Here is a 287,605-nt window from a genome sequence, read left to right as displayed (position 1 = left end):
AGGTGGATGTGTTTTGTTTGCCGACGGCGCTGGGTTCATTGCTGAGGCTTCGGGCCGGCTCGGCCTCCCTGGTCGGGGATGCGGTGTGGCTGGCCTGTCGGGAATTCCCTGTGATGTGGCTGCGGGGAGCTGAAACTAGGAAGTGAGCCCAGGGCTGACGCCCGTCTGGGCAGGGAAGCGGGCTTCTCCCAGGTCGTCCTGCCGCAGCACTGGTGGCGTGAAGTGGAGAGAGTTGTCCGTGTGACTGCGAGCCTGACTAAGCCTCGGCTCGTCTGTGACGGAGGGCCGATCGTGGCCCTTTCCGGAAAGGGTTGCTGCGAGGGTCGTCTGTGACGTGGCAGGCGTGGTGCCCGGGGCTCAGCAGCCTTTCAGCACACGCCCGCGGGCTGTCGTTGCCAGGGCCTCCTGTTCGGAGCGGTCACCGAAGGACCAGCTTCTCATGCTGAGTAACCTTCCTCTTCCTCCTCATGCCCTCTGACCCCCAGCCCCTTCGCTTCCACTCCTGGAGGGCTCTCCTTTGCAGTCTCACTGATTCTAGCCTGAAGCAGTACCGCAGCCCCTGCCCCGACCCCACAGACTGCTGAGTTCTCCTTGCTAGCTCGCGGCTCTGCCAGGGGCTCGCCTGCGCCAGCGCCTCAGCGTCCCTCTCCGCGGTGAGCGGAGCCTGTGTAGCCAGGTCCCCCCTCGGCACCGCTGCCACTCTGGGCCCTGTGACCCTGTGTCCTGGGGGTCTTTCTATAGAGGAAGTGGAGCGAAATCCGGGGGCTCCACCCACCAGATGTCAGTAACATCGCTCCCCCCTCAGTTGTGACGACTGAGAATGTCTCAGGACACTGCCCAGTTGAGAACCTGGCCTCCATCGTCTGTTTTCAGCTCACCTTCCCGGCTTCCGTGTTCCTACTGTTTGTTCATTCCTCCGCTGCTTCACGAGCCCGCTTGCTCACCCATTCATTCTGCCGCCAGCCGCTTGCCGAGCGCCTGCCGCAGGAGGTGCTGGGCCGCTCTCCCCGGCGGCACCGGCGCTCGCACGGTGCCGGGGCTGGCTCCTTTCCGAGCGTTTTCTTTCTGTGTTTTGCCTCGGCTTTTTCCCTCTGGGTGGGATGTCTCCCCGCACCTAATCTCAGCCTTTGACATTTTGCCTGTCCTTTCAAGCTAGGCCCCGATACAACTTCCTCCCCAAAGCCTTCCTCGATCTCCACCCACCTTGAACTTTGACCTTTTCTTTAGTTTTGAGAGTTTGGACACGTTGTAGATTCGGTTGTGTGTGTGTCCCGTCTGCTCTGCAGCGCTGTGACACTGTAAGCTCCCACGGGAGCGACACGGTGCCGTCTGAGCACCTGGGCCTTGGTGAGCCTGGACAGGGCTGGTACGTTGGCCGGAAACTCTCTTGCTCCCCGCCTTCCACATGGACGCCCCGGGAGAGCTGCTTAGGATGCGGCTCACACTCTGCTGAAGCCTCCAGTGCCTTCCCGGCGCACACAAAAGAAAGTCCAAGCTCTCCCGATGGCACAAGTGCCCGAGACCGGCCTCGCACCCCCACCTGCCTCTGCCTCTGCCTCTGCGCTTGACCTCACGCGACCCCCTGCCCTCCCTGCTATTTTTGCTACTGTCTCCTCTGCCTGGAGCATTGCTCTCCAAAGTGCAGGTCATGACTTGTGTGTTAGGTCGTTAATTTTGTGGGTCATCTAAAACGTTGGGAATGGAATAGAAAAGAAAAACACAGAGTGCATGGTAAGTCTCCTGCAGTTCTCGGACCGCAGCTAACGAACAGCCCGGCCACCCTAATTAAAAGAGCCTGTCCCTACCCCCAGTCACGTCTCCGGCTTTATTTCTTTTGTGGCACTCATCCCTCTTGAAATTGTCGTCTTTGTCAGTGTTTCCCTGTGTCTTGTCTGTGCCCTCACCTTGTCCGTGTGGCTCCATCACAGCAGGGACTGTCTTTGTCCTTCATCGTAACCTCCCCGGGACCTTGACCGTGCTGGGCCCAGCGCAAGGGCAGTTCAGTCTGACCGGGGCTGCCGTGGGCCTTGCTAACGTGAGTGTCTGTGCAGGCAGCTACATCACCACGATCGGCGTGGATTTCAAGATCCGGACCGTGGAGATCAATGGGGAGAAAGTGAAGCTGCAGATCTGGGACACAGCTGGGCAGGAGCGGTTCCGCACCATCACCTCCACGTGAGTCGGGCTGGGCCCCCCTCGCCACTGACATGGGGACACAGCTGAGTGACTAGTCTGGGTCGTGGTAGAAATGTTACTGGGGTGGGCCCTTGAGGCTGTCGGGAGGCAAGCTCCTTGCTGGCGAGCCCCCCTCTTCCTGAAGATGTGAGAGGAAGAGGGGTGAGGTGTGGCTGCTGCCTGTGGGTGGGCGGCGGGCAGTGGGCGGTGGCTGAGCACCCTGCCCCTGGGGTGGGCAGGACAGTGCGGAGCAGTCAGCCTGCCGTCTGGCCTCTGGCTCTCCTGTGTGTACAGTGGGATAGTGGTGACACCGGCCTCCCCTGGTGTTCACTTAGTCAGTGCCAGTTACCTTGTTGGGGCGTCAGTAGTGACAGCTGGGGTCAGCCGTGCAGCCTCCGGGTGCCCACCCCAACTTCTCGGAGCTGGCTGCTCTCCACGGGGACGCCCGGACGGGGAGCTGTTGCACTGGAGGCTGTCGAGAGGCCGCCGCTCGGTGTCCCCAGAGCTGGCCGCTGGGAGCCGCTCCCCCAGCGGCTGCCCTCCCGTGCCGCCGCAGCACCCGGGCGACTCTGAGCTGCAGACAGCTGAGTCCTGTGGACAGGCTTGTGGTTCTCGGGCTGTTGATGGGACAGGTTCCAGGGAAGAGCAGGACTTTGAAGGCAAATGGTTCAGAATTTACATTTCTGTGCCACTGTGTGACCTTGGGCAGGTTGCCCAATGACCTGTGCCTCGTCTTTAGGGTTCGCTTGAACTCGGAGCCCTGTGCGCCGGGGACTCTGTGCTGGGGCTTCGGGAGGGTCGGTCTCCTGGCGCCCTCTGCGGGCGCACCGTGACTGCCCTCATCCTGCAGATGAGGGGACTGCCGGGGGGCCCTGCTCCCGGGGGGCGGCAGAGCCTGAGCTGCGCACGGTGGTGTGCGCACCGGCGTAGGAGCCGTGCAGTCGCTGCCTCTGCGATAGGCCTGTCCTCTGGCTGTGCCCCGTGGTCCCTGTGTGAGTGGGGCTCTCTGGAAGGTGGGTGAGGAAGTTCTCTGGCCAGAGATCCCTTTCCTCCCTTCAGCATGGAAATGGGTTGGACCCCAGGCTGGCTTCAGGGTCTCCTGTGGGTGGGCAGTGTGAGGGGCGAAGAGCCCCCACAGTGGTGGCTGGGAGCATGGGGGACTCTAGGAGGTGCTGGCTACGTGGCTCTGGTCAGGGGGCGGGCCCTGAGTGGTTTCTGGGGGTGTCCGTCCCTGGGCTAGCTCTGCAGTGGGACTCGTGCCCTGTGGGCTGAGGCTCCCGGAGCCCCCGGAGTCCCAGCCTGGCGGCTGTGCAGCACAGCCTTCTACGACCACTTGCTGGTGAGCTGCCTGGGTCCCCTTGTGTCTGTGACTGCTAGCGGGGCTCTGAGGAGGGCAGCTGGGGTCCGAGGCTCCTTGGGGTGGGACAGACGTCTTTGGGCGGCCCATGTGTCCAGGTCCGAACACGACCAAGACCTCTTGGTCAGACCAAAGCACTGGCCTCGGATGTCCTTGCTCTGGGCTGGAACTGTCACTAAGGACGTTACCTACTTCATTTCATTTCACCTGATAAAAAAGTCCTGTGGTTATTTCCGTGTTATAAACAAGAGTGAGGCCCAGAGAGGGTGAAGTGACTTAGGTTGGTTGGTTAATCAGGAGCTGAACTGAGGTCTGATGTCAAAGCTCTTGCCTTTAACCGACCCACGGCCCTGCTCTCTGCTGACCCTGCACCCCCAGGGGACTGGGCTGGGGCAGATGGCAGATGCTCCAGTCGGGGGGTTCAGGGCAGCAGAGATCACAGGGCCTGTGGCCAAGAGAAATGCTTGAGCCAGGGCCCCTCCCTGGCTGCCGTGAGCTCAGCTCCTTTCAGGGCGGGGGAGGGGTCAATGGCCACCTTCAGTTGTTGGGGAGACGGAGCCACTCAGCTGCCTGAGGGCAATATGTGTGTTCCAGGCTGCTTGAGCAGGGGGCAGCGCTGTGCCCTGGCGCTGTGGGCACCAGGCCAGCCCCTGCTGGCCGTCCTGTGTGTCTGGGGAGGCTGAGGGTAGCTCCATGTTGGGGCCCCCGACTCTGCCCCCCATGAGGCAGAAGGCTCTGCCGTCTGTGCCGAGGGGCCACGGAAAGACCTGACGCCCTGGGATGGCAGCTGGCGGAGAAAGGAGGAGACTGGGAAGAGGCCCGGAGCGTGTTTTCCAGGGGCCAGGGTGGTCGTGGCCCGGCAGTGCGGCTGTGTGGCTTTTCCTGACTCGGGGCACTGCCAGGGAAGCTGAAGTTGCGTCCTGCTGGCCTGCCCGGGACGGGCCCCGCTGTCTCTCAGCTTTCAGTCTCTGGGCCGCTGGGTGTTGCCTGCCAAGCGGACGGCTTGGGGTGTGGGCTTGGGAGGGGTGAGGAGTGGGCAGTGAGATGAGAGGCCGGGGCCATGAGGAAGGGAAGCCCCTTCGACGCCTGGCCCTGGGGTTCCGCCCAGGCTCCCTGACGTCGGTGGTGCGACTTCAGGCAGGTCACTCAGCCTCACGTCCTCACTGGTGAAATGGCAGCTGTGCTGTTTGTCATAGCAGGCTGTTGCACACGTCAGTTGGGCAGTGGATGGAAAGCGCTGGGTGCTGTGCCGGCACAGAATGGAGTTGTGGGGAGCGGGAGTGATTACTGGTGGCGGTGTAACAGGGGCCCGAGGCACTGGCACCCTCCTCGCCTCTCTCTGGTCTCGCTGCCTCTGATAAAGGCCTTGCCTGGGCCCCAGAGGAGGCGCAGTTTCCCGGGGGGCAGGGGCCTCTGTGCTGGGGCCAGAGCCGTCGGTATCGTGCGGCATCTCCCAGTAGTCTTTAGAAAGGAGAGTTTGGAAACACACTGCACCGCGCACACTTTGCTGGCAGGGGACAGTCGTCTCTTCCCCTGGTTCTTGGCTCGCACTTAGACCTGCTCGGGTGGGTGTCCACCAAGCTGAGCTACTGTTAGTAACCGGGCGCGAGGTCTCGGCAGCGGCTGCCAGAGGGCGGGGGCGGGGCTGGTTCTGAGGGCCCAGTGCCTGGGCGGCTCCAGTGCTGGGAGTCGGCTAGGCCGTGGGCAGCGGCTCTTGCTCTGCAGAGTGGGCGTCTGCAGGTCACACAGTGTCGGGCGGGGCGCCGCCTGGCTGTGGGGTCTGGGAGGGCTCTCCAGGGAAACGCGAGGCCCTGTCCTCCTCTTCCTCCCCGGGTTGATGTCCTCCGCCTGTCCTGCTGAACCGTGGGAATGAACTGGGGACGTAGTTTCTGAGGGGGACGTTTACGTCCTGCGGCCTTCTGGACCTTCGGGCTGACCGCGGGCCGAGGGGTCTGCACCTGGGATGGCGGCGTGTGCGGGACACCTGCGGCCACGCTGGCTCCGTGCCCTTCCTGCCAGCAGCAGGGGTGAGCGGCAGGATGGGAGGTGCCCGTCTGTCCCCAGGGGAGGGTGTGCAGGCCTAGGCGGGGTCGCACAAATGGTACGCTGTCTTGGAGTGGCATTTTACTAAGATATGAGGAGAGAGCATTTTTGACTGTTAAAACAAGGATAGTGATAGTATGACGTCATATGCAGAACTTGCTGAGTTTTAAAAATAAAACAAGAACTTCAAAGAAGTTTCAAGCGAGTGGCAGACTTGGAACAACCTGGTTGCCCACCTTGGGGCCGAGCACTCCCTGCTCACCGGTGCCCCCACTGGCTGAGCACCCCTCCTGCCGGCTGAGGCACAGGTCAAAGTCCAGGCGAGGTCAGGCAGACCGGAGACTCTGGGAGTTTTGCTGGGAAGCGTTAGTCCCCTCCCGGCTCCTGGCCTCTCTCTGGACAAGGGCCGGCAGGTCCTGTGTAGGCTCTGACGCAGACCCCGGCCCTACAGGTATTATCGGGGAACCCACGGGGTCATCGTGGTTTATGACGTCACCAGTGCCGAGTCCTTTGTCAATGTCAAACGGTGGCTTCACGAAATTAACCAGAACTGTGACGACGTATGCCGAATACTAGGTGAGACTGGGCTGTCGGGGGTGGGGGCAGTGGGGTGGAGGGTGCCGGGGTGCCCCTGCAGGGCCAGCTGACTTTGCTTTGCCTCCAAGTGGGGAACAAGAACGACGACCCTGAGCGGAAGGTGGTGGAGACGGAAGACGCCTACAAGTTCGCCGGGCAGATGGGCATCCAGCTGTTTGAGACCAGCGCCAAGGAGAATGTCAACGTGGAGGAGGTGAGGCCTGGGCAGAGCAGGGGTGGGGGCGGGGCGGGCTGGGCCCTCCTCTCCCCACTGCCAGCCTGCCTGGGGCACCCGGCGGCCGGCAGAAGATGCTGCAGTAGCTGCCGGGCCCTTTGAAGGTGTTAGCTCCCACCTCAGCAGTCCTCGGCGGTCCGCTCTTCCCATGTTTCACGTGGGGAGCTAGGTTCCAACTCAAGGACTGTCACCCAGACGGTCAGAGGCTGAGGTGGGTGAGGACCTCGCCCACCCACAGCGGTGCACTTTCCCCCCAGCCCTCCGGCCTTCCCTGGGGCCCTGGCCTCCAGGACTCCGGTGGCGCCCGCTGCGGAGGCGCATCCCCCGCAGACCAGCCGAGCCTGTGCCCCTGGGGCAGCCCCTGACCCCTTCTGCAGGGCCGCAGGATGGTAGCGGGAGTCTGTGGGGGAGAAGCCTGCCCTTCTGCCACACACCCCGGCTGGCTGCACGTGCGGCCTTGGGCGGGTCCTGCCCATGCTGTGCGGGGTCCAGAGGCCCAGAAAGGCGGGATCCCCACTGTATCCCGGACACTGGGCGCCTCAGTCGGGCTCGGGCTGCAGTGTGGGCCTTTCTGCGTGGGGGCCTGCGGGGGTGCCCCGTACCACCCTGGGCAGTGGCCTCCCGTCCCTGGACTCTGTGTGTGTCTTCTCTAGATTTGGGTGGGGAGAGAGGCCCTGCTCCTTGGGTGCTGAGGACAAAAAGTGAAGCGGGCTTTGCCAAGTGCTCGATGGTACCTTCCCCAGTGGAGTCGAGGACAGCAGTGTGGGTTGGGAGGTGGATTCTGGGAGGGCAAGCATGTCTCGGGGTCCGGGGCAGGCTCCAGGCAGAATGTGCAGTGAGGTGCGTGGAGTGGACAGGCTCTGGGGCCCTCTAGCCCGTTGCCAGAGCAGGAGCACCTTTATCTGTCTTGTCCGAAGATTCCAGCAGGAGGAAAGGGGCGGGACATACATAAAGGGCAGACTGGAAAATCCTGAGGGATTGACCTTTATGCTTCACCACCTCCTTCTGGAAAGGATGTGAGGACGTATGTACTAGAAAATTCACGAGGAGACCTGGAAAGCTGGGCCCCGGGAGGCGGGGGTGGCCGTGCTGGCTGGCACAGGCAGCACGCCGAGACGGGGCCTCCCCATGAAGCCTGAGGCCCGCCCTGCTCCCTTCGTCCTCACAGATGTTCAACTGCATCACAGAGCTGGTCCTCCGAGCGAAGAAAGACAACTTAGCGAAACAGCAGCAGCAGCAACAGAACGACGTGGTGAAGCTCACGAGGAATAGTAAACGGAAGAAACGCTGCTGCTAATGCCTCGCCCAGCCCCCTGCAGAGACTGCACTGCGGCCACTCCCTGGCCCGAGGCCCGCGGGGCCCCTCGGGGGACAGTCTCAGTTTCGTGCCGTTATTTAAAGAATTCTCTCCACGTTTTTGTATCTGGAGGCGCCACGTGCACTTCCTCCCCTTCCCCGCGAGCACCGAGAAGGGCTTGGACCGCCTGCCCTTCCCTTCTGGTGCCCCTGCCCCTGGCCGAGGCGCCTGGGCCCAGCGAGGACGCTGCCAGCGAGCGGACTGATTAACCGTTTTGTACATAGTGTATATTGCTTTAACCAGCCGTTCCACCCTCGTCCTGTTCTGGCTTTGCCTCCCTAGCGCCAGCCTGCTGCCGCGCACCCTCTGTCCCCATCCCATCTTGCTGCCACCAGCAGCTTCCGGAGGAGACAGGACCGCGTTCTACCCACATCTGTTGCCAACCTGGGCTGGTGGAGTGGGCTCCACGTTACTGTTCTCTCCTGCAGGCCGTCGGTGACTTCTGTCCCTGGCCCGGAGGGTCTCGCCCGTCTCCAGGGCCTCTGCTGTCTGTGCTCCCAGCCCAGCTCCCTGCCCTGCCCTTTCTCTCTTCTGCCAGCTGGGGAGGCCTCACCTTGAGGTAGGCTTGGGGTTCCTGTAGAGGTCCTGCCCTCAGCTGGTCCAGCCCTTGGGTTCCACAGGAGTCACTCCTGCCCTTTGGCCAACAGATATCTTGTCCTGTCTTCTAGATGCCTCTGAGCAACAAACCCAGGGGAGCTGGGGCTTCTATTTATACCATCCTGTGTCAGTCCAGCAGAAAGATGGTGTGTTCGTGCAGGGATGGGGCTCAGGAGCATTATTTTAACAGCTAGAGAGAGCGACGCCAAATCAAATGAATTAAGTTCCTCACATTTCTCTTCCTGGGGTTTGATTGGCACAGCAGCCATTAAGTGGTGGCCTCCCCTCTGAGCCCAGTGTTTTTAGAAAAAGTGAATGGCTTCCTGGCATTGCGGGGCTGGGCTCCTGGCAGCGCAGCTCTGCCTTCCGGGACGTTTCTTGGTGGGAAAGGAGGGGCCTCTCACCCTTGTCTGTGTTGGCCCAGGGCCTCCCACTTAGTTCCTGAGTCTTCAGTGTGGGGTGTGGGTGCCGCCGGAGTGTGGGGAGGGTGCCTCTGGAGGGTGGCAGCCGCCTGTCGTCACTCACTGACAACAGTTTCAGTGTCAAGGCGGTGGCGTGAGGGTTCCCCAGCAGGTGGGCAGGAACAGCACCTGGGGCTGGGAGCCAGCCGCTTACCTTACCCTGGTCCCTTGGAGGAAAAACCAGGGTTCCATGCACATGATTACTGTTTCCTTCCCTCCTCCTTGGGACACTTCATTCACCCTTCCCCTAAAAGGATCATGTAACCTGGGAATAATTTATTTCAACACCATGATGTGTTTTACCAGATTTCCTTTCCTAGGCAGTCTCCAGGCGAAGCCCTGACTGGACAATCACATCACAGACCACACTGCAGATTCGCCTCGAGAACACTGTTGAGGGGCTTTTAATCAAAATGGGGGTTTTCCTTTGACCTGTTTCCCTGCTTCCCCAAACTGCCAAACACTGGGGTTCCATGTGACGGGCCTTCCCTCTGGAGCTGCAGGATGGGGGGTGGGGGGGCTCTGTGGGTCCGGGAAGGTGGTGCTGTGGAGCGGGCGGAGGGCTGTGGCCAACTGACAGGCGGTCTCGTCTGGGTGGGGGGCCAGGAGCCGAAGCGTGGTCTGCGTCCTCAGCCTGTCCTGGCTGATGATGGGTCCCGCGGTGGGCAGCACGTGCCACTCGGAGCAGTAAGGTTACGCCAGCGAGGCAGTGCTTGCACATTCGAGCAGCACGAGGAGGGGGCCCTGGGAGTGTCCGGCCCGGGCCAGAAACCCTCAAGGCTCCTGGCGGCGGGACGCCCAGATCCAGGTGGTGGGGCGATTTTGGTGACGACAGTGTCTGTCCCGCTGAGTGTTAGTACGCATGAATAGGGGGTGGGGGTGGGGGTCTCACAGGGCTGGACCGACGTCTTGGTGAACCTGATGCGAAATCCTGTTGAAAAACAAAACTTTTAATGGTTTGCTAGGATTATTTCTGTATTGAAAGTTTCTAATTATGCTTTTTAAAAAAAGTACTAAAAATAAAGGTTCAAGCTGCCAAATTTTCTTCGGGGGTCCGTTTCCTCCAGCTGTGCTCTGGGTGGGCTTGGCTTCTTCCACCCATTGTATCCAGCTCGTTTGTTCTGGTTTAGGTACAGGGACAGTCTGAGAAGCCAAGTTCATTTCTCCACGATAGGCTGGTCCAGGTTGAGCTGCTCTGGTTTGCTGTGCTGGCTGAGGGCACGTGTGGTGAGATGCCAGGGGAAGCGCCCTGTTTATTCCCTGCACGCCCGGAAGGATGCAGTGGAAGCTTTGCCTGCAGCGATTTGACTTGAAGTTTCTGCCAAGCTGGAGGGCCGGCCTGTGGCCGGGCGACTGCAGCCCTCGCTGGCAGGGAGCCCAGGCCAGGGTGGGCGTGGAGGCAGTGCCTTCGGCCACAGCTCCCAAAACAGCTGTCACAGGATGCCTCCACCCTGCAGGGGAGGTGCCCCTTCCTGGCCCTTCCTGGCCGAGTCCACTGGTTGGGTCCCCGTGTATGAGGTGACTTCCCAGGTGTGTGGGGGACTCACCGTTTCTGCATCTTCGTGCCAGCCAGCGGCGGTTCTGAAAGGTAAGCTGCGTTCCCACCAAACAGCCCCTCCAGGCACCCAATGACTAAGGCAGGAAGCTCTGTAGAAATTCAATTTATTCTTATACTATTTTCAAAAGAAGCAGTGGTGCGCTGTTTTTCTAAAAATATGCCTTTATAGATTTTTATATATAATATGTATATTATAAAATCCATACATGTATTTACATGATTGCTACATACAAAAGTACAGCACTGTGGTATGTACATATCTATAGGTACATTCTTTCCGCTCATCCCTGCTGTGCTTTTCCCAGGTGAGGGAGGGAGACGATCCTGGGGAAGCAGCCTGCGGGCTGCTCAGCCTGGGCGCCTCGGAGTGAGGCCTCAGCAGAGGAGGAGCAGTGGCTGCCGGAGGAGCCGGAGCAGCAGGTTGCAGGACTCGTCCTTCTGCAGGCCTAGTGGGCAGTATCCAGAGGCGTCCACCCTGTGGTGACAGCGCTGCCCTTGAGGTGGAGGTGGCTGACCACAGACCCCTCTGGGGCCGTTCTGTGGCCTGGACGTGCTCGGCTGAACCAAGAACGTGTGTGAGTGGAGCAGGGCGCTGTAGTTGGAGGAGAACCCCTCCCAGCCCTGGCCCCGAGAAGGGGAAAGGACTGGGTGGCTAAAGCCTGCCCAGGGCCCATCGGAAGCCTGGCTGGCTCGGCCCTGTGGAGGGAATGCCTGCACTGGTGGAGGCCAGGGACGGAGAGCAGTGATGCCAGGGGGCAGGCCCGTCTTCCTTCTGGGCTCAGGATGGCCTCAGCCAAGCCGTGGCAGAGTGCAAGAGAACGGCCCCAGCCATCAGGCCCCACAGGCTGGGTCTCCTGCCCACAGTGCTCCCGGCAGAGGTGCATGCACACGGGTGAGGGGCCACCTCCCCCTACACCCCGGGCCAGGGTCCGGGGGAGGGATGGAGGCTCAGGCCAGCGGGGGCAGCAGGAGCCTCCTGAGGCATGCAGAGAGGGCCTGTTTCTCCTGTTCCCCGTGTTCCCAACAGGAGGGCAGCAGTGCCTGGGGTTGGGCCAGGGAGCCACTGAGGGGTGGGCGGGGCTGGCCACTCCGGAGGCGGCCTGAGCCCTGCTCAAGGACGGCGGATCCTCGGGAAGCCCGGGCTGGGCCTGGCTGGGCAGTGGGCACAGGGCTCCTGCCCGGCCCGGGGGAGGCCCTTGCATGCAAACACCCGCACCCCTTTCAGTTGCCTCCAGTCCGCCCATCCTCGCTGGCCCGATTCCTCCCAACTCAAATTTTCCTGAAGAATGAGAAGAGCCGTTTGCCTTCGGTGGTGCTGGGCTCGTCCCCGTGGCCCGCGCCATGGGCCCTGGAGAGGGCAGCAGCAGGCCGGCTCCGTTCCTTCAGGTGCGTGTCCATCAGCTGCCGGTCAATGACCCTGTGCATGTCATCCTACAGAGAGCACAACGGAGGGGGCTGAGCAGAGCAGTGTCCTGACCCTGGTCAGGGAGGTGACAAAAAGACCTGAAGGACTGAAGGACGGAAGATGAGGGGGGATGAGGATGAGGGATGAGATGATGGGTGGCTGCAGCCGGGGCTGCCCCAACCAAGGAAGCAGCGAGTGCAGACGCCGGGACGCACGGGAGCCTCATGACACCTCATGTCAAGGCTGGGGCTGGCCTCTCCCCAACAGCATTGCCCCCCCACTGACCGACCCCACAGAGGGTTAGTCCCTATGGGCGCAGAAAGGCTGCAGCTGGTCCTTCCTGTCTGTCTCTCCACTCTGCCCGCCAGCTCCATACCAGTGCTCCGCCTCGATAATTATTATTACCAGCCTGAGCTGCTGACACCGAAGCACCACCAGCAGCTACATGTGACAAGGGACAACCCCACGCACCAGCCCCCTACTTGCGGCGAGGCTCCCATCTGCAGCAGAGACCTGGGCATCACCACTTCAGGGCCTGTCTTGCTTTAACTCGGGCCTGTTTCCTTAGCCTCCTCACTGGGGCAGCTCCTTTCCCTTCCAGTCTGTTCAAGCGGCCCAGAAGAAGCCCCCTCACCGACTCCCCCGTACAGGGCAGCAGCTCTGACTCCGCAGAGGAGCTTCCACACAGAGCAGCTGCACTCTGGTTGCTGGATTTTGATTCTGTGTAAGACTCCATTTGACAAAGACATTCTGCCACTAACACTGTGAAGACTATCGGTTAAGCCTGTCTAGTTCACATCAGCAGGGAACAGGACACGCCGCTGCCTGATTCCTTCACCCTTGGACCCTGCGGGCTCTGGAATGTCCTGGTGAACAGACAGCAAGCCACAGGCTAAACCCTGGAGTGAGTCAGCTGCTCCTGAGGGCAGGAAGTGGGGCTGGCCGCCCCCCTCCCCGAACAGCTTGCCCAGCACCTCCTGCCCCCACACCACTGGGTGTCAAGTGAGTGTCCGCAGGTTTCAGTGTGAGACAGACTCTCACCACGTCACCAGGCAGCCGCGGGTGTGGACTTCTTGTTTCCTCCTCTGCTCGGGTCCTGCTCTCCTGCCTTCCTCTCTTCCTACCCCCATCTTCCTTCATGCTCATCGTCCTGACTTCATCCCTCCTTACAGAAAGAGGACACATCCTCCCTACTTGTAGTGTCCCAGTGTCGAATCCTCAGCACAGTGCCCTGTGCTCAGGACATGCTTAATAAAATCTACGTTGTTGAGTGCAACATTAGGAATGTTAGAGCGTCCTTCAGAAAGAGACCCTTTCAGAGCTGCCAGTGTTTATTCTGGCACATTGAAAACTGCATTTTTTTATCCTTTAAAATTTCTCCAGGTGATGCTATGGCACATGGCACTGTAGAACACCATGCACGCACATCTATGAGCTGGTCATAATTCCATGCCTGCTGTTACGTCTGCAGCCAAAGCAACTCATTTACGAGGTGGTGGCACCAAGAACCAGGGGTCAGCCTGTCAGTGCTGGGTCACGTGCTGCCGTGTTCACTGGACGTGATGGTGATGAGAGGGAGGCCAGGACTCCATGGCAGGGCACACTGCACAGACATGATGCCAGACTCTAGCACACAGAACACAGTGAACCACAAGGGGGGCAGCAGGGATGGGGCTTCGATGGCAGTGGGGGGGAGTGTGGGCGGGATGAGGGCCCAGTCTCACCTCAAAGGCAGGAGGGGTGTACAACTAAAGCTGTTGATACAGGAACTGAGAAAGGCCACTAGATCAGAAACCAAAGGAGCCAGATAGTAAAAAGCCCTGAGGAAGCAAACTGTAGCCAGGAGAGAAGAGAAAAGAACAGGACGGTAAGCCAGGGCAGGCTGGCCTAGGAGCCAGGGACCAGGTCTGGGGGGGTGGAGGAGGGTCAAAGCTCAGAAGGACCCCTGGAGGAAAGGTCACCCACAACCTGCCCTCCACAGTGGGGCTTGCCTGGTAAAGCTGCAAGTGGCTTTTCATCAGCCTGGTTAGGATTTCTTGGGGAGCAACACGAATGGTTGCACCCATGTCCTGAAATCGTACCACCCTGACCTCATGAGCAAAAAGCAAGTACAGCTGTGGTCCAGCAGAGAGCCAAGCTAGACCTGAGACGGCGTGGGCTGCCCGGGCTCTGCAAACAGTGGTCCTGCAGGGACACACTGACCCTTACTCCCCGGGCCTGCACCTGGACAGCACTCTTCGGAAAAAGGAAGCTGGCCTTTTAGAAAGGGAAGGACAGCAGCTGCTGGCAACTTGAGGGTTGCTGAACTACATCCTCCTGTGAATTTTCACTCAGCCTTACAGGGCTTCCTGGGCCCTCCAAGTTAACAGCTGCTTCTTTCTAGCGAATTTAAACAAAGCCGTGATGATCAGTAGAAGGAGGCCCCTGCCCCAAGCAGCACAACCTGGGGTTCACTGCTCCGAGAGTATCCTCAGGCATCCTTCCCCAGGACCTGGGGCAGCAATAGCTCTGCATTTCAGCAGGTGAAGACTATGGCTGCTGCTAGCCCATGCACACCGGCCCCTCCAGTAAAACCAACTCTGCCCGTGTCACAGACTCCTCCTGGAGCCTCGTCCTCCCTTACCTGCCAAGCCTCGAGCTGCTGCGAGAGGTTCAGTTTCTGCTGAATGGCATCCAGCAGCTGGCTGTTCAGAGACATCATGTCCATCTTGCATTTGGCGAGTTCCAGCTCCACAGCATTTTTCCTGAAAACACAAGCCAGAGTGACTATGGACACCCCGTGCCAGAGCAGCGGGTTCTTACCTGGGACACCCGGAGTCCACAAGATGAGGAAAGGCGCTCTGACCTTAAACTCACAACAAACAGTAACAGTAACTATGATGTAACTTGCAGAAGGCGGGAAAGTCTGTAGCACATTTTCACAGACGTTTTCTCAATTTCCCTAACTGACCTAAAGGGGAAAGGATGATGTGTCTGCCCAGCTCACAGATGAAGTGGTTAAGGGCATGACACTTAAATCAGGACCAGAACCCGAAGGAGGTCAAAGGCCCTAGGGAGCTGCTGATCCTTGCCCCGCAAAGCTGATCCCTATGGGAGGTGGGACCTTGTCCTCCTGGTCCCCTCCTTTTCACTTAGCAATACCCCTCTTAAGGGATCTGAGAGATACTCCTGTATGCAAAGGTGGCCACAAAGTGGAGATCATCACCTCTTAGCTAATCATCGTAGCCAACGACTAAGGGGCTGGTGGTAAATTACTTACAATGTATCTGGGCCTAGGGGAGGAAAGCGCCAAAAAGCAAGGTCTGAAATACTTGCTCTGCTCAAGAAAAAAGACCTAAGCCCTGCCTGGCATAGCTCAGTGGATTGAGTGTGGGCTGCGAACCAAAGCATCACAGGTTCAATTCCCAGTCAGGGCACATGCCTGGGTTGCAGGCTATGGCCCCCAGCAACTGCACCTTGATGGGTAACTGCTGCCACCCATCCACTTACATGCATGCTGTATTTTTACATTTTGAAATGTTTCGCACATTACTTTGTAAAACTTCCTCAACACTACTACATCATACACCAATGAAAAAGAATATTAATTTTTTGGTGTGAGGGGTGGGGGACTAGGAACAGGAACAGAAAGTGCAGGAAGCTGCGCCGCCTCTGCAGAGGTGGCACGGGTTGCCTCTCTGCCCAAAGGGGCATTTAGTCCTCGTCTTCGTCAACTGTTACTTTTTGCATTCGACACGACAAAAACTAGCGAAAGTATCCTCGCTGCACAGGGCCAGCGACAAATGTGCACGCCCAAGGACAGCTAGAGGACCCGCGTGCAGAGACAGCCCAGCTGCAGCATGAGAAAAAAGTACTCCAATGAGCACCAAGCTAAGCGCCGCCCGAGGCGGGGCAGTTGAGGTCAAGCCAGTTCAGGCCACCACCGTGACCAGCAGGTCCTCACTGGCCCCTTGGCCCACTGTGTAGTCACTCAACCCCCGACACCCCCACCGCTCCAGAACGGCGCCCCGCCAGCCTTTTCTGGAGATGCAGCTCAGGACAGCCCAGCCCACACTGCCGCACCGCCCGGCCAGGGCGGCACCGCACTGCGGCTGTAGGGACTGGAACTGAGCCTGTCCAATGAGCACGGAGGCTAGGACGCCACGTCATGTCGGCTGCCATTGGCCAATGGCAAACCGGAAATCCTCCCGAGCCGGTTGCCACGGACGCCCGGCCTGCCAGAGCGAACCCCTGGCGCGGCGCCCCGCCCCTCTGCAGCCTCTGGAGCTCCCGGCAGGCGGCGCCGCGAGCACCCCGGAGACCTCGCAATGCGCTGACTAACGCTGCCGAGCCCCGCGGAGGGGCGGCAGCTGCTCCGGGAGTGGCGTGGGTGGGCGGGGCCGGGGTGGGGGGGGTGTCTTCTTCCAGAAAGTGCCCGATGCAGGGCCTCACCTGGAGATGGAGTGGAGTATAACGGACTATTGGGACATAGCAAGTAAATGCAATAAGTGGCCTTTGAAGCCTGAGTCTACTAAATTATAAAGACATTTATGAGACAACTGGGGAAACCTGAACCCTCGAACCAGATGACGTAAGAAATTGTGAGTTTTTTCAGGTGTGATAACTGTATTGTGGTTGAGTGCTTTACAAAAAGCGTCGTTTCCTGGTAGAGACCCATGCTGAAGTGATTACAGACCTGGGGACAGGATGTCTCCTGATCTTCCTCAGCACTGCACGGAGATGTAAAGCACCAGCCACATGATGATTAGTGTTGGAGTTGAGAGATGGGTAAGCAGGGGTCCAGCTCCCCCCACCCCCGACTTTGTGTATGCTTGAAAATGTCCATAATAAAAGAATAAAAGCCCCTAAAATAAAAAAGGTGAGGTAGATATATATCATGAAATTGGGAGGTTCTCCGAGATGCAGGTGGGGGAAAAACAAGACATGTGGAGGAGCATCGTCCACTGATGCGTTTAAAAAGCCCAAGGTCTACAGGGCCACCACACAGTGAGGGGTAAGTCTCCAAGGGAGCCTCCCCCCACAGGACAGAATCTGGCACGGTTCTCCGAGGCATGGAGCACAGAGAAAGTGACAGGTTCGAAGTGAAAGGTGATAACATCAGTTAGGTGTCTGACTTACAAGTGGCTTTGACCTGGAGAATAGACTGAAGATGGGAACCAGGTCCCAGGCTTTAACCGTCTGGGACCCTGTTCTCCGTCTTCATTCTGTTTTCCTGGCCAGTGTGGCTCAGAGGATTGAGTGCCGGCCTGCGAACTGAAAGGTCTCCAGTTTGATTCCCAGTCAGGGCACATGCCTGCATTGCGGGCCAGGTCCCCAGCTGGGGGCAAGAGAGGCAACCAATTGCTGTTTCTCTCCCTCTCTTTCTCCCTCCTTTCCCCTCTCTAAAAGTAAATAAATGACATCTTTTTAAAAAGCCCACGACAACTGCATTCCACATACACCTGCATACGCACAGGAGAAAGGTCTGCAAGAAACGCACACCCACTTTCACCAGTAGTGTCTGTCTGGAGAGAAGAGCGGGATTGGGGGAGGGTGGGGAGCAGGGCAACGCTCAGTTTCACTTTCATAGTCTCCTGTATGAGTTAACTTTTAAAGCTGACCATACACTCATGTTACTTGTAATGAAAGAAGAATGAAACTAGCCACGTTCACTCACTTCGCAATAGCTTCGTCCCGGTCCCTGATGGCCTTCTGAAGCTGCTCCTTTGGTTCCTTGTCCTCAGATGTCATTCTGAGTCGGTCTCTCTCCTCCTTCAGTGCAGTCATCTCCACACTCAGCAGTGTTACCTGAAGGGAGACCAAAGGGATGAACGTGATGGCACCACTGCGGTGGGCCTGGGTGCCACGCAGGCTGGTAGCTTTCTGCTGCCCTCTGCCCCGGTAGAGACCCATCTCTCCTGGAGAAAGGATGCCACATGCTAGGCTGGAACTCAGCGGCCCCGGACTGCAGCCATGGGGCCAGATTCTCTTTGTACACAGCCTACCGCATCTCTTTCATCTCAAGGCAGTCCCAGGGAACTAATGAGTGAAGGCTACACTCGCATCAGGGCTCTGAGACACCATTTCTGGGGTAGAAACTCAAGTTTTGTTTCCAGTAAGGAGTACTGTTATGCACTGGGCCCTGGACGGTTAAAGCCTGGGCCCTGGTTCCCATCTTCAGTCTATTCTCCAGGTCAAAGTCACTTGTAAGACACCTAACCGCTGTTATCACCTTTCACTTCGAACCTGTCACCTTCTCTGTGCTCGTACCTCGGAGAATGGCACCAGATTCTGTCCTGTGGAATCTGTCCTGGGAGGGGGGGAGGCTCCCTTGGAGACCACAGCTTACCCCTCACTGTGTGGTGGCCCTGCAGACCTTGGACTCCGCAATGGCAGAGCCTGACTCTGTATAATGCTTAATCCCAAAATGTCTGTGCAGTGAGTGGACAGTAGTGATTTTTTGACTAGTCATCACCCCAAATCTCTCCCTAGTCTGGGAGTATTCCTGGTTGCATGTCTTGGTGGGAGACAGGACATGCCCTCCCCCACTAAGGAAGTCCAAAGGGGAGAAACCCTGTTCCCAAGACACTTAGGTGAGAACCCTAGACCTGCCTGTCACAACTGCCTCATGACAGAACAGCAAAGCCACAGGCCTTCGGGAAATCATCACACAGACAGCAGACTGCTGCCCTCCTTCCCACGGGTCCTTCCTGTTTGAAAGTTCAGTTCGCCAACCTCCCTGTTATTCTGTAAGCTGTCAGGTTTAACTCCCATACATTCTGCTGCTCAAATTAAGCTGAGTGATTTCTGTTGTCTGCAACCAGAAACCCCGACTGGCAGAGCTGTCAGTGAGCATTCGCTGAGTGACTGAAGAGTGGGCGCCCCTTCTGCTTGGAGCGGATCGGGTCAGGCTAGAGTCAGGATGCCGGACCCTGCCCTCCTGTTGAATATTATACATGGTTTGGCGTTTTCCAAGGGAGGATCCATCCCTAAGGTCTGTCTCTCGGACTCAGGGAGAGACGTCACTTTTCAGTTTACTCCTCTGCTCTTCAAGTCCCAGGCCTAGCCATCCTCAGACAGAATAACACCAACCAAAAACCCCAGGATTAAGGCTGCAGATGGATTTCCCTATAGACACGTCCCACTCCCAGACTGGGACGGCAGAGGTGCCAGCTCCTGGGGGAGCCCCACCGGGCAATCAGAGGACACCCACCAATGAGGAGGGATAGAGGACAATTTGTTGTCACTGTGGGCAATGGATTTTGTACTGGGAGGTGCCTGGGAGGGAACATCAGAACCTCGGGAAGCGGTGCTTGGTGCCTGGTGCTCTGGGCTTTTGAGGTGGGGACAGCTCAGATGGGCGGGGTGGGCGGCCTCGCAGAAGAACAGGCAGGGGCCCCTGCGGAGGCCGCGGCATGCGCACACGGCTGACCCAGAGTCAGACACGGCAGCAGGTGAGACGCCCAGCCTCTCCCTGTTTGTCAGCAGGTTCTGCAGCTTGGCAGCCCAGAACCCGAGACCCAGAAAGCACCTGGCAGAGCCGGCCAGGCCTCTGAAGCGCAAACAAACCCCGACGTGACCTGGGCTGGCCGTGGGCCTGCCAGGTGTTCCGTCAGCTGAGTGAGTGACAGATAAAAGTACATGTTGGGCAGGAAATGCCAACACGCTCCAGATAAAATTCAACACGAACTTTTTGCTTTGACCTGGAAAACCTGGCTGGTTGAGACAGAGCCAGCCAGCTATCTAAACATGACACGGGACTCACCTCTCTGAGCTACACACATTCTCATAAAAAGCGGGCATAAAAGTACCTATTTCCCACCATCAAGTTGCCGTGAGGCTCGAATGAGATGAGTAACACCCAGAGCCCAGCGCGCACGGCTGTGAGCTCCACTCCCTTCTTCGCCCACCACAGGGACCTACTTGCTGAAGGCAGTTATGAGGACACAGTGACAAGTTACAGCCACTCCTAAATCCACTTTTCCCAAATAAGGTGGGTGTCCTCGTGATTGAATGCCATCAAAGAAAAGGTCCCAAAGTTATCTGTCTAGGGCTTTATTTGCCCTTTTGTTCCACAATTATTCGAGTACCCACTGTAGGCAAGGCACTATGCTAGATGCTCCGGAAGAAGGTAAGAAACGTCAGATTTGGGTTAGTCTGCGTCAGGGTCTAAGGTCTGACTGGGAAGGTGAGCTGTGCGCCAGGACCAGAACAAAGCAGGGCCAGGGTGGCTCCCGGAGGGAAGGAGTCAGAGAGTTTCAAGGAGGACGTGCAGCCTTCTCAGGAACCTGAAGATGAGGAACGCTGAGACGTGTGTAAGCGGCAGCAGAGCCCTCAGGGTGGAGAAGGCCAGAGAAAACACCCCGATGCGGGACTGGGAACCGCGTGCCCTATGTTCAGTTCTGCTGACGCAAAGCAGGTGGGGTGGCAACAACAGGAAAGAAGGCCGGTGCTGGGACGCAGCCAGACCGTGGGGGCCACGTGGGCTGGAGGCGTCCGGTTACTCGATGATGGGACGCCAACCCTGAACCTGTAAGGGGTGTCCTGTGTTCAAGTCCAGCTTCAGGAAGGTCGATCCAAAGCTTGTGGATGGTGATTGGTTGGGATGGGGGAAGTGCTGGCCAGAGCTTTCAGACCTTCAGGGTCTGAAATCGGGCGGTTGCTAGGAGGGGAGAGAACACACTGAGCCTTTATAGAGGAGGGTCCCCAAAATGTCATCAGTGAAGGCCTTGACTGCTCCCAGCCCACGCTCCTTGTGTTTCCTCACCCTTTCTGGAGCAAGCGGCGCGCACTCTGGTCAAGCCTGAGAGAGCCAAAGGACCAGACTGGGACGGTGTGTTTCACTGCACCTCCCACAAGCTGGCTTCCTGGCCTGGGACTGGGCTAAGAGGCCCCACAGATAAACCAGCCTACACCTTGCTTATGCTTCTGAATGAAATGATGCCCTCTAGTGTTTCCAGTTTCATAATTCCAAGAAGAAGCAAAACAAAACACCAGCTGATATTAGACAGCTGATAAGTAGAAGCACCCCACAGAAATTTAAATAGGCATTAAAATAAATAAAACTTCTCTTAATCTGAAGAACTTTCAGATCCATGTTCTCTTGCATTTTATTCTTCCAGTTTCAAAGATCTGTCCCTGAGTCTGAACCACTTCCTGGCCAAATGACCACCCGAGGGCTAGGTCTGAGGCATGAGAATGCACTGGGCTGTCCAGACCCACGCCCCAAGCTTGCCACAGCTTTTAACAGCTTCTCTCTGTCCTTGTTATCTGGCCACGCACCACGAGTGCAGTAATGGCTGTGGGTGGGACTCCCCTTGTCTGCCAGAATGCTACAGGAAGTCTAATGGGCACGACCCCCCCAAAACACAGGAGTTTGTTTCTGCACGATCCTTTAGGTAACACTGACTGAAGTGAAGGCCACGCTTAAATCCCACTTCTTACCAGTCTTGTGGGGCGGAGAGGGATGGCTAGCTTTGGACAAGAACAAAAGGGGGCAGGGTTTAAACATACTGCCCATTTGGTGTCCGCCCCAAGTGGGATGGAACCTCTACGCATGACCCTAGTCCAAAGGAAGAGCCTGTGTTTTTCTCCTAGGGGACATTTTAGAAACAACTTTCTGGGCGGGGCTGGCTCCTAAGCTCTTTATAACTTTTCAGATCAGAATATAGATGTCCTTTCCCCAGCGTTCTGAGATGAAATCGTGACCAAACAGGGAAGCAGCAGCAAGAGCAGCAGCAGCACTGCGAGAGCTGAAAGCCAGGCTGGCAGCGGGGGCAGCCTTTACACAGAGAGGAGGCCTGTGAGGATCAAGCCTTGATGTGCGAACTTCCCTGCCTGAGCGCTGCTGGGACAACATCCCTGAGTGTCCCGGAGCTGCAGCACTTGCAGCTGTCAGCCTCCACCAGGTTATTCCGGCTCTCTGGGAGGCAGCTATTCTTGTCCCAGACAATTACTTGGGGCTAAACCAGGGAACTGGCTTCTTCTCTTAAATACCCAGCTCAACTCAACCGTAGGTCACTGTCCCGAGGATCTGTCAGAGGAAACCCGCTTCTCAAATAGACGTGGGGGAGTGAAACTCACAAGGGTCCCCAGAGAGCCCGGGAGACGTGCACGCCCCGTGCACCGGACTGAGGACGGGTGCTCACCTGACTGTGGAGTTGCTGCAGTTCCTCTAGGCTTTGCCTCAATTTACCCCTCTCTCCCTCCATGAGTTCCCTTAGGGCTCTCGAATCCTCACTGGTCTGCCTTATCTGTTCTTCTAAGGAGTCATCGTCAATTCTCCGGGAGCTCTGACAGCAGAAGAGAGTGAGCCAGACAACCAGGGAGATGGTGGGAGTGGAGGGGGACGGGGGACGAGGGATGGAGAGGACAGGGAGCAGAGTTGGTGAGGGTGGAGGGGGGCGACAGGGAGGGGAGCAGAGAGATGGTTCAGTTCAGGGGGGAGCAAGACCGCAGGAGATGGGATGGAGAGCAGGAAGGAGAGAAAGAAAGGGTTAGAGAAGAAAATCTCTTGCTCAATCTGCAAACAGCAGCTACACATTTGCATTTTTTTGCCTTGTTTTGTTTCAGGCTTCAGGGAAGGGAAACTGCTGCAGGGACAGAACAGCTCCCTTTCCCCAGCATGACCCGCCTCCCTCTTGCAGCACACTGCGCAGGTGGACGGGGCCCATGCGGATAAGCACGGCTACCCTTTCATCTCCCTTCACCCAGCATGGGCCGAAAGAAAGACACAACTATTCCATAGGAGGGTGAAACCTGAGAACAGCAGCCGGGGAGCAGGAATGTGAATGGAGAGTAAGGCTGGCAGAAAGCTGTCAGGAGGCCAGAAGAAACGCCAGTCTGCCAGGAGCCCATGGGAATGTTTCTCGCCTCCACAAGAGCAGCCACATCTGGGACTCTAGAAGGCCCTTCCTGTTGACCTTCGCAACTCTCTGTGCTCACTTACATATTTTTAGCAGAAGCTTCAGGACTTTTTAAGTGTGCCTGTTCATAGCTAACCCCACCACTAGGACCAATGGGCTGTAGAAAAGTAACTGGCAGTTTTTGCCTGGATCCAAAGTTCTATATTTAAAGCTTCCAAGGAAAGCCCTTGAACTTGACACCACCATGGCCTGTACAAACTACATGCAGAAAGGACTCTGTGTGTATCCTGGTGTCTGCAGGGAGATGCCTCCTGTTCCCTGGCACTCAGCCCCTCAATGCTCTCAAATGACATGGGCACAGAAGAAATTCTTGCAGGTTTTATAAAGGTTCCAGTTCCAGGGTTAGCCTCACTCTCTGTGCTTGGTTTCAAGCTCCCACTAGCTGGGTCCTGTGGGATAAGGAGGTTCTCAGCCTGGCCTCTTACCGTGGGCTCCATGCCATCCACGATGCTCTGTATCAGCCTCTTGAGCTCGCTGAGGGCAGTGCGCAAGCTGCCGGCTGGCACATCCTTGGCAGACGAGGTTTCCGAAGACTCGTCCATTGAGGAGTCCGTGGAGACGGCCGAGTCAGCACTGTCATTTCCTCGAAGGTGTGAGCAGAGATAGCGAACCTGGCAGTAGGCTTCCCAGAGCTGCAGTCTCAGCTGCCCACAAAAAATTATTCTTGATTAATTTGGTAATCGGGCTCTGGAAAATACTGCCACCTGGTCATCCACTCCCCAGGATGTGAACCCAAGTGTCTAAGATACTGTTTTAGGAGAAAGTTTTTTTTTTTTTTAAATCACCTGTTCCAAGAAATGCTGATAGTTATATGGGCCTGGGACACCTACAGAGACTCCCAGTTCTTATTTCCCCTGCCCTCCATTCCCCTATCGTTCTGCCAAACAAAGCACTTCTTTATAGTCATCTACTTTGGTGGGAGTCAGTGAAAGATGAGTGGAATGAGTGGTTATGAGTAGTATGAAAAAAGGCCGAGTGGATGGATCATGAATGATCTAGACCTTGCAAATATAAGGGATATGAAGCCAATGATTAGTTAACAAGAATTTCCTAAGAGGCACTGGGGGGAGAATGAGCCAGGGACATGCTTCGCTCAGGGCCCATTTTGTGGCGGCTCTAGCCTGCAGGCCTAGGGGTGTGCACAGGCTAAAGCGGAAGCAGTAGGCACTGGGCAACAGGCAGGCCCCATGAAGTCCAGGCTTCATGTTTGGGCTCCTGAAGTCCAGCGCCTGTCCCCGTCCTGAGGCAGCCTCACATGCCAGAGCGACAGAGATGTCAGTACCTGCTCTCTCTCTTGCTCCAGCTCCTCGGCCTCCATGCTCTGCTCGATCTCGGACAGGAGCGACGTGCTGGTGGCGGCGGAGCTCTGCAGGCTCCTCTCCTCCGTGAGCTCGTCCACCTTCACCTGCAGCTGGCGGTAGGAGAGGCGCACCTCCTGGAGCTCCAGCTGGCTTTGATGCAGCTTTCAAGGAGACAGCAAATGAGAGTAAGGCTTGTCAAAACCAAGACAAACACGGAATGCGGACCCAGAGCCTGATCGTGTTTCTGGATCCAACCACCAATTTACAGAAAAACACAGAGGAAGAAACATGCTCGACTACACGAGGGGGACACAGTCTGCAGAACTCAGACCGAGGAAATTCTACGGGGCAAACAGCTCCGTTTCCTCAACAGATACATTTCCAGGAAAAAAAAAAAGATAAAGGGGAACCTACAGATTAAAAGAGGTTTTAAGAGACACCAACCAACTGCAATGTGTAGGCCTACTTTTTTTTTACACTATTTTATGTATTTTTTGTTGCCTAGGAATGAATGTTTCGGGTGTATAGTTTAGTGGTTAAACAATCTTATACTTTACATAGCATTCCACTCACTATTTCCAGTACCCCAAATGGCATCATACGCAGTTATTACAATATTACTGACTATATTTTTATGTTTTACTTACTTCCCCATGACTGGTTTGCAACTACCACTTTTTAAAAATTATTTTTTATTGATTATACTATTACAGTTGTGCCATTTTTTTCCCCTTTTGTCCCCCTCCACCCAGCACCTTCCCCCTCAGGCCATCCCCACATCATTGTCTATGTCCATAAGTAATGAGTGTAAGTTCTCTGGCTACTCCGTTTCCTATGCTGTACTCGACATCCCCACGGCTACTCTGGAACTACCTATTTGCACTTCTTTTGTTAATGTATTTTTAAAAGATTTTTATTTATTTATTTTTAGAGAGGGGAAGGGAGGGAGAAAGAGAGAAAGAGAAACATCAATGTGTGGTTGCCTCTCACATAGCCCCTACTGGGGACCTGGCCTGCAACCCAGGCATGTGCCCTGACTGGGAATCAAATCAGTGACCGTTTGGTTTGCAGTCTGTGCTCAATCCACTGAGCTATACCAGCCAGAGCCCTATCTGTACTTCTTAATCCCCTCCCTCATTACCCATTCCCTGACACCCCCTCCCACCTGGCAAACTTCAAAACCCTCTCCATATCCATTATTCTTTCTGTTCTTGTTTGCTTAGTTTGTTCTTTAGATTCAGTTGTAGATAGGTATGTATTTATTACCATTTTATTTTTCATAGTTTTTCTTTAAAGATTTATTTATTTTTAGTGTGGGAAGGGAGGAAGGTAGAGAGAAACATCAATGTGCGGTTGCTGGGGGTTATAGCCTGCAACCCAGGCATGTACCCTGGCTGGGAATCGAACCTGGGACACTTTGGTTCCCAGCCTGAGCTCAATCCACTGAGCTACGCCAGCCAGGGCTGACCTTCCATTTTCAATGACATCTTCGCTGGGTAGTGCAATCTTGGCTGTAGATCCCTTTTCATGACTTTGAATATTTCTTGCCAATCCCTTCTAGCCTGCAAAGTTTCTTTTTTTCTTTTAAATACGTTTTATTGATTATGATATTATAGTTGTCCCATTTCCCCGCTTTAGTTCCCTCTGCCTTGCACCCCACCTCCAACTTGCACCCCCCCCCCACACCTTAGTTCATGTCCATGGGTCATAATATAAGTTCTTTGGCTTCTCCATCTCCCATGCTTTTCTCAACCCCCACCCTGTCTATTTTGTACCTACCACTTATGCTTCTTATTCTCTGTATCTTCCCCCCCATTCTCCCCCTCCCCACTGATAACCTTGCAGGTGATCTCCATTTCTGTGATTCTGTTCCTGTTCTAGTTGTTTGCTTAGTTTGTTTTTGTTTTTTGTTTTTAGGTTTGGCTGTTGATAGTTGAGTTTGTTGTCATTTTACTGTTCATATTTTGGATCTTCTTTTTTTTAATATTTTTAAAAATATTTTATTTATTTATTTTTAGGGAGGGAAGGAAGGGAGTGGGGGGGGAGAGAGACAGAGAGAGATCAATGTGCGGTTGCTGGGGGTTATGGCCTGCAACCCAGGAATGTACCCTGGCTGGGAATCAAACCTGGGACACTTTGATTCCCAGCCCGCGCTCAATCCACTGAGCTACGCCAGCCAGGGCTGGATCTTCTTTTTCTTAGTTTCACATAATAAACATTTGGTGATGATGAACTCCTTTAACTTGACCTTATCTGGGAAGCACTTTATCTGCCCTTCTATTGTAAATGATAGCTTTGCTGGATAGAGTAATCTTGGATGTAGGTCCTTGCCTTTCATGACTTCGAATACTTCTTTCCAGTCCCTTCTTGCCTTTAAGGTTTCTTTTGAGAAATCAGCTGACAGTCCGATGGGAACTCCTTTGTGGGAAACTGTCTCCTTTTCTCTTGCTGCTTTTAAGATTCTCTCCTCTTTAATCTTGGGTAATGTAATTATGATATGCCTTGGTGTGTGCTTCCTTGGGAACAGCTTTTTTGGGATTCTGAGCTTTCTGGACTTCCTGAAAGTCTATTTCCTTTGCCAGATTAGGGAAGTTCTCCTTCATTATGTTTTCAAATAAGTTTTCAATTCCTTGCTCTTCCTCTTCTCCTTCTGGCACCCTTATGTTTTGGATGTTGGAATATTTAAAGTTGTCTCGAAGGTTCCCAAGCCTCTCCTCATTCTTTTGAATTCTTGTTTATTCTGTGTGGTTGAATGTTTATTTCTTCTTTCTGCTCCAAACCATTGATTTGAGTCCTGGTTTCTTTCTTGTCACTGTTGGTTCCTTGTGCATTTTCCTTGATTTCACTTTTCATAGCCTTCACCTTTTCCATTATTTTGTGACCATACTCAGCCATTTCTGTGAGCATCCTGATTACCAGTGTTTTGAACTCTGTATCTGATAGGCTGGCTATCTTTTCATCACTTAGTTGTATTTTTTTCTGGAGCTTTGATCTAGTCTTTCATTTGGGCCATATTTTTTTGTCTTGGTGCAGCTGTGATGTTGTAAGGGGGTGGGGCAACCCATGACACTGCACTGTGGTGCTGTATGTGGGGGAGGGGTCGGAGAGGGAAGAGTGCTGCTTGCTCAGCTCCCTGCCGGCTTTCAGTCACTTTTCCCGCTACCCACAAGCAAACTGGGCCCTTCTGCTGCTGACTCCTGGGCGGGTTGGTTTGTGTATGTTCTAGGACCCTGTGGGTGCCTCCAACGAACTCTCCTGTGAAGTTGGGAGTTTCTTCCACTGCTTCAACTCCCACAGGTGTTTTCAATCAGAGGTTTGAGGCTTTATTTCCCTGCACTTGGGAACCTTGGGTTGCACCGTCTGTCTCACTCCCTAGTTGTTCCTCCTGGTTTATCTGCACGTGAATGTGGGACCACTGGCTCTGCTGGCCGCTACCCCACCTGCCTGAGCCCTCTAGCTGCTGCCTTTCGGTGAGTCCTCTCTGCCCAGGTTGCCTGTCTCCGCCTCTCCTACCAGTCTGGATGAATGTTTCTACTTTAGCTCCTCGGTTGTAGGACTTCCGTACAGTTTGATTTTCTGTCAGTTCTGGTTATTTTTTGTTTTTAAATTTGTTGTTCTTCTTTTGGTTGTGCAAGGAGGGCAAAGTGTGTCTACCTACACCTCTATCTTGTCCAGAAGTCCAAAGTTTTCCTTGAGAAACCAGCAGTCTTATGGGGATGCCCCTGTAGGTAACTAACTTCTTTTGCTGCTTTTAAGAGTCTCTAACTTTTGGCATTTTAATTATGATGTGTCTTGGTGTGGGCCTCTTTGCCTCCATCTTGTTTGGGACTCTGGGTACTCAGGTGTACCCTCCACGTGGGCTGAGTACACCCTCCTCTTGTAGTTGAGCCTTGGCTGCTGTTGGCAGATCAATGGGAAGGATTTACGTAGGTATTCAGCTGTAAGGACTGGCTGTGACCACTGACCACCAACCTCCGCCCTCTGTGGAGGATCAGCTGTGCAGAGGCAGGGTGGCAGTGCTCCAGCATGGTCTGTAGCTGTACACTGGGTGTGCAGGCTCTGGGGTTTCCCAGAAGGTGTAGGCCAAGGTCAGGCCCCACCTGTGCTCTGCCCAGGGCCACCCTGCCTGAGCTATAATGCATTGAGATGTCGGCTACTTGGGCTGGGCTTAGAGAGTCCCAGGTGAAGTCAATCTGTGAATCTAGGCTGGCTGCTGCTAGTGCTGTGCCTGGGCCACTTAGCAAGAGGTATGAGGGCTGAAGGCTCACTGAGCCCAGCTGTTGTTTGTTTGATAGGATCTAGGAAGTTGTGAAGCATGAGCCAAGACCTGCCATTCATATGGAAAAGTCACAGTTAACAATTTGGGTGGGCCCATAAGTTGGGTGGGATGGAGTCTCAGGGGATCTCCAGTGTGGGGCAAACAGTGCTAGTCATGTTGATGGAGTCACAGATATGGTACCAGCCTGCCAGCTCTGTGGCTCTGTGTGGGGAGGGCTCAGAAAGGAACAATGGCCTCTGCCTGTCTTTTTGGCTGGGAGAAAGCTGTCCCTCAGCTCTCACCTTGATGCCAGACACTTCAGTTCCTCCTCATATGCCACTGGTGCCTTTCCAGCTCCTACTCGGTGCTATAACTCACAGAGGGTGAATCTGAGTAAGTCTGTGTGTGTGATCTTTAAGGAAAACTGCTTGGGACTCTAGAAGTTTCTTCTACTGACTCAATCCTTACTGGTTTTTGCAGCCAGAAATTATGGGAATTTATTCCTGGCACTGGAACCCTGGCCTGGGGGGCCTGCTGTGGGGCTGAGACTCCTTACTCCTGAAATATCCCTTCCAAATTTTCATCCACTGCATGTGGATGTGGGACCAGCCTGTTCTGCACCTTCACCGCTCCTCCCAGTCTGGATGGATGTGGTTTCTTTAATTCCATACTTGTCAGACTTCCATTCAACTCGATTTCTGACGGTTCTGAGTGGTGGTTGATCTATATTTCAGCTGTGATTTTGATGTGGTTGTGCAAGGAGGCGAGCCGTATTTACCTATGCCGCCATCTTGACCCTGTAACTACTTACCAGGCTGCAGACCTACTTTAATTTGTATTTTGATTCAAATAAAAATGTGAAAGGTAATCATGACATTTATAAGACAAGTGAAAATGTGAACACTGACTAGATGCTTGATGATATTAAGAAAATACTGTTAATTTTTAGGTATAATAGGCCTGCAGTTACATTTTTAAGTTCTTATCATTTAGAGGTATATGTTATTAACAGACAAATAAAAATTCTTGGATTTACTTTAACACAATACAAGAGAGGAGCAAGCAGATGTAACGAGGACCAGTCAGGGATCGACGGTTTGTAGACCTGGGCAGTGGGGTACGTGGGGGCATCATTACACTGCTGTATTTCTGAGTTTGCCTGACATCATTCTCCATAATAAAAAAATTACACACACACACACATACAGGTAACATACCATTAGGCTTTCACCAAAAACGGCTAAAACAAACAAATCACAGCAAAGTAATAATATCAAGCATTAATGAGGATGTGGAACAACTGGGACTCTCACTGCAGGTGGGGGTGGCAGACGTACAGCCACCCTGGAAGACTGGCCGTTTCTAATGAGTGAAATACACACCAGCCCTGTGATCCAGCAGGTCTACTCTTGAGGTGCAGACCCAACACGAATGACCCCATACATGAACAAAAGACAAACAAGATGTTCACAGCAGCATTATTCCTAAGAGCCACAAGTGGGAAACAGTCCAAATGCCAGTAAGAATAGCACAGGCATATTCCCGTGCTGGAACACTATACTATAGTAAAACCAAGAACACACAGCTACTATATGCCACAATATGGATGAATTTCATCAACATAATGTTGAGCAAAAGCCAGGCACAAAACTATATATATTTCCATTTATAAAAAGTGCCCAAACTTTACTGAGATATAAGAGATGAAAGTTAAAATAGAGATTTATTTCTGAGGAAGTGGCAGGGTACTGCCCGGGAGGGAGGCTTGTGGGAGGCTGATAAGAGGCTTTATGTTGAGCTGGGGGGTGGTTACACAGGTAAATATACTTACAAAAATGTGTCGGGCTCTCCACTTAAGACTTGCATGCTTTACTATATATATGACGTATTTCAATGAAAAAGTTAAGGCTGTCTGGTAAAGAGATAGGGGTGGGATTTGGAATAACATCCGGGTAGTAATACCAAGAGTTCCCAAACCCATGGGAAAAAGCAGTCTCTACCTTCTGCATCATGCTCTAGTCCTGGGGGCGCCTTTGTCAGCATCTGGGGCCCAGAGAAGGAGAGCGATACAGCAATGCAGGTGTCACGGCTTACAGACTAGGGCTCCTTCCCTCTCTGTTGCTGCTGCTGCTGCTTCGCCTTTCTCTGCATTCTCTGCGGCCCCTTCCTTGTGGAGTCCAAACAGGGTACTGCTGCCTGGTGCTGTTACTACTGCCGGATGTAAGGACTGACTCCACCATGACTGCCACATGCCACACTCTTATGAGCGCACTCCATCGCTGCACTTCCAATATTAGACCTTAACTGCGGCATCTTAGCCCGTTTGCTAACCGCTATGCACACATCCACATGCCATACCTGCACACGAATGATGCTTCCTACTCTTGTATTTGTAGACTGCCCCGTACGCCCCCCTCCCCCATTTCTTATTTCTGGGGTGGGGGAAAGAACTTACTAGGGTTTAAACTTGGTTAATTTTATCCTCATATAAAAAAGTTCTTCTGGGGTTGCCTTTCTGCTCATTAAAAATAGAGCAGACACTTCACTATTTTTTTTCCAGACTATTGGCCAGGCGGGCCTGTGGCTCCAACCGAGATGTTGAGACCAAGGGAGGGCAGGCAGCAACTCAGAGCTCTAGTTCTCAAGAACGGCGGAGCAAGCTGCCTTGCAGAGCCTTCAGCCAATTCTTTAGGTGCCTTGAGAGCCTCACCTCTGCTGTCAGTACTGGAGGGCAGTTGGGTAATGGCACCAGTGGTCTGCACGTGCCTTAACTAAGAAGAGTTTGCAACCTGGCTGCTCAGAGAATAAAAAAGGAACAGGCAAGCTCGCTCTGCACGGTTCCCATGGATCAGCAACCCCCCTGGTCCAGTGGGAACTCCTCCAGCCCCAGTTTTGAGGAAACTCAGAAAAAAGAAATTAGGGTTTAAAAAAAAAAAGACATTCCTAGGAAGCATTTGGCATGATTACAAATGGCATACTAAATTGGCACAGTGCTTTATAATTATTTTCTAGACAATTCCTCATATATCTCAGCAGGAAAAGTTCAGCACAGACAAGTACAAGCTCTTCTACACTGGACAAAATTAGTTCAATTACTCATGCACACTCAAAGGTGCTTAATTAATTATAACAGCAAGAGAACAAAAGACCAGGACAGGTCTGCCCTCTCTGGTCAATAACTGATCCACGGACTTATGTAGAAAAACTGAATCAAACCAGAGCAGAGTCTATTAAATATAAGAACCCAGTAAAATAGAAATATCATCCTTTAAAAGAAAGATTTATTTATTTTTAGAGAGAGGGAAAGGGAAGGAGAGAGGGAGAGAAACATCAACGTGTGGTTGCCTCTCACACACCCCCAACTAGGGACCTGGCCCTCAACCCAGGCATGTGCCCTGACTGGGAATTGAACCAATGACTCTTTGGTTCCCAGGCTGGCACTCAATCCACTGAGCCACACCAGCCAGCGCAGAAACATCATCCTTTATATAACAAAGATAACACTAACTGTATTTATATATATGAATAAGAAAGACAACAAATGACTTTTGTTTGTACAGTCCAAGTTCACAATATTCATGCTTATAATGTTGGCAGAAGTGGGGGCAGTCTCCTTATTTTACACTGAGGGAACCAAGATGGTATGATAGCAAGTGATTTGCCTAACAGTACACACTCCATGTCGGAGCAAGGTCTGGACTCCAAGTCACTTGGTTTTTGGGTCACACCACAGTGGGGCCTATGCTCTCTGCTGACCTGCGCACTCACTGGGATGAGGCCCCTGCACACGCCTGGGCGATGCCCAGTTGGGATGAAATAGGGCAGTTAAGAGGCCTTTAAAGGGACAGTAGTCTTTACTGGGTGTTGAGTGTAGCAAACTGCTTGATTTTTAAAATTCATTGAGCCCTTGATCAATAATTTTTATACTTACTCTTAGCTTGAACAACAACAAAAAAACAAAGTTGGATTTGGTCAGTGGTTTAAAAATCTGTTTGACAGCAGAACCCCAGTGACACAGTGAGCCAGGTCAAAGCTACCCTGGTTGTGGCAGGCTTATTACCCTGCCCGCTCAGGCCCCCTCTCATTCCTGGGCTGAGTAAAAGGATTAAAATCATGGGATTATATACATTCCAAGGCCACAGTCAACCTGAGTAAGCCGGGATTTTTATTTCTGCATCAACACAGGCCATTTCAGCAACAGAAAGGGTTTTCAGGGGGACACTGGTGATTAGTTGCAGCTGAAGGACAGAGGACAGTTCCATATGAGCTGCAGAACAAGAATTACAAATAGTTGGGAAGGATGAGAATCAGTCCATAAATGCAGACTTTCCAGTTCAAAGTGGGAAGTGCCTGACCTGCTACAGGCCCCGGGGTGGGCGACCCGCTCATTCTTGAAGAAGTCCAGTCAGACGACAGAGGAGGTACAGATGGGGGGATGCGCATGTGGTGTGACCGGGACTCTAGACAACACCCAGCCGCTGTGCCAGCCAGGCACCGCATGGTCCACGCTGGTCCTGGTGCTCCCCCACCCCCAAGTCCCCACTTCCCGACCTGAGATAAGGGCACTTCATTTGTGAATTCAGGATAGACTGAAAGTTTCTTTTAGACAGGGGCTATTTTTCCTCTTTTTTTTTTTTTTTTTGTACTTCTTTTCCTTCTCCTCTCCATACTCTGCCTTGGCAGCCCTCAGGAGAGTGTTTAGTGGGGTGACAAATGCTGGTGAAACACTGACTTGCAGAGGCCAGCGACGGGCCAGAAGGCATCGCTGAGCAGCAAAGCAGGTAGGGGCGGGTTCTACCAAGGCTTCCTGCACTGTGGTGGATAGACAATTCACTTTTTCTCATCCTCAGTTTTAGAATGGATGCAAACATGCTTTGTTCCCTGTAAAGAATACGAATGTCCACTGCTACTGTTATCAACCTTAAAATACGAGCATACCTTCCCATCTTGAAAGTGGCTGTGAGGCTTTAGCCAGCACCATTTTCTATTAACGTAGGTCCTGCTATGTGCCAAGCTCTGAGCTGAGGTGTACAAAACCGTGTCTCTATGTACAAAAACACGGAGAGCCCTGGCTGGTGTGGCTCAGTGGACTGAGGGCTGGCCTGCCAACTGAAAGGTCGCCAGTTCAATTCCTAGTCAGGGCACATACCTAGGGTGCAGGCCAGGTCCCTAGTTGTGGGCGTGTGAGAGGCAACCAATCGATGTAGCTCTCATACATTGATGTTTTTCTCCTTCTTTCCTTTCCTTCCCTTCTCTCTAAAAATAAATAAAATCTAAAAAAAATGGAGAAAAATTGCTGATTTGCCCTTAAAGAGGTTAATCTCTCAGATGGTAGCTGATTGGATAGTGTCAGTAAAAAGTGATCTTCGCTTAAAATGCTTCCTTCCATCACATCCCAGGGCTTCCCTCAACAGCTGACCACGGAGCCCAGAGGGCTCTCTGTGGCCTAGTCTTCGGGCAGCGGCCCACCTGGTGCTCGAGCACATTTGACTGACCACCTCCACACAAATGACGCTGCTACAATCCACTCCACTCCCTGGCATGCCCTGAGGACGCCCAAGGGGAAGCAAGGCATTCTGAGCCACTGGTCTTGGGTACTCCTAGGCTAGCCCTCCAAAGCTTTCTTGGGAGCTGATGCTACAGTTTCTGGGGAGACTGAGAGTGATTATCTTGTTCAGAGAGTTATTTCTTGTTAAGCGTGAACTTGGGGATTCCGCTGAGGCCTGGTGGCAGTTCCCAAATAAGGACAAATATAGCCATGAAGCAATTTCCTTTAGTGAGAAAGAAGAGGCTAACTAGGCTCACAAAGGGGTCAGCCTGTGCCTTTTCCAGCTATTGGCAGAAGCAGGAAATAAAGTCTTGCCTCAGTCAGTGGGCAGCCGTCTTGGTTCATGCCAACTAAATCCATCAGCCCGGGGAAGCCGCAGCAGGGAGCATTGTGAGCCAAGCACAGAAAGTCACAGGCCCCTCAGAAATCTCTAGCAGGTTTCACAAACCCCAGGAGGCAGAATGACAGTCTTGGTGTTCCAGCCATGTTAATAGCCCAGAAAGAACTCTGTGAAACTGCTTGAGGAGCTAGTGGCTCAGAACAAAACGGAAGGATGACCCGTGGGTAGTGATGCATTTCTTCTGGGCAGAGCCAGACCAGCTAACTCAGTGAGTGCGCTGAGAACCACTGCTGCCTGCAGGGGGACTTTGCCCACTCCTGACCCTGGAGGTGGCGCTAGCTAGGCAGCTAAGCGCTCTTCTATCTGGCTCTGGTCCCACAGAACAGCTTCTCTGCCCCGGTACCTGTAGGTCTTTGTCATGGCCCTGCCTCTCCAGGATCAGCACCCGGTCCTGTAGCTCCTCCACGGTCCCCTGGAGCAGGTCATTTTCCTCTAAGGTGGCGCTGAGGCGATGCTCCAGCTCCCGTTTCCGATCGGACAGCATCTTGATCTGCAAGGGTGGAGAGCCAGGGGGTGGTGTGGAGTTACACCAGGCCGATGAGTAGGAAGAAGGGAGGGGTTAGCTCCCAAACATGAACGTGTGTGTCTCTCCGAGTGCTCTGCCTAGGGGTGTGGTGCCCCCATCTCTGAGACAGCAGCTGGGAACTCCTAAGCTGAAGAGGAAACCCCTCCCTTTAGAAACCTGTCTGGAAAGGGGTGGGAGTAGAGCTTTGGGGAAGCTGGAATGTGGGATGCCAGGCAGAGGAAGGGAAAGTTAGTGTTCTGGAATTTCCACAGATAAGACAGAGGGGAGCCCCACCTGACCTGCCCAAGCCTTGACTTCAACCCCACAATTTATGAGGGAGTGGAACCTAACCCGCTGCACCATTCTTCCTTCTCAAGTCAGGAGCACAAGGCCCGCACTAGCCCCTGCAGCTGCTGTGCCTCCGTAATCTATGGCCGTCCTTTCCCACTGCTAGCAGGTCTGGCTCTGAGTTCGCAGTTCAGACCTGACTTACCAGGGGAGCTAGCAGGGTACAGACAACAAAGCGGCGCCCGCTTTAGCCTGTGTCCTGGGAAGGAAGTAGCCAAAGACACAAGTGGTTAACTGATTTTACTCGAGGTGCTTTTTGCTTGAGAAAGTAATTTGTGAACAGAAGCAATTTCTCTCCTTTTATTAAACAGGCTGGTATGTTTGTACACTGAATATCCATCCAGCCAGTCTCCAGAGAGAGGGAGATAAATCTTTTAGGAAGGTCTGTCTGGTCTCTTCAGTTTCAGCTGGAAAACAGGAAGGAGGGAAGAGATGCCAAGTTTTCTCTGGCCTCAAGGTCTGCAGGGTGAGAAGCTGCACCAGCACTCCCCACGGCCAGCTCAGGGCCCTGGGAGGCCCTGGAGGGTCTTTGGAGACCTGCAGGTCCCCTTGGCTCCGCCTACTAATCAGTTCCCTGCTGGACTGATTTCTCAACCAGTGTCTTGCTTGTAAATATTCTCCTGACGTGGTTAGGATATTCTCCATGCTCTCTAGTCTAGTGCGGATAACAATTCACTAAGGAAGACAAATCGCAGACCTTTTCCAAGGGAGATTTTGAAATGAATGTCTACTTGTCCCAGGTCCTCCGAAACCCACCTCCCCCCTGCTTTTCGGCTACTCTCACTCTGCACTAGAATTCTGTTCACAGGGCACAGATCTTCCATGGCCACCAATCAATCAGATAGGGGGCCGTCCTGGGGAAATGAAGTATGTGGCCTTTGTCCAGAGAGATCAGGTATCTGACCAAACAAAGAAATACTGTCTCTCAAGTATGCACCTGGGTAAGGGACCAAAAGGAACAGGCCCCTTTTGTGAATGGGCCCACTATTCCCTACACTGAAGCAACGTTACCCACGTGAAGGGAATTCTTACTCCAGCTGATTTTCATTTAAACACCCTCTGACCTTTACATTTTCCTTCCCATGGATCATCTTTGCTTCCCAAGATCCACTCAGTGAAGCAATGAGGTAATACGGTTCTGAAATACAGCTCTTTGGCCCCATGAAGTATCTGATTTGACATGAACAATTCCATCGCTTGGCTTTTAAGAGCAGCAGTGTTAGTGGGAGCAAGCAATCGGCATTAGGTGGCCAACTCCCTCACCCCACCACACACACCCTGAAACTTGTGACCGAATCTGGCAACAAACATTCCTGGGGTTGACCCTGTGTTACAAGGGTCTAGAAAGAGTGGAGGAGGCGTGCGGGGCGAGAGAGAAGACAGGCACCTGGGAGGAGTCAGACCTTGGCAGTGGCGGCTGAATGGCAAGTCATGCACACAAATGGTCAGACAGGCATGCCAAATCCGGCGGAACAAACTACTTACTTCAAGAACCTGCTGCTCAGTCCCAGCAGGAATTCCAAGGGAAGGGAGGACGGAAGGGAACGAGAGGCAGGAGGAAAGAGAAGACATTGACAGGCTTTAGGAAAAACATCTTCAGGTCATGTGTGAGGCTGGGGAGCAGCCTGCCTCTCTGGCGTGACCGTGTTGGCTGACTCCGCAACCCCAGTGGGGTGCACCGTCTGGCCTCATCTGGCCCTCAAAGTCTAACTCAGCCAGAGGGCTGCTCTCTCAGGCGCTTGGCTGAGGGGTCCTCGGGAGCAGATCAGGGAGAAGCCTCCCCAGGAAAGAGCCCCTGTGTGGGCTGATGGTATGACCCTCCCCTTCTCCTGACCCCCCACACCTGGATTCCCACAGCACCCTCTCCGAATGCTGCTTTGGTCTCCCCACAGGCCCACTCTGGACCACGGGCCCTGACTGGCCTCTCGTACACCTTCAGTGACATTACAGTCTTCCAAACACCACACAAGTGCTTTCTGCGCATTAACTTAGCAAATCCTCACCACAGCCCTATGAGGCAGATACTCTATTGCTCTCATTTTGTAAGTGAGAATAGGCCCCATTAAGGCGGCCTGAACTGGGCCCAAATGGAGTGGAGAAAGGGACGATTCCCTTCCCCACCTCCTATTTAGGATTGGCAAGGATGTTTTTGGAGGAATTGACATATTCAGTAAAAAGTAGGGCATTCCTGATTTCAAAACACTCAGCAGTCACTCTGAGCAACCTGATTTTTCCAGACAACAGACTACCCAGAGAACGTGGATCAAGTGTTCCCCATTCGGCTTCTCACAGGTATGTGTCTCTGGAGATCTCAGATAGAGCAGGGTTTTGTTTCCCAGTTCAGAGGGCTCCTTATCTAAAAGGCCCGACACGGTACCTCCAATGAGGCACGGGAGGCTCACCTCGGCCTGAAGGCTTTCCAGACGGATGATGTGCTGGTTGGTTGATGAGTTTTTCTCCCGAAAGTCTTCTCGGAGGGCGTGCACTTGCATGGAGAGCTGTCTCTCAACTTCTGATGCCTGTAAGCAGAGGAGACCTTCAGAGCTGATGCAGAGGCTGTGCAAAGAGGCCTGTTCAGATTTTTGCCTTTCACTTCTGAAGCATTCTTTGCAACTCTCTATTCCCTGGGGAGTACAAGATGAGATGCCGTTTCCTCCGCTGGGTATAACTGTTCTCTAGGACCCAAACAAGACAACCCCTTCCCCTGCCTCCACTGTGAGTGACTCCGAATAGGTCCGAGACCACTTTGCTGCAGATCAGAGGAAACAGGTCCGGAGAACAGTAAACTCTGAAGTGTTAGTTATCACCATCATTCCTCTGCACACTGCAGGAGCTCAGCAAAGATCTGCCAGACTGAGAGAAAGTCTCACTACGTTACAGAAAAGAACAAGACACATGTACCTACGACTGTAGAAAGTCCTGCATTTCCACACCCACCTCCTCAGCAGCACCCAGGAAGTCATCTCCATCTGCATTTGTCACTTCCATTCAACAGGGGCACTATTTAAATCCCTGTCGTGTCTGTTAAGATCTCTGCCTTTCCTTCTTCAAGGACATTATTTTGCAACTTTTAATTCTCTGGGGAGTGCTGGCTCAGGAGCTCATTTCCTACCCTAACCTGTTTATTCTCTAATGCTGAAACACAGCAAACACCAAATATCATCACGTCGTGTATCAGCACCTTCTTTTGAATACGCGGGAGGGCATTTTGCAACGATGTTCCCTGGGTGAGGCATGGACTCCAGTCCTCCTCCCGAGGGCCGAGCCCAGCCCCCACTGAGGAGCGCCCTGATCACTGCCCAGCAGAGAAGAGAGCCACAGGCAGGGGAGTAACTGCCTCAGTGCTTTTCCGAGGCCAAGTGGGGTCAGTAGGCTTTATGGGTTCTCAGGAGAGATCACCATGTGCCGAAACGGTTAGAAAAGGTCTTCAAGAGAAGGTGGGATGGTAATAATATTGAAATGGTAGGCTAGCTGTTCAATGAGGCTTTCACGCTTACACAGTAATGATTACATGTTCAATAGTTCTTTTTATCTTCAAGTGCTATCTAACCAATTGTCCATCTTTTCTTTTTTTAGTCCCATAGATTTGGCAACTATTGCTCCCCCCCACCACCACTAGAGAGGCATATAAGAATCTTAACCTACAGTTCTCATTTTAAAACAATTACAAGACACAACAAAATAAAGTTGAACCACCTCTTTTCCCTTCACATTCTAAATTTAACTTCAGACACCACCATCTTGTTTTAGACTTCTTTATCACTTCGACATACGTTCGTCAGCTTTGCCTAAAAATAACAGTAATACTTACTGGGTGCTTACTGTGTGCCGAGACCTATGCTACATGCTTTAAATGCATTATCTCAATGGTCAGAACCGAAGTAGGGCCTGTACCACCCCCAGCTTACGACTGAGGGAACAGGCTCCAGGACATGAAGAGGCCTGCCCCACCCCTCAGTAGGTGGTAACACCAGAGTGGCAAACTTTGGGCCATCGCACACCAAACCAGGACTGCACTACTGCCTTCTTTTATCGTAAAATGGTCTTCCCCATTTCTGCTGCACACTGAAACCAAACTTCCCGAGTTCGATTTAGTAAGGCTTCCTCTCTCTCTCTCTCCTTCCTTCCTTTTTTTTTTACATCAGTAAGCCATTTTGTTTTAGACTCCTCAAATTTCTTCTCAAAGAATTTAGGGCCCATGAGGAAAATTCCATCTGATAAATGCTGCAGTTTGCCTGCCTGCACTGAATTTGGTTGATTATCAGGGTTTCAAATATGTTTAGATCTGCAGAGCGCCGGGTGATTCAGGCAGCTGACCTGATTCTGAGCATCACCACCTTGATGAATCACGAGACAACCAAGCCAGAGACGTGCACCAAGGCCCACAAGTCCAGCACAGGTGCTATCGGACATACTCCCGTAGACTTGTCTCCTCTCCAGGAAATCTTCCTAGAAATAAAATTCATCTCTTCCCGCCAGGAAGCCTGACTCCAGAATCGGAGCTCCAAACCACTATGCTTTGATGTCTCCTTTAATGTCTTATTCCTCAAACATGCCAAGGAACATATTGTTCACAAAGGCTTCCAATTTGTACCTCTCATTTGTATCTCCAACAGCCCTAAGAAGCAGGAATCGCTGGCCTCATTTTGCAGGGAGGTGGAGGCTGAAACAGGGGGTGGCACTGGCCTGGTGGTTGGCCTATGGGTTCTGCGCCCTCCCACCACACCATGGCCACCTCCAACCAGGTGACCAGTCATTTGCCTGTGATGCTGATGGAGGGGATGGGTCAACCAGGTGCATAAGTCTATTATTTGCAAGGATCTAGCGTACCTTTCACAATAAATTATTGTCTTCTTTTTCAGAGATGGAATCTGGCTGGGCTCTTTAGACCTAACAGAATGAATGTTATCTATTTCTGCATATTAATAACAATTTCTTAAGTTTGCATACAATTCTAATGTTCTAAATGCTCTCTGATCAAAGTATCAGGAAGCCTACAAAGTCAGTTTTAGCTCCATAATGAATTTCACAGCTTCTTTACAGTTCTTCAAGTAGGAGAGTGAGTCAGTGTAACAGTGGTCTTTCTGAAGGGACTCACTCTGCTCCTGGGAGGAGAGATGGTATGATGGAAAGAAAAAGTTAGGAGTCAGATGGTCAGGCCCCGGCTGGTATGGCTCAGTGGATTGAATGCTAGCCTATAAACCAAAAAGTTGCTGGTTTGATTCCTGGTCAGGGCACATGCCTGGGTTGTGGGCCAGGTCCTTGGTTTCTCTCTCCCTTTCCCTCTCTCTAAAAGTAAATAAATAAAACCTTAAAAAAAAGAGTCAGATGGGCACGGTTCAAGTTCCTCTTCTACCATATGTATGTGTACGAGTTGTATGTGTCATTTAAGCTCTCTGAATCTCTCTTCCCCAAATTGCAGACATATTTCTCCTTTGCACAGTAACACAAAAAGGGCAGGTCTAAAGGAATGCCCGTTTCCTTATTTCTAATTCAGGACTTTGTGGGATTGAGTCAAATCACTGGAGTTTAGTGAAACAACAACAAAAAACTGCATTGCTACCAATTTAGGGCAACTGTGCCAAATAATAAAAATCCAAGGATCAGTCGTTTTCTTAAAACCAGGTACCGAGAGCACCATCCACATGTTACAGGGTGCTGTTGCATACACAGTCCACTCCGGGGGCTGCACTGGGAACAGCCTGTTGAGTGACTCGGCCAACATCATGAGGGTGGTGGGTCAGGCTGGAAAATATAAGGAAATACAGAAACAGGAAGCAGCCATACTTTCAGTCTAGTTGCCTAGTGACCTTTCAATAGCCAGAAAATTTCCAGGAGCCGTGCCTCTCTCTCTTGGAGATACAAATTTTGCTGCCTAGGTTTGGGGCAGCAGTCATGGGCCTTGGAAATAAAAATTGTCCTAGTTCTAGGTTTTAGTGGTGGTGAAAGGGAGTGATAGTAATACAATTCATTCTGATAGTAGAAAATGGCAGGCATGGGACTTACGGTTTACGTCCCAAAATGGTGACTTTTGGCTACCTGAATAGGCAGCCAGTAACAGTTGGGGCAAAATTGTGTTAAAGAATGCCATCTGTAATTAATTATATATATATAGTTTTAGCTTAGGTATTTCTTGTTCTTCAACTCTTTTTTTTTTTTAAGAGAGGGAGAGAAACATCAATGTGTGGTTGCCTCTTGAGCGCCCCGAACTGGGGACCTGGCCTGCAACCCAGGCATGTGCCCTGACTGGGAATTGAACCCGTAACCCTTTAGTTCACAGGCTGGCACTTAGTCCACTGAGCCACACCAGCCAGGGCTGTTCTTCAATTCTTAAATTTTTTTTATAATAAGAATAATAAATATTCAGAGTTTTTTAAAAAAGGAACTGAAGGACTGAAATAAAAGTTAAAATCCCCACTTATCTCTACTCATCAGTGCCACTCTCGAGTGATGGCTCTAAACATCATCCACAGTGGAGACATTTCTTGTGGTTCCTTCCTGAAATTTTCTACTGATATCTATCAAAAACATTACTAAAATTTTTGGCTTTAAAAATACGTGTATTTTAACATCTTTCCATGTCAATATGTAGATCTACCTTATTCTTTTTAACAATTGTCTGGTATTTAGTTATACAAATATATCATGATTTATTTAACCAGTCCCTACTTATGAGCATTTGGAGTGTTCCAATTCTTTGCTGGAAAAAAAAGAAATCCTTGCTCACCTATCTTTGAGCTTGTGCGAATATATCCTATAAATGAATAAATTCCTGTAAGGGGGATAACTAGATAAAAAGATATGTATATTCATTTTTAATATATTTTATTAATTATGCTATTACAGTTGTCCCCTCCCCCTTCACTCCCCTCCGCCTTACACACCCCCTCCTACCCACATTCCCCTCTTTAGTTCACGTCCATGGGTTGTACATATAATTTCTAAAAATAGGAACGCTTCATAAACTTGTGTGTCATCCTTGCGTAGGGGCCATGCTAATCTTCTCTGTATGGTTCCAATTTTAGTACATGTGCCGCTGAAGCAAGCACTGTATATTCATTTTAATAGGTATTACCAAACTGTCCCCCCAAAATGTTGCCTCAATATATACCTCTAGCAATAGAGCACAAATATGCCTACTTCCCAATACCTTGCCACCACTGGGTATTATGAAACATTTTAATCTTTAAGTACTTTTTTCTAATATTCTCAAAGTATCTCTTTTACTTTCACTGCATACAGAGATGATTATAAAAACAAGACACTTGAGAAAAAACTCTAATTTCTGTTAAAGAATGCTGAAGAGTTTAACGCTGAAGTGGTCCCTGAGCTATCTGAAACAAACTCCTTTTATGATCTGAGCGCTTGGGTTATTATTATTTAATCTTCATATTGGCAAAACAAACTGACAGCATGTTCCTTTTCCCCCGATAAGCTTGATTAGGTCAGAGCACCAGCTTGGACAGACTATTTGCTCCCCACTGAGCAGAGCTGTTCCCTGATCACCCTTTTACTGACATGATTAAAAATGAACATTTCCTCAAAATGGAACACATAAGTTAAATTTCTTTAAACTGGCTGAAGTGGAACTGTGAACTATATACTTTCTTGTTAAATGGAGAAGAGGAAATTGCATTGGTTACACATGAGCCTTCATTTAACGTATTTGTCAGAAGGGGAAAAAATGAACCAATTAATTTAGAAATTATGGTAGATAAACTATTTTAACACTCTGCCTGATTTACTGAACTTTGAGAGAAAGACCCTTGGTGCTTGCTCTCTCTTTGGAGCATGCCAGTGCCAACCCCCTCGCCTCCCCCCAGGAGGGTTTTCTTTGCCTTTCTCTCTCCTAAGCTCCAGGGCCCTTCTCTCGCCTCTGCAACTCCTCTGCTGAACCCACAGAGCCCAACTGGCTCACTCCTTCCACAGCTCACTTCTACCTCTATGACTTTCTAAATAAACTTTTTGCTTGTATTTGGGGAGAGAGAGAGAGAGAGAGAGAATGAGAATGAGAATCTCAATCTTTTTCCCACTAGGGCATAATGAATAATGAGCATCTGCCTGAAATACCTTAGGGGTGGCAGTGAGAGTGACAATCAGGACAATGACAACACCTACAGCAACGCTTCGAATATCAAGCGTCTATTATGTGCTTTACTCTGGTCTAAGCATTTCACATTTATTAACTCGAGTAGGCATTCTGACGTTTCCTATTTACAGATGAGGGTATCAAGGGTAAGGCATTTTTCCAAGGTCACACTTGTGCTGGGTGAGTGCTGAGCTGGATCCCTACCCAGACCTACAGCTTCTACACTTATACCCTCGGCCTCCACACACAGCACCCCTTTCCTATGGTCCTTCGCTCTCTCTCAAAAATAATTAAAAAATGAAAGTGACATTAGAGCAACAACCTTAAATTTATTCTAATGTAGAACAGAGGGTGAATTATTTAAAACAATTGGTAATTTACTGCAGTTGAAAACTGTTGCTTTAGAACGCTACTTTCAAAAATAGTGAAGTTTATTTTTCAGTTTAGCTATAACAGAACCCAGTGCAGGATGTGTGTTAAAAATACTGTCAGCATTTTGCTGATCCCCCACCAGTCTTTCTGTGCGTGCACAGTTAGTTAAGATCACACTATTCCTACAGATTTTTCTTTTCTCACATAGTACTGTATCAAACCATTTCCATGTTATTTATTATTACTCTTCTTAATCATCATTTTAAGTGACCATGTAATATTTCATCAAGTATATATGCCCTAATTTCCTTCATCACTCCCGCACTGAAAGGCATCTGGGGTCTTCCCAGTTTTTGCAGTTATAGTGAATACACATCACTGGGATGGTGGTGGTAGAACTTTGCCCGAGTGGAAGTGGAACGGACAATTTTGCCGTGTCAGAAAGGTAGATGAATACATTTTAGAAAAAAATAAACGAGTTTATGATTAGCTGTTGCTAACTGAAAAATCCAATGATTAAGAAGTCTGTATTGTTTTATTTTCAAGGTTTTACTGTTTAAAACTTTCCAATTCAGTAGTGGTGCCACAAGCCTACTGGCAGCACATTATATAAGCCTCCCTTTCGCTATCTGGATTACAGTAAGGAAAGTGATAGCCATCTCCTGAATGATAAATAAGTGCAAAAAATGTAAAATAGCCTTTTTGTTCTCATAATGCTTCAGTATGCCAATTCTTCCCCAAGCCTTTCAAAATAAAACTCAAAGGTGAAGTGTGTCATGTATATCTACCTTTTCCTTAATGTATGGAGGCAAAAGGACTGTCACTAATACTTTTCCAAAGAAAAGGCTTCATTTCTAACAGTATGATGGGCCAGGTTGTTTGGACGACCTCCTCCTGAAAAGAGCTAAAAATATTGGATAAAACACAAAAGACTTCTCAGAAGCACTAAAGAGCTGACCAGACAGTGACTGAGCCATGCCAATGTCTCACTCATGCACATTAGTACAATGAACCACCGGAACACACACAGTAACAAATAAACCAACTGCAGCACGAATGAGTAACACAAGTAAACGCCGGGGGGTGGAGAAGGAATAACTAACCTACCTAACTTTGGGAACAGTCTGTCGACAGTCTACTGTAAGGTTCCAGAAAAAACGAACTAGACGCAGACACTGCATTGCAGCTTAACGAGTTTGTTTTTCCCAGAGTCATGGGTTAGTGATTCCGATAGTACTGTGTACGTTTAATAGAAGTGAACAAATAAGTAAATTTATCATGGATAATGAGGACCAGGTTCTTCTCTTGTGGAAAAAGAAGTTACAGATAACAAAGAGGGAAGGACAGAATGAACTCTGTGATGTTGGATTGTAACTGAAGATATTAGTATAAACTTATGGTTTTTGATATAAAAAGGGTGGGGCAAAAGTAGTACGTGAGTATGCATAAGAGTTTATTCTTTCTTAATTATTGTATTATTTTCCATATGAACTGTTAACCTACTTTACCCAACCCTGTGCATATAGGAATGGACAGACTGGGAAATAATTATAGACGCCTGGGTACGAGTGTGTGAGTGTACATACACTTATTTCCTAGCTCTGTCCCGAGATGGCCTAAACACAATGATATCCAAGCAGCAATGGGCACACTAGTTCTCAGACCTTGGTTTCTAAATACCAATTTTCTAATAAATGAACCAAGGCTCCTTGGAGAAGTGACTGGCTCCAGGGTTTCACGAAGCAGGAAAAGTAAAGTGAGCCCGGAACATCCTGTCACGCCCAAAAGCAGGGAAGTGCTCCAAAAGTGACGGTGGTGTACTGAAAGGACACAGGAGTCAACCCGAAGGGGTTCCCAATGGTCGGGGCTGGGACCATTTGATCCATAAAACAAATAATGATAGTGGTGGGTTATACTGCATAGAATACGATAAATATTCACGAGTCTATGCTGACAAGCAAATCACTGAATAAATAAATTAACGGGGGAGAAGGAAATGGGGTAGCTCTTCCTTACAAAAGAATTCCCATTTAATAAATGTGCGAGTTATGATGGAAGTAAAAAACTATCACTAGTCAAGCATCACAGTAATAACCGTTGCAGGCAAGAGCTAGAGGATGAATGCTAATAATTAGTGGGCAAAAGTCTGATGAGAAACAAGGTATTTGCATAGTTTTAAAGTATCTCCCCATAATATTAACTAAAAAAGGGAAACCTCTCTCCTGCTAGATGCTGAGTGCTAGTATTCTGGACATTATTTAGCACATGAGTGGTGCTTATTACATATTTGGAGAATGAATGATTTATGTTTCCTTATTCAAACGTTGGTTTTCCCATCAAGTGCTATTTTCTCTTTATAACACACAGAGCACGCTCTTGGGACTCCGCAAAGCACCACTCTACTACCAAGCCAAAGCAAACACAGAAGCAAACATCTAAAAATTTCTTCAAGTGAAAAACTTGAAGGTAAGTTTCATCTTCAAGCTTTTCATTTTACTTTAACGAAAATGGGAATCTGTTTTCCTGAACAACCCAAGTTCAATGCCTTAAAGGTAGACATTTACCCACTGAATCCACACTGGGTTCTTGTAAGTTTCTGCTGTTACATGGTAGCAGTGTGGCTAAGGACAGCTGCTGTCCTACCTTACCAGTTAAGACCCTCTTAGTTCAGCTGGGTGATACAGGCAGATGAAACTCACTTTGTACCCAGGATTACAACCCAAGGATGTTGACTGTGGCATGGCTTTTAACAGTAAAAGAACTGGAAGCAACCTGAATGTTCACTGTTAGCAGACTTGATTAAGAACATTATAAATATATCAGTGTGATGAAATGCAAATATATATATTATATTTATATATACACATACACACACACTGCATTACTATGGAAAGATTTCAACAATGTAATATATACAGTGAAGGAATAGCATATTTGATCCCATTTACACACAATTATGTGTATACATTTATGTGCACAAATGAATGTCTAGGAGGCTGTTTGCTGATAACATTCTGATGATTCCCTCTGGCGGATGAGAGTCCTAGCAGTTTTTACTTTGGAAAAATCATTTTTTTAGTAATTTTTGAACATTCTACAGGAAGCATACACTGTCTTAATAATTAGGAAAAATAAAACTATTTTTTTTAAATAGGTAAATTCATAATACACCAAACTAGGGAGAAAAGTGAAAGAAAGGAACATATACAGTTAACACTGAACAAAGATAAGGGATTTTAGCAATAATGATGCTGGGGAGAGCGATACGATAATCACAACAAACCTCAGACAGTTTAAGTTTAAAAAGATGAGAGGAAAACGCTTTTATTTTTTTAACTTTCGAATTTGAAAACGCACAAAGCTTCATGTCTCTATGAGGTTTATGAAGAAGTGTCAGACACAATCTCCATCCTCAAGGAGATGAACACTCACAAAGCGGCCAATATAAGGACCAGAGAATATTTATACATACGCACTGGCAGGCAGTCTGAGACGTGCACAGGTAGCTCCAGACAAAATATGGCGAATGTCCTAAGACCAGGAAGAACAAAGTGGTCCGCTGTGTAACCTTGAGAAAATGATACAACCACTACCCCTCAGTTTCCTCATCTGAAAAATGGTGATTACAAGCTGTACCTTTGAAGTTATGCCAGTATTAAAATGCAATAATGTAGACAAAATGTTTAGCACAGATTAAATATGTTATAGCTATTACTAGAACTTATGATAAAGTGAAAACTCAAAACAGAGTATTTGTTCGAAGAACAACAGGCAGTTTGCAGATTGAACCTGCAGACTATCTGGTTCAAACCCCTGGTGTAGCACATGATTAAAAACTGAGGGATGAGTCGACAAAGTCGGCCCTGTCAGCGTAGGATCTGAGTGGGTGCAGGGTAGGGTCCTGCCTAAGATCAGTTTCTTTCATTACAATTTTGTTTTAAAGACAAAAATAGCCACATGCCGGACAATTTTTAGGGATGCCCAAAACTCAGCCCCTGGAAAGAGGAAAGTGGCGCCACGAACGGTGTTTATGGCTCACGGGAGGGAATGCCTGATCAGGTGAGTGCATCATTGGTGGGCCTGTTCCCACGAGGTGTTTGTAAAAGCCGCTCTTTGACATTTAGAAAATTTGCACCCACTAGATGGGGCCAGGTCCAATTCTGTTTTATTGAGACTAACTTTAAAACCAGAGCACGATAATAGTTTTATTATCGTTATTATCATAATGCTTTTAATCACTGTCACCAATGTAATCCCTGAGTATCAAAGACCAGCAACTCTGGCACCACATGCTTTAACAGAAAAAGACAGCAGGACAAATGTTAATCTGCTTCGGACTCTAACATAAAGCCATTATTCAATGTCAGATTCCTGCTGCTAGTTAATAAAAAACATTTCGGAAGAAGAGAGAATAGATTTTTAATTTTATTTTTATTGATTGATTTTAGAAAGAGAGAAGAGGGGGAGAGAGAAAGGAAGAGGGGAGTGGTGGGGAGGGAGAGAGAGAAACATCGATTTGCTGTTCTACCCGTTTACGCGCTCATTGGTTGAGTCTTGTCTGTGCCCTCACCAGAGATCAAACCTGCATCCTTAGCAGATCTGGAAGATGCTCTAAGCAACTTCACTACCAGGCCAGGGCTGTGAGTAGGTTTTTAAAATTTTATTTTTAAATGTTCTATGAGAACTCATACAATAAGATAGGCCATAGATATTCCCAATATTCACAATCAGAGCTTTTGATTCATTCGTTTTTTTTTTTTTTTAACCAAAATGTCACACAATCTTGTGTTAACTCAATGGCCTGGCACTTCGCATTAGTTCCAGCAAGGACAGAACACCTGTTTTCTATGCTCTAAACCGAGGACACAGAGATAAGAAAGATTCAGTTCCTATGGGAAAACTGTCTTCCAAAAACACAGTCTTTCTTCTCTACCAGTTACTTCATGGTGCGACCTCAGACACATTGCTTAATTATCTGCGCCTTAGTTTCCTCACCTATAAAATGAGGATAAAGTGGTGACTACTTCCAAAGATTGTTGTGAGGAGGAAATAATACATGCAAGTGCTTAGAACAGTGTCTGGTACACACTAAGTACTATATGTGCTAGCTGTTGCTATTTTTGTCATCTTCGTCATTATTACACGCTAGCTCGAATAATCTCAAAGATTAACCCTGATCTAACATCTGATGTTCAAGACATTGGCACAAAAAAGTCTGAAAGATTAAATGTAAATGAGGGAAGATCTTGAAGAGTCTAAGAAAATTGGGCATAGGGATTGATGGCGGATGGAAGGAGACAGCCCTGGGGCAGAGCGGTGGGTGGAGAAGTTAGGCACTCTCTTTCATCCATGGATGGAGGTGGGGTAATGACAGAGAAAGCTTGAAAGGTCTGGGGGGGAACGGGGGAGTGGACCTGGGAACGAAAACAAGCTAAAAGAATTACTATTCAGTCACATTGGGCAGGGCACTGTCCCCAAGAACATGCCTATCTGGGACAGGCCTCCCGGTTCCCTCAGGGTGGAAAATACTATAGTACGGTAGGATTTCCTGGAATATGAAATGTTAATGCTTCCAAAAGGAGATTATGCCCAAGATACTTGGGGGAAAAAAAATGGAGAACCTTTTCATAGTGAACAGGAAGGGCGAGGGGAAGGTAGATATTTGAATGACATTCTACTGAGTAAATTTTAATTTAACATAGTGATGGGAATGGGCTGGGGGTGTCGGAGGGACACATTTAGGATTCCCTCAAAAAATAACTGTCATGTCTAATCCTAAAAAGGAAAGAAAATTCTAGCATTTTTGGGGGGGGGGGGGTTCATATGGCTCACCAGGGGGCTCCTCTAGACCTCAAAAGGTTAAAAAGTTCAAATGTTCTTGTTTGGAGCTGGAGAAGCATTAAAATCAAATTATGCCTTTTTCTCCGAGGCCCTCCCCCCCACACTGAATTTGCCTCTAGGATTTTGCTCATTGGAATGTCTTTTCCCTGAAAATTTCCACCTGGTAAATTCTTAACAGCCCAGTTTTTTTTTTCAGAGGTGACCACTATGTTGCTTTTATAATCTCCCAGGATAAAATTACCTCATTATATATACTGCAGTCCTAGAATACTCTTATTTTGAGTCTTACACGCTCTATTTTGTTTTTTACCACACACTGTTTTATGTGTTTACCTGTTTTCTCTCTTATACTGTGAGGGACTTCAGGACAGGAATTGTGCTTCCTATTTATCTTTGTTTCCCTAAACAAGTACATGGCACATAGTAGAGGCTAAAATGTTTACCGTATGAGATAAAATCTGAATACCTTGTATATGAGTACTTTTTGAAATAGGCAAGCTATGACTGTTGAACATAGAAGTGGGATTACACCAACCCCCAGGAATGTCTCTTTAGCAAAGTTCCAGCAGGACCATCCCCTTAGTGAGATAATCCCCTTTGAGTTGAATAGTCCCTCCCCAACACAGGGCACTATTTCCTCTTTTAGGTCGGCACCGTGGCCAGTAGATTCCCTTAGGCTTTGATGTACAGTACGCAGGACTGATCCGTCTATGTGCTGCTTGGTGCTGCTACCTACACTGCCTTCACTCTGCTTTTGCACATGGAATCTTTTAATAGTTAGGAACCACAACTCTTTTCTCTGACCCTTCTGTAAACCTCATTCACATCGTGTTTTATAGGGTCATTATTTTTGATAGTTGATAGACTTGAAATTCTTTTTTTTTGAACTTATAAAATAGGTACCCTTCCAAAAAAGTACACGGGGGAGTGAGCTTAAAATTTCGATGTCCCATGTTCTGTTAGTTTGGGTTGAACGCAACAAACTAAACCTGAAGAAAAAGAAAATAGTGAATATTTATTTACTAAGGACTCTCTCTGTCTAAGCACTGTTTTAGGTAACATACATCATTTCATTTTATCTTAATGTTATGGCCTATGTCCTGTTAACCGATTTTATAGATGAAGAAACTGAAGTTAGAAGAGATTAAGTCATATAGTTGAGATTACTTAAATTAGTAAACGATGGAGCTGGTATTCAAAGGCATGCCTGACCCCAAAGCTAATGAAAATGCCACCACACGACCATGCCCAAGAAAAAAGACTGTCCTCACCCCCTCAGCCAGTTAGGTTGAGCAGTGAAAACCAGACCTCCAGTTGCTGCTTCTTCCTGAATGCTTTGAGACTATTTTGTATTTATCTCCAGCCTTGACCTCTGTTCTGACTTCAGGTTACTTACCCAACTGCCTGCTCGACAGGCCCACTTGGATTGCTGATGTGCATTTCACACTCAGCATGCACAACCACCGAACTGCGCATTGAAAGGCCTCCACCCCAACGTGCTTCTCCCGAGTCTTCCCTGTCTCAGGACACGGCAACTACATTCTTAGAAATTTTAGGCCCAAACACAGGAATTACCCTCGACTCCCTTATTTTCCCCTCAGGCCCATGTCCAATCCATCCACAAATCCTGGGGGCTGTCCTTTTGAAATTTACGTCAAAGGACTGTTATGAGCCTGGATGAGTTGATATTTTAAAGCTGCTCAAACAGTGTGGCACACATAAGCACTCTATGAGTATTTGTTGAGTAAACTAGCTCTCCAGCACTCAACCACTTCTTCCTGTCTCCACTCTCCCACCCAGACTGCTGACTGCAGAAAGCAGGAATCATCGCCTCACTGGCCTCCCTGCTTCCAACCGTGTCCTGCAGCCTACTCTCCCTGCCGCAGAGCAATCCCTTAAAAACCCCAGTCACGTGTCACTGCTCAGAATCGTCCAGAGGCTTGCTTTCTTATTCAGAATACATGTAATAAAGTCATTAGCATGGCTTACAAGACTGTACACGATTCCTTCCCCTGCCCCACCCTCATCTCTGTCTCTTCTTTTACCCACTGCATCCTCTGTGCTCCGCACTCATGCTGGCCTCCTTGCTGACCTTGGCCCTGCAGAGCACACTCTCACGTCACAACCTGCACGCCTGCTAGCCCTCTACCCGGAACATTCTTCCCTTAGATACTCACAAGGCCTGGTCTCTCACGCACTCAGGTCTCTTCTCAAATGTCATCTCGTCAGAGAGGCCTCTTTTGTTCACCCTCCTCTCACACATGCCCACCTCTATTCCCTTCGCCCGTTCGCCTGTCCCCTGCAAGACTGATCACACCTGGTATACATAGCCTCTTCGTTAACTGAATTATTGCCTCTCTGATCTTGATGTCAGTTCCAAACGGGCAGGGCCTTTGCTTCCTTTGCCACCATAACCCCAGTACTCAGAAATGGGCTAAGCACGCTGCAGAAAAATTGGCTGCATACAGGGAAATCATATATATTCATTTATTTTTCACTTACAGTTGTTTATAACACACTCCTAAATGTCACAGGAACTAAACTAATTCTATAAAATTCCTACATTACAGAATGAGCTTGCTTTTTATCTGGAAATTTTATTTTTAAATATTAAGAATTTTATTTTTAAATCTTTCATTTGAGCAAAACAAAGAGAAGATGAATCATGCCAATTATTACCTTTGTCTGTAATTACTAACCAGTAGTCACAAAAATACTACATAAATTAGATATAAAACCTTCCCCCGCCTTCAGATTTACCTTATCTGTTATGGACTTTCTGCAAAAACTATTCAAACAGAATTCAAGTATAATGCTATTTTTTTATAGAGAAAAATCCACAGCAAGATTTTCTTTTTTTTTTTTTATCCTCACCTGAGGACATCCTTATTGATTTTATAGAGGGGGGGAGGGGGAGAGAGAAACACTGATGTGCAACAGAAACACTGAATGGTTGCCTCTTGCACGAGCCCCAAGTGGGGATGGAACCTGTAACCCAGGCATGTGCTCCGACCAGAAATTGAACCTTCAACCTTTCAGTTTACAGGCTGATGCTTCAACCAACTGAGCCACAGGGGACAGGGTATAAGATTTTTTTCTTAAAATTATCTCCTAGTAAATGTTTAAACACAGAAATATGGAAAAGCAGAGTTTAAGTAGTCTGGTAATCTCCTTGTGGGACATTCTACCAGCACATTTGGGCATTGGTAGATGAAAGCACTTCTTGTATCTTGCCTCACTAAGATGATTTATTATCTGATGGTTGCCATGGAAACAGTAGTAATGCTGACAAGGATTAGCCCCGTAGGATTTTACCACTGGGTGTAGAATTATTTTCCGTGGAGTCACTGGGGAAGGAATGCAGATATTATATGAAGATAAGAAACTAGTGAGACTGTCTGCAGGAGGAGGATAGGGGAGCCCAAACTCTTTCTCCAAATCAGAGTCTACCTGTTCCTTGTAACACCTACAGCCTGATCATCAACTTCTCAGCCTCTTCAAATCCTCCATCCATCATGAAGCCTCTCCTAGTCAACTACAGCTCTCAGTTCTTGCTTCTGTCTCTCAATTCCTATTTTTAATAATGGCCTCCATATCATAATTTAAGTATTTAATGATATTAAGTATCTAATGATAGTGTCGTGCATGGTCCCCTAAGTGCAAACTGAGGGAGCAGTTACCGAGTGCCCAGCCTGAGCCAGGCGCCAGTGCTACCTGCTGTCACGTGAAGTGTTTCACCAAGTCCTCCTAACGACGCCTGCCAGGAGATACTAGTAACACACTACCTAAATCAGGGAACTGAACTTTGAAGACATTAAGTGACTTCTCCAGTATGATAAATGATTCCCCCCAAACAAGCCTTATCACAGGCACAAAACTATAGGTGCCTCAGAGGAAAGGGTGGCTCAACTCCTCTTGCAACTTTTCCAGTATTCAGAAAGGGTTTGGCTCACAGCAGACGATCAGCTGACAACGATTTGAAGAAAATCAACAATGAAAACAAAAAGAACTACATATATATGTCAGCAGATGAGAAGGCAGAGACTGTTGGTTTATCCCCCTAACAATGTCATGTACTATTTTGAAAAAATTAATTAAAAATTTTATATAAAGCTGTAACTGTGAACACATTGGTGTTTGGTCGTGATCAGTTGTGATCTGTGCTCCAAGTCATTTGTTATTATTAAGTAATGAAGTAAATACTTTAGTTAAAAATATAAATAGTAGCAAATTCAAAATGTTCACTCATTACTTTTTCTTGAGTGGGGAAGAAAAGGTATAGCTGCAGCCAGTCCTCAGAGCAAACTGAACATCATGGAAGCGTTCCGAGCATGTGTCTTGATGAGGAAAACAAGGTTCAGAACCTCTGGTTTAAGGAAGAAGCACTGGAACACGGATCACCTGCCCTGACTTCCTGGCTCCCTGGATGAACATAAGCAAGTCAGGTAAGCAATCTGGTCTGTTTCCTCAGGCCTTTAAAAAATAGCCGATAAACTAACGCTACTGCTGGACTGTCTTCAGGGGTAATTAGAGTTTTCCGGTGTGTGAGTTGGCATCTGTTCCATTTTCTTGTTTCTCCAAGGATGGTAGGAGAGTCAGAGTAGCTCACTACTTCCAGAACCTGCCTAGTGGCCTGGCTTTGTGAAAATGAAACTAGTTAAGTTTTGAAGTTGACTCCGTTTTTTCCTGAGGCAAATGGAAGGTCAAAGGATGAGTCTGTGGAAAAAAAACAAAAACGAAAACCCAACCCAGAAATGTATTATGTAAGCTAGGCTACAAAAAGTAAGTTGTTCCCAAGTGAACATCAACTTCTCAGGGCGAGCTAAGAGATTAAAAGCATATCTCAATTTCTCAGATATTAAATACATAATAAAAACCTGTTTCCTGCTTCTTCAAGATATTGGAAAATTGATTAGTTAATGTCTGCGAAGGCTTTCAGGTATAAAGTGCTATCTCTCTGCTAAGTTCTATTCTATTTAAAAATTGCTTCTGCTTTCTTTCTGTCAGTCAACTTCTATGTGTATCTGGAAAACCAAGATGGAGATTATTAATTAACTGCAGTCTTATAAGCCTGAAAAACTTGGGGAGCAAGGAAGCTTGAAAAGATAGAAATGAAAATTTGGAGCACATTCAGGCATAGGCTTATTTAAATGCCAGAGTGATTACTCCAAGCCAAAAAGAATCCAAATGACCTATCACCTCTGATCTCCTAGGTGGCAGAGAAGGTGCTCTATATAAAACAAAATGACCATGCATGAATAAACCTAGCATGCTAAAGAAGAGCAAAAATATAACAAAGGCAGCAATTCCAAATAATGTGGTAACCCAATACCACAGCAACATACAATTATTGAACATCTACCATAGGCAAGGCAGCTAGGCAATGAATAAGATGCAGCCCTGCATTCAAGGAAGGACATGAAATACGTAAAAGAACTAGAGATTGCATTTTTAAAAGTAAAGGCAACAGCATGAAAGCACATCTATTAAAACATTCAATTTGCCCTGGCTGGTGTAGTTCAGTAGGTTGAGTGCGGGCTGCGAACCAAAGCATCACAGGTTCAATTCCCAGTCAGGGCACATGCCTGGGTTGCAGGCCAGGTCCCCAGTGGGGGCCACATGAGAAGCAACCACACATTAATGTTTCTCTCTCTCTCTCTTTCTCCCTCCCTTCCTGTCTCTAAAAATAAATAAATAAAATATTTAAAAAACATTCAATTAATAGATGTTAAGTTCTGGAAAGTGAATCCTATAATAAAGCATACTGAATCAATGTATTTATTTATACATTTGATCATGGAGAACTGGTATTTCTATACAATGAGATTCACCAACAGTTCTAAGCTTTCCAGCCAATCGCACATATGTACGACATAAACCCAAAAGAACGGGCTACAGGCAGCACGGACGTACATTTCCAGATGAACTTGAGGGAAAACCAAGTCTGATGCTCCCAGTACAAGGAAACTGTTATTGATTCCGTAGCTTGTTTCCACAGGCTGAACAAAGTATAGCTGTTTTACAGCATAGCAGAAAGAATAAAACTAGAATAAAGGCTATCTTACTGATTATGGAGTAAAATCATAGTAGTTCTGAATTCATCTTCTATGGTTACACCTTCTGATCCATTAATTTTACTGCAAGGAATCTATTTTCAGGAATAAGTAAAGGTGTCAAAGATTTATGTACTAGCAATTTCCTAGGTGTATATCCTAAGGAATACACCTCAATATGTTCACCACAATATATGCCCAAGATCATTTATAACAGCATTATTTGTTAATAGCTAAAACCTATAAACAACCATTACCAAGAAAAATAGGTGTATTATACAGGGTCCAGCACAAACAACACCCTTTTTTATTACAAAATCTTTTTTTTTTACAAAATCTTTTATTACAAAATTATAAGCATGTAATTCTGTAACATAACAATATCACACTCAAGCATATCATATGACATTTTAGGTGAAATGTTCAAATTAAAACTATACATTATTACACCCATATTACCCTACCCACCACACTCAAGCAGGTGTTACTTCTGCTGGACCCTGTATATCCATATAATGGAATATAATATGCCAAAGCAAATGAATTACCTAAGCTTCGTGTATCAACGTGGATGAACTGTAAAAACAATTGTTGAGTGAAAGAAATCACACAAAATAATTCACACTGTATGATTCCATTAATGCAAAATTCCAAAACAGGAAAAACAAAATGGTATTATTTTTGGATATATGCCTAGCAAGTAACACTCACTAGAAAGGAAAGGACTGATTACCTTAAGTCTGGATGGTGATTCTCCTCGGGGAAAGAAAGGGGTGGTGCTGTGGAGGGGCTTGTGAGACCCTGAGCAGAGGGCTCAGTTAATTCAAGCCCAACTCCTGACCACCAGCAATGGTGAGAAATAAATATCAAGACTATGGATCCCTGTGTCTCTTGAGAGGAATAGGCGTGTGAAGCCAAACTCCAATTAGGAAGATTCCTGGATGCTCCTATGTTCCAAATGGGGCTGTGAAGTCACCTGTCATGCCCCCTCCATCCAGTTCCCAACTGCCCAGGACCAGATGCTTCTGTTCGAGCCTAGCACTCCCAATCCAGGGAAGGAGACCCACTGCCAGATGGAGCTCTTGAACCAAGTCCTTGGTATTTAGTTAATTCCAGTATTAAAATTTTAGTTAAAAATAAGTCCAGTCATGCCTTCCTGAAGTTACACTCAAGTCACCTTGGTTGTACTTTGCATGGTCCCAAGCCTATACTCATTAAAAGACAATTTTCAGTTTGTCATTCCTACAGATGACAAATCTTATCTGTTTATTTAAACTGCTCATTAAAAAAAAATTTTTTTTTTAGAGAGAGGGCAAGAGAAGGAGAAAGACAGGAAGAGAAACATTGATCGGTTGCCTCTCAGAGGCCCCCAAGTGGGGCATGTGCCCTGACCAGGAAGGATCAAACAGGCACCTTCTGGGTCCACGGGATGGTGTCTGATCCACTGAGCCATTCCAGTCCAGGTGGTCTTCCTAATTTCAATCTTAGAGATACAATGTAATTTCTGGTTCACTTTCCAGAATCACAACAGTAAGTTATATGAACCAAAACCATGTTGGAAATTTACATGTAAAAATTTAGTTGCTGATGTGCTATTTTCATCAAAATGATCAATGACTTTGAAGGGTGAGAAACTGTGTTCCAGTATTTGGTGTTGTTGAAAGAATGATCTTTTAAAAGCCAATGCCTGAGTATCATAGGCTGCTCTTCTCATCAGAAGGGGGAAACACAACTGAACAATGGAGGACCTCACATCACCGCCACAGTCCCCGGTCAATCTCGGTGTCACTGACTGAGGGACCACCAGCTACGTGTCATCTGATGTTATGCATCATAAATGTGTATCTTCTAGCCAAAAGTGGTTGATTTCAATCCACCAAGCTTTAATATATAACTTCCAGTTAATAGGAAATGACACAGACTAGAAGAATGAGCTAAATGGCACCATAAGAAAGCAACCAGACAAATTCAGAGGCTGGAACTTTCTACAGAACAACTGGCCCAATTTTTTCAACATGTCAACACAAAAGGGGGACTTGTACTAAAATTAAGAAACACTTAAATGGATAAGATGCAATGTAATAAAAATAAGGCATAGTCCGGGATTACATTCTGATTTGCCAAAGAAGAGTAAAGGACATTTTTTGAGGTCAATTAAGAAAACATGAATGTGGACTTAGAAAAATGAAAAATTATTGGAGTAGAAAAGTGGAGATCACTAACTAAAAAAGCAGATTACAAAACAGTATACACAATATATGATTTTGGTTTTAAAAAAGGTTAAAAAATAAGCAAAACAAAATCTCCGAGGCAGTGAGTAAGAAGTGCCAACTAGATGGAGCAATCACCGTGCTGGAATGGTGAGGGAAGCCTTCAGGAGGAGAGGAGCTAACTGCCAGCTGGTCCTGAAAAAATGGGTGGAATTGATTCTTTAACCCATCACTCAGCCTGAAAGTGACAGGGCTGTAGGAAGGACAGTTTGACTAGGCCATGAGGTATTTAGGCTAAACAAACAAACAAACCTCCCATTAAATCTTAATCAGCTGCTCCTTGTTTCTGTATTGCTCCTGATCCCAAAGCCGCCACCAGGAGAGGAGCTCTGACTTACTCTGGCCTCGTTTTCCTAGAAGATTCCCCTTTCCTGGCTTCTGAGAATGGAATGTTTTGCCTCCGAGAATGGAATGTTCTAACACAGGTATATGTGGGGCCCTGTATGCATGTAATGGGGTGAAGGGAAGATATGGTGGAAGGGAGTTTTATTTTGAGACTGTCAGGACAGCAGACATGACCTTTTCAAACCACACAGGGTTCAGTTAACTTCATGAACGTGCTCTCTCCAGTCTCCTTTCTCTTACATTTTCATCTGACTGAGTCCTTCACACGTTCATGTGCCAGGCGCACACAAAATCACATGCACACAAACACAAAAGGAACTGTAAATAAATGCTGAACTCTGACTAATGACGGACATCCTGCATTATTAAGGAGTAAAGTGTACTGATGTCTCCACCTTACTTTAAAATGCATCAGGAAATAAAATGGATGGATAATGTGATGCCTTGCCTGTAGCTGGTAGTCAGTTCTCAATAAATGTTTGCTGACTTTATGAAAACTAGGCCAAAACAAGGTTACACACAGTAGGTTCTGAATTCATATTGGGAATCATGTTCTAGATATGAAATCTGAAATTTCTGAAGTCTGTGATCCTCTGAGAAGCAGGACGCCTAGAAACAAACTGGGTTTTTGTTATGCCTAGACTGCTCGTCACTCAGGTGCTGTGCGAAGTAGCAAAGGCTAAAAAGAACTCAGGTGTGGAAATGCAACTTGAGGTACTTATGAGAGGGAAAAAAAGAAAGTAAGAGAAAGTACACACTCCGGTAAAAGAAGCATTCACTAGCATAGGTGTGAACAACTACTTTGGTGATGTGGGCATAAACCTTGGACTTGGAGATTATGAGGTCTGTCTGGAAAAAGTTCGGCCATTGTTAATATAATAAGAACTGTTTGTGTGATATCAGTGTAACCTGGCAGCCAAGGAGAGTGGACTGGAATGCACATGTGTGAACAATGACAGCTTCACTGCACTAGTCAGTGGGGGTGGTAGACTCCGTGAGTGCACATGCGTACTATGTGGCTGTCACATTCAAAATGACTGAACGAATAGAGAAATGAGTCTGCATCAGATTTTGCGTTCAGCTTGAACATCCCTCTGCAGAAACTATTCAGATGATTGAGAAGGCTGCAGCTATGGGCAACTGGTGATTGGCAGCTTCATCACAACACCACACCTGCTGATGTACCACATCTCCTGCAGTTTTTTGGTGAAACATCAAATCACCCAGGTGACTGACTCGGCCCCCACCACAGCCCAGATTTGGTGCCTTGCAACTTCTGCCTTTCCCCCAAACTAAAATCACCTTTGAAAGGGAAGAGATTTCAGACCATCAATGAGATTCAGGAAAATACAACGGGGCAGCTGATGGCAATTGGGAAAACTGTGTGAGGTCCCAAGGTGCTACTTTGAAGGGGACTGAGACGTCACTGTCCTATGTACAATGTTTCTTGTATCTTCTTCAATAAATGACTCTATTTGTCATATTACATGGCTGGATACCACTTTTTGAACAGACCTCATAAGCCTAGGGTTCTATATACACTGGTTTTACTACTTATTAGTCATGCCATGTGACTTTGGAAAAGTCATTTAATCTGCAGCTTCTCTTTTGTTAAATGAAGACATTATCTGCCTTTTTCCCTCACTGGGTCCTGTTCATAGAAATGCCAGTTTTGTAAATCTGAAAGCTTAATACAAATGTGAGGTGACCTCATCATCCTGTTAGGTCTAAGCGACAAAAGCCTGTCCCACTTTCCAAAATACACCCATCTCATCAGTCCTAGACCCTTCCTTGGGTTTATCTATTCCCTTAATGAGGTTTTGAAGTTTTTTGTAAGTCACAAGGGCTACCACACTAATAATCTAAATCTTCTCTACTTGTTTCAAGTCCAATCCACCTGGCATATAGTTACTAGTTCCAAGGGTATGTTCTATGTCCCAGGTTAAGAAATACTGGTTCAACAAAAAACAAAATTCTGGGGTCAAAAAGTTTGGGAAACATTGGATCGTATAGGTCTCTTTACTATAAGGCTTACAAAAACCTTTAGTATATTAATATACACTGCAAATCTCCAAGAGATACAATGTTAAATGTTTCCTGGGCCTCCTTGCCCATGGAATCTTTTTTAGTCTGGGATACATTTCTGGGGATTGATGCTACAATGGCATACTTTCAGGGAAAACAGCTGTAAACACTCTAGAAAATTCTAAATAGATCTCCATTTCAATTCAGGGTTCCACTGATGGCAACCAAGTTAAAACTAAAAAGAACACTCAGTCACAATAAAGACAATGCTAGAGACTGTGCTGTATAGAATGAAGCTGAGGAATCTTTGTCCTACCTACTGAGGGGGAAAATGGTGCTAACCTTCAAGTAAAATTACAGCTGTGCAATTCGGGGCACAGAGCCCCTGGGGCTCCACAGTACACTCTGTTCATGCCTGTTGTGATCTTAATTAACACGCGTACCCGTTCATGACTTAGAGCAGATCCACTCTGGGCCCCTTGACCCCTGGCATTAAGAGCCAAGGATCTAAGGCCCCACACCCCCAAGTCAGGGCCCGCCTTTGCTCAGCACACTTGCTAGAGCCTCTTCACTGGCTTCTCGGGTCACAGCCAGTTCTGTGATCCACATTTCCCAGCCTTCTTTTTCTTACGTCACCGGCTGCCTTCCAACCTGACTAATCGAGTACCCGTAACTACGGAATCTGTAGACTGCAGGAAAAAGAGGTAGGTTTCTGGCCACTACTGTTCCATTGCTGCCTTTTTCATCAAGTAGCAAGATTTCTTATGTTTGACATTCATCCTCTTTGGGGGAATCGGTTCTCAGATAGGGGACAGACAATGGGCCTTTGAAACATTTGGAAAAGCCAGTGAAACAGAAGGTAGCAAAACACAGAGTTGGAGATGTTTTCTTAATAACTAAAACTAGTGAAAGTGAGACTTGGAGGGACTACCAAACTAATATTCCTGAAAGAACCTGTAGTCCCAGGAAGTAACAGCTACCTTCCAATTCCAGACCCCTGACTAAACTGACAGTCATGACCCTGGTGATCAGACATTATGAGAAAAGCAAAGCCAGTTAACAGCTAGCCTTCCAAAACTTCCAATTTCCTGGATGAATTCGGAGTCATCAACAGTTTAGGGGTATTAAGGGAGAGTGAGATGAAGGCCCAGCTCTGCCTCAATTAAAACTTTGTCTTACAAATACCCATTTAGGCACATAACAACATTTTGGTGCTCTGAACCCAAATCTTGCTGTTAGTCTATCTTGTACTATAATTGCAAACTAAGAGTAAACAGATCTGTTAATTAGAAATAATGGTATTAAGTGATGTTAACCTCTGTCTTGGATGAAAATAGCTAAGTGGGTCCTACGGGGATCAAAATCCTGTGGGGTCCTGTGGACACTAACTATACTATATGTGAAAGAAAATTCTGGGGCATAAATTTTTCCACAAGAAAACCCTTATTTTCAACAATACTTGGGGAGTGCAAATTGGACTTTTAAACATCTCAGAGAAGTCTGAGGAAACACATCCATGGCAGAACACAGAAAGTGACAGCAACGTGACAGTTTGTGAAGGAGCTAGCTGATCAACACAGGGCAAATCACAGCCTCTCTGGGCCTCCGTTTCCTTGTCTGTAAAACAGGGATAATAATACCTAACAATACAGCTGTGAGTCTCAAACTAGGTAATACATGGAAACAGATCAAACTATAAAGCACAAAAATGTTATTCATAGGCAGTTTCAAAGTAATCGGGTGCCACAGGGACCTGAGATTATTCCATCGTTCTCATTCCCTTCTCATTTCAAGCGCTGAAATAGCCAATAATTTCTTTACATAATCCCAGTCTCCTCATGGAATTTCCACCACAGGTTAATACCAACTCCACCTCAGTGGGATACAGGAAAACAACAATTTCTCATAGTCCCAAGTCTTTGTCAGACCATAGCACAAGGCTCTCATACTAATAATCACATCCACAGAGGCAACAAGGAAAGGAGAGAAAAAGCTGACAAGCTAAAGCCTCGTGACAATGAGATAGAAAACCTCCATCATGCTCCCCACTCCGACAAGTGTCGGGAAGCCGCATCACTGACTGGTTCGTTCTCCTACAGGCACCCATCAAACCTTCTTTACCTCAGTTATTAATATTATTTCCTTGTTACAGGTGCCTTACATTTACCTTCTACTGTTTTCCCTTTTTTCTCCTTTAAAATACTCTCATGTAAGGAACAGCATACCCTCATCACCTAGAGTTATTTAGACCTTAAAAAAAACAGTTGTTCCTGGAAAAGTGCTCAATTATTAATTTTATATTTAGAGTAAGAAGTTGGTATTAGAGTAATTTTTAACAATAGCAATTGGGGGTCAAGCTTTCTTTTTTCTGAGTGTGTTTTTACACGTTCACAGATTTTTTTATGTTCATGTACATAAATTAACTGCAGTCATTATTCTCCCTAATGCTCCAATTGTCCCTTCAAACTGACTTTTCTGTCCTTTTGACACAACTCCACTAGTTTGTTTTTAGTTAAAGTATAATTATTGCATTAGACTTTGAAGGCTTTTTTGCTTCTAGCTCAAGAGCATGTCTCAGGCTCCCCCTGTCAAGTTCCCACTCCAGACTTGGAGTTAGTCACTTCTCCAAGGAGCTCGGTTCCTTTTGGCAGGCAACGAAATGATACTCAAAGTAAAACCTGGGCACTAGGGGTACACATTGCTACTAGTATTTCACTGCTTCTCAGCCCTCTGCAGACTGAGCTAGGGAAAAAAAAATATGAATGGCACTTCAGTGTTTTGATTTTGGCTTGTGTATCCATCCTAACCTGTTTTGTTTGACCTTGCCTGCTTGTTCTTTACAGCTGTCCCTTATACCTACTGTCCCGCTAATATCAAACCTGTTGAAACCACTGAAGCATTTCTTGCTAAATATGATGCACTACTATTTTTGTTCCTGGGCTGCATGACATTGATGATGCATCTCATTAAACAAAAATGAAGGGATACTGCCATTAAAATGTGTAGCAACATTTACCTGCTGAATGCTAATGTTATAATGCCACATCTCTGCTAATTATTTACCTATAAGATCAAGCAGTCAGAGTTTTTAAAAAGACATCAAGTTTTCTATTTTCTATACATCAAGTTTTATAACTTTTGAGCATAGGGCACCAGAGATGCAAATGAGTCTGAGGCAGTCTCTAACTTCATAGCCCTTGGCTTTAATGTCCAGTTAGTGAAACACAGGATGAGTAGTTAAACTAGTACAGCTGCTATTTACTGAGCCAGGAAGTATGCTGAGGACTCTAGATACAGTCCAAAATCCCAACGGTCATGCAAGGTATATAATTCTTTTTGTTCTTAATAACCCTTGTTTTTTCCCAGATGAGTACAGTGAGCAATTGCAAACTCTCTAAACCTCAACCAACATAGCTAGTAATCAAGAGAGCCAAAATAAACCCAGATTCTTCCACTGCCAAAATGTGAATCCATTTCATCATGCACACTGCCTCCTCTAAAGAGTGATGATGGATGGAATATGCCCTGACTTCAGCACAGTTTAAGATTTTTGCTTTCATTCCATACACCCTCCTTTCAGACACGGACGTGCTACGCAGGTGGAAGAAAGTCTTATACCTGAAAGGTTCCTCCAGTGGCTTGGTGTCCTTCTAACAGGGTATCCGGGAGATTCCATTTTGCTTAATCCCTTTAATGACAAAGGAATTAAGATACAGGCATACCTCAATATTGCAGGTTTGCTTTCAGACCACTGCAGTAAAGCGAGTTGCAATCTTTTTGCTGGTGGAGGTTTATACCTTCAATTTGGAAAAATCTCAACATCTGTGAAACGCAATAAAACAAGGTATGCCTGCACTTGTAACACTGACTGCTGATACTAAATTAGGCAAGAAGAGCTGTCAGCAATCCTGGCTTCACATCATCCTTGGGCACACATTATAATCACTTGTTTTTAAAAATCTCAATGCTCAGGTCACATTTCAAAACAGTTAAATCAGAGTATCTGGGGATGGGACCAGGGCATTTGTATTCAGTGCAAAAGTTGCCCAGGTGATTCTAACATGCAATCAGGGATAAGAGTTACGTGTTGGGAATACAGGAATGACATTTTTTGAAGTGACTTGGATAAACTGGGGGTGGGAAGGAGAAGAAGGTTCTTATCCAACAGAGATGAAACTAAAGAACAATGAGTAGATACAAAGAGATAGTTGAAGTTAGCAAGAATTAAATATGAAAACAGATGTTTACAAGAATTCGTACAGTCTCCAGTAGAGACTGCTATTAATTTAGCCCGCCTCCAAATCCTATACTCTATTAAGCCACTGATCCCTAGTACTAATAGCTGTCACTAATTGAGCACCTATTACAAGCCAAATGCTTGACATGTTTTGTCAAACAACTTTAGGACGTAGGTATCTATTTGGCAGAGGACACAAAAAAGACATGAGATAGTTTACATTTATTTCTTTTTTTTTAAAAAATATTTTATTTATTTATTTTTAGAGAGGGAAGGGAGGGAGATAGAGAGAGAGAGAAACATCAATGTGCGGTTGCTGGGGGTTATGGCATGCAACCCAGGCATGTACCCTGGCTGGGAATCGAACCTGCGACACTTTGGTTCGCAGCCCGCGCTCAATCCACTGAGCTACGCCACCCAGGGCTAGTTTACATTTATTTCTAAACAAGCCACCTGGCCCAGGAGCTCCCAACTACAGCTCCTTGAGGAACATCAAGTTGCTGTAAGAGTACACACAAAGTATTTTCTGTCATTAAAGGCTGTTGTGATTACTGAATACAGACATACCTCATTTTACTGCACTTGGCAGATTTAAAAAAAAATTGAAGGCAAGACCCTCCACCAACAAAAAGATTACAACTAGCTTTAATGCGGTGGTCTGGAACTGAACCTGCAGTATCTCCAAGGTATACCTGTATAAATCCTCCTAGAAGTATTACTAAGTCCCTAATAGTGTATCATTTTTATACTTTTTACTAACCTGCAGATACTAAAATGACATGTTATCATGTGAGCATCTACAGTTTTTTTTCTTTAATCTTAAGAAGGGCTCCTCTTGTGGAGAAACTGGACCCCTCACACATTTGCTGGTGGGAATGTAAAATGGTAGAACCAGTTTGGCAGTTTCTTAAAAAGTTACACAGCGATACACCATACAGCAAGTCCACGCCTACGTATCTGCTCAAGATAAATGAAACGTGTCCGCACAAAGAAAGGTAGGGAGTCAACTTCATGTTTATAGCAGTACTATTCATAACAGGCAAAACTAGAAACAATTCAAATGTCTACAAACTGCTGAATGGAGAAACAAAAGGCATATATCCACACAAAACACTATTCAGCAATCAAAAGGAATTCCTGGTATGTTCTACAATATAAGTGAACCTCATAAATGCTGTGCTAACTGGAAGAAGACAGAAACAAAAACTACATACTCTCTGATTCCATAAACAAAAACTACATACTCTTTGATTCCACTGATATGGAATATCCAGAAAAGGTACATCAATACATACAGAAAGCTGATCGGCGTTTTCCTGGGGCGGGGGGTGGGGGAAGGAGTGGGGACTGACTGTAAAAGGACATAAGGGAACTTTTCCTGCGGAGAGGGGGAGGGCATTGTGAAAGTGTTCTAAAACTAGACTATGATAACGGTTGCAAAATTCTATACAATTATTAAAAATAACCATATGCTTACAATGGGTGAATTTTATAAAGCGTTATAAATTATACCTCACTAAGGCTGTTCAAAAATATTGTAGAAGGTAACTGAATTATATATCATATTTAAAGGGTGAGCATTCTCATACTGAGACCAGGAACCAGTGATGTAAGTCATGGCGAATTCAGCAGAAATGAGTGTCCAGTGGGTGATCATTTTGCAATATATATAAGTATAGAATCATTACATTGTATGCTGAAAACTAATATAATGTTCTATGTCAATCATATCTCAATAATTTTAAAAGTTAATACAAGATAAATATTTCCTAAAAAAGGAGTGTACATTAAAGGAAGTAAAATATTGATCCTCTAGGTGGGTAAAGCCTTCCAGTAAACAGCCAAATTTGCCATACACGTAAGAACCACAGAAGCACGTATTATATACTTACTTGTGAATGCAGTGAGCATTCAGAGACTGCAGACACCGTCTACTCTCTGGTTCAATCCCCTTGTTTTACTGCCACAGAAACTGAGGTCCACAGTGAGGATTTATTAAAGGTCAGTGACTTTTAACGCTTACTAAGTATTTATGGTTCCGACAAGGTGCCCGCCCCTCTATGGAAGGTACCCTGCCCTTGATGTAACAGAATCAAATACATGAATTAACCGTAATAGGTTATGATGTAAGAAAGGTATGAAAGTGCTCTCTGTGGTCAACAGAAGGGGAGATGAAAATCTGTGGGGGAAAAACAGCAAAGGCCTCAAGAAGGAAGTGGCAACTACGCTTGGCCTTAAGTGCTGTGGAGAACTCCGACAGGTGGCAATGAGAGAAGACAATGTGAGCTGGAAAAGCACCAGGCGTCCTCGGGAAATAGGCTAATTTGTTTGACTCACGGGGCACAAATTAGAAAGGTAGAGGGACACAGGTTGGAAATGTGTGCTGGGTCCAGATGGTACGGGGTTTTGAATGCTGTGCCCAAGAGTCTCAACTTAATTTGACAGGCAAAGGGGAGTCCCCTGAAGGCAACGTTCAGAATTTCCATGGAGGAAAGTAACCTGACAATGGGGAAAAAAGGAGAGGCAGAGAGGCACGTGGGCAATTACTGCATAAAGGTCAGAGAGCTTCAACAAGGGACGTAGCCGTGAGAAGAGAAAGGAGGGGCACTCTTTGGTTCTCTGGTCCTGGCAAGGAGTAGAGCTTCACCCTGAATTACATGTCATCTCTCGAGGGCTTCTGCTTTATCACTTCCCAGGACGCTCAGGGAATGTGTCTTGCCTTTCTCACTGACAATTCAAGTCCCTAACTGACACCCTTGGCAGTCTGCATTTCAGAAGATACATTTTCATTCGCTTTGTTTTTTCCCCCAAACAAAAAGGATTCTATCTGGTAAATAAATTCCTTTCCCTTTAGGGAAGTGTCATCACATGCAAGGGATGACTTTTTAATTCAAATTCTGCCGGTTTTTAAATAGGATATTAATTTTAAAAGGCTGCCCTCAATCCTATGCTATGTCCAATTTCAATCTGGTTTTTTGAGGAATAAGTCAAATACTTAAGTAGACTGCAAGGCTTTGAGTTGACTTGAAATAGGAATGTATATGCTCTTCATAGGGCTCCTGTTAACCACTTAAGTTCTTCTTTAATAATATACATCTGTCTGCCCCATTTTAAAGTAAACACCTGCTTAAAATAAATAAACTGCAGAAAACAAAATACTATTGTTTAAGTAAACAGAATTGTCTTTACTACAAAGATTTTAAACTGTTTTTTTTACAGACTCTTTTTTTACAACACATTTGTGTAAACCACAGCCTTACTTGCTCTGTGACCTTAAATGAGTCACATCCTCTTGGGCCCTTTGTTGTTTCTTCAACTGTGAGATCAAAGAGCCTGACTAGGTAAGAGCCCAACACCACGGGTTAAGCGCAGTCTTCAACAACGGTAAACATGAAGGGGTTCTCACCCATCCTAAAACATTCTGATAGAAATCTAAAATCAAATGAGTAATTGCCTACCCTTTCAGTCTTCAGAACAGATCGATAAGCCTTTCCTGGATCACGGCCTTTCTTGTGTGGCACTGTTCTAAGCGCTGCGGGGGGTGAAAACCGGTTAAAGACACAGTCCCTCCCTTCACAGTGGCTAAGACCTAGCTGGAAAAGGAACACAACCATATGTGATATGAAGTGGCAATAAAATTTAGGCAGGCTTTATCCCTTAGAGCAACTGAGTCTGGAAAGAGCATCCCCAAATGTCTCTAACCTTTGAGGTTAGTCAAAACCAATGATTTAACGCCATGGAGAGCCGCTCCTGTTGGAGGTAGGATGCTGGTCTGTGTGGAGCATGAACTGGACACAGTGCAGTGGGGTTTCCTATTCAAAGCTCAAATCTGTTAGTTTTACTTCTGTGGATAATAATGAAATAAAGGTCCAAAGTATTGGACTGTGTCCAGGATTCAGCTATTCCTAGATTTATGCACTAGAAAACATGGAACTGATATCTATTACATGGATCTTATTAATGTAGAGGGAAAACTGTATTTTTAAAAAATATATTTGATTATGGTATTAAGTTGTCCCATTTTTTTCTACTTATTATTTCCCTCTGTCCTGTACCCACCCCAGCATCCTTCCCCCACCTTAGTTCATGTCCATGGGTCATACATGTAAGTTCTTTGGCTTCTCCATTTCCCATACTATTCTCAACCTCACCCTGTCTATTTTGTACCTACCATTTATGCTTCTTATTCCCTGTGCCTTTCCCCCCATTCTCCCCCTCCCCATTGATAACCCTCCAGGTGATCTCCATTTCTGTGATTCTGTTCCTGCTCTAGTTGTTTGCATAGTTTGCTTTTTTTTTTTTTTTTTTTTTTTAGGTTTGGTTGTTGATAGTTGTGAGTTTGTTGTCATTTTACTGTTCATATTTTGGATCAACTTCTTTTTCTTAGGTAAGTCCCTTAACGTTTCACATAAGGGTTTGGTGATGATGAATTCCTTTAACTTGACCTTATCTGGGAAGCACTTTATCTGCCCTTCCATTCTAAATGATAGCTTTGCTGGATAGAGTAATCTTGGATATACGTCCTTGCCTTTCATGACTTTGAATACTTCTTTCCAGTCCCTTCTTGCCTGTAAGGTTTCTTTTGAGAAACCAGCTGACAGTCTTATGGGAACTCCTTTGTGGGAAACTGTCTCCTCTTCTCTTGCTGCTTTTAAGATTCTCTCCTCTTTAATCTTGGGTAATGTAATTATGATGTGCCTTGGTGTGTGCTTCCTTGGGAACAGCTTTTTTGGGATTCTGAGCTTCCTGGACTTCCTGAAAGTCTATTTCCTTTGCCAGGTTAGGGAAGGTCTCCCTCACTGTGTTTTCAAATAAGTTTTCAATTCCTTGCTCTTCCTCTTCTCCTTCTGGAACCCCTGTGATTCAGATGTTGGAACATTTAAAGTTGTCTTAAAGGTTCCTAAGCCTCTCCTCATTCTTTTGAATTCTTGTTTATTCTGTTGTGGTTGAATATTTATTTCTTCCTTCTGCTCCAAACTGTTGATTTGAGTCCTGGTTTCCTTCTTGTCACTGTTGGTTCCTTGTGCATTTTCCTTGATTTCACTTTTCATAGCCTTTACTTTTTCCTCTGTTTTGTGACCATACTGAACCATTTCTGTGAGCATCCTGGTTACCAGTGTTTTGAACTCTGCGTCTGACAGGTTGGCTATCTCTTCATCACTTAGTTGTATTTTTTTCTGGAGCTTTGATCTATTCTTTCATTTGAGCCCCCTTTTTTTTGTCTTGGTGCAGCTGTGATGTTGTAAGGGGGTGGGGCAACCCATGTCACTGCATTGTGGTGCTGTATGTGGGGGAGGGGTCGGAGAGGGAAGAGTGCTGCTTGCTCAGCTCCCTGCTGGCTTTCAGTCACTTTTCCCGCTACCCACAAGCAAACTGGACCCTTCTGGTGCTGACTCCTGGGCGGGTTGGTCTGTGTATGTTCTAGGACCCTGTGGGTGCCTCCAACGAACTCTCCTGTGAGGTTGGGAGTTTCTCCCACTGCCTCAACCTCCACAGGTGTTTTCAATCAGAAGTTTGAGGCTTTATTTCCCTGCGCTGGAACCTTGGGATGCGTAGTCTGTCTTGCTCCCCAGTTGTTGCTCCCAGTTTATCTGCATGCAAATGTGTGTCCTCCAGCTGCTGCTGCCTTGTGGGGAGTTCTCTCCACCCTGCCTGCCCATCTCCGCCCCTCCTACTGGTCTGGACGAATATTTCTTCTTTAACTCCTTGGTTGTTGGACTTCCATACAGTTTGATTTTCTGGCAGTTCTGGTTACTTTTTGTCTTTAAATTTGTTGTTGCCCTTCTTTTGGTTGTGCGAGGAGGCACAGTATGTCTACCTATGCCTCCATCTTGGTTGGAAGTCCCAAAAATCACATTTTAACACATCTCTGACATCATAGTTACATCTTGTCTGCACTCTTGAGCCTGACCAGAACAGTGTCATAGGAGGAGGAATAACTGGTATCCATAGCAACATCACCAGACTGGGACAATGTAAAATGCTGCAACCTAGCAACTGATGACGAGAGGTGTGTGTAGGGGGAATTCTCCCAGTTCTGCAAGTGACAAACATGCAGCACTGAATGCAACTGATAATGCTAGGGGCGATGTGGAAAATCTGACTGACTGGTGGAGAGGGGGGAATGTCAGCCTCATAAAACCTGAGTATTACGCTGTATAATTTTAAACAGGAAAAGCATGTAAACACCTCACTGCCCACATCATCGGTTGGGTTCAGGGAAAGTACCTGATGTGTCAAGACTGAAATGGAAAATACATTCTGCTGTAGCACCAATCATCCCCACCATTCTCTATTTCTCATGAGATAGAATTTTGGTGAGAGGAGAAGCTGCCTCTGGTCTCAGAGATGGATAAACATGTTCCAGTTGGATGAATATGTTTAACATTACAAGATCAGGATCACAATATACCACAAAATGTGAGAACATCCCCTTAAGAATTGTCTTTCTAACAGAGATTACATATATGCATGTGAACATGCAGAGAGTGAAGGAACCATCTACTTTCTAGTTCAATCCCCTTGTTTTACTGACACAGAAACTGAGACCCACAGTGAGGATTTATTAAAGGTCAACAAGTGACAGAGCATAGGGTAGAAGTGAGGTCTTCAGTTTTCCAGGATCAAACCTGCAACCTCTGGGTGTATGGGACAACACTCCAAACAACTGAGCCAACCCAGCCAGTGTGAGACCACTTGATTTTTGACAGTGGTGTCAAGAAGGAACCTTTGAAGAGGCGAAGTCTGAGCAGACACCTGGTAGATAAAAAGGAGTGAAAGACTGTTCCAGGCTAAGAGGAATGAATGGAAAGCAGGAGGACGTGACTAGGATGTAGTCAGCTTGGGAAGAGTGTAGGAGAATGAGGCCAAGGGCAGGGTGGGGAGTTGTAAGGGGCCAGATTAGTGTGCTGTGAAGCCAGTGATGTGTATTTGGTAGGAGAACCTCATGACCTGACTGATAACTTTGTAAAAGGTTACTCCAGCTGCTGTGGAAGAATGGATTAGCAGGGCCAGGGGTGGAACGATGATGACTAGCAAAGAGGTGACTCTCCAAAGGGAGAATCGATGGTAGCTCTGACTGTGGAAGTGGTGAGAACGGTTAGACTGAACGTATGTTTTGAAGGTAGAACCAGTAAGACTTGTTCATGGCATGGATGGATTGTGAGAAAGAGTTAAGGAAAGGAAAATAAAAAATGACTCAGATTTTTGTCTCAAGATACTGGAGGAATACTGGCATCACTACCTTGAGAGAGCAAAGGTTCTCAAGAAGTGGACAGGTTGGGATATAAAATTGAATAATCGTTTTTAGACTGTTAAATTTGAGCTACCTTTTAAACATCCATGGTAGTTTCACATAAATAGAACAATAAGAATTCTGTTGTATTGAAGTGAAATTTTGAGTTAAATTTCCTGTCTGAGCTCTCTTAGTACCTGAGACTCTGTTCTAGTACCTTGTGCTAAGTTGTCACGCAAGAATTTACTCATTCCGAGTGACTGAGCTGTATTCAGATGAGTGCCTACTCCCGCTCCTCCCAGGGCTGACTCCTACACTCTACAGGGATTCGGTGACCCCCCGATTTTTCCTTTCTACCTGCCCTGCACTGTCAGCTCCTAGGAGAGCCACTCCTCTGAGCTGCTGCCTGTGCAGTGACATGTGTAGGAGGAAGCTGATGCAAACAGGTGTCTCCTTTCCTGCCTGTTTGGAGCTCTAGTCTTCAACCCGCCTCCAATGTCTTCTCCAAACACAAAAAATACAGTGTGCATACTAGCTGGAGCTAATCCTCCCTGAAAAGACCAATTTTCCTCTGGAGTATCAACAGATTCTTGTTTGTTAAACAGCTTATTTGGAATTAAGAGCTCTGCCTCTGGTACACTTCTTGAAGCACATTTTCTCCAGGTTTCTTTCTCAGGGTTAAGGGCTTTACAACAGTGGCCATCAATGTCACAGCCTCCCTGCCTCTGGTGGGTGACACATAGTCCATTTTGTTTCTAGGACAATTTACACTGAGCAACAGCTGCCGATCAAACGTAGTTTTAGTTGTGGAATGGGTTTTTTTCCCCTTTTGCGGTGGGGACTCCATTACTCGTTTTTTTTCTTATAGTCTGATTCATTTATAGATGTGTAATAGAAAAGACATGGCAGTTATTAGTCAACCTTTCCTTGAAAGAAGTTATGAAAACAAGATTATTTCCCAACTAAACAAAAATAATTTAAATTTCCAAAGGATGTTCATATATGGGACCGTCCTCTCATCTCATTACCACTCTACGATGGAAGGAGTGGTAATTGTTTCTTATGTGACAGATAAGGAAACTGAAGATCAGAAACTAAGTGGGAACACCCAAGGCCTTGCGCTGGTGTGGAGGTTGGTTTTCTGTGTATTTTCAAGGGGGGGTCATCAATCAGAAATAAAAACCTCCTCACAAGTATTTCCATCCATTGGCTTATTTTTTAGGTGATAATTGGCTGGGCATTGTTTGGATGCCCCTGAACTTCAGAGTCACTGAGTAAAATGAGCCCAGAGGTTTGGGATCCACTTTTAGCAGTTTGTTTGTTATATCAAGGGTGTGCTAAAAGGACTGCAAACGATTTGTTGAGGGTCACTTTAGAGAGAACAGAAAAGGGGCTTCTGTAGATGGGAGCTCTTCTCTATGGAAACAGCATTGCCAGTTTTTTCGATTGGTATTATTGCTAATTAATAAGTTAAATACATTAGAGTGGTAATTGCTTATTTTTTTGGCAAGTGGGTGTTTTTATTGGTAGATTCTGTCTTGATTATTTGAGCCTGTTCTTAATTATTTTCCCAGCGAGAACCATGCCCAATTCAGGAGTCTTCAGGTTGGCTGTGTTAATTACAACTGTATGCATTTCTGATTATCTTTTTCAAAAGATGAGAGCCTAAGGTTCTAGCATATTAAGTCTAAATTTGAGGAGTTACAAGGCCTAAGATTCAAATGAATGACTACAGGAGTAGATCTTATTAATGCTGTTAGCTTTGACCTAATGCAATGGCAGTCAACTTTTTCTGTTTTCATTTCATTTTTTTTTGACACTGAAATCTGGATTCCCTCAGTCGCTGAAGATAGCTTAGTATATTGTAGTAGAGTGGCAAAAACAGAAGTAAATGAGCTGCCTCTGTCTGATGTGAGGTGAGGCCTCCAAATTTTGCACCTGGCAAATGGGTTGCAGGTAATAGGAAGGTTGGAGTTTACTGGCAGGAAAAAAATGGCAGCAAACTATGCTTTCTTTTGTTACCCATGCAGGTTAACCCATAGTTCTGGTTGCCTTGAAAAATAAAATATGTGTACTCAGTGAGTTGGCACAATCAGCAGAAAAACAGGTAGTGTTCTGACTCTGATAGAATCTTCACTGTTCTTCATTGGAGTCCAGGAAAATAATCCAGGGCTATCATGTCATTGCAAGAACTGAGCAAGAACTTGTAGTCTGGCTGGGCCAGATGTTTATAAAATGCTTGCTTTTTAGAGGTTTTTCAAATTTGTGGGGGGTTTAAATTATAACACTTGGAAGAACCATTACCAAAATAGATTATCAGGCGCTCTCTTGATACAGACGCCACATTTAACAGATGAAAGACCACTGGCGCCTCAGCACGTGCTGCTTTCTAGAGACGTGCCTACAGCCTTTCTTGCCTTCTCTGTTAACTCAAGAGTATGATGCCGTTGGAAGCCGAGCTGTGTAAAAACTGGTGGTATTTATAACTACTTCACTGGGTGAATAAAATTTGTTTCATTACTTGAAAATCACAAATACATCAGTACTGAGTAAAGCTGCCACTATAATCCTTATCCTCCAACTTCAAATTGTTTTGAAAAGGCCTCACTGTTCTTATAAATTTTATACATTTAAATTTATAAAATACTTAGCCCCGGCTGGTGTGGCTCAGTGGATTGAGCACCAGCCTGCAAACCAAAAGGCTGCCGGTTCGAATCCCTGTCAGAGCACATGCTTGGGTTGAGGACCTGATTGGGGGCATGCGAGAGGCAACCAGTTGATGACTCTCACACACTGATGTTTCTCTCCCTCTCTATCTCTCTCCCTTCCACTTGCTCTAAAAGTAAAGAAATAAAATCTTAAAAAAAACACATACTGGAAGTGCAGAGAAGCAGGTCCTCTCCTAAAGCCCCTAGAAAGGAATGCGACCTTGCTAATTCCTTGATTTTCACCCAGTGACAAGTTGGACTTCTGACCTATAAAAATGTAAGATAATAAATTTGTGTTGTTTTAGAAGTGAAACATAAGAAAAATGTATAAAATACTTAACAAAATATTATCTCTATCTGTATCTGTTTATTGAGGCTTCTCATAAGATTTCATACGGAAAAGGGTTGTGCTGTCAAACAAACACCCCACATAATTTGGAAAACTGTTGGTTTAGATCAGTAGTTCTTGAACTATGTTCCCAGGAACACAGGTCTCCAAGAGGTGCCTTAGAAGTGGTTGCAAGGAAGAGCTGAAAGAAACATTAAGCTGGTGGATTTCTGTCCCCTTCCCTGTTTCCATTTCAACATGACCATTCCTGTGTTTTATATACTGAAGTTCTGTTTAATATTTTATTTGAAAAAAATGGTTTTTCAGCTATATATTAGAAATGATTTGCAAGTCACATAGTTAAGGAAGCTGAGACTCAGAGAAGTTCAGTGACCTGCCAAGTCTCCAGTCCCAGTCCCTGGCTACTTCCAGTGGGGCTCCTCCTGAGAACTAAAGCCATTTCTTTGGCAGTGAAGAATAAAACACTGATTAAGGAAAAAAACAAAGAAGCAGTGTTCACTATTTGTAGAGGGGTAACCCTAGTTACATATTACTACAGTATTTATTAATTAATACTGATGTTTCTGTAACAGATAAATCCCCAAATCTTAGTAGCTTAACAGAGGAAAAACTGGTATTCCTGATTGGTGGGTGGCCCTCGATTCAGGCAATGATTCAGTGATCCAGCCATCTCCATCTTGTGACTCTGCCACCTCCAACAGATGGCTCCCAAGGTCACAGCTAGGAGGGGTCAAGCCTGGAGGGTGTCTGTGGGTCACGTCTGGAAATGGTGCATGTAGTTTCACTCACTCACGAGTTAGAACTTGGTTACAGGGCTTTACTAGATACAGGAGAGACTGGAAAGTACAGGCCAGTTTTGCACCCAGGGAGTAGTGGGTTGGTAAATAGCTGGCCCTTCTCAGTCATAACAGGGTAAGAAAGAGTCCTGGACTTTCCTTTTCCGGGCTTCAGTTTTCTGAAGGACTTGGGGTCGGTGATTGTTAAGATTCCACCCATTTTCATTACAATGGTAGACATAGTTGTAACAGTACCACTTTTTTAAATACACATACACCATTTTGTACTAAGCAGAGAAGCTGTTGACCTTTTTGTACTCAGGTAATACCTCTGATAATCACCGATTTGGGTAAATTTCTTTCAAGCTGTAACTTGATCCAGCATCCCCCAAATCTTTAAAAAAGTGGTAATGTTTTCAGATTGCCTTGGGCTGGAATAGATCCATTCATGGTTATATTAAGTAGGATAAAACTGTTATAATAGCTAAACCCTATAATCTCAATGGCTTTACATAATAGAAGTTTATTTCTCATTCCCATAAAGTCCAAACAGTATTTCTGTTAGAACATGAGGGGGGAAAATAGCTTCATATTTTAATGGAAAGAACTAGGCACATGCCTAGCTTATGGATTTGGGTTCAATTCCTAGTTGGGGTTTATAAAGGGGGCAGCTGATTGATGTTTCTCTTTCTCTCCCCTTCTAAAATCAATAAAAACATATCCTCAGATGAGCATCAAAAAAAGATTCAATTAAAAAAAGTCAAGTTGTCTCTTCACCTACCACCTTCCCCCCCTTACTTGGCTTTATTTCATTCATAATACATATCACTACCTGATTTATATTATTTATGTAGTTCCTTCTTTACTGTCAAACCTCCTGAATTATTTTAGGACAGGGAATTTATCTTGTTCACTGCAGTAGTTCTACTACCCAGAACAGTGCTTCCATACATAGGTGCACATTATAAATATTTGTTTAATAAATGATTGATGTTTTTCTTTTTTATTGTAAAATATAACATAAATACAAATACATACAACATAAATGTACTGTGTAGCAAATAATTATAATGCAAATATCCATGCAGTCACCAGCAAGGTCAAGGAGTAGCACATCCCAAAAGCCTCCTCCCCAAGCACCATTCTGTGACAACCCCCCTCCCTGCCCCCATACACATGCCTCAGGTAACCATTATCCTGACTTTCATGATGGAATCACTTGAGTTTTCTTAATAATTTTACTACTTATGCATGTAGAATGATAGGTTTTTCAGCCTTAAATAAAGATAAATGTTAGGGAAAGTACAGACTATTAAAATATTTTGGAGAAGCAATATGATAATATCTATTAAAAATTTAAATGTACAAACCTTTTGACCTAGACATGCCACTTCTAGGAATCCATCCTAGGGAAATGCTAACGTAAAAGTGCAAAGATGTGTGAACAAGGATGTTTACTACAGCAGGGACTATAATACTAAAACATGGTAACCAACGCACATGCTCTTCAGGAGGAAATGGCTACACTAACTACGGTACATCCATGGGTACATGGAACACTATATACAATCATTAAAAATACAAATCTGGCCCAAGATATAGTAAGTGAAAAACTAACAAAATCATTTTGTTTAAAAGAAAAAATAAACAGAAAAGTTGTGCACATTTATGACCTGTGTGTGTTGTGTGTATGTATGTATGTGTGTGTGCACTCTCCTTAGACAACAACTGCGGCCACATCTCTCCTTTCTTCTTTCTGAAAGCAAGGCCCATGGTTCTCGTTCCACTGCTGATGTAGCCAGGACAGTAAGTGTCTAACATGTCCTACTGAAACCCACTCTCAGTGCCATCATGGTGTTGCTTTCTAACTTAGAAGGCGAATTATTCTTTCTCCAAATATGTCAGCCCAAGTTCCATAAAACGAGACTCACAATCTTAGAAGCTAGAATAGAATTTAGAGAGCATTTTGTACAAACAAGGAAATAAACTGGGATAGAGTATCCCTAGTATATATATGCAGCAATGTCCAGGGGATAAGAGGTGCAACAGAATAAACCCAACTCCTCGGAGAATCCATTTACACAAGTATTTTTGCACAGAGACTGAGCTACTAAACAAAACATTTTTACACACTGATATGTGCTGGGGACATTTCGGATTCTTCCACTCTCAAGTTAGAGAATCAATGTTTAACGAATGCAGAAATCCCATCTGCATGATGAGGAGGGCATGATAAATATAATGATAGCTACCGCTTATTGAGCACTTATGATATGCTAGATATTGTGATCAGAGCTGTATATACATTATCTCATAGCACTATCAGGTACTCGTAATAATATAATTGTTCCATTTTATGGAGGAGGAAACTAAGGTTAAAAAAGGTAAAAAAACCCCAAACTTTTCTATGTTCATACAGCCAGTAAATAACAGAGTCTGTGTTTGGTCCCAGGGTTGTCTGGCTCCAAAGCCTATGATCTTAATTACTGCCTCAGAAGTCTGAAGTTGGAGGCCAGGAACTCTAATCAATCTTAAATTGGAAGATCCTTAATCAAGTCATGTATCTTTCTGTCCCTGAAGTTTTCCCAGCTATAAAATTAGAACAATACCTATCCCTGTCTTTATCATAATGAGGATACAAAAGCTCATGGGGATACATACGCTCATAGCACTCTATTTTAGAGCTGAAAAGAACCTTGGTCACACAAAAAATTGTATATGAATATTTATGGCAGCCAAAAAGTAAAAACAACCCAAATGTCCATCAAGTAATGAATGGATAAACAAAATATGTTATATCCACTCAATGGAATATTCTTCAGTCATAGAAATAACTGAAGTACTAATACTTGCTACAATGTGGATGAACCTTGGAACCATTTGCTAAGGCAGGGGTATCCAAACTTTGGGCATCTCTGGGCCACAATGGAAGAAGAGTTGTCTTGGGCCACACATTAAACACATTGTGACACGGACTCACAAAAAAATCTCATAATGTTTTAAGTAAATTTACGATTTTGTGCGGGGCTGCATTCATAGTCATCCTAGGCTACATGCAGCCTGTGCACTGTGGGTTGGACACCGCTGTAAGAGAAAGAAGCCAGTCACAAAGGATCATGTATGTATGACTCCATTTACAGGAAAGGCCCAGAATAGGCAAACCCATAGAGACAGAGTAGAACAGTGGTTGTCAGGACATGGGGTAGAGGGTTAGCAGAAATGGGGGAGTGGCTGCTAACAGGTACAGAGTCTTTTGGGGGGAGGTAAAATATTCTATAATTACATAATGGTGAGCACAACTCTGTAAATACACTAAAAACCACTGAATTGTACACTTTTAAAAAGTACAACTATATACAGAAAGAAAAAGGAGAAAGAAATGAGAAAGAAAGAAAAAGAAAATGTATGGTATGTGAATCATATCTCAACAGAACTATTATTAAATACATAAATAAATATTTTGTAGAACCTCTTCACCCCCAAAGAACCTTAGAAACCATGAAAGCAAAGGAAATATATTTAAAAATACTTTGGACAAAAACACCACAGAAATATTGTACTATCTTTTAGATTTTATATATTTCATGCTTATAAAAATACATTACATACACTTTAAGAAAAGCATGGCCTTTTATTAACTTGTACTGGTTGTTTTCTGATCCTAAGAGAATCTTAATTCACTTCAAAGTACCATTCAACTCAAGTTCCTGAATACCCAGTTAATAAAATTAAAATATAATGCAATCTAGACTGGCTGCTGATGGAGACACCAGGGAACTGTCCTGCTTAAACAGAGATAGAGAAAACTAAACTCATCAAGGGCCTACATTCAAGGCCAGCGAGAAGAAGAATCTAGATCTCATGGAAATGCTATCCTCCGATATTCTTTTGGGAGCAGCTTATCAGGATTTTGTACAGAGAAGTTAAGCAAAGGAACCTCAGCTATAAAGACACTGCTTTAGCAAAATAACCATCAACACTGAAACAAGTCCTTACCTTCAATATACTGCTTAACATAAACACAGTGTCTTATTTTCATGTCCACAGAACTTGCATGAGGTACAAATTTTTACTGCCATTCTAAGGGCAAGGAAAGCGAGGCACAGCAAGGTCACCCAGCTAATGAGAAGCAGAGTCAGGACTCCACGTGCATCTGAATTCCCAGCTCTGGGCTCTTTCGCTGCCTCAGGCTCATGTTTGCATTCTCCCTTTACCTCTCTTGGCCGCTGACCCTCCACTAGATCAGAAGGCAGAGTTCTTTTATAACATGCACTCAGACATCAAGAAATAATTTCCCCTTTGATTTTCTGGTTTGTTGTATTCCTGCAAGTCTCTGTAAGAAACACTTGCTCAGAATAAGTATGAAATAAATATTTTTGAACAAATAAATCAATGTGGCCAGGCCTACCTGGGTAATCTTTGATGAATAATGAGTGAGGAGTGAAAAACCTATACAATTTTACAAGGTACACGAGTCCCTTCCCGGTTGCTGAAAATGCTTTTAGAACTGAGTCGGAATTGCTGTTACTGACCTAGCCCTGTAAATGCCTTCTTGGAAAATTGTTCAACTCTTCCTTTCCAGCCATTCAAACGGTGATCTGATTCCCCACATAGGAAACCTGCAGGTAAGATCTCTGGATCACTTGAATTCTCACCTCATATACATTCTGACATGAATGTATCTCTCTTTCTCTCCTTTCCTTCCTTCTTCCCTCTCTTCCTCACCTTCTCTACCTGCCCCCCTTCCATTCTCTCCCTTCTGTCCCTTTCTCTAGTAGTGGCATTTACTTCACATTTCCTTGTGAGGCATGTAAGCTTTAACCAGCCTCAGAGTACCCATGGAAGCAACTATGACAGAGACTAGTGAAATAACTTCATATAGTGTTAACCACTTGAATCAGTGGAAGCACCAAGGATTTACCATATGCTGCTCTAGTTAATAGTTAAACCTTTCCCAAAGCCCTAAGCACCAAATACTAAGCATGCAGACAAGTGCAGCGGTCTCATAAGAATATTAGTGCTCAGGGATGAGAGCAGAGTAGAAGCTCTTTTTTCCTCTGGTAACTGAAGAGTTAGTTTTATTTTCAACACACGAGAAGGATTGAGGTACAATGGTAAACCCAGCTCTTAACTCAAAGTGAGTGGATTAGGAGACCAGGGCATTAACAACATTCCTGCATTTGTTAAAAAGCTATGTTCTGTATTTAAATTAGATTTCCACCTATTCAGCCCTCAAACTCTTTCTTTGCAATGATTTTACAGTTTTGACCTTGGTTAATTAATTAATACTTTCATGACACCACCCTATAAAGGTACAAATAAAGAATTTTTACTTAATGTGGAAATACAGAGAACAAGTTTTAAATACATATACGTACACGTCCTTTAATATTTAAATAATATGAAGGAATGTACATTCACAAATGTAATATCAATAAAAATCATTTGCTCTAGAAGTTTTCCCTAAGCTTTTCAGTTTATAGATGGCACCATTTAATATTTGGACTAAACGCATTAACATAATTTATTAGTGACAGACTTTCTCTAGGTGAAGGAATCATGGATTTTTAGAGCTGTAAGGAATGTCAGAAATCTTTCATTTTAAAAAGGAGACAACTCCCAAGTTAAGTGATTGTTAAAGCCTACCAGCTGGCTAATGACAGGCAAAGGGTCTTGGCTTCTGACTGGAGGTTTGGCACAGCTAAAGTCCTTGTAGGTGAGAAATACTTATCTTGTTGATGTAACACCAAAAGCAACGGAAATGGAAATTACTACACATGATTGACATTATACAGAAGCTTTGTTTCAGCTTTTAGTATTTTATACCATTAATTCGTAACTTATGACTCACCCTGCTGAGCTGGTCCAATAACCTTTGGTTCTGTTCAGACAGTTCCTGGACAGCCCGTGTTTTTTCTCGATCTGCCTCCCGTAGATGAACCTGCTGCCTCTCCAACTCATCCTGAAGCTGTTTCACGTCACTCTCCAGCTCCGACACACGCCCTTCCCACTCTCCTTCTCGGTTCTCAAATCGTCTTCTGAGTTCATGTTTCTCTTGTTCTAAGTGCTGGGTGAAAAGGGAAAGGATTTAAAAATGTTAAAAATTCCACAGCTTTCCATTTTTTTCCTCTTTGCATACCCTCCTAACTTTCCTTTCTCCCAGTTGGTCGTCACAACCAGACACTGCCGCTTAGGAAGAGTTGTCCATTTCACAGCGGTGAAAATATCCCCTCCTTCCAGAGCAGAAAAGGAGTTGGTTTCATAAAGAGATTGCCATTCCTACAGAAAATACTTAAATCATGTTTATTCTTGTCCTTGAGCATGGGACATTCTTTGGGCATTCCTAGACTTAGGAATTCACTAGAAATTTATTGTCTTCTAATTAATTGGTGAAGTATATATTTAAACAACTTAAAATGGCCCCTTAAGAAGGCTTCTGTTGAAATCTTCTATTATGCCTGGCATAATACCAGGCACTTAGAATCACAGACTCTTCAGAGACAGAAAGAACTCCAGAGATCCTTCAGATTAACTATCTTTTCTTATAAACGAGGCAACAGAACAAGCTTAAGGTCAATACCAGTAAATAATAGAGCTGGGGTTTGTGTCTAAGTTACTTGACTCTTTTTACGGCTCTAAATCACAACTCAACAAACATTTGTTGCTGTATATAGCACTGCACTTCAAAATCATTAAGGCAGGCTCAGGTTCAGGTCTACTTTAAATCAAGGCCTATTAGCCTTGCATATTTATTTCTGATCCATTCATTCATTCTTGAGTGTCTACTACGGGCCAGCCACTGTGCTGGGGACATAGTGATGAAAAAAAGACAGATATGGTATTTGCCTATATGGAGTTTTTATTCTACTGGAAGAGGCCAATACAAGTAATAAGTTATATATGACAAATGGTATGCAGGGAAAGTATACATGGTTTTGAAGTAGAGTTCAACAGAAAAGGATTCTTTTGGATTGAAGAAAATAAGAACATCTTTTTGTTCCTATGGGATAGATATGAATGCCTCCTTTCAGAGGTGAGTGTGTTCTCGTACTTAAAAGCATAGTATGTACAAAAAAAAAAAGCCAAGCCAACACCTAAAGGAATATATGAAATATAAGTTAATGCAATGGTCCTCAATTTTTGGTGATCTCTGAAAAGCTCTGGTGTAACTGTCTAAAATACACTAACCTGAACCCCAATTCCAAAGATTATGATTCAGTTAAGAATGGGATGAGGCCTAGACATCCATCCGTCCAAGTTCTACTGGAAATCCTGATGCACTGAAGGCTGATATCAAGCATAAAATTATTTCCACAGGCTAAGAGGAACACGTGAATCTTCCTCTTCAGAGTACTCAGTCACCTCTTTGCCTTGGGAAGCTATACTTGTAGTCTAACCAAGATCTAACTTTTCAAATACTTTTTGGAATGCCTCTTTTAGAATGCCTTCAGGGCCAGTGTATAGTTATACAAGAAAATCAGTCCCATTACTTCACATCTGAGATGTGTCTAAAAAAGAGATGATCTCTTTTCATCCTGGCATTTTATTCCCCTTACTTTGCTCTGGGTGTCTTGGGAATGTGTGTGAAAGTCGAATCTATCCCCAAAGTAAAAGTTTACCATGACAGAGCAGTCCAAGTAATATGCCAAAAGATAAAAACAGTGATCCAAAATTAAAATTCTGAGCACGTTAACAAAGATAGTTAATAACTATTGAAATAAATGTACAGCTGCCCAGGTTGACCACTTTCAGGAAATAACTCATGTGGACGTAGCCACTCTGGTACACTTGTTGAAAAAGTCACATTATAGTTATAATGTGACATTATACAGCCTCAATTTGGAGCATGTGGGAGAGTGACAAGGGAGGGACATCTCATCAGCATGAGAATTTTCTGCTCTATCTAAGCTTCCCTCATATTGCTAAACTTCCAAAATGAGAATGTTTTAGACACTTCAGAAAGATGAAATTCAGAAACAAATGCTAATTGCAATCCTAAAATTGTGATTCTTGGTTTTATTGCGCTTTTCCAAAATGAAAAATATTGAGCAGAAGGCAACAGCAAGAACTCAGTAATCACAGTGTTACTGAGAGGCCAGATATATTAGGCTTGTGCTCTAAAAGAACAGAGAGCCTTAAAAATATTCAGCAAACAGCTGTTAGTGAACAGCCCAACCAAGCAACTAAAACAATCTAACCCACTTGGGAGGCGGGGCTGAGGACAGGTGGTGCTGATCAATCTACTCTGTCCTATTTCTTTGGACATGTGACAAATTTCTTAATCCAGGTTTCCCAACACTTGGAAAAAAATCAAGACCTTCCTATTAATAAACATACAGACTTTAGCCTTTTATCTACTCTGAAAAAAATATGAAAGGTTTCTCCTAGAATATTTCTAAGTAAGTACTAAATTAACCAGTAAACTCTAGGAGAATTATCAGCAAGTGTAGAGCTCATGCTATTCTTTGTTTCTTGGGACTATGTGGTATCTTAGAAGTTAATATCTACACCTGAAACTAATATGATGTTATATATAATAAGTATAGTTCAATAAAGAGAAAAAGAGGAAAAAAGATCCAAACTGGTAAGGCCACCAAAACAAGAAAAGTCTAAGAAACTGTCAAAGCAAAGAAGAGACTAATAGATATGAAAACTATCAATAAATGTAATGTGGTATCCTGGATGGAATCCTGGAAGAGAAAAAAACATTAGGTAAAGACTAAGGAAATCTGAATAAACTAAGGACTTCAGTTAATAGTAACATATCGGTATTCATTTCTTAATTAAAGAGAGTGTACCATACTAATGTCAGATGTTAACAATAGAGGAAACTGCATGCAAGGCATATGGAAACTCTCTGTCCCATCTTTCCAATTTTTCTGAAACTCTAAGACCATTAAAAAAATAAAGTTTATTTAAAACTCCAAAGAAATGAAAGCTAGTTATCATTAGCCTACCTAAAATTAGTTGTCACAGAAATGGATTTCTGCAAAGGACTGAAAAAGCAACACCATTCTCTCAAGTCCAGGATATGGTTCTTGAAAAATACAAAGAAAAAAAGACTTTATTTTTAAGTGGACCAAGCACTGAATGCAAATAAGGACCCCTAGGTTTGCTTCCCTAAATCTACTACTGACTCTCATTAAGTAATCATTTTCATCTTGTTTTGCCCTTCTTAAAAAAGTAAAAGAGAGCCCTGATTGGCATAGCTCAGTGGATTGAGCACGGGCTGCGAACCAAAGTGTCACAGGTTCGATTCCCAGTCAGGGCACATGCCTGGGTTGCAGGCCATGACCCCCAGGGACTGCACATTGATGTTTCTCTCTATCTCCCTTCCTTCCTTCTCTAAAAATAAATAAATAAAAAATCTTAAAAAAAAAAGTAAAAGAGCACTAGAATCATGCGATTTGGCCTAGGGGAGGGGGAAGAAAAGTATTTGAGGGGAAAAACCACCTCTGCATTAAGAGATAACTTACTCTCAACTGGAATGAAACAAAGGGGGGATCCTGGAATGAAAAAAGGGGGATCCTATTAAAAAACTAAACATTTAATCTCTGAAGAAAAAAGTATATAAATGCAAGTGACTATCATAGTTCATATTCTGGTGGGGGGAAACCCTGACGATCTAGTTGGCTCCAAGTTTTAAAAGCAAATGGGCTAAAGTAGATGCAAAGAAATACATTTTTAAAATGCCTTTAGAACTTTAAGCATATGAAAATCTGACTCACTGAGTATATAAAATGCAGGGTAGATAATTTAAGGATGGAAAAAAAAAGACCAAAACCTTACTCTTTCAAGTTAAACTGAATCTTAATTTTAACCCTAAGAGATACAGTACAGCTAAAAAATGTCTGTTAACCTTTAAACCACTAAAAACTTTAAAGAGTGTGCCATCAATAAGAGAGCAGCGAAAGATCAAATACTTTGTTTTAAATGACAAAACAAAAGCTTGGAGTTGGTACACACAACTGGAGAGGTATTCAATGTGAACTACTGAGTAGGTAGAAACGATCTTGAAAGTGGCCCTGAAGTTAGAAAGGTGCCAATTTTGAAGTAGTAAGGAAGCACGTGGGACTAAAACAAAACCAGTCTCATTATTTAACGGTCAAACCAACATTCTCTCAGAACCCACTGTTTTTCTTTCAAACCAGCCTATGAAAAAACGTGACTCCACTGTGTGGCAGTTTGTGGAAAATTCCAAATGCTTTTTAGGTAAGAAAAAAGCAGTTGGTTCTCTACCTCTAAATGTTTAATTTAATTGAAATTATAGCAGAGTGGCTGTGTTAAACTGTAGAAAGTATTTTGTCTAAGCAGACACTCTGAAATCTAGGCTGCTTAAAAAATACACAGTGGGGAAAATTCACCTGCAGGTGTCAAATGAAATAGGCCCCTGTTAATTAGGTTTGTCACTCTCATATTAACACTAAAAGAATTAACAAGGAACTAATGACAACATCTTTATATTTTTAAATGTATGTGTAGTTTAAAAAAAACTAAACATTCTTAATGGTAACTTTTAAACATACCTAGAAGAAATAGCATAGCTGAACTCTTTATCACTCAGTTTCAATAATGCTTGTCATTTGGCTTTTTAAAAATAAACTTTTAAAAATTGTTATTTTTTAAATCGTGGTAAAGTACAGCATTCTGCCCTTATCTGCAGTTTTGCATTCCACAGTTTCAATCACCCACGGTGAGCCTTGGTCCAAAAATATTAAACGGAAAATTCCAGAAATAAACAATTGACAAGTTTTAAATTTTGCGCCGATCTGAGTAGCATGATGACTCTCTCACCCTCCCACTCTGTCCTGCCTGGGAAGTGAATCATCCCATTGTCCAGCGTATACACTCCCTGCCAGTTAGTCACTTAGTAGCCCTCTGGGTTATCAGATTGACTGTCTCAGTATTGCAATGCTTGGGTGCAAGTAACCCTTATTTCCCTTAATAATGGCACAAAGCTCAAGAGTAGTGATGCTGGCAATGTGGATATGCCAGAGAAGCTGGGAAGTGTTTACTATAAGTAAAAAGGTAGAAGTTGTCGACTTAATTGTTCTGTTTTGTTACTGGTTATTGTAATCTCTTACTCTGCCTAATTGATGATTTAAACTTTATTTATCATAGGTATTTATGTATAGAAAACAACATAGTAAATACAGAATTCAGTACTATCTGTGGGTTCAGACATCCACTGGGGGTCTTAGAGCATCTCCTCTTCAGATAAGGGGGGACTACAGTATATGTCATACAAAATTTACCATCTTAATTTTTAAGTGTACAGTTCAGTAGTGTTAAGTACATCCACACTGTTGTGCAACCACCATCCAGAAATTTAAAATAAACTTTCAACACTAGAGTTCATATGCTGACCTGCAGAGGAGTGAAGATTTTAAAAAAAAGTTCAAGAGCTTCGAACTATTTTATAAAGTCAAAAGCAATTTATTCTTTTACAATAGAACCTTTCCTGTGACCAAATTTTGAAATCTCTTTTCCTTTGTTGAAGAAATGTATAAAGGCTCCGCACAGAACCCAGGATGCGTGTAACTACACACTCAGGATTACTCTGAAATCTACCACTGATCACACTGCCTGATATGATGGCCCTTTCAAGTTTGCTGTCTCTTCAATCAAGTCCCTCAGTGAAGGAATTCCAAATCAAGTATAAATCTCTGCAGCAGTACTTCTATATAGAGCCATGTAATCAAATCTCTTAAAAAAAAAGACACCCTTTTATTTGTAGACCTCTACTTCAAGTGAAAATTCAACAATTCAATGCATTGGGTTGCTTTTTGGCAGGCTCCCTATAGGTTTCACAAACCGCATTTCAGAGAGGTATCTCAGGAGTTCATCGACTGGCAGACCTAGTTAACAGGCCAACTGAACTGCAGGGCACTCACTGGTTTCCTTTTTTCTCCCTGATTTACTTTTGATATGCTGTCGCACTATGGACGTGCTTAAATCTCGTTATAGAAAAGTTTCGGAATCTACATCCTAACTGTTCAGCCGGCAGCAGTGATCTGGAACCAGACTAGGGTCCATTTCAGACCTTATTCAGGACTGTACTATTCTCTTGTAACTAAAAAAACCCCCAACCAACAGCAAAAAAAAAAAAAAAAAAAAATTGGTCTCAATCAAAGTGGTTAACAATAGTAAATGCACAGGCAGAAAAAGATAAGTTCCACTGCCACAGATGCCTCCCCTTTTAAAATCTAACTTTGAGAAATGCCGGTGTTCTACACCACTTTCAAGACCCTTTTCTAGGTGAGGGCAAGAAATGGCAGAAATCTTACAGCTCCTTCGAGGGGTATTTATAACAATAGCGGAAGCAATATGGTTCTCCTATTTGTCCAACTGCACATCCAATCTGTGAGAGCCAGAACACAGAAAAGGGCTGTTTAAAGGCACACAAACACTGAGGTCCAAATTAAACCCACTACTAACCGTCATACGCTGAGCCCCAGCTTGCCTGACTGCAGTGGAGCCCCACTTCCTAATCCCCGAGAATGTGGAGGCTATATAAAGCTCCTTTAAGGGCACTTGTTTCCCACAACTCTGAGCTGCCAGGAAGTTAAGACAAGGGCATCTGGAGGCCTTAACGCCCAGACTGGAAAGCTGTAGGCTAATACCCCGATTAGGGATTAACTACTTCTTTGAAAACCTGAAGCATATTTCAAATGCTCCCCCTTTCTCATTTCTCTGTGTGCAGACATCACCTCAGTGCTGTATAAATTAGTCATACTGTAAGCGCTATTTTAGATACTGTGTACAGTACATATATAGAATGGCCCACAGTGGCTGGAGCTGTGCCTGGACCCATTTGTTGGAAACAGGGTGGGAAAGTCAGATGTATTCAGTGGGTGTCCTGGTCCTATAATCCCAAACCCTCCGTCCTACCCCCACCCTTCCAGGTGGTTTTCTATGAGGTGGGGTGGATGAGTGATTCCCGAAGCTGCCCAGAGCCTAGCGGGTGCCTGGGCTCCCCCTACTTGCCACCCATCCCAGGGGGGACATCCTCACCTCCAGTTTGTCTGTCAGCTCCTTGTGCATCTGTTCGTACTGCCGGCTCATGTCCTGGTTCCTCTCGAGCAGCGCCTTGCCCAGCCGGGCCGCCAACACCAGATCTTTCTCCTTCTGCCGGATCACCGACAGCAGCTCGGGGTCCTGGGCAGGCGGTGACTGCAGTCCGGCTCCCTCGGCTGGAGGCCCGGGCTCAGCCGGAGGATGCTCCCCGGGGTCGGACGGCCGTTCCCCGGCCGCCAGCAGCGCCAGCTCCTCCTCTAACGCCAGTTCCAGATCCCCGGGGCCCCCGGGGAAGGAGACCAGGGCGGTGGCAGCTGGACTCCCGACTGCGTCCGCGGCCGCGGTGGGCAGCTCCATGCAGCAGGCGCTGTCCGGCTCGGCGGGTGCTGAAGCGGGGCCGGCCAAGCCCAGGCAGAAGGCGGACATGGCCCGCGCGCGCGGAGCCCGCAGCTGTGCGGCCCGGCCGGCGCGCGCCAGGCTGCAGGGGGGAGGGGCCCCGCCGCACCGCCCCGCGCTTCGCCTCGCCTCGCGCCGCGGCACGCGCCCCCCGGGTCCCCGCGAGCCCTGGGCGCGGCGCGCGCCGGCCCACCCCTCCCCCACGCCGGCGGCACGCGTCCCCTCCCCCGCCCCCTGGCTCAGCTGCTCGCTGCTCGCAGCTGAGGAGCGGGTGGCAAGGGAAAGCTGAGAAAGGGAAGACTGAGGGGCCTCAAAGCGGGAGGTGAGGTTTCGGGGATGGACGCCGCCGCTGTCGCCGCTGCCGCCGCCGCCGGGTTATCAGCCGCCCTGTTGCTGCTGCTGCCGCTGCCACCGCCGGCCGGGCAGCGCTTCACGGGGCGGGCTGCGCTCCGCTGTTGCTTCGACGCTCGCTGCTGCTGCCGGCGGCCGCTCTCTGCAGCCGGGCTCCATGTCCCTCGGCTCGGCGGCAGCCCCAGCAGCAGCTGCGGCGGCGGCGGCTGCTGGCGCCGAAGCGGCGGCTCCACATCGCGCGCCGCACAGCCCGGCGAGCTCCTTCCTGCCTCCCTCCCGCTCACCGGGCCGCCGCACCCTGCCCCGGGCTTCCGGCCGCGCCCCCTGTCCCCGCCCCTTGGCGGCGCCCTACGCGCGCGGGCACCTGTTCACCGCGCCCGCGCGGGATTCGCCAGCTCGCGGGTCTCCTCAGCGGCGCCCAGGTGGCGCCGGTGGCCTTAACCCCTGCGCTGCCTGACACGCCGGGGGCGACTGTGCGCGCTGCCAGCGGAGGCGGCTGGCGCAGCCTCAAGGCTCCCAACGGCTCCCGGGAGCGACCACGCCCCGGGCCTCTGGACCACCTCAGGGCGTGGCCCCGCCCCCAGCACGCTCACTTGGGGGAGTTGCCTCGCTCTCACCTTCGAACAGCGCTTCGCCCCAGCCTCCTCCTCCGTTGGGAGCGAGGCCCCGCCCCCAGTCTCCCTCTCACCTCTGGTCGAGGCCCCTCCCTGGCCTCCCTCCCACTTCGGGGCTGGGGCGTGTCTCGGAATTTGGTGGTGTCCTGTGTTGTCGCGGCCTCTCCGTTAGTCTCCAAGGGGACTAGGGACATTTCTCCAAGACAGGTGACCCAGACCCGAGGGAGACTTGCAGTCACGCAATTTAGGGCCTGGGCCCCCAAGGGAGCTGAGCAGTCGGGAGAGGGAGCCCTAGAGAGCAGTGAAAAGGGATGATGTTTCAGAAACCCAGCATCTTAATGATGATGACTCAGGGATATAAGGGACCAGAACCTCGGAAGAAAGGAGTTATGTTGAGAAATAACCAAAAACACTGCTCACAGAGGATAATATGGAGTAAAGAATATCCCTAAGAATTTCTGTTTATTTGGCATTCAGTACACACCAAGTTTGGTGTTAAGTGCTTTATAACCATTACCATGATGAAGTGGGCACCGTCCCTCTTCCCATTTTACAGAGGAGAAAACTGAGGCCTCAAGAGATGGAGTCATCTGTCCAGGTGGTTACAACAGGAGCAGATGCAGGCAGGCTGACTCCAGGGTTCAGGTAAATCGTCATTCTTGACTCTCTTCACTTATGAGAAGTCTGGAGGAAGATAAGTGGTAATTTGTGACCAAGGCGGCCTGCGTGGATACAGAAGGTGGTGCTAGGGAAACATCCTGCAATGATCAGAAGGCCTGAAGAGCCTCCTTGGGCCATTGCTGTGACCTCATTGGTCAGATGCTCTGTCTCCTAGTTTCAGAAACTGTCCTGTCTAAAGCTGGAATTGGTCCCTATCCCTTCCCTTTCCTCCTGGACAACAAGCCCTTTTTGAGTCAGATCATACCTAGACTCTTTTCATCACAGTGAGAGGGAAATTTCAGGACAAGAGGCCGAAATGGGTCAAATGGTTTCTCATGGCTTTTATTCTCTATTAAAGTCAGAGCCTACTAGCCCTGGCTGGATAGTTCAGTTGGTGAGAGTGTCCTCCCCATATGCTGAGGTTCAACCCCTGGTCAGAGGGTCAACCAATGAATGCATAAATAAGGGAAACAACTAATTGACCAATCCCTCTCCCTCCCTCCCTCCCTCTCTCTCTCTCTCTCTCTCTCTCTCTCATCAGTTCAAAAAAAGTTCAGAGCCTGCCAATTTTTAGATATATACATCACTTTCTACCCTCAAACTGAAGATGAGAATCTGAAAGGCCCTAAACGTTAGGGCTGGGTTTGTTCACTTGTCAATTGGAAAGGCAACAGAGGGGTTCCCACATCAATCTTAGAGCCGAATGTTGGAAGTCAACCATGGTACCATTCCAGCAATGGAGTGTTCTAACACTTGTTTAATGCTCCCTTGAGCAGAACTGGGAGTCCTTTTGTCTTTTTTGACCAGGAAAGGACAGGTTCTCCCTAATCTGTTTACAGAGACACACAGATCAAGAGCAAACAGTTCCTAACCAAATGGAGTTTCAGTTTTTATTTTTCCTTGATCCAGACTTGCAGCCCATCCTTTCCAAAAAGGTCTTTGGCCTGCTTTTCTTGAATTCGGTGGTCCTACTCTAGTAGACTTACCTATTACTGTGAGAAGGAACTATCACAGTGCTAACTAACTATAGCTCCTGAAGAGATCCTTCCTCCTAACGTTCCACTGCTTAACCTGACTGGGAAGTGATCATTTTCTATTGTATCAATTTTTCCCCTAAGCACTGTCTTCCTGTGAATGAACAAAGGAGAGCAGCCAAGTTTGAAGAACTACTTAGAATAGTGGTTCTTATGCTTTTTGGCCTCAGAACCTCTATATACTCTTACAGATTATTTAAGATCTCAACAGGAACAAGTATAAAGGACACATGGACAAAAACTAGGGGCGGGTGGAAATGGGAGGGAGGTGGGGAGGGCTGGGTGGGTGGGCCGGGATGGGAGTAAAAGATAGAAAATTGTTTTTGAACAATAATTAAAATAAAATTTAAAAAAATCCAAAAGACCTTTAGTTTATATAGGTTTAGATATCCATATTTACCATATTAAAATGAACTGATAAACCCCTGGCCAGTGTGGTTCAGTGGATTGAGTGCCCACCTGTGTGAACCAAAGGGTTGCCGGTTCGATTCCCAGTGAGGGCACATGCCTGGGTTTTGAGCCCAGTCCTTTGTTGGGGGCATGCAAGAGGCAGCTGATGGACATTTCTCTCGCATATCGATGTTTCTCTCCCTCTCTTTCGCCCTCCCTTCCCCTCTCTCTAAAAATAAATAAATAAATAAAATTCACTGATAAAATATTATTTCATTTTTAAATATTTATACTAAACTGCCTATCTGCCTATTACATATTAACATCACGTGTTTTAATGAAAAATCACTATATATTCCCAATTTAAAAAAAATGAACAAGAGGCATTATTTTTCATTTTTATAAATCTCTTCACTATTTGGTTTAATAGTAGAAAACTGGACTTTTATATCTTCTTTTCCATTCATGTAGTGACGCTTTGATTGAAATATGTAAAGAAAATCTGGCCTCACAAAGATGTGGTTGGGAAAAGGATATTTTAATAGCCTTTTGAAATCGTTGTGAATATTTTTCTTTGACATTATGCCAAAACTCGACACATGATAGTTTCTTAAACGTTAATTGTAATGTGGAATCTAAAATCATATCAAGGAAATCCATTGATTTTTCTTTTTTTAAAGATTTTATTTATTTTTTTAGAGAGAGAGGAAGGGAGGGAGAGAGACAGGGAAACATTAGTGTGTGGTTGCCTCTTACGTGGCCCCCACTGGGGACCTGGTCCGCAACCCAGGCACGTGCCCTAGATTGGGAATTGAACCCGTGACCCTTTGGTTCGCAACCCGCGCTCAATCCATTGAGCTACACCAGCCAGGGCTCATTGATCTATCTTTCACTTAGAATGGATATTTTACCCATGCATGATAAATTCTGCAACAATACGTATTAGTCATTTTGAAAATATCAGTTCACTAAGTTATGCAGATCTTCCAAATATTGTCACATGCCATTATATTTTAAAAAATCCCATCCATTTATGTCACCACTGATCTCATTCGAAAAGTCTTTACTGGCAAACTGTCAAGCTCACTGATGCAGATACGAGTTTTCCAAAATTTTTATTTCCACTTAAAAGCTCCAATTTTGTCAATGGCAGCAATATTGTCATTGTTTTCCTTGAAGTGACAGATTTGCTTCGTTTATTTTTGATAAAATATCTGCCAAATACTGAAATCTGAATACTGTAGTTTGTCAGTCACTCTTTTTTCTTAATTTTACTTTTTATTTTTTTATTTTTAGAGAGAAGTGGGATGGGAGGGAGACAGAGAGGGAGAGAAACATTGATGTGAAAGAGAAACATCAATCAGTTGCTTCTCGCACATCCCCTTCTGGGGGCCCTGGGCCAAAACCCAGGCATGTGCCCTGACTGGGAATCAAACCAGCAATCTTCTGCTTTGCCAGATGACACCCACCCACTGAGCCACACTGGTCAGGGCGTGTCAGTCATTCTTAAGCAAAAATGATATTCCATGAAAGCCATGACTAGTCAGCTCATAATTTAAATGGTAGTACAAGTGTTTTTAGTATCTCAAGACAACCATTGTACAATAGTTAGCTTGGCAGCCAAAGTGCTTTATGGGTTCTTCTCATGGAATCATAAAAAGATGTGTACGAAATGGTAAGGATTTAGTAAAAGTACTGTTATCATCAGGCACAGTCTTAAGTGAAGCTAGCTTTATTTTTTTCCCCTATGTAAGCACACAACAGTGAAGAATAACATGTCCATCATCGTCATCATCATGCTAATGAATCAGTAGTGTTACCCACCGTTGCTTTGGCACCACCGGTGCAAATGTCAGCACAGTGCAGAGTGAAAATAGTATTAGGTCATTACTATTATGAAATTAGTTATACTATTATTAATACAATTAGAATTTCTATTATTGTAATGATTATGAAAATAGCATTTATCGACATCGTGACAGGCATTTTTGGGACCTTCAGGAGTTGGTAAACCAGAGCCATTGAAGACCATTAGGTCAGCCTTGAGATAAGAAGAATAAATAAGTACCTACCGACTTGAAAATTAGTGCCGGGGTTTAAAACTCAACAAAGCAAAGGTATGAAAAACCCTCAGGCTTCTAAGTAGCTTACTGTTTAGTTTATTCTGTTTCATACTAGAGTGATAGTAGCTAAAATACAGGTAGCTTTTCATTTCTTAAATTCTCTATACGACATCTCATTTAATTCTCACAATAACCCTATAATGCTGGTATGTAACCCCAAAAATATATTACTTGATATTGTGATGCTGGTGCTTTAGGCCTGACTGACTCTTAACTACTGTGCCCCAAATTCACATTTTTATCATTTATATATCCCTTTAAATGTATTTGCATTTAGTGTTGCTTTTGGTACCTGGGTATCCTGGTTGAACTTGGACATGACCAATCATAACATACTATGGATGGATTTCTACATAAGTGCTGTTATGTCAGTAAGGGCAACACATGGAATGTTCCTTCTAAGAAATCCTATTTCCAAATATGACAACACTTATTGAATTTCTCCAAGTCATTTTATGAATGACTTGATCTGCAAAGCCTGGAAAGCGTAAAAGACAAAACATTCTCCAGAAAATTTGTTTTTGCAGAGTCGAGCATTGAGGAAGCATGAGGAGCTGGCAAAACATGTGATGAGGCAGTTCCACGCCTGGTATTTTCATTCAGTGATTACCAGCGTGTGTGCATTTTTTAAGTTGTATATTTTATTTATGAACTAGTGCCGGGAACATACAATCTTGTCAAATGTTACCCAAAAGCTTTTTATATTTTCTGGAGATGAATTGATTCAACATTTTGCAAAATATGGTGTGTATCGCTCTAGTGATTCTCAACTTGGTTTTCGAGGGAAAAACGTGAATTTCAATGGTTGGTGTTCACCAGCGCTGGCCTTTGGCAGACCCCTTGTTCTGCCTGGCGTGGGAGTGTGCTTTCTCTGCTACCCATCAGGGTACCCCAGCTCACCCTGCTGGGACCCCCGCCCAGTCTCACCTGAACTGCAGCAGCCCACACCCCACACTCGTTTTTCCCTTTTCCCCAGACCATTATTATGCCCCAGTGTCTGCCTCCAGCCTCCCCATTTCCTCACCCTGCCAAGCTCCTTATTTCTCTCAGTGCCTGCTACACCTGACTCAGTCAAAGTCTCATCATGCCCCTCCTCTTGATTCCCTCTCCCTCCGTTTCTGGCCCTTTCCACCACCATTTCTGCCCAACTTTTCCAGGTGGGAGTTTCCTTCTCCCAAAGGCATTTGCTTAACACCTCAGGCCTGGCTGCCATTTTCATCCATATCCATTATTTTCTAACTACTTAAGAGTTTTCGGCTCCAGACCCATCTCTCCCTTATCAGGCATTTCCAATCTTTCCCCTCGCTGATTAAGAGCATGGACTCACAGAGCCAGACTTCCTGGGCTGGAATCCCAGTTCTGCCACTTACAACTTAGGCGATCTCGAGTCTCTGTGCTGCAGTATCCTCCTTTACAATATGAGGATAATAATAGTACTTACCCAATAAGGCCATTATTAAGACAAGATTTCACATATCTAAAGCACTTAGAATGATGGATGGCACACGGTAGGTGCGACGTGTGCGTGCGATAGACAAGGACGCAGCATAACTGAGCATAGGTCTCTCGCCCCCTCTGAGACCGTGATCTTCCCTAACCTTTACATCTGTCTTCCCTTCCCTTATAAATAAATTCAAATAAATTTATTAAGTTAAAAATGAGTCAACTGAAAAGAATAATACATAATAATATAGGAGGCATTGGGTATGGGAGAACCATGATGGTGGGATGCGAATGCCTGACACTGGTGTGCGGTGGAGTGACTGCTGAGCGGCGATCTGGAGTTCCCGGGTTGGATCCAGCACTGAGCATCTGTGTCCATTGGAGCCAGGCATTCAATGTGCTTGGGTTTGGTTTGGTTTCCTCGTCTGTATGGTAAGAGGTTGGGCTGGATGATCATCCTTCATCACCTAAGCTAAGTGGTTCTCAACTGGAGGGAATTTTGCCCCTTGGGAACATTGGGCAATACCTGGAGACATTTTTGGTTGTCACAACTGGGAGGAAGGGTTGCTACTGGCATCTAATGGGTAGAGGCTAGCGATGCTGCTAAACATGCTACAATGCCAGGGCAGCCCCCACCACAAGAATTTTATGATCCCAAATGTCAGCAGTGCTGAGATTGAGCAACTGTGATCTAAAATGACGGGCTGCTACAGTTGGACCATTGGATTTGCTGCCTGAAAAAAATATAAATGGGCTATACGCAAGGCAGTTTATGATGTGAGCCCCAGCATGCTTTTGGCTACTTCCAGGAATCCCCATCGGGAAACCAGCCCGTAACACAGCCATACCACGTAGGCAAACAAACAAACCTTTTGTTTTGAGCTCAGTTGCTCCCAATGTTGACTAAATTGCTCCTCACTCTCCCCGTCCCTATTCTAATGATTTGGCTGTTTCCTTTGCCCAAACTCATCAGAAAATTATTGCTTTATGCTCTAGAGTTGGTTATTTTTTGTTCTTCCACTGCCCACATCTAGAAAGATTTGTGATCTAATTTTCTGTGTTCACATCTTTCTGCTTCTTTTCAATGATCTTGGCCCTGAGAACACTGCTGATGTGTTTTGCTATCTATCTATCTATCTATCTCTCTCTCTCTATATATACACACACACACATATATATAATTTATCTGAAGTTATATTTAAACATTTCTTAGTTTTATTTCATTTCAAGAATTTCCCATTTGTTATGTCTTGTTCTTTCTGCATTGCATTCTGGTTTAATCTGTTGGAAGGCAAGTTTTTATACGTATTGATACTGCTCATACTAACACTGTTTCTTAGGTGAATTTCCCATTTCTTCTTTAGTTTTCTTTGTCAATTTCAGAGCAAACTGATTGTATAAATAGTATATCATCCAGTTGTCAGGACAACTGAAAACTTTTGCCAGTGAATAGATAGGATGCCTTGTAATCTATTTTTTATGATTTGTGTTCTCATTGCCATTACTATCCTTCTGGCTCTTGGGAGAAATAAGTTTCTATTGGTGATGAAATTTTTTATGGGTGAATTAATTTTTTTTAGCTCCTGAGTTCTAATGAAATCCAATGGATTGTACAGTTATCAGGGCAGTTGGCCAGTATTTATTGAGTAACTAACAGAAGTTGGTATGGGTTTGGTATTAACATTACATAAGACCTTCAGAATTTATGAAAACATAATCTGTACCCTCAAGGAGTATTCCATCATTGATTGCGTAAGGGAGTGTGGTCAGACTGGACATGCACCATTATCAGGTGGCTTGTCAGTAGCTCAACCAGAGGAAATATATTGTAACATAGTGGTTAAGAATGGCTTCTAGGGTAAGACCCAATTTCAAGTTGAAGCTCCCTCAGTTACTAGCTGAAGGGCAAGTTAGTTAACCTCTCTGACCACCAGGCATCATTTAAGTAAATAATTTTGTTCACTAATGTGTTCTTAAGGCATAGCGTACTGCCTGTAACAGAGTAGGATCTTGATATATTTTTATGATGAATGAATAATGTATGTAAAGCACTTAGCACATTACCTAGCACAGTCAGTACTCACTCCATAAAGTGTTAGAAAAAACACCTCGATCTCTGAATGCAGGTTTTGTCACATGTTAACATGGTTTATGGGGTTGGTATTAACCTCTTCATTTATTCAGAACATTTGTTAATAGAGGGTGTGCTGTGAGATATTACACAGGAGACAAAGATGTATATGCTATGAACTTGCTCTAAAAAATTTATGATTTAATAAAGTGTAGAAAACCTAAACAGAAATAGCTATAATAATAACCAATATTGAATTCTATTTAACAGTATATTAAACACCTTATAAATTATGCAATGTAGGTTTTAGAATTCGGAGAAGGGAGTGTTTAGCAGATATGGTGGCATGAAACTAAAAGTCTATGTGATTTTTTACTATCCCTGCGAGACGGCAGTTCTAAACAATGTCAGTGGCGACATAATCTCACTTCCCTCCTTGGTTCACCACTGACATCATTTGACGAAACTGATCAAGGAGCACTTCAGGAAGTTGGCCAGTGCGTAGGGGATTCCATAGACAGAGATGGAAGGCAAGCAACTAGAGGGAACAGCTTCTCCAAAGATGCAGGGGCCAGGAAGTTGTGTTTAGAGACCAGCAAAAGGTGGGGAGAATGAAGTTGTAAAGACAGGTAGGTTGGCATTGGCTTGTGGGAAAAGAAAAGATGCTATTTTTGAAAATTAAAACTTAAAGTACTCTCTACAATAAAATGGAATAAGTTGATATAATTCTTATTTTTAAAGTATTCTTTGCATTGTTATTTGTAACACTCAATTGACCAATTAGATAATAAATATATCTGTGGATTAAAAAAAGGTGCCATTTATTGAGTGCCTACTATGAGCAGCCAAAGGACTGGCCAACATTATCCTGTTTAAATCTTATAACGGCCCTCCCAGATGGGTATTATTACTCCCATTTCACAGATGAGGAAACTGAGCTTCTGAGAGATTAAGGGTCTTGTCCCCCAAACCCCACAACTAAGAAAGGGCAGAGTTGAGATTTGAACAGAGGTCAGGTTGCTTATGAAACCTTGGTCTTTATATCTACCTAGCTTGGAATGCTAAGCCAAAGACAATGTAGATTTTAAAACCACAAAGTTATCCAAAGAAAGCTGTACCTCAGTGAGATGAATCTGGTGTTGGTGTTAAGGATGAACTACAGGTGGGAGTCAGGAATCAGAGACCAGTTATGATGCTGCTGGAAGATGGAAGTTATGCTAGAAGTGGAAAAAAGATTTCAGAGAGGTTATAAGGAAAGGATTGCTAGGATTTGGAGACTGGTTGGGTATGTGGGAGCAGAAGTGAAGAAAAAGGAGATGCAGATGTGTCTCTGAGGTTACTAACCTGGACAACAGAATGACGGTGCTCTTGCCAGAACAGGAAGTCCAGAGACGGAGAGATAATTGCGCAACGAGGCCCCTGACTTGGCTATGGCCAAGGACACCCGGCCTCTATAGGGAACTAGGACAAGCATGGAATCGGTATAAACACCGCAATTATAAGAGTGAATTGTTGATGAGATACTGGTCAGGGACTGTATTAATGGGTTCGAAATGGAAAAGTGTCCTTATCTGGAAGAAAACGTGTAAAGAAAAACTGTGATGGATGGAGAAGGGCTAGAAAATTTGACAGGAGGAGAAATGCTGTTCTCTGCGTTAGGAAAAGCAGTGGTGAGGGCCTAGCAGGGGGAGACGGAGAGCGCAACACGGCTCCATGCCTGTGGGAATGGAAATGTCCCTCCTTTATTGGTGTGACCACAGGTGAAGTGACCACTCCCCCCATCTCCCCTGATTCTCATCTGCAGCCAAGCCCATTGGGGTTCTCTTCCTGACAGCCCACTACGCCCCCCAAACCCCAATCTAATAAAAGAAGGGATTAGGGAGAGAAGCAGGCCCTCCTGACGGGTTTAGAAAATAATTGCACAGCAGAAACCTCTGTGCATGTTTTATTATGCATTTGCCTTTACAAAAATCAAGAATTTGCAAAGGCTTATATTGAAGAAGACAAACGAAATTGCCTGTTAAAAGAAGAGAAGATGGCAAGGACTCAAAAACTGATCCCAGAATTTAATTGAAGAAGAACCAAGCAATACATCAAAGGTATAAATCTACATTTCCCTGGGGTCTCAATGAAAGGATTCAGCTTTTTTTTTTTTTCTTAGTAAGTGGGTCAGAAAACTGCTAATTCTGTAATGATTTTGTTCAACTGCACTTAGCTGGTACATTTGTTTTTGTGGATCCAAACCCACCCCCCCAAGATTATCAAAATTGATATCAACCCAGTGTCAAACTGGTTTATTTATCAATCATGAATACTCTATTTTCTTGATTGAAAGTCTGTCCTTTTAATTAGCAAGTAGTGACAATATTGTTTGTGCTTTTATTTTGAAATGCAATGTCCTATGTTGCACAACTCTAGGTATGGCTGACACAGTGACAGCATAACACAGGGAGTCTCAAACAGAATGAGATTCGGTAGGCAAACTGCTTCATTAAACCAGGACAAATACAGGGGCTGATGTATTGGTTTTATGGAAACAGAGCTCAGGTTTAAGAACATAAGCTATGAATTAACATGAAGAGCTATTTTTTTTCAGTTTTGGTAAAATACACATGACATAAAATTTACCATTTTAACCATTTTTAAGTGCACAATTCAGTGCCACTGAGTATGTTGACATTGTGGTGCTACCATCACCACCAGCATCCACAGAACCCTTTGTTTTGCAAAGCTGAACATCTGTACCTATTACACAGGAACTCCCCATCTCCCTTCTTCCTCTAGCCCCTGGCAACTCTCGCTCTACTTCTATCTTGATGAATTTAACTGTTCTAGATACCTCATAAGCGGGATCATACGGTGCTTGTTCTTTTGTAACCGGCTTCGTTCACTGAGCATAATGTCCTCCAGGTCATCCACGTTGTAGCATATATCAGACTTTTCTCCCTTTTTAAGACTAAGTAACATTCATTATATGTACATGCCACATTTTGCTTATCCGTTCATCAGCTAATGGACACTTGAGCTGTTCCCACCTTTTGGCTATTGTGAATAATGCTGCTCTGGACATGAGTATACAAGTATCTCTTCAAGTTCTTACTTCCAGTTATTTCGAACATACATCCAGAAATGGAACTGTCAGATCATATGGCAATTCTATTTTTTAAGTTTTGAGGAATCTCCATATGTTTCCCATAGTGATGGAGAGCTATTTTTAAGTCATCTGACATTGAGATGCATTTATTCATTCATTCCTTCACTCTCATTCTTCCAACAAACATTACTGAGAACTTGCCTTATATAATGACTGTGCTAGGCGTTATGGAGTTTCTAATGAAGACTGATTTGGTGGTATAAAAGAGCTCTATAAAATAAATATACAATGTGTTACCCCTAAGCCAAAGCAAGGCTTGAATTTAGGGGTTCAACACAATTTTTTAAAATTTTGCCTATCAGAAGAGAAGTCGGGCATTTAGAAGCATAGGAAAAGGAGCATCACAGGGCAGCCATCAGAAGTCCTATTGAAATATGGGTCAGCGATCGAGTTCTAGTATTCCAGACTCGCTGATGAGACTATCCCAAGAAGGGAAGAGTGTGTCTAAAAAACTAAGCGGAGGGAATTTTTTTTTTAGCTCATTCATCTAGTTCTCTTGGTTCTAATTATATGCTCCTTAAGCTGTGTTCTGATTGCAATTTGGCTTCTTTGCCTGCAAAGGGAGAATGCTTTTAGTCATGCCAACCTCAGCATCTCGGCCTTTGAGAGCTTCCATTTCTCATCGTAAATTAATAATTTGGCATCTTGGTGTTGAACATTGGGCTTATTAAGCTCTAATTAATGTTCATTTAATTCTGAAACACTATGCTGTTATGCATGTGCCAGCTAAAACGGATTTCTAAGCCTTTTAGGCCACAGACCAAGACGAGGCCAGAGATGTCTCAGAACCTCAGTTTCCTTATCTGAAAATGGAGATTAAAAGCAGTACCTTCCTTATAGAGTTGTTGTTGTGATTAAATAAACTCCTGTAAAGTGTTTGGAACAGTGCCTCACATGTCATAAACGCTATATAAGCGTTCAATCTTGTTATCGGTGGGAAATTACCTGTGAGATTTCTTGGCAGACAAAGTCTGACCTCACAGAGACATATGCTTCTCCTCTACTGGAATCTGCATGACTCTTATTTTCAAAGTGCAAGCAAAGTTGTGAAGGGTGCAACTTTGGTTGTATTCCTACCTCTTCTTTTGCTGCCTCTCCCTCTACTTCCAAGCAGTGCATACCCTCAGAGTTTTCTACCTCGGGGAGACAAAGCCACCGGCCCCCCCACCCACCCACAGGCAGTACCCCAAGCTCTGGCCTTTGCATAACCCAGCTTGCAAATCCCTGGCAAGGTTACTGTAGCCAATACGAAAAATTTATTGTCCAATTAAGGCTTGACCGGTAATGGCTATGAATTACACACCCATCCATTTTAACCTTCCCAGAAATTTATTGCCAACACCCAAAGGAATGCTCTCAAATTGTAGAATTTAATGGACTGAGATTGGCCCATAAGGAAAAAATCTGGGGGTCATATAGGCCCATGTGGTGCCCCCTCGCAGGTCTCTCATTTTCTCTACTGTACCTTTAAAGAATTCTGGGCCCATTACAGAAAAAAAGCTGTTCTTGTGTGAACTCAAGAGGTTTTATAAGGCTTGCAGGATTTGGAGTGAGACGTGGGAAATTCTTGGGCTAAATTAGGGGTGTCAGGTGTGGGTGAGTTGCTGAATAATAATTACAAGGACTGGGGCAGAAGAATGACATGAGAAGATGCTGATCTGAGCCCGGGACAGACCCTGACTGTTTCTTTTGGAGCAAACGAGGCTGGTCCAGGGGACCTGAGCGAGGAGATGAACCAGCTGCAATTAGCTTTGCTGCTTTCTCATTTACAAACCAATACATGACACCAAAACTAGTATATGCTTCAGAAAAATCACAGAATTTGGTTAAACAGTTGGTAAATAGAACTTACAAAAAAAAAACCCTGAGTGAATAGAATCATTTAACCAGAGATAAGTAATAACATGCCCCACGTTATTTTACTGAATGTGGCTGTACAATGACTCTGTACTTTAAATGACTTCTGCACATCAAATGACCTGACGTTCGTTTCAATAAGAAAAAGAAATTGGCCAGAAATAAAGAAAGGAAGAAAGAATACAAAACAAAGAAAGCCCAGTACATCTCTGACTTTCTCAGTAGTTCTCCCTTTAAACACTGACCAAAACATGGACAAATTTAAAATTCTCTTCCCCTTGTTCCCTTTAGCAAAGATGAGGTCATCTGTAATTTTTAAAAGAGGCTTCACTGGTAAACACCGAAAGTACCAAAAGCAAGAAAAGAAAAAAGCCAAAGTAAAAATAAATAAATAAATAAATAAATACATTTGAAAAAATGGGGATATCTCAAGACAGTTACCAACTTGAGTTAGCCTACAGCTCACTAAACAGTGAACCATAACAAATGTAATTGTTAGAGTCGATCGATCTTTCCAGAACACGTTCTTGGGAGTGTCTAGCATAGTCATCTAGTATTTTTTCGAATGATGATTAAGAAGGAGCCTTTGTGGTAGGAAGCTCTTCCTGTTATTTATTTTTTAAGCCTCCTTTCCAACCACGGTACTACAGTTCCGCTTATTTTAGGAAGTATGCACACAATTTTGCCATTAACATATTCAGTATCAATTATCCACTTGCACGCGGTTGTGCGTGGGCGAGTTGCAGATTTGAGAATTTCCTTAAGAAAGTGAATTCTGAATCTTAAGTTTCCTTTGATCACTTTCCCATTTTAGCTGCCTACCTGGGGTGAGGAAAAGCTCAAAAGACATATGATGCCACCGTTGACTTTTAATTTGAGTCAGGCAGATTGGATTTAACTTGAATGAAACTAGAAGAAACGAACCCTTAAGTGTATGTGTTGGTCCCCATTTGTAATTTGTAAACAAGAAGCCCAGGTCGTCCTCCAACATTCATGAAGAAAATGCACTTGTCATTCTTGCTGCTTGAAAGCGCAGGCACTGCTTATCCCAAGCCTACCACCAGGCCAACAAAACGATGTCCCGTTAGATTCTTGGCAGTTTTTCTTCCACTCCACCCAACCTCCTCCTGCCAGCGCCTCCCCCTCCTCTGTCCACCCCCCGCTTTCCCCTCACCATCACAGACACCCCCATCGCCTTCAGCATGATGTAGTGAGCTGGCCCCCTGCTAGTCTCTTAGCTTTGTTTTCTTCCCCCATCATAGAGGCTGTTTTTCAAAGTCCTGTTTGTGATTGACTAACCCTGGCAGTTAGGATAACGAAAGGTGGAACCATGTAAGCAGCATGTGGGAAGTTTCCTGTACAGATGGTTTGTTTCTCTTTGGTGGGAAAAACAGAAACTCTTGGATGGCGTATACTGGCTCATAATTAATCACGGGCCAGGTCTGATGCACGTCAACCTGACCCTACCATGGTGTTCTGGTTTGTACGATTTATCTCCTGCTGAAGATAGTGGGTAGTTCATCCTTGCCTCTCTCTGAGCCTAGAAGGAATCCAGCCAACAGGAGATAAGCCCATCTTGAGTAAAAACAGCTTAGCTAAAAACATCCTAGATCTGGCTTTGTAGCCAAAAGAATTAAAAGCAAGGTCTTAAAGAAATATTTGTATATCTATGTTCATAGCAGCATTATTCACAGTAGCCAAATGGTGGAAGCAACCCAAGTGTCTATTGATGGATGAATGGATAAGCAAAATGTGATATATCCACACAGTGGAGTGTTATTCAGCCTTGTAAAGGAAGGACATTTTGATGTATGCTATAACCTGGATGAAACTTGAAGACTTCTGTTGAGTGAAAGAAGCCAGTCTCAAAGAGACTACTATTGTATGATTCCACTTAGATGAGGTACCCAGAGTGATTGAATTCCTGGAGACAGAAAGTAGAATGGTGGTTGTCAGGGGCTTTGGAGGAGGGGGAAGAATGAAAAGTTGTTTAATGGCTGGCTATAGCGTTTCAGTCATATAAAATACAGAAGTGCTAGAGACTGGTTGTTTAACCCTGGATATACCTAACTATACTGAATTGTACTCTCAGAAATGGTTACGGTGGTAGATTTTATGTTATGTGTATTTTACTGCAGTTTGGAAAAAAAAATCCTGGAAAGAGGAGTCAGTGAGAAACAACTCTGAGGATGAATTTGAGACTGTGACAGGGAGAAACAGGCATTGGGTTCTAGATACAGATGGGGATGTTGTGGCTGCTGCCACCTCATCCCGCCTTGGGGACAGAAGGACACCTGCCCCAGCTTCTGGGACTGCTTCTGGCTGGTAGGCCACAGTCCCGCAGTCCCAAGCCCTCAGCTGTCAGTTCTTTGCAGGAATTGTGCTCTGCTGAAGAAAGCCATCTCGCCCAGCAACACGCCCACTTCCTCAGGGCAGCCTGCATCCAATGAGACGTCAAGTCAGGGGCAGAAAGGGCGTGGTCCTCTCACCCCAGTCAGAGCCAGCTCCAAAGGGTGCGTCCAGCTTCAGAGCTCCCTGTGGAGCTCTGAAATCTCATTGTGACTGTATCAGGACTTCTCCATCCGTCCCATCTCGCTGCCTTCGAGTCCCCCATGGGCGTGGATGCTGAGAGCTCTCTCTGATCGACTTCCTGCATGCTCAGCTCTAGCGATGAGGGTCTGGATCATATCAGCTAAGATACCAAAGCCAGCAGGGGTGGTAGCTGAGGCTGAGTCCAGAGTGGGTAGTGGACAAGGGAACGGATATCAGTTGCAGCCTGGAGACCAGCTGCAAGGGTAGGGGGCAGCTGTAGGAGCTATGGCTCACCCCACTAATCGCCCCCTGAGCTCCCCCTCGGGAAGAGCGGCCGGTTGGAGCCATGGAGGAGCCAGTCCCTCAGAGTCAGTGGAGACGTGGGTCCAAGAAGAGCATTAGGCAGGCTCTGGCAGACACGGAGATGTGCCCTTCAGATCCCTCTTTAAGGCAGAATTTGTTACTCCGCAGCGAGGACTGTGGTCAGCAGCCGGCCTCCAGCTGTGAGCTCCTTCAGGGTTGGCCTCGCCTGACCCTTCCCAGGGCAGCTGCATCAGGGCTAGAAGAATGAGGGCACGGACGAGATGCCTGTTCTGTCCTAGGAGCTTCCTGCCGGGTTGACTGCGTGTTCGTGGCTCCCACAATTCACATGGGATCCGAAATTGGAAACAGAAAGGAACGAAGTAGGAGGAGACCTGAAAAAGTGATGTTAGTGGCAGTGCTCTGGGGGAAAAGTTCCCGAGCCGAGCCGCTCCTGAAGAAGCAAACCTCGCCCTGCCTCCTTCCTTTTCTGAGTGTTCACGGCTGAGCTCTTCCTTTGATGACACTGAATACCTCCAGCATCCTTTCATTAGCTTTCTCGCCTTGCTCCCTTATATGGTTTACGCTAGCCATAGGACATTTCCGTTACTTGCAGTGAACATTTTGCCAGCCAAACTTTGCAGACAGCCAGGTTTAACCTTGAAAGAGGCATAAATGACAGCAGCTCCGTTGGGGAATACTTGTCATTTCCTGTGAGGCATCTGTGAAAGCCACCGCTGTTGTCAGCAACAGGATAGAGTGTGACACCTTGCTTTGTATTTTTATTTTTTTGTTTTTTTTAATTATTACTTTTGCATTCCTTTCCCCCCCAAAGATTTTATTTATTTATTTTTAGAGAGGGAAGGGAGGGAGAAAGAGAGAGAGAGAAACATCAATGTGAGGTTGCTGGGGGCCATGGCCTGCAACCCAGGTATGTGCCCTGACTGGGAATCGAACCTGTGACACTTTGGTTCTCAGCCCGAGCTCAATCCACTGAGCTACGCCGGCCAGGGTTTTATTTTATTGTTTTTAAAGAAAACTACCCTAGGTCTGTGTTATAAATAAATAAGCGGTATAGATTTATGGTGATAGCTATCACTTCGATATCAGAAAGGATGAAATTGAATTCATTTCCACTCTTGGACTGGCCAAGAAAAAAAAAACTGACCCATGGAGATTTTATTTCTTCTGCCCTTTAATGTGGTAAAGGAAGGTGAGAAGGCGGGGAAGGGCAGCAAGAAAGTCAGGGAGAGAAGAAACAATTCAGGCAATCTACAGACTGAATAATCATATTGGAATGTAGAAGCATCAGATAGGAGAAAATGCTGGAGACCTTTCCAGGTGCATGGTCCTGACGTGCAAGGAACAGCCACGATAGAGTGACATCGGACGTAGCTGAGAGTTTCAAAAGATAAACTAACACGAGAGGTTTTGGTAAGGAAGGCGTAGAGGAGCACCTCCCGATACCTGAGAGGTGTGATTCAGTGCAAGGAGAAGGCGAGAGTGGTTGCCGATCTTTATCTCCGGGGAGCTGAAAGAAAAGGGCAGATTGCTCTTATTCATTTGGGATGGACCAGGTGAGGTCATCAGATACTTCCGAGTCCTGTGAATCATCCTTGGGGTTTGTTAAGGTTTTGTGCCTCTAATCATTTAAACTGCTTTTTGAAAATTGATTTGAGAGAGAGAGAGAGAGAGAGGGAGAGGCAGAGAGAGACTGATTTGTTGTTCCACCTGTCTGTGAATTCATTGGTTGGCTCTCATCAGTATGTGCCCTGACCAGGGGTCTAACCCGCAGCCTTGACGTGTCAGGACGACAGACACCCCAACAAACTGAGCTGCCTGGCCAGGGCTGAACTGCTTTCGATATGTGTCACGACCCGTGCAGTGCCCGCTCTCCTTGGGCTCATGACTCCTCTGTCCCCTGCCCCCGACTCCTGTCACAGGAGGGAGAGGCTGCTGGGAGCCACGATAAGTCAGTTCTGGAAGCACAGACCACGAGCTCTGGGTGCCTGGCACCCTTCAGAAAAGCTACTCAAGAATCACAACATGCTCAGAAGTGTGGCAAACCTAACAACCTGTCACCCAAAACGTGCTAATCCTGTGGAACAGCAGCAAGCAGATTCATGGCCTCCTCTTGTGAAATGGAAACGTGACACTTCAGTGGCTGCCAGGTGGCGCTTGAATAAACTGGGACACTTCACCTTGGAAGTTTCGATAAGCGCAGGGAAGCCGAGCCCTGTGGGTGCGGAAGTACGTGATCCAAACAGCTGCAGCCTCTGCGTGGGAACAGCAGGGAAGCCTAGTTCCAGGTCAGACATGGTTGTAGCCGCTTGCTGTTGGGCCCTTGGATTGCAGCTAGTACCACAGAGGAACTGAAGTTGAACTTTTACTTATGTTTTATTAATTTCAGTTTTTAATGATGGAGATAAAGTTGACATGACATAAAATCAACTGTTTTTTAAAAGACTTTATTTATTTATTTTTAGAGATGGAAGGGAGCAAGAAAGAGAGAGAGAGAGAGAGAAAGAGAGAGAGAGAGAGAGAGAGAGAAACATCAATGTGCAGTTGCTGGGGGTCGTGGTCTGCAAACCAGCTATGTGGCCTGGCTGGGAATCGAACCTGCGACACTTTGGTTTATAGCCCGTGCTCAATCCACTGAGCTATGCCAGCCAGGGCAAAATCAACTGTTTTAAAATAAAGAATTCCATGGCATTTGATGCATCCACAGTGTTATGCAATTACCAAAACATTTTTATCACCCCTTTTGATCTGAGAGAGAGTATTGTCACCATTTCTTTCTCCGGCTCCCAGCCCCTGGCAGCCACCAACCTATGTCTGTCTCTGGTTTACCTGTGCTGGACATTTCATATAAATAGAATCATACAATATGTGAGCTTTCGTGTCCGGCTTCTTTTACTTAGAATAATGTAATTTCCATTTTAAATTTAAAAGCTAATACCTGATTTTGTTATTGGAAAACTTTTAAGTATGTTTGGAATGACCTAGGAATGTGAGTCTACTTTTTCAACTTTGAGGTTTTGAACTTGAACTACAGAGCCATGATTTCCAGTTCATATTTATCATCCCAATCAAGGTCAGTCAGGCAAGTTAGACTCAAAACAAGGCTTATGTTTGACTAGAGCTTGGATGGGTGATTTCTGAGGACAGTGGATTGTGTGTCTCTCAGATTAATTCTCGGGACCAGTCCTTATGGACGTACCATGCCTGAGTTTTACATGACTTTGGCTGTAAGGAAAAACTAAAGGGTCCGTTTAATGAAAACCTCTTTCTGGTCCCCAAGCACTGTTGTCGTGGCATGTTGTCAGCATGGTGGGACGCTCTGTGGCTGGGAGGCATTTCCCTCTACTGAACGTGACCACTGAATATCCAACAACTTTGGCACCTCGTACTAGGTGGTACCCAGTAGGAGGAGGCAGCAGTGACTGGTGGGAAAGGCGGTACCCAGTGATAAAAGGTGGAGGTGTTTCTTGGATCAAGTGGAAGTCAACTGAGATAGTCTTTTTTTTTAGAAGAGTTCTTTTTTTTAAGATTTTATTTATTTATTTTTAGAGAGGGAAGGGAGAGAGAGAGAGAGAGAGAGAGAGAGAGAGAGAGAGAGAGAGAGAGAGAGAGAGAGAGAGAGAGAAACATCAATGTGCGGTTGCTGGGGGCCGTGGCCTGCAACGCAGGCATGTGCCCTGACTGGGAATCAAACCTGCGATGCTTTGGTTCACAGCCCGCGCTCAATCCACTGAGCTACGCCAGCCAGGGCCCAACTGAGATAGTCTTAAACAGAAGAAATAGCAGCATGCCTGCTTAATGTAGGCTGTGTCCAGAGCAGGAGAAAACGGGGAAAAATCCACAAACATGATAGCTGACTAGATTTGTTTCTGAGCATGTGTGACTCCCTCCTGGGCACTCCCAGAAATTCTGGCAGGGAGTCAACCTCGCAGGAGCCTGGAATTCTACAATAAATAGCCGATGAGGGCATGGTGAGCTCCTTGGGTTGGATTCCCCAGGAAGCACAGGCTGAGACAAGGATTCAAGGGCAGGTGGTTTATTTGGGAGATGATCCCAGGAAACAGCAGCGTGCGGAGAGAAAGGGGAGATGCAGGAAGGAATATAGCTAGTAAAGGGTGTGTGCAAAGCAAGTTCCTGCTACGGGCAACTGGAGCCCAGTGCCCCTGGGGAGCTCCGGAAGACTGCAGACAGCATGCTTCACGCATCGCCGTGGGAGGACAGGAAGCTGAGCTACTCATCTGCCAACTCCCATCCGTCACTGGGTGGGGCCACTTCTGGGATGTGAACTCTGGCATTTCTGGGCTGTTGTGCTTGCTGGTCAGGTGTGCTTTCACAGCCCGAACAAAGCCCTCATTCGGAGTCAGGGTGTAGCAATGAGCATCCTTTGGGGTATAGAGGTGAGTGTTAAGGCGGTCTGGGCAGGGCCTCAGCAGCATCTACACCAGTGACTACTCCAGGCTATGAGCATAGAGGAATTTATCATGTTTTTCTCTGTATTACTCTCATTCCTGGCCCCATGTCAGTCCTAACTCTTGTTTTTTTCCCTTCCTTCTCTCCTACTTATTTCTATTTTTTAAAAAGGTTTTATTCATTTACTTTTAGAAAGAGAGGAAGGGAGGGAGAAAGAGAGGGAGAGAAACATCAATGTGTGAGAGAAACATCTATCAGTTGCCTCTCACATGCCCCCAACTGGGAACCTGGCCCGCAATGCAGGCATGTGCCCTGACTGGGAATCAAACCAGTGGCGTTCGGTTCACAGGCCGGCACTCAATCCACTGAGCCACACCAGCAAGGGCTCTCCTACTTATAATAATGCTACCTGGCTATGTTTTATGTAACTTTGTAAGTTGCAGTAATTTTTTGGGGGGGGGTTGGGGGGGAGGGTATAAATAAATACTAGTGAGGTTCAACATTTCCCCTTTATTTACTGTCCATTTTTCCTCTTCTGCAAACTTGGAAAATGCTTTATTCACCTGTGCCTAGTCCTATGCTGGGCACATTGAAAGCACTTGGTTATTGTTCTGTAGAAGGACACATAGCACAAAGGTACACAGGCTGTTTAAAAACCGACTCCGAGACCAGATGTAGACACAGAGACACAGGACTGTCTGGCCCCTTTCTTGAACCCAACGCTTAGAAAAGCACCTGCCACATAGTAGGTGCCCAGTTAATATTTGTTAAATGAATGAGTTAGACTTACAGGACCTCTACACAGTATGGCTTCCCAAAGACCACCAGTTAGAAACCCACCAACATACTGGAATTGCGTGTTTCATAAGGCCAAGGTCACCCTTGCAGTGACTGTCATGTGGATGTACTTATTTTCGTGAGCACAGGCTGGGGGGCAGGGACCAAAGACAGACCTAGAGATGGTGTTTTAAAATGTAGACTCAGCAGGCTCCGTGCATCTGGGAACACCCAATGGTAATTCAGATGCATCCTGTTCGTGAACCTAATCTTTGCTTGTGGGTGTCCTGGCAAATTGTTCTCAATAACACCCCTATAGAGAAGAGAATTACCAGCAATGTTGGCAATGGGGCTCCCCAGGCGTCTCAGACACTGGAAACTGAGTGACTATTTTATGTCCCATGAATCAGAAAGAAATTGTTTAAGTGGTGGATCACAGACATGCAGGGATCTGGGGTTTTGTGCTATGATATCTTTCTCTTACGAGGCAAGCTCAGTAGTTTTATTAATGAAACACTAACTAAAAAGTAGAAAGCCTGGCCTTTGAAAGACAAACTCTTGATGTTGAATAGACAGCACCACCCGTAAGTGGGTTACTTCTAGGCAGCTCCATTTTCACATAGATCTCAGCAAAGCAGCAGAGAGAGGGTATGGCATTTCTGTTATTTATGTGTTTTTACATGAAGGCACACTTACATAATATGAAGTCCATCTGTTTAAAGTGAACAGTCCAGTGGTCTTTCGTGTATTCGCTGTGTTATGCAACCATCACCACTGTGTAATTGCAGAGCTGCTCTGTCACTCAAAAAGAAACCGTGTGTTCATTAGCAGTCACTTCCCATCATCCCCTCCTCCCAGCTCCTGACAACCACGAATCTGCTTTCTGTCTCATGCAGACTCGCCTGTTCTGCATGTTTCATATAAATGGAATCTAATCACGCATGTGGCATTTCCTGTCTGGCTTCTCTCACTTACCACGATGATTTGAAGTTTTGTTCAAGTCTTAATCAGGTACCAGTGCTTCCCATCTTACGGCTGAAGAACATCCCACTGGTGTAGGGATTCCACTACATTTTGTTCAGCCGTGTGCCTGTGGACAGACCTCTGGTGGGTTTTCACTTGTTGGCTACTACGAATAATGTTGCCATGAGCATTGCCATGCAAGCATCTGTTCAAGTCCTTGCTTTCGATTCCTTTGGGCATGTACCTAGGAGTAAAATCCCTGAGAAGGTCACACGGAAACACTATGTTTATCTTTTTGAGGAATGACCTGTTTTCCAGAGTGGCCGCACCACTTTATACTCCCACCAGCAAAGTAAGAGAGTGCCGGTTTCTCCGCACCCTCCCTAACACGTGCCATTGCGTGTGCTGTGTGTGTTTAAATCCTAGCCATCCTAATGGGTGTGAAGTGGTATCTCATGGGTTACTCCTGTTATTTTTTTTTCTGGAAAGACTTCATTGTCCCCTGTCCCCATCTGAGCCCGGGTACACCTGTCTTGGAGCACCCATCTGTTGTTTTTGTTTTTTCCCTCACATCGTTTCTCTTTCACACACATTTTTGTTTCATTTTGATTTTAGAGGAGTTTTAGGTTTGCAGAAAGTCGAGCAGATAGTACAGAGAGTTGTCACATCCCCCTTCTGTCCTCTGCTCAGGTTTCCCTCTTAGTGGCATCACACATTAGTGTGGTTTATTTGTTACAATTGATGAACCAACTTTGATAGGTTGCTATTAACTAAAGTCCCTAGTTTACATTAGGGTTCACTCTCTGTGCTGTGCGTACGGTCGTATGGGATTTGACAAATACGCGATGTCATATAAACACCATTATAGTATCGTATGGAAGAGTTTCCTTGCCCTGAGGGTCCCCCGCGCTCCATGTGTGCACCCCGCCCCCCAACTGCTGACAACCACTGAACTCCTACTGTTTCTCCTTTCCTAAAATACTTCTTACTGTAGTGTTGCCCTTTCCAGAATGTCATCGAGCTGGAATCGTACTGTGTGCAGCCTTTTCAGACTGGCTTCTCTCACGTATTTGTTCCCCCGTGGAAGGGAATCTTGGTTTCTTTCCATTTGGGGAAATTATGAACAAAGGTGCTTTGGACATTGGGTGACTGAGGGATGACCTGGAGGAGCCAATGCCACTGAGAGATTTTCGTTGCTTATATTCCTTAGAGAAGAGGGCAGGGCCACGGGGGTGGGGAGGGGATCAGGGTCTGGTCAGGAGGCAGAGGCAGGGAGGAGGGGAAAGAAAGCCCAAGCCAGAGCCTTTGTTGGGGTTTCCCCAGGAAAGGCAAGGCAGGGCAGGGTATAGACGGTATAGGACTGGTGAATTTCAGTGATTCCAGGGGGTTTGTCTGGTACCCAGTTCAGGAAGGATTTAGGGCAGGGGGAACACTGGCTCGGTGTGAGAGTCGGATCGGCAGGTGGGTGGCGGCATGACACTGGATGGGGTGGTCCGCTCGTGGCCAGACATGTTCCAGGCAGGGCATCTGCCACCCCTAGGAGTTATCTAGTCCCTGTAGACATGGTCTCTGCCCATCTGAAAGGTCCCCCAAGATGTCAAAACATCATCAGATAAAAAAAACAAACAAACAAGTTTAAATGATTAATACACCGAGTTTCCCTAGAGGGATGGTTTGGGGTTAGAATCTCTGGAAGCAGGTGCTTACATGCAGTTTGGGATGCAGGATGCTCACTAGAGAACCGACCTCTTTGGAAGGAAAGGGAAAGTCCAGTTGCCGTGCAGGTTTGACACAGGCTTGGCCATCGCAGAGGGAAGCTCTGGGGTGCGGACTCTCCGTGGAAGCGTCTCAGATCAGGTGGGCGTGGCCAGCCTCTACCGCCCCGCCTTGCCCGGTCAGCAGGTGCAGGCTGCTCGGGAAGGGCATGACTTTGAGCCAGGCAGCTCTCTGCTGCTGTGGCGGACCCCGCAGGAGCCGGCAGCTGGGGGCCATCTGCTCACCACGCTCCCTGCATCTGGGCGGCAAGTCCTTCCTTGGAGGGACACGCAGGTAACCCATCCCTGGGACCCCCTTAGGGATCACATCCCAGCCACCCACAGAGGCAGCTGGCTCAGGTGCACCGCCTGGCGGCCTTCCTTCCTTTGCCTCAGTTCCCCTCTCCCCTACGGGTGCTTCCTTCACCTCCTGAACCTATTTGAACCCAAATCCTCGTCTCAGGGGCTGCTCCTAGGGGACCTGAAATAAAGATACACCAACGCGCCTTTCGACTGATGTTCCGGGGGCGGATGTGATGGTTTCCAGGGACATAAATTTAGTTTTCTTGAGTTACAGATACTTACGGTGATTCAAGTCTTGGTCTGCTCAACACAATTTTTGTTTAATTTGTTGTCCTGATATTCCATTCCATCGATGCCCCCTTTTCTCTTAAAAGTATACATATCTTGGTTTGGGGGATATATTTTATGATTACCCTACCACTGTTGGAAGTGAGTGACCCCTAATAAGGAGATACGTGGACAGGGAGAAGTGGTTGGTTTCGATGTCCGAATGCCCTCAGCTCATTGTTTATTTGGGCGAATCATCAAACTGTGGAGCTGGGAAGCTGCTCAGGGGCCTGGCTGATCCAGTGACTCTCAACCTTTTTCTGCACGATGCACGCGGTTGAGCATTCGCAGGCAGAACATGCCCATGGAATCCCCAATATGCCAGCTGTAACTCCACTCCTTTTTCTGCCACCCGGGAAAGCATACCGAATGCTGGCAAGAATTAGGTTGTTATAAGGATAATGTGTTCTTTAAAAAAAGATGAATCATTCTCGAGCTCTGGTACTTTAACCATTAGCATCCAATCACTCATGACACACTTCGTGACTGATGGAGTTTGAGAACTGCTGATCTGGTTCCAAACCCCTGGATGACATAAAAAAGTCATTTAGGGGCACTGGCTGGGTAGCTCAGTTGGTTAGAGCATCGTCCCCGTATGCCAAGGTTGTGGGTTTGATCCCTGGTCAGGGCACATACAAGAATCAACTAATGAATGCATCAATAAGTGGAACAACAAATTTCTCTCTCTCTCGAATCAATCAATTAAAAAAAAATGTCATTTAGGCACACAGCGTCTCCACTGGGAAGCGTAAACCTTTGAATGAATGGGAGCCATTGTGGGAATTGTCTGGATACAGCAAGAGGCAACCATGTCTGCTGAGACGTGTTGTTTTTTTTTAAGATTTTATTATGTATTTTTTAGAGAGGAGAAGGGAGGGAGAGAAACATCAAATGTGTAGTTGCTTCTTGTATGACCACTACTGGCGGCCTGGACAGCAACCCAGGCATGTGTCCTAGACCAGGAATCGAACTGGCGACCCTTTGGTTTGCAGGCTGGCGCTCAATCCACTGAGCCATGCCATCAGGGCATCTGCTGAGAGTTTTCAAGAGCTGTGCCAGGATTTACCAGATAGGCCCATAGGTGAATTTGCACCCATCTAGTTTGTACAGGGATTCTTTGCTCAGGATATTTATGAGTCAAAATGTTACCAGTGCTCCTGGTCATCAAGTGAATTCTCTTTACATCTTTGCTAAGGTGTGTCAGTCAGGACCTGATGGCTGCAAGAGACAAAAATCCAGCATGAATCACATTGAATAAATTGGCTCACGTGACAAAACCATGGGAACGCCCTGACTGGAGCTGGCCACAGGGATGGCCAGAACTTGAGACTTGAATGTCACAGGGATTCCCTGTGCCTCTCGCCCATGCTGTTCTGGATCTTGGCGTCATCTTTTCCAAACTTATTCACTAGGTGGGGGTGTGGGTATCGGATGGTGGGCTCTCATTTTTGCAGCTTTGTGGCCAGAGAGGACAGGCACCCTCTTCTGCTCTGCCCCTCATATCAGTTAGAAGACCCCTAGAGGAAGTACTTTGGTTGGCTCACCCATGGACCAACCCCAGGGCCTAATGTAGAGATGAAACCAGTTGAGCCAGATGCCCGTACTGCAGATCAATTACCCGGGGGGTTCTCCAGCACACAGTTGCTTCAGGGATAACTGGGACCTGGCGGCCACCGGAGCTCTCTCTCACTCAGGGAAAGTAAAATCTTACACGTTCTTGAGCCCTTATTCCCAGTGAAGCGCTTCCATGTCCTGGGCTATAAATAGTAAAGCCTTTCCCTTCCCTTCCAAATGCAAATATTTTGAATATTTTAATGACTGCTTCCCAAAGCCTACTTTCAAAATCACTCTTCAAAAAGGCTTGTGCCAATGCGCACTCCCACAAACAGATGGCGGTGGGCAGTCCTGGATTGTAAACTGTCATTGATCTGGTACCAGTGGCTCTCAGTCGAGGGCGATTTTGCCTTCCCAGGGGACAATAGCAGTGTCTGGAGATGTTTTTAATTGTCACAACTGGGATGATGCTACTAGCTTCTACCAAATAGGACAGGATGCTGCAAGATGTCTTACAATGGGATCGCAGCTCCCCACGACGAAGAATTACTTGGCTCCAACCTCAATGGTGCTGAGGTCGAGGATCCCTGATCTATACAGATGCAGTCTCTAGTTTTGAATATAAGTAGTCTCAACATGAAGACTTGCCTAGACAGGAAAAACTCTGGCAGCGGGTCTTGGTGTACGCAAGGACTCGAAGTCCTGTCTTTTTGGTTTGGGAGGAGGGCAACGATATGGCAGGTAAAAGTTGTTAAGGTGACCGGCTAAACTGCTCAGAACACTCACCCTTCCAAGCTCTGCTGGATTCTTTGTTTTAAAGGTAGAACTTAGAGCACTTTAGCAAAAAGACAAATAGCTCAAATTACAATTGAATATGAGAATTGCCAACGTTTGGTTTATTTCTATTCTGACCCTTAGAAAATAACAGTCATTTACTGTCATTCAGGAAACTTAGTGCGTGACAAATAGAGTGTAAGAACACTCAAAGTGTGGCCTCCGTAAACTGTACAACAGAAAATAACTGATCTTTAACTTTTTGCTTCCTTATTTTGCATCTTTCTCCACACCACTCGAGGCCCCTCTCCACCCATCAACCCCAACAAATGGCACCAACTGCCTCTTCTTTTCGGAAGCAGTATAACGAGGCAAGGCAGGGCAGGGAGTCTGGCATCAGACAGTCCGAGTTCAAATCCTGACTCTAATGATTATCATCGGTGCGAGTCGAGGCAAATTACTTACCCAACCTTCGTTTCCTCATTTGTGAAATGGAGCTGAGAACAGTACCTCCTCTTAGGGCTATTGTGGAGTTAAATGGTTCATATACATAAAGCACTTTGAACAGTGCCAGGAACATATCAAGTACTATGTATTAGTAATGTTTATTTTCAGTTCTCCATTACTTTATCAGAACCTGATATCAGCTCAATATTCAACATGAAGCTTAGTATGGAGCGGTGGGTATACTGACGTATAACATGAAATGAGTTTCAGGTGTATAACGTAATGACGTGGTATCTGTATATGTTGTAGAATGATTACCCCAATAAGTTCGGTTAACATCCATCATTACACATAACCATAGTTTTTTTTTCTCGTGATGAGAACTTTTTAAAAAAAGATGCTATTTCTTTTTAGAGAGAGGGCAAGGGAGGGAGAAAGAGAGGGAGAGAAACATCATGGGAGAGAGATATCAATCAGTTGCCTCTCACGCGTCCCCACTGGAGACCTGGCCCACAACCCAGGCCTGTGCCCTGACTGGGGATCAGACTGGGGACTTTTCTGTCTGCAGGCCGGTGCTCAGTCCACTGAGCCACACCAGCCGGGGTGTGATGAGAACTTTTAAGATCTACTCTTTAAGCAACTTTCAAATATACAATATAGTATTGTCATCTTGGCTGATTCTGATTTGTCTCTCACTGATTTAAAATCTTAAAATTTGGGAATATGACTTGAAATTGATTAGTTTAGAACTGGGAAAAATTTAGACATGCAGTTTCTTCCCTCTTTCTCTTTTCGGTCCATTTTCCTTTCCTTTTCACTTTTCAGGGTGTATGTGCCTTCACTGCTTAAGAACTCAGTGTGTTTCTGTCTTCTACCCTGAATAAAATCTGTCTTGCTGTCATCAGTGAACTGGGATTCAGATGACGTGGGTGCCAGTTTCATCTCAACTCCGCCCTTGGCCACCAGCTGCAAGCCCTCTACAAGCTGAATCTGTTCCTTATCTGCAAAGTGGGAGTGATTTTACCTGCTCAGGGCCCACCTCATAGGGTTGCTGTGAGATTGAGTTGCGATACTGTCTGTGAAAAGGCTTCATCGTTAGTACATGAACATAAAAACACAAGGACTTAGTAATAGATTGCCTGCAAAAAAGCCTCCGACACAATAGGTGTGGCATTAATTGTTGGGTGGAATTTCTTCCCGTGGGAACTGCTCCAATAAAAGCCACCAGATGGCAGCAAAGAGCAAGCTTCGCTCAGGGGCTCCCTTCAGAGGTTTTGCGGGAATAAAATGTGACTGATGCTTCACTGTTTCTAATCAACTTTCCTTTTGACTCCTTTCACTCACTCCCCACCTCCCCAGCTATTTCCTACCCCAAATCCACGGGTCGTTTTCTCTTTTCTTACTTCCAATTCCCACCATGGGAACAGTACAAAAAAAAATGCATTGAGGGGCAAATTGGAAGCGACAGCAGCCTCCGTGTTCAGAGCCTGAGGCTAACATGAATTGGCAGTGGGGATTAAACCTAGAAGAATTATGAAATGCATTTCAGGCAAAATGGGTGAAAACGGATGAAGCAATGGGAGAAGTGAAAACATTTAAGCAGATTACTTGTTCTCTAGGTTCCCGTCTCATCCATCGACCCCTCATCCATGCAACACACATCTATTCCTGGCTTGGGAGTACAGAAGCAGTCCCAATCCTCACAGAGAACAGGGAGACAAATACTGGACGTGTAATTAATTGCACATTCGATGTGAGCGAAGGCCTGAGAAGGGGAGAGAGCTGACCGGGCAGAGGAGGAGGACAGAGGGCCCCCATGCAGAGGAAACAGCATACTCGATGGCCCAGTGACCTCCATGTAATTCTAGAGCCCTGCTGCAACGGAGAAAATATGTGATGACCAAAAGCTGTCAGGATTCCAGGGCTCCTAGCAGATTCCTGTTTTGTTTATTACATCGTTGGAAAGTTCTCACGTGTGTATGTGGGAGGCAACGCTATTTCAGTCTGTGGAGGATGGTGGGTTGCGCTGATTTCATAGAGCACTGACGATAACTCTGTGACCTGACCCCCTGCCCCAGCCCCGGAGAGCACAGGGCACTGTCCCTGTCCTCAGGGGCTGACAGTTTAGTTGGAACAACCATTTCTTCCCCTCACACTCTCTTCCTCGTAATGTTCAGGGTAGCCCGTACGAAACATTCCCACGTTTTGATGCCTTTCCTGGATCTGTTCCTATTTCTCTGATCTTGCCTCTCCCCTCTTCCTCAACACTCACTGGATCTGGAGTTCCTCATGGGAATTCAGACCCCCAAGGGGACCGTGCATGGAATTCAGGCATCTGTGAGCTTGGCTGGAGGAAAAATTACTTATTTTCACCAAGTTCTAACGGAAAGTCAGCATTTCTCCTTCCGTTAGGAACAAAGGCACCAAAATACAGGAGTGTTCTTGGTGCCTGTGACTTTTTCACCAGTGGAAGCAGAGATATTTGCATATCACATGCATAGCTGTGGCTGATGTCTCAAAGTTAACGCTCACCGCTACTTTAAAATTATGGCAGTTTTTAGAGTTGCTGCTGAATCTTATTATTTAGTGCATTAATAAAGACACACACATATTACTTGATCCCAGATTAGTTGTTAGAAGTATTTCAATGTAATTGGTTCCTTTGTAACCCTGTGTGTTATTTTAGGCATTTAAAAACATTATTCTGAGAAAGGTCCCTCAGGACCACACAGGACTGCCAAAGGGACTCCATACACAGGAAAGGTGCGAAACTTTTGCAAAACCCCAGAGTTCTATGACTTTTGTGAGCCCGAGATACTTGTGCCCCTGGGGCCCCTCCTCCAAAAAAGATATTAAAAATTATATTACTACTGTGTGGGTTTAAAGATGCACGTAATCCAGGTTGGCTCATTATTATCATTATAGTTATTTTTCTTTTGCTTTAAGAGCAGTTGAAACATTTTTGTGGGGCCCAGGTGCTGGGCCTGCTGGAGAAGTTGGCCCGGAGTGAACTCATCCATTTCCATTTTTTCAGCTCTTGCCTATGACACTCAGGTCTCTGTCTTCAGCCCTATCATCTTTTTTTTTTTAAGATTTTATTTATTTTTAGAGAGAGGGGAAGGGAAGCAGAAAGAGAGGGAGAGAAACATCAATGTGTGGTTGCCTCTCATGCATCTCCCACTGTAGACCTGGCCCGCAACCCAGGCATGTGCCCTGACTGGGAATCGAACTGGCGACCCTTTGGTTTGCAGTCCATGCTCAATTCACTGAGCTACACCAGTCAGGGCCCTATCATCTTTTTTGATGGCAGACCTGAGCACTTAATAACTCGCAGAATATCCACACAGGCTGTCCCAAAGCCATTTCAAGTGCATCAAGTCTAAACTGAACATACTGCTTTGCTCTTAAGATCTGCTTTTGCTCCTGTGTCCTTATTTGCAGCACTCCCCAGATAGTCTCGAACCGAGAAACCTCAGGTCATCTGTGACTCCTTCTCCTTTGCTCTCTGTGTCTGATCAACCACCATATCTTGCCAACACCACATCCCACGCCTGTCCCAGGTATAGCTCCTACCTCCCATTCCCAGAATCCCTTGCCTGGAATTCTCCCACAGCTTCCAGATGGAAGCCTTCCTGTCTCTGTCTTTTTCCAGAGTCATTTTCCCAGCATGCCAATCTCATGGTATCCCAATGCCACTCAATCCTTGGACCAGCCCCGCATTGTCCACATTAACAGTGAGTCTCGAATGGAGAAGTTTGTTCAAAGTACAGGTGCCTGGGTCCCACTGCAGGGATGAGCTTCCAGTTCACTTACTATTAGATGGTGATCTGGAACCTGCATTCTAAACCACAAACATCCAGGTTTTCTTTGTGGGGCAGTTTTGTTGGAGCTTATTTTCAGAAACACTGTAATACTGGATAAATATAACACAGTCTTCCTGATGAAATTCCGACCTACCTTTTAAAACTTCTTCTTGTCCCGTCCTGTAGTGGTGTCAGCTACCCACTACTCCTTACCTCAGTTTACACCCTTGTACCTTTTGCTAATGCTCCACATCTAAAATACTTTCTTTTCCCTCCTTGTTGAAGGCCTCCTCCTCTTTTGGGGTTCAGTTTAAAAGCTATTTATTTTTCATACCCGTCTTTGACCTCTCTAGGAAGAGTTCATCATTCCCTTCTCTTTCACCTCCACACCACTCTGGACAAGCCTCCAGCCTCACGTGTTTATTGTAGAGAGGGATGGGTGGACGGGATGTTCCACGTCTTCAGTACAGTGTGGCACGCTGACCGGTCCCACCAGAGCTCAGAGGTGAGACACTCTTGTGCCTGGTTTGTGGGGAGAGCCTCTCCAGCAAGAACGGGGTCCTCACAGTAGCGTGGGGGTGGAGGAGATGCATAGGTCTTGCAAGGAGCAACTATTCACTGACTGCTATGGACGTAGTTCAACATTCTAACAGTCAGTGTAGACATACCGGCTAACTAGTAGCAACTCATGCAGGAGCTTGTGTGTGCGTCCCACTAGGTCGACAGCACAGATGTGTGGGCTCCACGGCTCACTCCAAACCTCTTTACGGTTGATAGCTTCGCCCAGCTCCCTGATTGGGCTTCGGACCATCTGCACAACCGATGGATTCAAACGTCAGATTCTTTCTCTTTCTTCTTCTACACAAGTTGCAAATACAACCGGGCAGTGTAAAACAAAACAAAAACCTTAACAATAACTGAGGACGAGGGCAGGAGAATTCCTGCAGATTCCAGGGCCCCTCCCCTAAGCACACCAAACTAAAGTCTCTGGGCAGGAGCCAGGCCCCCTGCATGCCCAAGTGATTCCGAAGCAGGTTCAAGTTTAGGTCCTTGGTTTTCAAATCTGGTTGCACATTAGCATTACCCAGAGAGTTGAAAAGTTACAGATTACTAGACCCTCCCCCACCCCAAACCTCTTGAAGGAGAATCTCTGAGGGTGTGGCCCAGGCCTGGTATTTTCTAAAGCCTCCCTAGGTGATTCTGCTTTGCAGCCAGGAGAGAACTACTGGTTCTTTAAGGAAATTCTTAAACTGTTTAATCAGTCCCTGAACAGGGGCGGTGAATGTGTACTGTAGTTAATAGGTCATCTTCTCTCTGGTAGCTGAACTTATATGTTGCTTTTTTTGTCTCGGGAAGGAGGAAAACTCATTCTTATTTTGACTGCTGTCAGTGGGAAACCGCTTAGCAAGTCAAGTCATGCATTTCTATTCTGTGCAAGTCACGATGATTATTAAGGTCTTGAAATTGTCTTGAGTGGGCAGAGCTGGAATTGGCTGACTTATCATTCAGCAGCTTCACGTTAATCAGTGGGGCAGAAGGCCCGGCTGTAATCCTTGATGTCTAGGGACTGCTTTGCATAGCCCTCTTGTGAAATAATATACCTCTTTCTTCCTCAATTCATGGGATAAAAATAAGGCATGGACATTTAAGGGAGCTGCTCAAGGCTGATGTCTTGCAAGTGTCAAAGTCAAAGAGAGACTCTCTGAAGTCAGGTTATACAACAGAAAGTGGTGAGCTGATCGTATTCTAGGCAATCAGGCCCGTAGAATAACTTTTTTTGGATGCCATGGTGTTGGCGGAGGTAGCTGAGAGGACGTGACTGCCGGGTGACCAGCAAGTTGGCCCAGGGCAAATGGAGTCTCGTGTCCCCTCGCCTGTCCTTGGGATGTGTGGTCTGCCCACTGTTCCCACAGTGGAAGCCATTGTCAAGGACATCGCCTTGAGAGAGTAATGTATGGTTGAGACCATCTGTCCTGGGTATGTGACTGGATCCAATTACAGCCTCTATATAAACCTTTGAGATTCTGGCAGGTGATTGAGGAGACCTGGTCCTCTTGCCGCCATTCAGGACAAGCCTTGTGTGTGGGTTCCCTTGTTTATTAAACCTGCCGCCTGCCCACCTGTATTCGTTTGCCTCTTTCTTGGGCCTCTCCTTGCCCTTCATGTCCAGGGGCCAGTTTCAGATTTCACCTGAGTTTGTGAACGAACGCATACACACCTGTCTTCACCTGTCATCTTTGTTCCCTTTCGGAATTTTCATTGCACAGGCCAAATGCATCACTTAGTTGCTTGTGGTCCACGTCGCTAACATAGACCCAATCTAACGGGAATAAGTTAAGTTCTCACTGTTAGACATAGGGCCTGGGCCGGAGCTGTGCAGTCATGTCCACATTAGAACAAGGCTATAATGGGCTGGAGCCAGACCCTACCAGCCACCAGGAGCCAACTATGTGCATAATCTCTCCCCAACTTCATGTCCAATGGCATCACAGTGATAACTTGGAATTAGCCACAGTGGGCATATTTATACCACAAACACTGGCAAACATAAGACATCAGACTTTTTGTGGGGGGGGAAGAGGGATAGATTTTGTTGTTGTTTTCTTGAACCTCCCGGAGAGCCAGCTGTTCCGTGTTTACCAGCACAGCGCTGGTGGTGCTAGGGCGGCAAAGGAATTTATTTGAACCCTGCAGGCTCGCACACCAGCTAGCATGATGGTGACAATTAATCTCAGTGTCACCTTTGGTACACTCTTCATAGGTTTCCTATTTAACGCAGACAACAAGACATTCGCTTCTAAACCTGATATCGTTGCTCACCTGTAAGAGCGATTGAAAAAGATGATGATGTTGTTCAGAATTGGCTGCGGGGAGGGGAGAGGATGCTCTAAGGCACCGATGATGACAGAGTAAATAGTACAACCCTTCTGAAGGGCAATTGGCAAAATTATGTCAAAAGCCTTAAGATGGGCAAACCTCCTGCGTTTATCCTAAGGAAATCCTCAGAGACGTCTGCAACATGAGCTACTTAGAAGCATTCACTGCAGCGTTTTTCACCCCAGTGGTTCTTGACCTTGCTTGTGTGTGAGAGTCACGTGGGGAGTTAAAAGCCAAAGACCAGTGGTTCTCCAGCCAGGTAGGGTGCTGGGGAGGTAAAGGCGAATTTTACACCCGTGGACGGTTGGCCGTTCTCTGGAGACATTTTTAATTGTCCCAGCTGGGAAGGAGGGTGCTACTGGCACCCCCTGAGTAGAGGTTAAGGATGTTGTTCAACATTCTACAGAAAAGCTCCCTGCGGCAGACAATTATCCGGCCCCAAACATCAGTGGTGCTGAGGTGGGGAGGCCACAGCCTGCTGGTGTCCGGGCTCTGCCTCAGGCCAATCACATCCTTTCAGAAGGCAATTGGGCAGTATTTAACAACAGTTAAAATACATGATTAATTACATGTTTTTTTTTTCCAGTTGTGCCGCTGAGTTATAACTCAGTGTGTGTCTTTACACGCTGGGCTTAAGACTCATGGCTTTTGTTTTAATATTGCGCTTCTTAAACCCAGCTATCACAACACATCACAAGCCTTTGGCACAAGTTAACTACGTATTTTCTGAACTTACTAATTCTGTAACTCAACTTTTATAGATCCCCAAAGCACACAGAACTGATAAGTCAAAGGAGATAGGCATTTTAATTGTCAGATATTTCCGGATCGGCCTCACACATGCAGACACACCACACGCTCACACATACTATGCTATTCTAAGCAGTTCACAAGGTATCATGTGCTACAAAGGGAAAAATTCGACTCCCAGACAGTTGATAATTGGCTTGTTTTTCAAACATTCGTAGAGAAGACTGGAAAGTCCATCCATCAAAATGTTTCACTCTTTGGAAGATTAGAGTTTGCTTTTTTGCTTTTTGCTTTTCTCTATTTTCCAAATTTTCCATGAGCTTACAATTCTTCTGAAATTAGAAATTTCTAAAGCTTGCTGCGTTAAACGTTATTTTGCTCGTGAAGCTACGTCTACACACAACTGTTAGGACATTGTGTATTAGCTCTAGCGTAGCAATGTGCAAAACCCAATTTGGCCACGAGTACAGTGTGTTTGCTGGGCATCTGTGGTGAGGCTGTGAAGTGGATCAGCTGGACCGGTGACCCTGTGAGCCCTTTGTTAAAAATAGCACTTCCTTGACACATGGCTGCCAGATGCACTTAATTTCTGGATCCATTTACTTAACGTGAAAAATGTGTCTCCTGCAGAAATTCATTGTCATCTCAAGTTTATGGAGACAATATTCCCTCTTCACGGAGCAGTGTGCCCGTATCTGGAGAGGGAGGCAGAGCTCTCCAGTCCTTCACTCACCAGACGTTTGCGGGATGCTGACTTGTGCTTCGGGCACTGATCTGGGAGTCTGGGTTCCAGTGGTGAAGGAGACATCCAAGGTCCTCGCTCTGAAGTTGTTTAAAATGTATTTTTAGAGGGAGGGGAAGAGAGGGAGAAAGAAACATCCATTGGCTGCCTCTCCTGTGCACCCCAACCAGGGACTGAAACCGAAAACCAGGCACATGTCCCAACCAGGATTCAAACCAGCAACCTTTGGCTCTGTGGGACAATGACCAACCAACTGAGCCATATGGTCAGGGCCAAGATCCCTGCTCTTAATAAGATAACATCAGTGCTGGCTGGGTAGCTCAGCTCAGTTGGTTAGAGCATCGTCCCGATATGCCATGGTTGCGAGTTTGGTCCCCAGTCAGGGCAGAATACATATATTAGTTGAACATCAAATCAGTCTCTCTCTCTTAAATCAATATATAAAATATATATATAAAAAAAACAACAACCAGAAGCAGACTGAGAGACCTAGAGGGCTGGGAGTCTGGGTGAAAAAGGTGAAGGGATTAAGAAATACAAATCAGCAGTTACAAAACAGTCACAGGGATAAAGTGGAGCATAGGCAGTGTAGCCAGTGATATTGTAACAACTATGCATAGTGCCAGGTGGGTACTGGGCTTATCGGGGGGATTGCTTTGTAAGCTATATAAATGTCTAACCACTATGCTGGATACTTGAAACTAATGTAATATAATATTGAGTGTCAACTGTAATTGAGAAAGAACCAAAGCCAAAACCAAACCAAAACAGGCATGGTCTTTGCCCTCTAGTCTTACAGACTAGTGATTCGCTCGGGGTCACACAGTGATTGGTGGAGCCAGCCCCTAAACCTGTGTGTTTTCACTTAAAACCAGCACTCGTTCCGTTAGGCGATCACCCACATGAACCAACATTTCGGTTGCCCTTCATTACTCCCTTCAGTCCCTTCTAAGGAGGCAACGTTAGAGGCCCTCTCAGACCTCTTCTTTGCAGATGGGGCTGCACCTGCAAGTTTGAAGAAAGAAAGCAGCTTTGGTGCGGGGTGGAGGGGAATGTCAAGGGCCCTCGGCACTGTGAGAAAGCAAGAGAAAAAGGGAGCCCCAGCCGAGGGCAGCAGTGGAAAGAGGTGACTAAGGAGGTGCGGTAGACACGGTCATTACGGCCCAAATCATCTTTGAGGATAAAGGACTTACTCCCCTGGCTGCTGGGAGTACTGCTGACAGGCAGCCCCCAGCTGTCAACCTCCCTTGGGGACCGCTTTTCCTAAGGAGGGCCATTTCTCCTGAGGTCACGCCCCTTTCCTGGGAAGCTCACATCTGATAATTGATGGGGGAAATAAGGCTCTGAAGGGCATCCCAGCTCGAGAGCTCTTCGTGGGGCTCAGCCTTTGGTGTGGCTGCATCACAGCTCAACTTTTCCCAGCCCTGCGTTCTTCCCCCCCACTGCCTCCCCAAGGGCTGGAGTCCCAAGGGCACTCTTTGATAAACACCCTTCATGCAAATCTCCACCTCAGAGTCTGCTCTCCAGGAGCCCCATCTGCAGCCGAGGGAGGACAAGGTGTCCGAGGGGGGCTGAGTAAGCTAAACCTCCTCCTCTTCCCTTTCGAAAGCTTTGGTGAGATTGGCATCACTCGCTCGTGCTTTTGTGAATGAGACAGCATGTATAGTGGGTTGAATACAGTGGGTTCCCCTGCAACCCGCACATTCATGTCTACCTGGAACTTCAGAATTCGACCTTGTTTGCGGATGTAATTAGTGAAGGATCTCAAGGTGAAATTATCCTGGATTATGGGTGGGCCCCAAATGCAATGGCTGGTATCTTTACAAGACAAGGAGTGGACATAGAGAGGACACCCCCTCTCCCCGCCCCCCCCCCCCCCCCCACACACAGAGGAAGGCCACATGCAGACAGAGCTGAGACTGGAGCAATGCAGCCACAAGCCAAGAAGCACCTAGAGCCACCAGAAGCTGGAAGAGGCAAGAACGAATTCTCTCCTGGAGGCTTCCGAGGAAATGTGGCTCTGAAGACGCCTCCATGTGGGACTTCTGGCCTGCAGAACTCGGACAGAATAAACTCCTTTCGTTTAAACTACGAGGTTCATGGAACTGCTCACTCAGTTCACGGTACCTTGTTGTGACAGCCTTGAGAAACTAATGCAATGACAGCTGACTGTCATACGAATGGGAATGAAGGGCCCAGTGCTGAGCATGCAGTAGGCGCTCAACAAACTTGTCGAGCTAAACTGAACTGAATGCTAATAAAGGGAAAAAACATTTATTGAAAGTTATCTTAAGATAGCTTCTTCTTTTATATACTGATTTTTTTTAAGAGAGTGAGAAACATTGATTTGTTGTTCCACCCATTTATGCATTCATCGGTTGGTCCTTGAATGTGCCCTGACTGGGGGTTGAACCTGCAACCTCGGCATCCTGGGACAATGCTCTAACCAAACGAGCTACCCTGCCAGGGCTACAATAACTTCATGATTTATTTTCTTTAGACCCCGGGCATATGGGCACCTGCTCATTTGCATACTTATTCATAGTGTTTGATTCTACCTGTGGAACTGTAGAAGGACCTGTATTCACTTCTGGGCAATTCTCCTAACTCTTGAAGTCAGTCACTAATGAGGTCCCTGCACTGGGTCGCTGTGAAGCATATCCTGATCATTTAAACTAGATTCCTAATTTTAAAATGCTCCTGGCCTTTTTTTTTGGGGCTGTTCCTTCTGGCCCCTCAGGAGCCTCTAGTCCTATTTTTAGGTGTGTAGGCAGGTGGATAATATGGGACTCACAAAGGTGATTTAAGAACTCGGCACAGCATCAGATGGGAGTGCTCTCGCTGGTGCTGGTCTTGTCACTCCATCGCTGAGTCGGGCACCACCCTGGGCCTCAATTTGCCTTATCCATAACACGGAGCTCGTACTCCCTTTGCATAAGCTAGTGACGGGAAAAGAATCCAGCGAATTATCTGATCAGCCCTCACAGGCTCTGCTGTCTGCTAGTCACTTTTGGAAAGTTCCGAATCATTTCTAAATCCTGAAGGCTGAGCCCTCGGGTCAGTATTGCGCTGCAGCTGAGAGCTGAGTGTGTCAGTGGCCAGAGAGGTAAGATAAATGAGTTTCTGAGCTTTAGGGGGGCTGTAAGAGCCCAGAAGGAGCCCCAAGATACCTACTCTGTTTGATCGTGCCTGCTTTTTCAAATTTAGAGAGCTAACTGTAGGAAGGATTTTCGATAACTAAAAATGAAAATGTCTAGTCCATCAGCAAATGTATTGAGTTTTTGCTCGAGTAGGACAGCTAATAGGTTCTTTTGGAGGACTCAGACACACGATTTCTATAACCGAAGGAGCTCAAGGAGGATCTGTAAACACCCCTTAAGTGCCGAGAGAGCCTGTAGAAGTTGCTTTGGGAGTTAGGACCTTCTCAATGGCCTGAAGGTCCCCCTTCCAGGCACCCCTAAAAAAGGAGTAAGCTCTGCTTAAAGAGATAGCTGTCAGTGAGGATGTTTTTGGTTGCAGCCTAACTCCAGATTCCTTAAACAATGCAGAGGACTTATTATCTCTTTGCTCACATCACTGAAAATCTGTGGGCACTCCCCCCTCGGGTGAGGCTTGATGTAGCTGCTTGCAGAATGTCACCCAAGCATGTGCTTTCTTTCCGCCTCTCCATTCTTACTTCTTCAGAGTTTACCGAGTGGTCCTATGGCTGCTCCAGATTCTGCTATTTTTAGGACATCTCACATCTTCAGGCTGAACCATCCAAAGGAAGGAAGAATAGATCTTCTGATATCTCCGACAAGAGACCTGGAAATTACTCTCTCTCTCTCTCGTGGACCTGAATCCGGCCGTTGGATGACTCCCAAACCAATCCGTGGCCAGCAGAGAAGAACCAAGGCCCAGAAAGCTCTCCGGAGACACGTCTCTGGCTCCCCTTTCCAGAACCCGCATGGTCTCCCACCCCTCTCCTCTTGCATCTTTGCTTCTTCCTTCCTGCACATGAACTTCCCCTACTTTTTTTTTCCTGAGTGGGGTGGAAGGTGACCATCCTCAGTCCTTGAGTTTGCACAACTCCATTCAGATATTAGTAGAGCCTGAGGAAGCCCCATATCCTGATTGCAAGTGTCAGGGGAAATAAAGTGAGCGGGCCCAGGAGCAATAGTTTCTACGCCCAGTCCCGCAAGTACGTCCAAGGAGCTGGGACCACGTAGTACAGATATAGACAGAGGGGGCCACTGGAGTTGGCAGTGGGGACAAGACCGTTCTCAGGGACTTGGCGTCTGCCCCTACAACTCGTGCAAAAAAGTAAATGGATGGCCTTATATGCCAAAATTTGGGGAAGATCTTTAACTCAATAGATCCAGTACATGTATCATGAGGATTTTTTTGATTGTGACAGAAATTGACCCTGGCCAATCCCAGCCAATACTCACATACACACACATGTACTTATGTAAACATATACATATATCTGGAGTCGCAGGAGAGAGTATCAAACAGGAGCGGCCTGGGTCGCTTGTTGTGCTAAATCATTATAACAATGATTCTCAATGAATCACACTTTCCTCTTCCTCCCCTTTGCCATGTGATGTTGCTGCTCCTCCCTTCACGAGGTGGAGTCTAATTTCTCACCCCCTTGAACTGGAGTTGGCCTTATGACTTGCCTTGACCAATAGAATATGGTGGGTAGGATGTTGTGTGAGCTCCAGAGCCCAGGTCTTAAGCAGACTTGCGGCTTCTGCTCTCACCCTCCTGACTCCCCCAAGCCACCCCATGTTGTAGGGCTAGCCTCCTGGGAGATGAGTGGTCACATGCAAGAGAACTGAGGGTCCCCTGATGACGGTCAGAAGCCACTGCCAAATACTGAGCGAGAGCATCTTGGATCATCCAGCCCAGCCCCACCCAGCTGAAGGCAGCCATGTGGACAAGCCCGGGAAAGACCAGTAGGTCTGTTCATAGGGTTGACCCTCAGAATCACATGCAATTGTAAATCACTGTTGTTTTAAGCTTCTAAGTTTGGGATTGTTTGTTGCACAGCAATAGATGACTGAAACACATGCCCACCCCCTGGCGCTGGACGGGAGGCATCTGCCAGGAGGGATCATCTGCCAGGAGGGCACTCCGGGGCACCCCTTTCGGCTTCCGCAGCGCAAGGACCGCATCCTGGAATTTCTGCTCTACTAACTGCCCATAGTCAGGGCGCTCTTTGGAAGAGATAAATATTTACCTGGCAGTCAAAAAACAGCACACATCCAAGCAAGCCGAGCTGTATAAATACTCTGAGTACCTATTACATCTTGTCTTAAACTCATACTTCTGGAATAAATTCCACCAGGACAGACTGATTTGAGTTAAATAGATGCAGACTACAGCCTGCGCCAACTGCAATCTTCTGCTTCTTCTCTTGGCCCAGTCTGAGAACAAACGCGTGCACACCGAACCACAAGAGAATGGCTGATTTAGAGGCAAATTAAATAGAGCAACATGTAGGATGTCAGTGCTGAATGCTCCAGGGTAGGATCTGCACCCTTCCTCTAAGTGTGGAAGAAAGAACTGGCCGTGTGCTCAACCACTAAATACTCCCGGGGTCATTAGCAGGCTTAGAAACACTTGCATTTACTAAGTGATCTCCAATATAGTGATTCTCATGCAGGAGCGATCTTGGCCCCAGAGGCCTGTGGACAGTGTCTGAAGCCAACTGAGTTAGGACAGTTGGGGTAGGGGGGTGGGGGGCATGCTAGCGACATCTAGTGAGTGGAGGCCAAAGGTGCTGCTCAGCATCCTACAGCGCACAGGACATGCCCCCAGCTCCTACCCACCCCTACACACAGAGCAAAGAATTATGTGGTCTGAAAGATCAATAATGCTGAGGTTGAAAAACCCTGATTTAATGGAAACTGAGTTGGCAGATAGAACAGGAGTCATAACCACATCCCATTAGAATTGGGATTAGAATTGGGCATTAGAATGGTCATAAATAACAACAAAGTCCTGTTTTTTTGTTTCAACAAAGCCCTGTGTCTACATTTATCGTGCTGTGTGAAACCTTTCTGCTCCCCCGCAGCCCCACCCCTAGGTATTTACCCAAGAGAAATGGAAACACACCTCCACACAAAGACTTGCCTGTGGATGCTCGTAGCAGCATTATTCGTAATAGCCAAAATGTGGAAATGGCCAGAAATGAATCAACCGGTGAATGGATAAACAAAACGTGGTCTAGCCTCACTATTCAGTAATAAAAAGGAATGAAGTAATGACATGCTATAGTGTGGATGAACCCCCCCCCCCAAAACATTATGCCCATTGAAAGAAGCCAGACACAAAAGACCACATATTATATCATTTTGTTTGTATGAAATGCCCAGAAAAGGCAAATTATTAAGATAGAAAGTAGATTAATGGTTATCTGGGGCCTAGGGTGGGAATGGGTATTAATTGAAAACAGCACAAAATATCTTATTGGGGTGATGAAAATGTTCCAAAACTGGGTTATAGTGATGGTTGCAAACTTGATCGACTCACCAAAAAGTATTGAACCATTCGTTAGGATGGGTGGATTTTATGATTCATGATCATACCTCAGTAAAACCTTGCTGTTCAAAGTGTGTCCACGGACCAGCAGCATCAGCGTTGCCCAGGAGCAATTCAGAGAAGCCTTAGGCCCCAGACCAGACCTGCTGACTCAGAATCTGCATTTTTAACAACATTCCTCAGTGATTCATAAGCACTGCTTACTTTTTTTCTTTTTTTTTTTTGTTCCTTTCATTTTGGTTTCTTCTTCTTTTTTTCTCTTTTAAAAAAATTGTAAATTCTTTTTAAAAAATTATTTTTCTTTTTTTTTGGGGGGGAGGGGGACAAATATGTCCATAGATTTTTTTTTTCATATGCACTGCTTTGAGAAGTGCTGTTTTTGTACTGGGACCTGGTCAAAATGTGCAGGACCCAAACGTAGCCAAGCATAACTTTGGCCAAAAAAAAAAAAGCTCCAGTCCATGTACTAATAGGACCCAAAAGTCTGGCTTGCTGGTTCCACCAATAGGTAGAAAGATAGCATGTCCATTGCAGCTTTGACTTAGATTAAAGAAGGGTTGGCCACTGTGTTTATACTTGGAAAATAGTAAGTACTGACAACACACAGGGCACTTTTAATGTGCCAGAACTGTGGTATCTTTACATAGTATTTTATTTTCTTCTTACAGCAGTCCTGTGAGGAAGGTACTATACATTTGCTCTATTTTATAGCCAAGAAACTGAGGCACCAGGAAGTTAACTGACCTGTTCAGAGTCACACTGCTTGTAAGAGTCCCCTGTCACATCCCCCTGTCGAAAGGATGGAGAAATCATTCACACAGGTGACAACGCTGCAATTTTCCTGCAGGGGGCACAATTCACACTGCTTTCTTTACATAGGACATCCAATTTTGTGCTTTTTTAACCCATTATTCTTTATTGACTCCCATTATCCCTTCTGGGTGCAGACATTAGGCCAACAGAAAGAACTTTTGCAAGATGGAGGATACAGAGTGACAGCTTAGGCCTGGATGTGAGTGACCTGGCTCAGCAGAATAGGGTGACATTAGCCGTCAGCGCTGTGCTAGGGAGCTGGAGTCTTGGAAGTGGTCCACAGCCAGGGAGCTCAGGCAGCAGGTGGAAGCAGGTGGCAAGTATTAGATGGAGCATCTACTGTTTGCAGCTGCAGCTGGGGACCCAGGCCAGGCTGTGTGCCAATCTAGGCAGAAACTAGAAGGCCAGAAACTTTAGAAGGCTAAAAGAAGGAAGGTGCTCAAGGCTGGGGGTTAGAAGCTACAGAATACACTGACAGAGGCAGGGGACCCCAAGTTCTTGTGTCTTTGTGGCAAACCTAGGCATCCCCCCCTCTAGACTTGTTTGGTGGGTGCCAGTGGCAGGAGGTATCCATTACTGGGAGCAGTTAAGAGGGTGAAGTTGAGAGGTACCATAATACTTCCTGCTGGGAATGAATGGGAGGAATGAAAGTACCTGTGATAGTGGTGATGGTGGAGACATTCACGTACTCGGAGACAGGTGGGCCCCAGAGATTGGGGGTACCCAAGCAGTGCACTCAGGCAGATGTGCCCAGTGGAGTAACGGTGTGGATTCTCAGTATTTGGAGGAGAGGAAGGCAGGAGAAAGAGAAAGAAGGAGAAGGGAGGAAGATTAGAGAATCACCCAAGATTGCCCTCAATTGTGTGGAGAAAGTTATTCTTGAATCGAAGGATTCCTCAAAGAGGATGGTCCATCTGTCAGTCACGGGGATGGAGTCATCCCCATTTAAACCAAGTCATTGTCATTTAAACCAAGGTGATGTTGGCAACCGGTGTGGACAATGTGGAGGGCAGGCTCTCAGGTGACTCCTGTGATCTCCACCTCCTGGTGTTCATGAACTAGTTCGTGTGATCCTCTCCCCTTGAATATGGGTGGGTCCTGTGACGTGCTTCTAACCGAGAAAACACGGCAAAAGTAATGGGCGGCAATGACATTACATAGCTTTAACATCTGTCTTTGTGCAAGACTGTCTCCCTTGCTGGCTTTGAGGAAGCAAGCAGCTGTCCTGTGAGATTTTCTACGGACGGGCCCACAAGCCAAGTCACTGAGGGTGGTCTCCACTGACAGCCAGCCAGAAACTGCAGCCACAGCTTCTAAGGAACTGAGTGCTGCCAGCAACCACAGGAGCTTAAAAGGAGATCCTTCCTGGTTTCAATTACATGTGGAATCTAGAGAATAAAACAAATGAATAAACAAAACTGAAACAGACTCATAGACACAGAGAGCATACCAGTGGTTGCCAGAGGGGAGGGAATTTGGGGGACCAGGTGAAAGAAATGAAGGAATTAAGAAGTACAATTTGTGAGCCCTGGCTGGCATAGCTCAGTGGATTGAGCGCGGGCTGCGAACCAAGGTGTCGCAGGTTCAATTCCCAGTCAGGGCACATGCCTGGGTTGCAGGCCATGACCCCCAGCAACTGCACATTGATGTTTCTCTTTCTCCCTCCCTTCCCTCTCTAAAAATAAATAACTAAAATCTTTAAAAAAATAAGTACAATTTGTTAGTTACAGAATCATCATGAGGACGTAAAGTACAGTGTAGGGAGGAGGGGGTATTAGAGGACTAAACAGTAATGGAAAAAACACAATAAAGATAACTTTAGAAACACAGCATTGGGAATATCATCGATAACATTGTGATAACTCTCTATGGTACCTAGTGGGTGCTGGAAATATTGAAGGGGACACTATGAAAAGTACATGGTTGTCTAACCACTGGGCTGCACACCTGAAAGCCATACAAAATAGCATTGAAAGTAAGCTGCAATTAAAACAATTGTTTAAAAAAGTAGATCCTTCCCCAGTCAAACTTGGTGTGAGACGGCAGCCCTGGCTGAAACCTTGATGGCAGCTTTGCAGAGACTCCGGCACGGCCACGCCTGGATTCCCAACCCCTAGGAACTGGGGCACTACACACAGGGTGGGGCAAAAGCAGCTTTGCAGGTGTGAGTATGTGAAAAAACAGTTTATTCTTGTATTATCATTTACTGTATTATTTGCCGCATGAACAACTGTATCCTGCTTTGGCCCCACCCTGTGTGCATTTTTTTTTTAATGTTGCTTAGTTTGTGGCTATATTTTTACACCGCATTCTGGATAACTAACACGGACAGACCTGAGTGACACACTCCGTGTACTCTGCGGCAGGCGCTCAGGAGCACCTTGACAAGGATGTTCTTATTTTACTGACAAGTAGGAAACAGAGAGACGCCTTAGTGACTCCGAAAACAAGGCCGTGGGCACCAATTCCCACGGGGAGCTAGGCCTCAATTTCTCTCATTGATTGGCTGCCACGCATATTTCCAATAAATCTCCAATTGTAATGATTTCTTGTTCCTGGAAGAATCTTAGCTACACAGAGTGAAAAACGGGCCGAGGATCTTGGCCATGCTACCTTTTTTGCGAGTGCTGCAAACGGTTTTTCCTTGGCAAGGCAGAGCGAGCTGGGAATTGCATTCCTGAAGGCACCGAGCCTTCCTTTTCTGAGTCTGCCTTTTAGACCCCGCTCCCGTGGAGCGGAGAGAAAACTAGCTCAGAGGAGTGAGCGTCTTCAAACCCCATTATCCCCGAGCAAGAAATTTCAATTCTAAAAATATACCATTAAGCACAGCAAATGAAAGAGAAATGTCTTAGCGGTTGTGGAGAATCTCTGAGGCCAGAACAACTGGTCGCATTAAGGCGCCGGCTTGCTTTCATCTGCAGTAAACACAACGTGTGTTGCAGCATCAATCCATTGTTCTCCCATTTCCAGCGTTTCATCCTAAATCACAGCACACCGTGGGAGTTCACAAAATCAGTTCAGCCCGGGACTCGCGTCTTTCCAGCATGGTGTGCACAGATAGCTCTTGTTTTTGTGCCATGAAATAGTATAGTCTTGGAAGTCTCCATGAGAAAAGAGCATCCTAAAGGAACCTGAACCTCTTAGCTTGCCTTTTGTAATGGGATGGCTCTGAAGGAGGCAGCCAGGACTCAAAGCTGAGAACAAAAAAGAAATCTTCTTAAACCCCATGTTCCAAAGAGAGGAGAAAATAGTTGGGTCCCTCTTTTCTTTAAGAAGGAACCAAATTCTGTTGCTACCTATGGCCTCACTCTAGCCCTTGACTCCAGAGCCGGGCTGGACTAGCAGCATTGTTCCTTCCCCTTCCCATGGGGGGGGAAGTTTCTTAGAGGTGGATGGCGGATTGGAGGGTGCCTGCCAGAAAGGAGAACTGGCGCTATCTTGTTCCCAGGGAGACTAGGGTGGCCATCTATTATTGGGCGTCAGACTGGTGAATGGGCCCTCTGAGCTTACACCCTCTTTTCTCGGCTGGTATCATGTGTTTATTCTTCCTAAAGAATTTTATTTTCAGTTTCGTAAGTTTCTGCCACATTTCTCCCCCCAAGCCGAATGTTGGGGGTTTTCTTGAATTGCATTTCCATTGGAATTGCATTTCATTTTTTTCAACTTTATTAGGGTATAATTTGCATACAATAAACACACCATTGTAGGGATGCATTTAGATCTGTTTTTGACAAATGCATGTACTGTATAACAATCAGTGCAGCCAAGATATAGAACATTCTCATCAGCCTCCAAAAGATCCTCATGCCCTTGTGCAGTTAATCCTCATCTCCACCCCCAGCCCTACCTCCTTTCACTTTTTCCCCTTTCTAGAATTTTATAAGATTGCAATCATAGACTTTGGGTCAAGATGGAGGAGCAGCTACCAGTCCAGCCATAGGCATATAGAGTTTCCTGATACATTCAGACATAGTGTTAAAACAAATAATTCTAGTAGATTTTTCACTGATAGTTTGTCTATTCATATTTTTGCTGCATATTCATTAGACATAAAGGGTAATTTTAGTAAAGAAATTGTAACCTTAATAAATAAAAATAAATAAATGCCATCATATAGTATATACTTCTTTGTGACTGGCTTCTCCCATTCAGCGTAGTGGTCTTGAGATTTGTCCATGTCCTTGCGTGTCTCAACGGTTCATTGTTGTTATTGCTGAGTCGAATGCCATTGTGTGGGTGCGCCACAGTTTGTTTAGCTTGCTTTTGATTGTTACGTGTATTTGGGAAGAAAAGGGATTCTTGCAATGTGGGTGCTTCCTGTTTAGGGAGCCATGCTTTTCCACTTTCTACTCAAGTCTTGCTTTTATGTCTGGAGCCCAGCTTTACAGTTTTCTTTAGGTGGCCTCTGCTCCTTTCCTGTTGAGTTTGTCTCTAGGAACCTGATATTCTGTTCTTACTAATGGAATCTTTTCTTCTTTAACATGAACTCAATGGTTGTTGCTGCAATGATGGAAAGTTACAGATATTTTTATACTTTCATCTTATATTGGGCTACGTTTTGGAATTCTTGTTGGTTCTAAAAACTTCTTAGTTGAACCTCTTGAATTTTTTAGATTTACAGTCCCTAACCAATGGTAACATTATTTCCTTTCCTTAAGAACGATACTTATTCCTTTTTCTTATTCTTGCGATCTCTGAGGAAAGGAAGAAAAATGGGAGGGAGACAGCTGGGGTGCTCAGGCAGAGAGGCAAAGAGGGGGCAAGATGTAGAAGCTTGAACTCCAATTGATGTTGGTTGGGGCATGAATGAAATAAGCAGACACCTTGGAATTGAGCTAGGGGGGTGGCTGGAAAAGTCCAAGCAGGGGTCCGTTTCCTATGTCAGAAAGCTGTGTAGGGTGGGGCCCTTCCTCCTAACTTCCGGTCTCTGCCCCAAACATCAGAGGAGTTTTAAAGGACGGAGGGGGAGAAGGGACGGCGTGAAAGAACAGATCACTCCGCTCCCCACCCCAAAGCCTGGCCTGTTCTGGGATAGGAAGAGGTGAAGAGTCAGAAAGCACAGTACCGGACCTTGTGAAAACTTGGAGAAACCTGAAAGCAATGGGCTTTGCTAGGGATGTTCTTAAAGGGTAGTAAAGGGGAGAGTCCATAGGCAGTGATTGAAGGAAGAGACTGAAAGAAAATAATTAAAAAATTTTTTTTGACAGATCATGCAACAAACCAATTGCGTTTAAAATGTCAGCTGCACCTGTATTATTCTTATTTCAGGAAAGGGTGCAATTAAGAGGACACTGGAGAAGGCTTTGTTATTCGGAGTGAAACCCTAGCTATGTAATTTTTGTAAAAGCATCCCTTTCTGAACTGGACTTGGATTTTGCCTTTCGTGGCACTACCAGTTGGACACCAACAGGTAAAAATAATATAACCAAGGACTCCGTTAGGATAGGCAGGAAAGTGGAGGCTGCACCTGCAGTTATCCTATTGGGCCACTAGATAGCGCTTCTGCTTCGGTGAGGCAAAACGCAGAGGAATCAATGGTGCCTGGAGGTGCTTGAAATAAGGAAGTCCCCGATGGAAGTAATTTGAAGGCGGGTACCTGAAGGCTGTTGGAAGTGAAATATGGGTGTTAATTAGACTGTGGAGTGGAGAAATGCCAGCATTTCATATGAAATATTTCTACTGCTCACCAAGGAAAGTGAAAAGAAGTAGTTACAATGAGATACTATTTCATACCCATTAGCATGGCGGCGATAATACTTCTTGAAAAAGCACGGAGAGTAACAAGTGTTGGTGAAGGTGTGGAGAAATCGGAGCCCTGATGCATTGCTGGTGGGGATGTAAAATGGCGTAGCTGCTGTGAAAAACAGTTTGGCAGTTCTTCAAAAGACTAAATGTAGCATTTTATCATCCAGCAATTTCACTTCTATGTATATACACAAAAGAATTGAAAGCAGGGACTCAGACGGATACTTGTATGCCAATGTTTATAGAAGCATTATTCATAATAGCCAAAAGGTGGAAGCAGCCCAAGAATTCATCAACAGTTGAATAGATAAGCAAAATGTGGTCCATCTCTACAACGTAGTATTACTAAGTCACAAAAAGGAATGAAATTCTGATACATGCTACAATGTGGATGAATCTTGAAAACACTATTCTAAGTGAAATAACCAGACACAAAAGGATAAATATGATACGATTCCACTTATATGAGGTACCTAGAATAGACAAATTCATAGAGGTAGAAAGAATTTTTAAAAATGAAAAGAATAGAGGTTACCAGGGGCTTGGAGGAATGAGGAGTTATCATGTAATCTGTTCACAGTTTTAGCTTGAAAAGAGCTCTGGAAGCCCTGGCTGGCGTAGCTCAGTGGATTGAGCACGGGCTGCGAACCAAAGAATTGCGGGTTCGATTCCCAGTCAGGGCACATGCCTGGGTTGCAGGCAATGGCCCCCAGCAACCACACATTGATGTTTCTCTCTCTCTCTCTTTCTCCCTTCCTTCCCTCTTTAAAAATAAATAAATAAAATCTTAAAAAAAAAGAAAAGAGTTCTGGAGATGGAATGGTGTTGATAGTTGTACAAGAACATGAATATACTTAATGCCCTGAACTGTACACTTAAAAATGGTTAATGGTGAAGATGCTAAGTCTTATTTTAGGTGTAATTCTTTACCACAGTTGAAAAATAAATGAAAAAAAGAGCTATGTCAGGCTGGAAAGTGTCTTTCCAAATATACACAGGCCCCCAAAATAGATGTCTTGGGTTTTCCTGCCACGTGATGCGAATGAACAACAGAATACATCTTTTTTTTTTTAATTTTTAATTTTAATTTTTATTTATTTTTAGGGAGGGAAGGAAGGGGGAGAGAGAGAGAAAGAGAGAGAGAGAGAGAGAGGGAGAGAGAGAGAGAGAGAAACATCCATGTGCGGTTGCTGGGGATTATGGCCTGCAACCCAGGAATGTACCCTGGCTGGGAATCGAACCTGGGACACTTTGGTTCCCAGCCCGCGCTCAATCCACTGAGCTACGCCAGCCAGGGCAGAATACATCTTTTTACCCACACCCGTGTTTTGTGTTTCCTTTCCTCCCAGAGTCCTCTCAGCGAGGTTTGCTTCTGGGGCTTGGACAACCTCTAGCAACACCCACGTATGGAAAGCCGAAATGATTTATTCTGCAGTCTCTCCAAGTGTTTTAATTTTATTAGAGGTTGAGAAATAAAGAGAATATCCCGAAGGCTGTTTGATGGCAGAAAGAGTAGAGAAGTGCAAACCAATATTTATTGTGGAGAAAGGTCAACCCAGTTAGTTTTGAAGAATGCCATTGCAAGGATTATCCTTTCTTTTAATGAATAAGCTTTTAGTCATTAAAAAAAGCCTCTTTGACCTTATATCCTACTATTCTTGCCTGTACTCCTTCTCCTTCCATGTTGCTGGTTGTGGGAGGCTCGGGAGTGGCCCGCCAAAGATGTCCATGTCCTAATCCTCAGAACCTGTGAACATGTGACCGTACATGGCAAAAGGGACAAAAATTTAAAAGGTAAAACTTAAATCAGGGTGGCTTTTCACTTGAACTTTAGGTCTAGGACTTGACTGAACGCATGGGTGCACGTGTTCATTTATGAACACATAAATTCAGAGAATACCAATTCACCGAGGGCCCACCTATGTCCAGACACTGCAAGATGCTGAAGATTTTTGCCGGGAGCAAGATGGGTGTGATCCTTGTCCTTAGGCAGCCAGAGTGTGGGTGGGCCTAGGCAGGTTGTTGTGTGGACTTTGGTTTTCAGCTCCTTAAATATCAAGGAATATGATTGCTGGACTGTAGGGAAAGTGTACGTTCAGTTTTGTAAGAAACCGCCGGCTGTCTTCCACAGTGGCTGTACTACATTGCATTCCCACCAGCAGTGAGCACGACTTCCTGTTACCCTGCATGTTCCGCAGCACTCAGCGACACCAGCGTTCCTGGTTTTGGTCATCGCGATAGGCGTCTGGTTGTATCTCACTGTTGTTTTAACTTGCACTTCCCTGATGACAGGTGATGTGGAACACCTTTTCACGTGCTTATTTGCCATCTGTCTGTCTTCTTTAGGGAGGTGTCTGTGAAGGTCTTTGGCTCGCTTTTTAAATTGGGTTGTCTGTTTCCTTATCCTTGACTTCTCAGAGTTCTTTGTATATTTTGGGGAACAGCCCTTTGTCAGATGTATTGATTGCAGGCATTGTCTTCCTGTCTGGGGCCCGTGTTTCCTTTTCTTGAACACTGTAGGGATTTGTTGGCATTTTTGCTCGTTGTCCTTAGAGGACATTTGAAGTGAGTCAGGTGCCTGAATTTCTTGTATTTTACACGGACTGGAGATTATAAAACACTTCTGAAATCGGTGGGCAGAAGGTTTAGAGGTGTGTTTTAAAGCTTATAACATTTTTGATGAAACGTAATTGACTGGTATGCCCAAGCATGGTAGAGTAATTATCTAGAATCAAATGGCAGGAAGGCTAATTGCCATTTGAGTTTTGAAATTTCATCTTTCCTTGTTAGAAGCTTTGTTTAGGGTCAAAGAAGGAGAAAAAAAAACAGATGAGAAATGATTCATTCAAACTTGGGCAAAACATTGACACCAGTAGGTGTCAGAATGGAAGTTGTAACAATCAGTTGAAATTTTCATGATCTTTAAACCTGGAAAATGTATGAGTGTGCTTTCATTTCTTTTGGCTACATGAATAGACAGGTGAAGTTGTCGGGTCATAGGTTCTGTGTTGAACTTTTTGAGGAGCTGCCAAACTGTTTTCCAAAGTGACTCCATCATTTTACATTCTCACCAGCAATGTAGGAAAGTTCAATTTTTTCCACGTCCGCACCGACACTTGGCATTGTCTGTTTTTGTTGATTGGAGCCGTCCTAGTGAGTATAGGGTGTTAGCCCATTGTAGTTTTGATTTACTCTTTCCTAATGACTCATGATGTGGAGCATCTTTTTTTTAAAGATATTTTTATCTATTTATTTTTAGAGAGGGAAGGGAGGGAGAAAGAGAGAGAGAGAAACATCAATGTGCGGTTGCTGGGGGCCATGGCCTGCAACCCAGGCATGTGCCCTGACTGGGAATTGAACCTGCGACACTTTGGTTCGCAGCCCGTGCTCAATCCACTGAGCTACGCCAGCCAGGGCGGAGCATCTTTTAATGTGCTTTTTTTTTTTTGCCATTTGCATATCTTCTTTGAAGAAATGTCTATTTGAATCTTTTGCATATTTTAAAGTTGGGTTATTTGTCTTTTTACTGTTGAGGAAAAATTCTCTGTACATTTTGGATACTAGACCCTTATCAGACACTTGATATACAAATGTTTTCTCCCATGCTGTGGGTTGTTGGCTTCAGATTTCACAAGGTATTTCACATCTCTTAGCTCTTATTGTCACAACAACTAGGCATAAATTTAGACTCAAAGAGGTTAAATGATGCGAGTTTCCCAAATTTCAAGATCTTCACAAAGCTATATTTATGTGCCATTTATACTAGTGTTTACTTATCATTTTATTTATTCACTCATTACTTTGTTCTTAAAGACCTCCTTTAGTCTTACTCCAAGTGATATAAGCTGTGAAATACCTGCTTTGATGGACTGGCTGCAGTTTTCCTGAGCACAGGGTAAAATTTTAAAAATGACTTTTCTATGTGACCTGAAAGTGTCTCTTGTACTGGTGGTGGGGACACATTTTTGGGAATAAGTAATACCTGGGATATGACCTGCTCTTAGAAAGTACTCAGCTAGTGGTAGTTATTTTTACTATTTAGAAGTTACCTGCAGTTACAATAGCTTGAGGAACTCTTTCTTGCCAAAGGGACCAGAATAGCTTTGCCTCTTTATGTCCAGAATGGGGTTAGCTTCTCAGATTCTTGTTCTGCCCTTTGGGAGGATGGAATGTACAGTTCTTAATATGCCACTAAGTCTAGTTTGAGTCTCGCAGTCCTTCCTCCTATCTCTTAAAGGTGCATTGGCTTATTTCTGCTTGTATCATTTCTCAGCTGAATGCTTTGAGAGCAATCACATTTCTTTAATTTTCAAGTTTCGGGTATTTCCTGTCGCATACCACCTGCCCTTCCTCGCTTTGGTTGCCATAGCCCTCTGCAGTCTCCACCGCCATGGGAGGCCATCACTGGGTTTTACCGTTGTTTGCTTACCGCCCCATTTCCCCAGCACATGCAGCTTCTCCAAAACAGGCAAGGTGGGTGTCCTTTTCATTTCGGTATCCCCTGTGCTGGGCACAGTGCATTTTTTGAACAAATGAATGATTAAATGCAAGAACATCACAATGTCCTTCATTATGATTTAGTTCTGATGATTTTCCAGAATCCTCACCACAGCAATCATCACGGATTCACAGTCAACAGAGAACGGATCATTGCTTCATTGTGGGCAAGAACAAACACAAGGTCCCCTGATGGGCTAGTTCTAATGACAGTTCATTCTGTTTGGCTGTGCTTGCCCTTTGAGTATTGGCACAGTCACTATTCCCTACTCTCTTTTCCTTCCACACTTCCTGCGTAGGGACCACCCCTGGAAGAAAAGCAGTAGAGTTAATGTGGTTTTCAGTTCATGTTTCTTTCTTCATTTTATTTGTTTATTCCCTGTCTTGTTTCATCAAAGATTGGCAGAGGTCAGTAACTGTGCTACTGGGCCATTAGGAGGATATTGAGGATTCAGCACAGTGCAAAAGGGTGTTAACATTGCATTCTAATTTAGGATGAATAAGTCTCACAATTCCTTTTTGTGTCAGTACACCCCGTGCAATGCTGGTAAAGCCTCTGTTTGTGATGCCTGGAAACTAACAATTTGCTGGACTAGAGAAATCAGCGGAAGCATTGACTAGATCTGCATTCACAGCTTTTCTGAGATTCTTCATATCAAGGCAAGAGCTGCCTACAACCCTTTTTGTGTCTCCCCTCACCTTGCTGTTCCCAAAACCTCTCAAGTCATTAGAAACATTTCTTATTTTTATACATTTTTCTGGACTGGGTCAGCCCTGGCAACGTGACAAAAGCAGAGGCTGGGAGAATCTGTAACCTCTTCTGAGAAGCAGGTTTTGTGTAGAGCAAAGGATTTGGAGTCCATTAATCTTGGAGTTCCAAACCTAGCTCCAATACCTAAAGCTAAATGACTCAGGATTAGTCACTCGACCTCCCTCAACCTCACTGAGTAAAGTGTGGATTACAATTCCTCCTGCTTAGGGTTGTGATTCAATGAGATTCAAAGGAATAAAGTGCTTGGTAAAGGAAGGGGGTGCTTGATAAATCACAGCTATCGTTATTGTCCCAGGAATGAATAACAAGTTGTGTTGGGGGGAAAAAGCATATTAAGCAAGTCCGTAACTTTGCTTTTGTACTGATGCGTGCACATGTGTGTGAGTGTGTGAGTATAGTGACACACTTCCGGTTCTATCTGTAGGGATTAGGAGAGTACAGAAAGGACTTTAACTTTTATACACATAAATAGGATATAATACACGCAGTTGAATAAGTATTAAACCTCCATATTACCACCCAGCTTAAGAAGCAGATCACAGCAGCACCCTGACACTTTGCTTTCATACAGTTTTACCACCTGTAGATGCATCCCTCACTAAACACATTATCTTGTCAGTTCTTATCCAGCATTGTTCTGAGACACGTTATGTCATTGTAGTTAGCTGTAGTTTATTCATTTTCATCGCTGTTTGAAAACAGTGCAAATAGGAAATTATCCTTTCTTTTGCTGATGGGTAACTTCCAGGTTTTTTTCCCCCCTAACACCACTCAATACTATTTGTACATCCCTGTACATGTGTCCTCATGTATGTAATTAGGAGTTTCTCTAATTACATGAGTAAGTCACGTAACTCATGTGACTTACATGAGTAAGTTATGAGAGTGAGTCATAGAATGTGCGTATCTTCAACTTTAACAAACAGTGCCAACGCTGTACTAATTTACAGTTCCATGTATGAATGCATGTAGCTCCTCTTCTTTGAAACTGTCGGATCCCCCCTAATCTGTATGCATATTATTTTATCTCGTTGTGGCATTATTTTCCTTATTTTGTGATTATCAGTGAGGTTGAGCACCTTATTACATGTTTGTTGGTCATTTGGATTTCCTCCTTAGTGAAGAGCCTGTTTACATCTCTTGCCTTTTATTTTAAAATATCCTTTCAGACAGTCTCAATACCTGTACCTACTCTCTGCAGGACATTAGACCAAAGATGCTGTCACCGAGGCAGGTGGAAGTTCCAACTCAAAACATCTGCTACCTCAGCTGTAGCAGAGAACCAGTTGATTTGCCAAAGTAACAAGTACTTAGACTTAAGCCAAGATTGAGAAACGAGACCAGGCAGAGGCCTGGCTCCCTTCCTCCTCGCAGCTGCCAGGAAAGCAGGGGACGCCGCCCTAGCAACCTCCCCAGGGATCTTATACACTAACCAAGGCTCTCCAAACACTGCATCCCGCTTAACGGACAATTTCAAAATTCCAAGGCCCGCCCCTCCGCCTCTCCCTTTAAGGACTTGGGAGGGGCGTGGCTAGTATGCAGATGTCAATCATAGGTACGGGCACTCTGATAGGTTGGACCCGCCGTTTCTGGTTCGAACGTGGCGGCGGGAAGCAGTGAGCCGAGCAGAGGGCAGACCGGTGGGATCCTCTGAGCGTGAGTCTGAACGCCACCCTACGCCCTAGTCTCCGTCACCCCACTTCACAGGACCTCGGAAAGGGCCTCCTCCACCCACACCAATCTCACTTTGCCTCCTGCAGGAGGGAGGGCGGTGGTCCCGCCCCCAGGGCTGCTGGTGGTTGGGAAGGTCTGCTCCAGCAGGCGAGGCTCACGCCCATCGGAGCCGAGGGGGTCTGCTGGGAAGGTGCCCCCGGCAGCAGGAAATTGTTCTTTTCTGACCTTGAGTGGGGTCCTATGGTGTTCTGCCCTGCCTCCTGTCAGCACCACCTTCATTGTGTCTAGTGGAGTCCAGCAGCAGCTAACTACCTGTGTGAGCTTAATGTAGTGTCTTCATATTCCCGGAATCCATCCACCACTGGCCACTTCCGGTCTCTTGCACGGCGCTCCAGCGCCTCTGGTCCCCCTGCTATTATATTAGAGAAGGCCAGGTCCTGCCTCCGAACCTTAGCTCTGGCTTGTCCCTCAGCCTGGGGTAGTTTCTCCAGTTGTCAGCAAGGCTTGCTGTTCATTCCCTTCAGGTGTTGGTTTAGATGTTACCTTCTCCATGTATAGTCTACTCTGACCACACTGTTAAAAGTTGCAATTGCACTGGTGCACACGCGCACCTATGCCCCAATTGCCCTCTCCTGAAGTTTTTTTAACCTCATAACACTTGAATCATTTCCCAACATATTAATATGGTTTGCTCAGTAACTACTAATAGCACCTACTGTGTACCACACTATATGTGTCCTCACTATGTGAGGATAGAAATCCCTGCTTTTGTGCTTACATTCTAAGGGGGGCAGAAAATAAATTTGTAAGTGAGCGATTATGTCAGATAGGTGCATCACCTGTTACAGTGAATACAAATCTGGTTTTTATTCTCAGTCACCAGACTGAGTATCCCCTGACCCGCATGATGGTTGATCCTCACCACGTTGTCACTGATATCTTGAGGAAGGTCAAGCTCTCTCAAACCCTTTCTCCTTACATTGACCTTCTCTTGTCTCCTTTCAGCACCATTGGGGAGATGTTGAAATTCAAGTATGGAGCACGGAATCTACCGGACGCTGGTGTTGCTGAGCCCATTGCCAGCCGGGCCTCCAGGCTGAATCTTTTTTTCCAGGTAACAGGTTGCCAGCTCTGCTCACCTGAGTTTGTTTCCTTGGAACTTTCTTGTCACTCACCTTTGCCTTTATTATAACACTGAGGCTAATCTAGGAGAATCCCATTTGGTGTTTTATATGCCCTGATAGTACTGGGTAAAAGGGGTCACTGTGCAGGCAGGGGTAGATAGCTAACCTTGCCCTTGAAGGAAATTTTTTAAAATTTAATTTAATTTTATTTCATTTTTAGAGTGAGAAGGGGGAGGGAGGGGGGGGAGAGAGGGAGAGAGAGAGAGAGAGAGGGAGAGAGAGAGAGAGAGAGAGAGAGGGAGAGAGAGAGAGAGAGACATCAATGTGTGGTTGCTGGGGGTTATGGCCTGTAACCCAGGCATGTGCCCTGACTGGGATTCGAACCTGCGATGCCTGGTTCACAGCCCGCGCTCAATCCACTGAGCTACGCCAGCCAGGGCTGAAGGAAATTTTTAAAAAATTATTTCATGCACTTCATACATCTGTACGAACATTTGGCCTTTTACTAAAGAAAGGAGCAAATGAACAAAGGTCTGCTAGACTAAAATTTCTGTAGGTGTAATCTTATTTCTTTTTCATTCAAGGGATGTTTATGTTTTAGATTAAAAAAAAAAGCAGTTTTGATAAATACCACACCTGTGAAACCTACATTCTTCTTAAGGTGTAGAACATTTCCATCACCCCAGAAGTATTAAAAATTAATATCATGAGATTTTATCCAAGTAGATTTCTAATTCTTTTGTTTCTGATATAGATGTAACACCATTGATGTAGAGATCCTTTTTGGCTTATGTATTCACAAGTCAGGTGTAAAACAGAGCTAGTGGTGAAGATTTAGGTTTGCATTCTAGCCACAGCACTTGTTAGCTGTGTTACCTTGGGTGAGTCAACTGCCTCCTCTGAATCCGTTTGCCACTCTTTAAAAGAGAGGTTATAACACCTAATTTACAGGACAGTTGTGAGGATTAAATGAGATTATCCATGCAAAGCACTTAGCTCCTTGTCCACCTCTTGGTAGGCCCAAATAGTAATAATAGTTATAGTAACAATAAACTTATGTTTACTTAGGATTGATTATATTTAGGAGGGTATTTATGTAGGGCATCTGTGTGATGATAAATGCTGATATGTTCTTGATGGTTTTTATTTTTATTTTTTCAGAATATTCGTGCTGGGGAATGTTTACACAGGTCTGAATGGAGACAGATTGAAAGCTTAGGTAGTTCTTTGGGACTGTCCTTCTCTCCATTTTAAGTCCTGAGATATTCTGTTTTTTAGCCTTTTCATTGGTTTTTACTCCAGAACATTCCTGACTTATTACAAAATTTTTAAAGCGCTTATAATATGCTGATTACATAGTAATAACTGTGGCTTCCAGTGTGCTGGGCACAGACCAGCATGCTCCTGATTATCTTTCTTCAGCCCTGTAACAAAAGCAGGGACTGTCTTCGTTACATTCCACATTGAAGGAGACACAGATCTCGGGAGGCAAGGACTTGTCCAGGATCATGCAGCTTGCATGTGGCACAGCCAGGCTCTATTTTTGATCTGTCTTACTCCAGACACTGGTCACACAACCGCTGGGCAACACTGCTAGTGTATGTCAGTTTATAAAATGCCTTTATAACACTAAGTTTCATAACAGTAAGGATTGTGGGTAAATCCCCACTTCATCTTTTTTTTAAATGAATTTCCTCACCCCCAGGAAAGCCATCATTTGCAAATGTAGCATATACTTAACATTTGCCTAATGTAAACAGCTGAGGGTGCTGATCTTTCTCTATAAAATGTCATTTTAATAAGGTTTTAATAGAGTGATGATTTTGTTTTTCATTGAGGGAGTATTTATTATCACACAGGTTCCTTTCATAAATACCCTCCTAAATGTAATCACTGCTAAGTGAACATAAATTTATTGTTGCTTTAGAGTGAGTTTCAGGTTCTACTTAGTAGTACTTTTCAATGAACTCTAGGTCAGTATTTGGCAGACTTTTAGATTTTTGAGTCAATAAAATTTCACAAATTTGCTGGGCTGACCTAGGTTTGCCAGCTTTTTATTTTGCCAAGTAAGGTATGTAAAAAACCCCAAAGAGATAATGAAAAAACTTACTATCTTCTGGTCCTTTTATTTCATAAAAAAGAGGGTATTTTAAGAAACACCAAGAGAAAAGGACATAATTTCAGAACAAAAGACCCTTTTAAAATTTGGGTATGTATAGTGTTATAAAAGAGTCATTATGTGGTATTCATTTTTTCCTTATGTCATGGCAGACTTGAAAACTATTAAGAGTCACCACCGTATTTGGTAACTGCTGCTCTACTTAGTCTACACTTGTTAAAGAACAGAAGAAACAAAGAATTTTATTTTTCTGAGTTAGTGGCAGAACTGTAAAGGAACAGATACTGTGGCCAGTGCCTCACAAACCTGGCTGAGGTTTGAATTTCTTAGAGGACTTGTTAATGAAACAGATTTTAATTTACACACTGTAAAATTCTAATTCAATAGGCTGCAGATAGTATCAGAAAAATCTGTTTCTTTGTGGTTGTTTGTTTGTTTTTAGTTTTCCAGTTCTCCAGGTGATTCAAGTGTAGCTAGTCTGTTTCTATCATCCAGTGGTGTGTAACAAACTACTCATGAAGTTTAAAGCAAGGAGGATTTATTTTTCTGATGATTCTGTGGGTTGGCTGAATTCAGCTTCTGCTCCCCCTTATAACATTAGCTGGGGTCACTCAGGGGGCCGTGTTGAGCTGGGAGCCTGGCCACAACTGGAACATCTGGGTGCTACCAGCAGGCTGGGGGGCCCCAGAGCTGTTCTACCTGGTCTCTCTTCCTTATGAGATCTCTCATTATTCGGTAAGTCTAACCAAGGGACCATAGTTTTTTTGGGTGCATAATAAGTATTTTAGACTCTGTAGGCCATATGGTCTTTGCTGCAACTACTCAGCTCTGCCACTGTAACACAGAAGCAGCCCTTGACCATGTGTAAATGAGCGTGGCTGTATTCCAATAAAGCTTTATTTGTAAAAACAGGCAGTGGGTCAGATTTGGCTCATGGGCCATAGTTTGCTGAACTGTCCAGCTTGAGCTTCTTTCTCTACATGGTGGCTGGCTTTCCAAAAGAGCAAAAGCAGTGCCACATGTGTCATACTTAGTTGGTTGAAGTGTGACACATAAACAGCTCAGATTCAAGGGAGGGGAAATAGACTCCGCCTCTTGATGGGAGCAGCAGAGAGACTGCCCCACAGTCTATATGGCCTGACACGTGGGATCCATTGCTCTAGACCAGGGGTTGCAAACTCATGTCCCTGGGGACCAGGCAGGGAGTATAAATGCGTCATTTGGGCCTGGTGGAAAACTGCAGGTCAGGTCTGCAGTGAAATACACAACTCATTCTCCATCCAGAGGGGCCTCGTTCCATAGGCGCAGCTCAAAGCACCAGGCAGGAACGTGGGGCAGGGTGGCGAGACCCAGCAGTACTTCAAGAGAAGCCCGAAATCTGCCTCTGCCCCCATTTTTTGGCAAAATCTGATTTTTCAATATTGGCAGATAATTCTAATTATTTTACATACCACAGGCCAAACAAAACATGTCTGTGGGCTAGACACAGTCTGTCAGTTTGCAACTGTTGCTCTAGATCATGAATGAATTTAGTTTTAGTATAGTCACTCCCTTTGTTCCACTCTAGATTGAATTCACTGTAGTGAATGAAAGAACCTGGAGTTGTATTAATAAACCTCTGGGTACACGTGCAGGAAGTGGCAATCACTGTTTCCTGTTCTAGAGCCATGGAGACATGTCAAGACCAGCAAGGTCCAGAATAAACGTTCCTGTGAGTCTCAGACCGTTAAGAAAGGAAGATCTTTTCCTATTAATGGCAGACACGTGAAGTTCTTCTTCCCAGGTGCTGGTGAAAGAAACCCACAGTAATGGAATCGTACAAGTGATAACTTAATGACTGTCAATTGATGTCTCTTTAAAGAACGAAGCCACGGAATCGTGCCGTTAGCGTGTGCCGTGAGCAGTTAGCCGAGCTGGTGGCTTGTAATTTACTCTGTGTGGATGGATGTTATTGATCAAAGCTTTTCATTATTGACAGTGTCTCCATCTGCTGTTTGCTGTTTTTAGGGGAAAGCACCCTTTATGACTCAACAGCAGATGTCTTCGCTTTCCCGGGAAGGGGTATTAGATGCCCTCTTTGTTCTCTTTGAAGAGTGCAGTCAGCCCGCTCTGATGAAGACAAAGCACGTGGGCGACTTTGTCCGGAAGTGTAAGTTGGGAGAACTGTTTCTCGAAAACTGTCCCTCTAGAGAAAACTGGGAGGATGCCAGAGGCAGAAGGGGTTCGTGGTTGCTGCTGGCAGTGGGTAAGAATTCTGCTCTGAGACCCAGTTGCTGTTGCAAGGTCAGCTTCCACCTGTTGTAGCTGGGAGACCAGGTAAGTCAGCCCTCTTGCTTGCAAGTGACTAGAAACTCAGCTCAAACTAGCTTAGGCCAGAAAGTGAATTTATGACTCAGGAAACTGAGAAATTCAGGGATGGTCAAAGTTTAGGTATGGCTGGTTCCAGGGGTTAGATAATGTCCTCTGGTCCGTTCCTCTGCTCACTCAGGGTGGACTCCCCATTAGGCATAGTGGGCACAGTGGTTAGGTCCTACAATATTTAATTTTAACAAATTTAATGCATTTTAATTATTTTAATTTATTTGTACTTTATTTTAAAATCATAAAGACAATATGAATATAGAAGTAATGTGTAATGTGTTCTGGATTATATTCATCATTATGCCACTCTAGTCATAAAATATATACATTTTTGAATTTCTTTTTTTTTTTGTAATGCAGGAAGGGGCTGTTGAAAGCAAAAGTGCCTGGGGCCTAAGTCAGCCCTGCCCGCACCCTTGACTTTGCTTGACTTCCATTTGGTGGGGAAGTTGGCTGCTGGTGCCCCAGTTTCATATTCGTTTTGGAAGATTTTATTTATTTTTAATTTTTATTTTATTTATTTATTTTTAGGGAGGGAAAGGAGGGAGAAAGAGAGGGAGAGAAATATCCATATGTGGTTGTCTCTCATGCACCAACTGGGGGCCTGGCCCGCAACCCAGGCATGTGCTCTGACTGGGAATTGAACCGGTGACCTTTTGGTTCACAGGCCGGCGCTTAATCCACTGAGCCACCCCAGCCAGGGCTATTTATTTATTTTTAGAGAGAGGGGAAAGGAGGGAGAAAAGGAAGGAGAGAAAGATCAATGTGTGGTTGCCTCTTGTGTGCCCCCTACTGGGGACCTGGCCCGCAACCCAGGCATGTGTCCTGCCTGGGAATTGAACCAGTGACTCTTTGGTTTGCAGGCCGATGCCCAATCCACTGAGCCACACCAGCGAGGGTGGAGCTGGGAGTTTTGAATAGATAAAATCAATATATGTCAAGTACAGTGACCTGAGATATTTATGTGTGAACCTTGTCTGCCCTCTGTTTCCTCATCTGCAAAACGGGGAAAGTGCAAATCTGAAACGGCTGGGTGAGTTAGTGCACAGACCAGGCTTATCGTGTGGCCTGGCGCGCAGAGACCGTCAGTGTTACCCAGCAGTGATAGTCATAAACCTCACCAGCGTTTGATATGTTGTGTACCTTTAACTTTCAAGTGGACTTGGGGTATTTGCTCATTATCCCGAACTTGTTTAAATAAACTCCCACCTTATTTTCTTGAATATTTAAAATCTCGAATGGGGAGTGGGAGGGGAAGGGAAATTGTGTGATAGGCGAATTTACCCAGCCATCCACAGGCACCTTCATTATTAGTCTTGAGACTGCCCTCTGGTCACTTTAAGCAGCAGGTCTTCTAGGCTCATTCAGTAATCAGGGGGCTAGGCTTAGTGAAGTGTAGGTTCTGCTAATGGCATTCCCTTCCAGGGAACTGTTTCATTTTATTGAAGAGGCTTCCTGGAGAGTACAGTTGAGAGGCTATGATTGAAAAAGGATGATTGCATTAGTATGCTTTTTTTTCCTGTTTGACTTTCTGTTTTGGGATGTAAGCTTCGTTTCCCCAGGGGGAGAAGGGTCCAACAGCTGCTGTTGCTGTAATTTCCTGAATCTTGTCGTAGAGATGAAGGTTTTGTTCGGGACTGTTGGAGGAAATGAGACAGTGTTAAAGCCCTAAAGTGTTGCCCCTAGTGTGAGCCAAGGGAGGCAGGGAACTAGCATCTGGGAACTAGGGAAGGGATTTTTATTTCTTAATGACTATTCTACCCCTGGTGTCTGGCACATAGTAGACGCTCAGTTAATATCGGTTGACTGACTCTAATGCTAAGTAAACAAAGTAAGTGGCTAAACCTTAAGCACAGTGTCTCATAATTTGTGTAAAAAAATAACAAGAATACTATTAAAACACACATAGAAAAGTGTTCATAACTCTCAAAGTCAGGCCTTTCTTGGTGTTTTGATAGCTGAAATTCTACCCTCTTGCATCTACATTTACCATAAGGTAAGAGTTTCTGTATGCTTACAATTTTAATGCTTGTGGGCAAATTATAACTTGAAGTTCTTTTTCCTAACTGTAAACATAATACAAAATTAAATATAAAAGATCAGAGAGAAAAATACCTCCAAGTCTTACTTGCCTGAGATAACCACTATTAATAGTTTGGTGCATAGCATTGCAATTTCTTTGGTCTATAGAAAGTATTTATTATGATAGTTTTCAAACATATTGAAGGGTAAGGAAGGTAGTATTATGAATTCCCATGTACCATTCAGTTAGCTCCAGCATCTGTCAGCCCTTTCCATGCGTGTTCTCACATTCCTCTTGTTTAATTTGGCACAAGATGGATATGTGTTAAGTTAGAAATTGAGATATAAGCATTTATTTGAGATCAATAAGAATAATTATTCGGGAATCACTGGTGCAGGCAAAGCCCAAACTGTGTTCCGTTTAGAAGACAAAGGCAAGGAGTGCTTATGAGAAAGGGAAGGGGAGCAATTGCATCAATAAAAGGAAGGCTTTTCGATTGGTGCAGGTAATATAACACAGTGATACTAATTCTAAATAATGCTTTAAATTTTCGGTTCAGTAGTCATCAGTCATAATAATGGCTTTTCTGTTCTTTTTTTTTTTGTTTTGTTTTGGCAAACAGTTCTTTGAGACACAAGGTTGCTTATGCACAGTCCAAGGGTTATTTTGCCCTTTGTGACATTCTGAAGATCTGAGACAGGAGTGGTGCCAGGCAGTTGCTCTGGCCTGACTGCTCCAGCCCCATTCGGAAGCAGCCCAGTTTACATTATTGTTTACAAATGTGTGTAATGTTTTGTCACTAGCTTTGCTCACTTAGCAATATGTTTACTCAGCAAATATTTCTGGAACACTCGCTGTGTGCCAGGTTCCCTTTTAGGTATTGATTTTATAATAGTGATTAAAACAGACCCCAAAAATTACGTGTTCTAGTGGAGGTTGAGCTCTACCTCATTCTCTTAAACATGGGCCTGATATTCTTTTAGGTGGGGGACTTTCCCACTGATGAACCTTTAGGTTGTTTCTGATTATTTTTCTGGTAGAAGCGTGCTCATCACATTTTCATATGTATCTTTTCTGAGCACATGTGCCAGTGTTTCTGTGAAGCGCCGAGTCGTCGAAGTTGAACTGTTGGATTACTGAGTCTTATAAAGGAAGCGTTGGATTCAGCAGTGTTGGCTTTTGCCCTCTGGGTGCAAACGTGTATCTGACAAGGTCATTCTCTGAGTGCTTTTCATTCCAGTGCCTTGGGTCTTTATCTCCACCTCAGTGGGCTCTTAAATGCTACAACCTCGTGCAGGGATGAAGGGTGATGTGGTGTTGGAGTCACGGAAGCTGCTGATTTAGAGAGAAATTGTAAAGGGTTATTATTATTTTTTAAATAGTTATAGACTTGAGTTTAGGATCTCACCTGTTGACCTGAATAACCCAAAGCATCTGGAAAAAGACAGTGAGATTTGGAACGGTTTCTCAGAGTTCTGAGACTACCATGATCGCTTTGCCTGTAAGCAATTCGTCTACTTGTGTGATTGAGATATCTGGTGGTTGGCAGTGACAGACCCAAAGCTAATAAGTTGGACAAATGCTGTGAGCAAATTGGGGGCCCAAGGCCTAACAGAGAATCAAGAGAAATTAGCCTCGAGTGGGAGCAATAATAAAATCAGGTTCCACCCAGGGAGTTGCAGGCCAGCATGTTTGCGGAATTACAATTCAGAACTCAAATGCTTGATCTGAAAGGAACTTGGAAAGGGACAGGGAAGAAAGATGGGGCTTGGCGCTGCGATGTCAGGTTAACAGGAAAATACTGTTCAGCTTTCAGTTTTGCTTCTGCATGGAATTCTCTGTGTGGGTGCTCTAGATTTGGTTTTTACAGTGGTCATGATGAATTCATGGGGATCTACCCACCACTCTTGCCTGGTTCCCCAAGTGACCGAAGGAAGGTGTTTGCAGGATGACTGGCTAACGTGAGAGGTGGGTCTGTGGGCGGAAAGGCACTCAGTGTAACAGAGCTCGGCATCTGTGCCTTTGATCCAAATGAATGGAATTCCCCCCGTGAGACAAGGAAGGGGGTGTGTGATAACAATTACAGTTGCATTGGCTAATTCATCAATATGCCACTGTATGACTGTGGGTGTGAAATGGCTCTTCCCTTTGTTGGACTCAGTCCCTGTCATTGTCTGAACAACTTACTGAGTTGAATGTAACTCGGGAAATGTAGCTTCCGACTTTATCTGGTGGCCAGCCTGTGGAAGTGGTGGTCCTTTTCAGTGCCTGGAGGACTCCAGAGTAACTTTGGGATTGCAAGACAGCCTCTCAGTCTTCAAGGCACCTTTCTGAGGGATTCTCCCGGGTAATTTTGGTCATATACTCTTCTTGTCTTCTTTTGGAGCGTAACCCCTGTATACGGTGCGGTTTCCCCATCACGTGCAGAACTGAATTAATTTTTCAGTCAGTTACAGCTGCTCCCCTCCATCAGTGATGGTCATTGGAGTTGTTGCACATTCAGTGATGCTCCAGCCTAGTGTTCTTAAGAGTGTTAAAAAGTGTAAGTTTGGTTCCAAATCTGCCGTCCATTCATTTAGACCACACTTCACACATTGAAGATCTCCGACTGAACGTGTCCCTCCCAAATTAACGTGCCGAGGCTCTGACCCTCAGTGGGATGGTATTTGGAGGTGGGGCCTTTGGGAGGTACTTGGATTTAGATGAGATCATGAGGATGGGGCTTCCAAGATGGGATTAGTGTCCTCACAAGAACAGGAAGAGAGACCAGAGCTCCCTTTCTCTTTACCATGCGAGGACACCATGAGGAAGTAGCCAGCCATGTGTAAGCCTGGACGTAGGCCCTCGCCGGGAACTGAATCTGCTAGCCTCTTGATCTTGGATTTCCCAGCCTTCAGCATGATGAGAAATAAATGCCTGTAGTTCAATCACCTCATCTATGGTGTTATAGCAGCCCAAGCAAACCAAGACGCCGATGGAAAGATTGCACCAGCACGGGGGGGGATGCAGGGGGAGGTAGAGGGTGGTGTAGAGGGATACACGGTACTGGACGGAGACTGAGTACTTGGGGTGGTGAACTCACAGAACAGCATACAGATGATGTGTTGTAGAATTGTGCGCCTGAAACCTGTATAATTTTGTTAGCCAGTGTCACTCCAATACATTCAATTAAAAAAAAAAGATTGCACTAGGAGAATGAATGAGACTGTATGCCAAGAAAAAGACAGCTGCAAACCCTTCCAGATCCGTGACATGTCAACTCTGCAGAGCAAATGTCAGCCTCCGCTCGGCTCCTTGGGCTGAGGGTTTCTTCGTTTTTATTTTACTTTTTTTTTTTTGGCAGCCCTGCCACGTGTTAAGGCAAGGCAGGCATTACTATTACTGACAATGCAGGGGAGGTAACATGGGCTACTGAGAGAAAACTGAGCAGAGCACGTGTGGTCAGCGTGGAATGATCTGGAAACCAGCTCCAACACTGAGGTGGGAATCGTGTTGCTTACGTCCCATTGTGAACTGGTCTAAGTGAGGACAAGCATCTTTGACCACACACTGCCCTGCAGCCTTCCGAGATGAGGAAGAGAAGCATGATTTGTATTCTTCTATTTTCTAAGTCTACAGGATGCAAATTATAGCTGCCATGGAAACTGTGCTTTGGAATTTCGGAAGCCCTTAATTTGAACATATAAAAACACTTTTGTGCCGATTTTATAATTATTCGTGATGATTAGAAAGTGACTAAATGTCTTTTGACAGTGAGGGAAGACATAAGAACACTTTTTTTCTTTTTTTGGCTTTCACAAAGATTCAGATATCGAAGGCTCTTTATTTACCTGGGAGTAATTCTTCCATGATTTGCAGATTCCGACACCATCGCTGAGTTGCAGGAGCTCCAGCCTTCTGCAAAGGACTTTGAAGTCAGGAGCCTGGTAGGCTGTGGACACTTTGCTGAAGTGCACGTGGTAAGAGAGAGAGCCACCGGGGACGTCTATGCTATGAAAGTCATGAAGAAGAAGGCCTTGTTGGCCCAGGAGCAGGTAGGAGCATTCTGGCATCACGCCCTTTCCCTCTCGGTACTGCCCTGTTCCCTGCAGAGACAGTTTGCTGAACTGACATCTGGGATCAAACCCATTTTCCTCTGTGACCCTGTAGTTAGTTATGGTGGCATGGGCAGAGAGGTCTCTCACGTCCTTAGCTCTTTTTCTTGAACCGATACTGACTCATTTTGAAGGCTAACAAGCTCCCCTTGATTTCTTTGTCCTGTTTTTATAGTTGTGTTGTATTCAGAACTGACTTGGCCTTTTAATTAATCAGTTTAAGATCTTTTGTGACTATCAGCTGGGGGTTTAGGGATATGCATATTGTGGGGTGAGTCAGCGTTTTCTTTTGTACACATTTTATGTGTTTGTGCTGTGGGCATGGATATTTGATTTTAAAACAGGTCTTTGAAGAAATTAAATAGGATTGTGCACCTGAAACCTGTATAATTTTCTTAACCAGCGTCACCCCAATAAATTTCAATAAAAAAGAAAAAAAAAGAAACTAAATAAAATTCTTATGTGGCTAGGGAGTTGCTTATTTGAGAACAAGTAGGAAGTTATCTTTAAGGTTGCAGTATTTTTCTTTCTTTTAAATGAGACCGATGCTTCAGACATATTGATTCATTTGCTGTGTTTCTAGAGAGACGGCCATCAGCCTTGGAGTTCAGAGAGTAATTTATTAGTTACAGGCATTCTAGTACACATTCACGTGTCTGATAATGTACCCGGCTCCGTGGGAAGCCTGCATAAGGAATTGTAGCTCTGTGGCTGTTAGTTTCAGGGTTTAAAAACAACCTTGGAGCCCTGCCTGGGTAGCTCAGTTGATGAGAGTGCGGTCCCGATACATCAAGGTTGGGGGTTTGATCTCTGGTTGGGGCCCATACAAGAATCAACCAATGAATGCATGAATAAGTGGAACAATAAATTGATGTCTCTCTACTCTCCCTCACTCTCCTCTCTCTTTTCCCCCCTCTCTAAGATCAATTAAAAAACAAACTTGGAAAGCAGAGGAAAAAGGCAAGTATATAAAGCGAGGTGCTTACCAGATAAAACAGCTAAAGCATCACAGAAGCAGTTAGCAAATTCTCAGATGATGGAGTGAGGAGAGATGTGGGTGAGCCACGGACAGTTAGGGAGAGTTCTACACTGCCGTAGGTTCTAGGCGGAGAGAAGTGATGAGAATGTGCTGGATGTGGCGTGTGTGACATTCTGGAGGTTTGAGTGCTAGAATGCTATATGCGTGCGTGTGTGTGTGTGTGTGTGTGTGTGTGTGTTTGGTGATTTAGAATAGACTAATAGACTAGGGAATAGATTGGGGAATGGAAGAAATGAGGACATTTGGGTGGGATGTGGGTAATTGGTAGGAAATCTCAAGAACCTTTTATTGTGGCAAAATATACATAACACAAATTTATCATTTGAACTACTTTTAAGATACTATCATTAGTATTAGTGCATTCACAATGTTGTGTAACCACAATCTGTTTCTAGAACTTCTACATTGTCCCAGACAAAAACTCTGTACCCGTTAAATGGTAACTTACCGTTCTCCCCCCCAAGGACCAGTTTTTGGAATGGCAGTTTAACTTGTGAGGTCGTTGCGGGTCGTTCAGGCTTTTGGAAGGAGGAGGTTGGGATCAGAGTCTGAGGACTTCGGTGACTCTGTGGGGCCTCCAACACAGAGGCAGTGGAGGGCAGGAAGCTGCTTGTTAGAGTCCGAGAGGGACGCAGCCGGTACGTGGGAATGCAGTGTGGGCAACTACACAGCAAGGAAGAATGGCAGGATGTGGCAGGCCCCGTGGAAGAGAGGTGTGGGAGATGCTCACTCGGCCTCCCAACACCCATGCACCATCTCTCACCTGGAAGCACTTACCGAGCACCTGCTGTGTTTGGAGTGTCTCTGGGTCCTTAAGAAGAGGCATTAGATGTAGCCCCGACCTTGTGATGTTTCCATTTTAGATGGGAAATTGTGCATGTAAAAACAAAGTAATCCCACGTACCATACTGCAGAATCAAATAGGTATGCCTCCTGGTGAGTGACTCAAGATGACCCCTTGTGAGGTATGGGCTGGAGGGTTGTTTTTCTTTTCTTTTCTTTTTTTTTTTTAAATTAGAGAGAGATAGATAAAGAGAGAGAAATATCAATTTGCTGTTCCACTTATTGATGCATTCATTGGTCGATTCTCGTATGTGCCCTGACCAGGGCTTAAACCTGCAACCTTGGTGTGTTGGGACCAACCAAGCTACCCAGTCTGGGCCTGTTATTTAGTATATATTTTCACACTCAAATTGTTTCCCAGTTTGCTAATGAGACTCTCTTCAGGTTGGATTTTTGTCTTTTTACCATATTCCCATCTTTGAGCACTGCTTGCTTTCTGGCCCAAGATTCTCAGGGTCTTACACTTTTACTTTCCTTGCTCCGGCCCTGCAACCAGTTCTTTTAGTGTAAAATTATATTTAGAGGCCAAGATCTGGGTGCTAGTGTTCTTACTGGTGTTGGGGCATCGCTGTTCCCAGGCCCTTGTCCGTGGACAGGGCTAGGAAATGCAGGGACAGGTGTGTATAATACACCTCCCCCCGCCACACATTTACATCTCTATTTCTGTATCTCTGTATATTGAAAACCATGTGTTCACGCCAGTACCAACTTCACAGGATTCATGCTAAATTTCACCCTTTCCATGTTTGTGACTCTCTTCTCTGACACTATCCTTAGCATTTTAACTTATTTTGTACATCTGCGTGCATCTAATCTATTGTCTTTGGTGCTGCCCCCTCCCTTTGGTGTGCTCAGGTGCTCTGTCCCAGGCCATCCCTACACACGGGTTCCCTTTTCACCCCTGTGGGCTGTCGATACCAAAGGTGGACTGCCCCTACATGCGTGCAGCCGTCCTCGCCCTACGTGGGCCTGGCACCCTGTTCTGGGCCACCCTGGCTCTCTCCCTACTGCCTGTCATGGATGCTGACCTTAATCTGCTTCACCTAAGGGCTTTAAGACTGAATTATTGAGGAGGGGAAGGTGAAGAGAAACAGAAAGATGCTTAGAGGGAAAGGGAGTGAGTTGACTTTAAAGAAAAATGGTAAGTAATTGGGCAGATAATATACAGGTCTGGCAAAAAATGTGAGCAAAGTAGGTGAACGGATGAGAATCGTGGAATGCTAGGCTAAGTGATTTTTTTTTCTTTTTAACTAGAGACATCAGTTCAGGCTTAAAGAGAGAGGAAAGGGCACTTCCCCCTCCTTTACATTTACTTCTCCATATTATAATTGTCTAAAAGGTTTCTTTTTCCTCAAGGTTTCATTTTTTGAGGAAGAACGGAACATATTATCTCGAAGCGTAAGTCCTTGGATCCCCCAATTACAGTATGCCTTTCAGGACAAAAATAACCTTTATCTGGTGAGTCTTTACATTTCTTTCTTTGGAATTAGTCCAGCGCTCTGATACTCAGGTATCACAGTCATGGTGTTGAATGTGGTTCTTGCTCAGGTGGTGCATGAGGTGGCTCTCATTCATTCAGTGGCTTTCCCGGCTGCCAGCTGCCTCCCTGTTCTCCTTATCCTATGAGCTAGCCCATTTAGAAGCAGCCCTATTAATTGTTGGGTATTATAGCTATGACTTAAAGGATAATAATGAGAAATCATTTATTTGGGACTAGTCTAATAGCATCTTTAATAGAATCTTGCTTTAAATTTTTAAATTGAAGTATAATTGACATATAATATTATATTTCAGATGCATAATAAAATTTTTTGATATTTGCATATATTGTGAAAGATCACAATAAGTCAGTAAGTCTAGTTAATATCATTAAAATTTTTAATTTTTAAAAGTTGGGATAATTCATGGTTATTAAGAAAAAGCAATTACTGCAGAACTGTATGAAATAAAGGGAAAAATGTTCTGTCTTCCTAATTTATTTCCCTAGTAAAACAAATGTTAATGGAATGTTAATGGGTATGTGTGTTCTTTCTGATGCTTAACTATGCCTCATGGAAAAAGTTATTTCTGTCTATATTTATAGAACATATATAGTTTATTTTACGAAAATGGTATATTACTATCTGCTCTGCTCTTCAGCTTGTTTTTTGCCTTTTAATGGTTTGTCCTGGATATCTCTCCACGTCAGTACATACAGGTCTGCCTCATTCTTTTGAATGGTCCTATAGGTATTCTGATGCACATGTAACATAACATGTAGAAATTCATTTTGGGACCTAAAGTTCTTGGGGGTTAGATTCCTAAAGTAAAAACAAACAAACAAAACGAAACGTGTCCTAGAAACAATTTTTTGTCCCTGATTCAGCCCTTAAAACAAGACAATTAAACTTGCAGAGGCTTATGTAAGGAAGAGATGGACTCCTATTTATTTTGAAATTTCACCAGACATATGTGGGGGGACTCTCCTGCCTTTATTTCTGACCTGGAATGGACGGTTTATTTGCTTTGGTTTTATATTGATTGAGAACCTGCGCTGGTAGAGAAATTTCTCCCGAGTCCACCCGGCCTTTTAGGCAAAGACATTCCCAAAGAAATATGTTGGGAGACTGGCCTTGCACCAGCCACACCCGTGGTGTTTGCAGTCTGAAGCTTCCTTTCCCTGAATATCGTCCGGGAAGCTTTTCTTCCTTGAGACTTGGGGCATAGAGCCCCGACCTTCACAAGTGACCTCGGTGTGTTTTCAGTTTTCACTGATATTCTGGGGTATTTGCTGCTAATGCGACATTCGCCTTGTGGCGTCTGCATCTTCCCGAGTTCCTTATGTTCGGGTTTATTAACAGGCTTCTTAATTAGTCCTCAGGAAAGAAATTCCCTAGACACTGCAGAGGTTGGTTTGTTTGTTATTGTTGTTGGAGATATTTTAATTAGAACTCTGCCAATGATTTAGAAGACCAGCTTGTGAGGATAAGCTTTGTTTGCAAGGCCATGCAGGTAGTGCTGCAGCCAGGACGGGCTCCGATTTTTGGCGAAAGTTTGGAGTCCACAGTTTTCTGGTTTGCTTTGTCTTGCTTTGTAAGTTCACATTGCTTTTCCTCTGGGTTGAAGAGCTCCCCTTCTTGATATCCAGTCCCACGCAGCTTCTTCTTTAAAAGTACACATCGTTGAGGTACTCTGGAACTGTCCACTGTCAAGGTCAGTTTTGGTAGCGGTGATGACAAATTCTAGGAGTGATACTCACGGGTAGTTTTCTTTTTGTGTTGCCTATAGTGGTTTTGGTTTTTGTTTTTTTTTTCGTGGCTCAACAGTTGTCAAAGCACATCTTCAGGAGGGGAATATTTGGGCATTTTGAGAATTTAAAACTCTTGTTGTCACCATTTTCCTGCCAATTGGCTTTGTCACAGTGGTAAGGACCCTCCCTTTTTAAAATGGAATTTGTTGGGGTGACATTGGTTAATAAAGTTACATAGGTTTCAGGTGCACGATCCTATCAATGCATCGTCTGTATGTTGTGTGCTCACCACCGCAAGTCAAGTCTCCTTCCATCACCACTTATCCCTTCTTTACTCTCTTCTCCCTTTCCCCACCCTCCTGCCCCTCTGGTAGTCACCATACCGTTGTCTGTGTCTGCGAGGGCTTTCTGTTTGTTTTTTGCTTATCCCTTTGTTTTTAATTGTGGATTTAACTGGCGTGGACTTCTGCTTGGAATTTCTTCCTGAAATATCTCACAGATTGGGAATACCTGCCGTTCTTCTGGTAGGATAGCTCCTGGCTGTGAGGGGCTTCCCTTTTTCGGTCTTTTAGCTGTGGGCCTTCTCTTTGGACTTTGTCAGGTTATCTACCCGCCATCTTGCAAGATAGATGTGATGGCAAAACAGCCGCCTTCTGGAGTTCTGGCGGCCTCAGCACATTGGTACCTGGCTGCAACGACATTGTTGTGCCCTTTAGTAGCTCAATTGGGTGTCACTGATGGGATCTCGTAATTATCTCCTTGTCTGCATTGTTTTCTCAAGTGCTTTGGTACTTGGAAGTAAAATGCTTGCTAAGGGTGCAGTTTCCATATAAAAATCCAAACTTAGCATAGGAATTAAGATGTGATTACAGATCCACCGTCCTTTATCTGCAATTCTGAAATACCCAGAATAACCTCAAGTTCTTTTGTTACTTATTTGGCAGCAAATCCTAACTTGATCTCTAGCACAACCTGACCTAAACTCTCTTATTAATTTCCTGTAGTGCGACTGTTCATCCATTTTGCTGCAAAATTATGAATGTATTTTATTACAGGGTAGTATCTCAGGACTTACCCTGGGGTGTTACATGATATAAAGTGTGTGCACCGTTTTACCTTTCTGAAATCTGAACATTTCTGAATCTGGAAACGCATTCTGCCGCAAGATCAGGGGGCCGTAGATCTGTTTTGGCATTGTACGGTACTGAGATTCCTTTGTGCCTGTTGACCACTTACAGATCATCAGACCTTTGAGGTTTGGGGAAACATGCACATCACAGTTTGCTGCCAGTTGAACATTAACTGGTAATGCAAATGCAGTTTAATGAGGATACATTTTATATTAATGAAAAATTTATCGGATTCCTCCTCTGATATGTTTCTCAAAGCTGTCTGAATTCTCCAGCCCTGCTTGTGTGAGTTCAGGCCGCCGTCTTTCGTCTGCATTGCTGCAGTAACCTCCTCAGTGTTCTCCCTGCCATCTGTCTTGCCCTTCCCCCACGCCTTCTACACAGTGCAGAAGTCATCCTGCTGTTAAAATCCTTCAAGACTCCTTGCTGCCCTGTGGGTGGAGGCCAGCCAGACCCTTTCATGTGGTTCACATGACCTTTTGTTGAATGTGCCTTTCGCCTATTGCTTACCATTTCGCTCCTTTCACCTCACATTTAGCCCAGACTTCCTTTGGTTCTTTGAACTTGCCTCTGACCTTTCTCTAGGCTGTTCCCTCGTGTTTCTCTGGCTTGCTCTGATTTCAACTTCTGGGCTTGGACCAGATGTCACTTCTTTTAGAAACTCTTCCAGGACCCTCTGCTGGACTCATTGCACCCTGCACTTCCTCTTCCTGAGTGGGTGCTGGTCTCCGTCACTAGGCCGTTCGTTCCCTCCGTGATGGGAGGGATTGTGTTTCCTTTGCTTCCAGCAGAGCTTCCCCAAGTAAATTCTTCAGAAATATTTTTGGACAAATGCATGATTGCTTTCACAGGACTTTGGTTTACATCTTGTGCTATGGAAATCATGTGTTAGCAGTGTGAGTTTTGTTCTCTAAAGTATGTGATTCAAGATAGACACAGTGTGATTCTTAAAACTTGAAGTGCAATGCTAGGAAATGGAACTTGAGTCCTTCGGAATTTTGATGGTTAAAGATTTCTCATTTGTAGTTACGTGCTAATGAATGTGGCTTACCATCTTCTGGTATACAGAAAATTGTAGCAAGTCCGTCGTAACGTCTGGTTCCATATAACAAGGCTAGTCCTGCATCCTGGCAGGCGGCCCATGGAAACAGCGCTTTTAAATCTGGTTCATGATGAAATCTGCTCAATTCTGTGTAACAGATGCCTTCATCAGCGTCCTCCACAAAGGAACTGAGTTTTACAAAGGAAACATTGTTTTGCAACTCACCACTTGTCACATCGTTATATCTAAATTCTTTGTGAAATTCTGAAATCTTGCGGGCTGTGCATGGATGTTTCTCATACCGCGGATCTCCTCAGGCCGCTCTAGCTCTAAGCCCGTCGCTGACCTGGGACTCTTCTCTCCCTTGTGTGGCCTGACATCAGCTTCCCTCTGTTGATTCCCTATGTGCCTTTCCCCAGTCGCACATAAGGGTGTAGTAGTTAAGGTATAGGCTAAGCTACTGTAATGAAAAGACCCCAAAATACAGTCCATTACAGGTGGAGCAGCTCTGGTATATATAATAATAATTCAGGCACCCAGTTTTCTTCCATCTTGTGGCTACCTCTATCCCTTAAGGTGCTGTATTCTTTGATGTGCTTGAACTTGAGCTATTTCATGCCTTCGTTGCCCCTGGCTGGTAGGAGAAAAGAGCAGAAAGGCAGAGTAAGCACATTTCTTTTACACCAATGATATGGAAGAGGGACAAATCATTTCCTCCAACATTTTGCTGACCAGAACTTTATCACATGACAACGCATCTGTACTGTCAGGCTGCGTGGCCTATATCCAGCGAGAATTCTTACTACTATGGAAGAAGGGAAAAATGGATTCGGGAACACATTATGTAGTCTGCCACAGAGATTAAAACAGAGTGGGTCGGAAGCCACATTCCCTAGATCCACCTCCCATACGTGCATTACATTCGTTCATTACGTTACGTTGTAGCCTCCAAAACCACTTGTAACGTAACCCTGTTTCCACTGTCCTGCTTGGAGTTAGTTCTTTATATTTCCTGTCTCACTTTTAACAGTGCAGCCATGCAATGTTGTGGATGGTGTAGCATCTCCCTCTGTGGGAGCAATTTAGAGGTGGGCTCTTTCTAGGCAGTGACCCTGTGACCTGTATGAGCACCAGCCCGTGCTGTTGTTAGGAGTCTGGAGAGAGTTAATGAACACAAACACAACTTCATTGTTTATTTTAGTGAAGTGTGACAGCTTATGATAGTTTTGACAGCGAGACATGTGCTGTTTTGATCTCACAGGGGAAGATTATCCCGTTTTCAGGCTTGTCTCAAAACTCGCCAGCGTGCTCGTGTGCTGCTGATCAGAAGCCAGGATTTGGAAGATGGCTGCCCATCGGAAGGAAGCTGTTACTCAGAATATAGGCTCTGTTTCACTGCTCTTCTTGTTTGGTCTTTCTGGAGTCCTTGGCCTGTTCAGCGTCAATATTCTCATTGGCGGAATGAGATATTAATACCTCTTATGGACCCCAATTCGATTTCGAAGTATGATACTGCCTTAGGGGGTTCCTTGAGTTCTCTGTGCCTTTGAAACAGTTTTGTGTCCTGGTCTTTTGAGGCGTTTTTCAAGTGAGTAAATTTGGAGTTTTATCGTCTTAGGCATCACCATTCCTTACCTTGTCCCAGTTTGCCTGGTACAATCAGTGAGTTTCTGATTTAGTAGGTCTGGGGTGGGGCCCAATAATTTGCATTTGGAACCAGTCCCCAGGTGAGGCTGCTGCCGGTGGACCCCACTTTGAGAGCCATGGTCCCAAAGCTATGGTTATAGCTCTATTTAATTTCTGGTTACTGTGTCTTCCTTTTACTACTTTAGTAATTGTGTACACATCTGAGATTCTGAGAGCCTTTTTCTGGATCTTTTAGGCCAAGGAATGGTACCTACTCAACTCCCCTGCTGTTAAGTAGCCACGGGGTGCTTCACCATCCCATGTTTATTTCCTGTAACCTTGCCCACAGCTTTGTAAATAGCCCCTTCGTTAATTCATGCCCCCAGTTACCTAGGTTGAGTGTGCCATCTGTTTCTGGCCACGACTAGGGGTGATTCAGTGTTCCATGAGGAATTTTTTGAATTCATGGATGAATCAGGCAGGGATTCATAGTTTCTGAAATAAAAGGCCTCCTCTCTTTTTCTCTTGGTCTTCTTGCCCTTCGAGAGCAATACTGTAGGGTCTCTGCCAGGGACCGCTTTGCTCAGAGGATCCCTTCCTTCCTCTCCCATGCCGAAGACCAGGAGCTGGGCAGAGCAGAGTGAAGCCAGTAGCATCATCATGTTTTCGTGGCACTTTCAGTCATGCTGATTATGGTGCAGGCATTTCAAGGACAGCACTGCTGGGCGATGGCCAGCACAGCGTGCTCCTAATGACACCCTAGGCAAATAGGAATCGAGTCCTAAAGAACTATGAAATATTCATACACCCTCACATATGCATACATGTGCATGCAGGTATATAGGTATATGCATGTGCATATGTGTGCACACACGTACATACACCCTTGGTTTCAAATGCAACACAGCGGATGGGAATTGCCATCCCAGTACTTGGGGATATAGACGCAAACACCAACAGAGAAGCATGTACGACTTGCCCTTTAATTAGCATCTGCAGCTGCTGCCATCACAAGGGTCTGTCTCTGTTGGCCTGAATGTCTTTTCTTTAAAAGAGCAAGTCCATTATAGCTCTAAGCCAGGCTTGTCTGTCAGCTGCTGTGCTTTCTCTGTCATCCGCAGTGTTGTCACACTGTTGAGGGCTTTCACTGTCGGGCTCTTTTTCCTCGTCCCGCTTCCCTGGCCTTTGATCACCATGCCTTGGCGATCACTTGGTGCCTTTTGGGTGACCTACAGCTGTTCAGTATGTGCAGGGACATCTCCCGTCCTTGCAAAGATGGGTGATTGTTGCTTCAGTGCTGATGGACTGATTACTTTCCAGCTGTTGGTTGTCAGTGATCTTGTCTTGATTTGCACAAAGGCTCCAGGTCATTACTGGGAAAAAAAGAAGCACCGGAAGTGATGGCTATATTAAGGCCAGGTTTCATACAAGGGCACCTTTTCTATAGAAACTTTTCAATTGGAGTAGGGAGCCATGTTGGCTTTGAAACCTCAATACAGTGCTGTGCTGGCAGCATCAGAATCACCCTGGTAGCTCCTGAAAATGCAGATTCCTGGGCCCCACCCATGGAACTTGATCCATGAAGTCTGAGTTGGTCCCTGGATGGTTAGGATAGGAAGGAGGCATCTTTACCCTTCCATACTGCTTACGTTAAAATAGTTTTGTTTTTCATTCCATTAGAATTCCAGTTCTGTGAAGGCAGCTGTTTTCCTAATATCCAGAACAGTGCCTGGCACAGAGTAGGCACTCAGATACTTATTTGGGTGAATGTGTTTTATCTATTTTAAAATAGTGCTTCCCGAAGTGTTCTGCTGGGCAGGCAGGTTCGAGATGCCCTGCTCTAGAGGACTTCCTGGTCTACTTAGTTAGAAACCACGTTCTGTGGGGATCAGCACCTCCCTGGGCATCACTGAGTAGTAAAACCAGATGCTGTAAGTGATCAGTCTGGCACAGCCTGGGTGGTGACCTTGGCCTTAATTTGTTCATAGTGTTCTGTTGATGCTGGTCTGAAAGACTCTTAGTTTGTGACTCTTAAAAAAATATTTTTATTTTTTTATTTTAGTGAAAGGGGAAGGGAGGGAGAAGAGGGAGAGAAACATCAATGTGAGAGAGAAACATCAGTTGGTACGGGGACCAAACCTGAAACCGAGGCATGTGCCTGCCCTGACTGGGAATTGAGCTGGCGACCTTTCGGTTTGTGGGACGGATTCCCAATGAACTGAGCCATGCCGGCCAGGGCAATTTGTGACTTTTACACTTGACCTTAACCAAAGGGCCAAGAAGCAATCCATTTGTGACTTTCGATGATGCTTTTGGAGCCTCTTGATTTGGTACCATTTTTAAAAGCCCAAAAGTGTTTTCTGAAAGTGCCCGAGTCCTAGTTCTTTATTGTACAGTGTCTCTAAGCTCGACAGCAAAATGATTCAGCTTGGGCCAGCTACACGCAAGCTGTCTTCCCCATGGGCTCCGTTCGTACCAGGATGAGTGCCTGTACCCCAGTAGGATAGCTTTAGGACACGGGTAACATCTTGGGATAGCCAAATCTAATCAATAACTGTTTAAGCTGAGTTCTCCTAATGGTGCACAGCTGGAATTTTTTGAATGGTAATCTGGAATCATGTTGGTGGGTCAAGTTTGATTAGCTTCTTTGATAAGGACCTGGTCTATTTAGAGGTTTGTCATTTCATATGTCTATTTTGGCCTCATGTAGTGGAGCATGCTGCCGAGCAGCTGTTGTAATTTTTGCTGCTTGTCTTCTCAATCAGTCCTGGTTCTGGAGAAATAAAAAGGTTGTTTGACTCATAGAAAAGACTAATCTAGTTTGGTGGGGATTTCCAGCTCAGAAAATTGTATTTTGTTTTTTGAACAGCATGCATATGTTTTTGCCTTTCTAAGAGATGGTTCTTATTTTTACTGGTAATTGCACATAGAATCTTCAGAAGCAGCTGTTAAGTAGTAAATAGTGGTCAGTTTGTGAGTTCTCAAAGGTTGCCAGCGGCTGTTATATATTTGATTTTCTCATCCTTAAACTTAAAAGCTTGTTCTGTACTTCACATCTTTAAGAGAGCCAGCCTAGAACATTTATAACTGTAATGTGTCGTCATAAATATGCATTGTTCTTATTTTAAGACATTTCCGTTCTAAAAGTGTGAGTGCTTCTGTTATTATCGGTGAATATTGGGGGGATGTTTAAGACCTTTTTAATGGCGATATATATTTAAAACAGACGTAGAAGTTAGCATTCACCCACATACCCAGGGCCCGTGGAGAACCAGGCTGGGATGAGTGGGTGCGCTGCAGGCTGCTGGGTGGCTCCTCCGGCATGGGGACGAGCAGCTCATGTCTGCTACGAGTTTGGGGGAAATGAAGTCTACATTTAAGCTGCCTCCCTTTCTAAGTGTTGATGCTCTTATCAGTTCATAAATCAAATATTTTTTCAGCAATGGCAGTGCAAATGGAACCTTACTCTTGAAATTGTAAGAAGAGTAAGGTTTCATTTGCTCAGTCCAGTATCTGCTTGAGTATCTGCTATGTGTAAGGTGCCATGTGAGTGGGGGGGGGGGGCTCGCAGGTCTTGTGGAGCCCTCCTGGGGGACGGGCAAGTTGCAGTTCCTTCAGTGGGGGTCGGTCTCTGGTGTGGGGTTGGCTTGGTGCCAGGCAGTTCCCTACTAGACTAGGCCAGGGCCTCTGGGGATGTGTACAAGACGTTCCTTGTTCGACTTGACTAGAGCCTTCTTCTACTTCTGGACTAAAATCAGAGAGGAGTTTGGAGGAGGATGGATGGAAAGCACATCCCAGAGTGAAAGGACATGAACCTCGCGGAGGACCTTGGTGCCAGGCTGTGCATTTCGAGGGTTCCCCGGTGTGGAGGAAATTTTTTGCTAATCAAACATTCTGCTTCTGCTTCTAATTTTTTTCCCTATGTACGTATATACTAACAAATGTAACGATTTGGTTTTTTTTAATCATAATAAAGGGTTGTGTTTTATCCTGCCTGTGATGTGATGTCACTTTATGTTATCATGGGCAGCGTTCCCTGGCAGTATGAATAGATATTGACTCCATTCGTTTTTAATATCTGCGTTTGTCCCATTGTTTAGATGTATCATATTTTCACAGTTTCTTAATGATGGATATTTGGGTGATTTCCAGGTTTTTTCTTCTGTGTTACAAACAGTGCTGCGGTGAATCTGTTTATCTGTTTGTGTACAAACTATTAAAAGTTCCTGTAAAATAAATAGTCGGAAGTGGAATTATGAGGCCAGACAATATATATTCACATTTAAGTGTTTAATACAGTCAGATTGCCTTCTACAGTGACTGACTGTCAAAGGCAGAGATTGCGTCACATGTACTGCATGCCTCCCGTATTCTGCTGGGTGCTGAGGGCAATGAAATAGGGTACGAGAGGGTTCGTTGCCCTCTAGGAGTTTCCATCTAGTCTGTGTACCTAATCCTAGGGAATGTCTAGGGTGTCAGTGTGGGTGGGTGTGTGGGTGTGTGAGTGGGTGGATTTAATTCAACTGTTCAAGCTTGCCATGCAAACATTGTGCATGGTGTCTGGTACTAGTCTTTCATTATGTTGATTCCCTTGGGGAATGGATATAATTTCCTTAGGGCAGGGACCTCTTTCTTCATGACTTACAGTATGTCTCACCCATCTTCATTACTTTGTGGAAACATTGTAATTATAACACGTCAGGTAGGATTTGAGGAGCTAATTGAGACATTTCCTTTTTGGAGGTGTATGAGGAATTAATAACTTTGGCATTCTCTACAGGTCATGGAATATCAGCCTGGAGGGGACTTGCTGTCACTTTTGAATAGATATGAGGACCAATTAGATGAAAATATGATTCAGTTTTACCTAGCTGAACTGATTTTGGCTGTTCACAGCGTTCATCAGATGGGATATGTACACCGGTAAGTGAGACTTCCTGGTAGTATACTGAAGATTTATCTGTATCACCTAAGAGGTCCAACAATAGGATAAATGGACGAATGGTTTCGGCATCAAAATAACACTTCATCCAATTTTTAGCCAGCCTTATCTAGAACTGGCTGAAACTAAGTTCTCCAAAATGGCAGACATTTCAGCTTACCCCTTCAACAGTAAGATAGATTTAGAATGATAACATTCTCAAGTTTGCTGGGAAGATCTGTAAACATAGTTAATAAGACCAGAAACTCTTAGGTGGGCTCTTTGGGCTATACGGTAGAAAAACGACGTGATTTGCAGAAGGAGCTGACGTGCCGTGTAGGAAGAGAACACCATGGAGCTGTACTTCTGACCTCACCTGTCAGTAATTTACAAATGTGTTCTGCAAAATCCTCCTTCAGGAAGTGTGTCTGCGTCCTCACTCATATGATGTTTTATGTATGTCTGAGAATGTTGTGGAAATGGAGTGATGGTTAGAGCAGGAATCACAGGAATCCTCCTCCTCTTCTTCCATTTGTTTTGCAAATTGTGTGCTTGTTACTTATATCCATCTACAGGGAGGTCTGTATAGCAGAATATAGGCACTGAGGTTCTTGGCTGAATCAGTATCCCAGGTTAGGGAGTGCTTGCTGATAGGCACGGAGAAGACAACCCTAATTCACGCCCTGATTTCCGTACAGAGACCTCAAGCCCGAGAACATTCTCATTGATCGAACGGGACACATCAAGCTCGTGGATTTTGGATCAGCTGCGAAAATGAACGCAAATAAGATGGTAACAAAATGCAGTAAGATAGTGATCTGTGATCCTCCTGAGTGTGGGAAATGCTGGGATAAAGCTGAGTGACATTTTGGAGCCTTCGTCTGGCGGGATATGCAGTTACTTCTCCAGGGGGCTGAGTGGGGATGGGGACACAGGGCTGACTTCTCCAGGGGGCTGAGTGGGGATGGGGACACAGGGCAGACTTCTCCAGGGGGCTGAGTGGGGATGGGGACACAGGGCTGTTTTCAGACTTGCTCGACCTTGGCACCTTTTTCTGTTATCATACCTGTTTATACCCTACCAGACATTTTTAGGAACATTCTTTTTTTTTTTTTTTTTAACATTTTATTTATTTATTTTTAGGGAGCGGGGGGCGGGGGAGAGAGAGAGAGAGAGAGGGAGAGGGAGAGAGAGGGAGAGAAACATCAATGTGCGGTTGCTGGGGGTTATGGCCTGCAACCCAGGAATGTACCCTAGCTGGGAATTGAACCTGGGACACTTGGGTTCCCAGCCCGTGCTCAATCCACTGAGCTACGCCAGCCAGGGCTGGAACATTCTTATAGTTTGGTTAAAAGAAAGGCAAATGCTTAGTTTGTTTTTCCCTTCATTTTCCGTGCCTAGTATAGATTGTTTTCTGTTACATTATGTTTTTTCACCTTAAAATCTTTTGAGGACATGTAACTTCATCTCAAATCCTCTGTTTTCTATGCAGCAAAATTTAATTAATCATCAGAGAATTTGAACTAGATATCCTTCCTTAAGCATTAAGGACCAGGTGTTCAAAATGTCAATTCTAGGTCCTGGAGCTATGGTAAAAATTAAAATGTATTCCATGTGCCAAGTAGTAAGGCATAAGGGTAGCTATTGTGATCAAAAGTGAGAATACTTTAGGGAAAAGATGACAAAGTGAAAAAAAATATATATATATTTTTAAAAAATCTCCTACTAAAGTTTATACATATTAAACTGAATATGGAAGTCAATTATGCAAAAATGGTAGGTCTAAGAGAAAACCAAGTTAGATTTTAAGAGTAATTTCACAGCTGAACCACTTGGTGACCTAGACAAGTCCTTATGAATTTGGCTTTTTATTCTTTCTCTAGAAAATACTGATTCTAGTAAAAATGCACAAATTAAGAGTTTAGAGAAGCTGCTCTTCAAAAGGCCCCAGCTGTGAGAATTAAATCGTTTGTGTAAAGGGCAATATGTAAAATTACCTTTTTTTCCCCTCAACTTCCTGGGAGGAAAGGTGTGTATTATTTCATATTATGTTGTATATAATCTATTGCCTTGATCATTATATTAAGAATTAGATTATAGAACCAAAGCATTAAAAAAAATCATGTACAGTTTAGAAACAGGCATGAAAAGTTAGATATTGCATTTATGGTGGAATAAAGCCCAGAAAAAATATTAAGTAAAACAAGTTTACAACTGAGGATTAAGAAACTTTTACACTGCATTCATGACTTTAAAAATTCATGCATCTAGAAATAAATGGAATCACAGGTACATAGTCAGCACCACTGACATTTTGTTATGGGACTGTCCTGCGTGTTCCAGGCTGTTTAATCTGCATCCCTGGCCTCTGTCCACTAGGTAGATGCCAGTGGCACCTTCCCCTCCAGTTGTGACAACCCAGAATGTCTCCAGACATTGCCAGATGGCCCCTGGGTGGCAAAATCACCTCTGTTTGAGAACCACTGCAGTGGATTGAGAAGCATCAGAAATCTAGGCAATGAGAGCTAGCAATAATGGATTTGCTGTAGGAAAACCTACTTGAAATGCTAGGTTAGGATCCAAAGTCTCTGCCGGGGGAATTAAGCTGAGGCCTTATCTCTGCATCTGGAGTCACTCCCTTCAGAGCCCTTTGTGGAGAGACGGGACTCTTTTCCACTCCTGATTTCTGTCTTTCAGTGCTTCAGACTGCCCTTTTCACTGCTCCTAATTGTACAGCCTTCACTCCGGGCAGGCAGCCTCCCAGAGGCACTCAGTCTGATTTGCAGCTCCACGATCTTAACCCCTGATTATTTTCATCAAGGAGACGCGGTACTCAGTTCTGTACACTCGAGAGTATTGCGCCTCCTCTCTTCTTGGAGACGGAATAATTTCTCCAGAACTTTCTGCCCTTAGGGCTGAGAATGTAAATTCTCAATAGAGAAGGGATTTTCAGCATTGTTTTCAGTGCAAAAACCCTTTTATTATAGAAGACCAAGAATCTGCAACCAAGATTAAGTTTGGATATAGAATTATGGTGTGTTTTTTTGGTATTTTTCATCAATGGTGGTAGGTTTAAAATGTGTTTCCTTTAACTGGAATGTTTTATAGGCCTAAAGTAGGTTCTCAATGTTTTTTGTACTCAAATTATACTATATAAAATTGAATCCACATTGATCGAAATTATTGTAAGTTACTCACCCCAAATCAATTAACCATTTGCCCTACCACTCTCAAATATTATCTGTGTATTTTGGATATTTATGAATCTTTAGTTTGCTGTGTTTTCCATCTCCCATTGTCTTTATTTCAAGCTTCTTAGTCAGAATATTGCTTTGGAGTGTTTTTGTTAGTAGACACAGGTGGACCACACTGCCTGTGTTTACTAATAACTTTGGGTGTTGAGCTGAGATGGGTCATCAGTGTGCTATGTGACTTAGGTAACCCACTTCACCTTATTAGAATCTCAAAGAATGGTAAAGAGCTAACATTTCCAACCTGTCTCCTTTTAAGCTCTCAGGAAAACAACTGCAAGAAGGTTATAAATAAAGGTTATAAATCAGCCCCTTTTAGCAGTTGGAAACCCACAGGAGATAGCCCTTTTTGAGATTTATGTAGGAGTGAAAAGATTTTACTTCTTTTCCACAAGTGGAACAATGTAGAGTTTCTTACCCCCTGCCTCTGCAGAGGTGTGTGCCCTGGGCGGCTACATGGGGAAATAGAGGTTGAAGCAATTTTGTGTTTAAGCATTTTATGGGGAGGGGCTTGGAAAGAGGAAGACAGTGGTGTCTTAACCTTCTCATCTGCTTTCTGCATGGAAAAGAATCTGTTAGGTTAGTCCTTTCCTTTCTTTCTTTTAAAACACTCTCTCTCTCTCTCTAAATATGACTGATCCTTCTGCCTCCTAGTCATTTATGTTTCCTCCTGAACTGGTGTATTTTCTTCCCTGCCAATATAGTGAAAATGAACTAACGTTCATGAAACTGGGGCCAGTCAGGAAGGCTGGATTCCCCTAATATTTCTCCCAGATCAGCTGGCTTGAGTCACCCCCAGAGGAGATGAAAACATCTTGCAAAATCCGTATTGGGATATGTGAGGTTACATGTTGAACAGGTTTTTTTTTTGAAAAAATATTTTATTTATTTATTTTAGACAGAGGGGAAGGAGGGAGAAAAAGAGGGAGAAAAACATCAGTGTGTGGTTGCCTCTCATGTGACCCCTACTGGGGACCTGGCCCACAACCCAGGCATGTGCCCTGACTGGGAGTCAAACCTGCAACCCTTTGGTTCTCAGGCCAGCACTCAATCCACTGAGCCACACCAGCCAGGGCTTGAACAGGTTTAATGTGCTTGGAGATCGCCAGCTAATGGAAAGTTACTAGTCATTAAAAGTCTTTGTCAATTCCTATTAATTACTATAGTAGGAGATGTAGGAAAAGAAAGCTGGAGAGTATTTTTCTTTAAAATATAGAAAATTTGACAAAACAATGATATACAAATGTATATGATCACATACCTCTTATGGGCAAGACTTAGTTGGGGAGTTATCTGACTGTCTTTGATAAGTCTAACCATGAGTTTGAAAATGAGGCATTGACAATTTATAGCTTTTTCTGGGTCATGCTGATAGCAAAATTCCTTTCAACTCTTTGGTTGTGAACAAGTAACCAAGTCAAGTGAGCTACAAACAGGGAGAACTGAATAGTTTCAAATAGCCTAGTGTGATGAGAAAATAAAACCCAACAGTGTGCAAATGATGTGTATTTGAAAATTGTGTATTAATGCTTCTGCAAGGTAATCAAGTATAAAGGGTAAGTGAGCATTTAATCAACGATACAGTGACATTAGCAATACCTAGTTAAATTAAGGTATTACACTGTTTCTTTTCCTACTTTGATATTTAAGAGCTATTTCTTACTGTCATTATTAAGTTTCTTTCCCACCCGCTCCACCCCCCAAACCCTGCAGTTTAATCCTAACCCTGTGTTAACTCATCAACATTTTCACACACTTTACAAGACAGAAGTCTGGGCTCAGCCTGCCCAGCGTCAAGGCTTCCCCTTGACGTAAGCTACTTTCAGCTCCTCAAGCCAAGGGTGTCCTATGCATAGTTTCTCCTTTCTCTTCACCTCCGTCCATCAGCATAGACCTGAGGCTTTCTCAGGGGGCGTGGCCATCTAGCTCTCCCAAGTGGGTACCCACAGTGGGCATCCTGTTGCCCACAGCAGCAGTGTCAAGAATAGCAGCATCACACTGTTTTCTGGGTTTACAGGTTGGGAAAACCTATGGCGGGCCCTAGGCAGGTGGTAAAAAGAGAGGGAGTAGGGAGAAGGAGTCTGTCTCCTATCACAGTGGGTCTCTGGACAGAAGAATGGACAGAGTTAAGGTTACAGGCTGAGGGAGCCTGGGCCGTCTTCACTGGGGAAGGGAGACCTCCTAGCCCCCTCTCGAACATTCGATTTCCTCTCAATCCCCAAAGCAAAGCAAATTTACTTTCTTGATATGAAGCCCGGCATTAAAGGCACATGGCCTTACCCACAAAACCTCTTGGCTTCCTCGGGGCACTTAACACCCGTGAACGAGGAGAGAGTTCCTTTGTGCCCTGTGGCTGCTGATGCGAGAGGGGCCTTTCTAGCCGGAGGGTCGTGGGCCGCCTGGTCAACACAGGGCACATGGTTAACATCGGGCTGTCTCTGTTGTGTGGTGGGGGGGAGGGAAGGGGGTGATCCTTAGACTTCAAATTTCGTGGCTGAGAAAACTTGAAAACAATTTTGAAGACCAAAAGCGTTGCCAGCGCACTGCCTTGGAAGGGGTGGGGGCGAAGGGCAGAAAACCTATGTCTGTCATGAGCCTCATTTCAAGAAACAAAGGACATTTAAACACCAAAACAATCAGAAGGACAAATTCTCGGAAAAGAAGGACAGGGCAGTTCTTTAAATGGAATACATTTAGCTTTATAAAAAGACATCCTACGCTGTCCTATTCTTTCTCTGCCAAGGTCAGGTGCTTGGGTGCTGTTGGATTCAAGGGCCCTGGTGGGGAGGGAACCACGGAACAGGACTGGGGGCGAGGAAAATGAACTCATTAACGTTTGACCTCTGGGGCACGTTTTCATGTCTTGCCCTGTGGATGTGTCAGAGTCAGAATGTTGATCCCAGATAGTTAACCTTGAGATATAACACGTTTGTAATATTTGTTGCCAGCTAGTGGCTAGTTTTTAGGTGGATCATACAGATTCATCTTTAGGACTCACTCTCAGTTTGCTGTTTCATGACTGAAAGAAGCCCTATCATATCAGTAACGTGTACCAGGAAAGATGTCTTCCATGTCAGGTATATGTTCTGCTCTCATTGTACTGTACCCAAAGGGTATGTATATCATCAACGACTCTTTGCCTTAGGATTATATTCTGTGCTTTTTAAAAAAATTAGTGAATCATTTGCATTTTCTGACAGTGCACCTCCTGACAGGTTTAAGTGCCTGGGAGAGTAGTAATCAGTGGCAAATCAGCTGGCGTCGGAACGGTGGCTGTTTGCAGCCTGTCTGAGGATAACTGAGGGTCTGTTGTGTTCATTTTATTTATGTTTCCAGGTGAGTGCCAAACTCCCGATTGGGACCCCAGATTACATGGCTCCGGAGGTGCTGACAGTGACGAACGGGGACGGAAAAGGTGTCTACAGCCTAGACTGCGACTGGTGGTCCGTGGGGGTTATTGCTTATGAGATGGTTTATGGAAGGTCCCCATTCACTGAGGGAACATCAGCCAGAACCTTTAATAACATCATGAATTTCCAGGTAAAGAGCTATTAGTAGATTTTGAAGTGATATTGAGAAATGTCATTTAAAAATTGTGGAATAAACCTTTGTCATGTATAGACCAGCAGTACTGTCAATAATAATAGCACATACTTATATAGCAGTTATTTTGTGCCAAAAGCTGTTCTAAATACTTTATTAATTATATTTTATTGGCTTTCAGTCACCAGTAATTAATTGTAAGCCTATGTCATTATTACAGAAGAAAACCTGTTGCCAATTAATCTATGACAGTTGATTGATTATAAATGCATTTTGATTTCAGTACTGCTAAGTATGAATAAATGCGAGTCTTAGAATTGATGAAATGTAGTTTATTAACTTGGCAAATTCTGATAACCCTGGGAGGAAGGTATTACTATTTTCATTTAACAGATGAGGAAACCAAAACTCAAGAGTAGTTAAGTAACTTGCCCAAAATAACGCAGGCAGTCTGGATTTGCAGTCCATGCTCTTGATATTATGCAGTACACTGCTTCTTAGTACTAATAGCTATCCAGTCTGATAGAGGACATGAATTAGAAATATAGTAATATATATGAAGTAGAATTTAAAACTGTTTTCTAATAACTGACTTTCCATTTTATTAAGCCTGTTTCTTATAAATATATATGTTTTAGTTTCAGCCAAAAGGAAAAAAAACCATTTCATAGGTTTTTGTATCTTACCCAATTTGTATCTTTCTGAAATACTTAATACATATTTTTATATTTATAATAAATATTTTATATGCTTAATACATACATATGTAATTTGTTATTCTTGAGTCTCCTCTTAAGTTAAAGTTTCCCCTTAGATGATTCTTGGGGCTGATTTATTTTCTTCATTTTAATCCGTCCATTTAGCAATGAGTGGATTGCACTAGGCATTGTTAGGTACCTGTACCAGGTTTCCAGTGATGAGCAAGAAGGAGATGATCTCTCTGTCTTCTTCATCATCACACAGAAATCAGGATGCATTGTGTGTGTGCAAAAGCAGAGTACAGAGGGAGGACACGGGCGGGGGGGGGGCAGTAATAGGGAGCGAGAGGTAGGCAGGGAAGAAGGGCTCAGGTTAGGGAGGGTGTTCTAGGCGGACAGAACAGTGTGATTTGTTCTGGAAGCCCTAAATAGCTCATTGTTGTTGGACAGCAAAGAGCGAGAGGGGGAGTGCAGCTAGATGAAATGGGAGAGGAGCAGGGGTCAGGTGGTGAACAATATTGAACCCTTGCAAAGGAACTAGGCCTACTGATGTGAGCAGGCCCTTTATTTTGGGAGCATGCCTTTGGTCCAAAGTGACGAGGGCACAGAACTTCCTTCTTTAGAGAAAGAAAAAAAAATATGTGAGTAATACTTTCTTAACTTTGGGACATGGGAAGCTGAATTTGCTAAAGAAATAATTATTTTATTTTTTGGAATAGCGTTTTTTGAAGTTTCCAGATGACCCCAAAGTTAGCAGTGAATTAGTGGATCTGATTCAAAGTTTGTTGTGTGGCCAGAAAGAGAGACTGAAGTTCGAAGGCCTTTGCTGCCATCCTTTTTTCTCAAAAACCGACTGGAATAACATTCGTAACTGTAAGTAGAGCCGTGTTCCTTCCATTCTGGTGTTGGGATTAAGAAACACTTGAGAATGATCTGAAATTATTGTGGCCCACAGAAGCTGGTATAGATTGTAAAAATAAGGGCTTTAATTATCTACAGGATACAAGAGGCTAATGATGTAGGGTAGCTGTCGTGGAGTGATAATTCCACTTTTAAACTGTTTGCATAGAACTGGGTCATTTATCAAACTGTGTTGATGTGCCCTTAGAATATTGTCTCTCGGTAAGTTAGGGAGATGGAGTTTGAAGGTGATCACTTGGTTTGACAGAGTTTCTTCCTAGAGGAGAAGTGGACCTAGGTATTTCCTTCACAGGTTAGGAGAAAGACTCAGAGATCAGGCAAAGTGCCCAGGTTGCTCTGCCAGTGGCCAAGCCTGCACGAAAACCGTAAATGCCTTGTGCTCATTTGTTTCCCACTAAAGTTTCTGTCTTTGCTCACAAGCATGTAAAATCTTCATACGCACAGTGGGCTCATTCATACATCGCTCTGTAATCAATTAGTGCCAACTAAATTCATTACAAACAAAGACCTGATGTATTGTCAACAAAACCAAAATGCTTGTGTTTTTACGAACTGGTAATTTCTTGAACCTTTGTTCATTCCATTCTTGGCCGTGTTGTTGATTGAGTGCTCTAGTGACCAGACCCAGTGATTAGCATAATTTAGAGCCAGTAGGAAAGCAATTGACCTGTTTGAGCTGTGTTTTGTTTTTGCTGATGAGGGGAAGTGGGGAAATGGAATTCATTTCTAGGAGTCAAAGTGAGGCTTCTAGTTGGAACCATGCTGTAATTATCACAGCTTGCACCTTCAGCTGGGATATGTGAGTTGGGTTGAAAATCCAGTATTATCCAGTTGAAAGCCATTCTGATGGTTTCTGTGACCCCCTGACAAAATATTTAAGTAGGCTGGATTTCCATAAGTCTGTTCTTGGGAACTTTTTCCTTCTGGTAGCCACGTTGTTTTATTTTTCTAATCTTTAAGCATCAATCCCCCCCGAACTTCCAAGGTTCCAAGTTTTTAATTAGCAATATATTTTCAGTGCAGTCTATTTTGCTTTTAGAAAGACTTTATACATTTTCTTTCAGTTGCTGTTCAAATACTTAATCTTTTCTTGCTTTGCCTTTTTATCTCTGTAATATTTTTGAATAAGCAGCTAATTTTTTTATGTGCGCACTTATTGATTATTCCTAACAACCCATTTCTCCTCAGGTAAGTCAGGAATGGTGATTAACTGCCTGAGTAACTTTATTTTGTGTTTTGGTAAATCTTGACTTTTTAGCATTGGGTCAGAATTCTCAGATTTCGTTCTAATCTTTTCCTTTCAGGCTGTTTATAGGTTTTAGGCTTATTGAGTTTACAAGAAAGTGTAACCTCTGTTCTGTAAATTATACAGTGCCTGTGGAGGGTACACGTCAGTGTAGAATGTGGCCCGTGATGTTTATCAGGAGGCCCGTTTTTGAAGGTCATGGTCATCTTTGGGAGGAGATGACCCTGTGATGGATTACTGATAGTCTTGGTCATCTTAACACTTCTTGCTGCTGCACTTGACTCACCTGGCCTTCTGGGGTTACCTTAGCGTTTCCTTATCTTTAACACGTGTTCTCCCTCCCCCAGCCCCCACATTTGTATAAGGGAATTCTCCTCACCCAACCGAATCCTGACTATTTAAAAAATTATTTTTAAAAGTAAAACTTGTATATATTTAAGGTGTACAGCATGGTGATTTGATATACATATACAAGGTGAAATTATTGCTGTAGTGAAGCTACAGTGATAATTACTGTGGTTAATAATATATCCATCTCCTCACATAGTTAACTTTTTTCTTTTATTAAAAAATTATTATTTGTTTTAGAGAGAGGGGAAGGGAGGGAGAAAGAGAGAGAGGAACACTGGTGTGGGAGACAAACACCGGTCTCTCACATGCGCCCTGACTGGGGACAAAGCCTGCAACCTAGGCTTGTGCCCTGACCAGCAAATCAGACCAGTGTCTGTTTGCTTTGCAGGATGACACCCAACCAATTGAGCTACACCTGTCAGAGCTTACCTTTTCTGTTGTTGTTGTTGTTGTGAGAGCACCTGAAATCTACTTTCTTAACAATTCCCAGAATTCAGGATAGTGTCTTTAACTACAGTCATTATGCCGTGCCCTTTGACCAACATTGCCCCGTTCCCCTCTCCATCCCTGGTGACCAGTGCTCTGTTCTCTGCCTCTGTGCATTTGACTTTTTACATTTTTTAAGTCCTCCTCTGAGGTCATGTTTGCTCATTTTAGAGAGAGATGAAGGGTGGGGGTGGGGGAGAGAGAGAAAGAGGGAGAAAGACATCAATGTGAGAGACAAAGGCCCGTTGGTTGCCTCTGGTACACCCCCTGCCCAGGCGCCGAGCCTGCCCCGACCGGGAACTGACTGGTGACCTTTCACTTTGTGGGATGACGCTCAGCCCTCTGAGCCACACTGGTCAGGGAAAAGTATGTTTGCTTTAGAAAATTTAATGAAGACATATGGCCAGTAGCTCTTGTAGTCTTAGGGGATATACAGGTGAATATTGATGTGTCTCTTGAGGGCTGTTCTGTTTTTAGAGAGGAAGCCGTTGACAGGAGAGAAGAGACTAAAAAGAGCTAAATGCTTATGAATGAGAATTACAGGATTCCCCCTCTCTAGCCTGACTTTAGAAGCTACATCCAGAGATGTTAAATATATGTAGTATTTTACTTTATTCCAAGATATATTGAAACTTCTTATTTTAGCTATAATTGCGGAATGGAAAGGATAAAGATAAAAAAGGTGGAAATCTGGGTGACAGGAATATCAGGGTGAGGAGATCAAGTCAGGGCTAGAGGTGAAAGCAAGCAAGTTCCCGTCAAGTTGCTGGAAGACAGATTTGGGACCGTCGGCCTTCGAGTGGCCAAAGCGAAACAGACTATGAACAGTCACAGAATCCTCCGTCCCATGAGAAAGAAATGCAGAATGGTTTGCTCAGAAAAGACTCGATTTTCCGGACACTGAGCCTTGAGGACTTTCGTCACTGGGTTCTCCATGAATGAGGCCCCTTGTGACCTGATGGGTCACGGCCCGCCAGCACGTGCCCCTGAGGTTTCCTGTGACTCTTCCTGCAGGGCCTCTCAGTGTCAGCCCACACTGCACTGCTAGAGTCCAGTTTGGTACTAAGTGCGGTCCATTAGAGCCTTTCCCGGGGGAAGATGGGAAACAGGAAATGGGTTTGTGGAGAAAGCCCATAAATTGGAGTCCACAGCCCTTCAATTCTCACTTGCCAGAAAACCTTCCACAACCAGGCAACCATGGAAATGATTTGGCCAAAGATTCAAAATTATATTAAACATCTGGGACCATATGCAGGAGCCAACTTTCTCATCGGTTCTGTGAAGTGCGGTGATTGCATTTAGGTGCATATTCTGAGGGAATGTTTGGATAGCATTAAAGAGGGCGGTTGGCAGGAGTCAAAAAATAGATGAAAGCCTGGGACAGAGAATAGGAGGTCCAGGTTGTTCCAGCCCGAGGGTTTGGAAATAATTGTCAGTGTCCCACTTAAGAGAAAGCAGGTGCGGCCAACCCTGTTGACCCCTGGTGACAGGAAGAAAAGGTGCAGCGCTGACCCTTGGGGCTCTAAGACCCACCTTCCTGTCCCTCAGAGTTTTGGCTAACGAAGAACACAGAATGGACAGCCAGGGAGGGGCCAGATTTGGCAAGGCAAGTGCTCAGTGACCTTCGATGCAGGGCTCTGTGAAATTCACCTGTCCGACCGACAGAGAACAACAGTGGGCCTTCCCCTGTGGACAGGGAGGCTGCCCACGCAGTGGGCCTGGTGGACACAGGAGAACAAGAGTGGTCACTTGAGTGCCCGCCGCGTCTGGACACAGGCAGTAAAACAGGACGTGTAAAGCCCGGTTCTTGCTCTCCCAGCACAGTGACCCTGTATCCCAGTGAAACAGCCCAACGAGTGTCCAGCTCCTCCTTCCTTCGGGTAGGAGTGAGTCAAAGGGTGAGACTGCGTGTGCTGATTCAACACTCCTACCTCATGGGGTGAAGGACCCTGGATGGAAGTTCCTTAGACCAGGAAAGGATTAGGGACAAAATATCCTCCCTTCCCAATGGGTAGAGACAGCTTTATTAAGGAATAATAGACATACAGTAAATACATGTATTTTAAGTGTTTAGTTTAAGTTTGGTGTATGTATACCCTGTGAAACCGTCGCCACACACTGAAGATAATGAACATACCCATCGCCCCTGAAAGTTTCTTCTTGCCCCTTCGTGACCCTTCTCTACCACCCTCCCCCTTCCTTCCCTTGTTCCCAGGGCACGGATACTGCTAACGTGCTACAACACACATGAGAACCCCCCGCAACAAAGCATCCTCCAGTTCTAAATGTCAGCGGTGCCGCAGCTGAGAAACCCTGTGCTAGAGATCTCTCCCACAGTAATTATGGGTGGAATGATATGATCTCTGGGGTTTGTTTTTAATAATCAACAAGCTGCAAACAAGATAGGGAGGGCGTGAGATGAAATGAAAATGGGACTTGCTAGTTGTGGAAGCTGTGTGATGGGCACACGGGGATTCAGTCTTTCTACCTTATACTCATTTTGTGTATGTGAAAGTTTTCATAGTAAAAATTTAAAAGAAGTGAGCTCCAAATTTAAACAATATTGGAGGAAGAGGTACTACAGAATCTTGATGGCAGCAAAGAATAAATCTAATCTGATGTGTTCTTGGGTATAAGTAATTTGGGGGGAAGGTTAATTCAGGAAAAGTTGCCGGGGTCCGGCATGAGCAGGTTCCGGGGAATAGAAGCCAGTGAGCCAGCTCATGTGCTGTTGTTTAAGTGTGGTCTGGGGGCTTCCATCCGGGCCCCAAACCCACCTTTGCAGAGAAATGCAGTCAGGCCTAGTTGCAATTCGAAAAGATTGCCTTTTGAGTGTTTTCTAGTCTATGTAGGTGTTTCCCAGGTCACTGAGTACCTACACTGAGAAGGAAGGGAAAAACAAGCAGAACTAAGCTGCATGAAATCCGGCTAAAGTGCCATCCAGAAATGGGAGAGAGCATCTCTGAAAAGTATAATTCTGTGGAAAAACAGGTTGTTAACCAAGAACTTGATATTAAGTAGCCTATTAGGAACACAGCTTTTGCGAAAGGTGAGATTCAGATAAAGTACACAACTCCATCGAGATCTCTTAACAGCCACCAGAGAGGAAGCTACTTAGCCGTTGGCAGCCAGACCCTAGAATCCTTGAGCTGGATTGATTGAAGCACACTTTAGCAAGTCAAAACTTCCTTATTCATTTACTTTGAAGATACATTGTAAAAATTAGTCACCAGCCACATCAACATTACCCTAAAGTTTTTTTTATGACTTGGGAAGCAAAGGGATGGGATGACTTAATTTACTTAATTCTATTGAGAACTCTAGCTGATTTATCATCTTTTTGAATTTCTTATACAATGTGTTGTTTGGATGAGTCATATCTGATCACTTCCTACCTGGAGGGAAGAAAATAAGGGATTTGTCTGACACTTTAAGGAATATAACCTGTTCTCATGAGCAAATTACTTATGTATATTAGTAACTAGCTCTATTTGCCTATCCCCTAACTTACTCTCTTGGTTCATTCTCATGGGACCTCCGATACTGGATTATCTTGCTCTTCTTTCTGTTGTAACCCTTTTTTCTGGAGGTGTTCCCATCAACAATAAGAAGTTGGTCGTTGATATTTTTCAAGTGATAACAAGTGGTGCTCTTGTATCAGTTGTTACATTTTGCCACTTCTTTCTGTAGCCTGTGTCTTGTTAACCCGCATCCTCTCTGTTCCTGTCATCACCTCCTGAGTATAGAATTTGTGATGCTGATTGCTGTCGGCTTGTCCTTTAGAGGTTTCTAGCATTGGCCTCTTGCAGCTATCACTTCTGAAGCGATCCTATCAGTCTCAGGAACTGACACCACCCCCCACACTCTAAAACTCTTCCTAATAATCCCTTTTGTCAGTCCAGGCCAGGACCCCCCTTTTGGAGGTTCAGCCACGATTTCACTTTCACTTACTTTGCAGCCTCATTACCCACAGCCTCTTGGGCTGCTGTTCTGTGGCTTTTCTAAAGTAGCACTCTTCCGCACTTCAGCCCACGAAGATACCTTTTAACCAACTCTTGAAATTCACTCACCTCCATGACATTTTCCTGCAGGAACACATAAAACTCACTGCACCCACATCAGCAAAACTTGCCATCGCTCCGTTTGTGTGTTCTCTACTTTTCACATCTACATCTTGACCTCTAAATGACATAAACAGCTTCCACTTATATTGCAGTTCTGTGTTTTGTTTTGTTTTATGAAGATTCTATTTTTTAGAGAAGGGAAGGGAGGGAGAAAGAGAGGGCGAGAAACACTAATGTGTGATTGCCTCTCACGCCCCCCCTGCTGGGGACCTGGCCTGCAACCCAGGCATGTGCCCTGACTGGGAATTGAACCAGTGACCCTTTGATTTGCAGGCTGGCGAATCAGTCCACTCAGCCACACCAGCCAGGGCAGCAGCCCTGTGTTTTTAACATGGGTAAATGCAACCACATTAGTGCCTCAGATTTTAAGGGACTGGAAGATAGCTAATTTTTTTGTAGCCTTTTAGGTTTGAACAGAGCAACTAATTAGTTAAGTACTGTTTTTTTTTAACTTGTTTTTTTTTAAGGTGCAAGACATCATGGTAGGTAGAATGAAGTTGAAAATGTTTTTGCTATTTGAACAATGATTAAAATATAATAAAAAAAAGAAAATGTTTTTGCTTTAATATTAACTGAATGCCCACTGTGTTCCAGGCACAGTCCTAATTCTTTACACTTATTTATGTGCCTTTGTCTTCTATGGCACTGTGTTGGCTGTTACTCATCTTCTGCTCTGTCACGCACCACTCAGCACCAATGCCCTAGCAATGCTTGTGGCCCAAGCAATGATGAAAAGTCATAGGGGTTTTATAAGCTCCATCTAAGCTCAGGTGTTTTTATTTATATATTTATTTATGGATTTTTAAAGTATTTGTCTATGTATTTATTTATATATTTTTTATGTGTCAATCGTTCATGACTAAATTGGTACCCTGAGTTTCCTGTGGTGGCGTATGGTGTGAAATAACCCATTGGGTCTAAGAAATGATCCCACATCTAAGGCTCCTGTTACTCATTCATTTCCTTAAGGGCGGGATGTGAGGCGTGGAGTGAGGACGGCCGGGCGCTGCTCTGGGGAGGGGGGTGTATAATGGCGAACGCAACGCCGGCTCTGCCCTCACGGAGCTTGCGTGCCAGCGGGGAAAGTGGACGATGGGCCTTCTAACAAAATTAGAAAACCTTTGTGTTTTTAATATTAATAATGTCTGTCCGGTATGCCGAAAAACTAAAGGTAGGAGTAAGGTAAATGGAACTCCATGGAGCAAGTTAGAGAGAAGTAGGGTCAAAGGGCGAATCCATTTGGTCCCTTTGTTTTTATTTTTTGAATAGTTTTGAAGGCAATAAAAGTTTTGTCCTTCAAAGCTTGTAATAAATGTCAAGATTCAAAAAAAAAAAAGAGAGAATTTATAGGAGAGAGATTAACTACAGGTCTTAAAATAGGACTTTGTTTCCAAAACCCTTGTTTTGCCATCTATCTAATATATAACTAGTGGGGAAAAAATAAAATCCTCCAGAACTTGTGTGGATAAGCCCCTGCCACTAAGGGGAATGTACCCTGATGTGACCTCAAGCAAGGCTGATTTATTTAAAAATATATAGGGAAAGATTTTTTTTCTATTTTTCAGAGTGGCCTTTGCCAATGAAAAGTAGATCTTAATACATGGCTTGTTACTTGTCATTACTGAGTGTGGTGAGTATGTGGGGGAGAAATGATGATTTTGTAATACTGTATCAGAAAATATTAATATAGGTACTCATTCACATATTTTTCAGACAGAACAATCTCCACTTTTAAAGCCTCTTTATTTAACTCATACATCAAGTAACTTCTTCATGGCCTGCGTTATGTTAGGTGCTCTCTTGTAAGAGGTATTTTCTAGTCATTTGATTGCATATCTGTTCAGTAAATATTTATTGGGCACCTACTATGTTCCGAGATGCAATGTGTGCCTTCCTCAGCATAGGCACTGGCCCAGTGATTTCAATGACCTACTAATGCCTTTTTTTTAAAGCAAAAAAATATTAGTTTATGAAAATCAAAAAAGGACCATTTTCCATAAGGTACAAGAAAGAGGAGAATTAGTCCTCCAATACACATGCAGTCACATATTTGGAGGTCTTTAGACTTGACCAGATTTTACATCATCTTTTTGAAATGTGGCACCTGGATATCGAGCACATTCTCTCCTCTCTCTTTCTGGTGTTCCAGTTAGATTTGCATTAAACCTTCTCGTTCTTTGTCCCCTAACCTCTCCTGTCTCCGCTCTGTCTCTGTGTGTTGCATTCTGTGTGAGCACGTTTCTGATCACAGTGTGCTCGCGAGTCACCTGCATTTCCTGTTAGAATGCAGGTTCTGATTTCCTGGGCGTGGGGCAGGCCTGAGACTCTGCATTTCTCGGTAACGCCCAGGCGATGCCGACGCGGCCGGTCTAAAAGATCACACTGTGAGAAGCGCGGGTCTCTGTAATTTCTTCAGGTCTGACTGCTGGCTCACTGATTTCCTCTTCCGCTGTGTCTAATCTTTTATTTAATGCATCCAGTGGATTTTTAACTTGAAGTTTGGTGATAATACTTTTCACTTTCCACTTGGTTCCTTTCAAATGTGTGGGGTCCTTTTACAGAGTATTTTGTCCTTTTATTAGAATTTCTATTCATTTATACCTTGATAATAAGTCAAACATTTTCAGTGGTTCATTTTAGATGGTTCTTTTATCTGCAATTTTTGGAGGATAAATTTTCCCATTTATTTTGGTATCTGTTCATGCTCCTTCATGGCAGTTTGGATGGTCTCTTTTTCCTTGCTCTGTGTAGCTCTTGGTTTTTACTTTTTTATTGGGAACTCATTTCCAGTAGGGATTGTGTGTGTGTGTGTGTGTGTGTCCTGGGTTGTAAAAGTGTCCCTGTAAGTTAGTCTTTCCTTGCGAAGGCCAGCGCCCTAAGTACTCAGTGATCCTGGACCAGTATTGGTGTTGATTTCTTGCACTGTAGTTCCCACATCATTCAGGATACTGTAAATGCGGACCCTCTACCCAGGATTAATTACAGTTTTAATAGCCACCCTGTTTCTTTCCCCCTAAAGGGCCCTGGACAAGGGTGGGCACCCTCACCACTTTCTGGTGGATAGACAATTTCCAGTTCCCTCATTTCTCTTTGGCTTGAGGCTCTTTTTCCTGCCCAAATGTGATCCTTAGAAGCTTTTCTTTTCAGAGTTTACTGTTGTACTCAATTGATTACCTCTCTGGAGGTTTATAGCCCTAGTTTTTAATCTGTCCTGTGAATATCTCACTTGTTATCAGCTGGCACATCTCATGTCGACTGCTTTTTATTGAAGACTATCTGGCCCTTTTTCTAATCTGGAGTACAGAGACTAACTTTAAGCATGACAGAGTTTTAAAGAGGAATCTTATTTTATTGGATGGAATTGCTAATTCTAAATCATACTTAGTTCACGAAGGGTGGCTCCTACCCTGTATTAATCACACTCCTCACACAGAAGTGGGATTCTATTTTAGTCTCTGAAAGGTATATTAGTATATAGTGGAAAGGGAATTAAACCTTTGATATGAATTCAATGATATAATGTGATTAACACAAATATCCATAGGAGTGTGTCAGTGACGTGTGCAGGAAAGAAGAATACTCAGTTTAGACCCTGCTGTATCTCACCAGACTTCAACACACGCAGCATCGTAATAAACTCTTGTGTGAGCAATAAGAGTAATAGCAGGCAGTCTTTGTGGAGTGTTTATGCTGAGAACTGTGCAAGCATTTTGTATGTTTTTTTTTTTTAACTTAAACCTCCCAAGAGCCCTTTGAGAAAGTTATCTCTGTGTTGAAAGGGAGGCTCAGAGAGGTTAAGTGACTTTCCCAAGGTCACAGGCTGTTAAGAGCTAGAGCTTGAGTCCACTCAGGTTGCAAAGTATGTCCCATTAACCGCAATGATTCTGTATTATTATCCTCTGCAAATCTCTCCTCTTCATACATTTCTTCCATCTTGATCTGAGTTTCCTTATTTTAGGATGCAAAACCTTTTGGTTCTTATGAAATGTAATTATTAAAAACAGGGGTTTTTTTTTGCTTAAAAAAGGTATTGGGTAATTGAAATCAGACTGGACTTGAGGCTGTGTTGACGGAAGTACACATGGGAAGTAGGCTGGAGCCTTCAATGTAGTTTTTCTTTCCATCAGCTAATTTTTAAAGTATTAAGCAAGTAGAGTCCAGCACTAACAGGGAAGACTTAAATTCTCTCGAGAGCCTGGAGGTGTTAAGCAGTTTTCTGGCAGCGCACATTCTACATTTTCGGTCTTCCCCCTCATCCCAGTGCACCTGAAGCCTTGAGATTGCTCTTTTGTGCTTCCCCGGAGCAGCCAGACTCTTTCGTTCTGGCTTCATCTCCTGCCCCCTCCGCATCCCTTCACCACCCCATGTGCTTCCCAGTGCTGCTTCCGATGTTCGATGTTCTCGTCATCGGGGAACTTTGGAAACAGCCAGAAGCTTTCGAGCCTGTAAGCAGAAAACAGACTGCTCAGACCTGGCACACAGCTTGGTCCGGGCAACAAGGAGTTAAAAAAGAAGTCTGGACTGTGAAGGGCTGTGACAGCGGTCCTAGGGGGCGCTGTAGCAAGCTCCGGCAGTGACTCATGCTGCTCTGTCACTCAGATCAGCATTGGCCCCTGCCACGCAGTCGGCCAGGTGGGGTTACAGCCACAGCGGAGCACGCACAGAGTGGGGAGCACGAAGCCTGCACTGCGGGGGATGTGATGCCCAGCTCACCAACTCGCTGGGCCGGGCTGCCACAGATGCTTCAGCCTGCAGCCATGGTAACGCTTCTGGCCGGCTACACCCCTGGGAGCCCACCACCATGGGCAGCTTCCTGGTGACTGATGGACGAGTTCCCACCTCCCTGACCGAGAGAGTTTAGTAGGTGTGCAGAAGTGGAGAAGATGTAAGATACCCCTAGCTGGGAGCCATGCCTTAACGAGGTAGGACGCTCATGTCCTTCGGTGCATGAACACCGTCAGCGTGCAGGGGTGCTGTAAATCACCGGGAAGAACTTTATTTGCCTGGTGTTTCATTATGCTGATTAAACTGCGGTGGATTCAGGGGGCTTGCTCGAACTGGGGAGGAGGGATAATGAACTAAAAGAAAGTGGTTAGTGAGAGCTCCAAGTATACTCATCTGGATGTGAATGAGCTAGACTGCAGTGCTAGCCTAACATGAGTTACATACCTCCCAAATCCTCCTTTCCGTTCCCCCCTCTCGTTCCAGTTAATCCACAAAACGTAGAAATTCCATCTTACACCAACGATCAGCACGAAATATTAATAACGTAGAGCTGTCTGGAAGAGAAAACGGATAGGTTTAGGTCATCGGGCATGCTGGCACCGGCTGGATTATGCTCCGTAGGAGCTTTCTGGAAATATCAGCAATGCACGACGAGCAGCGATGAGCAGCTTGCGCACACGAGTTCCCCAAGTGCTTTTTCCCCACCAAGTGACCTGTTTGAGTTTATCCTTCAGTTTACCCCGGCAGGGAAAGCAGCCTGTCTGCGGGTGGGTGGCCATGTTGGCAGAGAAGGGGTTAATCTCTTGTTGCTGGAAGAGCCCGGGCTGGGGCTGCCTGTGCGAGCTAGATTGAAAGCAGGCGCTGCAGTGCCATCGCAAACGCTGAGGGAGCGAGGCGGTTTTCTCTGCAACAGTGTTGAATCCGTCTGAATTTTTCTCCCTTCCCTCCTCTCTTCTTGTTTTTCTTTAACCAGCTCCTCCCCCCTTCGTTCCCACCCTCAAGTCTGATGATGACACCTCCAATTTTGATGAACCAGAGAAGAATTCGTGGGTTTCGTCCTCTCCGTGCCAGCTGAGCCCCTCAGGCTTCTCTGGTGAAGAGCTGCCGTTCGTGGGGTTTTCCTATAGCAAGGCACTGGGGATTCTTGGTAGATCTGAGTAAGTGAGAATTTGACTTTCTAAGGGACCTGCATTGATGCAAGGCGTAGAGAGCCCAAAGGTGGTGGTGGTGGTGGTGGTGGTGGTGGGCGGGTGGGGGGGAGTGCAGTGGAGGGAAGCCGTTCACCAGCCTGCATTGGGAAAGCAATTTACCTGTTTGGGCTTTGGAGGGCTGGGCTGTTAATATTCTCGTTTTGCTCTGTTTAAGGTACCTCTTCCTGTCTGCAGCATCATAATTGCCAATTGGGTACTTTGGGTTAGTTTTTCAGTCTTGGGTCTTCTTGAGAGGGGAGGAGGTGGTAGGGAATATCTAACAGTGCGGATCCGTGGTGGGAGGAGAAATGTGCAGGGTTAAGGTGGGCTGTCCATCTGTGTATCTATCCATCCATCTAGGTATCCATCTCGTTCTCAGGTGGGTGGATAGAGCTTGCTGCCTTGGCTGTGCTGGGGAAAAAAAAAAAGTAAAAAAATGTATCTGAAGGTTTCCTGATGGGTTTTGCTGAGCTTCAAGTGGCTGTAGCGGAGCTCTCACTGGGAAGGTGCTCAGCTCTGCTCAGAGTCTGCCGAGAGATCAGGCTGTGGCAGCCGAGCCTCTCTGAGCTGGCAGAGTGCTGGCAGCTGGAGAAAGCCCCGGTACTGCGAGCCCCCGGGAGGGAGTGTGATGTAGCCCAGTCACCGATCCCCAGAAACTGGGCTTCACGGGGGGAAAACCGAACAAACCAGGAGACGAGAAAATGGAAGTGTAAGTATTACTGTAAACCTCTTGATGTGATAAGTCTTTTCTCCATTCTTGAAGAAGCTAATGAAAAACGCATTAGCATGGCACTTGGGATTGGAGGGTCCTGGCTTCCAGCGTCTGGGAATTTATCTAAAATGCAGTAGCGTCTGAGGATGTAGGAGCTCGGTGTCTTGCTTCGTTCTCATGATCTGATGACATTCTGTGTTCAGAGGTGGGGGTTCCCAGGCGGGTCTTGGACCGGCTGTGTTCTTCCTCCGATGCCCTGGCTTCCGAGCCACTTGGAGGCTCTCAGGGTAATGTTGGGTAGTTAGTTGCTGTCCACTTAGGAGACGAACAGAATTTGATTTTCTCCTTGGCAGGACTCATTCCCCATTTGTTGTGCTTGTAGCTCAGATATCAGTTTGAAGGGATGTCATGTTGGTTCTTGGATGGTGTCTCCCCTTGGGTTCTATTTTGACAGTAATGTTCCTGAAAAGATTTCAGACTATTGCAGAGAATTAGGCACTTGACATGAGATAGGTTGAGGGCTGTGATTGAATTTGAGCAGATTTTTATTTAGAAAGATGCTGAGATGGTCCTTCTCTCCCTCCTGCCTAGGGGTCAGGTGTAAAATTTGGGGTTGAATTTTGGTAGTGTTGGTTGTGCCTTTCTGGCTAATTTGCTCAGCAACCCCAAAGCAGTCTGGATGATGGGAGGAGAGGCAGACAGCTAACTAGCTGTTGAATGTGCCGTCGAATAGATTTGAAATGGCCCAGTAGGGCTGCGAGGTTTTGCACTGGCGTTGAAGAGCAGGGCAGAAGTGGAGGCCCGATAGTAAAGGATGCATGGTTAGTGGACAGCTTAACCTTGACACATGCAGCGCACTGAAGGTCACAGATCAGACTGGAAGGAGGCGTGTGGAGAGTTCTAGTTCTGGTCAGTAGTGGGCTGGCTGGGTGAGAATGGAAGATTGCTTAGTGCTAATCAGTGATCTGAAAAATCAGAGAGGACTCAAGGGATTAGATTTCAGGGGCAAAGGCAGAATGATATGGGGAAATCACAGGCGTGACAATTCATCTGAAGCAGCGTGTGATTAATTGCTTATTTTTCAGAAACTCTGTAATTGCATCTTTCTGCTTCTCACCGAAAGCTCAGTCAAGGGAGCTCTCTGACAGGGCATCTCAGTGTTAAGGCCCAGGCACTTGATAAATATTTGTTGATTTAATGTACTCATGATCCTTTCCCCCAGATTGTGTTTATATTGCTCACTGTATTTGAAGATACGCTATTTCACTTTTGGTAGTTCAGAATATATTTCTAGAGCATAAAACGAGCTTCTGTCCATTCTCCAACAGAATGCTTAATAAGATCCTCATAAAATAAAAGAAATCCACCTGGAAGATGGAATTGTAGTACCTGTTTTAGAGGTGACTTTAATGCCCTTTCCATGCCAATTTGGGTTTGGAATGAGATTTTCTTTCATCTTATGCCCTTTAATGTGCTCTTGCCTTCAGACTTGGCTCTACTGCCACGGGCAGCCCTATGGGTAAAACCTACAAAACCGTTTTAGAAATTCACTCCACCTGTTGGATGTAGGTGACCCTGGATGTACTGGAGTGTTATTATTTAGAAATTTAATAAAAGAGGTGAAATGATGCAATCACTTAGAATCCCCTGCAGTTTTTTTTTTAAATATGTATTTACAAAATTCATTTGGAGATGAGGGAGGCGTTTCCTGGGGGTACCACCATTGCCACCAGGGACACGGTGTTTCTCCCTGATTTCTCCTCCCCTCCCTGTTTTCAGCATCGCAGGTTTTTGTTTACACACATCGATTACCTGTGCTGTTACTCACTCTTCACACCACCGAGGAAACTGCAGATGTTGCTCTACTGTGCTCGGTGAATTGACCCCGGATCTGCTACCAGTGAATTGAATGAAGCGTTTAGAGGTGGAACTGAATGAATGAGGAATTTTCGCAGAGGCTCTGGCAGTGAGAATGATTTCAATGGTTGCGATCATTTGTTAGCAGCCCTTTTTGGGCCCCCAGACTGTTTTGAAACAAGCCACTGAGTGCATCATTCTCTAGAGGTTTAATGAGGCTCTCGATTTCAGTATTCTGTGTCTGAGTTTTAGTGGGAGTTCCTTGCAGCTTGAGTTGGAGGGAGTAGGAGAGATTCTACAGAACTAATTTGGGTTGTCTTTGGGGTGGGATTATGGCGAAGTTGGTTGGTGCTGGAGAGTAGGTGAGTATCCTCTATTTCTTTTTAACCAGCAGTAACCCAAACCAAATTCCCAAGCTCTGAATGCCCGGTGGTTCCTGTGAGCTCCTCCTTGCTTGAATTTCATAATAGTAGGGTAGTAACGGAAATCAGTATGTAAAGGTTTCAAAGTAGAATCCGTCCCAGCTCTCTTCCCTCCCCTGTCAGCTGGGTATGTTTCTTCAGGTTCCTTCTTCCTCCGAGATCCGAGATACTGTCTCACTGAAGCTCTTGCTGAAGCAGTCCATCTCTACAAACCTTCACTCTAATCTCTAGAAGGAAAAAGTCAGTTGGTTTTATATTTTGTGTTAGTTTTACACGGGCTGGTTTTTTGCTTTTGGAGAAGTTGGAAATCTTAGAGGAGCAGGGGCTCTCACGAGACAGGAGTCTGTGGGATGACAGCGTGTGAGTAGGCTGTGTTTGTTAGGAAGGGGGTTTACTCTTTCCTTTGGCCCAGGGCTTTCTCCTTGCCTTTTGGGTGGGTCTGAACATTTCCTTTTGGAGCCAGCCGTCTAAACACTTGGATGGGGTGGGGGTACAGAATGAAAAATGGCTTCCTTCATTGCCTTCCCAGGTTTTTAGAGAACCAGATTTTGGTGCCTCTTCCTCTGCTGGGGCCTCTTGGCATGTCATTTTCCTCAGCTGCGAAGTGGGATAATAAGAATAATGCCTCCTCTCAGGGCTGTTGGGGGGGTTACGTGGAGCATTTAGAGTACTTGATCTAGTACCCAGCACACCGAAGTCTCAATAGATGTTTACTTTTATTACTTTTGTTACTATGAATACAATATTCTAGATATGCACAGTGTCCTTTTTATGCCAAGAGGATATGGGAAGAATTCAGCAATAATTAAATAGTCCAAAGTTATGTCAGAGCAGAAACCCAGCTTCCCAGGCCCTGGAACTTTTCTGCTGGAGAAGCTTAATGTTCTGACCAACCACAAATTAACATGCAGTTGTCAAATACCCGGTAGCCAGTGACTGTTGGGAGGGGGTGGATGGGGGATAGAATTAGAAAGTCCAATCCCAGAATGGGTTTCTTGGCATCAAGTTGGACACGTCAAAGCATATATGTGTGAAACAATTCAGGGAACACTAAGCAAACACCTTTGCTGCCAAATATCACAACACAAATTGGACATCTGTTTTAGGAGAGTAAGGCACAATCCAGTGCAGGGACACTTAATGGGTAATGCTGGTTCATGATTCTTGGAAAATTACAGTGATGATCGTTGTTGGAATGTCTGTCCATCTCCCCTAGTCAACTGTGATCACAAGGGCAGGGCTGGGTCTTACTCACCCTGCTTTTCCTGGAGCACTGGACATGGCAGACCCTCAACAAATGTATTGGAACAAAGTTTATAAGCGTACTAGCAGAAAGTAAAATATTTGGCTTGGTGTTTTAAAGGACAGTGATTTGGATGAGTGGACAGGAATGTAGTGAGAGTTTCAGGTGGGCAGAGTGATAACAACAGCTCATCCTTACTGCGTATCAGCTCTGTACCAGGCTCTGTAGCAAGCACTTTGCCCAGATGAACTCATTTAAACTGTACAGCAGCCCACAAGGAAGGTATGATCATCGATCCCATTTTACATGTGAGGAACCTGGGCACAGAGAGAGCAAGCAACTTACCCAAGGCCACGCAGCCCTGAGTGGCTCAGCTGGGACTCGAACCCAGGCAGTGTGACTGCAGAGTCTCTTAGCCAAGTGTGCTATCCTGCCAAGTATAAATGTCATAGACAATAGCAATTGGGAAACTTGTGCGACATCCCCAGGTTCACATGTTTGTCTCAGAAGTGGAGAGTGACAAGCAGTGGTGTTGGGACAGGGTGGGATGAGAACCCAGAGGTGGTCTAAGTGCTAAACAATTTTGTTTTCAATCTCTGCGAGTTTAGCGAGTAGGAGGACTGTGTAGCTCTAGGATTTTTCTGATTTCTTCATCCTCTTCTCATTTAGAGACTTATCTGGTGTGTGTGCACACATAAACACAGGCATATATACTGTATTTTTTGGACTGTAAGACGTAACTTTCCCTCCCCCAATTTGGGAGGAATAATGGTCGTTAATGCTGCTGTTGAGTTCTGTCTACATTTACATTGGCAAAATATTATGTCATTTATGTTATTAAATATTTTACTACATTTTTTGCTTCAAAATTTTTTTTCCTATTTTCCTCCTCTAAAACCTAGGTGTGTCTTATGGTCCGAAAAACACGGAGAGTTCTTATTTGCTGGACTCTAATAAGTTTGGCGAGGACAGGGAGCTGCGCTGGTCTTGCTCTCTACCGTATCTTCGGGCTGATCATACACAAGTTGCTCAGTAAGCATTGGGTGGATCGACCCAAATCATTTTTACGGCAGCTCTCCGTTTGTTCATGACGCTATGCAAATTCAAACTCACATTTTATACTTCCAGGCTGCCGCCTGTCATCTACCCCGGGGTGGCTTATTCCAGTGCAAGACAGTCTGACCTGTCCAATCAGTCCAACTTCCTTTTTACCAAAATGCTTGGGAGGGTAGGGGATCTTCTCTTAAAAATTGTTTTCCTTTCCAGGTCCAGCCCCAGTCATTGAGCACACTACTCCCAGATCCCTATTGCAAAGAGCTTCATCTGTGTTTTGATTTAAAAGAGTAATAGTCAATGACAGAATGTACTCTGGGACAAGGAGATATGCATCCCCTGTACTTCCCAAATACGTTAAAAACCATAACTAGCTCCTGCTCATGGTTCCTGCCCTAAGTTGCCCTGGGTCGTTTCCATGCTGCCACTATCTGGACCAGATGTCTGACTTTCCCCTCTGTTGTGTTCGGTTCTCGCCTCTTGATCATTCAATTTCTTCTTTCTCTTAGTTGAGCACATCTTGTTCTGCTTGCCTTATTCTGTTCTCTATTTAGACCGTGCCTGCTTGCCTTGTAGGCCTGGCAGGACCATTCTGCCGCCTTCTCATTTGTCTTAAAGATACCTTTAGGAAATCTAGTCCAAACCGTCCTAGCCCAGTCCCAAAGATGAGGTTCCAAAAGATCTGTCAAGTGTTGGTTTTTTTTTGCTGGCCTACACAGGCTAATTTGCATGGTTGCCTCGGATCCCCTAAGAAGACAGTAATTGACTAAATGGTGCTATATGTTCCCAAGCTGTGCGCCAGTTTGGCAACTCTTCCCTCTGCCTAAGTGAATTTCTCGCAGTTCTCTCTGTTTTACTTATCTTTTGTCTCCTGCCCTCACTCACCTTCTTTTCTCTGACAGACTTCCAGAAAGACTAGCCCACGCGCAGTGCCCCCTTCTCAACTTCTACAGCTCTATGGAAGTTACTGTCCCAGAAGCTACTGATTGCACCAAACCACCAACCCAGTGATTTCCACTTCCCCACGTGATACCATTAATTGCCACACTTGAGTTGAAATGTTCTACTTTCTTCTGGAAACTTGGTTTTCCTTCTAACTCTGCCCTTCCCATTCTTTGGTGGCTGTTGTCTCCTGTTCCGGGCCCTTAAATGTACATACTGTTCTCTCAAGTTCCCTCCTCAGTTCTCTTTTTAGCCTGTTCTTGGGATCCCATTCAGTTCCTTGACTTTAACTCTCCTTGCCCCATGGCCTCCCTCCCAGAGTGCTCTGTGTTCATCATTGCCGGAATGTCCTACCAGCGTCTCACCGTCTCTGTCCTCTGTTACCTCCCAACACAGACAGACTCACGCGCTCACTCAGTGAGCCACCAGGTGCTAGTTTTGGCTTCCTCATTTCATTTAAGAAACTGCCACTCTCCCTACCCTTCTAGAAAAGAAAACAGTGTCATCTTAAACTCTCTTCAACCTTCTCTGCCATCCCATCAGTTGCCAAGACCTCTAAGTTGTGCTTCTAGGACGACAGTTGCATCTATGCCCATCTTTCTGTCCTCGCCGCCACCCGTCATTGACTTTCGCTTGGACTATTGCAGTAGCCTAACTTATTCTTCTGCCTCCAGTTTTCCTGGCACTAATCCATTCTCCACAGAAGGTGGAAGTCTTCCAACTCAGAGGTTGGATGATGTCATTCTCCTGCTCAGACCTTCAATAGTATCACAGTGTACACAGAATTAATGGCACTCCTGTACTTGGCAGTCAAGCCTGCTATGCCAAGACCCCAGCCAGCCTTTCATTCGTAACTCCTTCGTGTCCCGTGTGTCCTGCTAAGCTGCTCAAGCTCTTCAAGGACTGGGACTGTGTTTCCTACCTATGGCTTGCCCCTGGCAGGTCTTCAATGAACATTTGTCAAGTTGAATTAGACTAAAGTGGCCAGGGATTATACCATTTTCTCCTGCACAGTTTATATAACTGCTCATGGGAACTGTCATCTGCTGAGTACTTCCTGTGTGCCCAGAGCTATGTTGAGTGCCTTACGTGCATTATCTTGTCAAGTATCAGTGTAACTCTGTGAAGTAGCTGGTATTATCCCCATGTTATAGATGAGGACATTGGGGCTCAGTGGTGTTAAGTTATTTTTTCTGAAGTTTTAGAGGTAGTTACAGATCTAAGACTTACCCCTATAGCTGGCTGCTGCCAGGACCACTGTTCTATCCTGCCTCTAATAGTCATGACTTAGCTGGATTATGCAGAACCTACAGAGTAGCCTAAGAATAACAACGGTTATATTGACTGAGAATTCAGTCTGTACCAGGTGCTGTTCTGAGTGCTTGACAAGCATTCTCATGGAATCCTAACAACAACCCACTGTTTTACAGATAAGGCAAGTGATGATCAAGAAGCTTGGGTTACTTCTTAAGTTTCACACACCTTGCACGTGGCAGAGGATAGGCAACTTTTTCAACATTTAGTGCAGAGCCGATAGAAGCATTCTTTATTTTCTGGGATGGACTAGAGCACAGGCTTTGGCATCAGAGAGGCATGGGCTCAAATCAGAGCTTTGGCGCTTGCTGGCTGTGTGCAGCCCTCTCGGCCACAGGTCCCTCGTGCAGAAGTGTGGGCTGTAGTAGTGCCTGTCTCTTAGGGTTGCTGTGGGGACACGGAGAGCCTCCAATGCGAGCCCCTGGAGCAAAGTGCGTGTTGGTTTCATATTTGTTATTGTTATTTAGGGGTGAGGATGGGCCTAAAAGGGCTTTCAGCTCTCTTTTCTTCCCTCCTTCCACTTTATGAAGACCTCTTGCTGGTTTCTGCCCACTGAGAGAATCAGACTCCATGTGGGGTGCCTGACAGATGTCCTAATTCCTCCATTCAGTGTTTTACTGTGGAGGGAGTCTGTGACATGTTGGCTAAACCTGTGCCTCCCATAAAACACGCTCAGCGCCCTGGTAGGTTCCATTTTAAGTGGGGTTTGAAACGCAGTGCTGGAGAAGGAGAAAGTGTGCTGTGCCCAGCCTGGATGTCACCCCTCCCCCGCCCCCACTTTCAAGTGCTTGAGTAGGGAAGAGCGTGTGTGATTGTGACATCGCTGACCTGTGCAAGGGCCAGGAATATTTCTCATGCCAGTGTGGATTGAAGGCATTGCTCTTTTTTTTTTTTTTTTTGGGTCCCACTGTGACCTTTGAACTAAGGCTACCCAGGGCATAGAAGTTCTTGGTGCATCATTCACTCATTTATTCACTCACTCAACGAATGTGTTGTTCTAGGCCTTGTGGGCTAACTATGAAAAAGGCAGACAAGTTTCCTGTCCTCCGGAAGCTAGCCTTCTGTTGGGGGAAGACAGAGGATGAGCAAGCTCATAAATAAGAAGTTTTCAGATGGCATTTGGGGCTTTGAAGAAATCAGAGCCTAGATGGGGCATGACCATGTTCCAGGTCAGGACTAGCCTGGGGATGTCCGGGGAACAGGAAGCGTGTTAGGGTGGCTGGAGCTTCAGGATGCAGAGGGGATGTGGTCTGAACTGAGGTAGGGTAGGGCCGTTAGGTTTGGATTTTGCTTTACAGAGGGTCCTTGACTTATGGTGGTTCGGTGGTTTGACTTGGGATGTTTTAACTTTATAACAGTGTGAAAGCAGTACCCGCTCAGTAGAAATCGCATCTTGAATTTTTATCTGTTTCGGGTACAATGCTCTTCCATAATGCTGGGCGGCAGCAGCGAACTGCAGCTCCCTGTCAGCCGTGAGGTCGTAGGGCAAACAACCAGTATCCTACAGTGTGCTGCGTTGCCATCAGTTTTCTTGCATATTGAGTTCTGAGGACGTGTAAGGGAGGCTAGGCTAAGCTATGGAGTTCAGTAAGTTAGGTCTATAAGATGCATTTTCAACTTGCGGTATAGTCAACTTAATGATGGGTTTATGGGGACGTAACCCCATCACAAGTCAAGGAGCATCTGTAATTGCAACGAGCAGGAAGGCTTTGCAGGATTTTGAGTGGGGACGTGGAAAATCCAGGTCTCACTTTACAAAGGGCTCCTTTGATGTTGTGTGGTGGACAGTAGGGCCACAAGAGTGAGATTTCGGGGAAGTAACTTGGGTTATTGCAGCCATCCAGGCGAGAGGTGGAGGTACGCCAATGGAATTAATCCGCAAAGCTGGGCACTGGCTCAGAGGTGGGGACTGTACTTGAGAGGCTGTGCTTCTATTAATAACACAATTTTTAATAAATGATTCTTGGGTTACTTGTTAATCATTCCAAACCAAATGCTTTTATTCAGCTGGAGACCACTGCTGGTTGTGCGTGTGTGTGTGTGTGTGTGTGCGTGCACACGTGTGTGTCGGGGGATGCTCCGAAGCCAGCGGGACTCCGGCACTCTTTAGAGCCACAGCATTTCCGGTATTTCTGTGCAATCATGGTGGACACCGCTGTGTATTTTAAATAGGTTTATAAAGTTAGTTCATAAATTTCAGAATGCTCAATCCTAAAAGCCAGTATATTTTTGTAGCAGAATGCTGATGAGTTTTTTTTATTTCTTCCGCCGTGTTACATCTTGCAGCGCCATGTATTTTTAGTGCCCTTGGCCACAATTAATGTAGGGCCCTCAGCTGAGCTAATTTCGATTCCCACGTTTTAGCCTCCAGCATCCATTCTAGGTTATCTCATGAATATCTGTGATTCGAGACACGTGTGATCTGTGCTTTCGGTGGCATCTCTGCAGTTTCGGATCCTCTTTCTTAGGGAATAGACGGACGGCCTGATGCTTAAGAGTGATCTCCATCATTACCGTGGTGATTGGAAAGTCCTTTAACACGTGTACAGACTGTATACTCTTTTGTTATGAAGTATTGCGTATACTTCATGTTGTGATATGAAATATAACTTGATTAAGGGTGTTTTGGGAGTTATGTGGCTTATTTATAGACATGGGGGAAACGGCATTTTATCGTTTTTACTTAAATGTTGAAGTTCCACGTGCAGCAATTTTTAGGCCACATCTAACACATTTGGGAGAAACACGCTCTCCGGCTGCAGCAGCAGCACCGACCCAGCCCAGCCTTCCGCCTGTGGCACATACCGCTGCCTCTATTAATACTCCCCGGGTCTCTCTAATTACCAAGCAGATGTGTATCAGGAAGAGGTGTTGTTTTCAGAGTAAATTTTTCTAGAAAATAGAAGCCGGAAAAAAAGGAAAACCCAAACTTGTGCCCGTGCTCGAAGAGACAGCACTGCTGTGTGTGGGTGGGTGGCTGCATGCACCCGCTGCTCAGAAGTGCCTTCTCTCTCCATGGGGATAACTGGCTATGTGTCGGAGCTGTGGCCGGGAGGAGTAGGCAAGCAATGTGTGGGCAGGCTGCATGTTCTTTTATTAGCATCCTCATTGTACTGCACCTCGTCGAGCCTGGAGCATGAACCAGCCTGGGTCTCTAAAATCTGCACTGTTTCCTATTTCATTACCACCCCTGAGTTACTAAGACGTGGAGGAAGAGTTGTTCTTTGTGTGTGGGTTGAGCTTTTTCTGGGGGTGGCTGTGGACTGACCTGGCCTATGGATGTTTTTTGGTACCCAAGCTGTCCTGGGCTCTGGCTCAGAGTTGCCTTCCCAGCACTGCACACAGCCAGTCACGGATAGAAGTTAACTTCCTAAAGTGATTTACTTTCCTTGCCTCCTTGACCTCGCTTTTATGAGCCTCTTTCTTGACTACTTTTCTTGGCTTTCTGCAAGGCCACGCAGCCAAGTAGTACTAAAGTTGGGATTTGAACCCACAACCGTTGGGTTGCAGAGCCCAACTTTGCACTGCAGCTACACTAGCCTATACCCGCACCCCAATCACCACCATGTAGGAAAATGTAGAGGCCACAGAGTAAGCTGTTCCTGAGCACCAGTGCCGTGGGACAACAATACCCACCACACCGGTTCGTTGGGAAGATTCAGCGAGGTAACCCTTAGAACACCAGGCACAGTGCCTGGCACATAGTAAGTGCTCAGGAAATGTGCATGATCATTGCTGATAAAGGTAGTGGCATTAATTCTCTCTCCCACATTGCTACTTCCTTGAGGACAGGAACTGTGGCTTTCTTAGTTTTATAACTTCCAGAGCAGGGTTTCTCAGCTTGGCACCATTGACCCTTGGGGCTGGATAATTCTTGTGGGAGCTTGTCTGTGGATTGCAGGACGTTGAGAAGCATCTCTGGCCTCGACCCATTCGCTGTTAATTGCGCTCCAGCCCTGGTTATAAAAGTAAAAAAAAAGTTTCCAGATGTTGCTAAATGTCCCCTGGGTGACAAAATTGTCCCTGATCGAGAACCACTGGTTTACAGGTACCTCTCATGGGATACCATTCTATCTATCTATCTATCTATCTATCTATCTATCTATCTATCTCTAATCTCACATACATATCCACTTACAGAAAGTGATACGAAAATATTTATTGAAGTTTGAGAACAAAAGGAAATTCTTGAAAGACTCTGGTTAGTAGGTGCCTCTGTCTCATTCCAGGGTCAACAGAACTTCATGGTTAGACAGTTTCTTCCCTGTAATTCTGTGCACATCACGTGTAGCTTGCAGTCCCAAGTACCTACATGACTTTTTTGCAAACTTTCCTTAAAACACCAATAGCATCAGCTCTTTAATAATACCACTCTTGGTGAAATGGTGCATTTCAGGGTAATTTTAGACCAGCCGAGTTACTACCTGTAGAGGACAGGGTCCTATTTGGTAACTAGTCTGGTGGCTCTGAGGTCAGCTTTGTATTGAACCGCCCAAGCTATGATTTACATCTTGGTCAATTCTACAATAATGCAAATGTCAGCCATAATTTGCTGTTGCTGCTTCGAAAGCGAGAAGGATGGCTAATGAAATCTTAGAAAAAAAAAGCTGTGATAATATTTCAGAATATATATTGGGGGATCTGATCGCTCCAGAAATACATATTGAGGGCTTATCATTGGTGCTAGTAATTGAATTGACATAAGTCTCTAAATGAAAAATAGACAGAATATAAATATATTAGGTTGAGCCATGTTAACTGGCTCTAGTATATTTCTTTTATAGAAATTCATGAGAATGGCATATTCTAGTTGACTTATTAAAACCGAGGGCACAGGAATAGTTTTTTATCATTGTCTGAAGCATGTACATTGTCTTGAAATTCACAGCCTACCATGACTGACTTAAAAATTGTGTTCCCACTTGGGGAGTGGCCAAAGCACCAGTACCAGTTGGCGTGGCCAAAATGCCACCTAGCACCAAATTCTGGGGATGGTCATGCTATGAGTTTTAAATGCCTAGACCTAAATCACGGGCACTTCCTTCCGATTAGCACTACGGTTCTTAACCCTGTGTGTATGTTAGAATCACCAGGGAGCTCAATAAAAATGGTGCTGCCCAAGCCCCACTACCAGTCTGTCTGTTTCTGATTTGATTGGTCGAGTTGGGCCCTGGGCATCATTTTTTTTTAAAGACTTAATTTTTAAAAGAGAAGTTTTAGGTTCACAGCAATGAGAAGAAGTTTCACAGGTTTCCCACATATACCCTGCCCCACTATCAATGTCCTATCCCACACCAGAGTAGTAGATTTGTTACAATGAATGAATCTACACAGACACATTGTTACCCAAAGTCCATCATTTACATTAGGATTCACTATTGGTGTTGTATCATTCTCTGCATTTGGACATTTATATAATAACATGTATCCATCATAGTAGTATCCCATGGAGTATTTTCTTTCTTTTCCTTTTTTAAAAAGATTTTATTTATGCCCTGGCTGGTATGGCTTAGTGGATTGAGTGCCGGTGTGTGAACCGAAAGGTTGCTGGTTTGATTCCCTGATCAGGGCACATGCCTGGGTTGTGGGCCAAGTTCCCAGTTGAAGGGATGTGAGAGGCAACTGATCAATGTATCTCTGGCACACCACTGTCTGTCTCCCTCTCTTTCTCCTTCCCTCTCTCTAAAAATAAATAAAACATGTTTGGCCCTGGCTGGCGTAGCTCAGTGGATTGAGCGCGGGCTGGGAACCAAAGTGTCCCAGGTTCCATTCCCAGCCAGGGCACATTTCTGGGTTGCAGGCCAGAACCCCCAGCAACCGCACATTGCTGTTTCTCTCTCTCTCTCTCTCTCTCTCCCTCCCTTCCCTCTCTAAAAATAAATAAATAAATATCTTTAAAAAAATAAAAATAAATAAAACATGTTTGAAGTTAAAGATTTTATTTATTTATTTTTAGAGAGGGGGAGGGAGAAAGAGAGGGATGGAAACATCGATCAGTTGCTCTCACCAGCGCCCCAGCCGGGGACTGGGCCGGCCACCCAGGCATGTGCTCTAACTGGGAATTGAACAGGTGAACTTGGCTTTGCTGAATGATGCTCGACCAACTGAGCCAGGCTGGTCAGGCTCACACGGAGTATTTTCATTGATCAACATCAGTGTTTTTCAGAGGCTCTCCAGGAAAGTTCCAGAAAGCTGCAATGACCTTTCTTCCTTTATCTTCCAACCACATACTCCGATCTCATTATTTATTGTTTATGGGACTGTTGCTACAAGCCAGGTTTAGTCACATTTCTTACCGTAACGTTTTTAGATGTGATTTTTCTTTCTTTATTCTTTTCTTTTTTTAAAATAATCTATATATTTTTGCCTTGGTTGGTGTGGCTTAGTGGATTGAGTGTTGGCCTGCCAAACAAAAGGTTGCCGGTTCAATTCCTAGTCAGGGCACATGAGGCCAGGTCCCCATTTGGGGGTGTGTGAGAGGCAACCAGTTGATGTTTCTCTCACACATTGATGTTTCTCTTCCTCTCTTTCTCTCTCCCTTCCCCTCTTTCTAGATCTGAATAAACAAAATCTATAAAAATTAATAATATTTATTATATGTTTTCCATTACCATTTAGTCCCCTTATACCCTCTGCCCCCAGCAATCCCTGCGCTGTTGTCCATGCCCATAAGTCCTTTTTTGCTCAATCCCTCCTCCCCTAACTTCCCGCCCGGCCACTAGCTGTCATCTGTTCTCCGTCTGTGAGTCTCTCCCCATTTTCCTTGTTGCTTCAGTTTGTTCATGAGATTCCACATGTGAGTGAAATCATATGGTGTTTGTCTTTCTCTGACTGGCTTATTTTACTTAGCATAATGTTCTCCAGGTCCATCCATGCCATTGCAAAGGGTAAACGTTTTTTTTTTCTTTTTTATGGCTGAGTAGAATTCCACTGTGTAAATGCCCCGTGGTTGTTTTATCCACTTGTCTACTGATGGACACTTGGGCTGCTCCCATATCTTGGCGATTGTAAATAATACTACAATGAACACAGGGGTACTTATGTTCTTTCAAATTAGTATTTGGGTTCCTTCAGATATATTCCCAGAAGTGGGATTGCTGGGTCAAAAGGCAGATTTTTTTTCGAGGTATTTCCATACTCTTTTCCACAGTGGCTGCACCAGTCTGCAGTCCCATCAACAGTGCAAAGGGTTCCCCTTTCTCCACATGCTCGCCAGCCCTTGTGGTTTGTTGCTTTATGGATGGTAGCCATTCTAACAGGTGTGAGATGGTATCTCATTGTGATTTTTATTTGCATTTCTCTGACGATTAGTGATGTTGAACATCTTTTCATATGTCTAGCGGCCATCTGTATGTCCTGTTTGAAGTGTCTATTCAGGTCCTTTGTCCATTTTTTTTAACTGGGTTGTTTGTTTTTTTTTGGTGTCAAGTTTTATAAGTACTTTATGAATTTTGGATATTAACCCCCTATTAGATGTATCCGCAAATATGTTCTCCCATTCTGTGGGTTGCCTTTTTATTTTGTTGATGATTTCTTTTGCTGTGCAAAAACTTTTTAGTTTGTGAAGTTCCATTTGTTTATTTTTTTCTTTTGTTTCCCTTGCCTGGGAAGATGGATTTGATAAAAAAATTTCTGCGAGCAATGTCTAAGATTTTGCTGCCTATGTTTTCTTCTAGGATTTTTATGGTTTCGGGTCTAACATTTCAGTATTTGATCCATTTTGAATTTGTTCTTGTGTGTGGTGTAAGAACGTGGTCGAGTTTCATTTTTCTGCACGTATCTGTCCAGTGTTCTCAACACCATTTATTGAATAGACTCTCTTTAGCTCATTGTATGTGCTTGCTTCCTCTGTCACATATTAATTGACTGTAAAGGTGTGGGTTTGATTTTTATTTCTTTAAAAAATGATTTCCTTAGCACCTTTATTCTGAAGAGCTCTTAATTGCTGCACGTAGGGCTTCTAAACAGTGAACATTTGTCAAGCATCCAAGTAAGAGAAGAATGAGGGAGCTGGACCTGGGGTGACAAGGAGAGCTGTGGCTGTGTCTCCTTCAAGTGCCAGTGGGTGGAGCCGCACGCATATCTCCGAGATTCTGGGCCTGGTTAATGAGTGACCTAGAATCATTTAACACTTTTTAAAAAAAATTTTTAGTGAATAAGCAATCAGCTTTACACCCACAGCAGTATGCCTTAAGCGGAGCCACTTTCCCCCTCATCGGCACGCACCCATGTAACCACTCTTTTAAAGGGTGCAAGCTCCGTGCGTGGACACGAAGAGCTATGGCCTGTGTCATCATCTCTGACTCACGTCAGCGCGTGTGACTTATTGACATTTGAGTGACGCCTGATTACCGAAGGACCAGCAAGCCCATCTGTGGATCATCCCTCCCTCCTTGGGTGGTTTGGGTTTTCTGCTCCGGCTCACCTCCCGAGGGAGGTCAAGAATAAAGGAAGGAGCCAAGTTCACCGAAGTCATGCCAAGCAACCCATTTCCTCTCAGGTTAACAGGAGAAAGTGGCGCGCACACGTGTGTGTGTGTGTATGCACGCGCATGCTAGCTAGAGTTAGGTGGAAAACAGGCTAATGAGAGATGTTGAATTTGGTTACAATTTTTGGCCAAAAGTTAGAACTTGCAAAGGATTTATTTCTGGATTTCCATTCCCGTTGCCCATTTCTGTGAATAATTAACATGTATTTTAATGTGAATAATAGCACAGAGGGAATTCAACCCCCTGAGTTTGACTATTTCAAGCGACCGTTTCAGGCCTGTGAGGCATGTGCTATTTATGACGTTGCATGGGTAGTGGTGGTAAAAATAACGGTGGTGATTGTGATGGGCACTTACTGAGCCCTCAGAATGTGCCAGGCACTGTGCTCAGGGCTTTCCATGGAGTATCCCATTCAGTCCCCAGAGGGACTCTTTGAAGTAGGTGGAGAAATGTCCCCATTTTATGGAGAAGGAAACAGAAGATCAGAGGGGTCGCACAGCTAGAGGGGTGGATTTGAACAGAGCAGCCTGACTCTGGGCGTCAACCTGCCGGGCTGCCCTGTAGTGTGTCTGCAGGGAGCTGTCACTGGGGTACAGCGAGACAGCAGTATCGCATCAGCCCTTGTCCCTGGGTGGGGAGCGGCAGGGAGAGAGGCGCTCTGAGTTGCTACAGGGAGTTGGCCTCTTTCAGGCAGAGAAGTGGTTGGGGTCAGCAGAAAGAACTTTCACGTGCTGTTCAGATGTGAATGCTCATTGGCAACCAGCTCCTGCAACCCCGTTATCAAGGCCACAGAGATGGGGCAGCGGGACAGCGGCAGGCTCTACCTCCCATCCCTCCCTGTGGGGGAACCCTTGCTGGTTGTTGCTCTGGCCCTGCCCTTCACTGGTCCCAGTGTTCGTGCCCAGGGAGCCAGCCACTGCGGGAAGCTGTCCTGGGTGGGAACGGCCATTTCCACCCATGATGAACTGCTTTCCAGGGCAGAGGCAGAGCGTGTGAGTGATGTACACAAGTGCGTATTTCTGTGGGGAGAGCTTCCTTCTAGCCCGCTCCCATGAGGTCACGCTGCATTATTTTTGTGGTATTTTCCCGAGGGCTTTATTAGGCTCATCATGTCAGTCTCTCTACCCCAGGTCTCTATTGTGAGACCAGCCGAAGCTGTTTTAGTAACTGGCAGTTTGTTTAACCTCTGGGCCTTAATTTCCTCATCTGTAAAATGAGGTTAATGAATTGTATCTGCCTCCTAGAGCTATCGTGGTTAATAAAGAGTTAAAACATGTCTAGAGTTAGAACAGAACCAGGCATGTGGTCAGTGACCAGAAAGTGCATGGCTTTCTATGGCTGCTACAACAAATTACCACAATTTCAGTGGCTGAAAACAGGATGCGTTTATCATCTTAGAGTTCTGGAGGCCAGAAGTCTGAGCTGGGTTTTACTGGGCTGAAGTCAAGGTGTAGGTAAGACCGTACTCTGGAGCCTCTAAGAGAACCCGTTTCCTCACCTTTTCCAGCTTCAACGGGCCGTCCTAATTCCTCGGCTTATACCCCTCCGTCGCAGGGGCCAGCATTGTGGCATCTTCAAATCTCTCTGATCCTGACCCTAATTCTGTTGTCACGTCTCCTTTCCTCTCCTGCTTTCGTTTTGTAAGGACCCTTTGTGATTACATCGGATCCAACCAGATAATTCACATTAATTTCCTTATCTCAAAATCCTTAACTAAATCACATCTACAGAGTCTCTGTTGCCACGTCGGGTAACAGATTCACAGGTTCTGGAGATCAGGATGTGGACATCTTGGGGGCGGGGCATTGTCAGCCTATGGTAATAAGCCTTAGCAGTTGGTATAAAATGAAGCAGAACCAACTGGCTGGCTTGGAGTTAGAATAAACAATAAAATGTTGTAACTAACAACATTTATCGGGTAGTAGCTGTGTTAGCTCTGTTCTGTCTTAGGGTTGTGGCATCTATTATCCCTCCTCCCTAGACCTTATTTCCTTCCAGAGCTTTGGATGGCCTGCATCTTCTTATCCATTAGGCCCAGCTCAAATGTCACCTCCTCAGAGAAGCACTCCCTGATTACCAAGCAGACCCCTGACCCATTTCCTCTGTCATAATCACCTCGCCTTGTTTTGCATTGGTGCATTCAGACAACGCTCTCACCTACTGAGATACCTGGCCAGGGCCTGGCCTGATGCCTTCTTTCTGCCCTCTGGACTGTGAGTTCCAGGAGGGCAGGGACCTTGATGTCTTGTTTACTGCTATTCCAGTGCCTGGAACAGTTTCTGGAACAGTTGCTGGAACACAGTAGGCACACAGTACATACCTGCTGAGTAAGTGAAAGAAGCCAGGTAGGCAGGAGCTACGTCTAATGCTCTCACTCTCCTGTGTAGCAGGTCCTTTTATTATCATTCCACACCATAGATGTGGAAACCGAGGCTCAGAGAGCCTGAACCATTGCCTCAGGCCAGTGGCAACTGTATTGACACCCAGGTCTTCATGCTTTCAGAATTCTTGCTTCCTTTCACCTCCCTGCCTCGTGGTCTTGATGTCATCAGAAGCTCTGCTGATGGCCACAGAACTCTGCAAGGTCCGCCGTTTATGCCGTAGTTTCCGAATGCAGCGTTTCAGGCCAGCCTACCTGCTCCCTGACGTTGGCTTTCTCCCCTCTAGGTCTGTTGTGTCGGGCCTGGACTCCCCTGCCAAGACTAGCTCCATGGAAAAGAAACTTCTCATCAAAAGCAAAGAGCTGCAAGACTCCCAGGACAAGTGTCACAAGGTATTTATTTCCGCAGCCGGCCTCTCTCCTTGCTCCAGGATCCTCCCGTCAATATATGCCAAGGGAGCCACCTGGGCCCGCTGCTGGCACTGAGCCACCTGATCCGTACAGACTGAGCGGGGTGCTCTCTCCCTCGCTGAAGTCACGTCTCCGGCAGCTCAGAGGGAGATGAATTCGGGCCTTGACGTTGCTGTAAATCCTTTAATCTTAACCAGAGGAGGCCCTGGATTTAAACCTGCCCGTTCCTCAGCATGACCCAGCCAGATGTCTGCTTCTTCCGGCAGGTGGCGTGGGTCCTCACCTGTGGCCGAGATGCATCCCATCTGCTTTGAGTGATGCGAAGTCTCTCTTCCTAGTCTTTTAAAACTCCTGCTTATGTAACTGCGGCCACGGTGTTGATTATGCTCAACGTCTCTTAACACTCACTGTTCCTGCCCAGGGACAGCTTTCCGGAAGCTCATAAAAGTCACTACTTGCCCGGGACTTCTAAGAGTGCAGACGAATACATCTCCTTGTCCTGTCCTGGATTTGTCCTCTAGATCTTTGCAAGGAGATGGGGGGGGACCAAGATGGATTTGGGGTAAAACTAAAGTGACGTCTGCAAAAACCCAACCAACCCAAAAAGCAAACAGGTGAAAAGTGATGATTGTGGCTTTCTTGCTCACTGGGTTAGAGAAGTGATCAAGTGTGAACCGAGACTTGAATGAGAGGAGTGACTTAGCATTGGTGCCTATCCTTACGAAGAACTGTGTGCTCCCGGGCGAAGAAACAATGGTATTTCCACCCTAACCTTTGGCGAAACAGCGCCTGCCTAGACCACTGGGTGGTTTTGGAGGCTACTTGAGATTGATAGCTCCCGACGACCTTCTGCGGGCCTTTTTAACCTGTCGATGTGTTTATTTCAGATGGAGCAGGAAATGACCCGGTTACATCGGAGAGTGTCAGAGGTGGAGGCTGTGCTTAGTCAGAAGGAGGTGGAGCTGAAGGCCTCTGAGACTCAGAGATCCCTCCTGGAACAGGACCTTGCTACCTACATCACAGAATGCAGTGTGAGCCTTCCCCAAAGCCCCCTTCCCTTGGAGGTGGCACTTCCTGTTGTGTGTGTCTCATCCTGTTTCATGACAGCTCCATGAGGCACATCACAGCCAATGGCAGAGAGTAGAGAAAGGGCGAAGGCAAAAGCAAGAGTTGTGATTTGCAGAGTAGAGTGAGCCTGGCGAGAGGTCCCAGAGGGAAATGAGCCTGGACTCCAGAAAGTCCAGGGAGGCCGCGGAGCTTGGAGATGGGTGTAGCCATCATTGCAGCAATTCACAAAGGGTCCTGACATCTCCCATCCCAACCTCTCTGGTCTGTACCTACACCATCAGCCTCGGGAACCAAACTCGCAAATGAGCACGAGAAAATGTATTTTGAAGCTGCCTGAAATCAATTTCCCATTGCCTACAACTGGCATGGCAACTAGAAAACTCAGCCTTCAAAACCTAGACCCTCTGTCATTATTTACCATGTGGCTTTTTTTTTTCCTTTCCTTCACAAGAGTGGACTGTCTTCTCCATTGTCTCGTTAAATTTTCATCCAGGTGTTTTTTTAATTGTGCCCAATTAAACAGTCTTAAGAAGTTGAATCACACATTTTTCAAGTTTTTTATCCCCCACGCGGGAGAGGAAATCTATCGGACGTGGCTAATTAAGAGTAACTGCTATGTTTCCATTCCAGATTTGGCTGCCTTTCAGTGGTGGGTGAAGTTATTCAGCTATGTATTTCAGATACATATTTAAGTGCCACTGAAGCATTGAGGGAACCTTATGGATGAAAGGTATCCAGGAGACATGAGCCAGGAGATGGAAATAGATTTCTTGGGGTCTTAAATGACAACAGGGCAGAAAATGAAGTCATTGCTACTTTGAAAGAGAGTTATAAACTTGTGAGTCCCCGAATAACTGATATTGCAGAAAAGATTCTGTTAGTCATCCTGATGGTGGTCACCGTGGCTAAGGGATCTTCCTCGTTTTTAGCGGTAACCATACAAGTAAGTATCTGCTAGGACTGTAGGCGGTGGTAGGAGCCAGGCTGACGTAGCTTCAGGCTGGATCATCAGGTCACAGGGCTGAGATGATGTTTCTTGAACCCAAGGGTTTTTACAGGAGGAAAACTGGAATCAGCAACCAACTGGAAGTTGTCAACTTTGGTCCGTCACCTGAAACCGTCTTGGTGTCTGCGAAGCAGCTTGCAGCTCCCTTAATGAGTCTTTTCAAACACAGCAGACTCCACAGGGCATCCCTATTAAAATTTTTGCTTTCCGCAGAGCTTAAAGCGAAGTTTGGAGCAAGCAAGGATGGAGGTGTCCCAGGAGGATGACAAAGCACTTCAGCTTCTCCATGATATCAGAGAGCAAAGCCGGAAGCTCCAAGAAATCAAAGAGCAGGTATGTCTGCCTGCCTGGGACGAGGGTGGCAGCTTGGACCTCTGGTTTCAGGAGAGGCGTGTTTCAGAGGCAGAGAGGAGGAGAGAGAAAGGAGGGTGGGGGCGGGGAGAGATGTATGTAGGTCGTTTGGAAACTTCGGCTTCCCCATCTTTTTATAAACCTTTGAGTGCCTGGCTCTAACTCCTCTGGAGTCTGTGCCCCAGAATGGCTGCTCTTTTCAGCTGAAGGAGCAGGTCTGGAGCACGGGTGGGCCGCCTGTGGCCCACGGGGCAGATCCGGCCCACCGTGTGTTTTCCACAACCACAAGCTAAGAATGGTGTTTGCATTTGTACATGGTGGGGGGGCGGGAAATCAAAAGAAGAATGAAATTTCATGACATGTGAAAAGTACGTGGAAGTCAAATTGCAGTGTCTATAAATAAAGCCTTTATTGGAACGCAGCCCTGTGCATTCAGTCATGTCCTGTCCACGGCTGTGCATCGGGCTAGTCTGGTGGAGGTGAGCCGTTGTGACAAAGGTCATGTGGCCTGTAAAGCTGAAATTGCTCACTCTATAGTCTTTTACAGGAAAAGTTTGCCAAACCTCTGCTTTAGATCATTAACAAAACAATAAAGATTTTTAAAAAAATTTTTCAGTTGCACTTTAAGTTTTTGAGAGAAGCCAGGATAATTCACAGTAAGTAAAACTTACTATGTAAGTAAAATGTGAAGAAAGCGTCTTCTAGAAGAAGAGCGTGAGTATGTATGGCTGATTAAGATTTAACACAGCACATCTGAGGGCAGAAAGCCATCCCCTGTGTGTTAATGGAAAAGAGCATGGAGACCTTTAAAAAGCCCACTTTTTTCTTCCCCTTCAAAAAGGGTTTTCTTTCAAAGAAGGTTCATTTTTTTATTTCGCTTCATTGTTTCCCTTTCAACATGGATTTTTCTGTCGTTTGAAAAAAACCGTACATAGAGACTTTAATGAAGAGATGGCAATGAGCATTTGAAGAACTGAATTATCAGCTGCCAGGCAACTCTCATTCACTGCAGAAAACCTCATGTAAACACTGATGGGAACGAACATTTTTGTCTGTGAGTAGTGCAGACTTAGCCATCTGGGCGGTGCTACATGAAAGAAACTCCTGCAAATAATTTGATCCATTCACTATTCTTTAAAGAAAGAATTACTGTTTGGGGGATTTTTTTGGTATAATCTATCACCTTAATGTTTAAAAATGCTTGCCTAATACGCTCTTGCTTGATAAAAATGTTTTAAGTAAATACGCATAGGAAACGTAGCGATCTGGTGAGTAGATTTCGGAATAATACTAAGCTTAGAGACTGCACAGGCCGCACGTACAGTTTGAAAAATCTGCTTTGACAGTTGACTCATTGCCCCTTTTATCAACACAGTTCTCCATTCTGTAGGTTTCAAGAGGTGGGGTTCTTTTTCTCCCATTATTTCAATGTGTTTGGGAATTTGATTTTGGTGACATGCTGGGGAAATGAAAGCTGCATTTGGCCACCAGAGGGAGCAGCTGGTGTCCGAGAATTCCGCAGAAATAGAATTATCAGGACATTTTGAAAGGTGGCTGAGTTCAAAGAAATGTCTTTTGTGATTCATATCACAGTTGGCCTGCATGTGGAATTCTAGATTTAATGAGCGCTACAAGTTTCATTGGGGGAAAACTTCCCGTTTCAGCTCTTGTTTCTCACTGGAAGAAGGATTTATTAAAGTGACTTTTGGTAAGTTTTATGAGAGCAGAACATTTGCAGGCCAGGAAAAAGTATTTCATGCTTTCAACAAATTCCACGTAATTGGTTTGCAGCACGTTGGTTCCTCTCAGTTCTTTATCTTAAAAGCTAATTTTTATATAGCTTTTTTTTTTTTTTAACATTTTGCTTCTACTTAGCTACCTCCTATAGAGTATTCGGACTTGGTTTGAAATAAAAACACCTAAGAGTCTCACGTGATCGTTTGACTCATGCACCTTTACTAGCAGTTGCTGACCCCTCACCCCCTCCTCAGGAAGGGAAACGGAAGTTTGGGAAACAGAGAGGGCATTTGTACTTCAGGGTTGTCTCGACCCTTCCCACAAAATCCTGAAGCTTACCCGAGGCCTTGGCAGTTGTCCACGGTTCCCCACTCTGATTCTGCTCGGCTCTGACCTACGGTCCAGTCCGTGCTGCGTTAGGGCCGCTCTCCCTCAGCTGCCCTTGGGAGCGGACCTGACGCTCTCTCGGACTTTTCCTGCGGCCGGGATTCGGTTAGCTGTTGGATGTGCGAGATCGCCGTGAAGTGTCCGGCACAGTAACGGCAGGTCAACAGATGCGGCAGATTCCTGGTGATGCTTGTGGCAGGCGGGGTGCCCCGAGAGCTCAGAGAGCTGACAGAGATGTTGCCCGGTTCTTGCCTTCCTCCCCTGGGTGCTGACGGCTCAGGAAAGGGAGATGCTGGCGGATAAGCAACAGCTCTGCCCTTGCTCTTGACAAAATACGGAAATCACATTTCCTCCTCACTAACATAAATTCAAGAAAGAAAAGGGAGTGGAGGATAAGACGCCCAAGATTTTCTCCCAGCCCTGCTTCCTCCACAGTGTGGTGTTTGTGGCTATGGGCAGGGCTGATGGTACTTTTATTTAGGTGCCCAGAAAATGTTTGGAATATCTTTTTTAATTCAGAAGAAAAAATTTGAGATTTTAGGTCAGAGAAACTTTTCATAGACAATATTAATGTTTTTGTCTTTATATGAACACAGTTACAACATATAATAATACTAACAATAATAATAATAATTTTTTTTTCTTTACGGAGGAGGGAGTCTAGGAAGGCACAGTGCTCAGAGCCACGACAGCTGTAATGTGTCCCTGGCCGAGGGGTCTAGAGAAAACCCCAAGGAAAGGATGTATCATTTTACATAATTGGCTCATGTTCCACTCTGGGAGTTCAGATAACTGTGAGCAAATTGTAAAGACCTTTGGTTGTATAACCCACATCACCTAGAAACCTGGTGACCGTGACTTCCAGGCTTGACCTTCAATAGCGGTATATTTTTGGGTGCAGTGATATGAGACCGTGCTTCACTCGGGCTCTTTTTTTTTTTTTTTCTTTCCCATTTCTCCTGTACCAGTGATATTGTGAGAGGTGTGCTTGCATGACAACTACCCAATTTTCATAAGGGCATCACTCCCCCTCTCCCGCTTCAGTGTGCACTGGGGAATTGCCCGTTACAATAGGCCGAAAGGTTTACATTGTACCCTGTTAATAAGACAACGACAACATACCCTTGCTTAATTGATACCTCTTCAATTATTTCTTGGGAGAATGGATCTTAGAGATGTTCATGGTATGTTGTGAATGTCAAAGACAGTCTTGATTCAATTCTTTGTGCTTTTCATTTTATGTCCCACCCCCACCCTGCCCTCCACCACCCCAAGGCATCTTGTATTGCATAAATGGTCATTCGTGCCCTAGCTGCTGTAGCTCAGTTGGTTGGAACATCATCTCACAGCCAAAATGTTGCAGGTTCAATTCTCGGTCAGGGCGTGTACCTAGTTGTGGGTTTGATCCCTGGTCCAGGTGCAGGCATGTGTTACTCGTGCTCTGGATGCATACAGGAAGCAACTGGTCAATGCTTCTCTCTTGCATTAATGTTTCTCTGTCTGTTTTCTTCTCTCTCAGAAAGCAGTGAAAAAAGATGTTCTCTGGTGAGGATCAAAAAAGAATTTTTTTTAATGGTCATTCCTAATTCTTATATGTATAAGCTTTGATTTTGCTAACAAAGAATATTTTCATATTTTGGCCGAAAGTCTTCAAAACCATTGCTTATTTCTTTTGGCAAATCCAATTTTGAAAAACCTCGATTCAAATGTTCTGTTTTGACTTTAGAAATGCATTTTGGAAAAGGTCAGGCTGTTTGGATCACTTTAAAGGGTTTGTTGGAGGGAACAAGATAATTCTTTCTTTGGAATTTTTCTCACAAGTTATTTTGACCAGAGCCAGTGTTTCCTGACTCTTCCAGATTTCAGGGTGACTTGTGTTTCAAGAGCAATGTTAAGTTCATCATCATTCAGTTTTGGGCCCAGAGAAATTAATGGTGAGAAACTGACATGATGGGTTTCACCTTCCGAGATTCTGTCCACTGAGATTTCCAATTACCCTCTTCTGCTGTCTCAAAGGTTAATTTTAAAACTAGTACCATATCTAATTATGTTAGGAACACATGACTTCTAAAGGACAAATCTATATAAACGATTACCCTTGGAAGAAAGCTACACACAAGCAGTTTATCCTGGTTGTTTGAAGAACACCCCTTACGGCTCTCTGGTGTTGCAAATGCCGTAAGGCTCTGGGCTTATTTGTGGTATTATTTGCTCAAAGAGTCTTATTATAGGCACATGTGTTCCCAACGGTGTTCGTAGTGATACATGTTCCACATTAAAACAGTTTAAAGATATGATACTCTTTTCTCCCTCCTCCTCCTCCTCCTCCCACGCCTCTCCCTTCTGCCCATCTGTCTTACCTTCTCGCTAGGTCTGTTCTCGGCCAGCCTCTCTTCAGTGTTTGTCTTCCCCCAGTGGCTGGTGTTTGTCCATCTTCACTGCCCGTCTTTCCTTTTAGGAGTTCTGAAGCTCACCTGTCTTCCGTTGTCTGCTCTTGCAGGAGTACCAGGCTCAAGTGGAAGAAATGAGGTTAATGATGAATCAGTTGGAAGAGGACCTGGTTTCGGCGAGAAGACGGAGTGATCTCTATGAATCAGAGCTGCGAGAGTCCCGGCTTGCTGCCGAAGAGTTCAAGCGGAAAGCAACAGAATGCCAGCATAAGCTGATGAAGGTAGCCGGCCGCCCGCCCGCCGGGACGGTGTTTTGGGGGTGGAATCATGGATGGTCTGAGCAAGAATAAAGGGAATACTAGCTAATAGGTGTACATTTGGGAAATAATGGGATACCCTGGAAAGTTCCTGGTCTTTACTGATGGAAGATAACCTCTTTATCATCATCCTCATCCTCATCATCCTCATCATCATCATTTTTGGTCAGAGGCCAAGAAAATGCAGGAGGTAATGTCATCTTAGAGGACTTCTATATTCTTGAACTTTCCCATTATGTCCTATCTTTTAAATTACAGGCTAAGGATCAAGGGAAGCCTGAAGTGGGAGAATATTCCAAACTGGAGAAGGTATTTTTCATTCTTGATATTGTTATTTTTGGTAGATAATCTTTTACTGTCAGTGGCCAATCATTGGTAAGAATACTCTTGCAATGAACAGAGAAGCTTTTTCCAGGTTTATCTTGATGGTCAACCTCCGAGTGACCACTTTTAGCTTCAACTATGCTTCTAAATGGGATAAAAAAGGGATAAGGACACACTTTTTTTTTTTTTTTTTTTTTGGTCCTACCTGCTGCTCACAGTAACAAGTAATCCCAGACTCTCAGTAAAATATACGTGAAAGTTCTCATTGTCTTAAGGCAGCGGGTGACTTTGATTTTCTTTTTGCCGTTTGAATGTGGCTGGTTCTGGAGGAATAGCCAACATGGAGGTTTGCACTGGGACCTTCCAAGTCTTTTCTGATAGGCCACTTGTTTTTCCTCTCCGTTAGTAGGTACTGGAAAACAAAACAAAAAGACCCCACAGAAACCTCAAGAAAATAGGACTACAGTAAAAATAGCAAGATCTTAATACCGATTTGCCTTTTGCTTTATTTCCTGGGATTTTAATTGTAGATCAATGCTGAACAGCAGCTCAAAATTCAGGAGCTCCAAGAGAAGCTGGAAAAGGTAAGCCCCAGGTGATTTTGGGGGGGAACTTCGCCCCCATTTCCAGATACTTTACCTTGCCTCCTCCTGGAGCATGGAAGATGGAACAAACAGATTTAGTCACCCAGCACGGAGGGAAATGAAGGGGGAGTGAGCTATTACCTGAAAATATGAGTGTTCTGAATCTACTTTTTCCTTTGAGATGTGTCAGCAGTGTTTATTTTTAAAAACCAAGCTGTGTGAGACTCTCCAGTAAAAGTTCTAATTATATTACAAAAGAACCCCAGAAGCGCTGCTTTCCCTTCACGGGGCCAGGCTCCCGGTGTTGCACGTTTGTAGGAGAAGCACGTGTCGTTCCTGACCCAGGCCGCTCTCCGCTGACGCTCTGTGGGCAGCGTGGCTGTGCACAGGAGGTGGGCGGGGCCGTGGAGTCGTCTCTTGGTGGGGGCAGGCGGTGGGTTTGGTTTCAGCGTCCTGCCGAGCCCACGCTGGTGGAACACGGGGAATGCCAGTGAAAGGTCCAGAGCGAATGTGGTTCTGAGACGTGCCTTGTGGACGTTTGCCAACGTGTTCATTGGTTTAGTTTAACAGCGCCCCTTCTTACTCTTTTTAAAAAATTATGGTGGAAAACACATAACATTAAATTTACCATTGTAACCATTTCGAGTATATCATCAGTACTGTTAAGTACATTCATACTATTGTGCGATGGATCTCCAGAACTTTTCCATCTTGCAAAACCGAAAGTCGGTACCTGCCAAACACTAACGCCCCTCTTCGTTCCCCCATCCTTGGCAACCACGTTGTTTAACTTTCTGTTTCTGTGGTTTTGACTGCTTTAAATACTTCACGCGAGTGGAATTATACAGTATTTGTCCTTTTGTGACTGGCTTATTTCACTTAGCACAGTGTCCTTGAGTTTCATCCCTTTTGTGGCATGAGACAGGATTCCCTTCTTCCGTTGTCTGTATGTCCCTTCCATTGTCTGTATCCACCCCGTTTTCTCTGTTCATCTCCTTTCCTCTTACCCATTCTTGAGCTCCCTATTGAAAGCCTTTACTGCCCTCTTTCAGCTAGCCGCTTGTGCATTTTCATCTTTAACTGTGCTCTCCAGTGGAAGTGTGATGCAAGCTACCAATGTCGGCCACAGATGTAATTTAAAATTTGCTAGGAGGCACACTAGAAAAAGCAAAAGAGAATGGATGGAATTATTTGAGATATAGTTTATTTAACCCAGCGTATCCAATATATCATGGGAGCATGTATCAACATTAAAACATTGACACTATTGCAGTTTTTTAATGAATTAAACCTAAATAAAATTAAAAATAATTTGTAGTCACACTAGCCACATTCAGGAGCTCAAGGGCCACATGTGGTTAGTGGCTCTCGCATGGACCGTGCTGATCTAGAAACTGGAGTTTTCTTGCAGTTGACACTTTTAAATTTTAAGTTTCTACTTTTTAAAATTTTGATTTAGAGCAAATAAGTGTGAAGTTGTTGGTCTCTTAACCTCAGATCTTTACTATGATGCTGTAAGAGCGACAGTATAGTGAAGACCCAAATAAAAATTAACTACAAAAGGCGTTATTTAAAAAAAATACAGATTTGCAAATTACCATGTATACTATGGTTGTTATGCCCTTTGAAAGATACTTATTGGAAAAATAGTTAAAATTACAGTTTTTATCTTGTTTCCTTATAAACATAGTACAAATTATCCATAGGATAATTAAATAAGGAATTAATGCTCTGAGGTGAATACATTGTTACCTGGATAGATAAATCCTTCTAGACTCTTGTGTTTGCACCGAACCTACATTGCATAGAATCTAAGATGCTCATGGTTATTAGATCCACCATTAGTTTATGTAGCCCAAGAAAGAAAATAATGCTGTCAATTTTTATTGTAGGATGCATTCCAAACTCAGTGATGTTTAAAAAAAAAAGTAGGTGCACCTTAGAACAGACAAAATACAGAATAAAATAAATGTTTGTATGTTTTGAAAAACTGGATATACTATAAATACTGCGTTGCCCGACTTTTTCCATTTAGAATATTGAATAAACTTGGCCATCCATCTCCTGTCCCTTCTTTCCCGGTAGGCTGTGAAAGCCAGCACAGAGGCCACCGAGCTGCTGCAGAACATCCGCCAGGCAAAGGAGCGAGCCGAGCGCGAGCTGGAGAAGCTGCAGAACCGCGAGGACTCTTCTGAGGGCATAAAAAAGAAGCTGGTGGAAGCCGAGGTGAGCAGGGGACTGCCGGCCCACGGTGGACTGCCCCCCGGTCCCGGCGTGGCCACCTGGGAGTGACAGTGGCCGGCCTTGGGCTGTGCTACGGGAGCCGGCCTGCGAGGCCACCTCTTGCTTATGTCTGATCAAACTGCTTTCCCCTCTGCAAATATCTTTGAAATTCGAGAGGCTCGGAAACGTTTTCCCCGAAGGGGAAGAAAGATTTGTTACAGCGGCTTCAGGTAGAAAGACGTTTTGATGAAAGGTTTTCCTTTCTGTTCTCTGACCTGCTCACAGATCTGGGAAGGATTATTTATATTTACATAGACAGACGGGAATGCCATCCCCGAGTTTTTCTTTCTCTTCCCTCTGTACCCTTGTTATTCTCTGCCTTTTCCCCACAGTGTTAATAACATGTTAATTTTCAAGGCTTCAGCTATTACCCGTGTGTCGATGACTTCCCAGATTTATGTTTCTGGGTGTCTTCTCTCCCTCAAATTCTTTGTTGTTGTTGTTGTTGAAATCATTTATATAATTACACAGGAAACACACAAGTGTCTTCTCATTGTCAAAAACTTTAAGTACTGAAGGCTATAGAATAAAAAGTGACACTTCCCTTTTTCTCCTTTCCGTCTCCCCCAGCTCCTTGGTGGCTGCTCTACAGAATGGATGTGCCGTGGTTCGTTTAACCAAGCCCCTGTTGCCGGGCCTTCTGCTCTCCCTGTCACAGTGCTGGCATGAACCTATGGGCTCATGTGTCTCTGGGGCCATCCTCACTCATGTTCCAGGCAGCATTTCCCACTGCTCCCCTGACATGTGGACTGGGCGCCTGAACAGTGCAGCAAATGCAGAATGAACTCAGGGGCTTCCCCCACGAACTGAGTTCCCTTCTCGGTTTCCTCGTGGCGGTCAGGGCCACCATCATTCATCTAGTCACCCCAGGCTTGAACTCTTGACGTCATCTGCTTCCCTGTGGACCCTGCCGTTCAGTGAGGGACTCAGTCCTATAAATACAGCCACACTGTCTCCCCCATTCACCCCCTGCTTGCCGTTTCTATAGGCCTCCTTATAGACCAGACCCTCTTCCTCTTAGCTGAGCACATGTAGTAATTTTTTTTCTTTTTTTTGCCTTCTGCTTCTAGTTTCTCCTTCCTTCAAGTTAGCTTATACAGTGTAAGACTCGTGGACCTCAGACAGAAGGCTCAACACCCCCCAGCCCCTTACCCATCCCAAACCTTTCAGGGCTTCTATGTATTTTAGGTGCACCCCTGAGCCTGGTAGATGAGACTCTCAACCATTTGACCCACGAACTTCACCTTTACTCTTGCTTCTCCCCATCACACATCCTAAGCTGTAGCTGCTCCAGGCTTTAGCAGGGGCCTAAACGGGCTCTTGACCCCGCTCTGTGTTTCTGTTAATGTGTCTATCTTTGTCTGAGAGGCCTTCCACCCTCCTCTTCTGCCCTCCCCATGTCCCGGCCCTCTCCGGAGCTCACGTCTCTGTGACTCTTCCCCTCACCTGTTGGGTAAAAATTCCTCTTTCCTGCTTCCGACCTTCCACAGCGCTCTGTACCTGTTGGCTTTATAGCCCTTCCGCCTCTTAACCTATGCTGTGTTTATCTGTGTTTGCCTTATCTTTAGCAAGGGCAGGAGTTATGTTGGCTTCCTCTCAATTTTCCGTGATGCCTGGTGTGATACTTTTGCAGATAGTAGGTGCTTGGTAAATATTTGAATGAATGAATGCACTCTTGTAACCTACACAACCGAGTACTTGAATTCTAGAGTCTTATTTTCTTCGCCGTTGGGGCGGGTGCCTGAGACTTCTCCTCCTTCCTTGAGTACAGGCGTTACACCCGTAGCGGGTACCCCATTAAAACTCTCTGATTGATTCATGATCTACAGGAACGCCGCCATTCTCTGGAGAACAAGGTAAAGAGGCTAGAGACCATGGAGCGTAGAGAAAACAGACTGAAGGATGACATCCAGACAAAATCCCAACAGATCCAGCAGATGGCTGATAAAATTCTGGTGAGCAGGAACGAAAGTCGAAAAGTTAAAAGATAACAGGTTAGAGGTTGCAGAGGGAAGGGGGTGAAAAGAAGCATCCAGCGCCATCAGAGGGGAGGCGTCACTGAGTAGGCGAAATAAGAGAAGTGACTTCAGCGTATGCCACAGCAGAGAACAGGATGAATAAGCAAATTTTGGACATTTCAGCACTGGTAACAGATCCGTAAATATTTTTTTTTTTTACTCTGTTTGCTACTGCCTGACATTTTAAAACATGAATGTGCATACTCTGTCATTTCCAATAGATTTTTTTCCAGGAGCATTTATGTCCTTCTGTGAGCAGAGTTTTGTATGGCTATTAACTTTGCAATGCCAATTTAAAAAGCTATAGGGCTTTAGACTTCTAAGACTAAAACCCGGATTCTTGCTTTTGGAGAAGAAAAAATTAGTCATGCAGAGTTGTTTTTCCCAGAGTAGTATTTGTCATAGTGTTCACCCACTCACTCTCTCTGCTACAGTTGGTTGTTGTTATTATTATTTTTTCAGTTTCCTTAGATGTAGCAGGTCTTTTTTTAGCTTTGTAATTATTATGATTCCGTTTTCGGCTCTGGTGACTAATTTAACTTCATCAAGGAAGGCTCGGGCGGTGACTTGCAGGTGGGTTGAAAATTTTGCCCCTGCCATGGTGGAAGGCAGGTGACCCTTTGAAGGACCCTCCTTGGATCTCAGTCCCAAAGCCAGAAATTTAATGCCACTTTGTGATGACTCGGAGTCTGTTCATAGCTCCCTTCTCCCCCGCCCCGGAAGAGACTCTGGAGTCATTGGCTGTTTCTCTCCACCATAAGGAGGCGAGGTGGTGAGCGGGTCATTTCATCTCTCTCTCTCTCTCTCTCTCTCTCTCTCTCTCTTTGCATCACTTCTGGGAAATGAGTCACCAGCAACCATATGAACTCAAGAATAGCCAACTTTTAAGCCTGTTCTTAATAATAAAAAAAAAAAACCCTTTAAACTTTACGTTTCTGTGTTTGTGTATATTCACGAGCATATGGATGCTCTTGAGCAAACTGGTGAAAGAGAAATTGGTTGGATTGTGTTGCTTGGGCACAGAGTCTTCACATATACGTCTGTACACAAAGGCAAATGTAACTGTTGGTCTACCCTTTCTGTTCTCTTGTTCCGTCATCAAAGTTTCTCTTGGCGAGTGTCAAGTATGTGGATTTTTTTCGTGAGTAAAATTAGATCTCACCGAGATCCTACCACAACTATCCTTTGCTTGGTACAAATGAAGTGGTTAAGTCTCTTGTGGTTGCAAAGTGTTTCTCTGTTTACTGGTGATGTGTTCATTCATTCATTCAACAAATATTTAATGAGCTTCTACTATGTGCCAGGCAATGTTCTAGGAGCTGGAAATACAGCCGCAAACAACAGTGTTTGCATAACAAGACTGAAGAGTTTGATCCATTACATATAGAAAAGATAACATTTTAAAAAATGACAACAACAACAAAAAATGCCAAACCTCCAAGAAGTCAGATTCTAGAGTATCTGCCGTTCCAAAGCTTCACTTGCAATTTAGGAGTCCAGAGCTCTGCATTCTTTGATTATTTCTTGTATACTACCATTCACATATAGACCAGAAATTTGGTCTTAAAGCTGTCAGTCTCAGATCTCTGAGTTTTTGACCTGATTTAGATTCTGATTTCCATTCCTGTGCTATCTTATGAGGACTGAAACTAAGAAAATCTGATTATCAAGTTCTTTATAATATAAAGAAAAAGTAATTATATTTCTTTGTTTCAATGTATCTGCCATCTGCCCGAGTGAGTACCTTTGTGGTTGTGAGTTCATTTACTGGAAGGTGCCTTTTGCTCAAGAACCCTGTGCTTAGGCTGCAAAGTACCTAGGACATGGACAAAGGGTGGTTTTTAATACCATTATATAAGGATGGTGCTTGGAAACAGATCCCAAAATGTCATTTGCTTTAAAATATTTGCTATTCTGGTAAGAACTTTCAACACAGATAATTGGGGTTCTCGTTATAGCAAAGTATTTTGCTTTAATAAAACAAGTCATTGCAGAGGATCCTTCATCCACATCAAGCCTCTCAGGGGTGTCCAACCTTTTGGCATTTCCGGGCCGCACTGGAAGAGGAAGCGTTGTCTTGGACCACACATTAAGTACACAAAGAGTAATGAAAACTGATGAACAAAAAAAGGTTTTAAGTAAATTTATGATTTTGTGTTGGGCTGCACTCACAGCCATCCTTGGCAGCATGCGGCTTGTGGGCTGTGGGTTGGACACCCTGCAGTTTTATTAATTAAAATCCTGTTTACGTTCAAGTTTTTAAGATCACATCCATTAGATTGCAACAGATCTTCTGCACCTACTCTTAAAACTGAACACTTCACTGGCCCCCAAAGCAAAGCCAACATTTGTAGATTTCAGAATGTCAAAAACTTAACATTTTTATGTGCATGTGAATTTGGAAGTATTTTCTTCCCATTTTATGGACATATCCTGTATAATTTATTCTTTCCTCAAAACTTTTATAATTGCTTCTACTTCAAAGAAAAATTTCATAATAGTGTAAAGAGATTAAAACTTGGAGTGGTAACTTTTTTCCTTTTTTGTACTTTTTAATCTTATTTTTGGAGTAATAACTTTATTTTCATCATTAACTAATTGGTGTAGATTCATAAGGTTTAACATAAATGCAGATAGGATATCTGCATTTAAAGAGTGTTTCCGTGAATTGAATGCTGCTGTTTATAGATCAGTTTATAAAACGTTGGTAAATGAATGTGTATAATTTTCAGATGAATTACAATTTTGTTTAAAAGTAGAGTACTTAATAAAGGAATGCAGAGAACCTTAAATTTGAGCTATTTATATTGCCCCAAATTCTCTTCCAACCTTTAATATGCCTGCATACATATTTATATCATTATTATCAGTGTATTTTATGTTCTGCTTTGTTACCATTAGCATCATATCATGCAAACCAGTGATTTTCAACTCGTGCGCTGCAAGAATTTTTATCCGTTTCTACCACTAATATAAGTAATGTTTGTAAAAGTTAGGTTTGTAAAAACCTAATAAAAAATTTAGGGCAGTAAAAAAAATTATTTTTAAACATGCAATACCTGACAGTTTAGTCAGGGGCACTGGCCTCTTCCCCATTAGAATGTCAAATAAAAAAATGACAGCAGCCAACACAACAGTAGCCATCTGGTGTGAATGAATCATAATCATACCTATTTTTTTGTCAGATTAGCAAAAGATATTTTTTGGTGTGCCACAGGATTTTAGTAATTAGTTTATGTGTGCCTTGAGATGAAAAAGGTTGAAAATCGCTGATGTAAACATTAGACTTTTATGAATGTCTCCATTCACATATTTTGCAAATCAGCCAGTTAAAATAATCATTCAAAACTCAGTGTTTGAATTGTAATATCAGCTTTTTTTTTCCTCAGCTAGGGTTCTTGAGCAATCATTTTGTTAATAAAGAAAATACAAACTCTATTTTTATTGTAATAAGTTAACTTTAAATTAAAAAAAAATTAAAATTACTTTTCTCATTTAAGGCTGTCACAGCAGTGCAAGTGGCCTGAGGCTGAGGATAGTGGTCAGGGCTTTGCACTGCACTAAACTTTCCAATGTTGCCTTGTTTCTCTTATTTTTCTATTTAGAGACGAAGAGCTGCCTTAGTCTGACTTGTTGTACTGACAGATTTCTGATTCCCGCCCACCAGCTGTGTGTGCATATGTGTGTATACTTGGTCTTCGGAAGCCCAGGGCCATGGCTCCTTGGTGGTTTCCTTCCCAAGAGCCTTAGGGCTAGTGATGAAGGAACAGATGTCTGTTGCCTGTGGTGTCTATGCCAAAGTCATGTTTCCTGTGAATGTCTAACATACACTGGCTGCGTCCTCCCCTTTGCATACCTGACTGTCTGTTCTTTTGTGTCCAGGAGCTGGAGGAGAAGCACCGGGAGGCCCAGATCTCAGCCCAGCACCTAGAGGCCCACCTGAAGCAGAAAGAGCAGCACTATGAGGAAAAAATTAAAGTAAAGACACTTTCCGATCTTCCCTGGCATTCCTCCTACAGCACCATGTAGCTTCTCTCTTTCTGGGCACTTTGGGCCACTTCTTGCTAGACCAAAGACTGTCTGGGGTAAACGCCATCCTCAGACCATAGGGTGGGGTGGTATCTATGTGGGGGCATGGAAAACAGAGGTTAAAAAAATTTATTTTAAAAATGTGGTCATTATGTATCTCAATTTTATCTTTAAAATGTTTTTTGGCCCACTCTCATTCAGTCCATAATAATTTAGATTTAGACAGGTTCACCACATTCTTTGCTTTTAGTTTCCTTCCTGCATTCAGATTTAGGATCCTTTTTTGGTTTGTTTGTTTAAAGTATATGCTTAAAGTTAAAAAAAATTTTCTTTTCAATTACAGTTGACATTCCATATTATATTAGTTTTAGGTGTATAGCATAGTGATCAGACATTTATACAATTTATGAAGTGATCCCTCTGATAAGTCTAAAGTGTATTCTTCAGGACATTAATTGGTGAGGTTCTGCTGATGACAAGCGCTCTGATCTGTTTGTTTGAAAATGTCTTTCATTTTCATCCTTGAAAGATATTTTGGCTGGGTATAGAATTCTAGGTTGGCAGTTATCATTCCATTGACTTTTGGTTTTTATACTGCTATTGAGAAGTCAGCTGTCAATCTAACTTGCTGTGTTTGAAAATAACTGATTTTTCTCCCCTTTGACTGTTTTTAAAATTTGCTTTGTTTCTAATTTTTTGAAGTTTTACTGTCATGTGTCTAGTTGTAGATTTTATTTATCCTGCTTAAAATATACTGAGCTTTGATCATATTACTACTTTTTATCAATTCCAGAAAATTTTTGATCATTATATCTCAAATATTGTCTCTTCCCCTTTTCTTTTTCCTTTTTCTTTTTGAATTTGATTAGGCTTGTGTTAGATCATCTCCAATCTATCCTTTGTTTATATTTTTCATTTCTTTATCTGTCAGTGCTATATTCTGGGTAAGTTCTGACAGATTTTCCAGTTTACTAATTCTTACCTGTATAATCTGCTGTTAAACCTACCCATTGAGTTTAAAATTTCAGTTACTGTATTTTTAGTGGGTTCTTTTCCAAGTTTCCTATATTGGTTAAGACAATAATTTTTCTATTTCATGCATTCATCTCTAAGTTTGTCTTTTATTTCTTTACGTGCATTAAGCATAGTTGTTTTACGGTCTGTGACTGACAATTCTGATATCGGAAGTATCTGAAGGTCTATTTCTGCTCTGTTGTTTCTCTTGGTTCTTTTTCATGGAGCTATTCATTTTCCTTGAGAAATCATTAGTGCGAATTCTTTGAGACATTGAATGAAAACGTGTGCCCACCTTGGGGGGTGGCCTTGGGCTCTGACTTGCCTGTCTTCTTACCCTTTGAGACTATTAAAAATTAAAGTCTGGTTTGTTTGGTTTAACATATGTCTCAAATTAAAAACAGGTTTATGCCATTTTTAGCTTCCTTGGTTTCTGCTTTCACTTGTATATGCATTGGGAAAAATGTTTTACATATGTTATCTAGCATTTTAAGTTAGTCTCTGTAAAAGAGGTGACCTAAATAATCTAACCCACCATGTAAAATAACACATTTATTTTAATTATTGAAACTATTGTTTCAATTGAATTATTATTAATAAACTCAGTGACCAGAAATGGATGCCATCGTATTGATTTCCTTTTGAAATTGCATCACATTTTTTATTATGCTTGTGGACCTAGCCTTTAATTCTTATGTTCTAGAGAATCAGACATTGGTCATTATATCTTAAATATTGTTTCTTCTCTTTCCAAATCAGACAGTGAAGAAGACTTAATTGTTGTGATGATGCTGTTACTGATTTGGTTGGTATTCTCAAAGAGTGGACTGGCCCTCTCTCTGAAGAACCAAACACACATGTGCTCACACGACATCATCACAGTCCCTGCCTCGGCCCCTCCTCTCTTTTACCCTTAATGTTACTTTTACTTATTTTTTATTAAAAGGAGTATAGGTAAATAACCCAGAAGCGACCTCAATGTTTTAGCATGACCCCCTACTTTAGTGCGTTTCAAACTTTATATACCAGGCATTTCAGTTTACCGGCATCCAGACTTTTATTTTTGGCACAGAATAACTTTCATAACATTAGGAGAATGTACACTCGAGTCCATTGCCACCTTTGCATGATGAAAATAACCCTTTGCAAAATTCATTGAGATTTGTATGATTATATTGACTTCCCTGTCAAAAGACCATGTTCTGTTTTGACTGCGGCTTGTTCCTTCTAGCTCACACTTACCACTTACTGGTTTCTGTTACTGCCAAAGTTGGAGTCTTTTTTTTTTTTTTTGAGCAGAGGCATCCTGAAAATGTACGTCATTGCTGTAGTACCTTGTAAGGAAAGAGCATGCTGGGTCTAGATATTATGTGGTCTCTGTTGCCTTCAAGATGGAAAGAACTTCGTCTTATAGGTCCTAGGGAATGTGAGGGAAGATCTGTTTTCTTCCGTCTTCCCCCCTGAAATCTTTATGAAACCTTCTTTTTAGACCATTGTGCTTTGTGTTTCCTGTTCCAGACTCTGTGAGGCCATTTTAGTTATAATTATAATCATACCCTAGATTCTGTCCTTTTCTTGTTCGTAATTTTAGAATCATGCCCTGACATCCAAGAGAATGGGCCACTTATCCTGTTGAGCTTCTTCCCTCTTCCCGTGACCCTGTCCTCCACCTTTTGTTCTTCTCCACCAGCTCTTATTCTATTTTTTTCCATCAGTCAGTTCTAGTTTAAAGCCCTCTTTGAAATCTGTTCTTTCCTTTCTTTATCATGTGGACCCCCTACCTGCCGACTGCCTCTTTTTAGGGGTGATGTCCCCATGCTCTGTGAAGATCCCCTCACAACAGACATTGTGGGAAAGGCACATTTCAGTCCCATCTGTGACCCCAATTTGTTTCAGCTTTCTTTCCAGTATCAGATGCAGCTGGTGTCATTCAGAACAGCAGAGTGGATTCTCTCAGATGAGAGGCACAGGGTTGTTTGTGGTCAAAGGCTTGGACAAGTTATGATGTTGTCTTCCCTTTTCCCTTTTTTTTTTGTCCCCTTGTTTTGGCGACCAGTGGGGCTGTGTCTGCCTTGTGGAACATTAGATCAAGCTGGTGGATAGCGACACCATTGCTGTTTTATTTCCTCCTCTTGTGAACAGTAGGCGCTTCCAGCAGCGATCTCAGCATGGAGGACCCTGGCGTCTGTTCTCCTGGGAAAGGTTTCTCTTTCCAGTGACTTTTTTTGCAGCTGGATCAGAGGAAAGAGCAGGAAAGAGGGATCTGTTTTTTCTTTCTTTTATGTTGACTCTCCACCTACTTGACTGGTGGGCAGAATCCTCTGGTCTCTGACTGTGTCTGAACATCAGCCCTGGTCACAGAGACTTCCTCCGTCTTCAGCTTTCTGTCTCTCCGTACACAACCCAGAGATAGCTAGATAAATTTCCTACAAATTAAGGGCAAGCAGTATTCTGAAAACTGCTGGTGTGTTGGCTACAACAAAGCTGTCCCCAGGTATTATCTTCAGATTATGAGATCCATAGAGAGTTCTTGTCTTCTCTCTCATTCTGGAGTTCACCTCCATTTTGGATCTGTACCTTGGGTCGTTTTGCCTGCTGACTTTAAAATAAGGTCTTAGTTCAAGTGCATGGGTTATTTGCCATTTCATGGTAAGGCTTCTTAACCTCCTTTCAGCTGAGAACCAGATTCTCAAACCCTGTCCTGGCCCCAGAGTTCGGAGGGCGTGTCCTCTCCACTGCTTCTCCCCCGCTACCCCCTTTCCCCACTTGCTCAGTTGCCCTTGGGTAGCCTTCCCACCTGAGCTTTGCTGCTCAGAAAACTCTCTTCTTCTTTTGTTTCTCACAGGTGTTGGACAATCAGATAAAGAAGGACCTGGCCGATAAAGAGACCCTGGAGAATATGATGCAGAGACACGAAGAGGAGGCTCACGAGAAAGGCAAAATTCTCAGCGAGCAGAAGGCGGTGGGTATAAGAAACCTTAAAGCCAGAGTTGAAAGGAGTGTTTGTGAACCATGACAGGGACCACGCACCTGGGGCAAGTCTGTTTCCGCTGCTGAGTTATTCTCCCTGTTTCATCCTGTGGGGTTCGTGGCTAACAGGTGGCTCTCTCTGCACCTTTTTATTCCTAAAGCAGTGGAGGCGGTGGTTCAGGGTGGCCAGTTCCGCCTGTTACACTGTTCTTTGAGAGCCGGTCTGTCATTGGCTAGAACATTGTTCTTTAAAGTGCCCCCCGACATAATGCCCACTAGCCTTTGGCCTCCCTCCTATGTCTTCTCTTTTTTACTTGTCCATTTCTCTCATTTCTAATCCATGTAAGTAGGTGTTTTAGTAGCTGGCTGCTCCCAAGGTTCACCTGTAGTGCTTGTTAATAATCTCCATATTATCGCAGACCCTACTGAGGCTTTCCACCTCATCCTCTCTAAAGGAGGGTTCTGGGAAGTTGTATTTTGTAGCCATCCTCCCCTTCCGATTTTTATGATGCCTTAAGTTGGGGGAACTTTGTTGTAGAGAATGTAGGACAGTGGTGGCTGCGTGGTAAGGAGTCACTCAGACAAGACAACTCCATGGGTGATGAGAAGAACGAACTTGCAGATTCAAACTAGGGGCTCCTGCAGGCTCAGATCACACGCGTGTGGCACAGGGATTTGACAAGGCCTGCTTATTTGCAGAAGGTCAGCTTCCTGAATAGATCCTTCTGCCCGTCTTTAACACAAGCTGCCTTAGCTAGAATGGGGACAAGTAATCTCTGTTTCGGTAAAACAACCGAGTGCCATCCGTTCAGGCAATAAGATTGTGGTCCTAAGGGTACAGACTAGTTGAGCGCTTTGTTGCCTCTGGTCAGATTGCCTGCATTTCAGATGAGACCCTTACCCCTGCCCACATGGCCTACGTTTCTCTCATCCTGGGAGAACTGTCTGTGCGTGAGGTTTCAAAGGCCCCCTACATTTCAGATGATCAATGCTATGGATTCCAAGATCAGATCCCTGGAACAGAGGATTGTGGAACTGTCGGAAGCCAATAAACTCGCAGCAAACAGCAGCCTTTTCACCCAGAGGAACATGTAAGTATTCAAATTCTAACTATGTGCGTGATTACGCTTTGGTCTTCTCTCCTGGGGCATAAACTCTGCTGCTCTGTCTGATGGAGCTGGAGCAGATTTAATTACGTCTGTAGTTTGGCTCAGCCCCTCACCCCACGCTTATGTAATCTTGCCCTCTCTTAAGTGGTCTCATTCTACTGTGTCCTCTCTTTTGAGCTGGGTTTTCTTAAATGCTTCAAATTGCCATCAGATTGTAGTGTGTTGCTCTCAGTAATGAGGCTATTTATAGTTTGCTTTTGGAAAGCTGCAGTACTTGCTCCCAGACCCGCCTCCTGTAAATAGCCAGAGGCGATCTCGTGTGTGCCCAACTGGGCTATCTATTCTGCTGTTATTAAGTTAGGCCTTGGGGGATGAAGTTTGGGGTTCAGCAAGGACTCTCCCTGTTCCAGGGGCACTTGGATCATAATCTTTCCCCCTAACGAATTACAGTCTCCATAGTATATATTTTTTCTTTAGATATCTTTTCAGAGAGCTTCTAAAACATTCCCATCTTAGTTTAAACCAACTTGGTAGACTTCTTTTTGGTCTTTGAGTCATTCCGGTTTCTGATGCGCCTGAGCAGCCTGGTGGAGAGGTGAGTGTGCTCACGGAGAAGTGGAAGGAATAGCATCCCTTCTCCTCATGGCCCTTTCTTCTGCAGGGCTCACCTTGAAGAGTCATTAGGGTACTCTTGTACTCTGAGGGGCCTCTTTCTGCCCTCCTATACAGACTCAAAGAAACAAAAGTCTACCAAAGGAGTGAAAAGTTAGTATCTCTTGCGTTCCCCTTGACCATACTCAATCCCATAGATGAGGGACTCTGAGCCATGAGGATTAAATGGGCCCTAGGACCCCATGCTGGGATCGTGCACACGAGGCCAGGTCAGAACAGCGATCATGGGAATGATCGCGAGGCCGGCTCAGGCCAGAGCCAACCTGGGAATGACCCTTGTCTGCACTTGCTGTCTGAGACACAGCCCTCGCTCCGTTTCTGCCTGTGCTTCCGAGGGGACGTGCTCACCTCTGACGAGACTGTGATTTCGCTTGGTTCCTCTTACCACCCCCACCAGGAAGGCCCAGGAAGAGATGATTTCAGAACTCAGGCAACAGAAGTTTTACCTGGAGACGCAGGCCGGGAAATTGGAGGCCCAGAACCGGAAGCTGGAGGAGCAGCTGGAAAAAATCAGCCACCAAGACCACACTGACAAGAATCGTCTGCTGGAGCTGGAGACAAGGCTGAGGGAGGTGAGCGCGAGGGCGACTGCACGAGAGGCTTTGTTGGAGGACTCGGGGGTCAGACATAAATCAGTGCTCCCACCAGAGGCCTGTGCACCGAGGAGGGACACTGGGCACAGGGGTCTGGGCTAGAGGCCACCTCCGTTTCTGATGGGTTTGGTAACCTTGAGCAGGCAGCCTTCTCTCTGTGCATCGGTTTCCACGTCTGTAAAGCGGCCACGAAAATGCACCGTATTCTGCTGTGTATAATGCTCACTTTTTTGTCCAAATTTTTGAGGGAAAAATAAGGACATGCATTATACATGGGCAGTGCTAATTCTGTAGGTACATAAATATTTTAAATTCTTTTATTTATGCTTAGTTGTTAAAAGTGTAACTCTAGAAAGCAATACCAATATCCATATGCAAAATAATACCCTTTATAATACAAAAAACAAATATCTAAATATAAATAAATAAAAATTGAATTAAAAAATTAAAATGAAAGATTTTTTTCCTGAAAGTTTGGGCCAGAAACACAGGCGCATATTGTACATTGGAACACATTATACACAACAAAATATGGTATCTCCATCACAGGATTACATGTAACGTATGTAATTGGTGCATCTTCAGGTCGGGGCATAGTGATTCCTCCTTGATCTCAATTTAGCAAGGGTCACGTGACTCAGTCCACACACAAGTGTTGGCTACATAGCGTGGCTTAATGACAGTGGCAGAGGTCTCATAATGCTAGTGGAATTTTAAAAGACAAACCCACATATTAGGTTTGTTTGGTGGAAGGTGGTTCTCTTCAGAGGTATAAGGAAGCTGGGAAGGACAGCTGTTAGGTTTTTGGGAGGAAAATACCACGTATTTGGTTGTAAACATGTTGAGATTGATTGAAGTGACGAGGTTACATTCATGTACTTACTTGCTGTGCACTTATTAAATGCCTGCTGTGTGCCAATTAATAGTCTGATATACAGTTGTGAGGAGACAGACCCAGTCCCCGATCTTGGGAGCTGTCAGCGTAGTGGGCAGGGCAGCCTAGTGGGCAGGGCTATCTGGCCTCTGCAGAGGCAGTCCTGGAGTGCAGGGGAGTGGTTGCTGGAAGTGGGGGGGGGGGGGGCGTCTGGCTGGGAGTGGAGACACTGTGCTCAAATATCTGTGGTGGAACTCTTCAGAGTAGATGCTCACTCTTAAGGAAAAGACTGCTGAGCCAGCAGAGGCCTGATGGCTAGACCTTGGGGAACCCTCATGTTAGGTGCCTCTTAGTTTGTGCTGGGGCATTACAATGAGTCCCACTGGCCAGACGAATGGAGTTCTCCAGGTGTGGCCCCTCCGTTAGAGGTACCTGGTGTGTTGATTGAAATGCAGATTCCTGGGTGTCTTTCTCCCTCTGCCTGTTTTAAGGGAATAGAGGTGAGGAAGCAGAGAGTCAAGTTTTGCATTTTCAACAAATGCCCCAGGAAATTCTTATACTTCTGAAGTTTGAGGACCATCGCTCTGGGTCATCCGAAAGCATTAGGTGATGGTTTAGCTTTTATCATCCGGGCTATGTTTTTACCCTTCAGTGAGTTGTACATTTCCCCATAGGGTCAGCCTTAAGCGTGTGAGTGTAAATAACGCAGATAGATTTTTCTGAGTGTGGGAACATTGGCTGGCCATCCTGCCTTTCTTTTCCACACTTGTCTCTCTGACCTCCCCTGCCCTGCAGCTGTATAGCCCATCTGGGCAATCAAAATGCCCTGGGGAAAGCATGTGGCTTTGTTCTTAAGGTAGTACATCTAGTCCCCCAAGGATGGTGGGAGAGCAGGTCCACCTTCTCTTTGCTGCCTGCTGCTATTGAGATGGGGCTGAGGCCTCAACCTCGGGTTTGCTTCACTTTCCAGGGCCCTGGGCTTCCCCCAACCCCATGTGTGCAGTGTTAACTCTTCTCTAGCAAAGTGTGTGGCGTCCTGACTATCCCGGGCTCCTGGGTTCTCCTGTCAGTGTGCAGCACCCTGCTCCCCCGCCTCTGCTTGCCTCCCTGTCACCTGCCTCTCATGGTTTTGCCAAGTGGCCTCGGGAGATTTCCAGGCCTGCTAGTAGAGTCGCAGCCTGCTCTTACTGCTGGCCTTTTAATTAGGTGAACAGTAAGTAGTAGAGCCAGACTTCCTGGGTTCGAAACCAGCCCTGCCTTTTTTTGTTTAGCTATGTGACATTTGCTCAGTTATTTGATGCATTTGTGCCACAGTTTGCTAATCCATAAAAGAGGGTAATAATAGTACCTCCTTCACTGGGTTGTTATGAAGATGGAAGGACTTAAAGCAGTGCCTGGCTTGTTGTGAGTATATTTGCTGCCGTCACACTGTTGTCATTGTCACCATCACCATCATCATTCTCATCCTCACTAGAGAGAGGTCACAGCTTGGACTTCAGGGGCCACTGACCTACCAACCCAGACCTTTCTCCAGTTTCTGACCCATCGTCCCAGTAGGCATCAGACATCTCCACTTGGATGTCTCCTTCGTTGCTCCAGCTCAGCGCATCGAGACTGAATTTCTTATCTTTGTCCTCCTGACTGGCTCTTCCTCTCCTGTCTCCTGCCCTAAGCAAAGGCCTCATTCTGTAATTCACCTGCCCAGAAACACAGATGTCACCTTTGACTCACCTCTGTCCTTTGTTTCCTGTCCCACCTTGAGCTAACTACTAGACTCTGTTGGTTCCTGAGGCTAATCTTTTGCATGCCTTTCTTCTCTTCACCCATATGGCCTTTGGGACTCTGATGTCACTTTTTCTGGGGAGCCTCCTCCTGTCCTGTGGGGCTGCATCTGATGTCTTCTTTGTGTCCCCATGGCCTTCTGTGTTTAGCTCCTCACTTTGTGTACCTCTTGGCAGCCTGTGCTGGATAGTGCGCTCTCTGAGGGCAGTGAGCATCCCGTATTTGTTGGTATTCAACGTTCGACACAGGCATTGTCCTGGTTCCTGGGGCAGCCTTGTCAGTGCTTGTTAGGTCCATAGATGTGCTTTATCTCCATGCCGTGCTTTGGATGTCTTGTTTCCCTGCTTGGAATTTTCTTTCTTCTTTGAGCTGCTTGTTTGGCTTTCTGTATTCTTCAATACACAGATGCAGAGTTATCTCCTCCTGCCCCTCTGCTGTGTTCCCATTACATCCCTGCATGTCCTGACCCGCGCACTTGGCCACAATATATGACAGTGGTTGGTTTTCATTTTTCTTCTAAACTGGAAGGACAGACGCTTTCTTTTATCTCCATATTCCTTTTTACACAGACGTTACTAAGTAAATTTTTCTTACATCAATGAATGAAACGTTGAGTAGGTAGAGGGATAGATGGGCAGATGGAAGGAAGAATGTTTAGTTCATAATGTGACATTAATACTGGTTACCTAATGGGAACAAATCAGAGCACGAATATTTAAAATACACAAATTCAGTCTGTTGTTCTAATTCCATTTGTATTCTAATGATGAAGGGGTTCCTGTTAGCAATATGTTATTTATATCCATTTGCTTTTAAATGTATTTCTAATAAGAGTACTTGTTATAATGTCCACTGGAGTTTGTTGTGTGTTTTTTCTTTTGAAACCTTCCTGAGCATTTGAGTATTTGTAAGTAAAAGATGATTTGTATATACAGCCTCCCACATTTTCTTACTCCTGTTGATTTTCGAGACCCATAGAAATCAGACCCATTTAATTGAATCTTCTCCCTCAGTTGATGGCTAAAGAATTTGATTCCATGACTAAGTTTAAAATACACCTTGAACAGCAGGTCACACCCTGGCTTTCTTTGAAGTTACGGTCAACCGAGCGTTTCTCTCTATTTCTTAGGTCAGTCTCGAGCATGAGGAGCAGAAACTGGAGCTGAAGCGCCAGCTCACAGAGTTGCAGCTCTCTCTGCAGGAGCGGGAGTCCCAGCTCACGGCCCTGCAGGCCGCCCGGGCGGCCCTGGAGAGCCAGCTCCGCCAGGCCAAGACAGAGCTGGAAGAGACGACGGCAGAGGCCGAGGAAGAAATCCAGGCGCTCACGGTAGGCCTGGGGCGTGGTCCCTTCCGGTTGCTGAAGGCCTCAGTCAGCTAGGATGAGCGTGGCACTGAGGATGTCCGCTCACTTGTAGAAGTTTCGAGGGACAAAAACAATCTGTAGAGATGTTGAGTGGGCAGCAAATTGGCTCGCACTGGCTTCTCCTTCACTGGAATTATTCTTCTTGCTCAGTTGGTAATATCTGAGCTTTCCTTTGCATTTCGAAAAGGTCTTCCTTTACGTATCTTCCCTCTTGTTAAAATAATCATCATTATATGTATTTTTTCTTTTTTTCAATTACAGTTGACATTCAATATTATGGTTTTAGCCAAAGTCTGTTTATTTGGATCTTCTACTTTGATTTTCAATAATTATTAAAAAAAAAGTCTTATACTTTATAGTAGTCTTTCTACCATATTTCTATATTTGTTTTGTGTTAACTTTATTTATTTTACTTTTTTTAAGTTGTAGATTCTGCTTTATGTCTTATGTATGCATTGGTATGATTTGGTATATACTTTAAACTACCTGTATTTTTCAGACTATAAGACGCACACCCAAATGTGGGGGTGGGGAAAGGGGGTGCATCTTATAGTCTGAATGTAGCTTACCTGGCTCGCTGTGGGGTGGGGGTGGTGGAGTGGGGTTGCTGCTGCATTCTCCTCCCAAATTAGGGAGGCAGGGGGGTGCATCTTATAGTCCAAAAATATGGTAGTTTGGTTCTTAGAAGCAGTCCCCCTATGTTGAGTTTCAAGAGCCCGTTGTCCGAAGTCAGGTCATGATGGGGCAGGGCCAGGGTCCTCATGGACCAGTCTGGGATACAGGGACTTCCAGGATTCCAGGGGCACACCGTAACTCCTTTGTAGAAGCTGCTCGTGATTCCTAGGTTTTCCAGGACTTAACACCAAGTTCAGATTCTGACTGCAGTCTGAATTTCCACTGTCTTTATGAGAATACTTATTAAACACTTGTTGATGCCACGTGCTGCCAATATTTGGTTTGGAAAAAGTAGTCAAATATCTCTATACTTTGCCTTGTTTCAAAATATATTGAAAGCAGTTTAGAAAGATACAAAACTGTGTAACAGGATAAATGAGAAGAAAAGGCAAAGAGAAAAATAAGACTATAAAAACGGAGGTAAGAATGAAATGAATATTTAAGACTGAATGCAGACAAGGCCTGTGCACTCTCTGGAGTTGGGTGGATGGGGAGGAAGACAGCCAGATAGCATTTCTTAGTTCCTAAAAGAGATACTTAAAAATCTCACCAGTATTATATTTCATACATTGTATGTTAATATTTTGCCCCAATGTGACCGCCCAACCTCTGAAAGAGGGAGGACACAACAGTAATTTAATCCTCACCTAATGAGTCCTCACTCTGTGCCTAGGGCTGTGTCTTTAGCCTTTTCTCCCCAGGGGGCTGGCATGTAATTCCTCAAATCCTTTTACACCGACGGAGACAGACTCATTTGTCTCACTGCTCTGTTGGAACTGGGAGGGAGGATGGTGGCCCCGCATCTTCTCCTTCCGTTTGGAAGGAGGAGGGTAGAAAATAGAGCGTGTGTCACTGCTGTTTATCTGCGGGGAAATTAGTCTTTAAATCCTGTCTTGCTGCCGGTTGGACTGTGCTGTGTCTAATGGCTGCTGGGAGCCTAGCACAGCAGCAAGTCACGACTTAATTTAGATGAGATCACTGCCTCAGAGCATCTTCTTAGGAAAAAAGAAGGAAACAGCCTCCGTAGTTCTAGAAACTAGGGCTCAGCCAGCATCTCAGACGAAGATGCCACGGGAAACCTGGCTTCTTAAAAATGACGGCAGAACACGGCCTCGGTCAGACAGCGGTTTGCAAGCCCTCCGCGCGGGGGTCCCAACCCCGTGTGGGTTTGCTTCCGTTCAGTTCGGAGGCCGTGGGTTTTTCCTCTCCCCTCCTCTCGGTTGTGTTCTGTAAAGCTGGCTACAGGCCGTGGCTGTTGCCTGAGTGGCCTTGGTGAATTTGTTCTGAAGAGTGTACCTTCCAAGAGAAAGAGAACATGGTCACAAATGCAGTGCTCCGACGCTCGCTCGCTCGCTTGCTCTCATTGTTCGAGGCCCAAGGTCAGACCCAGTGTGTGCATCAATCCAATTAAATCTAAAATTATCTCCCAGGAGGCTTGTGAGCTTGACAGCAGGCTGTTTTATCAATAAAAGGGAATAGTCAAATGGACTATTATTGCTCATCTCCAAGAGGCCTCTGTCTCCTAGCCTGGGAAAGAGTAGCTATACCATCTGGCCTCCGCCTCTGGACCAGATTGGACGGATCCCAGTTAAATGGAAGATCTGCATCGAAGGAGCTTGGCAGGGGGCGCTGGGAAGCCCTTGTTGGTCTTCTGCTTTCCTTTTCTCTCTACTCTCACTTTACCCATCCTGTCAATTGCATTCGCATCGAAATTCACTGGCTGAGATGAAATCATGGTGGAGACCGACAGGAGAGTCAAATTTAAATAAAAATCCACACTTTCAAGATGCTTTCATGCTTATTGGTAGAGGAGAGAATTTTCTGCCTGGACTTGAAATGTAAGACTCCATGTAACCCCTGCGGGAAGGAAGGGAATTTGAGCCCACACACTTGAGAGCACACAGATGTGTGACAAGGTGTGAGCGTCACTCTGAATGGCGCCAAGGGGTAGAGGTGTGGTGCGAGCCCTGTGTACACCAGCAAGGCCCCACGGACGCGTCTCGTGTCCCTTCCCTCGTGTTCTTTGATTAGTTTGGTTAAATGAGTGATGCAGAACAATCCAGAGTCTAACGCTAGAGACACCAGTGAAAGGAATCCTCTCAGCGCCATGCGATCATGAGATCCCAATGTCATCCTCTGTGATTTGTTAAAATCGTCAGCCAATGCATGCTCTCTCTCTCTCCTTCTCTCTCTCTCTCTCTTCTTTTACATAAATATCAAACCCTGTCTTCAATTAGTAAGCCATCGGTGTGATAGCCAGGACATGAAGTTGGGGCATGGAAGGCGACAGTCTGGCTTGGTGCCTGCCTTCAACAGGGAAAGGGGTGCACGCGTGGGAGCCTGAGTGTTCTAGAACCCTGACTGTGGGTCCCAGCAGGGGGTCAGACACCTGAACGCTGGTGTCCTTTCCTCAGCTCCCACAGGTATTTTCTCTCATCAAGGCTGCATTATAGCTCTGTTTTCCTTTTTCCTCTTGGAACTTGCCTTAAAATTAATGAAGATGAGGTACTCCCCAGACAGACTGCCTCTCTGCTCTTCAGGCTGCAGCCTGTGTGTTCTACCTCATGGTGATCCAGACCCTGACCTACCGAGTGCAGTTGTTCTCAGGGTGGGGTCTGTGTGTCCCTGATGGGCCCCAAGTTCAGATTATTTTCACAGTAAGAGGAAGATGTTGTTTGGCATTTTTGATTGGGGTAACACACTGATGGTATAAAAACAATGCTATTGTTATTTTAAAAGAAATAAAATACAAATATTTGAGAAAAAAATCTCTTTTAATTTCTAATATGGTAAATGTAGATAGATGTGATCCACATAAACAAAAGTTCTTTGGAGTCTTCAATAATTTTTAAGAATAACTATTCCCTGTAGAACCTCATGTCTCATTAGCACTCAGTTATTTCATTAAGAGAATCCAAAGTTGTCTTATGTATTTTACTATCCTTATACATACTACTGTGTGACCTTTTGCTTTTTTGTGTATTTGGTTTACAACTTATTTCAAAGAAACTTACGTGTCTTGACATTTATTTTTTACTCAGATCAGTCCAATAATTGTTAGATTCTTATAGTATTTCTGGCAGTCACAACAGGATTGGTTCTACATTTTGTGTTTGTATTTCATAGTCAGTAATAAATCAAAAGCCATAATGATGGTAATTCATTACATTATACCCTCAAACAGGATTGCCATTTGATGTGTCAGAATGATCCAAAGGCCTCAGTGATGGTAAATTTTAAAGAAAATGAAACAGTATTAGTGATTGAAATTTCAGACTACAGTGGGGGCAGTTAAACAAGCTTTTAATGGTGCAGTGTTATTTGGAATTTTGCTATTAATAAGAAGGCAGAGCCTCGGCTGATGTGGCTCAGTGGATTGAGTGCTGGCCTGCGAACCATAGGGTTGCCGGTTCTGTTCCCAGTCAGGGCACATGCCTGGGTTGTGGGGCAGGTCCCCAGTAGGGGGCATGAGAGAGGCAACCACACATTGATGTTTCTCTCCCCCTCTCTTTCTCCCTCCTTTCCCCTGTCTCTGAAAATAAATACATAAATAAAAATCTTTAAAAAATAAGATGAATAGGTTGTCTATTTTTTCTAAGTCTAGGCAAGGGAGCTTTTTTATGACCATTGCTTAGGCTTTGAAGGAATTAACTCTGCTCTCAGCTTCTTGTTGCTGTCTCTGAGGGATTTCACATTAAATAATCATTTAGAGCAGGTATTGGCAAGCTTTACCAGTGGGCCAAATTCAGCCTGCCTCCTGTTTTCTGTCAATAAAGTTTTATTGATACACAGTCATGCCCATGCTTCTACATACTGAGTGTGGCTGCTCTTATGCTGTGAGGGCAGAGTTGAGTAGTTGTGACAGAGACTGAATGGCCCTTAAGTCCAAAAATATTTACTATCTAGCCCTTGAAAGAAAAAATTTTCTCACTCCTGCTGTAGAGTTTGTTAATCTATGGGCCTCATTCTTCTTTTAGGAAGAACCCTTGCCTTGTGTCCTTGGCGATCATGAAATGCACTCAAAGGAGCTGGATGGTCTCTGGGGCCAGGCTGCTGCTTGCTCACAGATGAGGTTTCAGCATCAGTGTAGATAGCCACGGTCCTGCTTTGGATAAGTTATATTCCTACCCCATTCAACGAATAAATCACTTGTATAGTTGCTGGGTAAAAAGCACATCGATATTGGGGAAAAATTATAATCTATTAAATTAGTCCATGAAAATATTGGCTACATTTTTGGAAATTGATTCCAAGTGATAACTCAACTTATGAATCTGTTTGTGAGTCTGTCTATACAGCTGTCTCCTTTTGTTTTGTTTTACCATTATTTTCCAGTGCTCTTCATTACTTTGTATAGATTTAAGTTTTGGTTGTCATTTTCCTTCTGCTGCTTGTGGACTTCCTTTAACATTTCTTATAGTACAGGTGAGCAGGTAGCAAATTCCCACACATTTTGTATGTCTGAAAAGGTGTTTATTTCACCTTAATGTTTTTAAGATTTTATTTATTTATTTTTAGAGAGAAGGGATTGGGGGGGGGGGAGAGAGAGAGAGGGAGGGAGAAAGAGAAACACATCATGTGCAAGAGATAGATCAATCAGTTGCCTCTTGCACGTCTGCAGGCAGAGAACTGGCCTGCAACCCAGGCATGAGCTCTGACCCAGAATTGAACCAGCGACCTCTTGTGTCGCAGGATGGTGCTCAATCCACTAAGCTACACCAACTAGGGCTCATCTTAATTTCTGAAAGATATTTTTGCTGGGTATAGAGCTCTAGGTTGACAGAGTTTTGTTTTTTGTTTTTGTTTTCCCATCCCTGTACTTTTCAAAATGTTGCTCCACTGTCTTCTAGCTTGCTTCCTGCCTTTACCCTACACCCCTTGGTTAGAAACCTGTCTTTCTTCTCTTTGTTTCTATATATGTAACTTGTCTTTTTCTCTGGCTGGTTTTAAGATTCTCTCTTTGTTACTGGTTTTAAACATTTTGGTTTAGCTTAAGTTTCATTGTGTTTTTTGTGCTTGGGTTCATTGAACTTTTTGCATCTGTGAGTTTATGGTTTTCATCAACTCTGGAAAGTCTTTGGCTGTTATTTTTTCAAATACTTTCTCTGTCTCATCCCTACAGTCCTTCAGGGATTTACATGTACAGGGTGGGGCAAAAGTAGGTTTACAGTTGTGAGTATGTGAAACAGAGTTTATTCTTGTATTATTAATTATCATAGTATTTTCCATAGTAACAACTGGAAACCTACTTTTTCCCTCCCCTGTATGTTAGGCTGCATGAAGTTGTCCCACAGCTCATTAATGCTCTGTTCATTTTATTGTCTTTTCCTTTGCCTGTTTCATTTTGCAGTTTATTACTGTGTCTTCAAGCTCATAATTATTTTTCTGCAATGTCTAATCTGCTGTCATAAAGTTATAATATTAATTTATGCAAAATAGACATATTAGAGAGTATATCACAGCTCTAAACTGTTTGACTTAGTGTCTTGTAGACCCTCTGATGTAGACTGTTGTTTTTGTTTTAAAGAGAAGGACCACTTTCGCCTCTGTCCTAAGCTGGATTCTTCTTTGGGCTTTCAGAGCTAAGCAAATGGTGCCAAAATCCACCTTGTCTCTCAAATCAAAAAGCTGTTAGAATTTGACCTCCTTTCCCTTGGTCCCCATGTTCATCAGCAGGTCTTATTACATGCGTTTCCAAAAGAGATCTCAGTTCCACCCACATCCCTTTGTCTTTTGGCATCTTCCTCTTTTCACTGAACAACAGTGGTTTCCCTGCTCTTTTCTCTCTTCTGTCTTATTTTGACCTGTTCTTCTTACTGCATCCACACAATCAATGGCAGTCGTATCATGTAAGTCTGCTTCTTAAAACACCACTGGCTTCCACTTAATTGCATTTTGAATGTAATCCAAACCCTTTTCTGGGCCTTCAAGATTCTTGGTTCCAGGTGGTTTTCCAAAATTGTTTGGCCACAGCCTACAGAAGAATACATTTACCTTGCATTTTAATACAGGGGAGCATATATAGTGTATTTCATTGATTTTAAGGTATCTGAAATGAGGATGCACCTTATAATCATAGTCTATATATGATTATATAGTCATATAGGCATAAACCTATCTTGGTTTAATTGATAGCACTTTTTCTTTCTTAATATTACATAAAATTGTGGTAGTCTTACAGCTGATAGCAACTTAAACTTGATGAATTATGATGTCTCAAATATCCGACAACAGTGTTTCCTATTGTAGAAAAGGTGCATCCTGATGTTTTTTGTTCTATCCTCTTTACTCCATTTCACTGGATAAAACAAACCCCCAAAATCCCACTTGTCATGCTTGCCATTGGGTCACAGCTTAAAGTTGAAAAAATTCTGCTGTAGTCACTCAGATTTTTTTTTTTTCATCGGATGCACCAATCTCCTTCTTGCCTCAGGGTTTTTGCACATGCTGTTCCCTCTGCCCTTTTCTGTTCTTTGCATGGCTGGCTCCTCACTATCATGCAGGTTTCAGTGTAATTATCACTTCTTCAGAGAAGCCATTTTTACCACCCCATCCAAATTCCTTTCTAACCACCTTATTCCCTTTTTCTGTTGCCTTTACAGCATTTGTCACAGTTTGTAATCATGGGCTTTTCTATGTCCTAGTTTCCCTCATCAGAATGAAGGTGTAAGCCCCACGTGCTTTATTGCCACAGCGTCTGGCAGGGTAGTGTGCACTCAAAAAATCCTTGTCAACTGCTGCCTCTATATTTATTTCAAGATCACTGTGGGGTTTCTGAATTGCAGCAGCTTTCGATAAAAGCAAAACAGAAGTTCCTACTTTGTCCTGGCTATTGTCCTGTGTTTACATGTGTGTGTGTGTGTGTCTCTTGGGAGTAGGTCTGGTGGGGGAGGCTCGGTTAGAGGTAAGAGGGAAAGGTTAGGGTTGAGGAACAAGACAAATGAAGGAGAGTAAAAATTTCATTTTCATTATGTTTTTTTTTCTTGCACTCATCCTTGAGCATTAGTATGAATGTTCAAATACATTTGTAAAGAGTAGACATGTGTGGTCCAAGTAGTTCCTTGTTGTATGTCAACTGTAATTGAAAGATTAAATGAAAAAAAAACTAGTTAATTTGGTATTAACGCAGCATCACATACGTGTTTCTGTAACTTATGTTTCAGATGTTGGGAATGAGTTCATCAGTTAATTCTTTGAAAAACAGATGCTGAGGCTTTCTATGCAAATGCTGTTCTCTCTATTTGACCCGAAGCTTGTACAATTGTATTCCTCCCTGTGGAAAATTTATAATCAACTTCTTACCTTTTAGGCACATAGAGATGAAATCCAGCGCAAATTTGATGCCCTTCGTAACAGCTGTACTGTGAGTATTAACCAAAGATGATTGAAATAGCATAAAATCCAAACCAAGAAGGAAAAGGGGATATCTGTTTGTGATATCAGGACTGATTTTTGATGCAAACTCTTGGCTAGAAGCAGTTCATGCTCTCAATCTGGCATTTCTGAGCCCCAGGACTTCAGTTTCTTGGGCTTCTGCCAGTTTTAAACATTTAAAACCATTCTTCATGCTGGAGGGAGGATAATTGGAATGACCCAAATAATTTTCACTGCACAACCACTTATAGATTCCAGGAGCTGCAACAAAAGTCCCAAAGCAGCTCCCCATCCTCCTCCAGGGTGGACGGTTCCCAGGCTAGCCCAAGGCAGAGATTGTCCGGGCGGTAGAGGCAGTTATACAAGCATTAACAATGGCTGGGCTTCTTCTGGACAGACCTCATACAGGGCGCTGACCTTGGGTGTACAGCACGGTGCAGTTTTTACAGCATAGACAGCTGTGTAGCCGCAACATAGATTAAGGTACAGAGCACCTCCAGTCCCCAGAGGGCTCCCTCATGTTCTCATCAGCATCCTTTGCCCAAAGGGTAACCACTACTCTGCCCTCGGATTCCATAGATCAGGTTTGCCTGTTCTTGAACTTCATTTAAGTGAGGTTCTTTTGGATTTAGCTTTTTTTTGACTTAAATTGTCTGTGTGATTCATTCATGTTGTATCTGTCAAAAATTTGTGTTTTTTTTTTTCCATTACGGTGTGGTGTTTCCAGTGTATGAATTGTTTTTTGCTATCAACAAAGCTGTGGGGAAGCATTGTTGTGCAAGTCCCTTGGTGGCTGTAAGCGCTATTTCCGATGAGCAGATACCCAAGAGTGGAATAGCTGGGTCAGGAGCTGTCCCTCTGGTGTGACTGCAGTGCACCCGGCAGATGGGTTTTTTGTCCGTATTTCCTGATGCTGATGCTGAATCAGGGTGGGCCCGCCTTAGATGTGTCCGTCGATTTCCTCCATCCTCCCTTCCGCCCTCCCTTCCTCACAGAGTTGAGGCATTCTGTTCCTGTACTCTCTTGCCCTACTTTTTTAGTTTCTTTTTGTCTCAGTTTCTTATTTTACACCAGAGTTATTTGCTTATATTACATACATGCTCATAAATGATCACTGAATTACATATAGATCTTTTTATGGCGGTCATATTTTTGGATTACTCTATTTTCCTAAAATAAACTTGGATGTATTTGAAATGTGTGTATCAGTAATCCTTCATCTGGAGATTTCCTTTCTCCTTTTTTAGTCTTTAGGCATAAGGACTTTTTTTAAAAAAAATCTTCATTATAGTTGTATTGAGATGTAATTGTAGTACAGTACCCTGACGAGTTTTGAAATGCGTACACACCTGTGAAAGCAGCACAACAGCCAAAATTGGGAACCTGCCCATCACCCTCAAAAGTTTCATCGTGCTCCTTTGTAATCCACTCTCCCCCACATTTTTAAAATTGGAAAATTTCGTTTTTAATAGAATATGGCAGTATGTGGAATTAATTTGGTTACTTTCTCAACTTATGTAAGTTTCAAACTCTTTATTCCTCAAATTTGCTTTGGAACAGGGAGTTCTAATCATTCCTTTACTTAGCCCTGGCAGGTAAAGTGGGAGGAGGAATCCCACCCACTCTTCTTCGGCTAGTGCAGCGGGGTGGCCTAGCGGGCCGAACCGTGCTCTCTGGCGTCAGGCAGGCCAGGTTCAGGTTCTAAGTCGACCTCTTGGTAGCCTGTGTGCCGTTGCCCTCCCAAGCCTCTGTTTCTTCATCTGTAAAATGGAGATGACATTGTTCTTGATTCCAATATCATTGATTATAAGACACGTAATTTATTTAATAACTGCTTTTTGGTGGTTGGGTGAGGGAAGAGAGACAGCTGCTTACTTCCGATATACATTCAAATTTCAGAAACAGTAAAACCTAGGAAACACGGAGTGCTAGAATTGGAAATTTGGTAATAATACCTACCCCATGGAATTCCTGCAAGAAATAAATGAGGTGACGCATCGAAGTGCTTGCATAGGGCCTGGTCCATAGCAAGTGCCGAACAGTGTTGGTGACTATTGTACTTTATTATATTGGGTTCATGAAATAAAAGCAAATCCTTTGTTTAGGAAAGGGTTATGCTCCTTAAAGAAGTTTGAAAACCACCCCTTTGGAACAACCTTTGGCTGCAGTTGTCAATCTCAGCTATACTTTTGCAAGTTCAAAGGCTGCTTTCAAGACACTTCCGCGAGCATGACAGATGCTCCTTTCTTGTGGGCGCCATCCAAGATCGTCTCCGCTAGGAAATGTCATCTTCGTTACTGTTGGGAACTCCTATAGAATAACTCCATTGATAGAAGCTCCCGGTTAGCAGCCTTTAAAAAGCTGGCGAACAGTAAGATTTTCAAGCTCTGACCATTTCTATATTTTGAAGAGATTTAAAAAAAGGATTTGATTCAATCTGGCACCTAAAACCCTACCTAAGTCTGTTTTGGAGGGGAGTTGGTGGGCAAACATATGACACAGTTTTAATTATGAATCAATCTGTCAGCTATAAGATTAAAAATAAATAATATGCAAATAGCTGCCTTCAAGAAAATACCAGGCATTAAAATAGGACTTGAGTCTTGTGTCTTTTCTGCCTGGTGCTCATTATCTGACTGTTTTCTTCACCTCTGACATGCTATTAAACATTTACCTGGTAATGTTCCCTCTACAGGTAGGAGATGCGTGTCTCCTACCTGGGTGAGAGAGGTACATCTATTTCTCAGAACCATGGTGCTTGCAGGAAAGCCTTGAAAAGCAACAGATAACCCCAATGGAGATTTTTTTTGGACACACATCATTTTTTATATCCTATTTTCTCTTAGAACTGCACTAAGATATCTTATCTGTGAAAACAGTCTATAAGAAAGCTCTGGTAACCCCTGTCTCTCTCATCCTTTTTGCTCTTAAGATGCAATAAGCCATCAGGCTTCAAGTTTATCTTTTTTGCCCTCTATCCTTGGAGTTGAAAGGTCAACAGACTCTAATATTTGCCCTTGGTGTGGAGGAGAGAATATACCGAAGGCCACAAAGCACACCCAAGAATTCTCCTTGCACATTATCTGGTTCAAATCCACCTACTATAAAAGTCTGTTATACTTTTTTTAACCATGGAGACCGTGAAATTACTGCCTTGTCTCAAGTCAGTTCAGTATCTGCAGACTCAGTTGTCTGTATGTGTGTGTGTGTGTGTGTGTGTGTGTGTATACAACACTTAATACCACAACTCCAGCTAAACCTGTTGTGGCTTGGGCAGAGAGAACATATAAAACTCTGAATGAATTGAAATGCTTTAATGAGTGCTTGGGGGCTTCACACAAACACACCGACCTTCTCTTGTCCAATGGACAAAATAGAGGCGATGACAAAATCTAGAACCAGCCACCACAAACTGTAAATAGAAACCAGAGACATGAGACCAGGAAAACCAGGTGACAAGAGGAAAATAGAAGGGCACTTCCTGCTCCAATGGGCCCATCTCTGTGGAAGTGAGAGGAACAATCTTGGCACCTTATTGACTTTTTTCAAGCGTTTTTTTCTTAAGCAATTTCTAGTTTAATTTTGGGAGAAAGAGAAGAGGTGGCAGAAATGGATTCATAACAAATTAACAAACTGCATTTTCTTGTCATAAATCTCAAAGGGCGTAGGTACCCAAAGGCTTAAATATATATTTCAAATGGCAAGGAAATAATTTTGGCAGTGTGTATAGTTTAATGTGAACAAATTTCCTGTCCCCCAAGAAACACCACCGTAATCTTTACAATGAGGCACGATTAATTCTTATCCCTTGTATTCAGCGTGGTCCACTAAGGTGGAAGAGTTGACAGGAAAATTCAAAACATTAAAACAATAGGAACAGAAGGATAGCGAATACAGTATTTACCTCTGGGTCACAGATAGAGAAACCAGCCCAACGGAGTTCAGGGTTGCTTCCTTGGGGCTCCTGAATGCATCTTAACTGCACAGCTGCCAGGCCGGTTTGCCTGCTCTGCGTCTCTCTGGGGAAGAGGTAGAAGGAGGCATCATGGTTACATTTGCAGTTCAGTATGAACAGTCTCTTGAGGAGTGGGTTTCCTGCATAGCAGAAGGAGACCAGCTGAAATATTGAGCGTTGTTTATTCACTATTTATGTTATTAGGAGATTTCACCACGTTACGGAAAGGGTGATACAGGGATCCCTTTGAGGCCTAACTAACTGCCTGATAGGAATGGCAAGCCAGCAGTGGTTTCCTACCCGTACCCCTGCACCCCCACCCCCCCACCCCAGGCAGAAAGCTAAGAACCTGACGGGATAACCTTTATTCCCCCTTTTGTTGCTGACAGGGTGCTTCATACCAGCACATTAGGAATTAGTATGACTTCTGACATTTAAATACACATTCCTAGACCACTTACTGCATTAAAGATAGGTCAGTTAACAAAATGAAAAGCTGTGCTTTCTGAGCCATATTGAACAAATGTACTTAACTTGACACTCTTGATTTCTATGTGCCTGGGAAGATTTTTTTTTTTAATTGCTAATCACAGGTGGTTAAGTAGGAAATTAGTCATGGAAACAGTGTTAACATTTCATAAACTAACTCTGCTCTAGGTCTGAAAATTGGAAACAATTAATAACCATAGGCTTAAAGCCATTTCCTTTTAATTTACATCTTTTTGTTACATAAAATTTAATTTACTGCCTGTGCGTCTCATTCCAACTATTGTAAGAAAATTGGCCTTAAACTTCTGAAGTATTGTGCGTTAAAGCCCTCTGCAAGCACTGATACTGAGCCTCGGCAAAGAGAATAGGAAAGCTAAAAACACTGAAATTGAAGTCATTCTGCCACTGAGCAGGGAAATAATTTAGCAAAACCTGATTAAATCTCTCTCAATAAAATGACAATTCCACATACATGCCTTCCCATTTTCTGATAGATGACTGTATAATAAAAACCATTAAAGTGATGCCATAGTACAACACTGTATCTTCAGGATTACTCTGAGCTTCCCTGAAGTTTTTTTATTCCTTTTGTTGCATGAAATTAAATATATTGCCCGGGATATTATTAGAATAACTTAGTGTTCTTTACTAAGTGTTCCCTGATAAGAACTTTATTTTAGTTTCTAAGACTGTCTCCAATTATAACCTCCCAAAGATCAGGGGTCCTCAACCTCTGGGCTGAGGCCTGGTACCATTTCGTGGCCGGTTAGCAACTGGGTTATGAGGGACGTTCTCTTGAGCTTCCCTCCTGTCCCTGCCCCCCACCCACCCCCTGCCGCCTTTCCGCCTTTCCGTGGAAAAACCAGTCCCTGGTGCCAGGAAGGTGGGGGCCGCTGCTGTCGATGATACTGGGGGCACTTCAGCTTCCTTAGCTGGTCGTGGAGCCAGTCTTCCTCCCTCTTTCCTCAGTTCGCACTTTCCACGTTGCATCACTGTCCGTGAACTTCATCTCACTTAACGTTGCCCCTCTGTGTGGCCTTGACTTTTGGTTGATTTGCTTTTGCCATGTTTTCCAGGTAAATCCTGAGTTAGAAATGGAGGCTTTTCTTTTTCTACCACTGTGTGTGTGTGTGTGTGTGTGTGTGTGTGTGCAGCGGGTGGGCGTGGAAGCTTGGGTTTGGCTCTTGGAGTTGGGTCGGCAAACACGGGAGCCTCTCGTTGATTGCCAGTGTCCCGCAGCGTCAGAAATCCACGGCTCTAGAAGCATTTTCCCATTTAGAATGGACTTGCAGGGTGTGCAACCAGATTCCTTTTATCTCTTAGGTAATCACAGACCTGGAGGAGCAGCTAAACCAGCTGACGGAGGACAACGCTGAGCTCAACAACCAAAATTTCTACTTGTCCAAACAACTCGATGAGGCTTCCGGTGCCAGCGATGAAATAGTGCAGCTGAGAAGTGAAGTGGACCATCTCCGCCGCGAGATCACAGAGAGAGAGATGCAGCTCACCAGCCAGAAACAAGTGAGGGCGGTTCCCAGTGTCAGAGACCCCCAGTCCCCTTTGGGCCAGAGTGAGTGCCCGGTGCAGCTGCCCCCGGCTTCCAAGATTGAGTCTGTCCAGTCAATGGGCTCTTTTGTATATTGGATCTCTGTTTTGAAGGCTTGGGGCTTTTAAAAATGGCTTTGAAAAGTATGTGGTTCTTCCTTATTTTGATTTTTAAAACTAAAAAACGAGACACACTGCTCTGGGAGGCTAGTGTGTGCCCATTGGTCTTTCACGGTGGCCTTGCCTTGGCTCCGCCTATGAGATGGGGGCAGAAATGGCCCTTTGCCATTCTCATCTGGTCCCCTCAGTCAGCAGCAGCAGCAGAAGGTCAACTGTATTTCAGGCTGTGGTGGGAAAGTTGTGCTTTTCTGAAGCTGATCTGACAAAAGGGACATCCGGGAGATCCTCCTTGGAGGCAAGGCCCAACTCAGAGGTCCCGATTTGCAGACGATGGAGGCCCTGAAGACCACCTGCACGATGCTGGAGGAGCAGGTCATGGACCTGGAGGCCCTGAACGACGAGCTGCTGGAAAAGGAGCGGCAGTGGGAGGCATGGAGGAGCGTCCTGGGGGACGAGAAGTCCCAGTTCGAGTGTCGAGTTCGCGAGTTGCAGAGGATGCTGGACACTGAGAAGCAGAGCAGGTGGGACTTTATCAGTTCGTAGAAAGCTGGTGACGGGCGACCTCAGCAAGACCACCTGACAGTCACGAGTAGGGTGGCCAGTTGCCAATTGTCCCAGCTTGCTCAGGACCGAGAAGTTTCCTGGGACGAAAGAATTTCAGTGCTAAAACTGGGAGACCCTTGGGCAAACCAGGATGGGTTGGCTACCCTAGTTGTAACTATGGTCAGTGTCACTTGGATTTGGTGGCTTTAGCTGGTGTCCATTCACTCTGTGGAGAGACCTAGGAGTCAGAGCATGGCAAATGTCTCAGTGCTTTCTTTGGCAGAAACTCTTTCCTTGGGCTGCATGTCACTGTGACCATGTCGTAAGACCTCACCATTCTAATCCTGCTCATGGGTAACGCAGGTCTTCCCTCCGTCCCAGGGTTTCTCAGTCTGGGCAGTGTTGACAGTTTGGACTGGATAATCCTTGGTCACGGAAGCTGCCTTGCACACTTTGTGATGCCACGCGTCCTCCTGGTCCGTGCCCACTAGAGGCCAGTAGTGCCCCTCCTCATGCTGTGACAACCAAACGTGTCTCCAGACACTGTCCAATGACCCCTAGGGGTGCAAAACTCCTCCAGTTGAGAGCAACTGCTTTGCAAGGATGGTTTAGGTTTTTTTCCTTTCTTGATAGGAGAGAAATTATAACACTTCCAGGCAGTGTTCTCTGCTTTCCCTGGCCCAGAACCCCCTTCCTGCCAGAGCCACAGCAGTGCAGGCTGTGTGCTGCATAGCTCCAGGCGGTGCCTTTCACCCCGAAGACATCTCAGGTTTGAAGATTTATTAGGACAGTCTTTCAGCTCGTGGCAGGGAAGTGTTTTGCTTGAACAGAACGGACGTATGAGAACAGTTCGCCAACAGATGGAAACAAAGGGTCTTGAGGAACAGGTGCCTTTTTCCAGTTTGCACCCAGGCACCATACAGGCTAGAGTTCGTGTCTGCACCGCTGACTCGCACCCACGCTTCGTAGCCTCACCACCATCACCTTCCTCTGAAACTTGCCTTCCTGTGACGCTCCTTAAGCCGGATAAACTATGCATAGAAACGCCTATCATTCGGTTGGAATCTGTCAGACACATTTTGATACTTTCCACATTCACGTGACTATAGGAGACTCAACTGTTATGAACCTGTTGAATATTATAGTCTATACTGTCAGTTAAATTAGGAAAAGATTAGAGTCTAAAGATAAGGATCATCCATTTCGACAGAAACTGGTAGAAACACTCCCTTTTGTGGATGTTCTCTCACCCAGGATATTTGCTGGTCTAACATCTCCTGTCCTGGCTTCCCTCCGAACTCTGGGGCCCCGAGTCCTCACAGTGTGTCCTGGTGGCGTTCCCACAGACCCCCTCGCTCTGCCCTCACGGCCGGCTCCTACCCCAGCTGTTTCCGGGGTCCTTCAGAGAGAGCTTTGGTCAGAGGCTGGCTTCAGCACTAAGAGGCACACAGCCACACACGAGAGGTGTATTTATGGTCTGGGCTTAGGTACATAGTTTGTGTATACTTTCAGGGGCAATAATAAAATGCCCTCTGCCCGCATTTTGGTGTTATGTGGGACGCTGAGGTGAGTAAAATCTAATTCTTAGTTCTTGTCCTCAAGAGGCTGAGAGTCCAGTGGAGGAGCCAACCTCTGCATTCAGATATTGATCACCTAAAGCAGAGAGTGGGGTGGGCCGGGAAGGAAGTCCATTTGTGCTTTGGATGCAGAGCAAGGAGAGCTACTTCTGGCGGGGGAACTGGGGGAGGTTTGCTGGAGGACATGGCCTTTGAGTTTACCCTTGAAGGCTGGGTCAGGCCTGGGTTTGTCGTGTAGGGAGGGGAACGCTGCCCCTGGAGGAGCTTGCTGCACGCCCAGGTATGGACTAGGCAGGACATGAGGCCTACCTGGGGGAGGGGAGTGGTTTCTCCAGTGTGCTCCTAGTTCTTCTTTTCTCTAACCTGGTTGACAGATACATTCATCAGATTCAAGTGCCAGCTTCCTGATGAGCACACAAAACACTTAATGTCTTCCATATGCTTTAAGGAGAGGAAATGTTTGCTTAAATGGGGTCTCCATGATCCTCTGCACCCGGCAGTCTTTCAGTGGGACCTCATTCCACTTCTACTCCCATGGGAGACTGTGACGGTTTTGAAAAAGTCCACTCGGTCCAGGTGCATTTGGAAAAGTGCCCTTTCCTAGTCCGCCTTTCCAAGTGAATACTGACAGGAACTTTACTTTGTAAGAGTATTTTTACCCAAGGCCTAAAGTGGGTCACACCTTCGCTCTGTAATAAGCAAGACATAGTTTGGAACTAAGAATCGCGGTTGGGCATCTACCTGGCCCACAGCCTGTTTGGTTGCTTATCAGCACTAGACATGGGCCAGCTTCCTTCCTCCAGATCGGTGACGATGGGGCTTCTGAAAGTGGCCTGTGTTCTCCCGGCAGGGCGAGAGCTGATCAGCGGATCACCGAGTCGCGCCAGGTGGTGGAGCTGGCTGTGAAGGAGCACAAGGCCGAGATTCTCGCCCTGCAGCAGGCTCTCAAAGAGCAGAAGCTGAAAGCCGAGAGCCTGTCCGACAAGGTCAGTGCCTGTCTCTTCTGCCTTTCAGGAAAACGCTCTCATTTCCTACTTTCAGAAGGCCTAGTTGACAAAAATTCAAATGCGGCCTGTGGTCAAGATATTTCATAAACATGCTTTTGCTCATTCCAGGAAGGTCCCACAGTGATGTGTCATCACGGGACATCCTTGGTTGGTGACAGTGTGGGTGGGCGTGGTGGGTGCTGGGGCACCCACCGATGCTGGCTGATGGGTCAGTCAGTGGTTTCTTACCGTGTCCCCGTCTGGGCCCCCGAAGTCTGAGTTTCGATCTGGGCATACAGCTCTTTCATTTGCTGGCTCTTGGTTTCTGGAAGGCTTTGGGGACTTAATGTGGAGCATCCTCGGGAGGTGCGTGGTGGCAAGGACTAATGATCACTCCGTCACTGCACTGATAGGCCACTCCGTCTGCCCGTGTCCCAAGTCCAGGGACGTGAGGAGTCCGACGACGGTGCAAGCCCTCAGCACTTTCCCTTTGGAAATATGTGCGTTCTGTCCACGTCACACTCCATGTTACAAAGTGACTTACAAAGTGATGTATCAGTGTTTCGGAGATTTTATCTAATAGTCTTGAAAGAGGTTTGAAACAGGTGCTTCAGTGTTACAGATAACGTAAGCAGAGATCAGAGAGATTTGAAGTGTACACACAGACACACTTTTTCTCACACACACACACACACACACACACACAGTCTTCTGAATTTTGTATTCGTATGACTGTTATTCCATGATTATAACAGGAATTATTTGAGGTCCTTGTGGGAGATACAGAAACCACAGAGAATTAAGGAAAAAAATGACTGATAACCCATAATCGCTATTATATTGATGAATGTGTTTGTAGTCTTTTCTTTGCATGGTATGTTTATGTGTACACACACATTTACAAATTTAGGTTCTTACTTTAGAAGCAGCTTTACAATGTTTTTTAAAAATCACATAACTAGGGACTTTTCTCGAATTATTGACTATTTTTTAAACATGTAACTCTAAAAACATCAATTTCATGGAGATACCTATTTTAGTCATTCTACTTGTAAATTTGAGCTCCTTCCAATATTTTATTATCATAAATAACTCAGTGATGAACATAAATCTTTATGGTTAAAGATTTAAAAAATCTTCTAAAGATTTAAAATCGATTATTTTCTTACCAGAATTTTCTAGAACTATCACGATTAGATTCAGGGCTAGAGTTTGTCATTCAGGAATATTCCTGTGTTCCTTGATACTGGCTTCTTAACCATGATGAAAATAAATTTTAGAGATAAGTGAACCCTTTTTTGTTTAACTTGAAGAATATTTTTTTTTCTATTTGACTATTCTTAAAAAATTTCATAGCAAAATCCTACTCATCCTTTAAGATTCCAGGCATTCTGATACCATCTTTTCTTGGTGACTGTAATTCAGGATGAACTTCTCCTTTCCATACCTCTGATCAACATTAACACCTTACAAAGCAGTTTCATCATTTCTGTGTGTGTCTAGTTACGGACCACTTTCCGCCTTTGTGACTTGTTGCAATATTCTTGAGAGAGCTTGTTCATCCTTTCATCCTCAAAGCCCCTGATATTATCCTTTGCAAGTAGTAGATGTTTAGCATGTGAGTATTATTTAATTTAACCGCAGCATGTCAGATAATTAAATTCTTCAGCAGTCACTGTTTTAGAACTTGTCACAGCTATATGTACGGCCTATCCCTTACAAATAATTCCTGTCCTCATAGAAATGATGTATATAAGGTTTATCTCTGACGTGGACTTTTGTGGTATACTTCTAAAAAACAGTATTTATGTTCTGACCTTTGGAACTTGATAATTTACATGTGAAGGTTTGTGGATATTTGCAAAAGTCATTAGCATCCAACACTCCTAAATGTGGTACCATGGCCAATTTTTCCACATGTCCAGCTCAATGACCTGGAGAAGAAACATGCCATGCTTGAAATGAATGCCCGGAGTTTACAACAGAAACTGGAGACGGAGCGTGAGCTCAAACAAAGGCTTCTGGAGGAGGTGAGTGTAGAAGACCTGTTAAACGGAGCCAGGTGCAATTTCGAACAGGGAAATTTGTTGTGTTTAGGCGGTCAGGTCCAAATTGGGTGTTCAGACTTTGTGATTGGAATTGTCGAGGAAGAGTAAGGTGGTCACTAAAAACTTCCTTCACTTAGCACATTGAAAAACAGTGTCATGAAGGCCAGGGGGTCTCTGTCATTTGTGTCCTCCCACGGGCACTTCACAGACTGTGGTGCACACGGCAAACGTGTCCCAGTGGCAGCTCGTTAAATGTGTGGGCGATGGCAAATGAATATTGAGTTAAAAATGTTCTTAATGTCCAAAGTATATTAAGTTTTTAGGCTGTTAGAACATCCATGCAAATTGGCTTCGGTGCACATGGCAGAAACTTGTATAGATTATGCTGAGTAACAAATTTCATGAGGACTTGAACATTTGGTTTAATTCAATTAAAAAAATTACCCCCTGAGACTGAGACATAAAATGAAAAGCCCAAATGACCTCTTAAACCTGTCCCTTCTGCTAGTTCCTGTATTTATTAGCAGAAATCTGAAAATTGCTGAAGTGGTAACTACTTCCCACTCCCAAGCAAACCCCTCTGTGTTGTTGAATCACTAGTGGTTTGGCATAGTTCATTAGACTTGGCGGACCAGGACACATGCGCTGTAAAAAAGGTATTGAAGTATTCTGTTTAACTCATAGTGAGCTGACACTTCAATGAACAGAGTGCCTATTCTGCTTAATTGATGTTTTATTGTATGATACCCATAGCTCCCAAAGGGCCCTGCTGGTAGAAATAATATTGCTTGCTCTTGTTTGAAAAATGTGGTGAAAATTTTGCACATGACTTGGGAATGTTTGATAGAATAACACTTTCTAAAATACGGCTGAGAGTTGGGGAAGGATCAGGAAACGGACGGTGGTAACAGCTGCACTGCAGTGTGAATGCATTTAGTGCCGCTGACCCGCACACTTAAAAACGGTTAAAATGTCGAATTCCACGTGATATATATTTTGCCACACAAAAGATTTATATAAAATTAATTATATATGTTCATACGCGGGCGGGCAGTTTACAAAGGCGGCACCACGAACACTCTAGGAGAAATTCACAGGTCTACCTGGCGGTCAAATAGAGAATTATAGTCTCTTATCTGGAATGAGTAGGCAATGTCCCCGAGTTAGGCACACGCTGGGAACAGAAAGCACAGAAATAATCGGTGATGTCGCCCGTCCTATTTTCTTTCTGAGGAAGGAGGGTTGGCCCTGACAGCTCGGTGCTTTGGTCCAAGGTGACATGGTGAGTCAGTGGCAGTGCTGGGAATAGACGCGGGAACCCTGGTTCCGTCCCCTCAGCCTCACTTCGAAACTGCAGGAGAACATTCGCAGTTTCCAGTCCGTGCCTCACAGATAGATTTTTGAGCGCAGACATCTGGCGGACATTGAGTTTGAGGCAGATTTCCCTGACAGTTGAAACCGTTATGAAACATACAGGGATCTTCATTGGCCTGAATAGGGTTGCGGTGTGCAGCCTGCAAGCATGTGACCAAGGGCTCAACCCGGCTGTCCTTGTCCTTAGGTACAGAGACCTGTCAGTGGGGCCGGAATCAGAGGCTCAGAGCCAGAAAGAATTTTTCTGTGTCAGTCATCTAGTCCAAACCCTCAACACTTGGCATCGCTGTTTCCTTTCATCACCGCCCCTGGCAGACTTTCCTAGTGGATCTTTCTCCCAAATCTTTCCTCTTGGGCCCTAAATGGCCTCGGGTGCTTTTTCTACGTGACACTTTACAGCCACTGTTATTCCATTGGAAGTAATGGCAAAGATGAAAGTCCATTTGCTAATCCAGGTCAAGTTAATTTCCTGTCCAAGTTAGAGATTCCCTTCCCCAACACTCCTCACAGGTGGGTCTCAGTGAACCTCGGCCTAAATACAGTGGCTTTGGACAGCCCAACCCAATTTTTCAGCAACTCTAATTCTTACAGTCTCTCTTATTTTGAATGAAAGCTTATAACTTCCACCCATTGGTTTTTCAGGTTGAAACATTTGCAAATAGAGAGTGGCCTGGTATTTCCAACTAAAATAGCAGATTAATATTGATTACTTGACTAGTAACCAAAATAACTAATGTTTAATTAGCACTTACTGCCCGCCAGGTGCCTTTCTGAGTACTTCGTATGAGTTAACTCATACAGTCCTCATGACGCTCCTGTGAGAAACTACTCATATTATCTCCACGGTGTCAGTTTGACAGCTAAGTTGCTCCCCCACTCCAGACCCCCTTGTCTTTTCTAAGTGAAGCATTTCGAGTTTGCGATGCTCTTTTCTGGTAGATCTGTCTTTTCCAAGAGAGTTTCTGGGAGTCCGTGTGGTCCAAACAGCACGGAACACAGCGGGGCATCGTCCCCTCCCGTCAGGACGCTTTCCACCCCTGCCGGCCACCCGGGCTCTCCGGGGAGCCCCTGCTGCCCCCTGGTCTGTCCAGTCGCCACCTGTGCTTCCATAAGGGTTTTTTCTTTTTTACATCTTTATGCCCTGTATTTCTTCAGATGAAGTTTTTAAAAATACCAGCCTATTGAACTTCTCTTGTTTAGTTCCATTCTCCCACCACGAGGGTTTTTCCACGCTCTGGTTCCTGCCATCCAGATTCTTCATGCTCCTCCCAGTCTCATGTCACCCTCGTAAGTGGTTGGGCAGACCTAAGCACGTAACTAGAGCCCTCCTTTCAGGCTAAGACTGACCAGGAATAGCCTCCATTTGCCTCTCTCTGGGAAGCAGGTAAATGGTTTTGAAAAACGTTCATTGATCACAAATGTCATTCTTGGTTTTTGTTACGGTAATTAAGGAGCCTATTTCTTGGAACTCTAAGGGATGGTTGCTGTGTTTTTTCTAGGAAAAAATCTTGGGCCTGGCTGTCACCAGACAGACTCGTATGCCCAGCCCTTGTTTCTCTGCCTCCTGCCTAGTAATTAATGTTGCCCTGAAATAGCGGGAAGAAACGAAAGAGGACAATTTGCAGAAGAGATCGCTCATGCTGCAGGGTGTGGATAGCTCCCTTGAAGACATTATCTTAGCTGTTTTTGTATTTTAGGGTTTGATTCAGAGATTCTAGGTTGGCTCACAGGCCAGGCGATCTCTGGCTAGTGGCAGTATCTCTTACCTGCGGAGGAGTGATGGGGGAGAGGCTGGCAGAGGCGGCAGGGCCAGGAAGGGCAGATGGGAAAGGGAGGGGAGCACCTGAGCTGGACGGAAGGAAGGAAGAAAACAAGGGAAAGGGAGAGTGCTGAGATTCATTCAGCACCTACTGTGTACTCGGCGCTGCACTCAGTGTGTCACCCAGTGAGGGCACGTGATTTATACCCGTTCTCCGATGAGGAAACGGGCTCCAAGAAGCCATGCGAGCTGCTCATGGTCGCATGACTGATGAGTGTTCATATCAGTATTTAAACCAGGGTCTCTAACATTCCAAAGCCTGAGTTGGTCCCCTTATGCCAGGGGCATCAAACTCATGTTCACCAGCGGGGGAGGGCCACGTCAGCCTCTCAGTTGCCTTCAAAGGGCCGAATGTCATTTTAGGACTGTGTAAATGCACTGCTCCTTAACAGTTAAGTGAGAGCTCAGCACTGCCGCCGGGTAGAAGAAACAAGGTGCCGGGCTGGAAAAAACAAGGTGAAGGGCCAGATTTGGCCTTGGGCCTTGTGTTTGCCACCTGTGCCTTGTGCTGTGATGCCTACGAAGAGGAGGGCAGAAAACAGAGGTGGAGGGGGGTGAGGTGTGACAACGAAGGTCAGCAAGTTCTGAGGTCTTCAGGAGCTCTCCGCCTGCTGGGCCTGGGAGCATTGCCGGTGCCATTGTCTGCTGGGAAACTCCCATGGTGAGGTGCACTGCTCTTCACTAGCCCTTTGTCCCTCGTCTGCAGAGGGTTTAGGTGGCCCGGGAAGAGAGTTCTGGGGACACAGCAAGTGTGGTCAGACCATAAACCAAGGGTTGGATGAAATCAAGCAGCATCTTGTCAGGGTAGCTGTTCTCTCCTGCTTTTTATAAATAAGCATTTTAGGAGAGAGCCAAAAAACCAGTATCATTACAGCCGTCCCTATTTTTATTTTTATTTTTGGTTGACTTCCATTGTAAAAATTGGAGAGATTTCCAGCACAAAACTATTTTCAGTATACTGCACTGAAAATTTTTCCTGGGTTTTACCAACACGTACATGGAATCTGGGATCTTCCTCTTCCTTCCTCCCCACACTGTAGAAATGTTTCCTGTTATTGTGGCTATTTGCATGCTTATTGGGGTCCTTCAGCCCGATGAGGTCCCCTTTGAGTTAGAAGTGATGTGACTCCCCTTTGTTTATTCCCCACAGCCTGGACAAAGTGGTTTCTCCTAGCAGCAGTTGAGATCTTAAAACCAAAAAATAAGGACAAATTGGAACTTAGTTGTCAAGGCACTAAGTTGCATAGCCTTCGGTGTCAACACAGGGGGCCACACTCTTAAATACCAAAATAGCTTTCAATGCAGCTCTGAATGCGGAGGCTGCTCCACCAGCCTGGACCTCCTGTTTCAGTGGGCACCCTGTGACTCGCTGGCCTCCCAATGGTTCCGTACAAATTCTATTTGTGCGTGTATCCGTTGGTAATTCTGGAATGAGATGATTTCAGAAGCTGAACTCTTGGTGCTATGCCTGAAATTAGTTTGGTAATAGGAACAGTGTGGGGAAAAGTTGTGTTGTGGGGGCTAGCGAGCCTTGCCCTGGCCTTTCTTCCCACTAGCAAGCCAAGTTACAGCAGCAGATGGACCTGCAGAAGAACCATATTTTCCGTCTGACTCAAGGGCTGCAAGAAGCTCTCGATCGGGCTGATCTGCTGAAGACAGAAAGGAGCGATCTGGAATATCAGCTAGAGAACATTCAGGTGAGAGCTGGCAAAGGGAATTGACTTAAAAATTGTCTGTGGAGGCAAAGCCTGATGGCCAAGAGCCATCTGGTGAGATGGTCAGTGTCTTGATGTTGTACGCTGTTGTCTACTTTCCCCAATATCTCATTATGAAAATTTCCAAACAGAGAAGCTGGAAAATTTCTACAATAATTGCCCCTGAGAGTCTAATGTTAACCACTTGCTATTTTAACTTTTTTTCATATCTAGCCACCCCTCAGTCTGTCCTCCCCCCCTTTTTTTGGCTATAAGAGTAGGACTAAGTAAATAAATATCGACTGGCTGTTTGTGTTGAGTTTTTATATGCTAGTATCCTAAAAAGTTTATTTTTTATTAAAGTACCAAATTTAAAAATATAGTTCTTTCTGTGTCTGAGGTTATATTTGTTTTCATGAATTTCAGGTTCTTTATTCTCACGAAAAGGTGAAAATGGAAGGCACTATTTCTCAACAGACCAAACTCATTGATTTTCTGCAAGCCAAAATGGACCAGCCTGCGAAAAAGAAAAAGGTGGGTCAGCATGTTGGACAAGTGGGGGTTTGACATGTTGCCTGATGGTTAGATGGTTAGGATTCAGCGGAAACCACAGCGCTAGACAGTCCAAGGAACATCAGAGAAAACAAAATGTTCATTTTCTTCTTTTATTTTGGGTCAAAATGTAGGTTTTGAGATAATCAGCATAGCTCTTAAAGAGAGGATGTTATCCACTCTGTAACAAACTAACTTATGTTCATGGCCTTTAAAATCGTGGTGCCTGTCTCTGCTTTTTGTTGTTTTGGTTTGTTTTTTAAACCTAGGAAATGGGGGTGGGAATGACAGCAGAGGGAGCGGTTTGTACACAGGTCCATCGTACAGGACTCCATGGGGGTGCTCAGCTCACGTGTGCGGGACTCCAGAGGGACTAGTAGGCCACAGGTGTGGTATTCTAGAGGGATTGCAGGTCTCACATTTGGGACTCCAGAAAAGACTAGAAATCACGTGGCCCAGCCCTTCTGATCGGCTCATGGAGAGACTGGGGACCCAGAGAGTTGAGGTGGCCTGCATAAGATGCCTGCCTAGACAACGGTACCACCCTTTAAAGTTGTAGCAGACAAATCGAAAACTAGCCAAAAAAAGAAAAATCCCCAACCCACCAACCATGGGCAGGTTTCCTGTAATACAGATGCATGTGGGAAGATCTCTTTTAATAAGCTTAAATAATTTAATAAGCTTTATTAAATTCTTTGAACATACTTCCCTAAACTGCTGAAGCCCTCCTACTAGGTTTGGCCGAGTGTTCTCAGTGTGAAAAGCTCTCGAAGGAATTAGGTACCTTCCAGTTCCCACCCCCGAGAGGCAGTGGCTGCACAATCACAGGGAATGACTGGGGAGTGGCTCCGGTGACTGGGAGTGCTGAGGATAGGACTGAAGCAGGCAGTTGGTCTCAGTGTCCCCGAAGCTGCAGGGACAATGAGGGGATGAGAGCAGCATTCGGAAGCCCCTCCTACCACGCGGTGCCCACAGGGGAAGGCGTTTCTCGCAGGCACACTGTGTGACTGTTTGTGTTTGTTATGCTTATGATGTTTATTCTTTTTTGTTTTAGCAGTGGGCTGTTGTTGCATTATGGCACTTGATATATAGTCAGGGTGTTTCCATTTTTTTTTTTTATCTCGCTGTGTTTTCCTTTTTTTTTCCCCCATGTACAACACATGTTTCCATGTTTCCATTTGCATTTTTTTGAGTAAGCCCCATGTTTTGACATCATTTTAGCGTTCCATTCTTTTTTTTTTTTGCTTCCTTTTTTAAAAATGCTCATCTCTGTGTCTTGTAACTAAGAATTGAGACAATTCAAGGCAAGAGTGATTTCCGAGCCATCTATCCTAACTCCATCCTCCACTTCCATTTTCCGAGGAAATGGCTCTCCTTGGGAATGCTTAAGGAAGAGGTGGTGGCAATTCAAGCATCTTTAAACCCTCTCCGTGAAAACTTGCGCACCCCTATTTTTTTTCCAGCTGGCTGGAATGGGCTGCGGCTCAGTCTCCCCCTCCCCCTTCACATGCCATTTTTACTCAATCTGCTTACAGTGAGTATGCTCCTGGCTTTCGTGGTGTGCTCCTCCTGAGTCAGAGTTCCTTTAGCTAGTTTAAAGTGCCAGTTTCCAGGAGTTAGGAGATATCTCTGTTTCCATTGCTAGGGTTTATTTAGTCGACGGAAAGAGGACCCTGCTTTGCCCACACAGGTTCCTCTGCAGTACAATGAGCTAAAGGTGGCTCTGGAGAAGGAGAAAGCTCGCTGTGCTGAGTTAGAGGAAGCCCTTCAGAAGACCCGCATCGAGCTCCGCTCCGCCCGGGAGGAAGGTAGGGGCTCCTGACCCTCTGTGGCCTGCCCCAAGGAGACCGTTCAGGACGAGCTCAGCATCAGTGTTTAGGCCCATAAGCTTTCGGTCCAGACATCCCAAGTCTGAAAAATTTGCGGCATCCTTGGTGTTGCCGATTGGGTACAGGGCGTGTCCTTTTCATTTGTGGTCCTTGAAAGACAACCTGGGGGCAGTCCGCTTGGCTTGGGCCTCTTGGTGACGTGGCTAACCGAACGGCCTCGGGCCCCTCTCTCCCCAGCTGCTCACCGGAAAGCCACAGACCACCCGCACCCGTCCACTCCTGCCACTGCGAGGCAGCAGATCGCCATGTCTGCCATCGTGCGCTCGCCCGAGCACCAGCCCAGTGCCATGAGCCTGCTCGCCCCCCCGTCCAGCCGCCGGAAGGAGTCCTCGGCTCCAGAGGGTATGTTCTCAAGTAGCGGTTGGAGTCTTGTTGACATTTTTTTTTCCATCGACTAAGGAATGCAGACATATAGTAAAAATGATAAATCATTCTAAGGGATAAAAAGTGAGAAGTCTTCTCACCTCCTCCCTCCCCCACCAATCCTAGTTCCCTTACTCAGAGTCAGCCATTGTATTCATCCAGCAATAGTTTTTGCATGGAACTGAATGTCTGTATTATTCATATACTGTATATTATGTAATTATATTTTAAAAAGTATTAGAAAGCAAGTATTTTCTTAGCCCTTTTTCCTTTTATAAAGATCAGAGCACACTATGCTACGCTTTACAAAACACCTTTCTTCTTTTAGTTAAAATGTTATCTTAGAGTGGTTCTTATTAACACACACGGATGGACCTCATCCTTTTCAAGGGCTGCATAGTGTTCCACGGTGAGGCTATGAGTCACCTACTAAACCAGGCCCCTGCTGATGGATGCTTAGGTTATTTCCAGTTGCTTGTTTCCCTATGCACCCAGCTGTGCACGCCTGCACCCCTGTGGGTGTTGTGGCTGTGGGGTGTGTTCTTAGGACACGGACCATCGGGTTAACGGTTATGTGCTTTTTGAGTGTTGATAGTTTGTGCTGATTTATATTCCTACCAACAATATAAGGAGTTTCCCTTGTGGTTTCAGAAGTACTCTGTTCACCCAGAGATGAAAAGGACTTAAAAATAAAGGCCGAAGAAGATGGTTTGGGGAGTCTCAGGGAGAGTGGAGCAGAGCTGTGGTTTGGCATCATGGTGTCACCATCAAACCTACTTTAGTTATAAATCCGGATGGCATTTTGTTTTTGTTTTTTTAATGATGATGTCATCTTGTTTCCTATGTTTGCATAACTCTGAGTCAGTCAAAGAACTTGGCTCTTAAAGTCGTTGAGATGGTGACGGTCACACAGGAAGGAATGGATTCTGCCCGGGTGTCCACTGGCAGGGCTGTGCAGAGCTGACTGCCTGAGGCGTCTGTGATACTCTGAGCACCTTCTTCGGGTGTGTCGCACGTGAAAGTTTTCAATCATGTACACGCTATTTATTCCTTACACCTTCGTGACACAGGGAGGGGACGATGTTATATGGAGAATATAATTTGGATTCAGAAATCAGGATCCTTAGTTTTTCTGTTTATTTAACTAGTTCTAGGTCACTATTGAGGGGGGCCTATTAGAAGGAAAAGAATCAATTTTAATATATATTTTTTCATTTTCACCAGTAACTTTATTGATTTGAATATTTTCAGTATGTTGGCTATCTTCCACATGGTATAATGTTCTTTTTCTTTTCTTATTGTTTTTTCTTTCTTTTGCTTTTTTTTCAAAAGAGGGAGAGAAACATCAATGTGTGGTTGTCTCTCATGTGTCCCCAACTGGGGACCCAGCCTACAACCCAGGCATGTGCCCTGACTGGGAATCAAACCATCTACCCCTTGGTTTGCAGGCCGGCACTCAATCCACTGAGCCACACCAGCCAGGGCTGTTATTGTTTTTTTTTTTTTAACTTAACAGAATGTCTTTAAAGTTCATCTATATTGTATCATGTGTGAAATTTCCTTATTTTTAAAATATATTTTATTGATTATGCTATTATAGTTGTCCTATTTTTTTTCTCTCCTTTATTCCCCACCGCCCTGTATCCCCCCTCCCACCAGCATTTCCCACCTTAGTTCATGTCCCTGGGTCATACGTACAACTTCCTTGGCTTCTCCATTTCCCATACTGTTCTCAACCTCCTCCTGTCTATTATGTACCTACCATTTATGCCTCTTATTCCTCGTACCTTTTTCTCCATTCCCCACCCCCTCCCCCACCCTGCATATAACCCCCCATGTGATCTCTATTTCTGTGAATCTGTTCCTGTTCTAGTTGTTTGCTTAATTCATTTTCGTTTTATTTTTGTTTTTTTTTTTAAGGTTCAGTCTTTGATAGTTGTGTTTGTTGTCATCTTACTGTTCATATTTTTGATCTTCTTCCTTTTCTTAGATAAATCTTTTTAACATTTCATATAGTAAGGGTTTGGTGATGATGAACTCCTTTAACTTGACCTTATCTGGGAAGCACTTTACCTGCCCTTCCCTTCTAAATGATAGCTTTGCTGGAGAGAGTCATCTTGGATGTAGGTCCTTGCCTTTCATGACTTTGAATACTTCTTTGCTGCTATGAACATTTGTGTACAAATTTTGTAGCTCCGTATGTTTTCGATTCTCTTGGGCACATGCCTGTGAGTGGAATTTCTGGGTCATATGATAATCCTATGTTTAACTTTTAGGGGAGCTGCCAGACTGGGTTCCGAAGTGGCTGCCATGTTACATTGCCACCAGCAGTATATGACGATCCCAGTTTCTCCACATCCTCCCCAACACTCGTTTTCCTTGTTTTTAATTGTAGACTCCCTAGGGGGCATGAACTGGTAGCTCCTTGTGGCTTTGATTTGTGTTTCCCTGATGACTAAATAATGTTGAGCATCTTTTTATTTGCTTCTTGGTCATTTATTTATTTTCTTTGGAGATATGCCTATTCAAACCCTTTGCTCATTTTTAAATTGGGTTATTTGTCATTTTATTACTGCTTTGTGAGAGTTCTTTATAGAGTCTAACCACAAGTCCCTTGTCAGAGATATGATTTGCAAGTATTTTTTTCCCCATTCTGTAAGCTGTCTTTTTACTTTCTTGGTGGTAGAATTTGTAGCACTCTACTGATTTTTAAAAATTTTCCTCCAGAATTCAATCGGCGTCTTAAGGAGCGCATGCACCACAATATTCCTCACCGATTTAACGTGGGACTGAACATGCGAGCCACGAAGTGCGCTGTGTGCCTGGATACCGTGCACTTCGGCCGCCAGGCGTCCAAATGTCTCGGTAAGCGCAGTGGCTGCGTGCTCGTGGTGGGCACCTGTGCATCTCCCCCTAAAAAACCCTGTTCGCGGGAGGTGGTTTTTTTCTGTATTAAATTCCTTAGCATAGAGTGCACATTTTCGAGCTTTTAGTTTTAGTGGGAGGATGCTATTTTTCTCCTGTTAGAGGAGTGTGTTTATACCTGTTTTCAGCTCATGTCTCCAGCTTGCTGTGCAGCGTGCCTTGGCTTTGCTAATTTCCAGCTCCCTCTTCTCTAGGCTGGTCTCTCTCCCTCTCTTCAGGCTGCGTGTTCGCTGGCTTCCACTGGAACGTGCAAATGTGTCCTTTACACATTTATTTATCCTGGGAGAAGCCAGGACCACTGGATTGAGAGCCCCCGGCTCTCTCATTTCCTCTCTCTGCAGAGGCCTGGCTCCTGGGGAAGTGTAGGGATTACTGGGATGACTTGGCCGGATGGGCAGGCCTGACGGGGGGTTGGCTGGCAGAGGAAGGGAATGGTCCAGGATCAGCTGAACAAGTTCCCAGGTTGTTTTCTGCTTTTTCCTAGAATGTCAGGTGATGTGTCATCCCAAGTGCTCCACGTGCTTGCCAGCTACCTGTGGCCTGCCAGCTGAATATGCCACACACTTCACTGAGGCCTTCTGCCGTGACAAAATGAACTCCCCAGGTCTCCAGACCAAGGAGCCCAGCAGCAGCTTGCACCTGGAAGGGTGGATGAAGGTGCCCAGGTATCGCTGCAGGGCGGCTGGGGCTGGGGCAGTGCTGGGAAAGGGTGCCTCAGAGATGCCACACTGGGATAAGGATTATTTTGAGCTAAAGGCACTTGAAAAACAGCAGGTGCAAGAAGGACACTCTGACCTCCCCTTTCCCTTCCTGAAAGTCAGAGATAAAACTCCTTGTAAAAGCTGCCCTCCCTGTACCAGGAAGAAAGAAACATTCTTATCACCAGAGACGGAGAGTCAAGGCTAAACAAGAGAAATCTTGTGTTTCTTCGGCCTCCTTGTACATTTTAGTTACTTTTCCACAATTACTACTCTTTTTTCAACCTAGTATATAAGCACTTGAGCCTATCGGCTTTTCGGGTTTTTATTTTCTTATGGGGATGCCCACCTAAAACGAAATCTACATACATGCCTTTCTCCTGTTCTTCTGTCTGATCTTAGCTGGATTCCTCTGCCAGCCACAGAACCTAGAAGGGGTGAAGGAAGTTTTTCCTCCCCTGTCCTGGCATGGAAGTCCACCAGCCATTTCCACTCCTGGTGTTTTCTAGAGAATTCTAGGGCTGTCTTCTCTGGGATTCCTTCTCCACCCTACCCCGTCCTCCTGCCTGATTCTTCTGAGTTCAAATGTGTCTTCTTTTCCGGCTTTATTTTCCCAGGAACAACAAACGAGGACAGCTAGGCTGGGACCGGAAGTACATTGTCCTGGAGGGATCCAAAGTCCTCATCTATGACAACGAAGCCAGAGAAGGTAAATTAATAATTCAGGGGGAATTTCATTGCACGCGGCGGACCCAGGTCTCCCAGTCTTGGCGTGAAGGCTTTGTTTTTCGGACTGCGTTGCAAGCCTTCTACGATTTTCCATTTTTGAAAATTAAACACCACGTGCCTTTGCTAAAGGTTATTGGTACGATACTCACGTCTGTAGGTCTCCCCTCTGAAGACCCTGCAGGGTGCTGCCCTGAAGATTCCACCTGCTAATACACCTTCCGAGAACTTCTGCCTCAGTCAACTAACCCATAAATCCGCATCGTCATCAGAAATTTGACTGTGCTACTCATCTGACACACTTTATTTTTTTTTATCTTCCCTCTCCGCCTTCTCTGCACACCCTTTCCCTCCTTTGTTCTCGTGCGCCTCTCTTTCCACGCATACTGTCTCTCTCGCACTGTCTCTCTCGCCTTCTCTCTCTCTCCCTCTCTCTCTCTCTCTCTCTCTCTCTCTCTCTGTCTCTTTTCCTCTGTTCTCCCCTCGTTCTTGTTCCTGTTCCTGTTCTTTTGTTTTTCTTTCTGCCCTTCCTCTTTGCACCAAGCTGGACAGAGGCCGGTGGAAGAATTTGAGCTGTGCCTTCCCGACGGGGACGTATCTATTCATGGCGCCGTTGGTGCTTCTGAACTCGCAAATACAGCCAAAGCAGGTGAGGAGAAGCAGGGGCGCCTCACCTGAGAGCCCGGCTGGGCTTGGTGGATTGGCAGAGGCGGGAGGAGCACATGGAGGATTTGCCCGGAAAGGGGTCCACCCTCCTCGGCTCTCCCGTTAGCATTTAAATCTCTGCCGGCTCAGGGCCCTCCGTCCCAGCAGGGGTGGGGGAGGCCACACCCAACCCTGTGCTCTCTGTCCCGTCTCCTAGATGTCCCATACATACTGAAGATGGAATCCCACCCACACACCACCTGCTGGCCCGGGAGAACCCTCTACTTGCTAGCTCCCAGCTTCCCTGACAAACAGCGCTGGGTCACCGCCTTAGAATCAGTTGTCGCAGGTGGGAGAGTTTCTAGGGAAAAAGCAGAAGCCGATGCTGTGAGTACAAAAGCGGGCGCCGGAGCTCGTCTTTGGGAAGTAGGCTGGCTGACTTGGGGGCGGGGCTCCCTCTGGCTGCCATGGTTCCCCTTGGGCTCCCTCTGTGAGTGGTGGTGACTTGAGACTGTGATGACCAGCAGTTTCGTGGTAACAGAGACACAGGTTCTCGGGGGGCTTGTCTGGGCGTCATGGGTCCTCCCCCCACAGCCCTCTAGAATGGGGGAGTCAGCACGGTCACCCAACTCCTTGTTATGGCCACGCAGCAGCTAATGGACTTATAAGGAAATCCTCTGTCTTGGTGGCTCTGAGGAGTTTATTTGGTTTGAAGGCTTGAGTGTCAAGCTCTCCGGCCACGAAGCAGCATGGAAGGCTGCCGACAGACGCGTCTACTTTAGGCAGGCTTTTCCCAGCCTCCTCGGTCGCGTCCACGCGACCCGCTCTTCCGTGGGCAGGTTTGAAACCTGCTCGTCCTTAAGATGTTAGTTAGAAGTGTGGGTGTGTCCTGATCGGCAGCGGGCTGCCAGAACTTCCAGTGTATGAACAGGGCTCATCGCTCATTGCTGTTTTTCCCCACTAAAGACCAAACAGCTCTTTCCATTCTCTCAGCCCCTAATACACACTTCAAGTTTTAGCCATCGGAAATCCTCGACCGTGAGCTTCCTGATAAGGAGCTCTGCTCACTATATAGTCTTGTTGTAACGAACTATTTTATCATTACCTGTGTAAGCCTGTGACCTGAAATCCACATTAATATGTGTACAATAGGGCCGGGACTGCCTTTCCTACGAGCTTCTGCCTGCGTGTGTTCAGGTAACGAGGCTGAGAAGCTTGTTGGTTTGCTGCTGACGCTGTGCTTTGCACTTTTGCTGCAGCCTAGAGGGGAAGGAACCTTCCATGTGGCTTATTAACCTTTTGCAGGTGACATCTTTTTAGCTTCAGCTGATTTCCTACCCCAGACATTTTTCTGTGTCTATTATACTCGCTCACTTGTGTCCAAGCGGATCTATAGCTTTGATGCTAATTAACAGACCACCCCAGAGATAGCAGTAAGATTCACATCTTGCCTTTCGGGCTCAGATCGGAGGCAAGCCAAGAGCAGGCAAGCCAAGAGCAGATGTGTGTTTCTGAGCAGTTTCCGAAGTCACTTGCCTTTCTGTTTGGCCTTAAACGTCTCTCCCTTCTTGCTTTTGTTTGTCCGGATGGTTTGGTCATGCACAGTTCAATCTCACCAGGTTTCTCCTTTTTTGCTTTCCCTTTTTTCCTCTCACATATGAAAAGAAATTGCTTGGAAACTCCCTGCTGAAACTGGAAGGTGATGACCGTCTGGACATGAACTGCACACTGCCCTTCAGCGACCAGGTAATGATGTTTTTCAGACCCTGTCAGCTGGCGTCTGGCAGTAGCTCCCTGCGGTCAAGAAAGCAAGGGCTCTATGGGCTTTGTCGCTCTTACTGTTTGGGGTTGTTATGGTGACTCGATGATGCTCATGCTCTGCCTTTGGACTTCCGCCCTCTCAGGTGGTGTTGGTGGGCACCGAGGAAGGGCTCTATGCACTGAATGTCTTGAAAAACTCCCTCACTCACGTCCCAGGAATTGGAGCAGTCTTCCAAATTTATATCATCAAGGACCTGGAGAAGCTCCTCATGATAGCAGGTAGTAGGCCAAGGACATGGCGCTTTTTCTTCACTTCTAAGGAAAACTCTCTGACAGCCAAATGTTGTGCTTGGGAAACACAGAGGCGGGCCCTCCTGGTGGCAGGCTGGGGCAGAATCAGCTCTTTTCTCTCTGTCCCTGTCTCTGCCCAACCTGGGGGCTCTCTCTGATCATTTTCGGTTCCCTGGGGGTCCAGCGAATCACAGACTGATGCCCCCCGAGAACATCTCACAGAGGTCATGTCAGAGGCAGACCCGTGTCGCCACCACACTTACAATACCGCTGTGAGCCACGGCTTCCCGAGCGCTTGCTGGCTCTGTGTGCTTTGTCTCTTGTTTCTCTGTGATTTCCCACGGACCGTTTGTCTGGGTTTACCACTTCGTTAAGGTTTTGCCACATTTTCCCCGCTCTTTGCCCATGACACACAGGCATGCTGTCACTTTGTTGGACAGAATTGGTTGCAGTCAGTTTGCCAGCATGTCACCAGAGAACAAGGGTGTTCTCTCACATAACCATGACGAAATTTTTTCCCTCTCTCTTTATTGGTGGTAGTATTTTTTTTAAAGGGGAAAACAGTAATTTATTGTCTCAGTGTTCAAAACATCCACAGTTAAGTCTTCTTTTAGACACAGCTGGATGGGTCCAGGGGCTGAACTAATGTGGTTCTTTAGTCTCTTCTCGTTCTTTCGTCTCTTTTCCTCTGCTCGTTTGCTTTGTTTGTGTGTTTGTTTCTCTCTTCTTACTGGTTTGTTTTCCTTCCTTTTCTTCCTTTCCTCCTTGACTTTATTCTTCAGAGAAGCTTTAGGCTCACAGCAAAACTGAACAGAAAGCACAGAGATTTCCCCCAACCACACACAGCCTTCCCCGCATCAGCGTCCCCCAGCAGAGGGTACACTCTTTACAGACGAGGACTCTGCACTGACACGTCATGGTCACCTGAAGTCCACAGTTTACAGGAGGGTTTGCTCTTGGTGTTATGTGTGGGTTTGGACATGTAGATCATGGCACAAACCCACTGCGATAGCATCATACGGAACAGTTTCCCGTGGTGCAGCTATGATTCGTGGAGTTCAGCCCTTGCTGGGATGCATCGGTCTGACGTACGGTCCCAAGTCAGACTCTGTCCGTGCGCCCGGTCGCGTCCTTTAGAGTGCCGTGTTTATTTTCCTGGCTGCCGATGCAGCTGGGGGCCTCGCACTGCTTCTAGGCATGTCTCTTAGCCTCCGCTAACCTGAACGAATCCTTAGCCTTTCCCTCGTCTTTCATGACATTGCCATATTGGAGTCGTCCGAGCCTGTCATTTTATAAAATGTCCCTTCATTGTTCCTAATGCATTCTTACTTTGGTGGGGAGCATGTTTAAAAAGTACAGTTCACAAAGCATCGCAGGTTTGATTCCCAGTCAGGGCACATGCCTGGGTTGCAGGCCGTGACCCCCAGCAACCACACATTGATGTTTCTCTCTCTCTCTCTTTCTCCTTCCCTTCCCTCTGTAAAAATAAATAAATAAAATCTTTAAAAAAAGTATAGTTCCCCTTCTGCAAATATGTTTCTGTCTGCAGAATATTTTTTCTCCCAGAATCTTGACTAAGAAGTCAGATGTTTTCATGTGCCATCTAAAACCTGGACCTCAACTGTGCTCATGGGAATTTGTGGGAAATAGTCCATCCGTGTGGCTTTGCTGGCTTTTATTTGTGAATAGAATAAGAATTGCCATCCCGTGGCTTTGCTTAACGGCCTCACACTGACCAAGGAGCCGTTCCCTGTCCCCCAGGAGAAGAGCGGGCCCTGTGTCTTGTCGACGTGAAGAAGGTGAAGCAGTCGCTGGCGCAGTCGCACCTCCCCGCCCAGCCGGACGTCTCACCCAACGTGTTCGAAGCTGTCAAGGGCTGCCACCTGTTTGCTGCCGGCAAGGTAAGCTGCCCGGGCCTCTGCGGGCGGATGTTTGACTAACTAATGTTTAGGCCGTTTTTGGTAATAAGCATTTTAGGCTATGCATTTTCCTCTAATGACGATTTTAGTTGCACCCTGTAAATTTCTTTCATTCCACATATTTTTAAATTTCTTACAATATTTTTTTTCTGTGAATGATGAGTTACTTAGAAATGTGCATTTTAGTTCCCAAAAATTGGTTTTTACAAATTGTGTTCATTTCATTACAATGTTTGAAATACTAAAAAAAAATGTATGGAGTATATATGTAAATTATAAAATTATAACACTAAAAGTATAACACCCAATAATGTAAACATCCACAAACTTACTGCTCAACCCTGGAAATAGAACCTTACCAACAATTTGCATTTTCCTGCATATTCCTCCCTTTCCTCCCTGTGCCACCCCGTCTCCACCAGCCCTGCCGGCCATCTACATTTCAGAACTGATTTGAACGATAAGTTTCTATTTGTCCTTGATGAAATGGCAAAGATCCTGGTGTAGAAGGTGAAGTAAGAGGGATTCAGCTACTCTAGGAAAACAGAATTTTGATGTAGAACTCTATACAGAGCTCTTAGCTAAGAAGTGTTCTCCTTGGGCCAAAATCTTCTTCAAATTCTTACAGCAATGTCTACTGCCTTTCCCCTCCTTGAGGACAGAACATTGTCAAAAGAATCTGTCTCGAGCAAAAGACACACAACATGTGCATGGGGAGCAGGTGGATTTTCCAAGCCTTCTCTGTATTTTGTTGAAGTAGTGGCTCTCAACCGGGGGCGAGTCTGCCCCCCAGGGACAATGGGCAATGTCTGGAGACATCTTTGCTTGTCATAACTGGCCTTTGTACCATTGGCATCGAGTAGGTAGAGCCCAGGGTGGCTGCTCAACATCCCACAATGCACAGAAGAGCCCCTCGGCACAGACAGTGGTCTGGTCCCAAGGGTCAGTGGTGCTGAAGTTGACAGCCCCTGCTCTAGACTGCTGTTCTCTTCCTAGTTTTGCTGTGGAGTCAGCACACACACCAGTGACGCTCCTTTTTTCCTCTGATTGCTTTTCAGATCGAGAACGGGCTCTGCATCTGTGCGGCCATGCCCAGCAAAGTCGTCATTCTCCGCTACAATGAAAACCTCAGCAAATACTGCATTCGGAAAGTGAGTGCGGGGCCTGGTGCGTCTGCTCTGCCCGCAAGCCGGTGTGGAGAGCGTGCTGTTTCAGGAGCAGCCCCAGTCTGGTCCCCTCACCTGCATCCCTTAGCCTGGGTGACCTCCTCGGGGAGAGAGAGACAGACAGACCCTTCCTTCTCGGAGGAAGCTGGTAGCCGCAGATTTTCCTCTCCCTTTTCTTCTGCTGTTTGTAGCTGCCTCTCCAGCCAGCCCAATGAATCCAGCCTTTTGTTAAGGGAGAAAGGAAGTTGGCTGATAGAGACACTTTTTTGAACCAGCAGAAAGAAAGGAAGGTGATCTCTCTGAGAAGCTGGCAGTCCCTGGTGGCACTTACTAGAGTCTTTCTCAGATCCTAGAAGTTTCTATTAATAACCTTAGAAAAGCTGGTGCTAGCTGTCTTCCGAAGTGCGGTCAGGGAGCTGGCTCTCCCAGTGCGGGATGAGCTGTGGCGAAGACTGCAGAGTGGACGAGGTGCACATCAGGCCCTTACCTTCGCCTGGCCCCCGGAGAAGGCTGTCTGCTGTCCCGAGACTGGGATGCTCCACCCACCACAAGCCTGACTCATTTCAGCCGTTTTCACGATTAGTCTCAAAAGTGAAATGAGGGACGAATGTATATGAGGGTCAGCACTCTTAGGGGAACTGTTTCGTTCCGGGCAGGCTCCTGTTAGTTTGCTTTAGAGTTCTGTTGAGCACCTGCCGGTGCCAGGGACCGAGCTGACTACTTGCAAACACCTTTCACAACAGCTCTGAAAAGCAGGTAAGACAGGTGATCGAGGCTGGCTGGGGTCCTAAGTTGTAAAGCCGAGACCAAAACTGAAGTTTGATTTTTCCTACCAGTTTATCATGTCATGCTGCCTAAAAGTGTCCTCACACTCAGTAGGTGATCAGTAAATATTCAGTGGTCATGATAATGCTGATTAGAGTTTGAGCTGTTAGTTTCAGGAGGATTCTCAAGAATCATTGTTTCTCTGTAGTTCCTGGCCACTCTTTTGAATAAGCATGTCTAGGTTGTTGAAGCCATTAGGACGGGCCTGAAAACAAGTGGAAGTAATGAGGAAGCAGATAATTCAGACAGGTGATGACTGCGATGATGATAGTGCTTACATAGGTAACACAGGTTCTAAATAAAAGCCTAGAAGCTCTAAGAAAGACGGAAACTAAACCCACTCCCTCCAGCCACCACTGTTAGTAGTTGGTGTATTTTTCTAGGCTTTTTCCTCTGATGAGAATGTTGTATTTTTAAAGCTCTCTTTGAATGCTAACTTTTCATTGAAATGGTGTTTCTGACTTTTGGGGACTATAATTTGGCCTTATTTTCTTAGTCTGGGGTTGCAAAGAATTCAGAGGTAGCAAAGGGATCCCTGGTCCTTGCGAGGGGCATGAAAAGATTGTCCGTGCTGTGCACCATCATCCACAGCTTGAACAAGTCTGCCAGCGGCTGTTCCCAAGGCTTGGTTAGCTGCCGAAGGCGGACACAGGAGAGCAGTGGAGACACGGCTGCCTTGGGTCCACACTCACATTCTCCCCTCTCCCCTCCGTCTCAGGAGATAGAGACCTCGGAGCCCTGCAGCTGTATCCACTTCACCAACTACAGCATCCTCATCGGAACCAATAAATTCTACGAGATTGACATGAAGCAGTACACGCTCGAGGGTAGGGCCCGAGTCCTCCCCAGCCCACCCACCGCTCCGGCTCTGCCGCCGCCTCGAGCCCGTTCCTGAAGCCCCGCTTCCCACCTGCCTTTTCAGAATTCCTGGATAAGAACGACCATTCCTTGGCGCCTGCTGTGTTTGCCTCCTCTTCCAACAGTTTCCCTGTCTCAATCGTGCAGGTGAACAGCGCAGGGCAGCGGGAGGAGTACCTGCTCTGCTTCCACGGTGAGTCGGGGCTTGCCACCCACTGCTATTCGGAATGCTGCTGGGCACCAGGAGGCCCAGACCGGGTCCACCGGGGGCTGCGGGCTGGCCAGTGGGACTCTGGGGTGGGGTGGCCCTGCTGGGAGTATGGAGAACATCGTTCCAGCTGCCGCAGAGGCCCCTTCGGGGTCCCGTCCTGCTCCCCACTGGGGCGCTAACCCGACGCAGCTCTGCTGTGGTCTGTCCAAACAGCAGGCCGCTCCTTCCCTTCTCTGTGTCTCTTCTTTCGCTTCTTTCTCTGCCTTTCCTTGTTTTTCCCCTCTGTTTCCTTCCTTTTCTTTTCTGTTGATGTTTCTCTTTCCTCTCCAAATTTCTGGGTCTTTCTTTCTCTTCCTTCCCATCTCTGGGTCTCTGTTTCTCCTCCTTCTTCCTGTCTCCCTGTTCTCCTACCCTTCCCCTCCTTCCTTTCGCTCCCCACTTCCACTCAAATCCGTTTTTTCTAATAAATGGGGTGCAACAGAGGTCCTCAGGTTTTAACGGTTCAGTGAGATCTGCCCGGTTGTCCCTGGGCCCGGTTCCTTCTTCTTCCATCCCGTGTGCGCTGGTGACACCCCCGCCCCTGGCTCCGCTGACGATGCCCCTGGGCTCTGACTCCTTGCAGAATTTGGGGTGTTCGTGGATTCTTACGGAAGACGCAGCCGCACAGACGATCTCAAGTGGAGTCGCTTACCCTTGGCCTTCGGTAAGTGAGGCGAGGTGCGGAGCACTCTTCTCTGCCCGTGGCTGGTGTCCTGGGGAGGGATTGTGGGTGGCCCTAGGCCCTATGCTTGTGGGTTCCACTGGGTGCCAAGCGTCACATGTACTCATCACCCGAGTAAGTGCCAGGGCAAAGATTCTGAGGCTTGACAAAGGCATCCGCCAAACCCACTGGCCTTGTGAAGTATTTGTTGGGTTCCCGTGATAGAAAGGAGGGCGTTCCCTGTGAGCTTATTTAAAACATTTCAAAGGCAGCAGAGTATCCATGGCATAACTGAATACCTATCAATATTATCAGCCCTGATTGGGCGAGCGCTGAGGTCATGGCCATTCTTTCTGTAAGTGTAAATAACACTGTGACGAACATCTTGTGCTAATCTTTTTACACTTGTCAAATCGTATCCTCTGCTCATAAGGCGTAGAAGTGGAACTACGTATATATTCACCCGTGCATGCAGACACATGCGTGCTTGCCTGTGTGAATGTTCCGAATTACCATTACAGATGAGATGCCCTTAGAGGCTTTTCCCTTTATCCGTTGCTGCATATCAAGTTTCAAAACTTAGTGACTTAAGCAACAGCTTATTGCCCAAGATTCTGCGGTTGCCTGGACAGTTCTGCTTCATGGGATGTCAGCGGGACCACAGGGACAGCTAGAAGTCCACAATGGCCTCACAAACACTGTGACAACTGGTGCAGTGGGTGGGAGCTCAGTGGGGGCTGGTGGCTGGAGGCCTCGGTTGCTCTCCATGTGGGCCGAAGTGGATGCTGTCGGGCCTTGTCCCCTCCACCATAATCTACTGGGTAAAGCAGACCACAAAGTAGCACAGATTCAAGGCACGGAAACTCCGCTGGGGACTCGGTAGGCATGACTAGTAGTCAAATACCAAAGCAAAGTTTACAATGAGGAGTAAGAGCGATAATCTTTTCCCCGTAAGAAAGAAAGCAGCTCTGGTCATATCCTGGAGTTTCAGTGACACTGTGATAGGTAGTAGTAAGACCAGAAATATCTAATTACCTATGAACCCAGACTTTTACATTTTTTTCAAAAATGTGTACAGTCAAAAATTTAAAAACATATACAGTGAAAAGTCTCATCCATATTACCTGTCTTCCAAATTCTTCATCCCAACTCCCTCAAGAGAAAAAAAGAATTATGAGTGTCTTACCCTTTTAGGGCTTTATGCAAATACAGACATAAAAAAATATACTCTTCCATCCCCCACCCCTTTTTTATCATTACAGTAGCACATTCTACACATTATTCTGAACCACTGTGCTTTATGCACTAAAACTATACACCTCAGGTTTTTCCCCCATATCAGTACACAGCTTCTCCCTGCATTTTTACAGCTATGCAGAATTCTGTAGGTGCAGCATAATTTCTTCAACGGACCCCCTACCTAGAACGTACCATCTTCTGCTCTAACAACACGGCAGCGAGCGCACTCGTGCGTGCCTCATTCTTCCGGCACGGGAATGTGACTCCTTTAGGTGGGATTGCTGGGGCCAAGGATGCATTGCATGCAGGTTTTGATTTTCTTTCTTTTAACCCTTCCTTCACACCCTTCCTCCGTGGGGGCCGTGCAGCCTACAGAGAGCCCTATCTGTTCGTGACCCACTTCAACTCACTCGAAGTGATTGAGATCCAGGCTCGCTCCTCCCTGGGGTAAGCACTGTCCTCCAGGCTCTGAAGAGCTCAGCTTTTGGGGCCGGGGGCGAGGCTGGGTGTATGTTACCTCCTTTCTCTCCCAGCAGAGGAGCTAACCTGCAACACCAACTCTTGTCTGGTACTCTGCAGGACCCCTGCCCGAGCGTATTTGGAAATCCCAAACCCACGCTACCTGGGCCCCGCAATTTCCTCGGGAGCGATTTACCTGGCGTCTTCATACCAGGATAAACTGAGGGTCATTTGCTGCAAAGGAAACCTTGTGAAGGAGTCCGGCACTGACCACCACCGGGGTCCCTCCACCTCCCGCAGGTACCGTGTCCCTGCTCTTCCTGATTACAGAGGTTCCAAGTGCTCTCTGCAAGGCAGAAGGAAATCTTGCCAAACTGGCTGGAGGTTTCCCAATAGTCAAGCTCGAGCCACTTGTTTCTCTGAGATCTACAGTCTTGTCATGACGTCGTCACAGGGGGTGGCCAGAGAGGTTTTAAATGCCCCCTTGCAAAAGGTGGAAGGAGACATCTGGCCTTTCTCTGGCGGGTGCGTTCAGTGGCTCTGTTTGCAATGGAGCATGAATTATGCATTCCCTGCTTTGGCAGCTATTCTGCCAGGCCAGTTGGACAGCAGCCGGAGGTTTAGTGGTGAATACGCCAGATGCATCTCCTCCCCAGTGAGGCTCCAGGGGAGAGACACCTGCATTCAGGAGATTCCAGCGTAGCCTAGAGGGGTGAGGCTGCCCTGGGGCCGTTTAAGGCATCTTGGGAGCTCAGAGGGGCCTCCTACCTGGACTTGGGGGTCAGGGAAGATTCCCCAGAAGAAATAAGGGCCTACATGTATTTTTGTCTTTCTTTGCATGTCCTGTGATTTTTTTTTTAAACCAAACATCTCAAACAGTATAATGTGGTAACTCTGGAAATCAGTTCCCCCTCCCTGGGCTTGTTGTTGCTGTTTATTTAGTGGCTCTCCTAGCCTAAGTCTGTAAAGTTTGTGTTCTTTGTTATGGCTGACGGTGAAGTTTCCGGGGATGGAGTTTTTCTCACGAGGTAGCCCTGAGCCAGGACAAATGGAAACCAGCCCTGAGAATGGTCTTTTCCAAAGAGTAATCAGACAGGTCAGGCAGTGAGTTTCTTGGGGAGCTTCTGTCCTGACGGGCTCCCTCCCGTGGCGGCGGCCTGGCTGGTGCCGCAGCTCCTGTGGTTCCCGGGCTGTTGCTGTCAGCAGGACCCTGGTCGGGGAGGAAGCGGGTGGGGATAGGTCAGGTTAAAATGTCACAAAGCTTGTTGCTCTTGCTGAGGCTCAGCCGTTTTTCTTGCACAAACGCTCTTCGAATTGTTGCAAGCCTTTGTTGAATTTCCAGAGTTCAGGCAAGTTGATTTTGACAATTTTTGTCAGTGTTCCTGTTGCTTTTATGGAGGAGCAGCTTTCGGGAGGTCCCTGCTCTGCAGTTCGGGACGTGCTCTGCCCCCTCCTCCCCGTGCGGGTGACTGCACACTGCGCACACTTGCAGACCTTAACTCGTCTCGGGGAGTGCTCCCCGCCAGTGCGAGGGGCAGTTCCCTGTTCTGTGTTTATGCCTGCATAGCATTCCTTCCCCTGACCTTGGCTTATTTAACTCTGGCCTTCTCAGTGGCACTGTGTGGGTTGTTCCTAGTGTGGCCGTGGTGCGTGGTTTGGTGCCTGTGTCCTTTTGTCATTTCGCGTGCTTAGGGACCTACCCGCAGGATAAACTCCTAGAAACAGCTGTGTGTTTGTAGTTTGGATGGATGTTCCTGAGTTTTCCTCCTTGGAGGCCGGACCCTTTTGCAGTCCCATCAGCATTGTATGGAAACGGGGCTGACCTTGTCTTGACCCAGAGGGCTGGGGCCCGGATCCCGATGGACACACAGGTCTGAAATGTGTCAAGTTGAAGTTCTCAGTCCACAGGAAGGTCTGAGATTATTTAACCCTGGGGGATATTTAAGTGATCTAGGATTTTGATTTGTGGACCGGTTTACAAATCCCATGTGTCTACCCTATAAAGAGTTATGGGGACCCCTTACCATGTGCCAGACCCAGTGCCTGGGCTGGAATGCACAGATGAAGAAGACACTTTTTATTCTGGAGGCATTCTTGATTTGGTGGAGAAATCACCTCTGATATTACAAAATGCTTAGATCTTGGAAGAGAGAATCATCGATTTAATCTTCTGAGGCTTTATCCTAACGCAGGGGTGCCAAACTTGTTTTCACTGGGGACTACATCAGCCTTGGGGTTGCCTTCAAAGGGCCGAATGTAACTTTAGGACTGTGTACATGGAACTGCTCCTTAACTAGGGGCAAGGAGCTCAGCGCTGCCACTGGGTAGAAACAGGGTGCCAGCCAGATAAAACAAGGTGGGCCTTGTGTTTGCTACCTGTGTCCTAATGAATTCCCTCCCTCTCTCTCTCTCTCTCTCTTTTTTCTTTTGCTTAAATATACGAGTGAGTCAGAAATGTTTGGTTAGTGTGACTTTAATCCCAGGGACTTGCTGGATGACCAGTGCTGAGTCACCAGCTGCTCAAGAGACTGTGGCTCTCCCCTGAAAACTTTAGATTTCATTTAAGCCACTTTTATTTTCTTTCTCTGGATTTTATTTAAGCAGCGCCAAGTCATGCCAAGAACAAATCAAAGTACTGTAATTAGATTTTTTTCTCCATTGCCTCCCTAGTTAGAGGGCCGGGCCACCTGCCTTGTGTGACTGTACGTTGTCTCTGTAACGCGTTACTCCTTCTGTAGTCAGAGCCGGTTCCATCCCTGTGAACGCGGGGCAGAAACAGTGCTGCTGCTTCCCCGTGGTGCCGGGCGCGCCCAGAAACTCAGCAGTTAGTCTTGAGCTGCCTCTCGGCTTACAAAATGGCCTTTCAGCTGCCCACAGCTCTGGGCAGGTCAGAACGCAGAGGTCTGACATTTTGCGGGGTGAGGGGATGAGGGATCGTGCTGTTTTTTTGTTTTTAATGATTGTGTTTTCAATGGAGAAGTACATCGTCTGTTTACAAAATAGCTCTTGAAAAATACAAGGAGTACAGATACTATAACACAAAACAAACTCCAGTCACAAGACACTGCGTCATGAGAAAGGAACAGTCTGATCTCCAGGTTATGAAAACTAGAATTAAAAGGTTGCTACACGGCTTGGCGAAACTTGGGTGCAGGTACATGAAACGTTTGATCAACTGAAAATTTCCCCCCCAATGTGTAAGCAAGGCGACAAGGCTCAGTCCGTGCCTGGCAGTCTCGGGCTGACTCCGAAGCTGCCCTGTGGGCATTGCCCTGGTCTGCTTAGTGGAGCGGGAAATGTAACTCTTTGCAAGAAGCATAAAATTGACTTGGAAGATCATTGGTTATTAACGGATACAGAGCTGGAAGATTGCCTGCCCGGCCCAGAATGATGGGTGTTTTCTTTCATTCCATTAGTCTAAGCTGACATCCCCAATGGCCTTTCTTGAGCCATCTCTCTTCCCCTGGGCAGTAAGCTCCCTCTCACTTGCTTTATGACGGGCCCCTGTGGACACATTTTATAATTTTTCTTCCATTACAAACAGACTTAATATAATCCTCCTACTTGGGATTCATTTTGTTATTTGTCTGCCATATCTTAAAGCCACATTACTTACTAGAGATGAATATAAACCTCGATTTCAAGCTGTTGAAATCTGAGTTACTGCATTTTATTGCTGCACGCTCAAACACAGGGAGCTTCTGGCTCGAGCACTGGTCTGAATCTTGAGCTGGAGTTGCACCGGCAAGCGAAAGAGTGACATGAAACCGTGCACCGCGGACTGACCGCTCACCACATGATCCCGGCTCACCAGCCTCTCTGTTCCGCTGTAGAGCAGGAATCGGCAGACTCGCTCTGCAAAGTCCAGATAGTAAATATTTTCTGCTTTGTGTGCCATATGGTCTCTGTCTCAACTACTCAACTCTGCTGTAGTGTGAAGGCAGCCACAGACAGTGCATGACCAGATGGGCATGGCTGTGTTCCAGTAAAACTTTATGTATAAAAACAGGCATCTGGTCCTGGCCAGGTGGCTCAGCTGGCTGCTGCATCATCCTGTCGACCAAAGGGTTGCCAGTTCGATCCCTGGTCAGGGCGTGTATGGAAGGCAACCTATCGATGTTTCTCTCTCACCTTGATGTTTCTCTTTCTTTCATCCTCTTCCTCTGAAGTAAATTTAAAAAAAAATCCCCAGGCAAGGATTAGAAGTCAGTCAGTCCGTCACTCAGTAGAAGCAGGCATCTGTCCGGATGTGGCCCGCAAGCTTGCTCTCTCGAGCAGTGACCGGTGGTGTGCTGCTCGGTTGCTTTCAATTTCGGGCATTGACCACAGAGGTTCTGGTAAAATCAGCCCAGTAATTGAAGAAGGAAAATCAACAAATTTGATCAAACAATAACATGTTCCCAAGAGAAGGATTTGAATTTCAAGGACTGTAATAAGCCTTTGGGAAAACCAACGAAACTCTCAGATGATTTTGAAGAAACGTCTTAATTGACTGCAAAAGCCGACGCCGGAGGAAGGGATGCCACGTAGCACGTCAGCAAACGGTTTTGCTGGGGAAGTCGCAGCCGACTGAATCAGTGTGGGATTCATGCTTGGTTCCTTCTTAGAGCCAGCATGTAATTATAATTTAGATTTTTAAATATCTAGGATAAAATCCATTTATTTTCCTGATTTCTATTTTTACTCTCCGAGATAAAGCCCCAGTCAATGAAAATATGTCTCCAAGTGGATTCGCTATAAAATTTTGTTGCCATTTTAAGTAAATTCTCCCAGCGCTGATTATTCTGGGATAACGAGGACCTAAGTAGTTTTTCTGGTCCTGGGGGTGGGAGGAGTTGACTTGGAAGGCTGCATTCATTCTCTCTGGAGTTCCGGGTATTGTTTCTCCATGGAGACGGCGAGGCACACGTGTGCGGAAATTGTCGTTTGCAGTGCCCGGGCCGGGGCTGGGTGCAGGGTAGGACTGGTTGTGCAAAAATGCCTCAGTATTTCTAACAGTTTGGTTATTAACCATCAACCTCTGGGGCCCAGGACATTTTCTGAGCTAGCTACACTGTTTTTTATCTGCCCTGCTCAATTTCCCAATTGGATCAGGCCTGATCCCTACACCTCTCATATAAGCACTGGGTTGCCACAAGGACTTAGAAAGCCACCTGGAGGGAGAGGTGACCAAACACCAGGCCTGGGACTGGGGCGGAAATGGCAGCTGACAGTGATGAGAACAGGCTTTCTCAACACTGCTCCCTTACACTGGGCCTTTGCGCAGGCTTAGCCTCTAAACGAAGACACCCCCCTGTGCTTCCTGGGCTCTGGAAAAGACTGGGTCAAAGGACACAGCGTGGGGATTATGACATCACACTGACCTGCCCTGGAGCCCCAGTCTGTAGTCCACTAGCCTGGGCCAGTCGCCAGCCTGTCTGTGTCTCCATTTTCTTGTCTGTACAACGAGGTCCTGCTTGTTCCCAGCTTGTAGTGCTGTCGTGATGATTTAATGACGGTAAGAGCTGAGCACTGGGCCTGGCACACAGTAGGTGCTCAGTACATAAAAGCCTGCTCCGAGACCAGGAAGCTTGATTTCCTTTTGTCATCGTGTTTGTGCTCTGCCCTGCCCTCCCTACTGAAACGAACCACACAAAAAGCCTGAGAACTCCAGGTGGGACCCTTTTCTCATAGTGGTGAGCTTGGGGAGTGGGGGTTTCTCAGAGAAGAAAAGTGCCCCTTTGGGGTTGTGACTCCTTAGTGCTCCCTCCCTCTCCTGTTGCCAGCAGCCCCAACAAGCGAGGCCCGCCGACGTACAACGAGCACATCACCAAGCGTGTGGCCTCCAGCCCAGCGCCACCCGAGGGTCCCAGCCACCCGAGAGAGCCAAGCACACCCCACCGCTACCGAGAGGGGAGGACGGAGCTGCGCAGGGACAAGTCTCCCGGCCGCCCCCTGGAGCGGGAGAAGTCCCCGGGCCGCGTGCTCAGCACTCGGAGGGAGCGGTCCCCCGGGAGGCTGTTCGAGGACAGCAGCAGGGGCCGGCTCCCTGCGGGGGCCGTGAGGACACCCCTGTCCCAGGTAAACAAGGTGAGGCGCCTTTGGAGGCCAGAGGGGTGACTGGGATGCGGGGTCCCCTCAGGGCCACTGTTGAAAAAAGGAACTCTGCAGTTCAGATCTGGTGAGTCACACAGGAGGTTAGGAAGGAAACACACTCTATTTCAGAAGAGGCTCCTAACAAACGGGCAGCGAGCGTGTGTGAATGTGCACCTCGAAGCGTCAGAGCTCGCAGAGAGCAACAGCTGCAAAGTTCTCCCTTCCTCGGAGGAAACTGGCGTTAGCAGTTCTAGAGTCTGTGCACATAAGCAGGTGTGTGTGTGTGTGTGTGTGTTCTTACACACACACGTGCTCTACAAAACGTCCTAGGACTTAACCCTTTTCAAACACACATACAAATATACACAGACATCACAACATTTTCCAGAAGGCTGCACAGAAACTGGAAACAGTGGCTGCCTCTGGAAGAACGTGGAGCCTCCTTTGCCCAGAAGCTGGCGTTCCGGATTGCCCTTTTCTTCTGAGGCCGCCCGCACGCCGGTTCAGAGGGGAGGGAGGGCATCTGAGTGGTTTTTCCTCATCTCCTCTGCTTCACTGTGTGATTGTGTGTCGGGGGGGCAAAACAGTGGAAATACACGGACAGCTTTTGGGACTTTTCATTGAATTTCAGTCCCTGTTGGACTCCAAGCTCTGAAGGTGGCCCTGCTAGTTGGTGCCACCCCGCAGAGCTGAGAGGAGGTACGAGGTGCTGCCGACTTCCTGTCTGGGTTATGCAAAAACCACTCCTTCTTTTGCTCCTAGGTCTGGGACCAGTCTTCAGTATAAATCTGTCAGAAAAACCAACCCCTCATCTTAATCTGCAGGAAAACACCAAACACACTCTGGAACTCTGCTGAAGGGGACCCCAGCGCCCATCTGCTCAGCCGCCCGACGGCACAGCTGGGCCCAGACCCACCTCAGCGCGGACACCCCTGCGTCCAGGGGGTGCGGGGGGCTGAGGCTCGTAGGAGCTGCTGGCACCTTCCTGCAGTCATCCTCGCCGCACTTTGTTACTCTTTCAGAGCGTTCTCGAACTTTTGTACCCGGCTCTAGCCTGTACCAGTTCATCAACGGAAACCAACCGGGCACCAACGACAACGTGGTTAGAATCCTAGTTAACAGCTACTTTAAGATCCTAGGGTTGGTTTTTATTTTCCATTTTTTTTCTTTCTTTCCTTCCTTCCTTCTTCTTCTTTTTTTTTTTTTTTAAAGACAACAGAATTCTTACTAGATTTGAATAGCAATGTATTTCCTGTTGTAGTCATTTTTAGCTAGATCCCACCATCAGGTCTTTGCTCCTGAAACATATTGTAGAAGAGTCCCTGCCAGTTGGCTAACCTCCTGCACTCACATGGGTTCACCCTCATTCTCGCCCATTCTCACAGATGGCCCTGTTTTACCCAGGGTGACATTTTAGCCAAATGTTTACTGTTCTCATTGCCTTTTATGGCCTTGACGACTTCCCCTCCCACCAGCTGAGAATGTATGGAGGTCATCAGGCCTCAGCTCGGAGGCAGTGACTTGGGGCCAAGGGACCTCGAGGAACTTCCCCTCCCCGCCCCTCAGTGTCATCTCCCCAGCCTGCTGTCCCCGCTTTCCGTGTAGCTTTGGCCAGGAAAGCATGCAATAGATTTGCTCTGAGCCCAGCGTTCATGGGTCTCTGGGCCCGGGAGGGGACCGGGGGCACCCACCCACCTCCTGTCCGTGACGGCGCGCTGTCCCCCGCCCCGGGATGGGCGGGAAGAGGCCCGTCCCGGAGTTCTGCATGGCGGTTCACTGCATGTGCTGCCCCCCAACCTGGCTGGCCCCCTCGGGCTGCTCCGCCGATGTCCTAGGACCATACCATAGCTCCCGCCGAACCGAGCCCCTCTGACGACTTGCCGACTCACTGGCCACAAGCTGCAGTCTGTAGCACTGAACAAACAAAACCAAACGCTCAAGCCTTACGACCAGAGAAGGATTTCAGCAAACCACCACCTCACACGTTCACGCTTCCTGCCGACTCCCACACGGACGACTCTGTTCACACAAAACCCAGCACGGTTCTACCCCACAAAACTGTGACTTCCCAGACGAGCCTTTCCCTAGGGCTAGACCGAGACCAGGAAGCTTGAGGAGGAAGCCGCCGCTCAGCCCCCCCCCCCACTGCCGGGGTCCGGAAGTCCTCACTAGGTGCAGCGCGGCTCGCCCTGTGTCTACCCTCCGACGGCTAGTAAATTCCTGGCGACTGGTAAAGAACCAACTTAGAGGCTTTGCAGTGGGCAAGCTAACTAGCGGCCTTATTTCTGCCTTTAATCTCCCACAAGGCACCTCTTGCTTCGGATTCTCCATGACTCTTAGGCATGCCTCCGACAACCAAGGCACATCCTAGGTAGGCTGGCCGGTAGACCTGTTTCCACCTCAGCAGGTGAACATGACCGTGTTCCAACCCATGTGTCCACAGACCACTTTCCAGATTGCAGCCTGGCCCCCGTCCTGGCTCCTTCCTGCTCATCTCTTAACCTAAGTGCTTTCTCATCCCAAACGCCCGTGATCCTCCGCGGTGTTGCACCCTTGGCCAGTGTCAAGCTGTCGCGTGTCATGTGTTGCTTAGAGTCTTTGGGGTCATACTGCATCTCCTCCGTCCCCCAGGGCAGGTCCGACTGAATGTTTGCTGAAGTTTTTGTCTCTTGGTCCACAAGTATTTGGAAGGTCACTGAAAACTGGTCTTTCAGTCTTGGCATTTCATTTAGGATCTCCACTGAGAACGGGCTTCTGGGGCCCCGAACGTGTATATCGTGTCTCATTCGTGAAACGCTTCCTGCTATAGAACTAGCTCAAAAGACTGTACATATTTACAAGAAACTTTATATTCGTAAAAAAAAAAAAGGAAATTGAATTGGTTTCTACTTTTTTATTGTACAAGGTGCATTTTTCACCACTTACTTTTGGTTTCAATGGTGGTAGCTGTGGACGGCCATCTTCACTGGAGGGTGGGGAGCTCCGTGTGACCACCGAGATGCCAGCAGGAAATAATTGCAACACGAAATTGCAGTCTAAAGCTTCTTAGCATAAACAAGATTCTAGGTCTCCAAAAGTACAGGCTTTTTCTTCATTACTTTTTTATTCAGAACGAGGAAAGGAACACTTCAAGATCCGCCTTGAGAGGAATGAATGAACTTTGCTGTTGAACAAATAGTAAAATAAAGCAATGATTTAAAATGTTTGCTTTAGTGCAGTGACCTCTTCTTTTCCTGAGCGGGAACATGAAAGTGCTGAGTACGGCCAGTGTCAGCACAGGCTTGTTATCGCGGCCTGGGCCCTCCCTCGCCCACGAGGCTGTGTCTCTGGGGCGGTGGGAACCACACGGAGCTCAGAGCACGCTGCCCCCCTGGAGTCAAGAGACTGGCGACGTTCTTTCCTAAGGTGCGACCTTGCCCATGTTTGGTCAGCACTTCCAATGAGCCATAAGCGGCTATGGAGGTCACTTCGTAGGACTGCAGAACTAGAAAGCTCCTTATGCAGTCCGGCCATTTCAAAAGGGC

General features: G+C 45.3%; 3 protein-coding genes and 2 non-coding genes across 31 annotated transcripts in view; 2 read left to right on the top strand and 3 right to left on the bottom strand.

The window, feature by feature from the left end:
* RAB35 (RAB35, member RAS oncogene family) overlaps positions 1-9,844 on the top strand; it is a 16,147-nt gene extending 6,303 nt beyond the window's left edge. The window contains exons 3-6 of one of the 2 annotated variants that reach the window (XM_028528633.2): positions 2,052-2,175; positions 6,027-6,151; positions 6,241-6,365; positions 7,555-9,844. In XM_028528633.2, the coding sequence (XP_028384434.1) occupies positions 2,052-2,175; positions 6,027-6,151; positions 6,241-6,365; positions 7,555-7,683 (503 nt within the window). In that variant the 3' untranslated portion in view covers positions 7,684-9,844. The remainder of the gene's footprint in view (positions 1-2,051; positions 2,176-6,026; positions 6,152-6,240; positions 6,366-7,554) is intronic. The other variant, XM_028528634.2, reaches the window with a different exon arrangement.
* A 602-nt stretch (positions 9,845-10,446) lies between these two features.
* BICDL1 (BICD family like cargo adaptor 1) lies at positions 10,447-89,394 on the bottom strand. 6 transcript variants are annotated; one of them, XM_036014151.1, is made up of 11 exons: positions 88,342-89,392; positions 81,179-81,394; positions 37,431-37,547; positions 36,514-36,525; positions 34,519-34,665; positions 23,951-24,130; positions 23,094-23,312; positions 21,892-22,035; positions 17,421-17,551; positions 14,388-14,508; positions 10,447-11,790 (listed from the first exon to the last, which is right to left on the bottom strand). In XM_036014151.1, the coding sequence occupies exons 1-11, from the start codon at positions 88,768-88,770 to the stop codon at positions 11,629-11,631; spliced, it is 1,878 nt and encodes a 625-aa protein (XP_035870044.1). In that variant the 5' UTR covers positions 88,771-89,392; the 3' UTR covers positions 10,447-11,628. The 6 variants fall into 6 exon arrangements, with proteins under 6 accessions (XP_035870044.1, XP_035870046.1, XP_028384634.1 ...); XM_036014152.1 differs by lacking the exon at positions 10,447-11,790 and adding an exon at positions 13,034-13,597 and having other exon boundaries at positions 88,342-89,394; XM_036014153.1 differs by lacking the exon at positions 21,892-22,035 and having other exon boundaries at positions 88,342-89,391.
* On the bottom strand, positions 41,971-42,077 carry LOC114510527. The gene has a single exon (XR_003685688.1). It is a non-coding gene; the product is annotated as a U6 spliceosomal RNA (small nuclear RNA).
* A 34,469-nt stretch (positions 89,395-123,863) lies between the features above and the next one.
* LOC114510486 lies at positions 123,864-124,013 on the bottom strand. The gene has a single exon (XR_003685664.1).
* Positions 124,014-144,701: 20,688 nt separating this feature from the next.
* CIT (citron rho-interacting serine/threonine kinase) lies at positions 144,702-287,286 on the top strand. Of its 21 annotated transcripts, none has more exons than XM_036014603.1 (49): positions 144,702-144,782; positions 145,806-145,914; positions 150,051-150,192; positions 156,286-156,461; positions 159,760-159,861; positions 170,211-170,353; positions 171,050-171,143; positions 176,939-177,142; positions 178,563-178,716; positions 190,670-190,853; positions 209,586-209,691; positions 210,597-210,740; positions 211,997-212,116; positions 216,759-216,929; positions 217,224-217,274; positions 217,820-217,873; positions 219,959-220,099; positions 221,986-222,111; positions 226,057-226,152; positions 230,063-230,179; positions 231,169-231,278; positions 232,366-232,540; positions 236,347-236,544; positions 244,565-244,618; positions 250,397-250,594; positions 251,066-251,259; positions 253,709-253,844; positions 255,770-255,874; positions 260,642-260,782; positions 261,206-261,313; positions 263,022-263,139; positions 263,398-263,562; positions 266,311-266,448; positions 266,993-267,173; positions 267,824-267,915; positions 268,477-268,581; positions 268,795-268,964; positions 269,730-269,774; positions 270,243-270,323; positions 270,482-270,617; positions 272,391-272,530; positions 273,607-273,699; positions 275,258-275,366; positions 275,462-275,590; positions 276,231-276,311; positions 277,916-277,994; positions 278,127-278,306; positions 283,772-284,075; positions 284,844-287,286. In XM_036014603.1, the coding sequence occupies exons 2-49, from the start codon at positions 145,819-145,821 to the stop codon at positions 284,865-284,867; spliced, it is 6,210 nt and encodes a 2,069-aa protein (XP_035870496.1). In that variant the 5' UTR covers positions 144,702-144,782; positions 145,806-145,818; the 3' UTR covers positions 284,868-287,286. The 21 variants fall into 21 exon arrangements, with proteins under 21 accessions (XP_035870496.1, XP_035870494.1, XP_035870495.1 ...); XM_036014601.1 differs by having other exon boundaries at positions 262,977-263,139; positions 283,775-284,075; XM_036014602.1 differs by having other exon boundaries at positions 262,977-263,139; positions 283,772-284,066.
* Positions 287,287-287,605: the final 319 nt, after the last annotated feature.

Source organism: Phyllostomus discolor, chromosome 13, assembly GCF_004126475.2.
Source record: "Phyllostomus discolor isolate MPI-MPIP mPhyDis1 chromosome 13, mPhyDis1.pri.v3, whole genome shotgun sequence".
Lineage (NCBI taxonomy): Eukaryota > Metazoa > Chordata > Mammalia > Chiroptera > Phyllostomidae > Phyllostomus > Phyllostomus discolor.
This window is presented reverse-complemented; position numbering and strand designations above follow the sequence as displayed.

Coding starts and splice junctions, on each gene's coding strand:
- BICDL1 (XM_036014151.1), bottom strand. CDS start 88,770: ATGTCCGCCTTCTGCCTGGGCTTGGCCGGCCCCGCTTCAGCACCCGCC. Junction 37,548..81,178: donor TATTGGACCAGCTCAGCAGG/GTGAGTCATAAG, acceptor CTCTGCTTACAG/GCATCAGAAGTTGAGAGACA. Junction 24,131..34,518: donor GCCATGACAAAGACCTACAG/GTACCGGGGCAG, acceptor TCTCCTTGAAAG/CTGCATCAAAGCCAGCTGGA.
- CIT (XM_036014600.1), top strand. CDS start 145,819: ATGTTGAAATTCAAGTATGGAGCACGGAATCTACCGGACGCTGGTGTT. Junction 178,717..190,669: donor CTGGAATAACATTCGTAACT/GTAAGTAGAGCC, acceptor TTCTTTAACCAG/CTCCTCCCCCCTTCGTTCCC. Junction 267,916..268,476: donor TGACAACGAAGCCAGAGAAG/GTAAATTAATAA, acceptor CTTTGCACCAAG/CTGGACAGAGGCCGGTGGAA.